This window comes from Rana temporaria, chromosome 2 (assembly GCF_905171775.1).
Source record: "Rana temporaria chromosome 2, aRanTem1.1, whole genome shotgun sequence".
Taxonomy (NCBI): domain Eukaryota; kingdom Metazoa; phylum Chordata; class Amphibia; order Anura; family Ranidae; genus Rana; species Rana temporaria.
Genome location: NC_053490.1, coordinates 255,419,592 through 255,707,949, shown reverse-complemented (window position 1 = coordinate 255,707,949; position 288,358 = coordinate 255,419,592). Strand labels below are relative to the sequence as shown.

General features: G+C 43.4%; 2 protein-coding genes, 1 long non-coding RNA gene and 2 pseudogenes across 3 annotated transcripts in view; 3 read left to right on the top strand and 2 right to left on the bottom strand.

The window, feature by feature from the left end:
* Nucleotides 1-98,441, bottom strand: part of LOC120926667 (multidrug and toxin extrusion protein 2-like) — a 117,961-nt gene extending 19,520 nt beyond the window's left edge. Inside the window, exons 1-13 of the mRNA XM_040336792.1 lie at nucleotides 98,111-98,441; nucleotides 50,770-50,871; nucleotides 50,135-50,203; nucleotides 40,021-40,169; nucleotides 37,456-37,498; nucleotides 33,643-33,687; nucleotides 31,906-32,003; nucleotides 29,562-29,659; nucleotides 24,578-24,691; nucleotides 21,558-21,625; nucleotides 9,571-9,679; nucleotides 6,170-6,245; nucleotides 4,598-4,667 (exon numbers count right to left, since the gene is read on the bottom strand). Coding sequence (XP_040192726.1) covers nucleotides 4,598-4,667; nucleotides 6,170-6,245; nucleotides 9,571-9,679; nucleotides 21,558-21,625; nucleotides 24,578-24,691; nucleotides 29,562-29,659; nucleotides 31,906-32,003; nucleotides 33,643-33,687; nucleotides 37,456-37,498; nucleotides 40,021-40,169; nucleotides 50,135-50,203; nucleotides 50,770-50,871; nucleotides 98,111-98,251 — 1,182 coding nt within the window. The 5' untranslated portion in view covers nucleotides 98,252-98,441. The remainder of the gene's footprint in view (nucleotides 1-4,597; nucleotides 4,668-6,169; nucleotides 6,246-9,570; nucleotides 9,680-21,557; nucleotides 21,626-24,577; nucleotides 24,692-29,561; nucleotides 29,660-31,905; nucleotides 32,004-33,642; nucleotides 33,688-37,455; nucleotides 37,499-40,020; nucleotides 40,170-50,134; nucleotides 50,204-50,769; nucleotides 50,872-98,110) is intronic.
* Nucleotides 1,324-1,956, top strand: LOC120926669. Its single transcript, XR_005746979.1, has 3 exons — nucleotides 1,324-1,420; nucleotides 1,544-1,665; nucleotides 1,812-1,956. It is a non-coding gene; the product is annotated as an uncharacterized LOC120926669 (long non-coding RNA).
* LOC120930020 lies at nucleotides 3,154-3,321 on the top strand (annotated as a pseudogene).
* LOC120929998 lies at nucleotides 25,532-25,641 on the top strand (annotated as a pseudogene).
* Nucleotides 98,442-140,847: 42,406 nt separating the features above from the next.
* Nucleotides 140,848-284,249, bottom strand: LOC120926666 (multidrug and toxin extrusion protein 2-like). Its single transcript, XM_040336791.1, has 17 exons — nucleotides 283,866-284,249; nucleotides 249,489-249,590; nucleotides 235,605-235,673; nucleotides 230,184-230,332; nucleotides 223,942-223,984; nucleotides 210,262-210,306; nucleotides 196,132-196,229; nucleotides 187,021-187,118; nucleotides 186,455-186,568; nucleotides 183,689-183,756; nucleotides 182,697-182,805; nucleotides 175,704-175,779; nucleotides 169,390-169,459; nucleotides 155,617-155,749; nucleotides 152,785-152,879; nucleotides 146,769-146,865; nucleotides 140,848-141,238 (listed from the first exon to the last, which is right to left on the bottom strand). Exons 1-17 carry the CDS (start codon nucleotides 284,004-284,006, stop codon nucleotides 141,000-141,002), a joined length of 1,746 nt encoding a protein of 581 aa, XP_040192725.1. The 5' UTR covers nucleotides 284,007-284,249; the 3' UTR covers nucleotides 140,848-140,999.
* Between the last annotated feature and the right edge of the window lie 4,109 nt (nucleotides 284,250-288,358).

Sequence of the window (288,358 nt, the reverse complement as noted above, 5' to 3'; positions counted from 1 at the left end):
AGCAGACCGTCAGTTCATGTACAAATAGAACATGCATCAGAACATATGCGTGTTAAGAATAAACAAACACAAGAGGCAAAATACATATGTAAATAATACTGTATTGCCCGCTAACCTAAAGAAAGGGCTTGAAACTAAACCGTTCTATGTTGGGAAAACGAAGCGACCATTCTTCCATCGTATCAGGGACCATGTTGCCCTGGTACTGAAAAAAAGAATGGAAACACCTATCAGTAGACACATGGGGCTCTTTCATGACTTCGACAGTTCCTGCATGCATTTTTTTGCATTAGAGCATATTCCCCCCGGTGACCGAGGAGGAGACTATGACAAACTGTTGCTTCAGAAAGAAGCCAAATGGATCCATCAGCTGTCTGCATTAAAGTCCCCCGGTCTCAATGATGGGTTTAGTTTCAAGCCCTTTCTTTAGGTTAGCGGGCAATACAGTATTATTTACATATGTATTTTGCCTCTTGTGTTTGTTTATTCTTAACACGCATATGTTCTGATGCATGTTCTATTTGTACATGAACTGACGGTCTGCTTGATCTATCTCTATGTTCATGTTCTTTTTTCTCCCTTTTTTTTTTTTTCTCTTTTTCTTTTACTGACCGTTTTTGAATTGAAATGTATTCGATGCTATTTGTGTCATTTTTGTGTACTTATTGTTTAATAATGCATGTTTATACTGAGCATATTTTCTATTTGTCCAGGTCCGGACCATCCTTTTACTATGATGTTTTTCATCGATATGTTTTAGGGAGATATTGTTCATTTTTTCTCCTCTGTTGGATGTTAATTTTTTTTGATCCAACATTTGTCATGCTGTTGGGGTACACTACCCCTGTGGTTTTTACACACATACTGAAATTTTTTTTACTTTTCATTTCAATTTTGTTCCACTAAGCATGCATCCCTTTCGGGTCCCACTCTTTCCATCCGTTTTAGGGCTAATCACATGCTATATGGGCCTGTGGGGCGCACCCGATTCGTGGTCTTTGATCGGTAAGTCCACGTGGGTGATCCCCCCTTTTCTCTAGGGTGCCTTTGCCATTTGGTTGCTGATGGCCTGGGTGACTCTATGCCACCCTGGTCCTTTGTTGGAGACTCAGGTTAGTCATCCCGCCCCTTTAAGAGTCTAAACCATTTAGGTTATTCCTATTTTGTTTGTTCCGACCCCTCGTTTTAATCTGGGCGGAACTGACCACCTAGGGGCGGCCACCTTGGATCTCCCTGCCCAGCCCATTTTGTCATTGGACACACTTTTGATTCAGGCCCACCCCCAGCAGCTTTGAATCACAGCTGGGGGGTATTTAAAGGTCAATTATGTTTGCTCTTGCCATGGCTCTGAAATGTCAGAGCTTCAGGCTGTCTCTGCCTTATGATTTCTCAGGCATGTGATTTCAACCTCTTCAAACAGGTTTGTTTCTCTCTCTTTCCTTGTTTTATTCTACAGCTTTTTTTGATATCCTAATATTACTGCATTGGGTGTTTATATTGACACCATTAGTGATTATATGTCTTCTTATATGTTTTTTATTAGCAACCAGCGTTGTTAGAGGTTTCTCTCCAACTGATCAATGCTAACTGGCTGTTTAACTCTTCCTGTGCTGGACGCAATTTTGCTAGTCCCTTCTTTTGATCCGATCCAACTGCCTATCCAAGGTATTTACATATGCTTATATATGGATACAGCTGTATATAGAAACTTTTATTTTTAACCTTATTGCTTGAGATTTTACCCCCCCCAGAATTTTCTTTGGTGGGTGTACTCTCCCATTATTTATTATTGTTTACCTTTTTTACTATAGCATTGTGTAAACCCCACTTGGACTGACTGGCTGGTGTGGCTCTCCTTTGGGATGCTTGCTAGATTCGGCACATATACTGTGGAATCCTTTTTCACAGTTTGATTTAATGGCATAAAGCTGATTTTAATTGTGATTGGATGTTCTTGGACCTGGACGGGTAAGTGTGCTCCTGGTCTCTTTCACTGTACAACTAGTTTATGTGACCTTTGTATTTTCATGAACTACTCTATTACAAATGTTTATCCCCAAATATCATTTATGTATAAATATAGATCATTTTGTACTGCAACACCAGCGGTCTGTACTTTTCAGACTGTTGTTGTTGTTTTTGGCAATATTCACAATGCCTTATTTTGTTTTTCTCTCTTTTTTTTATTTTGTAGCTTGTTGCACTGCTCTTGATAAAGCTCAATCGAGCGAAACATGTCGGGCCTCCTCCAACAGGTTCCTCTGCTTTTAGTCGCTATCATCATCTATGAGACCATCCATGTCTTGTTTGATATTCTGTGTTATTTAAAAACCAATTTATATGTCTGAATAAATTATTATTTTTATATTTATTTCATTGTTTGGATTGAATTTTCCAATATTAACACCTTTAAAATCCCAGGGTTTGTCACCCTTTCCCGCATTTCTTGTTTTCTGTTTATATCGGGATGTGGTGTTCAGTGATTTGAGTATCTGTGCTTCATTTACATATTTGTCCACTAGTTAAGCAGTTTTTGAAAAACTCAGACCAGCCCTTCTGGGACAAACAACCATGCCACAATCAAAGTCACTTAAATCCCCATTCTGATGCTCGGTTTGAACTTCAGTAATTGCAATGCGTTGCTGCCATGTGATTGGCTGATTAGCAATTTGTGTTACCAAGAAATTAAACTGGTGTATCTAATAAAGTGGTCAGTGATTATATACAGTGTATGTACATATATACTCAAACACTCTGTGAGGCTTTAGTTTTTTTTTTCAGTGATGGACCACTTTTTTTTCTGTTTTAATATATTTTTTTCTTCCTAATCTTTGAATGACACTTCTGTCAAGATCTGAGTCTGGCTGCTTATTGCCTTATGGCTCACTAAACGTTTCTGGATTGTTACCCTCGATGTACATCTTGTTCCTGGACTGTGAATCAATGAGTCGTATGCACTTTTAGTGGTTTTCTCCCTAGTAGTTGTCTCATTTAACATTTACCTATTTCAATTTTGTGGTCTTTTCTCCACCTATCTGAAGTTCTTCCTTAGTGATGTGGTGCCTATAAGACTCCTAAATGCACACATCCACCTGAACTTAACTGGAGCCTCATGAAGTGGTTGGAATTATATGGATATATCAGAAGGCCTCAATTGCTTCCCAGCCTTTTGGCTAAGATCAAGTGTAATATCTGTTCTTATCAGTTGCCAGTAGGGGGGGTTTGCTAGCCGCACCAAGTACACGGCGAGGTGGAAAGGGATGGATGCAGAACCTGCTGGCGTGGAGGTGAAAGCCTTCTGATTTGGACGGAGAAACATGCGGTCGACGCGGAAGGGCCGGGATCCCTGGCCTTCTGGCCTGGATTTTGTGGTGCCTGCCCCGGTCAGTTGTTCGGGAGAGAACACTAGCTCCTCTTTTCTCCCGGGGGAGCGGTTAGTATTTCCTGAACGTGATTAGGAGGGAGGGATGGGAGTTGTGGGAGTAGCCTGTTGGCGTGGGCTCTCCCCAATCTCTCAGAGCTCCTAGAGTACCTTCCTGGCTGGGATGGGTGCTACTGGTCCAGGCTGTAGGTCAGGGCTCGTTGAAAAGCCTATGGAGATTGTGCCTCTGGAGTGGCAGTATTTGCACAAGTGTTTGAGAGGGCACTTCAAGTATGGCACCTTGGCCACATCTCCACTACACACTTTATTTATCCACATGTGCGTCACTTTATGTCTTTTTTTGTTTGGTGTTCACAATTGTCATGAGTGATTAGTAGGGTGCCGATCCTCGGGCCAGCCCTGAACATCTTGGGAGTGGGTGGACATGGCCTTCTGGCTTAGTTCGCCTGCTCTCATGGGGTACTAGTACTAGTACTGGGAGGGTTCTGTTTCGGCAGACCCTCCAAGGAATGGGGTCCGTGTCGGCTTCGGCTGCTCGGACCACTTGAGTACCTCAGTCTCCGTCTGGAGCCTAACCCCCGGGGGATCAGGGTCAGGTCCTTCTTTATGGAGGACCGTTTGACGTAGCACCCATTGCACGTTTTTGTGTTTCACTCTTTATGTGTGTGCACATTTTTTCTGCACTGGGTGGAGTTTTTTGGGTGTGTTTTGCACCCCATAGGCTTTTCAATAGAAAAAAAAAAAAAGGAGGCCTCACTTGCAAAGTTGTCCAATCAACTAAAAGTAAAAATTCTAAATTTGTTTCCACCCTGAGAGCAAGTTTATGTGGTCACCCTTGCACACTGATAACATGGGGTCATTCATTTGGCACTGTTTCATTCATAGTACATCTTTGTATTATTTTTTTTGAGAGGAGAAACATCACAATGCCCACCTTGTCCAAGTAGAATGCCTTGTATTCACAAAAAAAAAAAAAAATACTAAAAGCTTTCTATGAATGATGGGAGTGCCCCCCATCCTGTGCTAAGTGTGCACAGGGGAAACCGCTTGCATGTAACCAAAGTAGCACTTGGAATTTCGCAGTTATCACTGTAGTATAACCAACTACTACAGTGAGTTTTAGCTTCTCCAGCGGCCTTATGTAATACAGATATTTCCTGGTGTTCAGATTTACATTCATTTTTATACAATTGAACTTAATAATGAAATACTTACATTTATTCCGTCACACAGGTGCAGTGGAGCGAATAGGAGCATGATTTTTGAAAGCAAAGCAATAACATCTCTGAATATTAAGACAAAAAAAAATGTATCACATAAGAATACGGTATACTATAAAACACTTACCATGACAGTATATTGTAAAAAAATATTTTCTCCTGTTTTACGAAAAATTGGACAAGAAAAAAAGTAGCCATTTAAGCTTCTAATAGCTCACATGTAGATAAATGATCCATCTTAATATACCATGTATATGGATTTTATTTACCCAGAGAAGTTGCATGTTTACCAGACTTTTCTGTAGTGATTGATAAATGAAAAAAATGCTTCCTTTAGTGTTAGCAAATGCAAGCTCGGGATTCTTCAATAAACTTTAACTTATTATTAGGAAATATGTACTGATATCGATATACTAATTCTGTAATTTTTGGGGGGGGTTTGTAATGAGGTGACAGGACCTTTTTGCAAGCTAACATGGCAGTAAGGCCTGTGAGGTCTTGCTAATAATGCAAGAAACTGGTATTAGGAGGGTCAAGGCTTGAAACATATTGTGGGTTTGGAGGCATAAGGGAAGGGAAACGTTGGTCTACATTCTCAGAGAAAGTAGGTGTGGCTGGCCTAGGGTGACTCCAAGATGATTGAGTGAGGTTCCTGTTCTGTAAAGTTCTGGCCACCAGAAAGACCTGTCAGGTGACTGGAATGGTTGCAGTACTGTCAGATGTGCTTTCCTTGAGGGTATCCCCATGTGAATGGCAACTTGCTAAGCGTCAGTGCCCTTGCCTAGGGAACCTATGAGCCTTGCCAAGGGAACCTATGAGGGGATTTCTAACATCTAGACCTCACTCATTATTATTTTCTGAAGTACCATCCGCTTATATGCAAGATACTAAGGCCCCATACACACCATAGAATCCATCCGCAGATAAATCCCAGCAAATGGGTTTCAGCGGATAGATCCTATGGTGTGTACACGCCAGCGGATCTTTATCCGCGGATATATCTCCCCTAGGATGGATTCCAGCAGATCGGATATTCGCTGACATGCAGAACAAATCCATCTGCTGGAATCCATCCCAACGGATGGATCCGCTGGTCTGTACAGACTCACCGAATCCATCCGTCCGAAGGGATCCCCCGCATGCGTCGTAATGATTTGACGCATGCGTGTAATTCCTTATATGACAGCGTCGCGCACGTCGCCGCGTCATAATCGCGGCAACGGCGCGACACGTCATCGCAAGAGGATTTCGGTGCGGATTTCAATGCGATGGTGAGTACACACCATCGCATGAAAATCCGCCGAAATCCACGAGAGGATTTATCCGCGGAAACGGTCCGCTGGACCGTATTCGCGGATAAATTCTATCATGTGTATGGGGCCTAAGTGTCAAGGATTTGCCAACCTAGCCCTGATGATACATCCCAGTAAAAGCCTTCTTTGGACATTCCTCCCCTTCTGTCCCATTATTGCACATGTTCTAATTCTCTATCATTAGCACAAGCCTCCCTTTGTGGTTCAAGGTCCTCTAAAAAGAAGAAGAAATAGTTAATCTCCATATTACTCACCTATCGGTTGTAAACATATAACCTATGACGTTTCTCAGTGCAAGTGCAGTACAGCTGACCAACAGGCAAACAAATGCTGAAAAACAGGAAGTACAAATTAGTCTAAAAAATAGTTTAATGTTTGAAATGTCTAGTGTATGCTCACTTATACATCAACAACAGCAACTGAATCAAAAGTGGTGTTCCAATAATTGAATTGAATAACTGAAAACAAAGGATACATAAATGCACGGGTAATGTTTGTCAAATGTGTTTTAGGCCTGACAATTAATGTGTATCTATAGCCATATTTATAATTTTGGATAGAGTAGAATAGGACCTTTATTAAATGTTTCTTTAATTTTCTGACTAGATCACACTAGGAAAATTATTTCATTAACAAAGTCAGAGAAATGATCTCCAAAGTGAAGAGAAAAACTCTCAGACAACTGACACTGAAGTAGGTGTAGGTGTCCCTGTTGAAAGATCATCCTTATATCCCGTTCCTGTGACAACTGAAAGCTTTTGAATTTCCTATAAATTCCTGACTCAGTAGAAATGGTTACCAGTGAACCTAAGTCCTTGTACACACGAGCAGACATGTCCGATGAAAACGGTCTGCGGACCGTTTTCATCGGACATGTCTGCTGGGAGCTTTTGGTCTGATGTGTGTACACACCATCAGACCAAAATCCAAGCAGACAGAGAACGCGGTGACGTAGAAGACACCGACGTTCTCAAATGCGGAAGTGCAATGCTTCCACGCATGCGTCGAATCAATTCGACGCATGCGCGGGATTTCGGTCCGCTGGTTAGACGTCATAACCAGCGGACATGTCCGATGAGTCATACTAACCATTGGACATGTCCGACGGACATGTTTCCAGAGGACAAGTTTCTTAGCATGCTAAGAAACTTTTGTCCGCTGGAAGCCTGTCCGCTAGGCCCTACACACGGTCGGACATGTCCGCGGACCAGTTTCAGCAGACATGTTCGGTCGTGTGTACGAGGCCTAAAACTTATGTCCTTGTTGACCCCAGTTGCCTGAAATGTTGGGTGTTGGAAGTCATCCCACACGATAAGAGGGGGAGCAACTTTGATCATCTGGTTCTTCAACATGAAGCCCATGGATTTGGGAACTAGAGGCCATGAAGGCCCCAAGATTGAATGACAGTCTGACTTTTGTTCCATTTCTCAAATAGCTGTGGTCCTTGGACAGTCAATCCTCCTCCCTCCTTTCCTTTTCCCTCTTTTTATTTATTAATTTTTTTCTTCCACAGCCTACAGTACACATTAGGGTATTTTGTAATATAAAAATAAATTTTAATTAAAAAAAAAAATTAACATTAAGCTATTTAACGGTTCTGTAGCCCTGTGTCTTATCTTGGCACTGTTGGTTTGTCCGGATCTGCCTTTGGGATTTGTCGCCATCTTGTGGACATCCAAGGGTATTGCTTGGTTTTTGTGATCCGATCTGCAACATCAGCATCTGGATGTGCACACCTAGGGCTAGATTTAGAGAGAATTTACGCCGGCGTATCTATTGATACGCTGCGTAAATTCAAATCTGCACTGCGTATCTTCTTTCTGTATTCAGAAAGCAAGATACGCCGAAATTTGCCTAAGATCCGACCGGCGTCTCTTACGCCGTCGTATCTTAGTTGCAAATTTACGCTGGCCGCTAGGTGGCGCTTCCGTCGATTTCAGCGGCCATTCAGAAACGTACGTGCGCCCGGCGAAATTTTTTACGTCATTTACGTTAGGTTTTTTCGGCGTAAGGTTGCTCCTGCTATTATGAGGCGTACGCAATGTTAAGTATGGACGTCGTTCTTGCTTCGAATTTTGAAATTTTTACGTCGTTTGCGTAAGTTGTTCGCGAATAGGGCTTTGCGTAAATTACGTCCACGTCAAAAGCATTGACGATTTGCTGCAGAATTTCAAGAATGTGCACTGGGACTCTTTCACGAACGGCGCATGCGCCGTTCGTTAAAGACGTCATTTACGTGGGGTCATGTTTTATTTACATGAAACACGCCCACCTCTTGCAAATTAGAATTTGGCGCGCTTACGCCGGCTGATTTACGATACGCCGCCGCAACTTACGGAGCAAGTGCTTTGTGAATACTGCACTTGCCCGTCTAAGTTGTGCCCGTCTAAGTAGGTATCTGTTCATAATTTATCTTAAAGGAATATTGACTGTGTAACAACTCACCTAGTCCAGACTATGCACTTCAAAGTGCGTGTTGTTAACCCAATTTCGAGTGCGTGTAAGTGTGGTGGTTTTTGTGGGAGGGGGGTGGGCGTACTAAGCGCAGGCTTACCTCGCATAGCACACCCACCGGGAGCCGGGCTGAGACCACCAAACTCAATTCACATGTAGCCGAGAGCGTGATCCGAACCCCTAGCTGCAGAGGTGAATGGCTTGTCAGCGCAGTGCCAATCACGTTAAGCCACCGCAGCTCCACATCTGTGGATCATCTTTAAAGGGGTTGTAAAGGTTTTTTTTTTTCTAAATAGGTTCCTTTAAGCTAGTGCATTGTTGGGTCACTTACTGTACCTTTTCCTTCGATTTTCCTTCTAAAAAAAAAATTCTGTGTCTGAATTTCTCACTTCCTGTTCTGCCTCCATCATCCGAGCCATTCTGGCTAGGGGTTTGTCAGCGTGCTCGCCCCCTCCCTTGGGACTACATCTCTGCGGCGAGAAGCTGTGAACATATCGTCTCCCCGCAGGGATGTAGTCCCAAGGGAGGGGGCGAGCACGCTGACTAACCCCTAGCCAGAATGGCTCGGATGATGAGGTCAAGCTTACTGAGGAGGAAAGGAGGTGAGAAATTTAGACAAAGAAAAAAATATTTAGAAGGTAAATCAAAGGACAACAATGCACTAGCTTAAAGGAACCTATTTCGAAAATAAAAAACAAACCTTTACAACCCCTTTAATTCTTTACCTTACAGGCAATTTTGTCCACTAACAGGGTGTATTCCTCCAAGCAGCCTAGTGCACTGCTTATATAGAGGACATTATATATAATGCATACAACATTTTTCCTTAAAAGATTTAACATTCTACTGAATTCCCTTTCACAATCGTGCGCTGCGTATTCTGTACGGATCCCGTACAGCATTCAAAACGCACCCGTTCATGTGAAATCCTGGGGGTGTGTGTGTAAAGTTAATGACAATTCAGTTCACAAAACGCAGTGCAATTTGCAAAATTGGGTCGCATTGGGTTGAGTTTGCGATTAGATTCTGGTGCGACTAAAAAATAAATGGGATATTTGCTTTTGTTTCATAAAAAAAAAACCAATTCTTCTTTTCAACTGCAGTATGTGCTTCAGTACAGAAAAATATACGGCTTTCTACAGGGTACATTTTTTTTTCCGTTTTATACTATGTAGCATTTCTTTAGAGTACAAAATCCTACCTGTGCAGTAAAGTACAACTTTACAAGACATTTTTGCTTGTTCAATGTTTCCCTCTCCTAAAGCAATTCCAACCCTGATATTGGCAGCTGTACCAAAGCCAATTGGAAGCTGTGAAGGAAAATATAGTATGAATTAGAAATCTAGCCAAGACATTGTAATTGATAATCATTTTAGTTTACCACCATGGTAAAAATATGCATTTGCAGACATCACAGCTATTATCCAAGTGGACATAATGAAAAAATGGCACTATGAAAAAAAAAATACTTTTGAATTACGAGGGGGTGGGGGTAGCCTGAGGATTGCTAAAAATGCCACTAGCTGTAATGTGCACAATTTGTTTCCTTTAACTTTAAAACTACAGTGAGGGAAAAAAGTATTTGATCCTCTGCTGATTTTGTACGTTTGCCCACTGACAAAGAAATGGTCAGTCTATAATTTTAATGGTAGGTTTATTTTAACAGGGAGAGATAGAATAACAACAAAAAAAATCCAGAAAAACTCATTTCAAAAAATGAATATTGATTTGCATTTTAAGGAGTGAAATAAGTATTTGACCCCTTCACAAAACATGACTTAGTACTTGGTGGCAAAACCCTTGTTGGCAATCACAGAGGTCAGACGTTATCTGTAGTTGGCCACTAGGTTTGCACACATCTCAGAAGGGATTTTGTCCTACTCCTCTTTGCAGATCCTTTCCAAGTCATTAAGGTTTCGAGGCTGATGTTTGGTAACTCAAACTTTCAGCTCCCTCCACATATTTTCTATGGGATTAAGGTCTGGAGACTGGCTAGGACACTCCAGGACCTTAATGTGTTTTTTCTTGAGCCACTCCTTTGTTGCCTTGGCCATGTGTTTTGGGTCATTGTCATGCTGGAATACCCACCCATGACCCATTTTCAATGCCATGGCTGAGGGAAGTAGGTTCTCACCCATGATTTGACGGTACATGGCCCATTGATGCAGTAAATTTGTCCTGTCCCCTTAACAGAAAAACACCCCCATAGCATAATGTTTCCACCTCCAGGTTTGATGTTAAGATGGTGTTCTTGGGGTCATAGGCAGCATTCCTCCTCCTCCAAACACAGTGGGCCGGATTCAGAAAGAGATACAACGGCGTATCTCCTGATACGCCGTCGTATCTCTGAGTTCCGACGGTCGTATCTATGCGACTGATTCATAGAATCAGGTACGCATAGATATCCCTAAGATCCGACAGGTGTAAGTGTCTTAAACCGTCGTATCTTAGGCTGCAATTCCAGGCCGGCCGCTAGGAGGCGCTTCCGTATTATTACGCAACGAATATGCAAATTAGGAGTTACGCCGATTCAGAAACGAACGACCGCCGGCGCTTTTTTTTTACGTCGTTTGCGTTCGGCTTTTTCCGGCTTATAGTTACCCCTGCTATGAGGGGTAGCTAATGTTAAGTATGGCCGTCGTTCCCGCGCCGAGTTTTGACATTTTTACGTCATTTGCGTAAGTCGTTCGCAAATACGGATGGACGTAATTTACGTTCACGACGAAAGCAATGACGTCCTTGCGACGTCATTTAGAGCAATGCACACTGGGAGAATTTACAGGCGCATGCGCCGTTCAAGTAAAACGTAAAAAAACGCGGGGTCAAGGGAAATTTAAATAAAACACGCCCCCTACATCCCCATTTGAATTACGCGGCCTTACGCCGCAACACATACGCTACGCCGCTCTAACTAAGGGCGCAAGTTCTTTGTGAATAAAGAACTCGCGCCCAAAGTTAGAGTGGCGTAACGTATCGGAGATACGTTAGGTGGGCCGGACAGATACGCCAATGTATCAGAATCCGGCCCAGTGAGTTGAGTTGATGCCAAAGAGCTTGATTTTGGTCATATCTGACCAAACACTTTCATCTAGTTCTCCTCTGAATCATTCAAATGTTAGCAAACTTCAGATGGGCCTGTACATGTACTTTCCTGAACAGGGGGATCTTGCAGGCGCTGCAGGATTTCAGTCCTTCACGGTGTAGTGTGTTACCAATTGTTTTCTTGGTGACTATGGTCCCCGCTGCCTTGAGATCATTGACAAGATTCTCCCGTGTAGTTCTAGACTGATTCCTCACCATTCTTATGATCATTGAAACTTCACAAGATGAGATCTTGCATGGAGCCCCGAGGGAGATTGACAGGTATTTTGTGTTTCTTTCATTTGTGAATAATCACACCAACTGTTGTCACCCTCTCATCAAGCAGCTTGGCGATGGTCTTGTAGCCCATTCCAGTCTTGTGTAGGTTTACAATCTTGTGCCTGACATCCTTGGACAGATCTTTGGTCTTGGCCATGGTGGAGAGATTGGAATCTGATTAATTGATTGCTTCTGTGGACAGATGTCTTTTATACAAGTAACAAGCAGAGATTAGGAGCACTCCCTTATAGGCTGGGTTCACACTACTACACTACTTTGATCCTACTTTGCTCTGCTACATTGGTCCTACATTTATCCTACATTGGTCCTACATCCATCCTACTTTCATGAACAGGATACTACTTTGGTCAGACTTCAATGATATTCAATGGGCCTGAAGTAGGATCAATGTAGGACCAAAAGTAGTACAGGGAGCATTTTCAAAGTCGGACCGACTTGTGTAGGACCAGTGTAGGACGCTACAAGACGCTCTCATAGGGAAACATTGAAAACAGAGCAAAGTAGGATGAAAGTAGTGTAGTAGTGTGAACCCAGCCTAAGAGAGTGCTCTTAATCTCAGCTCATTACCTGTATAGAAGACACCTGGGAGCCAGAAATCTTGCTGATTAGACAGGGGATCAAATACTTATTTCACGCAATAAAATGCAAATCAATTTATAACTTTTTTTAAATTAGTTTTTCTGGATATTTTTGTTGTTATTCTGTCTCTCATTGTTAAAATGAACCTACTATTTAAATTATGAACTGATCATTTCTTTGTCAGTGGGCAAATTTACAAAATCAGCAGGGGATACTTTTTTCCTTTACTGTACATAGATTTTGTCTAAAAATTATTCTGAATTTGCCAGACTGTAAAGACTTTTCTAATTCTGCCTATGTACTGTACAGTATTTATAAACTGGTAAATTGTAACTTTTTAATTGTGACCAGTAAGTGATTATGTAAAAGTTGCTAACTGAGTGGAAATGTGGCATGCTGGGACTTGGGTGTGTTTGTATGTCTGCTCATATACCCTGTACAATGGCCTGGTTGCCTGAAACCAGAGAACATCTAACATGTAAAACGGCTTCATTAGAACCTAGTGTTTGCTGTACATGGTATACATATTAAAAAAAATTTCAGCCAGCCAAAAGGAAAGAACTGTATCAATTCCCCATCCACACAATCAAGGTAGACGTGGGAATTTTCCCCACTGTGCCATTGTATTGTGACAGTGGACTCTTAGCCAAGCCTGTGAATGCAGGAATAGAGAGGACAGAGGGGCTGCTGATGGGGACATCGCTGGCTTGAAAATGGTGTCAGGTAAGTGTTTAGGGAGGCGGGAGGAGGCACAGAGATTGGGCGGTTTTTTACCTTAAAGTTCATGTAAACCTGAAATGTTATTTTATTTTATTTTTTATGTCACAATGTAGAGAATAAGATTTCCTATCATTTGTGCCCAGTCTTGCCACACAGAGTTAATCCAGCTCTGAGCAATCCTCTTTTTATTGTTCAGTGAAATAAAATGGACTTATAGAGAAAAACCAAAGTCCGTTCTGCCCCCATGCTTTGAGTAACAGGTTGTTTACATATATTGTGCACTAGCCTGGAGACATGCACATCCTGTGTAAAAAGTTCACAATTCACACCCCCCTCCAGCTCTCCCAGGATTGGCTGCCTTTCCTGTGTTTTGACTCTCATCATATGGGGTGTGATCCACAGTTCAGTGTGATGAGGAAATGTATGCTGCAGTAAACAGCCATCAGAATATACATAGACAAGTGATTAGGGGAGATGTATTTAGTCAGAGCTGGGCAGAGTAGAAGCTCCAGTGATTTTATTATTGTTCTATTGCAATGTGGTGTGTCTGAGGTCACCTGATCACAGATGCAACATTTCTTTATATTACCAGGATGTGTTATGTAGGGGAGGAGTGGATTTCTCACTTTTTATACTTATACCCAGCAAGGCTGAATGAGCTTAGGGCCGGTTCACATTAGTGCGCTGTGCGAGATCGCAAGTGATTTGCACCGCACTGCTGTTCAGATCACATGCGATGTCTGTGCGATGCGATTTCAGCCATACAAACTCTATGGCTGAAATCGCATCTCATTTGGACCAAACACATACAGGCCCGGTGTCAGGGGATAATGTCAGTGGGGTAGTGGTCGGTGTCAGTGGACGATGTCAGTGGGGTAGTGTCAGTGGGGTAGTGGTCGGTGTCAGTGGGGTAGTGGTCGGTGTCAGTGGACGATGTCAGTGGGGTAGTCGTCCGTGTCAGTGGACGATGTCAGTGGGGTAGTGGTTGGTGTCAGTGGACAATGTCAGTGGGGTAGTGGTCGGTGTCAGTGGACGGTGTCAGCGGGGTAGTGGTCGGTGTCAGTGGACGATGTCAGTGGGGTAGTGTCAGTGGGGTAGTGGTCGGTGTCAGTGGACGATGTCAGTGGGGTAGTGTCAGTGGGGTAGTGGTCGGTGTCAGTGGACAGTGTCAGTGGGGTAGTGGTCGATGTCAGCGGGGTAGTGGTCGGTGTTAGTGGTCTTGGGGCTCTAGACCGTGTTGGTATGGGGGGGGGGCAGTTTTGGTGTCAGTTGTTTTTTTTTCCAATTTAATTTTTTTATCTTTTTTTCTTCAATTTTGGAATATTTTTTTTTTTATCAGCCTGTTGGTGACATGTCAGGGGTCTAAACAGAGACCCTGGCATCTCCCATTTGAGACAGAGAAAGGACAGAGGACATTGATTCCCCACTCCTTTTCTCTGCACAGAAGATGAATGGAGGGAAGACAGCGGCTCCCCTCCATTCATAAACTGAAGCAGAGTAACACACAGGTTACTCTGCTCAGTTATCACAGGACACACAGCGATCAGTAACGAACGCTCTGTGGTACACCGGCGGCTGTGGAGGAAGACACGGGGGGGGGGGGGAATGTAAACACACGGAGAGGGACGAGGGGGGGGCGTAGGTGGGAGACACGGGAGGGGGGGAATACACAAAGAGGGACGAGGGGGTGCGGAGGGGAGGACACGGCTCTAGAGGAAGACACTGAGGACAGTCGGGGATGATCGGTGCGACGGGTCAGCTGTGAGCACCAATCCTCCCTGCATGGCTTTTCAGGTAAAAGCCGTGGGTGGGAGAGAAGCAGATGATGAAAAGCCATGCAGGGGGGATCAGTACTCACAGCTGACCCGTCGCACCGATCATCCTCGACTGTCACTGGAGATTGATGTGTGTACAGATTCAAAATGACAGGGGGCCGTGAGCGCGCTTTTTGTTTTTACCAAGAATGCGCTTTGCCTCTCCTGTGCACGCTCTGGCCAAGGGGAGTGTAGAGGTGGGCAGGGAGTCTGCTGACATCATGACTCCACCCACCAAGAGCCGATAACAGATGCACCCACTAAATCTGCTGTTTTTGGGGGCTTCTAACTGATAAACGGGACACATTTGACAGGTAAGGATACATGCAGGAGGCATGTATATCCTTATAGGTCAGCACTATGGCAGTACTTTATAATTGATGAGAGTGGGTTTACATCCACTTTAATGCATAAATGCATTAAAGCAGCCCTCAAAATTTCACTCTTTTGCTCGCATTTTGCGAGTGGAATTTGTTCCAGGGCGAGTGAGGAGCTGGGGTGAACCAGGCTGACAGTTTCCTGGCTGAAGCGATCAGCCAGGAAACTGTCAGCTGAAGGACACAGAGAGCGGCAGGGCTGGACTGCCCTGGCGCCGCTTTGAGCCGAGGCTGCAGCACTCTCCTTCTCCCCCTCTTGTATCACACACAGCGGGCATCTTCCGCTGTGTGTCATGGAGCGGGGTCTGTGTTGGCGGTGCGATGTGACAAGGTCTCGCCCCCCAGCTAATGTGATAGTAGATTGAATCTGTGTTCTGCCTATCACATTAGCCGGTCTAGGGGGGCGGGACCTTATCACACAGTGCCGCCAAACACAAACCCCGCTCCATGACACACAGTGGAAGATGCACGCTGTATGTGTGATATAAGAGGAGGATGAGAGCGCTGCAGCCTCGGCTCAAAGCGGTGCCAGTGTTTGTGTGAGGTGAGTCTGAAGTGATGATGGGGCACAGTAATGGGGCAAAGTAATGCAACAATTGATGGGGCAAAGTAATGCGACAATTAATGGGGCAAAGTAATGTTGCAATTGATGGGGCACAGTAATGCGGCTATTGATGGGGAAAAGTAATGTTGCAATTGATGGGGCACAGTAATGCAGCAATTGATGGGGCACAGTAATGCGGCAATTGATGGGGCACAGTTATGCGGCAATTGATGGGGCGCAGTAATGCGGCAATTGATGGGGCGCAGTAATGCGGCAATTGATGGGGCGCAGTAAGGCTGCAAGTGATGGGGCACTGTAAGGCTGCAAGTGATGGGGCACTGTAAGATTGCAAGTGACGGGGCACTGTAAGGCTGCAAGTGATGGGGCACTGTAAGATTGCAAGTGACGGGGCACTGTAAGGCTGCAAGTGATGGGGCACAGTAAGGCTGCATTGATGGGGCACTGTAAGGCTGCGTTCACGGGCACACTGAGGCTGCACAGATGGGTACTGATATGCTTTATGTTACTATTGTTAAAGTTGTTAATATTTATTTTTGGAACTTAATTCTGCTTGAAATATTTAACAGTGTAATTTCATGAGATAATTTACAAGGGCGTGTTTAGGGGCGGACTTAGGGGTGGGGCAGGGGAGGTGTTGGGTGGGGCAACTGGTGGCGAGTAACTCTTAAGGCCTGGCTAGTGGCTCAGAACTTGAAATTTTGAATCCTGCATTGAAGTAAAAAAAAACTTTTCAGTTTTAGAACCAATTTAAGATCTGTGTTAAGCCTATCCATTTATCGGGTCTTTAAACGTTGGTTGCTTTTGCTTCCTCATCTCCCTTGCACTGGAATAATGAGTAAATGAAGTTGTAAATAGTTACATATACTATGCAGCCCTTTTTGCATCCCACTATCCCACTATTCCTGCATACACCCCTCACTTTGATATAACCACTCTTCGTTAAACACACCCCTCTTTCTCCCTCAAACATTCTATTTCATTTACATATTGTACATTCAAGTCTCACCCTCAGTCTGTCATGACTACCACACCCTACACTTTCAGAACCCAACCTTCCTTTTTCCCATCATCTATATTTAGTAAATATGTGCAAACTGAAATATTTTGTTTCGGAATTTAGTTTTCGTCCAAAAAAATAATTTATTTTGTTACTCATTTTTATTTATTTTGTTTCGTTAAAAGGTCGAATCTTTTATTGAAGGCTTATGGTGTCTGTTGAATGTTCTAAGAAAATTGGACGGAGCAGCTAAACTGTACGACGTCGCAATTGTACATTTCCGGTCGAATGTTTCGCCTACAAGCTATAGAACAATTCTAATGTTGTATGACACTAGTAATAATTCTATTTATAAATTATTATTACTAGTCAACCAACATTCAAATTCTTCTATAGCCTATGGGCCGAGCATTTGTCCGGAAATGTACGATTGCGGCGTTGGACAGTTTAGCTGCTTGTCGAATCTTCTTAGAACATTCGACAGACACCATAGGCCTTCAATGACAGATTCAACACTTGTATGTTTTTCACTACTTTGTCGAATCTTCATTGTTCATGTCGAATGGTCTACCCCAACACTGTCTCTATAATGTCGAATGTTTTCTCTCTATGTCGAATCTTTCCTCTCTATGTAGAATAATCTTGGACTAATAGAGTTAAGGTTAGGCGCATTCGACCACAGGTTCGATAGACACAGATCGCTATTGTCAGTGTCATGTCGAATCACCTATCTATATCGAACTGTTGTAGCAACGAAAATAAAGCATTTTTTATGTCGGATCTTTTGGATTTCAGATTCTGCGCGTTAGTTTTCGTTTGTTAAAACGATAACGAAAATACCCGAAATTCAGACGAAAATGCATTCGGACTAAAACTAATGCACATGTCTAATATTTAGCCACCCTGTCTTGAGCAGGAGTGTCTTTTAAATTTAGTCTGTATTGCTGCAATCAGCCAATGCCAGTTATAGTGTGTGTCTTGTTCAGTTGTCCCTAGGTTTAGCCTGGCTGTCAGTTCTTCCTCCTGTCAATAGGTGGTGCTGTAGCCTCTGGTATTAGTGTGAGATCATACGGAAGGTCTGGATTTTGAAAATGTATGTATTTTCGTAGTCAAGCAATAGGAGTTTGCTTGCCAGTGGTGCATAATGGAAAAATATATAAATATTTGTGGCTGGCTAATGCCAGCTCTCTTCCACCAGGCTCTGGCCTAGGGAGGGTGCATTTGCTGAAGCTGCTTTTTTAGGCCTGTCTGCCTAAAGGAGGCCTGGGTGTACTTAGGTCTGGAGCTGAGGTCTGTAACTGTTCCTTTTTGGATACAAGATTGAGTCTCAGAGAAGAATCCTACTGGAGGTGTCTGCAGGGCTTTTACAGTGGAACCTTGTGACTACCGTAGGAGCTGGTTGACTCTTCTGAAGATATAGGTGATGTCTGCTAAGTAATTATAATACAGCAGTGTCTGTATCAACTTAAAGGTCCTTTTTCCTGTGCAGTGATGGCGTTCTGATTTAATCTACAGTATCTGCTCTCCTAGCCCTCTCTTCTATGGAGAGAGTGAGTAATAAATGCTTCTTTGTTTCACCTAAAAGTGACTGGCATTCATCCTGAGGTGAAATCTCAGCCCAACTGGTCTCTTGAGGTGCCATCATGCCTCAGAGGGTCAGGGAGGTGCTACATATATCACCCTGCACTTGTTTCTAACTGTCACTCCATTTTCGTATATACATTAATTCTACACATTCACCAAAGCCTCCTTGCTTCCATAGATGCAAAAACTATTTGTGGCCAGTGTTTTGCACTGCTTCTCTCTGAACTTGACTTTTGCCACAACAATTGATGCTTTATAAATATAATCTTAGACATATAGAAAAGTAGTCATATACCAGTGAAATGAGATAAGGAAAAATCTTTGAATGTCCCTTTAGACTATTTTCTAACTCTCCTAGTAGTCTTCCTCCTGGCATCAGCGTTTTTGCAGGAAAAAAACTGAATGGTAGCGGTTTATAGGGCACTTATGAATTGAACCTCCAGATATCCTGGTTCTTTCGGCCACCATCGACAGGGACAATATGTTTTAGCTCTGCTGCGACTTGCAGCCCCTTGTTTTTCCCTCATGTAATCTCCCCTTTTCTGACGTCACTTTCAGTGCATGCTTTCTGGCAGTTCTGGAAGTTTGGAGGCCAACTTGGCTCCAGAATCTATCTATATATAGATCTTTTACATTTATTACCTGTACCGCCAAAAAGTCCAATTTATTAGTCCATTAATTTCCATTGTCACTGTCTCGGGACGTTGGTACACTAAAATGTGTGCATTCACAGTGATTAGTCGCCCTGTGATTTTATGCAAGTCTGGCAAGACCCATTAAACTTTGTGATTGTCTGACACACTGCAGGGTTTGTATACCGCCTCCAAGATGGATGGGAGCATAGCTGGGTTACCGACTGCCAAATCAATTATGGATAGCGTTTCATGTGTTTTGGAGAAACAGTAAAACTGCTCCTCCAAGGGGTTCCTATGTCTACAAACATATATCCAGCCCACCTCATTGAGCCATCTCAACAATGGGGACTCCCTCGATGAGACAGAGACCCCCGAACCTGGGTGTCAGTCCATGGAGTGACTCAGCCAGTAGTTAAAGTCTCCCACTATCAACAACTGCAAATCCGGCCTACTCGCCAAATATGTCAGCAGGATCCAGAGCACCACCACCGTAAACGGGAGAGGGATATATATACATGCCAGAAATACAGTGCAACGACCCAATACGAATCTATACATGCATCAAATTCCTGGAAGTTTATAAAACTGTGCACCATCACACTCACCCCCCTAGAGAAGGAGGTGTGTGGTATACTATTTCCACCCAAGAGTACTTAAGACAGATCTGGGTTTCTGCAGTCAGATGCGTCTCCTGGAAACACAATATGGCTGGATGAAACTTTTTCACGCAAGTGGAAATCATCATGCGTTCAAGTGGGGAGACTACCCGAGTGCATTCCACGCTGGTGCACACGTTGCCAAGCAGAAAACAGGCCGGCTGTAACCATCTCTTTACATCTCCTCGTGGACATACCGATGCAGCCCTCTGGTACACCTCTCTGGACCTCGTTCCGGATTCCTCTGTGCCCACGATCTCCCCATAGAGACATACATGCCTCTGTATCATAGATGTCATGTGAGTAGCCATTTGGCTGTGAATTCTAATAAATTCAGTTTTGAAAGATACTGCACTTAGTTTGGAGGACCTTGTTTCTTTATCCTGTTTTCCAGAGACTGCTTCACTCTTAAGGGAGCTGCCACTAGTGCGGTGTATCAATTTATAGACTCATTCCAAACCGGGACTCTGTTTAATACTGATTTAGCTTTTTAACCTTATCCTGTTATTTACTAGATGCTTATTCCTATTGACATTATAGATATTGCATGAGTATGCTGTTTGCAGTATGTTCATTCTATAACGTTTATTGTATGCCCCAATCCTTGTGCCATCTTTGCTTTTCCACTTTGTAACACTACCCTCTGCCAGACTGACAATGCTGCTGTCCAAAAGGTATCTGCTTTACTACTTCATTCCGAAAGCAGACTCCCTAAGACAGTACCACCCAGTGAAATAAAAGGAAAAAAAGCAAATGCAGCCACCACATCAACGCATTGGTAAGCTACAATATATTCATTTTTATTTTGGGGTTTAATACCACTTTAGATCAAATGCAGCAAATTGCATGCCTTACATTAAAAATACCAAAAATTATGGATTCATAAATAGAGCTGTTTTAAATTATATGTAATTGCAACATGTCATATTCCAGATATGTGCCCGTTGTACCATGTACTTCTATGAGAAAGTATCCTGTTCTCTTTGTATTGATTCCTTTGTGTGAAATATGATGTTCCTGCCCTCCGCTTTCCTATTAAAAACCGATCACTCTAGGCAGGAGAGAACAGCGTCATCAGCTCTCTAGTTGTGTTGGGAACTTGGTGTTCTCTCCTCCAATGATCAGACTTGTCCTGACACCCCCCCCCCCCCCCCCCTCCACACACAGCAATTCACTGGGAAGTTCTGCGTACTGCTGTTTCTTCTCCCTAAGCTCTCTTTTCTCAGCTGCATAAGGAGCTTAGAGGGTTTATGATCACTTATAAAATAGGGGAAAGGGTTACTTATAATGTTTTTTATATTTATACACACATGTTTTTCCTTTCATTTTTAAAGAAAATCGATGTTTGTAAAGGTAAAATTGTTTTTTTCTTAAAAATAACAAACTTAATTTTTACCTGCTCTGTGCAACGGTAACTGCCCTGATCCTCCTCTTCTCATGTCCCCCGCCGGTGCTCTTGGGCCCTCCCCCTGTCGATAGCAAACGGCTTGCTATGGGGGCACTCATGCGTGCTCGGTCATCATACCATGTTCTCTGTGTCCATAAGAGTGCGGCTCAGCCCTACCCCTTCCTTACTGGCTGTGATTGACAGCAGTGGGAGCCAATGGCTCCTGCTGCTGCATCTCAGCCAATGAGGAGGGAAAGAGTAGGGAGAGCTGCTGCTCATGTTCACATTGCTGGATTGAGATCGGGCTTAGGTAAGCATTGGGGAGGGCTAAAGGGGGGGGGGGGCTGCACACTAAAGGTTTTTTACCTTCAGCCTTTAGAATAACTTTAATTGATGAATTTTATATCTACCTGGAGTTTAGCTTTAAAGGAACAGTGCCACTATAAGTAGATGTAATTGTTAGAATGCATAAATAGTAAAGGGACCATCATACCGTTGCAGCCACTGTTACCAACTCCAACATAATGGCTTGTCCTCCCAGCTCCACAATGCCAATAATCCCTAATAAAAATGAGATGAAGGGGTCAGTAGTTGGCCAACTGTTCATACATGTTTTTGCTCCATTACTTAACCAATAATAACGTGATATAATGTGATTAAAATAATCAGAGGAGCACTGATGGAGGATACAACAGGAAATATCAGTCAAAATAATTTTCCACACAAAACCGTTAGTTTTTTTGTGTCAAAGTATTACTACTACATCCTCATTCTTTTAAGATGAACAATCAGCGACTTTACAACTCTATGTAAATAATCTCCTGATATCACAGGGTACATATTCAATAAAACTATATCTTATGGCTAAAATGCAGTTCTTGTGCTCCAGTCAAGTGACTGCACCTAGTCCTGAGAGGGACACCTCAGAGAATGTTATCCATCAGGAACAATTTTATCAGTCTCCCCTGCTATACAGTAGCTTTTACCTTAGATAGTAGCAGGGAATGAATTGGGTAGAACATGTACACACAGCCATGAACAAGGTTCCCTGTGGAGTAGGCTACACAAGTAACATGTTGTTGCTGGCTATTATGTTGTTTAGGAGGAATAAAAATCTAACATATGTCAGTGTATGTAGTAATCATTAAACATTTTAAATGATTGTGAGGGTCATGTCTCTGCTAAGACCAGAAGACCACTGCTGAGACATGCTGCACCTATTGCAGTCACCTTTCGAGGGTGTTGTATGTGCATGCACTGGTACTTAGTTTACCCAGGAACATACATTTCAGATTGTCTGGTAAGATAGTAAAAGCAGAGCAGGTGGAGTGAGTGCTAAAGGATGAGACAGAAGCATAGTTGAAAGAATCTGCCAATGTTTGATGCCCGGGGTAACCAGAGCCAAATATCAAAAGCAGAACAAGAGATTAGCAAGTAATCAGAAAATGCAGCAGAGGTCAGGACAATCAGCATACTAGCAAAGTAAGGACCAAAAAGTTTAGCAACTGAAATCAATCTGAAATGCAAAAAAAAGAGATATAACCACAAGCTAATAATCTACTCTGAGTTTCATTATTGTTTAAATAGAAGGCTGAATCAGGATGCACATTGATGACTCATTGGCCAAGTCCCTGTAGGTGGACATGCTATCTAAATCTATAAGGCCTCATGCACATTAGACATTTTTACAGCTGCTTCTAGTGGTGTCTGATGTTTTTTTTTCCTGCCTCTAAATGCCCCTCCATGTTAGCCTATGTGTACATGCACCCAACAGGATAATATGGCGCAATCAGGATATGGCTGTATACAACTAGCAACAAGGAGGTGGGCTGGGCAATCAGACTGGGCAATAAAACAAGTCCACATAAATCAATATGTTCATGTGAGGAAGATAATAGTATGCTGTCTTTAGGAGGCTGCCAGTTCAAACAAGTTAGAAGAGACTCTGGAACATAGTAAAGGACAAAAAACAGCGCCCTCTAAATCCAGCGAGTTAACTATTTTTAATATTAAGAAGATTAAGAACACTCACAAACGAGCGACATTTATCCAGCATGGGTGTGTATCGTATAACTTTCATCCATGCTGTCCCGGGATAGTGCTGGGCATCACTGGCTGGTGAAAGCAATCTACTGTCCGACTACAATCCAGATGTACTGTTGGCTCACAGCGCTTCCGAAAAGCCGGAGCGAGGATCGGCAATGCTTTGTGATGACATCACGGATGAAAGTTATATGATACACAACCATGCTGGATAAATGTCGCTCGACTGTGAGTGTTCTTAATCATACTTCTTAATATTAAAAACAGTTAACTTGCTGCATTTAGGGGGCCCTGTTTTTTGTCTTTTACTATTTGTCCATGCACACATAGGCCCGGATTCAGAGACAATGGCGCATATTTATGCCACCGTAGCGTATCTCCTTTACGCTACGCCGACGCAGCGCAGAGAGGCAAGCATGAAATTCACAAAGGACTTGCTCCCAAAACTGCGCTGGGTTTCCTCGGCGTAAGCCAGCGTAGGTGGAAGTGGGCGTGAGACATGAAAATGAGGCGTGACCCTATGCAAATGATGGGCCGAGTGCCAGACAGATACATATAACGAACGACGCACGCGCCATCCCGTGGCCGCATCCCAGTGCGCATGCTCAGAATCACGTCGAAACAACTGCCTAAGATACGTCGAATCACTGTCTACGGCGTGAACGTAACCTACACCCAGCCATATTCACGTCCAACGTAAACGACGTAAAATACGACGGCTTGTGTTCTCTGGTCCATACCTTTGCATGGGTTGCACCTCATATATGGGGAATAACTTTACGCCGGACATACGGCTTACGCAAATCGCGTATATTATGCGCCGGGCGCAAGTACGTTCGTGAATCGGCGTATCTCCCTCATTTGCATATGTGCATAGAAAATTAATGGAAGCGGCAAATGCGCCCAGCGTAAATATGCGCCCACTCTATGCCGGCGTAGACAAGTTACGTCGGTCAGATGAAGCCTGTTTTTAGGCGTATATTAGTTTGTGGGCACGGCGCATAGATACGACGGCGCATATTTACACTTACGCGGCGTATCTGGAGATACGTCAGCGTAAGTGCTTTGTGAATCCGGGCATAGGAGCAGCAGAGTTTGGGCAGAAAAAAAACGCTTGAAGCTACTAAAAGCTGCTAATCATTAGTGCTTAAGCATTAATTAATTTCAATGACCAGAATAAATTATTTATTCTGGCTAATGAAATTAATTAACATCCAAGAGTTTGATGCCTGTAAAAGCTCCTAAAAGCTTGAAAAACCTTTAGACACTTTTACAGAGGTTACACATTATTTCTGCAAAAACGCTGCTGCCTTCTAGGAGAGTTATAGTAAATAAACGTCCTGTGTGCATGAGGCCTAAAGAGGATGCTGCATCATAAGCCAGTAAACAAAGTCAAAGAACAGCAGGTCCCCAGAAATACAGCAGATAGAGCAGATAGAGTGAAAGAATCCATAGAATGGAAAAACCAACCTGCGAAAAAACCTCCAATTTCAAAGCTCCACCATTCAGCGCAAAGCATCAGTGTGCTGGGGATAGCAAGGTATATGAATATATCCCACTCCTGAAGACAGTCTGTGGACCATCCTGAGTAGAGAAGATTTTTTAAAACAGCAGGATTAACATGTATATCTAAATAAGCATAAAAGTTGTTATAAAATTAATATAATTACAGCATTTGAAGTGTCTTCACCCTTTCATTGCCAAACAGGTAACCTTAAAGTGGATATAAACCCACTCTCATCCTTTCTAAACTAGTGCCATAGTGCTGATCTATAAGGATATAGATGCCTCCTGCATGTATCCTTACCTGTCAAATATCTCCCCTCTGTCTGTTATGAGACCTGAAAAACTGCAGATTCTGTGGGTGGATCTGTTGTCTGGAGCTCTGTGGGTAGAGTCGTGATGTCAGTAGACTCCCCGCCCACCTCTACACTCCCCTTACACTGAATTCTGCTAGGATCACTAACATCCAGTCAAAATCCAGAAAAGTAACCACATGACTTCAGAAAAGGAGTGGGGGGTGGGAATTAAAAAATAATGCATGTCTCCAGGCTAGTGCATGAGATATGTAAATAACCTGTCACTCACAGCAAGGGGGCGGAACGGACTAAGGTTTTTATCTGTTAGTCCATTTGATTTCACTGAAAAATAAAAGAGGATTGCTCAGAGCTGGATTAACTCTGTGTGGCAAGACTGGGCACAGATAATAGGAAATCAGGTTTACATCCACTTTAAAATAAACCTGTGCATTGCCTCTTCAATCAAGCAAGTTATTTATATTTACCTTACTTTTGTCAACCCATCATTCTGTTTGACTACCATGAGTGAGGACAGGAAGGGCAGTGCAAGATCCAAGACAAAACTTAGCATGGCAAAGCTAAGGAAACTCTGCCCACCCCATGTGACAACTCTATCTGCCTGAACATCGCTTCTCTGCCTTTTGGCTAAGATCATATGTAGTATCTGTTCTTATCAGTTGCCAGAGTAGGTGCTGTAGCTTATCCCAAGTGTGGGGAGGGCACAGCAAATCCAATGGCGTAATTGCACCTGGATGGACGGTCTCGGCAGTGTCAGCGTCTGGACGCCCTTAGTCGAGGTCAGCGGGACCGAGTCCGAGCCGACCAGAAGGGTGTTCCTGGTGAGGATGGGTGGCTGCACTTGGTCTGGTCTTTTTGTCGAGTTCTAGTCTGGCCGGCTGGTGTGAGTGCTATCTCTGTCAGCGATCCGGTTTGAGGAGCTGGTAATGCCCTGGCCGGTCGGGGGGGTTGGATTTGGAACGAAAAGCCTATGGTGCATGTGCCCCTGGAGTGGCAGTCCAGGGGTATCTGAGAATCACTGTGTGTGAGGGACACTTTGATTTAAAGATACCACGGTCACTGCACCAGATACACGCTTTTCTTAACACCTGCCTCCTGGGCCGGGCCTTTTGGCTAGGACCGGAGGAATTTTTTATTCCTGGGCGGAGGGCCTGGTCATTGTTGAACACAATGGCCACTTCTTTCACTCTCCTCTTCACTATCCCTTTCCCCCACTTTATTTAATTTATTACCTATGTTTTGTCACGTTTTTGTCTTTTTTGTTTGTGCACGTTTTGTTCACTGTGTGACTAGGGTGCCGGTCCTCGGGCCAGCCCTGAACGTCTTGGGAGTGGGTGGACATGGCCTTCTGGCTTAGTTCACCTACTCTCATGGGGTCTTCCTTTGGGGGAGCCCCACCTAGTACTGGGAGGGTTTCTGTTTCGGCAGTCCCTCCAAAGGAAGTTGGGTCCGTGTCGGCTTCAGTTGCTATGACCACTTCGGAAGAAGTCAGTTGTTTGACGAAACGGTGTAGGGAGGAGCGGCGTGCTGACGTCACCACAGATTTACCTCGCTGCTATCCGGAATGGTAGGGGCGGATAGTGAGAGCCGGCCGGCTTCAGCAAATTTTACACGCTACTTTTATTCGATTGTCATGTGAGTGCAACCTTTGCTTTTACTTAAAGTGGAGGTTCCATCAAAAAAACAATTTTGCTTTAAACTGTAGCTTACACCTAAAAAATATATATATATTTTTTTTACTCATCTGGAAATGCCTGTTGCTATGCGGTCCCACGAAATCTGCCTTTGAAACCACCTAGGATTCTGACATCATCTCCCTCTAATGCTCCTGGGAAATGTGTGTCATCATTTCCCAGGATGCAGTGCGCTGTCCAATTATCACTCCCCATCCAAGACTTCCAGGAAGTAAGTGCTTGTAGGCTTCACAATGCCCACAAGCAAAATGACAACGGTGTGGACATAGTTTTATAAACTATCTTTTTTGAATATCTATGCGGATCAGCGGCGGATTGTAAAATAGTAAGTGACCGGATTTATATTATAAAAACGCAGGATGAAAGGACATACATTTAAAAAATGCTAATTGTGGTTGGAACTCCGCTTTAATAAACCTTTTAGACGTTATTACACCATGTCAGTACCTTCCTTTTTTTTGGGCCATCTCCAATGAAGAAATCTCGGTGTGAACATAAGGTGGAACGTATAGGAGATCAGTGAACAAGGGGTCCATGGAAATACACCAGGGCTGTTAGCCATATATGCCTACAATCTCTTTTGAGTCGGTAAGCAGATTAGAAATAAGAGGTGGAGGTCTCATCTATCCCACTTTCTAGCACGGGGCTCCTGGATTTGTTGTTTGCACGTATTTCACAAGATCCATGCACAGGTTATATACACACTCATGGTGTTTATTTCACTTGTCTTTTACGCGATTTGTGCAGCGCCGCTTATATAATTTTTTTGCTCGGACCACAGTACCTCAGTCCCCGTCTGGAGCCTAACGCCCCGGGGGATCAGGGTTTTTGGGTCCCTTCTTCACAGGAGGACCAATTGACGTTGCACCCGTCTGCACGTTTTTGTGAACACTCTTTATGTGTGTGCACATTTTTTCTGCACCGGGTGGAGTTTTTTGGGTGTGTTCACACGCCATAGGCTTTTAAAAAAAAAAAAAATCTGCCTGAACAACCAATTACTAGTGCTGTTACATTGGACATGAGATCATGAATCACATGTTCCCCAATATCCAGAAATACTGGGTACTTTTCTTCACTCTCAGGGATTGAATGAAAAGACAGGGTATGATGTGAAGGCAGTGTTGGCAGATCCACCATTACAGTCAACCTTTTGCTTTGACTTTCAAAACTGCAACAGTGTTTTTTTTTTTGTATAATTATGTCTTATTACTTTTCAAATATTACAAAAGTAACAGGTCAAACAGGTACAGTTACAATCCTAGTTAACCGAGTGCTTTTGTGGTTACATCTGGTTCTAAGGCATATTTTGAAAAGGGAAGAAGCACCATGGGCTTAAACACCTGATACAATGTCATGGTTCTATAATACACCAGAGACCCACAAGAAATAAAAGGAAAGATAGGGGGTGGGGGGGGGGTGTTAAGTTGGATGGAGAGAGGAGAAAGAAAAGGGAAAATTAGAAAAAGAGAGGGCATTACTTACAAATTATCAGCCAGGTATTGTAAATTTCAATAAGTAGGATTTAAGCCTAGTACACACGGGCCGAATGTCTGCCAGCATTGGCTGGTTCCATAGAAACCGACTGACATTCAGCCCCTGTGTATGGCAGCTGGTCCGGCTTCTGTCGAAGGCTCATGACCAAAAAAGGTCTGCCGACTGGCTCCCAATCAGCGCTCTCAGCCAATGGCTGAGAGCGCTGACGAAGTGTTCTGGACAGGGGCATCCGCGTGTCAGAACACAATAGCACAGCAGGGGAGATCGCTGTACTAACATCAGATTGTTAGTACGGCATCGCCAACCTGAGCTGTCAGTTTTTTCCACTTAACCCGCTGGTTTGAATGAAAAAAAAAACTAGTGGTGTGTACGAGGCTTAAGTCATAATGCCAATCTGGTTCCAGACACAAAGGATTACCATGATCTGAACAAAAAATAAAAACAGAAAAAAGGTGTATATTTAATCATTTGGTATCTTTGTCAACTAATACATCCACCCTGTACAAACATCTCAACATTTCTCTTGTTTTTTAACTATATGTACCCAGTCTTCTGCCTCTCTAATGGTATCTGCCTCCCTTTTCCAATCAGAAATGGTGGGACATGCAGTTTGCTTCCAGAATCTTGGGATGAGGGATTTTACCTTTATTGCAGATGGAATTCCATGGAAAAGGAATTGGAATAAGAGAGTTTCTTATCCAGGGTGTGATAGCTTTCCAAAAAGATCAAATTTGGAGAAATATGCCACACTGGGCACAGCCTCTTCAGCACCAATTATCAACGTTAGGGAACATCTAGTTTGCAATTAATCCTCCTTGAAAGAATTACGCCTGGATCTCCTTCAAATAGTCGCCCAGGTACCAACTGACAGGTGATCAATCCTTCAGTGTCCGGCTACCTTGATCACCGGTGGTTTGTCGAAATCCTTTTGGATCGCTAACCTCTCATTGGCTCTCCTCAGATGGACTCCCCACCAAACAGCTATACCACTTGGGATCTTCAAGAGTGGGAGCCCAGTAGATCACTGTGGGCCCCCACTCAAATGTTCCGGACCAACATGGTCCCGGAACCAGGAACACCGGTAGGTCATAACGCCGGGGCGCTGTGATGTGGCCACCCTAAAGGTGGGTGCCACACTGGAAGAAGAAGGCGTCTGTGCCATAAATACCCTCTCCCAGCATGCCCAGCGAGGAAACTCCCTCCTGATTGGCTGCTGGGAAAGAGCACCCAAGTCTCGACTCCGCTGCTGTCACCTATCGTCCTGGGGTGGAACAACACCCCAGCAACAACAGAATGAGCCCACAGCACAGCCAAGCTGAGACAGAGACCCTGTTTTGAACATAGTAATTTGGATCAGAGTCTATTAATACTCTGATTGCCCTCTAAATTTCAATAGCACCGGTACTAGGAAGTAACCAGGCGCTACATTAGTGTAACTATTTAACATACCTCCCCATGTTTCCACATACACTTTTTTGGCAATTATGTATAGAAAAAGTGAAAGTGCCATCGTCCATTGAGAAACTGTGTTTGCCCAAGCTGAACCTCTGAAAAAAATAAATACATTTATATACAATTAACTTATTACCATGGTCATATATACAGTATTTTCTTATATTAGGCAATTTACTAAGTACAAAAACACATTTGATAAAAGTAAGACCTTGCAGGAAAATTCAAACTCCACTTAAACCATCCAGGTACCTTCCCCCTTTAAAAAAAATACACCTAATATTAGTAATTCTAAAATGTACATTACCTATAAAGAAAATGTTAGATGTATACATATCTTATCCCTGTCTTCCACCCATGGCACCTAGGTGAGGATGACTTCTCATTCCTTCTAGACAGATTCTGGAGAATACAGAGCACCCAAATTCTCACTAGAAGACACTCTTGCAATGGATTAAAGCACCATCTCTTGAGATTCTTTTGCTCTGTATTCCCCAGGAATCATCCTAGAAAGATGTGGACATCGCACCTAGTGATACCAGAGACATTTTAAATGTTGGTATTACAGCATCCTACAAACATTGCAACACATACATTCAGAATTAGAGCAAGCTTTATTTTCTTACTCATCTCTCCACTCTATATCCCATTTGCTTTAGGTGCATCTACACCTAGTTTGTATTTGGTAACCAGCTTATCGCAAAAGGAATAATTGTGTTAAAACTTCACTTTATTAGTTCCAAAGAAACATGTTGTAATGCTCAGAAACATTGAATTTCAACTTGGCTATGTCTTGATCACAAAAAGATTCTACATCCATACCTACAGTATATAGTTATAGTAAACCTGCTATGAGAAAAACCTGAAGGCTGTAATTTCTGACCTTTTTGTTTTCTCAATCTCCAGGTTTCATGCTTGTTCTATCCAGGTTCAGAACTTTCAGTCACTTTCATGGTACAGAGATAAAGACCTATGTCTTCACTAAGAAAAAGCCTCCAAATACTATACAATGCAAGAGTCGACTCTATACAAAATTCTTTATTGTTAAATGTCTATGGTTAAGATAGTGGTACAAAAGCTAATGGGGCAGATCCCCATACATCTGCGCCGGGCGCAGCGTATGTAAGATACGCTACGCAGCTATAACTTACTTTGAATTGGTTTGAATCCTCAACGAATTTGCGCCGTAAGTTACGGCGGCGTAGTGTATCTCTCCCGGCGTAAGGGCGCGGAATTCAAATTCGGCAGGTAGGGGGCGTGTTTCATTTAAATGAAGCGCGTCCCCGCGCCGAACGAACTGTGCATGCGCCGTCCGTAAAAACTCCCAGGGTGCATTGCTCCAAATGACGTCGCAAGGACGTCATTGTTTTCGACGTGAACGTAAATGGCGTCCAGCCCCATTCACGGACGACTTACGCAAACGACGTAAAATTTTCAAAATTATACGTGGGAACGACGGCCATACTTAACATTGAGTACGCCACCATATAGCAGCTTTAACTATACGCCGGAAAAAGCCGAACGGAAACGACGTAAAAAAATGCGACGGCCGCTCGTACATTCGTGGATCGTCGGAAATAGCTAATTTGCATACTCAACGCGGAATACGACGGAAACGCCACCTAGCGGCCGCCGAAAAATTGCATCTAAGATCCGACGGCGTACTAAGGCGTACGCCTGTCGGATCTAACCCAGATGCCGTCGTATCTTGTTTTGTGGATACCAAAACAAAGATACGACGCGCAAAATTTTAAATTACGCGGCGTATCAAGAGATACGCCGGCGTAATTTCTTTAAGGATCTGCCCCAATGTGTTTTGCTGAACAGTCTTAGGCCCCGTACACACGTCCGAGAAACTCGACGGGCAAAACACATCGTTTTGCTCGTCAAGTTCCTTGTAAAGCCGCCAAAGATCTCGGCGAGCCAAAATTTCCCATTGAACAACGAGGAAATAGAGAACATGTTCTCTATTTGGCCCGACGAGATCCTCGTCGGCTTCCTCGGCCAAAAGTGTACACACGACCGGGTTTCTCGGCAGAATACGGTTCCGATCGAGTTTCTGGCTGAATTCTGCCGAGAAACTCGGTCGTGTGTACGGGGCCTGAGTGATAGATTCTGCAGAAGCCATCGAATTTCACTCATGACATGTTTATCATAGCCCAAATGGTCATGAGTTGAAGGGAGCATCTTCCTCCAGTCACTGTCTATACAAGCAATATTGATATTTGTCTACTGTCTACAATACTACTTTTCATTTGTAAAATGATTGGAGAACAATTTATTGTAAAATAATTGTCTTTAGGATGTACGAATGAGACTTAAATATATGTGACATACTTACTCCACTCCCAGTTTAAAGACGTACATGAAAATAGCATTGAGAACAACATTGATGAGGCTTGCTGCTATGCCAGTGAAAAGCTGAGGCCATATAATACCCTAAAATAGGAAAATGTATGTTTGTGTCATTCTACATGAAACAATTTCAGTACTTAAAAAAAAAAAAAAAAAAAAAGGGTTATTAGTAAAACAAGGTGTACAGATAACCCATATGAAGAAAGCAGTAAGAATTGTGGATTTCTTTGGTACCCCAAACACCTAGAATAAGCATCTTTTAAGATCCCGCGCAGTCCAGTGATGTCACATCTGGCGTACCGGGTTGGAGCCATATAAAGGGAGGTGACTCATTCCCTGGTGACCGGAAGCAATACTAGAGGGTGGCGTTGTGGACCCTTTATTTATCGGTAGGCCTTTTATTGGACTCTTGTATATTATATATATAATGGCAAAATGAGTGTTTATTTATAGTGCATTGGCCTTTACTATGGGGCTTCCTTTCTTTGACAGACCACCTGGATGGTGAGTAAAATTACTGAGTAGTATCATCAAATCTTTTCTAAGGTTATTAACCTTTTTGAGGGATATCTCTCGTTTTGGATGTTTTTTTTGACACTGTGCTAAACATCTAGCTGACATCTTGTTGATTTACCTTCTCATTGCCTTGTGTGCAATACCCCCATATTAGGGGTAGATATTGTTCCCCATTCTCTCCTCTTCTGGCCCTATATGTGAGCCTCAGTAACTGTATTTTTTTTATATATTTCTAGTAAATGTAATTGTCTCTTTTTAGTGTCAACCTTAAAGTGCCCTCTGGCAGACATTGGCTCCCGACGCCGCCCCCAGGGAGAGTTTTGTCCAGCAGTTTTGGGATCCTATCCACAGTGGTTATCCTCTGGATTTGGTTAAGCTCTTCTAGTCACTTTCATAACTGGCCACTCACATGTAATTACCATTGTTGAAATTTTGTTGTATGCATATGACTGTATGATTTACTGTTTATGGGTCTGCCTTGCTCCTTTTGTGTGTTTATGTGTATGCCCCCATCTCTCCTGAAGAAGCGGTTATTACCGCAAAACATATAGAGGATTTGCCGCATGTATGTTCCCTTGTATATCTATTTTGAAGTTCACGTCAACACAATGGGATGTATGCCACCAAATATGGTAACTATGATAAGGCCAAATGGGAGAATTTGTCTAACAATTTAACATTTTAAGTTTGTATCTTGAATCCTTTATTTTTTTTTTAGATGTGAATTTTCTTAGTACCCAAAGACATAGAATAAGCAGCTTTTAAAATATCAAAGTTTATTATACACAATTCTAGCTGCTTTCTTCATATACAGTATTTATAGGATGTGGTGCCCAATCTCCTTCTTTTTAGTAAATGGCACATTGTTGAAATACATATAACCCATAGCAACTAACTCACACTTTAATCCTAATTAAGTCCCAGTGTATTTCAAAGTATGTTTGCATGTTTTGTGCCATGTTTTTGCATGGTTAAACAGACTATAAGAACAAAATAGGGAAAAGTGAAAAAATAGGAAGTGTAAACAGATGCTTGGAGAGACACACTATTTAATATGTCTTTAGACCTAAAGTAAAGACACTAGGCTAAGAGATGACTAAAAAAGTCTTTTTTTTATCATTTAGAATTGTTCAGTAGGAGAAAATGCCTACAACTGGAGCTAATCTGTTAGCCATATAATGTACTCTCAACTTCATATAAAATTTACCTGATTTTGTAAATATTTTGTTTGCAGCTGATGTAGGAATACTGCCTGTAATGAAAATTAGAAGCATATAAAGTACAATTTAGCACATACACAGTGGAACAGAAATAAGTATTTTAGTACTGTCTGTGACCAAATCCCATTGGGTAAAATTTCCCATGACTTCCTGTCCAAGTGATGATGATCACAGAGACAAGAATTGGGGGTAAGTGCTCACGTTGATGAGTGTTTTCTGGTATTTGACATGCATTTGAAATGCACATCAAATGCAGGTCTGCAAAAATGAGGTACTGTAAAAAAAAAAAAAAAATGTAAGTTCATCAAGTGAAACAGGTTATATGCTGCTGCCTTCAGGAGGTCTGGACACTGACAAACAGAAAAAAACCCTAAGCTCAGCCCTTAACCACTTCAGCCCCAGACCATATTGCTGGTCAATGACCGGGCCACTTTTTGTGATTCGGCACTGCGTCGCTTTAACTGACAATTGCGTGGTCGTGCAAGACGTGGCTCCCAAACAAAATTGGCATCCTTTTTTTCCCACAAATAAAAAAGTGGTTGTAAAGGCATGATATCCCGCGGAAAGGTTTACTAATGGGTGGTCTCTGCAAGTGCCACTGCACTAGATTCTGGGAAAGGGTGAGTGTGTTTTTTTTTTTAAATCAGCAGCTACACTTTTTGTAAGTATCTCCTCTGCTAGGTCACGTTGCTCCAGTGTTTTGATTTGCCTTGCTTGCTCTGCCAGATACTACATGTTTATCCTGTTTTATCCTGCTCCTGCTCTGGCCCTGCATCCTGTACCCTGCTCCTCTTGTTCCTGTAGGCCAGTCCTGATTCCCCCCTTTCTTGCATCTCTGGGATTCCCTGTGACCTGTACTTCCCATCTTCTATATGTATTGTACATAGTGTATATAGTTAGCTTGTTAGGTTTCTTTTACTTTGTTAGGTATTTTGGTTTTATGTATTTTTTATGTTCGTTATTTGCTCGTTTGTGAATTTATTTTTGCTTTAGTATTGCTATAATAAGTTTACTACAGTGCATCCGTAAAGTATTTACGGCGCTTCACTTTTTCCACATTTAGTTATGTTACAGCCTTATTCCAAAATGCATAAAATTCGTTATTTTCCTCAAAATTCTACAAACAACACCCTATAATGACAACATGAAAGAAGTTTGTTTGAAATCTTTGCAAATGTATTTATTTGTTAAATGTACATAAGTATTCACAGCCTTTGCTATGACACTCAGAATTGAGCGCAGGTGCATCCTGTTTCCACTGATCACCCTTGAGGTGTTTCTACAACTTGATTGGAGTCAACCTATGGTAAATTCAGTTGATTGGACATGATTTGGAAAGGCATACACCTATCTATATAAGGTCCCACAGTTAACAGTGCATTTCAGAGCACAAATCAAGCCATGAAGTCCAAGGAATTGTCAGTAGACCTCCGAGACAGGATTGTATCAAGGCATAGATCTGGAGAAGGGTACAGAAAATTTTCTGCAGCATTGAAGGTCTCAATGAGCACAGTGGCCTCAATCATCTGTAAATGGATGAAGTTTGGAACCACCAGGACTCTTCCTAGAGTACGGGGAGCGCTCGGATAAACTGCGCAATCGGGGAAGAAGGGCCTCAGTCAGTAGCCAAGAACCCAATGGCCACTCTGACAAAGCTCCAGCATTTCTCTGTGAAGAGAGGAGAACCTTCCAGAAGAACCACTATCTCTGCAGCACTCCACCAATCAGGCCTGTATGGTAGAGTGGCCAGACGGAGGCCAGAAGGCACCTGAAGGACTCTCAGACCATGAGAAACAAAATTCTCTGGTCATGTGAAACAAAGATTGAACTCTTTGGGCCAGATTCACATATACTTGCGGCGGCGTAACGTATCGTCTATACGTTACACCGCTGCAAGTTTTCAGCGCAAGTGCCTGATTCACCAAGCACTTGCATGTAAACTTACGGCGGTGTAATGTAAAGGCGTCCGGCGCAAGCCCGCCTAATTCAAATGGGGCGTGTACCATTTAAATTAGGCGCTCTCCCGCGCCAGATGTACTGCGCATGCTCCGTTTTGAAATTCCCGCCGTGCTTTGCGCGAAGTGACGTCAGTTTTTTGAACGGCGACGTGCGTAACGTACTTTCGTATTCCCGGACGTCTTACGCAAAAAAAAAAATTTAAATTCGACCCGGGAACGACAGCCATACTTTAACATGGCTCATCTAAAGTTAAGCCATGTTAAAGCAGGCTTAACTTTGCGACGGGAAAAAATTACTAGCGACGACGTAACAAACGCGAAAACCATCGTGGATCGCCGTAAAACCTCATTTGCATACCCGACGCTGGAAAACGACGCAAACTCCACCCAGCGGCGGCCGAAGTATTGCATCCTAAAATCCGACGGTGTAAGTCAATTACACCTGTCGGATCTTAGGGCTATCTATGCGTAACTGATTCTATGAATCAGTCGCATAGATACACTCAGAGATACGACGGCGTATCAGGAGATACGCCGTCGTATCTCTTCTGTGAATCTGGCCCTTTGGGCCTAAATTACAAGCTTCATGTCTGGAGGAAAACAGGCACCGCTCAACACCTGGCCAATACCATCCCTACAGTGGAGCATGTTGGTGGCAGCATCATGCTGTGAGGATATTTTTCAGGAACTGGGAGACTAGTCAGGATCGAGGGAAAGATAAATGCACCAATGTACAGAGACATCCTTGAAGAAAATCTGCTCTAGAGCGCTCTGGACCTCAGACTGGTTCATCTTCCAACAGGACAACGACCCTAAACACACAGCCAAGATAACAAAGGAATGGCTACAGGAAAACTCTGTGAATGTCCTTGAGTGGTCCAGCCAGAGCCCAGACTTGAACCCGATTTAACATCTCTGAAGAGATCGGAAAATGGCCGTCAACCTGACGGAGCTTGAGAGGTCCTGCAAATAAGAATGGGAGAAACTGCCCAAAAATAGGTTGTAGCATCATACTAAAAAAGACTTGAGGCTGTAATTGGTGCAAAGGTGCTTCAACAAAGTATCGAGCAAAGGCTTTGAATACTTATGTATATGGGATTTATTTTGTTTTTTATTTTTAATAAATTTGTAAATATTTCAAACAAACTTCATTCATGTTGTCATTATGGGGTATTGTTTGTAGAATTTTGAAGAAAATAATTAATTTAATCCATTTTGAAATAAGGCTGTAACAAAACAAAATGCGGAAAAAGTGAAGCGCTGTGAACACTTTCCGGATGCACTGTATATACAGTCTGGTCTCAGTTACCTTGTGTAGCCATGCAGATCTGGTCATCTGTTGCAGATTTCTGACAATGTGCTTGTCACTTTTTATTGCTGTCTGTGCCTCCATTAGGGAGATTCCCCTTCCCTATTTGTCCTATTTGTCCTGTTTACCATTATCTTTGAAAGTGAAAGTAAAAGAAAATCCCAAATTTGTCGCCAGAAAAGTAATAGAGGGGAACACTATTTCTGATGACCTAGGGGTCCCCAAGGAATTCCTTTAATTTACATGGATGTCCTCTCACTTCCTGTTTGGCTTTGGTACAGGAAGTGAAGGAAAATCTCCGCTATGGGTCACAGGTGGCAAGAAAAATAAAAAAATCTGACGGGTTATAAACCTCCCTTGCTCTATCCAAAATGAAAAAAAGTTTTGCTTATAGTTCTACTTTAAGTTCAACCTCCTTGCAGCTGTTCCTATAAATACAAACCACTCTTTCAACTCTTGGCAGGACACTCTACCACTGGTTAAAAATTACAGCATTTTCTAAAACAAATTAGAACAATAAGAAAACAACTTACAGGTAGACCAGGTAAAAAGATCATCACATATTTTTGTGTTAACCTAAAAAAAAGAAGAATGAATACTGTATGTCCTATATTATAATATGCATATTTTATCCATACATCTATTATCTTATCGATTTATATGAGTGTTTCTGCTCTTTCTCACCTATTTAGTGTGAAGCAGCATGCAAAAGAGATGTAGGGAAGAACAAGTTTTCAAAATACACCTCGGATTCTCTGAATGACAAGCATTTCCATAGAAACATTGCTAATGGAATTTCAAAACTGATCTCAACAGTTGATAAATGCATGGATAGTTAATAGGTGAATTCCGGACAGGTGGCAACCCTAGCCACAAGACGGATACATGAAGGGAGTCTTTAAAGAACAGCATGCGCCTCTCCGTGTACATATCCCAGTGTGCATTGCTCCAAAGTACGCCGCAAGGACGTATTGGTTTCGACATGGACGTAAATTACGTCCAGCCCCATTCACGGACGACTTACGCAAACGACGTAAAAATTTGAAATTTTGACCCGTGAAAGACGGCCATACTTAACATTGACTAGGCCAGCTATTTGTTGGAATAACTTTACGCCGGAAAACGCCTTACGTAAATGGCGTATCTTTACTGCGACGGGCGCACGTACGTTCGTGAATCGGCGTATCTAGGCATTTGCATATTCTACGCCGAACTCAACGGAAGCGCCACCTAGCGGCCAGCGTAAATATTGCACCCTAAGATACGATGGCGTAGGAGACTTACGCCGCTCGTATCTTAGCCTAATTTAAGCGTATCTGGTTTCCAGAATACGCTTAAATTTACGACGGCGCAGATTCAGAGTTACGTTGGCGTATCTGAATCTGGCTATATATATATAATTATATGTTGCCTTAGTCTAGAGCAGGGGCGTCAAACTCAAATTCATCGGGGGCCGCATCAGCAGTTTGGTTGTATCTGCACTCCACCATAGTGTTCAGTCTGAGCAGTCTCCGATAAAGTTTTCTTGCGCTGCATTGGGACGCAGCGCATGGTACAGGAGTGCGCTGAGCAGGGTTCAGAAGTATGCTATGCACAGTGTGCAACAACTGATTTCATCCCTCCTCCTGGGTTCTGACCTCACGCCCCCCCTCCAAAAAAAAAAAAAAAACTCTGACATCTATGCTCTCTCCTTCCTACTATTAGGAGTGGGGTTTTATAATATTTCAGTTAATGGAAGCTACATATGTCATATTCACACGATAATACTTGTTGCAGCACTGTGTAGTTGGGATCAATACCCAGTAGGGTTTTGTATTTACCCTTTTTGAAAATTTTGTATATATATTTTGGTATATCTATATATATATAAACCAAAATATATATAGAAGAAATTCAAAAAGGTTAAAAAAATAAACCCTTCTGGGTATTGATCCCAAGTGCACAGTGCTCTCATTAACTAAAATATTATAAAATAACCCTACTGGGTAGTGAGTCCCAATCACCGGTGCTGCAAGAAACCTCAACCTCATTGTGCAAATAAATAAAGTACAGAACATTTTATAAAACAATTAATCAAATACAATAATTCTAAGGCTCCATTCACATCTAGGCGGACGAAATCGCGGCGTTTTGTCGCCGCAAATCGCGGTACAAATAGCGGCGTTTTGTACCGCGATTTGCGGCGACAAAACGCCGGTATTGTCCGCCTAGATGTGCCCCAGAATGACCCCCTCTATGGAGATGCTTCCCATCTCCTAGCCGAAACGCCGAAGGACGCCTGAAAAAAAGGTCCGGGACTTTTTTCAGGCGATAGGCGTCAGGCGTCCGGCGTTCGGCGTGGAGATGTGAACCATCTCCATAGAGGGACATGTATTTCCAGCCCTCTGGCGGCAGCGGCGTAGTGCTACAGGCGTAAAAACGCCTAGATGTGAACGGTGACTAAGATAGCCCTACTGGGTAGTGAATCCAAATCACCAGTGCTGCAGGAACACACAATTGTGCAAATATATAAATATACAAACTAATTTCATATAACAATTAATAAAAAGCATCCAAAAAACATGGCTATGAATGAACATTTTATTAATAATTACGGTATATAAAATTAGTTTGTTTATATATATATATTTGTACAATTCAGTTTTTTTTTAACACTGGTGTTTTGGATTCAGAGTGCATTTTTTTATTGATTTCAAAATAGACCTGGTACAAGTATAAGGCACAAACTGAAAAGCCCAGGCAGTGGAATACAGTTAACCATTTAATAAGAAAGACATCACAATAATCTGAGCCGCAGGATACATACCATATCAAATTTCAGTATTGTCAAAGATGGCAGCGCATTAACAAAACTAACATAAAAATTAAAATTATAAAAAGAACAAGGCTTAATCCTAGATATAATGAATAAAGGAGGGGGGGGGGACTGTGTAAATATACCTATTTACATGGAAGCTTGGGTAGAACAAGCCCTATAGCAGGGAACAGAAACAATATATAAGTTTTTAAGTTGAGTTAGCTTCATCCTGGAATTCCATTTTAGTTATTTCATACACACTGTTTGTTAAAGGTAATAAGTAGAAGGAGATACCACTAACCTGGCGATATCTGGATTTTGCTTGCACAGTAGCAATACCTGCTCTGTATTAATAAGTATTGCCCAGCAGGGGAAGCAGCACAGCATTAGAATAAGAATTCCTCTTTGCAGGATTGTTCCCACTCGCTTCATATTCTTCTTGCCATATGTCTGAAAGAATGAGAATATTTATACATATGAGGCTATAATTATCTTGATTAATGTTATGCTAGATAATGAATGGAAGTTGATGCAAAACTCCAGGCAAACGGCTAAATAGTACACAGCGGAAATACAATTCTGTAAACTGTTTTTAGAGAGTATTGTGTTTCTGCCATCTAAGCACTGAAAATATGTTCTCTATAACCAATACACTTGTGGTGAGATAGCTTAAAGTAATACTAAAGGCTCAATATTTTTTTTTTTTTTTTAAATAACAAACATGTCATACCTACCTCCACTGTGCAGCTTGTTTTGCACAGAGTGGCCCCGAACGTCGTTTTCTGGGGTCCCTCGGCAGCTCTCTCTGCTCCTCCCCGCTTCAGATAACACCCTCTGGGAAGCGCTCTCCCAAGGGGGTTACCTTGCGGGCGTGCTCCAGAGTCCTGCATTCATACCTTCCGAGTGCAGGACTCGGCCTCTCCCCCTGGCGCCAGCGTCATTGGATTTGATTGAAAGCAGCGGGAGCCAATGGCTGCACTGCTATCAATCTATCCAATGAAGAGGCGAGAACCCCAGGTAAATTTCCAGCATGTTCTCGACGCGGAACTTTCCAGGGCTCAGGTAAGTAAAACGGGGGCGGGGGGGCTGGGGGGCCGGGGGTCGGTAACTGTCAGATGTTTTTTCACCTTAATGCATAGGATGCTATATCACGGGGTGCCGATGCTCGTGACCGATTGCGGGCACGAGAGGCAGAACAGGGACATGTGTATTCAGTAAGAAAAGACAGATCATGAGTTCCTAATATCTAGGAACCACGATGTATAATTTCACATAGGTCAGTCCCCTCCCCCTACAGTTAGAAACACATTAGGGAACACAGTTAACCCCTTGATCGCCCCCTAGTGTTAACCCCTTCCCTTTCAGTGATATTTTTTGCGTAATCAGTGCATTTTTATAGCACTGATCGCTGCATAAATACCAATGTGTCCGCCATAATGTCGCAGTACCGATGAAAATCGCAGATTGCCGCCATTACTAGTAAAAAAATAATAATAATAATAAAAATGCTTTAAATCTATCCCCTATTTTGTAGACGCTATAACTTTTATAACTTTTGTGCAAACCAATGAATATACGCTTTTTGCGATTTTTATTACCAAAAATATGTAGAAGAATACATATCGGCCTAAACTGAGAAAAGATTAGCTTTTTTTTAAAGGGGGATATTTATTATAACAAAAAGTACAAAATATTGTGTTTTTTTAAAAATTGTTGCCATTTTTTTGTTTATAGTGCAAAAAATAAAAATCACAGCGATGATCAAATACCACCAAAAGAAAGCTCTATTTGTGGGGGAAAAAAATACATAAATGTTGTTTGGGTACAACATCGCATTACCGTGCAATTGTCAGTTAAAGTGACACAGTGTAGTATCATAAAAAATGGCCCGGTCATTGGGCAGCCAATTCTTCCGTGGCCGAAGTGTATAGACAAATGTTCTGGCTTGGCCAGCAACCAAGCCTGTGTTGTTTTTTTTATCTGGGTCTGGGCAGAGACTCAGGGAGGGCTGGATAACTCACAGGCAGCACCTCTGATACCACCACCCCCTACTTGGAGAAGATTTGAGAAGAATGGGACAGGAGATGAGGAGAAGGTGCCTGGAGTATTTATGAGGGCCCTGACCAATCCCCAATAGATAGGTTGGCAGGCCCCCCCAAATACTCAGAGTCAGCTCAGCTCAGTCTGAGGGGGGGGGTTGACCAAGGGTCTAGGAGCTCGGGTGCGGAAAGGACCCTCTTCATGACACGCAGAGGTGTCCTGACCAGTGGCATGGGATCAGGAGTGAGGACAGCAGGAGGAGAACACTGCCGGGCTAATCTTCAGGGAGGGAAACAGCCAGAAGGGCTGGTGAGTGTTGCCGGGGAGCACTGAGAGGCAGCCTGGGAGGACTGGGTGAAAGCAGTCTGAGATAGATCAGGGTCAGACTAGGAGGACTGTGAAAGTTCAGCTAAGAGGGTTGGAGAAAGAGGCAGCTGCAGAGGTGGTGCTGGGATAGTAGCCACAGAAGGACAGCTGGGTACTAGTACTTTGCTACACAAATAAGAGGCCCATGGTCCCTGCCTGTAAAGGGCATTTGCTACCAATCTAACAGTGCCAGCTATTCCTGGGTGTTTTAGTGCGTCAAGCAAGTGTTGTGCTGGAGGAAGCCGAGTGTAAATAGCTGTACAAAATAAGTTGTCCCTGAAAGTTCTACTAAAGTCAAGTGGGCATCCCCTATTACCCTTCTCCCTATCCAAGTTAAACCCCCTAATAAAAAACCAAAACAAAGCACTGGACTGTTCCTTACCTCAAGTGTGCTATGAAAATACAGTGTGCCTGGCTGTGCAGGGTGGGGAATCCCTTTCTACTTGTGGCTCTTTAGGGGGTGCGCTACATTATTATAAATGTAACATATAGCTAGTGTTAGAATTAAATAAATAGGTAACGGTATCTATCTGCGCCACTTGACACAAATAATTATTAAACCACCACTATTCACAATCTGCAGCCGCGGTCACTAAAAAACAAGTGTTTTCAAACCCAATCCAATATGTGTGACTGCGTTACAATATGAAAATATTCAAATAAATATATCAACAACTAAAATTACTCAAAAATAGAACATGAATAATAATAATATAAAAACTTTTTAAATTTTTTATTTATTTTTATTTTATAACAAATTTTTATTAAAACAGTAATAAAGTACTGCTTTACATAATTATACTTCAATATTCCAGGTCCAAGTAAAACTAGTTATATGATACTGTAAATAGTATTTCCAACTACAGTCATGAATATCTTGATGTAATGATTTATTTACTTTTCTATTTTCTGTTGAGTTTATATAATTTACTTATCTGTACATATATAGTGGACCATGAAGTTTTTTCAAACCTGTTGTAAGTTGGATAACTTATTATAACATGTATAACAGAAGATTTGTACTTGGATAATCATATTCATTCAATAAAATACTTTGACAAGGAAAAAAAAACTTTAGAATGTCTCTACAAAATACATTTCTGAGAAGGATGGCATCCTTTTAAGTGTTGTTAAACCCAGGGCCCTGCATGCACTATATCTGATCTCCCACAATACACAGAACATGGAAATGCAATTATTTTAGAAAATATAAACTGCTCTTGTCACAAGAAAAGTCGCCGGCTTCTGCTGAGGAGAGGATGCAGGCACGCTGCTCTTCTTATTCTCTCTACCCTTGTCATGTGATATGTCACATGACTGGCGAGGGCAGAGATGTATCTTGGCCTAGGCCGACAAGGCCTAGGCCTAGGGCGGCACTTTGTGGGGGGCGGATGCGTTTCGCGGTCCCCCGCACAAAAAAAAACCCAAACGTCTTCCCGTATACAGAGGTAGGCGCCGTATAGCGCCGTGAAGAGCCGAGACCTACTCCGGCTATCTTCGGGGAGCGTGACGTGCCATAGCCGGCCGTCAATCATCTTCCCTCTGGATAGGAATACCCATTCCCCGCGGGGAGTCAGAATCTTCACTATAGGATTACACAGTGAGTACGGGGCAAAACAAATAAATAAAGGCATACTGTAGCTCGCGCTACTATGCTGAATTTAATGCTATAATGTTGTTATTGTGGGTGAACCACCGCTTTAAGTCATATGGCCTTGATATTGCCAACTGTCGTGGTCAGTCATATGACAACGCAAGCAATATGTCCAGTCATTATAGAGGCTTGCAAGCCAGAATTCTTGAAAGAAACCCACTTGCTGTGTACATTCCATGCTCTGCACACTCTTTAAATCTAATAGGAAAGCATGCTGCTGAAAGTTACAGTGAAGCCTGTGCATTCTTTTGTCTCCTACAGTACCCAGGGGAGGGCTGGCAGCCTTAGGCCTGGGGGGCAAGTCCAGTCAAGTGGCCCATAGAGCGTGGAAAAGTGATGGATCGAGGAAAGATTTTTCATGATCACAGGATTCCGCACAGAGGCACCCCTTACATCAGAGTCCGCACAGAGGCCCCCCTTACATAAGAGTCCGCACAGAGGCCCCCCTTACATCAGACTCCACATAGAGGCCCCCTTACATCAGAGTCCGCACAGTGGCCCCCTTACATCAGAGTCCGCACAGAGGCCCCCCTTACATCAGAGTCCTCACAGAGGCCCCCCTTACATCAGAGTCCGCACAGAGGCCCCCCTTACATCAGAGTCCGCACAGTGGCCCCCCTTACATCAGAGTCCGCACAGAGGCCCCCCTTACATCAGAGTCTGCACAGAGGCCCCCCTTACATCAGAGTCTGTACAGAGGCCCCCCTTACATCAGAGGCCCCCCCTTACATCAGAGTCTGTACAGAGGCCCCCCTTACATCAGAGTCCGCACAGTGGCCCCCCTTACATCAGAGTCCGCACAGTGGCCCCCCTTACACCAGAGTCCGCACAGTGGCCCCCCTTACATCAGAGTCCGCACAGTGGCCCCCCTTACATCAGAGTCCGCACAGTGGCCCCCCTTACATCAGAGTCTGTACAGAGGCCCCCCTTACATCAGTGTTAACAGAGCTCCAGCAGGCATATTCCTGCTCTGCAAAAACAGCATTTGGTAGTGGCGGCCGGTGGCTGTGCATGGTGTCACCAGCCCGGGGGGAGATTTCCACCCTGCCCCCCCTGCCAGCCCTCCCCTGACAGTACCTTTACACCTTTTTTACTTGTTCTACTCACAGATGGGAGATTTTACAACAACACTTGTTATCTGTGCCCAACACTCTAGCTTTAAAGAGACTTTCTGACACACTGTGGTCCACCAGGGAAGATGCCTGTCGAAGCTTAAATAGGAACTGGACTCAAGTAGTCCAAGCTTTAACAGAAATTAAGGAAAATAAAGCTGAGTCACCAGGAACATGCAAGGAAGCAGAAGGTCTTCTGAATAAACTGCAACGTCTGGAGACTGCACTTATGAGTGGTTTGTGGGGTACTATTCTGGAAAGATTTGGGGCAGTTAGCAAAACAATCCAAAGCATTGCCATTGATGTTGGAATTGTGGTGGAGTTATATGAGTCACTGATCCAGTTCGTTCCAGACACCAGAGAAATGTTCCTTACTTACGGAGCTAAAGCAATAGAAAAATCAAGTGTCAAGGATTATGAGATTAAGAGGAAAGGTATGCAAGCGAGAAAAAGCTCAGCAACTTCCAGCAAGACGAAAGAAGAGGAAGCTCAAGAAGTTCTGGATTAACACCTTTTATGTCATTTGTGACAACTTGGTTGCTGAACTTGAGAGATTCATTGCGGATCTTACAAATATTGAGCCATCAGCAATATTACATCATGCTACAGAGCTTTGTTCTTCCTACAGCATGGACTTGGAACAGGAGTGTTTTTTTGATGATTGCCTCCACTTTCGTTCCTATCTCCTAAGTTCCTCTGCAGAACATACCTCTGTTCTAGGTATGTCCCAAGTGATAAGAGAGAGAGGATTGCAAAGTATTTATACAAATGTAGACATTGCTCTCAGAATGTTTTTATGCACAGCAGCAACTAACTGCTCAGCTGAGCGTTCTTTCTCAACCTTGAAACGTGTAAAAAACTACTTGCGAACCAGAGAGGAAAGATTGAACTCACTGGCTGTGTTGGCAATTGAGTCAGAACTCACAAAATCTTTGGACTACGATGATCTTATCAACAGCTTTGCCACACAGAGAGTTCGACGAAAACCACTTTAGTTTGATTTTAGCATACTCTCTGATTCAACAATTTGCACTTATTTCAGTTTAAAATAGTTCTATATATTAGTTATAGTTATTAAAAACATCATCATGTCAGTTTCATTATGGAGTGATTGATGTAAGTATGGAGTAAATGGTGTGTGATTGTGTGTGCTAATTCAGAGAGGACGAGGTGGGGCCTAAATAGGAAGGGGTGTGGTTTACAGATGACAGGGCGGGTCTTAAATATGAAGGGGGGTGTCCTTAACAGGAAGGGTGGGTCGTATTTAAATTAGGGGGTGCATGAGTTTAGTCAGGCCTAGGGCAGCACAAAACCTAAATACACCTCTGCCTAGCTCACACACAACACATACACTTCACATTGGATTAGCCCAAGTCCACCATGCAGGACTTAGGAGCAGCAATGCTGCGCCAAGGCCCCAATGGTGTCGCTGTCAATTCATACCACATTCACACGGTCGTGGGGATAACCTCTCCCCAACGACCCAGGGTGACACACCTTACTGGAAGGAGTGTCACCCCCACATTCACACACCAGTCACACTGTAGCCTGCACTACTGACCGTGTGCAGTATTAAAAAAAAAGGCTTTTCACCAGAGCATGAAGATAACAAAAAAACAATCTTCACCGGAGCATACCGAAGATTCATAAAAAAGGGAATCAATTGCCCTGGCGTGGGCTACGCCTGGTGCCCCGGCTCCTCAGTTGCCTGGGGGGAGCCTTAGGTGGGGGGGTGGGGCATCCGGAGCAGGCTCACCCTCAGGTCTTCCAGGTGCTGGCTGCCTGCCCTCCAACGCCAGGGCAATGCGGGTGAGCACTGCGTTGGTCTCAGCCTGCATCCGCAGCTGGCGGGTGGTGGTTTTCTGCTGGTGGCGCCTCCTCTGCCTCCCCTCCGCCGCGATGGCAGCAGTATTGGCCTTTACAGCCACTGTCAGGCTCTTCACCTCGGTCACGAGGCGTGAGGTCGTGGCCTGCAGCTCAGTAACGCAGGTCACCACAGCTGCACAGTTCCCGCTGATATCCAGCAGACTGTCAGGAATCTGTGCTGCGGATGCCAGGCTGTCTGCGACACGCCGCACGTCCCGGGCAACAGCACCCATATGTCGGGTCTGGTGGGCCTGATCCCTGGCCAGATTTTCTTGTATCGCCTCAGGAACACCCCTGGTATATGGGAAGGCCCTGGAGGAGCTTCATCTGATGGAGGAGGAGGGTGAGGGGAGTCCTCTGATGGAGGAGGAGGGTGAGGGGTTCCCCTGATGGAGGAGGAGGGTTGGGAGGGACCAGGGATGATGGGAGCCTCCTCAACAAGGTAGAACACTTCCTCCAGGTTCCCGTGCTCCTCCTCTACTTCCTCAAGAGGTGAGGTATGGGCACTCTCATCCCTGGATGGCGTGGGTCACCCAGCAGCCGACGACGGCCCAGCTCCCTCCAGCACATCTGTGGAGGACACAAAACATTCACATGTTGGTGGACCCACACACTTGTCACATATTCCCTTCCACCCCCTCACATGCTACACACCGTATAGGAGATAAAACACACTTACCTGACCTCAAGGACTGGTCACCAGAGTCGAAACCCTCCATGCCCTCCACCTGCTCATGCTGCAGGCATTTTGCGATGAGCTCCTCCTCATCGGTCAACTGCACATTACAGGCTGGTCCTCCTCCCGTGCCCCTGGCATGCTTCCTTATAAGGGACAGCTTCTCCCGGACCTGACTTCTCAGAACATTAATTTTTTTCTGCACATCCTTGGGGGTCCTGTTGGCATTCCCCACGGCACTGACCTGAAGGCTGAGCTCCCTCAGGATCTCCTTCTTCCGAATCTTGCTGGTCTGAGAACTTAGGGCACCATGAAGGAACTTATCATATTTTCACTATCCCTGCAATTATGATAGTCTTCTCCTCCTTGTTGAAGTTTTTCTTCCTCCTGTCCTTGCCTGTATTTACAACAGCCGCCATCGCTCAGCAAAAGTACTTTGCTCAGGGGGGGAAAAAAGCAGGATGTACTTTTGCGCCGGACGGGCGCATGTCTGGGCGTATTTATGCGTTCGTCGTAAGCCGGTGGGCCGGCGTATCCCAGGAAGTTACACCAGCGTTCATGATACGCCGGGCGTAAAACACTGCTCCACGCTTAGACCATCATTTGCATAAGGTCACACCCACTTACACTTATGCTGGCTTACGCCTACGAATTTACGTTACGCCGGCGCAACGTTAGGAGCAAGTGCTTTGTGAATACTGTTGTAAATTGCCTCTCTGAGTTACGTCGGCGTAGCGCATATGAGATGCGCTACGCTGGTATAAAGATGCGCCAATATACGTGAATCTGGCCCAACATGTTTTTTATTTTAATGGAAATTATGTTTTACCTTTTAATGTTCTTAATTAGGTGTACCGGTGTATAGTCAAGTTTTAACACATTTTTACCCTCTGTCTACTTTTAAACAGACACATTTCAACCAAATTACAGGTATTCTACCAATATATATCTCATAAAACGCAAAAGTCTTAGTGACACATACACTTCATGACCATCCATACATTTGACCAATTGCAGATCTCAGTATGAAAAAATAAAGAATAAGACTAGTCAAGGTGTTGAGTGAAGTCGTAAGGTTTTTTATATTTCAGCAAGCATTAAGGGTGCATTTACAATCGCAAATGCACCCTGCCAGTGATTACATGCGAGAATCCCAGTGGGGGTTGCTGCTATTAGCTGCAAATAGTAAGACCGATTGAATGCAATGGGAGGTTGCTGGCTCTAGCACCTAATCGCATCCACTCGCATGTAATCTCTCATGCTGTGATCACATGCGATTGATCAGCCCTGAACGCAGACTGCCTGCACCCAGGGCCATTCACTCCCATGTGATCACAGCATGAGAGATTACATATGAGTGAACACAATTAGCTGCGAGAGCCACCAGCCTCATATTGCTTTCAGTGGGGCAATCTACTTGAAATTATCGGTAATCGCAGGAACCCCCATTGAGGTTTTCACATGTAATCACCAGCAGGATGCATTGGCAGCTGTAAACGCACCCTAAACCATCAACATTCCTTGGTGGAGTGAAAAGCTGATTTTGAATGAAAAGCAGATCATTCTTTGCATTCTAACAGTCATTTTACCAAAATAAACATAAAACATGGAGTTTGTACACAAAAGCCTCCTCATTCAGATGTGCCTAGCAAAGTGGTTCTCAACCTTCTAGTGCCGTCACCCCTTGATAACATTTCCCAAGTCGTGGGGACCCCTAATGCCTAGTACACACGAGAGGATCGATTGTACTAATCATGAGATCAAAATCCCGTGGAATTCCCTCCGCGGTAACGTGTCGCGCCGTCGCCGCGATGATGACGCGGCGACGTGCGCGACGCTGTAATATAAGGACTTCCACGCATGCGTCGAATCATTACGACGCATGCGAGGGATGGATTCGGACGGATTGATCCGGTGAGTCTGTACAGACCATCGGATCAATCCGCTGGACTGGATTCCAGCGGATCGATTTCTTAGCATGTTAAGAAATTTTGATCCGCTGGAAATCCATCGCAGGGAAAAATATCCGCGGAAAAATATCCGCTGGATCGTACACACCAGGGGATCTATCCGCTGAAACCGGTCCGCGGATAAATTAAAGCGGATAGATCCTCTCGTGTGTACGGGGCCTAAGAGTAAAATGATTTTCTTATCGTGGGTTGAAAGCACCATAGGCAAGACAAGTAATTTGCGTCCCTAACCCGTGGACATTTAGCGTTCCCTGAGTGCTTTCCACTCATACAGTATTAAAACCCCTTATAGTACATTTTAGGATGTACCACTCTTTCTTTGTTCAACTATCTTTCCCTTTCATCTCTCTCTATCCTAATTCCTTGTTTTTTTCCCCACATCCCTCCCTCTGTCTTTCTTGCTCTCTCTTTTTTTCCCCCCTCTCTCTCCCTTTTTCTTTGTTCCTCCCCCTCTTATCTCCCTTCCTGGGAGAACAGTACGGTCTTAAAGAACAGCCCAGGATTTGGTGACCCCTGGCAAATCATCATTTGACCCCCGAGGGGGTCCCGACCCCCAGGTTGAGAACCACTGGCCTAGCACAACATAGTGCCCTAACTGCAGCCTTAATTTAGAGAAAACCAGAACAACAAATTTTCAGACATGCAACCTTGGTTTTCCAATATACATATTTGGCTAAAGGGTCATAGAATACATTGGTAAAAAACGTAAAAAACAAACAAAAAGAAAATACCTGGGACATCAGTGTATCACACCCAGAACTCATTCCAGAACCAATTGATATACCAATTATATTTATAACCTGTAAGTAAAAGAGATTGGTGAACCATATAGACTTATACTATGCAATGTAGAGGAGCTGTAAATGTGATTAGACACAATTGGGGACATTACAATAAAACACACCGGAATTTTGTAATAATTTTGCATTATAATATGCATTTTTTCCCTCCTTTTCAAATATGTGTCATCATGATCTTTGTATCAAGGTCTGAGTAACCAAAGTAACCCCCTGCTCTCCATTTATTTATTAAAAACCTGCAGAGTACACATTTCAGGGTACCCCTTAAACACTACAAATGCTCAACAAAAAGAATATATAGAACATTAGAGATTTCATAAAAAAATAATTCTAATAAACAAAAACGACTTACTAATTACTACAGGACAGGTACAGGCAGATATACTGCCATGATACTGAAGGTGGAAGAACAAGAATATTTACTGATATTTCGGTAATATTATATTATTATAGACAAATGAGAGTTGCATACAAGAATTACATTGCTTGTACTCATATTACCTAATTAAAATAAAGACCTTCCTTAACAGAAAAAAATATAAATTGTAAAAAACATGAATACTTACAGACGAAGCAAGCGTAACAGAATCCAGTTCAATTTTTCCTAAATGGCCAGAAAACATGGAACTCACCATTATTATAAGCAGTACCATGAATCGAGATAAGAACTGAAAGAGGATAAAATGACATTACCTTGTGTTAAAATTAATTTAGCTTTATCATATGAATACTGTACAACAGCCCTCAAAATTTCCACTCGCCTACTAGCATTTGGCGAGTGGATTTAAGCTGGGGGCGAGTGATGACAGGGCTGCATGACCAACCTCCCTCCAATCTGTGCCTACACTTAGAGTCCCGATGAGATTGGCGGCCGAAGAGGAAAGGTGCATGCTTGGTAAAAGTAGTCTGGTCAGCCGTGCACAGGCAGAGCAGTACACAGGTGCTCTCCTTATAATTCTCATTAAGCCATGGGACCTAACAGTATGACCTCTCTGAGCCTGCCCCCCTCCCCCGGGCCCGACCAATGTAGCTAGAGAGCAGAAAGTAATGAGTGAGGTGGAGGATTGCAAAAATGACCACTCCGGTGCAGCGCTCACTGAAAGTTGCCCTGACATGAGAGCGGCAGCCTTCTAGTTTGTGCAGTTTTCTTCTCCTTGTGCTCTGTAAGTGTCGAACATTTTAGCCTGAGCACTGTGAACAGACTGGTCTCAATGTGTGCTGTGCGCTGTCAGTGTGCGCTGTGCTATGGTGTCAATGGCTGTGCAGTTGTGTGGATCTCAGCGCTGGATTGTACTCCCTCCCGCTGTGCTGCAGCTCCTCTCCTCTCTGCCAGCCTGAATAAAAAGGTCTGGTCTGCCCCCAGTGCCCTGTCCCTCTGATCTGCCCCCAGTACCCTGTCCCTCTGGTCTGCCCCCAGTGCCCTGTCCCTCTGGTCTGCCCCCAGTGCACTGTCCCTCTGGTCTGCCCCCAGTGCCCTGTCCCATTTTGTTGAAGTTGTTGTTGGTAATATTTAATTTTGTAACTTGATTCTGCATAAAACATTGTCATTCCATGAGATAATCTACGAGGGCGTGTTTACGGGTGCAATTAGGCGCAGGGCAGTGTATGAATTAGGTGGGGCAACTGGTGGCGAGTAACTCTTGAGGCCTGGCTAGTAGCTCAGGACTTGAAATTTTGAGCCCTGCTGTACAAGTTCTAATGAATTAAAATTTTCAGAAGAGTGGCCATATGTGTCCTGTATGTTGGCTTTGTATAAAATGTAATGGCTAATGTAAACAGCCCTGTGGACAGCTAAGACTAATACGAAGTCTGGCTATTCGGTAAGAGGGGTATAATGTGTACAGGTAGGGGGGCAGAGTGTGCAGGGAAGGGCAGGCAGTGTGTACAGGATACAGTGTGCACAGGGGGGTAGTGGGTACAGTTAGGAGAGACATTTCATACAGAAACAGGGGAGTTGTTAAATTTAGATAAGGTGGTGTATATTTGTTGTTTCTAATTAGACTCAGTTAAGCCATGCCCACTTTTTAGCATCATTTACCATGCCCACTTTTTGCCAAAGCAGGGGTAATTGAAGGAGATCTATGTACACAGAATACACTTTAATTGTTATCTCAGCGGTGTAGTAGTGATGCAAACAATAGTAATTTTGACAATCCAATATAAGCTTACTTAGAAAATCACCTTTCATGTTGTGAGTTCTGCCTGCCGGCTATCTGTTTTCACAACTTCCTGGGTTCCCTGTATGCTTTACAACTTTTCCTCTGCTGTTTAATTTGAACTTTTAAGGTCTTTTTATCCAATAGTACCTTACTGCCTGCAAGCTATGATTCCAGTACTGATTCCCCTTCCTCAAACTCCAGCTTTTATTGACTCCGTAGCGCAGAAGGCAGAAACAGTGAAATGTGTGACACAGCAGTGCCTACTCACAGGGTGAATTCAAGGAATTCAGGGGCAGGCTCGAAGACCAGTTGCTATAGCAGTAGAGAGACTCACACTGACCAGCAGTATAGGTATACAAGCAGGTGACCCTGGCAGAAGACGTGGACTCACTCAAGTCGCAGGTTTTAGGTACTAACCAGTATTCACCAGAGCTCATGTTGGTGGAGATGAGTTTTGCTGTGTGTTAGTACCAGGTTGTGGTCCTCAGGATTGCCCCACAATCCACAAGAATGGGGGAAAGCCAGGGGCCATTAGCAAATATAGCTGCTAGGGATCAAGCAGAAAAATAGTCTGTACACAAGCCAAAGGTCGTAGTAGTGGAACATGTAGATGCAAGAGACTAAACGGGTGGGACTTTAAATGAGGCGCAAGGCATAGAGCCAAGCGCTTCCATCCATGATATTTTGAACAATAAGGAATAGGGTGGGACTTTAATTGAGGCATGCACCCCGGGAGAACAACAATAACAGTGGGATTTGGACAGACAAGTGATCCAGCAGAACCGAGCAAATAACATGAAAGCATTGCACGAAAACAATAAACAGTCAGTTATTTAATAGTATAAAAATTATATACAATCGATATGTATAATAATAATTAGTACATTATCAACGGGCATGGGGGAGGGGCATCTGGTGGCTCCTCCATAGTAATGACACCCATAGTTGAAAAGTATATAAAATACAATCGATATATAAAATGTTGGTAAAGGTACAATGGCAACGAATGAGAAAGGGGGGCATCTATTGGCTAGTGCCACTCTTCAGGAGCAGAGTGTGAGGTAGTTGTCTGTAAATATTAAAAACAATATGATTTAAGATAAGGGTATATATAATAGATCCAGTTATGGAAAGAAGGGGAAAAGGATCACAGTTGTAACTAATCCCCAAAGTACTTACGGGCGTGTCAAAACTACTGTGACCCTCTTCCCCTTCTTTCCATAACTGGATCTGTTATATATACCCTTATCTTAAATCATATTGTTTTTAATATTTACAGACAATTACCTCACACTCCTCTCCTGAAGAGTGGCACTAGCCACGAAACACGTTGAGCCAATAGATGCCCCCCCTTCTCATTCGTTGCCATTGTACCTTTACCAACGTTTTATATATCGATTGTATTTTATATACTTTTCAACTATGGGTGTCATTACTATGGAGGAGCCACCAGATGCCCCTCCCCCATGCCCCTTGCTAATGTACTAATTATTATTATACATATCGATTATATGATCGATCATGGTCACTACTACCATGGAGTTATCCCAATGAATTTGATTTCATTTAATGTTTATACTATGCATTAACATATACTGTTAGGAGCCATTAGAAGCCCCTCTGGTTTATATATGATATCTATTACCAATTATTTTACCATACCAGTGGAGTCTACCAACGTATCAATATTCATTTATCATGGAGACACTTTCCAGTGATTTGGCCTCTCTTGATATCGTTTCCAGCATGAACCTAATATATTTATTTTTATCATTGTTACCATGAACTGTTGAAATGTATGCAATTTTCTTTGATTATTGTAACTTGTCTACCATACTACTATTGTATCTACTGTATATATAATTTTTATACTATTAAATAAATGACTGTTTATTGTTTTCGTGCAATGCTTTCATGTTATTTGCTTGGTTCTGCTGGATCACTTGCCTGTCCAAATCCCACTGTTATTGTTGTTCTCCTGGGGTGCATGCCTCAATTAATTAAACCCTATTCCTTATTGTTCGTAGTAGTGGAACAAGCCAAACGTCGGTAACAAGTCGTTGTAGGTTAGGATCAAGTAAAAGCAAGGTCAAGGAACAAGCCAAAGGTCGGTAATGAGTGGTAGCAAAGATATGGATGGCAGCAGGAGTCACAAGAGCTAGATATTGGCTAGAGAGAACATAATAATCTGACAAACAGGAAGAGCAAAGGTATGGCTTAAATAAAAAGTTTACAGAAGGAGCAAAAGATTTTTAAGTTCACCAGAAACTAGCATCTCAGGTGGCTCAACAAGAATAGATACTACCCGGACACAGTGGAGGCTGAAAGTTAAGATCCAGGTCCCGAGAGCACTCCCCTGCATCACAAATGATTCAAATGTTATCTAGATAAGCAATTGCAAACTGGTCCAACAGATCCCACAAAACATCATTGTTACAAAGGTCAAAAGGTATAACCAAGGACTTGAAATGCCCATATCTGTTTCTAAAGGTGGTTTTCCATTTGCCTTCTTGATGACTGTGGACAAGGTTATATACCCCCTGCAAGTCCAGTTTTGTAAAGGTTTTGACAAAACAGAGTCTTTCCAACATTTCAGAGACTAAGGGAAGTGGGTAATGGTTCTTAATATCGATTTTAGTCAAATCCTGTAATCAATTCATAGACGCAAGGTGGAGTCTTTTTTTTCTCAACAAAAAACGGGGCTGAACCTGCAGGAGATGTTGAGTGATTAATAGACCTCTTCTCTAAATTCTCATCATGCCACTCCCGGAGCACCTTTAATTCAGGTTCTGACAGATTGAAAATGTGACCAAAAGGTATCTCTGGCCTCTTGGAGAGTGACACAATCATACTGGCGATGAGGAGGTAATTGGTCGGCATTCTTTTTACCTCAGACATCCAAGACCACTTGGTATTGAGGAAGCAGGTTGTCATATGACTGGGTAGCTACCACATCAACTTGTGTAGCGATGGCCCTGTGGGGTTGCCACGTGTTACAGCATCCACACGTTTTTGTTGTTTTTATTTAGGGGATTGAACTTAGTTGGGTTAAAGGGATATGGGATGCCCATAGGATGAATTAGTACTTTGTAGAATAAAAGTAACTGTGTCACACTTCTTAACAGAACAAGATGGCTGACAGTATTTTAACTCGGCACACTTCCTCCAGCACACTACATCCAGCACACTAATTCACTGTCCAACTTTAGTCTCCTGTCACACCATCAGCATGACTAGGCCTCACTCAGAATAAGTCCTAGTATCCTTTACTTGATAGCCCTTTTTAGGCCAGGGTCTGCAGTACCACTTTGGGGCAGCAACCGATTTGTTAGAGAAGAAATAAATGTAGATGGACTACTGATCCCAGCAAGTCTGATTGCAAATCCTGCCCGCCCTTCTGGCTGCAGCAATTTGACACAAAACTCCCAAGTCTCTCCCTCTGGCTATACAGCCAGTTCCCCTGGCATGTCTCTTCCAGAGCTTTCCACTGTGCTTTCCACTCACGACACCTGTCCTGGATCCTTCCTGAATGATTTTACTCCAGACATGCTGACCAACTGTCCTTCCAGCTCCTGTTTCAGGACACCTCTCCATGTCCATGTAAGAAGAGGCTCCCTCCCAGCTCCTGAGCTCCCCACCTGAGATACATCCTCCCCAGAAAGGGGGTTCCCTCAGACACGACAGTCTAACACTCCATCATCCAGTTCACCAAGCCAACAACTCCCCCATCAGCAGGCTGACCATGGGTATATATAGGAGGCCTGCCACCTGCCAATATTAGTTGGAGATTGGTCAGGGCTCCCACATGCACCCCATGTTACTCCAGCTCTCTGCCCTGCCCCTTTTCCAGAACCTTCTCCCTGGAAACAGAGGAGGCGCCCAAGAGCTGAGGCACATGTCAGTCACCTACTGCTATACTAAACCACTCTCCTGCCCCCAGATCAAAACAAGCAGGCCTAGCTCACAGCAAATTTACCTGTGCTGGCAACTTACACAAAAAAACTACACTAGCACCTACAGTTGTGCTTATAAGTTTACAGACCCTGGCAGAATTTTTGATTTCTTGGCCATTTTTCAGAGAATATGAATGATAACACAAAAACATTTCTTTCACTCATGGTTAGTGTTGGGCTAAAACGATTTATTATCAATCAACTGTCTTTACTCTTTTTAAGTCATAATGGCAACAAAAACTACCCAAATTACCCTGATCAAATGTTTACATACCCTGGTGATTTTGGCCTAATAACATGCAAACAAGTTGTCACAAAGGGGTTTGAATGGCTATTAAAGGTAACCATTCTCACCTGTGATCTGTTTGCTTGTAAATAGTGTGTGTGTATAAAAGGTCAATGAGTTTCTGGACTCCTGACAGACCCTTGCATCTTTCATCCAGTACTGCACTGACGTTTCTGGATTCTGAGTCATGGGGAAAGCAAAATAATTGTCAAAGGATCTGTGGGAAAATGTAGTTGAACTGTATAAAACAGGAAAGGGATATAAAAGATATTCAAGGAATTGAGAATGCCAATCAGCAGTGTTCAAACTCTAATCAAGAAGTGAAAAATTAGGGGTTCTGTTGAAACCAAACCACGGTCAGGTAGACCAACTACATTTTCAGACACAACTGCCAGGAAAATTGTTTGAGATGCAAAGAAAAACCCACAAATACCTTCAGGTGAAATACACGACTCTTTAAAAACATGTGATGTGGCTGTTTCAAGAAGCACAGTAAGGAGGCACTTGAAGAAAGATGGGCTGCATGGTTGAGTCGCCAGAAGAAAGCCATTACTACGCAAATGCCACAAAGTACCCCCCTTGCAATATGCCAAACAGCACAGAGACAACCCTCAAACCTTCTGGCACAAAGTCATTTAGGGTGATGAGACCAACATTTATTTTTTTGGCCACAACCATAAACATTTTAATTATAGAGGAGTCAATAAAGGTACATCATTCCTACTGTGAAACACAGATGTAGATCACTGATGTTTTTGATGTTTTGGGGATGTGTGAGCTACAAAGGCACAGGAAATTTGCTAAAATTGATGGCAAGATGAATGCAGTATATTATCAAAAAATACTGGAGGAACATTTGCATTCATCAGCCAGGAGGCTACTGGGACGTACTTGGACATTCCAACATGACAATGATCCAAATCACAAGGCCAAGTTGACCTGTCATTGGCTACAGCAGAATAAAGTGAAGGTTCTGGAGTGGCCATCTCAGTCTCCTGAACTCAGAATCAATGAGCCACTCTGGGGAGATCTCAAACGTGCAGTTCATGAAAGACAGCCCAAGAATTTACAGTAACTGGAGGCTTTTTGCCAAGAGGAATGGGCAGCTTTACCACCTGAGAAGATAAAAAGACTCATCCACAAATATCACAAAAGACTTCGAGCTGTCATTGATGTTAAAGGGGGCAATACACAGTATTAAGAACTGGGGTATGTAAACTTTTGATCAGGGTCATTTGGGTAGTTTCTGTTGTGGATATGATTTAAAAAGAGTAAACACAGTTGGTTGATAATAAATGTTTTCAGCCAAACACTAACCATGAGTGAAAGAAAAGTTTTTGTGTTATCATTCATATTTTCTGAAAAATGGCCAAGAAATCATAAATGTTGCCAGGGTATGTAAACTTATGAGCACAACTGTCTACCTAAAGTATAGGGTGCTACACTTGTGTTTCCTTAATCAGTGGAGAACTTGTCCGACAAGGTTCTCTACAATGTTCCTTGTAATGGGGGGAGACACCTCTGCCACGGGCCCTCTCTGATTGCAGTTATGGAGGCAATCCTCCTTAGGTGAATTACGCCTGGATCTCCTTCTTAACGTCGCCCAGGTACTGACTGACAGGTGATCAATCCTTCATTGTCCGGCTACCTTGATCTCCGGTGGTTTGTCGAAATCCTTTTGGACCGCCAGCCTCTCATTGGCGCTCCTCAGACGGACTCCCCACCGAACAGCTATACCGCTTGGGATCCTCAAAGGTGGGAACCCAGTCGATCACTGGGTCCCCGTCGCTGCTCAAATGTTCAGAACCAACATGGTCCTGGAACCAAGAACACCACGTGGCACGCACGCCCCTGCCAGGTAGGCCATATTGCCAGGGCGCCGTGATGTGGTCACCTTAAAGCTGGGTGCCACACTGGACGAAGGAGAACCCAGCACCAATGGCGTCTGCCCCATAAATACCCTCCCCCAGCATGCACAGCGAGGCTCAACCCTCCTGATTGGCTGGTGGGAAAGAGCACCCAAACCTTGACTCCACTGCTGCCATCTACTGCACTGGGGTGGGAAGAACACCCCAGCACAACAGAATGAGCCCACAGCACAGGCAAGCTGAGACATATAGGTAGATTCAGTAAGAGTTAGGCCGACTTATCAGTAGATAAGTCGACCTAACTCAGAATCTACGCCGACCTATGTTTAAGCGTATGCTCAAACAGAGATACGCTTAAACATATCTAAGATAGGACGGCTTGCGCCGTCCTATCTTAGGTTGCAATATTTTGGATGGCCGCTAGGTGGCGCTTCCATTGCGGCCGGCGTAGAATATGTAAATTAGTTTATACACTGATTCACGAACGTACGCCCGGCCGCCGCAGTCAATTTACGCCGTTTGCGTAGTGCATTACAGGCCTAAAGTTATTCCATCTACTAGGTGGAATAACAATGTTAAAGTATGGCCACCGTTCCCGCCGCAAGATTCACATTTTTTACGTTGTTTGCGTAAGTCGTCCGCGAATCGGGATTTACGTCGTTTACGTCCACGTCTAAATCAATAGGCCCGTGCGGCGTACGTAACCGCAATGCACACTGGGAAATGTAGTCACCCGGCGCATGCGCAGTGAAAAAAACATTAAACACGCCCCCCCCCAACACATTTGAATTAGGCGCCCTTACGCCCGCCGATTCAGGCTATGCCGACGTAACTTAGCAGGCAAGTACATTGTGAATCATGTACTTGCCTCGCTAACTTACGGCGGCGTAGCTTAAATTCCTTAAGCTACGCCGCCGCAAAGTTACGGCGATCTTACTGAATCTACCCAATAGACTCAATTTAAACATCTTAACCAGAACAGAGTTTAACTACACTCTGATCCCCCTCTAAATTTAAATAGCACTGATACCTTAAAGTAACCAAACACAATCTTCTTTTCTCCTGAAGTAATTGCAGCGGGTTGCATTTAAAAATATATGCAACATTGGTTAAGGAAACCCCTGTAATCGAGGTCTCCATTGAATTTGAGTGGCAAGGGCATCTACAGTGCCCTGCGAAAGTATTCGGCCCCCTTGAACTTTGCGACCTTTTGCCACATTTCAGGCTTCAAACATAAAGATATAAAAAACTGTAATTTTTTTGGAAGAATCAACAACAAGTGGGACACAATCATGAAGTAGAACGAAATTTATTGGATATTTCAAACTTTTTTAACAAATAAAAAACTGAAAAATTGGGCGTGCAAAATTATTCAGCCCCCTTAAGTTAATACTTTGTAGCGCCACCTTTTGCTGCGATTACAGCTGTAAGTCTCTTGGGGTATGTCTCTATCAGTTTTGCACATCGAGAGACTGAAATTTTTGCCCATTCCTCCTTGCAAAACAGCTCAAGCTCAGTGAGGTTGGATGGAGAGCGTTTGTGAACAGCAGTTTTCAGTTCTTTCCACAGATTCTCGATTGGATTCAGGTCTGGACTTTGACTTGGCCATTCTAACACCTGGATATGTTTATTTGTGAACCATTCCATTGTAGATTTTGCTTTATGTTTTGGATCATTGTCTTGTTGGAAGACAAATCTCCGTCCCAGTCTCAGGTCTTTTGCAGACTCCATCAGGTTTTCTTCCAGAATGGTCCTGTATTTGGCTTCATCCATCTTCCCATCAATTTTAACCATCTTTCCTGTCCCTGCTGAAGAAAAGCAGGCCTAAACCATGATGCTGCCACCACCATGTTTGACAGTGGGGATGGTGTGTTCAGGGTGATGAGCTGTGATTCTTTTACGCCAAACATAACGTTTTGCATTGTTGCCAAAAAGTTCGATTTTGGTTTCATCTGACCAGAGCACCTTCTTCCACATAAGATAATGAAAGTGATTCTGCGCAACGTATCTCACATTGCTGTGACACATAAATATAAACACAAATAAAAGTAAAATAACACTGAATGGGTAAATATATATCCACTAAATAGTCCGTGTGTACAAGTGGTATAAGAGAGCTCAGTCCTGCTCAAATAGTGTCAAAAAATGCTGAAATAAAATAAAATACAAATCCGAACCAAAAAATGGTAAATAAAAGTGATGTGGAAAAAAGCCAAAACGAATCCTTCAGTGAAACAAATTTGGTGAAAGAGTTATTATTCAATACAAATCGAAATTGTGTAAGATCTGCCAAATGATTCAATCAATATGCTGAATCTGCTGGATTAGATGTAAAGTGAGTGACCAGCAGGTGAAGATCGAATCCTCCACTAGGCTCACTAGCCTCTTACCTCTAGGTAGATATAGATGAGCATCAGATCTCTCACACCGTGGCAATCCTTAAAGAGTGGTCCCTGTCCTTTCTCCCCTTGAGCTGGCACAACGTCTATAGATCCGTATAGTACTCCGCCCAAATACATACAATGGAGAGAGGGAACAAAAAAGGAACCTCCGATAGTGAAGCACAGTAAACCAGGTTGTGATTTATTAAACGAAAAAACCTGTGCTTACATTAAAAAATATACAAATGTGCAGCAAAATTTCAAAATGAGCGGCGTTCACAGCGCCGGCTTACGTCACTCCAGGTGTACGCCAATCCCTACGCGTTACGACACGACGTCACGTGTCTTCATCTGGGGCCCAGATGAAGACACGTGACGTCGTGTCGTAACGCGTAGGGATTGGCGTACACCTGGAGTGACGTAAGCCGGCGCTGTGAACGCCGCTCATTTTGAAATTTTGCTGCACATTTGTATATTTTTTAATGTAAGCACAGGTTTTTTCGTTTAATAAATCACAACCTGGTTTACTGTGCTTCACTATCGGAGGTTCCTTTTTTGTTCCCTCTCTCCATTGTATGTATTTGGGCGGAGTACTATACGGATCTATAGACGTTGTGCCAGCTCAAGGGGAGAAAGGACAGGGACCACTCTTTAAGGATTGCCACGGTGTGAGAGATCTGATGCTCATCTATATCTACCTAGAGGTAAGAGGCTAGTGAGCCTAGTGGAGGATTCGATCTTCACCTGCTGGTCACTCACTTTACATCTAATCCAGCAGATTCAGCATATTGATTGAATCATTTGGCAGATCTTACACAATTTCGATTTGTATTGAATAATAACTCTTTCACCAAATTTGTTTCACTGAAGGATTCGTTTTGGCTTTTTTCCACATCACTTTTATTTACCATTTTTTGGTTCGGATTTGTATTTTATTTTATTTCAGCATTTTTTGACACTATTTGAGCAGGACTGAGCTCTCTTATACCACTTGTACACACGGACTATTTAGTGGATATATATTTACCCATTCAGTGTTATTTTACTTTTATTTGTGTTTATATTTATGTGTCACAGCAATGTGAGATACGTTGCGCAGAATCACTTTCATTATCTTATCTCTATTTTTGTGTTTGGTAAAACACTGCTAGATTTTGCTGCACTGTATATTATTTGTTGAGGTGTTTATATTTTAAGGATCTATAATAGCGCGGAAGCACTTGTCACTTTATTCACCTTCTTCCACATGTTTGGTGTGTCTCCCAGGTGGCTTGTGGCAAACTTTAAACAACACTTTTTATGGATATCTTTAGGAAATGGCTTTTTTCTTGCCACTCTTCCATAAAGGCCAGATTTGTGCAGTATACGACTGATTGTTGTCCTATGGACAGAGTCTCCCACCTCAGCTGTAGATCTCTGCAGTTCATCCAGAGTGATCATGGGCCTCTTGGCTGCATCTCTGATCAGTCTTCTCCTTGTATGAGCTGAAAGTTTAGAGGGACAGCCAGGTCTTCGTAGATTTGCAGTGGTCTGATACTCCTTCCATTTCAATATTATCGATTGCACAGTGCTCCTTGGGATGTTTAAAGCTTGGGAAATCTTTTTGTATCCAAGTCCGGCTTTAAACTTCTCCACAACAGTATCTCGGACCTGCCTGGTGTGTTCCTTGTTCTTCATGATGCTCTCTGCGCTTTAAACGGACCTCTGAGACTATCGCATTGCAGGTGCATTTATACGGAGACTTGATTACACACAGGTGGATTCTATTTATCATCATTAGTCAACATTGGATCATTCAGAGATCCTCACTGAACTTCTGGAGAGAGTTTACTGCACTGAAAGTAAAGGGGCTGAATAATTATGCACGCCAAATTTTTCAGTTTTTTATTTGTTAAAAAAGTTTGAAATATCCAATAAATTTCATTCCACTTCATGATTGTGTCCCACTTGTTGTTGATTCTTCAAAAAAAATTACAGTTTTATATCTTTATCTTTGTAGCCTGAAATGTGGCAAACGGTTGCAAAGTTCAAGGGGGCCGAAAACTTTCGCAAGGCACTGTATATGTGTGTTAGCATCATCTCGGGAATGTAAGTCCAACAATCGTCTCTGCAGAGCATGGCTTTTCTCCCGTTGCCCTTTCACCACACTTTCTAGTTTAGAATTCGATTCTTGGTAGGCAATACCGAACTCTTGCAGCTCTGCAATTTGCTGCCTGAAAGGAGCCACAGCCTTTGCTATAGCAGCCTTCATGTTTGTGCCAGATAATTCTGTCACAGTCAGGAGTCAGGCTCAGAGACCAGTAGCTATAGAAGTAGAGAGACTCACACTGACCAGCAAGTCTTTGCATACTTAGATACTGGCACCACCAACTAACACTAAGAGCCCTTTCACACTGTGCCGCCAGAGCGTCGGTGGTAAAACGCCGATTTTTAAGTGGCTCTTGCAAAATGTCCTCAGTGTGAAAGGGGTCTAAACACTCCTCTGCCACATTTCAGCAGCAGTCACTGTGCAGGTAGTTTTTTAGTGGCTCTTTACAGTCGGATTTGCGTCGCATTTCGGTCGCTTTAAACCCCCGCTAGCGGCCGAAAAAGGGTTAAAACCACCCACAAACCACCGTTACAGCGGCATGTTTGATTTTAATGGGCAGGAGCGCATTCGGAGCTGTGAGCTCCCCGCTCTTAATGCATTTCAAAGAAGTTGCTGGTAGGACTTTTTCTGATGCCCTGCCAGCGCACCACTCCACACCGCTCCTGCAAAACGTCCTCAGTGTGAAAGGTATCTAAATACTCCTCTGCCACATTTCAGCAGCAGTCACTATGCAGGTAGTGATATCACTGCAGGCAGGAAACTAGGACACTGGGTGGGCTCTGAGTGCAGAGACTTTCCAGGCTAAACAGCAGCACTAAACAAACGGTGGAGTAGCGCTAAAGAGTGAAAAGGCCTTCATATACCATCTAAATCAATAAGAAGGCTAAATAGGAGTCCGATAAATATCAAAAATGTGAACAAATTGATAAATAAAAATAAAAAATAAAAAATTAATAGTCCAAAAATGTGTCAAATTTAAGTGTTAGCACACTGCTGCAACCATGAAGGAAAAACTCTGGGTCCAATGATAAATATAGCTTGCTGACCCTTACCAGAATGGAAGATCCTAACGGATCTAGTCAAGCTGAAATCACTGGATCCTAAATGTTGGAATAGAGCTTGTCTGTTGAAACGATCCTCCAAGGGGTCACCGATCCACCAGTAAAGCAACCAAAGAAAATAAACTGATATGGTGTAAATCCGTGCGGTAAAATAATACATAAAGAGCATCCCCCAGTGACTGGCAACAGACAGTGTGAACAAACGGAACCACCACCAGTACACACACTGACCCTTACCAGAACCTGTGATCCGTCAGGATCAATCAAAGCAGAGGGGATGTGGACAATGTGAAGTTATGGGACGTCCCAACCAATAACATCGAATTCACCAGCAAAGGTCCAAATATGTGTGAGAAAGGAAAACTCACATAGCGTGATACCGTAGAGGTTTTTAATACAAAAACGAGCAGCACACTTACAGTTTAAAGTAGAAATGTCAACGAGGATAAAAAAGCCGGCCGGCCGGCGTGTCAGAACGAAAGTCCTCAAATCGCGGTGACGTCAGCACGTCGCCTCCCAACGTTTCGTCTACACTAGACGTGGTCACGGGAATTCTTTCACGGGAATTCTTTCCCGTGACCACGTCTAGTGTAGACGAAACGTTGGGAGGCGACGTGCTGACGTCACCGCGATTTGAGGACTTTCGTTCTGACACACCGGCCGGCTTTTTTATCCTCGTTGACATTTCTACTTTAAACTGTAAGTGTGCTGCTCGTTTTTGTATTAAAAACCTCTACGGTATCACGCTATGTGAGTTTTCCTTTCTCACACATATTTGGACCTTTGCTGGTGAATTCGATGTTATTGGTTGGGACGTCCCATAACTTCACATTGTCCACATCCCCTCTGCTTTGATTGATCCTGACGGATCACAGGTTCTGGTAAGGGTCAGTGTGTGTACTGGTGGTGGTTCCGTTTGTTCACACTGTCTGTTGCCAGTCACTGGGGGATGCTCTTTATGTATTATTTTACCGCACGGATTTACACCATATCAGTTTATTTTCTTTGGTTGCTTTACTGGTGGATCGGTGACCCCTTGGAGGATCGTTTCAACAGACAAGCTCTATTCCAACATTTAGGATCCAGTGATTTCAGCTTGACTAGATCCGTTAGGATCTTCCATTCTGGTAAGGGTCAGCAAGCTATATTTATCATTGGACCCAGAGTTTTTCCTTCATGGTTGCAGCAGTGTGCTAACACTTAAATTTGACACATTTTTGGACTATTAATTTTTTATTTTTTATTTTTATTTATCAATTTGTTCACATTTTTGATATTTATCGGACTCCTATTTAGCCTTCTCATTGATTTAGATGGTATATGAAGGCCTTTTCACTCTTTAGCGCTACTCCACCGTTTGTTTATGATTTATATGTTTGCATAACATTTTTGAGTTAGCTGCTTTATTATTTCACCTTTGTATTGGTAAGCGCACTTTTTTACTTCTTATAAACAGCAGCACTGAAGGACTTAGGTGAGCTGAATATCCTGCTGGTGGCAGTAGCTGTAAAAATGACTTCCCCTACCACCTCTCCTACCCCTCATTCCACCTGACTTACCACTAATACCACCCCACCTTCTCGCCTCCAGCCATAGCACATCTCTCCATCCCTTGCTAATCACTGTGCCTTCCTGTCATCCACCTAGGCCCCCCAGGCTACAGCAGCTCCCACCCACCTCCCTTCACTCCACCTCTCTCATACCCACCTAAACCTTCCTCCCCAATCAAAGCACCTTACACAAACCTCATTCTACCTGCATGTTACACTGGAGATGCATTAGCGGGCTGACCTATTTGGAAACAGTTCACACCCTATGTGGTTTTTATCACTGTCTCCCCCATGTAAAAAAGATCTGCATTACCTTTTTTCATCGCGTAGCATAAATGGGCCGGCGTAAGTGCGCGTATTTCAAAGTAGGCAGGTCGTGAGCGTGTTGTATTTAAATTAAGCATGACCCCATGTAGATGCATGGCCGAACAAATGGCGCATGCGTGCGCATGCTCAGTATCACGTCGTATTTACGTCCAAAGATACGCCGGCTCAATGCCTGTGACGTGAACGTAACCTACGCACAGCCCCATTCACGTACGACTTACGTAAACGACATAAAAAGATACGGTTGTTCCGACGTCCATACCTTGCATGGGCTGCGCCACCTAGAGACTAGATTTATTTTTACGCCGGCGTATGTCTTACGTAAACGGCGTAACTAATTGCGACGGGCGTACGTACGTACGTACGTACGTACGTACGTACGTACGTTCGTGAATCGGCATATCTTGCTCATTTACATATTCAATGCTGAAATCAACCGAAGCGACACCTAGCGGCCAGCGTAAATATGCACCCAAGATACGACGGCGTAGGAGACTTACGCCGCTCGTATCTTGGCAGAATTTATGCGTAACTGATTCTATGAATCAGGCGCATAGATACGACGGCGCCCATTCGGACTTACGATGGCGTATCTGGAGATACGCCGTCGTAAGTCTTTGAGAATCTGGGCCTAAAAATATATGCTCACATGTTGTGTGCTGTATAAGCCCTCACCAGGGACGTAACTACAGAGGTCACAATTGTGACTCATTCCCATGCGCCAGGGGGCCGTGAAGCCTCCTGTACATCCGGATAGGAGGGGCAGGGGGGCAGCACATAGAGGAACTCATCCCCTCCATTTTCCTCTTGCAGCTGCTGAAATCCTGCTTCTCCTCCTCTCAGATGTGGATACAGGATGAAAATGGACTAGACCGTCCCCAGTGTCCCTCTTATCCAGCTTCCTCTTCTTTATGCTACTTCTGGGCCTCTGTGTACCCCCATAGCCCCTCATCCCCCCACAGCTGTGGCAGCTTCCCCCCTTCCCTCTCCTGCTGGCTGCTGCTGTGGATGTGTCAGGATGCAGTAAAAATGTCATCTACTGGCCCCTTCCTTTTGTGAATGGGCAGAGTCAGTGAAATATATCAATCACTGACTCTGTCCATTCATAACTGAAGCATAGTGAACTGTGATTACTATGCTTAAGTTTGTGAATGAGAACGGCAAGCTCTGTACAGAGCTATTCCTGTCCATTCATTCTGTGCAACTGAGGCTGCAAAGATGGAGATTGTCCTCACTCACCTTTCTCTGCCTTAAAGGTGAAACAACAGAGGTCTGTTTAGACCCCTAATATTTCACCAAAGCTCCCCCAATGGGGCTCCTAAAAATGTTAAAACATAATAAAAAAAATTAAATTGTAAATAAAATAAATGGTAAAAAAATAAAAAAATAACATAAAATAAATACAAAACTACTAACACCAGTGGCAGAACTACCAGGGTCGCAAAGGTTGCACTTGCGACTGGGCCCTGGCGACCCCCCACCATTCTTCGGAGAGGGCCTTCATGTTACCAGAGACCTGAAGGTTCTACTTACGCCTCTGGCCCTCACTATTAGTAATCATAGTTAACACTCCAGCAAATAAATTATACAAGTTAGTAATCCCTTCAACATGCAGGCTGAATTAAATACTAAAAAAAAGTACAAGGCTCAAAGCTGACAATCTACTTAAAGAGGAAGTAAACCCTGGTTAGGATGAAGGAAAAAAGCTGGGACAGCCGCACTCCAAAAAAACTCCTCCTTTAATTAAAAATCACAAAATACATGCCACAGCAAAAAACAGCACAACAAAAGAAAAGCTGACGTTTCGCACTATGCCTTAGTGCTTCTTCATAGCTAGTGTGTAAACAGTAAAATGAGTGAATATATACCTTACAACCCAATGAGTGGGAGGGGGCTCTGGAAACAATTAAGTTAAACAGGGTCCCCTGTGAAGTTTGGGTGTGTCTCGACAGACAATCAGAGAGTGTCTCATGTGGACTATGTCTCATGCAAATTCATGGTGAATAGTGAACATTGGATAGAATGATGTGTTGACCCAATAGAGAAGTGGGGTGCAGAAAAATGTGAAAGAGAGTGTAGGAGTATGTGTAAGTGTGAAGAAATATATTTGAGTGTAAGAGAAGTGAATTGAAGTGGACAGTATAAGTAACAAATAAAATGAAATTAAGAAAACAAAAAATATGATATGAATTAAAGTGCGATAAAGTAAAGAGAAATTAATTAAAAAAGAAGAAAGGAAAACAAATAAAAAGTGAAATGGGGAAAAAAGGGGAAAAAAAAAAAGAGAAGAAAAAAAAAAAAAAAAAAAAAAAAAAGGGGAAAAATAGGGGTGAATATGACGGTGAACCCTATAAAGGACGATGCATAAACCATAAAATAATATGGTGTAATGTAGTGAACAAAAAATGCCTAAAGATTGAGCATAGTGTAAAAGTGCACCTTAATTCTAATGGTCTTATTTGTTTTATAGTATATTAACTTGTGTTTTTTATTATTTTTATGATTATTATTATATTATTTTTGTTTTTTGTATTTTTGTTGCCTGTATGTGTTTGTTTACTGACTCATTATTGAAATAATAACTGAGACACCGGGCATCTATCTGGACTGGTTAAACATTCATTGTGAGCTGAACCATTAATACAAAGACAAAAACAAAAAGATGTGAACATGTGTGGCCGTTTATAGAAGAGTTCTAAAATATCCTAAAAATCAGTAAATGAGTAAACATGCAGAGTAGTATGGAATGATAGTAAAAAAGAGGCACTTGAAATGTCGGGAAGTGTCAATGTGGCTATATGAGGCTAATGAAAAATAACCGCTATTAGCGGACAATTGCCAACATGTGAACCTCAATCTAAATAGAGAAACTCTCTAGAGAATGATAGCGATCAGGGTATGGGCATGGAGTGTGTGTCAGGTTGCATAGCGGAATCGATATATTGGTATTACAATATTTTAATGCTTTAATGTTAGACCGGAAAGGGAAAAGTAAAACCAAAAGGAAACCAAATGGGTTAATGAAAAACTCCCTAGGCAGTAGGTAAACATGTGTTGAAATCGAAAATACGCTATCTGATTCTCTGTCTTGACACATCCAATTACAGAAAAAGCCACATTTGAGGCCACCACATCTCGCCGACAACAAAGACATCGCCATACATGTCGCGATGACTGTGCGATCTACATGAATTAAATACTTAAATGTGTATTTACAAGGAACAAATAAAATTCGATAAAACGGAGAAGCCGAACATTGCTGTTGACAGCTGTATATACAAAAAACAGTTAATACAGTAATAAGAACAAAAAACACACAATATGCATATGAAATGTCCCGATAAACATGTTAAGATAACGAGCAATATCGTATGAATGGCTGGGAAGCCAGCAGAACTGTAATCGTGGGACATATCTTACAATGTATGTTGGTTGGTTCTCTAATGAAACCCAAAAAGAAAGAAAGAAGAGAGTATAGGATACTGAGATCTTGTTGAAAAGGGTGCCAAGAGCCTAGGTGTTTTGTAATCCTCTTACAAAGAAGGAGATACTGTATTTATGGATCCTGTAAAAATCGGGGAAAAAACATCCAGGGTGCTTGTAAGAAAATAAGGTTAGGAAAAAAGGCAAGATGAAAAGAGAGGGGGGGAGGGGGAAGGCAATGAGGAGAAAAATGGGAAAATGTGCGCAAGGAAGAGCGAGGAAAAAAAATTAAAAATAAAAAAAAGGTGGAAGTGGGGAAAAAAAAAAAAAAAAAGGTGGAAGTGGAAGTGGAGAAAAAAAAAAAAAGGTGGAAGTGAAAGTGGAGAAAAAAAAAAAAAGGTGGAAGTGAAAAAAAATAAAAAAATAAAAGGTGGAAGTGGAAGTGGAGAAAAAAAAAAAAAAGGTGGAAGTGGAAGTGGAGAAAAAAAAAAAAAAAAAAGGTGGAAGTGGAAGTGGAAAAAAAAAAAAAGGGTGGAAGTGGAAGTGGAGAAAAAAAAAAAAAAAAGGTGGAAGTGGAAGTGGAGAAAAAAAAATAAAAGGGTGGAAGTGGAAGTGGAGAAAAAAAAATAAGGTGGAAGTGGAAGTGGAGAAAAAAAAAAGGTGGAAGTGGAAGTGGAGAAAAAAATAATAAAAGGGTGGAAGTGGAAGTGGAGAAAAAAAAAAAAAGGTGGAAGTGAAAAAAAAAGGTGGAAGTGGAAGTGGAGAAAAAAAAAAAATTATTATTTTGGAAATGGAAATGAGAAAAGATAAAAGTAAATGTAAAAATAAACATAGGGCAGGGACAACCGGCAGATCGAGGGAGCTTAATGTATGTTTAGGACCGGGCTCATATAGAATGAAGTATGATAAGCCTCTTAAATACCTAGAGTGAGATATACAGTGAGATGGGATACATGGGAATCGCATGCATACATAAGATATACATATACATAATCTGAATGTGTAATTAGAACGCTTCAAAAACCAAAAAGCTACCACATGTGTTGTGAAGACATGTATGGGAGAGCGTGAAGATGGTATAATGTAAAATCCATGTTGGAGAAATATCGGTTATCAGCGAAATAGTTCTGTATGTATATATATAGTGCACTCAAGAACCGGATACGTCTAGAGTAAAAAAAAAAAAAGGGGGGGGGAATTAGGAGACACAAAATCAGAGAAAAATCTCCAAGGAGATGTGATGAGCTGTGTAATATGTAAGTGTGGCAGTAATGGACAATGGTGCAAACGTGAAACTGGATACTGATACTAATCAGTCATAAAAATGGGACACATCCCACTCAAAATTCATTCCAGACGGAATTCTGGTTTGGAGTGAAAAGATCCAGAACACTTCACGTTTGCACAATGACCGGAACTTGTCGCCTCCCCTGATGGGGGTTTTGACCTGTTCTACACCCTGTATAACAAGACTGGTGATGTCCTTAAAGTGTATGTTGTTCCAATGTCGTGCCACATTGGTGTTTTTATTGGTGGAGATATCATAAAGATGGTCCCTGAGGCGATCTCTAAGCCTACGAATTGTACGTCCCACATACTGTATATTACACAGTGTGCAAGAAATGACATACACAATGTGTTTGGTGTTGCAATTCATGAAACTCTTAATCTCAAATTCTCTATGATTGCTACATGAAATTACGTGTTGGCCTGTTTTGATGAAGCCGCAATAGATGCAGCTTTTAATACCACACTTGAAGGTGCCCTTAAAGCTCAGCCAGCCATGATGGGTGATTTTGCTATTAAATAAGCTGGGTGAAAGGGAGCTTCCAAGCGTGGGTGCCCTTCGAGACACTGTTTTAATGCCCTTGAGTAGTATGGCACTATAGGCTGGGTCACTATACAGTATGGGCAGATACTTCATCACTGTGTTTTTAATTTTCTGAAACTCTAGACTGAATGGAGTAGAGAAAACTGGAGTATTATTGGAGAATTTGGAAGCTGTTCTCTTGGAACTGTGTAGCAAATTATCTCTGGGAACAGAGCTGGCAGCCAGCAGGGCTTTAGTAATGATGTGTTCAGGGTACCCTCTATCTTTAAACCTGCTTGCCATATTATGGGCCTCCTCATTAAAGGTTTCAGGTGCACTGCAAAGTCTCCTGAGTCTGAGGAACTGGCCATACGGGACCCCCCTGATGGTGTGTCTCGGATGGGCAGAATCTGCTCTTAGAATGGCATTGCCCGCTGTTGGTTTTCTGTAGAGGCTAGTAACTACTGTATTGCCCGCACCTGTCAATTTAACATCCAGAAAGTTTATGGATTTGGAATTTAATTCACCGGTAAACTTTAAATTCAGAGAGTTATTGTTGAAATAATCAAGCCAAAGTGTGAGATCTGCCTCGCTGTCTGAAGTGTTTTTTTTCCCTCGCTCTTCCTTGCGCACATTTTCCCATTTTTCTCCTCATTGCCTTCCCCCTCCCCCCCTCTCTTTTCATCTTGCCTTTTTTCCTAACCTTATTTTCTTACAAGCACCCTGGATGTTTTTTCCCCGATTTTTACAGGATCCATAAATACAGTATCTCCTTCTTTGTAAGAGGATTACAAAACACCTAGGCTCTTGGCACCCTTTTCAACAAGATCTCAGTATCCTATACTCTCTTCTTTCTTTCTTTTTGGGTTTCATTAGAGAACCAACCAACATACATTGTAAGATATGTCCCACGATTACAGTTCTGCTGGCTTCCCAGCCATTCATACGATATTGCTCGTTATCTTAACATGTTTATCGGGACATTTCATATGCATATTGTGTGTTTTTTGTTCTTATTACTGTATTAACTGTTTTTTGTATATACAGCTGTCAACAGCAATGTTCGGCTTCTCCGTTTTATCGAATTTTATTTGTTCCTTGTAAATACACATTTAAGTATTTAATTCATGTAGATCGCACAGTCATCGCGACATGTATGGCGATGTCTTTGTTGTCGGCGAGATGTGGTGGCCTCAAATGTGGCTTTTTCTGTAATTGGATGTGTCAAGACAGAGAATCAGATAGCGTATTTTCGATTTCAACACATGTTTACCTACTGCCTAGGGAGTTTTTCATTAACCCATTTGGTTTCCTTTTGGTTTTACTTTTCCCTTTCCGGTCTAACATTAAAGCATTAAAATATTGTAATACCAATATATCGATTCCGCTATGCAACCTGACACACACTCCATGCCCATACCCTGATCGCTATCATTCTCTAGAGAGTTTCTCTATTTAGATTGAGGTTCACATGTTGGCAATTGTCCGCTAATAGCGGTTATTTTTCATTAGCCTCATATAGCCACATTGACACTTCCCGACATTTCAAGTGCCTCTTTTTTACTATCATTCCATACTACTCTGCATGTTTACTCATTTACTGATTTTTAGGATATTTTAGAACTCTTCTATAAACGGCCACACATGTTCACATCTTTTTGTTTTTGTCTTTGTATTAATGGTTCAGCTCACAATGAATGTTTAACCAGTCCAGATAGATGCCCGGTGTCTCAGTTATTATTTCAATAATGAGTCAGTAAACAAACACATACAGGCAACAAAAATACAAAAAACAAAAATAATATAATAATAATCATAAAAATAATAAAAAACACAAGTTAATATACTATAAAACAAATAAGACCATTAGAATTAAGGTGCACTTTTACACTATGCTCAATCTTTAGGCATTTTTTGTTCACTACATTACACCATATTATTTTATGGTTTATGCATCGTCCTTTATAGGGTTCACCGTCATATTCACCCCTATTTTTCCCCTTTTTTTTTTTTTTTTTTTTTTTTTTTTTCTTCTCTTTTTTTTTTCCCCTTTTTTCCCCATTTCACTTTTTATTTGTTTTCCTTTCTTCTTTTTTAATTAATTTCTCTTTACTTTATCGCACTTTAATTCATATCATATTTTTTGTTTTCTTAATTTCATTTTATTTGTTACTTATACTGTCCACTTCAATTCACTTCTCTTACACTCAAATATATTTCTTCACACTTACACATACTCCTACACTCTCTTTCACATTTTTCTGCACCCCACTTCTCTATTGGGTCAACACATCATTCTATCCAATGTTCACTATTCACCATGAATTTGCATGAGACATAGTCCACATGAGACACTCTCTGATTGTCTGTCGAGACACACCCAAACTTCACAGGGGACCCTGTTTAACTTAATTGTTTCCAGAGCCCCCTCCCACTCATTGGGTTGTAAGGTATATATTCACTCATTTTACTGTTTACACACTAGCTATGAAGAAGCACTAAGGCATAGTGCGAAACGTCAGCTTTTCTTTTGTTGTGCTGTTTTTTGCTGTGGCATGTATTTTGTGATTTTTAATTAAAGGAGGAGTTTTTTTGGAGTGCGGCTGTCCCAGCTTTTTTCCTTCATCCTAACCTGCATTTTGATTGCACTGCCTGCACCCTTGGCTCGGACCACAGGAATCAGATTACCTGGTTCTCTTTGAGCGGTTACCCACTCTCTCAGGAAGTAAACCCTGATGGGTGCAAAGTAGCTCATTATGTAACACTTACCTACAGGAGAAGATGGCAATGTCCCTGTCTTCCTCACTAGTAGCGAGCGGCCATTCTTCACCTCTCTTCTTCTGGAAACCGCCATTTACGGCATGACCCAAGATAGAAAAGGCACAGCGTGCCCTTTCTAACTCCGGTGCATGTGCAGTCGTACGGCGATTTGCAAATATCTCCTAGACCGTGCAGGTCTGGGAGATATTTCAAACACCTACAGGTAAGCCTTAGACCCCTTTCACACTGATGAGTTTTTCAGGCGGTACAGCGCTAAAAATAGCACTGCTATACCGCCTGAAAAACTCCTTCACTGCATACTCAATGTGAAAGCCCGAGGGCTTTCACCCTGAGGCGATGCGCTGGGAGGAGAGAAATAAAATCTCCTGTCAGCAGCATCTTTGGAGCGGTGATAGGAGCAGCGTGTATACCACTCTTTCACCGCTCCTTCCCATTTAAAACAATGGGAAACCGCGGCAATACCGCCCGCAATGCGCATCTGCAGAGGCGCATTGCGGGCGGTATTAACCCTTTATCGGCCGCTAGCGGGGGTTAATACCGCACCGCTAGCGGCCAAATCCCGTGGCAAATCCAATGGTGCAGCGCCACTATTTTTAGCGGCTCTATACCGCCACCGCGGCTCCCGCCCCAGTGTGAAAGGGGCCTTAATCTAGGCTTACCTGTAGGCTAAAGTGGTTGTAAAGGGTTTACAATCACTTTAAAGTAGTACCCTAGCTAAAAGTAACTATATGAAAATAAACAGCCCTTTAAAAAGATAAAATAACAGAACCAGCTTTTGCTGTAATACTCTAAAAGTGATACTAAACACACTGTTTAATTTCCATTAGCCCTTCTATTTCTGTATATGGATGATGGCACTGTACCAGTACCTTTTTTCCTAATTGATACACAGCTGTCACATAACCCAGGCCCATAAGGGGAGCAGGGGCGCTGCCCCCCTAGTTTGCATTTAGTTTGAACGCGGGGCCCGGAAGTCACTTTCTCTGAGTTTTTTTTGTTTTGTTTCCAGCACATGATTAGAGCCTGAGGCTCTAAATGGCTTGAAAAAGGTTGGGCTTGGAGCGCAGTGCAAATCCACTTGTGAAGGAATAGAATATTACCGCGCTACCAAAGAAGTGAACAGGGAAATGGTGAGGAAAGGGAAAGGAAAGGGAAGGGCAGGAGGGGAAGTGGAAGTGGAGAGAAGGGGGTACTGCTGCAGCACTAAAGGTGTATCAAACCCAAAGTGATATGAAAAAATAGGTAGCGCTGTGCTGTAAAAATAGGGAAAATGTGGACATCCAGAGGAAGTGTGATGGATGGAACTCTATATGTGAATGAGTATATAAATATTATATGTCATTAATGAAAACTTATAATTGTTAAAGGGGGATTGGGGAAAGTGGGACTTTAAATGAAGTCATGACTGGGTAAAGTCATGCACCTCCATCCCTGTCATCTTGACGAAATGGGAGCAAAATTGCAACACAGCAAGCTTCCAAAAGAAAAAAATATCCAAAATAAAAATAAACATTTAATTGACATCAAAATCCAAAATAAATTGCTGGGGTGCAAATGCAACTTGCTAATAATAATGTACAACTAGCATCAAATACAAAATACAGTGCTGGTATGTATACTAGCATCAAATCCAAAAATAAAGTGCTGGAGTGCAACTCAATAATAAAATTGTGCACTGCTAACAGGAGTAAGCATACAACGTGAAGTAAACAACACACATGTGTGATCGTGATAGACTAAAACATTTTTTCATAAGTGTCCATGCAAAGAAACTGCCAAAGATAGGTGCTTAATGGAAAAAATAGTCCAAAATAAAGTGCTGGTGCTGGTGCTAATAATCCAACGTGAGGGTAGATAGGGATTCCAGTTTTCTTTTCAAAACAAGTGAGGATGTCCCCTTACCTTACTGCTGTAAGGTAACAGCATGCATACCTCCCAACTTTTTAAGATGGGAATGAGGGACACTTATCAGCAAAAGTATGCAGGCATAGGACACACCCCATCGCCACGCCCCTTTAAAGTAGAATTGTACAAAAAACAAGATTGGTTAAACTCATAAGTGCTTTTTTTTACCACCATTATTCCTTTTCATTGGCTTTTGGAATTTACAAATGCAGCAATTTAGAAATCCGATGAAAGGATTAGCACTGGGAAACACTTTTTGATAGATAAATAGTGCATTTCATATACAACTATATAGATCAGACCAAAATGAGGGACAAATGAGGATGAGGGACAGAGGGACATTGCTCCAAATCAGGGACAGTCCCTCGAAATCAGGGACAGTTTGGAGCTATGCAGCATGTAAAAATGCAACCAGGCGCGTTTCCTGTCGTATCCACATGTAATGTATCCAAATGGACTGTAACTGTAGATAAAGCCCCTCTCGGGAGTCACGTCCAATGGACGACAGTGACTCCCACCCAGAGAGGTAAAAGTGCCAATAGTGCAGTATTGTTTAAAATATTTATTATTTAAAATCATAAACTATGGTACTCACATAAATCCGATAAAAACAGGCATAAAAAGCAAATAATGCGTTCGCCAACGTCACCTCCGGTACCTCTTGGTGGACTCGTACGTATTTGTCACTTCTCGTGACTTCTTCAGGAGTGATTGGAGGTACAGTAAAGATAACAAAATTGAAAAAATCTGTGAAATTATTCAGCAAAATAGATCCCCCATCGACTCCCCTTTAAACCAAGAAGCTAATATCCACACAAATATGCCGCAATCAACTAAATTCACTCTTAACCCCATCTCCATCGACAACACTAAAAAAATCATTAGTACTCTGCGAGACAGCACAGTGCCTAATGATATTATCCCCACCAAACTGCTGAAAGAATGTGCCGATATTGTGGCACCGGCGATCACGTACCTCATAAACCAGTCGTTCAAGGAAGGCATGGTGCCAACCTTGCTGAAACAAGGCATAATTAAATCAATTCTAAAAAAAAACACCCTTGACCCCAAAGACCCAAACAATCGTCGACCCATAACAGGCCTAAATGTCTTCTCCAAGGTTATGGAGAAAGAAGTTGTACAACAGATACAACAGCATTTAGACACCCACAAATTACTTGATCCATTCCAATCGGGTTTCCGTCCTGGTCACGGAACTGAAACAGCACTTCTCAAAATATGGGATGACGCTCTGGAGGCAGCAGACGAAGGAGAATCTTGTCTTCTGATACTGTTGGACCTAAGCGCAGCATTTGATACTGTAGACCACAAATTATTGCTGACTCGCCTAGCTGAAGTAGCTAGTCGCTGTCTCGGATTTACCCTGGTTCTCCTTCTTCTTGGAAACCCGATCTCAAATAGTAAAACTGGGTCCTTTCACTTCTGAAAAACGCACGGTGTCATGCGGAGTCCCTCAGGGATCCCCCTTGTCGCCCGTACTATTTAATATCTATCTCCGCCCTCTTTTTGAAATCATCAGTAACCAGAAGTTACTCTACCACTCCTACGCAGATGACACGCAACTATATTTTCGCATCTGCAACAATAAGGATCATTATCTCGGACTAGAGAAATGCCTTACTTTGATAGAAAATTGGATGACGGAGAGTTACCTTAAACTCAACGGCTCAAAAACAGAACTTCTCCTGTTTCACGCCAACCGAAAGAGACTTCCCGCACCAATATGGACCCCGCCGCCCATTCTGGCACAAACCATCACCCCTAGCACCAAAGTCAAAAGTCTTGGAGTAATTTTTGACACCTACATGACAATGGATGCACAAATAGGGTCAGTAGTCAGCGGATCCCACCATCTGCTGCGCCTGCTACGTAGACTCATTCCCTTTATCCCGAAAGAAGACATAGCAGTCGTGGTGGGTACAATTATCAACTCCAGACTCGACTATGGAAATGCCCTCTACCTCGAACTACCAAAATACCAAATCACTCGTCTGCAAGTCGTTCAAAATATGGCCTGCTCGACTCGTGACTGGGAAAAAAACATGGGAATCAATCTCACCTTCACTGAGATCCCTTCATTGGTTGCCAGTAAAAGAAAGAGGGCCATATTCCCGTAGATTGTAGGCGGGCGGCGGGTAAGCCATTTACACTACGCCGCCCCAACCTACAGGAGCAAGTGCTGTATTCCCCAAACACTTGCTCCGTAGTTTGGGGCGGCGTAGTGTATTTGGCCCGGCGTATTCCCGCGTAAATCCAAGGGGGCGGCTTCTATTTAAATTAAGCGCGCCCCCGATTCTAACGAACTGCGCATGCACCGGGCTTAAAATAGCCCAGTGCGCATGCTCCAGTTCTCGGTGTAAAACGTCAATGACGCCGACGTGTGCGTCATCGACGTAAAGTCGTATTCGCGGACGACTTAGTAAAACGACGTACCCGACGGGAAAACACGACGCGGACCCGACGAGACCTGAACGTAAACGCCACCTAGCGGCCGGCGGAGTAATTACATTTAAGATCCGACAGTGTAAGTGACTTACACATGTCGGATCTTAAGCGTATCTATGCGAAAATGATTCTAAGAATCACTCGCATAGATACACTGGCCAAAAAAGAGAGATACGATGGAGTATCCTGAGATACTCCATCGTAACTATACTCAGAATATGGCCCTGAATCACTTTTAAGGCACTCTGTCTGACACATAAGTGTGTTCAAGGAAATGCCCCCCAACATCTATGCGAAAAATTTAAATGTCACAACCCCAATCGCGTTTTGCGATCCACCAACCAAAATCTACTCCAGATACCCAAAGCCAGATACAAGTCCAAAGGAGAACAAAGATTTGGAATCCAAGGACCTAGACTATGGAACGCTCTACCAACCAGCATCCGGTTGGAGGTGAATCACCTGGCCCTCAGAAAAAAACTCAAAACCCATCTTTTCTGAGGGCAAAAGTACAGTAGGGAAAGGATACTAAGCGCCCAGAGGCGATTCAGTTCGCATGTGTTGCGCTATATAAGTTTATCACTCACTCGCTCACTTATTATATAGTAGGGTCCATTTAGGTGGGTGGTCGCTTGTTTAACAAGCAAACTGCGAGCCAGAAATGGGGCAGTGGCCTTCTTCCGCAAACCGGAAGTGGGGCAGCGGCCATTTTGTTGTAGCCCTATCATAAGATATGGATGGGGCGTCTTCCGCTAGACGGGGCCTAATATCGCGGGTGCGGCTTGCGCCAAGCGGCAGGGCGCAGGCCGCCTACCCTATCTCCATGGGGAAGTGCAAAAATGAGCAAAAGCAAGCCACAGTGGCGTACATCTCTCATGGATGAGAGTGCCGCCGGAAGTGGAGTGGCGGCCATTTTTCTGTAGCCCTATTCAGAAAAATTGGGAGGCGGTCCTACGCCTAACAGGGCCTAGTATCATGGGCGCAACCTCCACCAAATGGCAGGACGCAGGTCGCCTAACTTATCTCCATAGGGGAGGGACAGAAAAAAGGGGGATAAAGAACAAAAAAAACAGCGTCGTTCATCCCACATAGGGGAGAGCACCGCCGGAGTTGGGGCGGCGGCCATACTCCGATTGCCGGAAGTGGGGCTGCGGCCATTTTACTGTAGAAATTGTCTTCCAGACCATCGGTCGCCATTTTCTAATAGGACAGGCGCCGGGAAAAGGGGGGGCTACCATATTACACATTGGCAGAAACAGGGCAGCAAGCCAGAAAATAACTGGAATGGTTAAACAATGTAAATAGAGGCACAAACTTCCTAAAAATAGATGCCAATATACACATAATGACATTAATACATTAAATGTACTGAAAATATGCCGCCTGAGTTAAAACCGGATATGACGTGTGCGGACAGATATAAAATTCCTTATCATAATAGATGTAGTCATAATAAAATCATAAATAATTAAAACCAATAAAAAACGCTAATACTCAATCTATATGTATACTAAATATGAGGAAACAAGAGGGGAGGGGAGGGAGGATCAGAATGAAGGTCACTTCTGGTTTGCGGAAGAAGGCCACTGCCCCATTTCTGGCTCGCAGTTTGCTTGGTAAACAAGCGACCACCCACCTAAATGGACCCTACTATATAATGAATCTTTACTGTACCTCCAATCACTCCTAAATAAGTCACGAGAAGTGACGAATACGCGTACGAGTCCACCAAGAGGTACCAGAGGTGACGTTGGCAAATGCATTATTTGCTTTTTATGCCTGTTTTTAACGGATTTATGTGAGTACCATAGTGTATGATTTTAAATAATAAATATTTTAAACAATACTGCACTATTGGCACTTTTAGCTCTCTGGGTGAGAGTCACTGTCGTCCATTGGACGTGACTCCCAAGAGGAGCTTTATCTACAGTTACAGTCCATTTGGATACATTACATGTGGATACGACAGGAAACGCGCCTGGTTGCATTTTTACATGCTGTTACCTTACAGCAGTAAGGTAAGGGGACATCCTCACGTGTTTTGAAAAGAAAACTGGAATCCCTATCCACCCTCACATTGGATTTTTGGCACCAGCACTTCATTTTGGACTATTTTTTTCATTAAGCACCTATCTTTGGCAGTTTCTTTGCATGGACACTCATGCATTTTTTTTTTAGTCTATCACGATCACACATGTGTGTTGTTTACTTCACGTTGTATGCTTATTCCTGTTAGCAGTGCACGATTTTATTATTGAGTTGCACTCCAGCACTTGATTTTTGGATTTGATGCTAGTATACATACCAGCACTGTATTTTGGATTTGATGCTAGTTGTACATTATTATTAGCAAGTTGCATTTGCACCCCAGCACTTTATTTTGATGTCAATTTAATTTTAATTTGTATTTTGGATTCTGATGTCAATTTCATTGTGATTATCAACAAGTTTTCATTCATGTCATATAATATTTATATACTGCTTCACATATAGAGTTCCATCCAGCACACTTCTTCTGGATGTCCACATTTTCTCTATTTTTACAGCGCAGCGCTACCTATTTTTTCATTGCACATCCACTTGTGACACTAGCGAATCAATATTCACTATGGGTTTCCAGCTTCTTCTACCGGCTAATCAGGGCAGGAGATGGATCTAAAGAAGACCGGGTTGGCCAGGAGGAGAGGTGGACACCAAAGGAAAATCGCTGTAATGTAAGCCCCGGCTTGCCTGCCGTAGAAGACTGAATGAAGGAAGAGATTGGCTGCACAGCAACGTGATTGAAGTCCATTTATTGAATATTCCATGCAAACAATGACACACCCCAGGGTTGCACAACAGAGGTTTTGCACAGCTACACTGTGCTTACTCATCACCTTGAGGTGTGCTACTGACATTCCTTAAATAGCCCCCCCCCCCACACTCATGTCCACAGGTGTGGGAGGGTATCAGTACACACACCACCTGTCAAAATTTATGAAAATTACACACATTATCTCATTTTGTTTAACAATAGGAAAAAGACAAAGATTTTACTTGAAGTATCAAATGCACATTAATAAAAGCTGATCAACCCTGCCAATCTGAAAACGGCCTTATGAAAATAAATACCAACAGACAATTGACCATGACCGTACATGTAAAACCAAAAATATATGTAAATATAACCAAAATTTTAATTTAAATTTAAACAAAACATTTTTGAACAAAAAAGAAGAAAAAATATTATGGGGTAGATCCACGTACAACGGCGCATTAGTGCGCCGGGCGTAGCGTATCTAAGATACACTACGCCGCTGTAACTTACTTGTTTTTGTTTTGAATCCTCAACGAATTCGCGCCATAAGTTACAGCGGCGTAGTGTATCTCTTGCGGCGTAAGAGCGCGGAATTCAAATGGATGTAATGGGGGCATGTTTTATGTAAATACGTCGTGACCCGACGTAAACAAAGTTTTTTTTAACTGTGCATGCGCCGTCCCTGGGAATATCCCAGTGCGCATGCTCGAAATTTAACCGGAACAAGCCAATGCTTACGACGGTGACGTCATTCTACGCAAATTCCTATTCGCGAACGACTTACGCAAACGACGTAAAAAAATTCAAAATTGTACGCGGAAACGACGGCCATACTTAACATTGAGTACGCCACCATATAGCAGATTTGACTATACGTCGGAAAAAGCCGAACGAAAACGACGTAAAAAAATGCGCCGGGCCGACGTACGTTCGTGGATCTCCGTAACTAGCTAATTTGCATACTCAACACGGATTTCGATGGGAACGATACCTAGCGGCCGCCGAAAAATTGCAGCTTAGATCCGACGGCGTACTAAGATGTATGCCTGTCGGATCAAGCCCAGATGCCGTCGTATCTTGTTTTGTGGATACGAAACAAAGATACGACACAGGAAATTTAAAATTACGCCGGCATATCAGTAGATACGCCGGCGTAATCCTTTTGTGGATCTGCCCCAATATATGTATATATAATAAGAGGACAAGCTTCAAATGGCACACTAAAAGGAAAAGGAAATCAAGACCAAAATTTGCATATAAAATCATGAATAATCTTCTGTATATAGAGAAAAATCATAGGTGCACATCAGCATCATATACTAACTTAACCTAAACATTTTTAATGCATATGTCTTAGGCCGCGTACACACAACCGGTCCAAACCGATGAAAACGGACCGAAGTCCAGTTTCATCGGTCCAAACCGACCGAGTGTACGGCCCATCGGACTTTTGTCCTTCAGACCAAAGATTTAGAACTTGCTTTAAAATCGAACCAATGGGCGGCTGAAAATCGGTCAAAACCGATGGTTAGTACACAAAAGCATCGGTTCAAAACCCCCGCATTCTCAGAATCAAGTCGACGCATGCTTGGAAGCATTGAACTTCGTTTTTTTCAGCACGTCGTGTGTTTTACGTCACCGCGTTCTGACCCGATCGGGTTTTGAACTGATGGTGTGTACCCACATTAGACCATCGGTCTGCTTCAGCGGTGAACCGATGAAAATGGTCCGTCGGACCATTCTCATCGGATGGATCGACCGTGTGTACGTGGTTTTAAAGCGGGAGTTCCCCCGAAAAACAATTTTTAACATTAGATTTAGGCTCATTTTGTGAAGGGGAATCGGGTGTTTTTTTTTAATCGAAGCAGTACTTACCGTTTTAGAGATAGATCTTCTCCGCCGCTTCCGGGTATGGTCTTCGGGACTGGGCGTTCCTATTTGATTGACAGGCTTCCGACAGGCTTCTGACGGTCGCATACATCACGTCACGAGTAGCCGAAAGAAGCCGAACGTCGGTGCGGCTCTATACGGCGCCTGCGCACCGACATTCGGCTACTTTCGGAAAAATCGTGACGCGCTGTATGCGACCGTCGGAAGCATGTCAATCAAATAGGAACGCCCAGTCCCGCAGCCCATACCCGGAAGCGGCGGAGAAGATCTATCTCTAAAACGGTAAGTACTGCTTAGATTTAAAAAAAAAACACCCGATTCCCCTTCACAAAATGAGCCTCAATCTAATGTTAAAAATTGAGTTTTCGGGTGAACCTCCACTTTAAGGTTATAAAATAAATAATAGAAGGACTAATTTGTAAATAACAAATTGTAGATATGACTATCTCACACTGAACCCTACATGGTGGCGAAGCCATGCCATGTATGGTACTCCGTGTACCATACATATGAACTTTCACCCTCCAGATCATTTGACCATAATGGTATATGGATACATAAATGATCTCCATCAAACAAAGTACAAACACAGATACTAGAAGGGATGGAAGAATGAACTAATAAACAAACAAGGAGCAAAAGGCAAACATGACGTAAAATAGAGTGGATTATAAACTACCTGCATAACCCGCAAAACAGGTGTATGCTGCTCGGCCACAGTGAGGTGTCGGGACCTATTCATAAAAATGGTTTACATCCCATTCAAAGTTCAAACCCAAATCTGAAGATGGAATATCTAGAATACCTCTCTGCAGCACAGCAGGTCAAAGGCATCTCCACCTCTCTTGGGGACTCTAATCTTGTCTATGATTTGAACTTGCATGGTGGTGGATTTATAAATGACATTCATGACATAAAATGTTTAGATATCATGAAATAAAATGTTTAGATATATTTGTAGATTTATTTTTGTCAATGCTATAGACATGTTGATAGAACCTGTTGCATAGATGTCTAGTTTTCCTCCCCACATATTGGACACAACAGGTGCTACATTAAATTAGGTAGATCACAAAGCTCGTATTACAATTTTAAAAGAAGTCAATATTAAATTCTCTGTTATTGAACTTGAAAATAAACTCCTGCCACAGATAAAAGTGAGAGATTACTTTTTTCTTGAAGCGGACCACCTGCTCAGGAAGAAGATACCAGGGTTATGGTAGCTACAGCTGCTGCCATAACAACGATATTCCTCTTCAAAGTACCAACGTAAAACAACGGCGGGCGGGTCCAGAAGTGGCTAAAGTGCTTGTAAACCCTTACGCACTCCATTTACCTGCAGGAAAGACTATAATAACGGTTTAGGATATATTTACCATATGCACACTAAAGAAAGGGCATGATCATGCCGTTTCTATAGGGCTTGTGCAATGCGTGGGAGTGACATAGGGTGCCCACGTGTCCTGGATTGCCTGGGACATTCCTGTAATTAGCAGGTCTGGTCCGGGTCCCAGGCACCTTCATTCCGGGACAATACAGTGTCCCGGAATGGCGGTGACAGAGCGAACAAACCCTGTCATAGCGCTGACGCTTGCTCTGCCTCCAGCTCCACCTGAGACTCTGGCCACTGGTCACTAGAGCCGCCTGCCATCTACCAACTAGTGACCTCACAGCCCTGCATGCAAAGCAAAGGAGGAGTTCGTTAACTTTCCTTCTTCGCGCTTAACACTCTCCGCCATGCTGGACAAGGCGGTCAGCAGGAGAAGCCATAAAGAAACAAATCCACGGGCTCTGCCCCTGGATGTCTCCCTGACTCATACCACAGAGCAGACTGAAGCCGCCTCCCCCACCTCGGCTATTTACAAGTACACAGGAGATGGCAGAGGGACACCGCTGTGCATTTCTGGCGCTGATCTGAGGTCTGTTCTAAGCTTATTATATGTATGTAGATGGACAGAGGAGGGGGACATGGATAGTGATCAGGAAAAGGGTAAAAAGTCCCCCCAGCATGTTTCTGACACCCACCTCTCTACTAGCACAAGTGGAAGGAAGGGTCAGTACTGTGGGGGTCTCTACTTAGTGGGGGGTCTGTACTGAGGGGGTCTGTACTGAGGGGGGTTTGTACTGAGGGGGGATCTGTACTGTGGGGGAGTCTATACTGAGGGGGGGTCTGTACTTAGTGTGGGGGGTTTATATTTAGTGGGGGTCTATACTGAGGGGGAGAAGTCTGTACTGAAGGAGGGGAGTCTATACTTGGTGGGGGGTCTTTACTGAGGGGGTATATACTTAGTGGAGGGGGGTCCCTACTGAGGGAGGGGGTCTATAAACCAAAGAGAATGTGCATGGGAAAAATGTGATATTTCCAAGGGGAAAGTAATACTGGGAGTATGCGATAGGACCCCTAACCAGAGGGAGGAGGGGAAGGCGGACCTCCTATCACAGTTTGGAATGGTAGCCAGGATGGGAAGGATGGGAAGTTTCATTATAAAAGGGGATTTTAATTATAAAGACATAGACTGGGCAGAAGGAACCGCACTCTCGTGTAAGGCTCTCCATTTCCTAAATGTCTTGCAGGACATTTTTATTTATCAGATGGTAAATGCACCAACAAGAAATAATGCGTTACTAGACCTACTGATTACTAACTAATCAGGCCTGATCATGGATGTAGAAATACGGGGCATAAATCACACAAATAGGAAACACAAGGGTAATACAAAGACACTGAATTTCAAAAGAGCCAACTTCCCTAAACTACACTCCTTGCTAGAAGATATTAAATGGGATTAAGCAATGAACAGGGAGGATGCCCCAGATGAAGACACGTGACCCCGTATCGTAACGCGTAGGGATTGGCGTACACCTGGAGTGACGTAAGCTGGCGCTGTGGACGCCGCTCGTTTTTAAAATTGCTGCACGTTTGTAGTTTTAGATGTAAGCACAGGTCTTTTCCTCTAATAAATTGTACCCTGGTTTACTGTACTTCACTATCGGAGGCTCCTCTCTGTTCTCTCTTATTTACATTTTGGGCGGAGTACTGTATGGATCTGTGAAAGAGACGCGGTGCCAGCTCAAGGGGTGGACGGACAGGAATTATCCATAGAGGACTGCAACTGTGTGAGAGATTGGATGCTCATTTATATCTGCCTGGAGGTAAGAGGCTTGTGAGCCTAGTGAAGGATATGATCTATCACCTGCTTGTCATTATCTAAATACTGGATTCAGCATTATTTAGCATATCATCTGGCAGCTCTCATCCTTTTAATATATAACTTGAGGACTTTATTTTGCTCTTTTTGCACACCATTCATTTAACCATTTATTTGGTTCTTAGTTTGGACTCTTTATTGCACTTCTATTTTGATGCACTATTTGAGTGTGACAAGCTCTCTTATATTACTTTATTGCATGGACTACTTATTCCAATATTTATTCACACTTTTTTATTGTGCTTTATTTTTGTGTGTCACAGCGTTGTGAGATACGTTGCGCAGAATCACTCTCACTATTTGATTTCTGTTTTGTGTATGGTAAACACTGTTAGGTTTTGCTGCACTGTATATATTTTGTTGAGGTTATTGAAGATTAAGGATCTATATTAGCGCAGAAGCACTTGTCACTTTAATGAACAGGGAGGAAAAATGGGAGTGCTTTAGGAGCATATTAAATAAAGGTATTGGCCAGTGCGAAATAAATTTAATAGAGCTAACACAAGTCCTGGGTGTCTTAACTCCAATGTAAAAAGGAAAAAGAGAAGGCCTTCAAAAAATACAAAGCTGAGGGTTCATCATCAGCATTCTAACTTTACAAAGAATGCGATAAGAAATGTAAGGGTGCAATTAGGGCGGCTAAGATAGAACACGAAAGGCACATAGCGGAGGAGAGTAAAAAAAAAAATTTATTTAAGTATATAAATAGTAAGAGAGGGATGTCAGAACATATTGGCCCCATAAAGAATGATGAAGGAAATATGGTTACAAAAGATGGAGAGATGGCAAAGGTCTTGAATTTATTCTTCTCCTCAGTCTTCACAAGGGAAACAGGGGTTTCAGTAACAAAGACTGCATGGTTTATCTTCATGACATGCCACAGGGAGCACCCTCATGGCTAACAGAGGGTAAAATTAGAAAAAGACTTGAAAAACTTGACGCAAATAAGTCACAGGGACAGCTGGCTTGCACCGGAGGGTCCTTAAAGAACTCAGTCAAGTGATTGCCAGACCAGTGTTCCTAATTTTTAGGAGCAGTCTACTGATGGAAATGGTACCAGCTGATTGGAGAAAAGCCAATGTACAACCAATATTCAAAAAAGGGCCAAGATATATCCTGGGGAACTACAGACCAGTTAGCCTAACAGCAATAGTTTGCAAGCTCTTAGAGGAGATGATAAGGGACTATATACAAGATTTTAGTAATTAAAACTATTAGCAGTTATCAGCATGGATTCATGAAGAATCGTTCTTGCCAAACCAATCTATTAACCTTATATGAGGAGGTGAGCTGCCAAGGAAGGGCAGTAGACGTGGTGTATCTGGATTTTGCAAAGGCTTTCGATATAGTTCCCCATAAATGTTTATTGTACAAATTAAGATCTATCGGCATGGACCCTAGGGTAAGTACATGGATTGAAAACTGGCTACGGGGGCGAGTCCAGAGGGTGGTGATAAATGGGAGGTACTCGGAATGGTCAGTTGTGGTAACCGGTTTCCCCCCGGGTTCTGTCCTGGGACCAATCCTATTTAATTTATTCTTAAACGATCTGGAGGATGGGATAAACAGCTCAATCTCAGTGTTTGTGGACAATACTAAGCTAAGCAGGGCAATAACTTCTATGCGGGATGGATGGAAACCTTGCAAGAAGATCTAAACAAAGTAATGGGGTGGGCAATTACATTGCAAATGAGGTTTAATGTCGAAAAATGTAAAATAATGCATTTTGGTGCCAATAATATGAATGCAATCTACTCACTAGGGGGAGAATCTCTGGTGGAATCTAGCATGTAAAAGAACCTGGGGGTCTGAGTAGATGACAGGCTCAGCAATGGCTTGCAGTGCCAAGCTGCTGCAAGCAAAGCCAACAGAATATTGGCATGCATTAAAAAAGGGATTCATTACAGAGATAAAACGGTAATTCTCCCACTATACAAGACTCTGGTCCGGCTGCGCCTGGAGTATGTCATCCAGTTATGGACACCAGTCCTCAGGAGGGATGTACTGGAACTGGAAAGGGTCCAGAGAAGGGCAACAAAGCTAATAAAGGGACCGGAGGATTTCAGTTATGAGAAAAGTCTGCAAGCATTGAACTTATTATCTCTGGAGAAGACGCTTGAGAGGTGATATGATTTCAATATACAAATACCATACTGGTGACCCCACAATAGGAATAACATTTTTCAGCGCAAGGAAATTTAAAAAGACACTCGGCCATTTACTAAAATTAGAAGAGAAGTGGTTTAACCTTAAACAGCGTAAGGGGATTCTTTACTGTAAAAGTGGTAAGAATGGGGAATTCTCTGCCACAAGCAGTGGTTTGGCAGGTACCATCGATAATTTAAAATCACTATTAGGCTGGGTTCACACTATTGCGAATTGGATGCGGGTTTCTTGTATCCAATTTGCATAGCAGGAGATTATGACCTGCTCTCTATGGAGCTGGTTCACACATCTCCGCAGCGGCTCCCCTGCGATTTGCACAGGAGTCCTGTTCGTCTTTTGGTCCGTTTCAGGTCTGAATTCAGCCCAAAATTTGGGCTGAAATCGGACCTGAGCCGATGCAATCACTACTGTGAACCCAGCCTTAGACAGGCACCTAAATGACCACAGCATACAGCAATATAGGGGGTTCAAAGAGCTGCACCGATGAACGTGAAACACCAACATTTTTATTTATATCACTCTTCAAAAGCATGTGAATCGCTTTTCAGGGTGCTAATAAACTAAGATATAATAAAAAAAAGACTAAACATGGCCAGAAACAGTCAGCCAAACTAATTATACAAATTAGAAACCAAATGTGATAAATGAAACCAAAATTAAAACATATAAAAATAATAATATGTTATTGGCTTGGGTTTAAGAGTCAATAACAGAAAGTATTTGCAAAAATCAACACAATAAGGGTGAAAAAGTAGACTGTGTAAATCACTCATTAAAAGTCAACACAATAAAGGTGCAAGGTGGACTGTATAAATCACTCTTTAGGTGACTAAATCGCTTTTAACATTTTCACAATGTGACAGTGATTCACAGACACGACAATCCACAATAGATCCACTTTTAAGCTTACCAGATAGCAAGCTTGTTATCACTTGCGGCTATTAACCCAGCCTGGGCCTTTTAACCTCCAGATGGTTCCAAGCAGCAACTCTCATTCAGGGGTCTCAGGGGAGTCAGGCAGATGATATTGAGTTTGAAGGCGGATCCTGGGGAAAAGCAATCCCAGTCCCACATGATGATCAGAATGACCCGAGGAGACCCAAGGAGAGAAGCAGACTTGCCATAGTGTAAAACCAATTGACCATATTTATTGTAAAATAATGTAGTACGCTTACTCGATCTTAATCAATCTTTAAAAACAGCATAAGATATAGAGCCGGCCGGCTAAGCACAAACACCCGTTCCTGCAACAAAGGGGTGACGTCAGCACGTCCCTCCTTCCGATGCATTTCGTCACAACATGACATCGTCCTGGGGCACGGGCGTGCTGAATCACTGCTTAAATATAACAAACAATTGGAACCACACCTTGGTTTAAACCTCAGGTGGACAAACCAAGATCCTCCATTTTGGAGAATGGAAAAACCATAATCCTCCATTTTGGACAATGGAAGACCTAATAAGTACCACATTTTAAATTATGAGAATGGGTGAATCGGTTTAAAAAAATTAATTATAATAGAAAATAGCTTGTCTGGAAGATTAGATCTCTATAGACAAACATAACCAATGTGTCACTACTGCCACCAGTGGTTAATTAAAACACATAAATATAGGTGACTAATACACCGATCTCTATCAAATTAATTGAAGACCAATCCAGACATAAACTAACAGTATTAATTCTAGTAATTAGCACAAACCTAAAGGTTGGCGAGGCGATAACCCCAAATCCAAGAGTGTATAAATAAATACACATGGTTTGTACAGTGGGAATAGAACACCTGAACTACCACCCAAGGTTCACACCAAGTTTACATATCCAGTGCATAGATAAATGTAATAATCTAAATTACGAATTGTCAATAAAGGCATTAACATCTACATCTACGTTTAAGCCATATGGCACATACGTTTTGGCTCTGTAGATCCATGACATTTCTTACTTAGAGATTTCTCTTACCAACGAACTACCCCTCCAATGAGGGCTATATTTATCTATCCCCAAAAAAATAGTGTTGACAGGGTTCTTATTATGTACCAAAAGGAAATGCTTGGATACTGAATGGTTCTTGAAACCTTCTAGCATATTGGTTATATGCTCGTTGAGCCGAACTTGGAGTGGGTGCTTAGTCTGGTCCACATACTGTAACCCGCAAGGGCATTGTGTGAGATAAACAACCCCCTAAGGTGGTACACGTGAGGGAGGGTTTGATTTCAAACTCCACTGATTTACTGGTGGAGACAAATTTTGGATGTACACCCACTAAAGGAACACACCTGACACACCTGACATTTCCGACACTGATAGAAGCCTGTGAGGTTTTGAAAGAAGCAAGTCTTTTTAACCGGAGTGTCAAAAGTATTAGGGGACAATCTATTGCTAAGTGAAGAAGCTCCCTTATAAACCACTTGGGGCCTGGTGGGTAAAACAGTATTGTGTATCCTGTCATTGCCCAGATGTTTAATGGTTTGATGGTGAACATAAAAGGTGGTAATGAATGAAACTATAGGGGGCCAGATTAATTCTTTCTGCCATAGATTTCTCTTTAAGTAGATCCTGATTTAAAGTAGTCTGCAAAGACTCATTAGAATAGCCCTTTTCAAGAAACCTATTTGTAAGGGTGTCAGCTTGATCTCTGTAAGATTAGCTTGGTGACTCAAGTGTATCCCTCTCATGTTAGCATTCAACGAGTCAACAAATAGAGCCAAATCAGAGCCACTGCCATCCCACAGGAGGAGGATATCATCTATATATCTTGCCCAAAGAACCACCTGAGGTCTCTGTTGGGCATAGATGACATCCTCCTCCCATCGGGCCATAAAGAGGTCGGTAAGACTAGGGGCCTATTTAGCCCCTATTGCCACCCGTCTATCTTGGCGAAAAAAATGATCATTGAACCAAAAATAATTATGGGAAGCGGAAAACTCAAATAATTCCATAGTAAAAGAGATCTGATCAATCGGCAAATCACAATCACAATCAAGATAGTATTTTACTGCAGCTAAACCCAAATCATGTGGAATAATCGTGTATAACGAAGTGACGTCTGCAATTACCAACCACATCCCTTCCTTTGGTGTATATTCCGACAATAGATTGATAATGTGACGGGAATCTTTAAGATAGGACGGCATTCTCTGCACTAAAGGGTGAAGAAAAAAATCAATATACCTGCCCACCCGGGACATGACAGAATCAGTTCCACTAACTATAGGGCGACCCAGGGGGCAGGCAAGACTTTTATGCAACTTAGGTAAGTAATAGATAATGGAGGTGCGTGGTGCCTTAGGCACCAAAAAGGACTCTCTTATTTATTTAGGATACCCCTTCCTAACCCACCATCTATAATCTTTTCCAAATCCTTCTAATATTTAGCCAAAGGGTCAGAAGCTAGAGGGGTATAGGTTTTGCGATCACCCACAATTCTATACATCTCACACATCCTCTCTGTTCAATACCACAATGCCTCCCCTTTATCGGCAGGACGTTTTACCAGACTTTTGTTGTTACACAAGGAATTGATACCTGCTTCCATTTCTCACATTCTTAATTTTCACTTGGTCCAAGTCCCTCAGGACTACATCTCGAAACATTTTGATGGATGGGGCCAAAGCCCCAGGGGGGATTAAATATTGAGGCATTAGATAGGCCTGAGTGCTGATACTCCATAGAAGCCAATCTGCTTTCTTTAATCGGAATAGCAATCAAATAGCGCTTAATGTTCAATTTATGTATAAATTTATGCACATCCATATAAGTAATTTGTTAAGCCTTCTCGGTGGTGCAAATTTAAGCCCCTTATCCAGCACCAATTTCTCAGAATCAGTTAACACAGTACAACTCAAACTAAAAATGCCTGTACCTACTATGTGTTTTTTGATTGGACCCGCCTCCCCCCTCTAATTCCTCTTTTTGTTCCACAGATCTTTTGATGCCCAGGCTGGGCCTGGGCATCAAACAAACAAATTTATGCACATCCATATAAGTAATTTGTTAAGCCTTCTCGGTGGTGCAAATTTAAGCCCCTTATCTAGCACCAATTTCTCAGAATCAGTTAACACAGTACAACTTAAACTAAAAATGCCTGTACCTACTATGTGTTTTTTGATTGGACCCGCCTCCCCCCTCTAATTCCTCTTTTTGTTCCACAGATCTTTTGATGCCCAGGCTGGGCCTGGGAAACCCCAATTTGGGGACCCCTGATTATGAGGCTGAATGTTCCCATAACTGGACTCATGAAAACTATTAGGATGGCCTCTGTCCCACTCAAAAGTTGGTGATCGATGGCCCCCCTCATAGGTGGGTCCAGGGCCTTCCCTGTCTCGCAAAGAATTAAAACGATTGCTTGTATCAACGTTATATTCACACTCGTAATTCCCTCCATATTGTTGGGGTGATCATAATGATTGTATGTTTGACCAAATGGAATGTTAAGCCTATGACCCCAATTGTTGAATTTAAGTCTGGTGAACATGCCACCCAGATCACCCTCATCATCCTTAAATGTTTCAAAAACACCCTCAGTATTCACCACTCTAGTGGCCCTATAGTCAAAAATAGCCATACTCAATAGGGAAATGGTGCAAGCACGGGGTTGTAAGGTGACACTAAATCAGATGTGGTAGGTGCAGGGGCGGACTGACCATTGAGTCACTCGGGCACTGCCCGAGGGCCCCATGCCACTAGGGGGCCCCATCCGGGTTGCCAGGCTCAGTAAAACCAGGGACAGTATGTAAAAATCTGTGTTTTTTTTAGATCTGTCCCTGATATGTCCGAAAATGACATGCTTTTAATGTGAATATCCCAAGATTTTAGCTGCCCGCCTCTGCACTACCTCCTGGCGTGGTGGTCATCTGTAAGCCAGAGGGGCCCCATAATCTTCTATTGCCCAGGGGCCCCATGAGTTGTCAGTCCGCCCCTGGGTAGGTGGGTATCAAACAAGCAATATAAAAAGGAGCTTACCGCGCTAAGCCTAAAAACCAAGTTAGGAAAAATAGCAGCAGCTAGACTTATGTATGTACAGGATCTTACATTCTAGCTGCTGCTATTTTTCTTAACTTGATTTTTAGGCTTAGCGCAGTTTGCTCCTTTTTTTAATACAGGGATATACATTGTAATATTAACGTATAAGCACCCACACAGGTTGGACTTGATGGACTTGTGTCTTTTTCCAGCCTTACCAACTATATGTAACCCCTTCACTAAGTGTAAAACAAGTCTTAATTTCTAAACACAATTTTGCAACTTTGACATGTGTTAGTACATATCATCACAACTACTTTGTACATCCAAGTGGATTATATTGCTTTTTTTTCAGGACAAATTGGGCTTTCATTTGGTGGCGAATGGTAATGTCCTGATTTTTTCCCCTGTAAAAGCACAATAGCTCTGCGGAGAGATTGCTGTACTATCATAGTTAGTACAGAGACCTATTCATGGGCTCCTCCAATGTTTTTCATTTAATCCCCTGAGCTGAACAAAAAAACAACATAGTGTGTACCAGGCATAAGGCCCTGTTTACACTTGTTTAGTGTACAGCCACAGCCACGGGTTGCTTTTGTGAATGACTAAATGGAGACATGGGATGAGACATCACACTAATGCTGATTTCAGCTGGGGTAGAGGGGCACGGAATGTTGTACTATCCGTTAAAACTGGAAAGGATGGTTTTAAGCTATTAAATTACTATAAGGTAATTTGATATTAAGCACTGTTACACAATGGGAAAAATGGTGCCCTGAGGGATTTAAATTTTTTGCAGTATTGCATAATATGTGTTACCTGCAAAGAAGAAAAATCCCTCAGGCAGAAAAGATGTTCAGTCATTGAACACAGTGAACAAGAGAAATGTGTTATCCAGTAAGTGCTATGACCATCCATGGGTCAGCTGCTGTCCCATTAGCTGATTACAGGTGCAATGCTCTGCAGGCTCCTTAGTAAAAAAAAATAAAAAAAAAAATGCACAAATGGTGAACATGGCCTTTAAGAGTGTTATTGGTGAGTGAATCAGTAACTTGGTAAGAGTGGTCCCTATGACATTTAATGTATTGTGACAAACAGCCCCTGTCACTTTTTGAGATGGAAACAAGGGGCATCTATTAGCAAAAGCATTTAGGCATAGGACATCCCCCGCCACATCCTCTTAAAGGAGAATTATAATATTTTTTACCACTACTATTCCTAAGATATTGGCATTTGAAATTTTCAAATACAGCAATTTCAAAATTGGATAAAAGGTTTAGCACTGGGGAACACTTTTTGAAAGATAGAAAGTGCATTTTATATACAACTATAGATCAGACCAAAATGAGGGACAAATGAGGAGGAATGACTTTGTTCCAAATCAGGGACAACACCCCCAAAATCAGGGACAGTTGGGAGTTGTGGATGGAGTTTTTCTGCTGCATAGGATTTTGCGGTTCATAAGGGTGTCAGTGAGAGATGTGGAGCAGGATGCAGGGAGTTAAGCACTTGGTCACACCTTGCTTCCCACCTGGGGTATAATTTGTCTTTCAAGAAAAAGGAAAAGAGGTTCCAAGCTAGGGACAAATAATGGAAATAAAAAATATGTTCTTCTGTCTAGGTTTACACTGACAGCGCAATTGAAATCCTGCGAGTTCAGCTGAACTCACCTGATTTCATACTTGCATGTCAGTGCGACTTCAGGAGCGATTTCAGAGACATCTGTGAGGGTTTCTGCACAGATGTCTATACAAATCGCACCCCGAAGTCACCAAAAGTAGTACAGCAACTACTTTTGTGAGTCGGTGCAGCGTCGCAAAATCAACGTTGCACTGATTCGTGCAACGTTGCCATTGACAGTGCCATTGCCGGCAATAGCCGCTGATTTGTAATGCAATTTGACATGTCAAATCGCAACAATGTGATTATAGGCTAAAGCTGCTGCGTCCACTGAAACTACTACTGTTGTAGAGTCAGGGATAAATGGGGGTTGTGAAGTGGAATGTGGTACTACTTGTTAAATGTGAACACAATTATCTACTTATGTGTGCACATCTAAATACATCTGAAATTAACGTGTCCTTTAACATATTGAATGTGCAGGCAAATATATAAAGTGTGCAAAAAACTTTGTGACACACGGGCAAATATTTAAAGCGGAGTTCCGCCTGGGAAAAAAAAATCAAAGGTTAGCAGCTACAAATATTATAAACTAAATTGTAGATTCACTGAAACCTTCTTCTACAAATTTAAGCGCTTAAAGGGCTAGTGAAATAAGCAAAAATAGATAAAATATACGTTTAAAATAACCAATTTAAGAATAAAAAGCTGCTACCTTATATACTTACTAAAGTACAAGCAAAAAACAATCATATAAAACACAGAACATTAATTCATGTAGACATTTAACACACTCAAAATGTGCTAACATCAAACGTAATGAAATATGTAAGTTATATATTTGTTGCAACGATGTAGCGGTGAAGTGGTTTCCAATCTCCCCTCGGAATACTGGACACAAGAACAGCTGCTGGAAGGCGGGACGGGTCATCCACTAAATGAGCTCATTTAATGTCTCATCCTATGTCTGGTGGAGGATCGGCCATAAGCTCAGGCACTGATAGAATTCCTCAATAAATGACATGTAATACTTTTCATTACTGAAAGTGAAGGAGAGAGGTCCCAGTGAAGTTGCTCTCCTCAGTGTGTATGTTGGAAGCTGCCAGTCAGTCCCGGGCTCAGTAGACCTACAAATACTGGAGCTACTGACTTTTAATATAAGGACAGTTACCTGTCAATGGAGCCCGGAATGTCGGCACCCGAAGCTGATCTTTGGATTAACTCATTGGTGATACCGCCGCCATTCCTGGTAAGGGAACCAGGAAGTGAAGACTTCACTCCTGGTTCCCTACTGCACATGCGCGAGTCACTTTGAATAGTCCTTTCTGTCTTCTGGGACCTGCATGTCTCCCAGAAGACAGCAGCGGGGAGGGGCTCGACATGGCGTAGTTTGCCGCAGGAAGTGCGGCGATCTATGCTCAGAAGAAGGAGCAAATACCTGGATTTGACAGGTATCTGTTCCCCCCCTCTACTGAAAGGTGCCAAATGTGACACTGGTGGGGGGGAGGAATCCGATAAGTGGAAATTCCATTTCTGGGTGGAACTTCGCTTTAACGCTACAGTATAAATACCTTTTTAATGAGTGATCACATTTCCTTTGTTCTCTGCTACACAGGAGCTGGGGGACGATTAACAGCATTACACTGAGCTTTCCAGTAAATGGCTGTGCAGGGGGGGGGCAAGTCTGATCATTGGAGCAGAGCAGGCTGAGTTCCCAGCATAGCTATAAAACTGACCACAGTGTGCTCTGCTGCTTAGTGTTGTCAGTTTTTAATAGGAAAGCAGAGGAAAGCAGGACTACCAGAGATTTCACACAAATGAAGCAATACAAAGAGAACAGTGGACTTTTTCATACAAGTACATGGTACATGGTACAGCAGGCACATATCAGGAATATTGGGTTTACATATGTTTTAACAGTTTTTGTTCTTTTGAGCCATTATTATTTGTTTTATTTGATTACTATTGCCGTGCTGAGCAAGGGATTGTTTTAAAGTAATACTAAAGTCTATTTAATGTTATACTTACCTGCTCTGTGCAGTGGTTTTGCACAGAGCAGCCCAGATCCTCCTCTTCTCGGGTCCCTCTTCAGTCATCCTGGCAAGTCAGATCCACATACAATTTTCAACATTTACATATAAAAGGACAAATAGCAATATGTGAATCTAAGGCCCCTTTCACATGATTGGCCCGCAAAGATCTGCCTGTCCATTTTTCGAAGCGGATCTGAGTGGGCCACCCATTGACTTGTATGGGCAGGCAGATGTCAGCAGGGATGTGTACGCTGACACCCGCCTGCCATCTGAGCTGACAAGATCCGCTGAAAACAGACAGGTGGCGATACATTCACCATCCGCCCAGCGGATTGGATGGGATCAGATGAAAATGGACAGGCTGTCCGCTTTTTTATCTGCTCTTCCCATAGAGAACAGCGGGGCGCTGACAGGTCCGTCTCTACACTGTGAGCAGAAACGGACCTGTCATCCGCCTGCTCAGAGGGGAACAACGGAGCGATCCTCCGCTGAGCGGATCCCCTCGCGTGAAAGGGTCCTATATATTTTTTCCTATATTTCCTATATAATTTCTATCTGATAATTATTTATTTATACTAAGTTTACAAAATCTATTAAAGAAAAGTACTTTTAGATGTAGATGGAATCTAATAATCATGTATTGTTTGTAAACAAAGGAGGATGGATTTGTCATCCTATTATTGTAGGTGAATATTACAATGGGCCCAAAAGGCCCATAGGTAATCAAAATAATGACCATAAAAAAAGAAAGAAAAGAAAGAAAAAGATAAGGAAAAAGGTTACTGTGATATTCTATGTACCATTTGTTTTAAATGTTACTTATGCTGATGTGACTTGTACCTTTATCTGCTGAACAATTCAATAAACTGTTTTCTGTTACAAAAATAAAATAAAACATTTATATATAGCCCCCCCCCCCCCCCAAATTTTGAGAAAAAGTGAATAAATGAATGTGTACTACAATACATCTCCTCCATGTGCCCTAGGGGTGCTGTAAAAATAAATACATAAATGTCCCTAATATATCTCTATATACCGTATATATACATACACTTGTTTAATCTATAAGCATACACAAGAATATTGCTTCACAAATATCAATAAAACCAACAAAAAAAAACTGCATACACAATTAATGAAAGTACACCAACTGAGGTCATGTCTTACCACAGGGATGGCCAACCCAAACTGTTTCTTTGCTTCATTACAGAATCCATAAGGTACCAGTTGACGGAACAGTCTCTTTATTCCATGAGGTTTTTCTGATAGAGGAGAGGTCTCCTTGGCTTCCTCCTTGTGTATTGTCATTGTTCTCCCTGATAAATGTAAAATTTTGCAGTTCTCCTACACCAGAGCATGCAGTGAGAGATCCATTGTTTCATAAGGCTTTGACTGGAGAAGTGAAGTGTAAAATAATTCCTCACTGCATATTTTACAGACTACACTCAATGGGAGGAGAACATACCATAACCTGATCAACAAGCTGTGCAGATCAGGGATCTCTCTATGGAGAGAAAGAGAAAATTGATGGGAAACTACCTTTCTCATCTAGGCATATCTTTATTTTTGAAAAATACTTAGGGGTAGATGCACATACATCATCGTAAGTTTGCGTCAGCGTAGCGTATCTAAGATACACTACGCCACCGGAACTTACCTTTTTTTTCCGAATCCTTTTTGCGCCGTAAGCTACGGCGGCGTAGTGTATCTTTGGCGGCGTAATGGCGCGGCATTCAAATCTCTGTGATGGGGGCGTGTTTTATGTAAATACGTCGTGACCCGACGTAAACGTCGTTTTTTTTTAACTGCGCATGCGCCGTCCGTGGGGGTAGAACAAGCCAATGCTTCCAACGGTGACGTCATTCTACGCAAATCCCTATTCGCAAACGATTTACGCAAACAACGTAAAAAATTCAAAATTCTACGCGGGAACGACGGCCATACTTAACATTGAGTACGCCATGAGTGTAAAAATTTTTGCGCAAACTGAAATATAATATGGATAGGCAGCCAACACACAAAATGTATTTGTGAAAGAATGTAAAAATATAAAGTGTAGCGCCAATGACTCAGCTCTACTCGGGATGCCCCAAATGGAGTAAGACACTCCTAAAAGGAATGAAAGAAATGAAATTGAGTACGCCACCATATAGCAGCTTTAACTATACGCCGGAAAAAGCCGAACGCAAATGACGTAAAAAATGCGCCGGCCGGACGTACGTTCGTGGATCGCCGTAACTAGCTAATTTGCATACTCAAAATTACGGCAATTCGACGGAAACGCCACCTAGCGGCCGCCGAAAAATTGCATCTTAGATCCGACGGCGTACTAAGACGTAGGATCGACCCGAGATGCTTTCGTATCTTGTTTTGTGGATACAAAACAAAGATACGACGTGGGAAATTTTAAATTACGCTGGCGTATCAATAGATACGCCGGCGTAATTCTTTTGTGGATCTGCCCCTTAGTGTTATGTAGTAAATGGTACTTCCATTGGGCCTAAAAAACATTTATATGACATGGAAGTAATACTTTTTAAATCAAACTACACACAGCATTTAATGGCGGCATGCAACATGTGGGATCTCCAGCCAAAACTCTGAGTAATCTGTCAGTGTTACTTCACACAGAAATGGATCTCAACCGCTGCTGAGAGGTGGCAATGCGGCAACAGCAGGATGGACTTGACCCAAGAGTAAGGTGAGTAAATGGTACTTTTTGCATTATGAATATACACTTGAATAGAATTTTTTCTTTAAACCATTCCAATTCACGCCATAGCTGTATGGATCTTTCTTTTACATACATCAAATATTTACCTTCTGACACGGAAACATTTTTAGGCAAACTGTGTTTCAACACGCACAATAGATAACCCTAGGCAACACCACCAATACAGTCCACTGGCCACATTGCAAATGTACCTGAAATTCCCTGTTATTCCTCCCTATTCAACTACATCTGTAAAAGGTAAACAATGTCAGATATACAGTACGCAACACTGGAAGTAATCACAGTTAATGTGCTCTCATGGCTCAATTACACCAATAGGTGCGTCCAAGTGTGCACTTTTTTTGCATGTTCCCATGTGTCGCCCAATCATTTTAACACTCAATGATCGTGTAATGCGTAAAAATAGTGCAATCATGATTTAAAATTTTACGCCACAGCAAACCTTTATGCTTGGTTGTTTGCACAATACCTCTAAAGCCCTTGTTTGTCTGTGCCATAATTCACTGTCTATCAGAATGTTGTCTCACAGCAAGTTTCCTCACAAATAGCCTCCAGCAAAGGTTCTTACCTACCTACCAAAATAAAAAGCCTGTGCTCTTTAGACTCGGTTCACACTGACGCGACCTGAAAGTCTTGACTTTGCCAGGTGATTTGCTGGCGACTTGAGTACTACTTGATGCAACTTTAAGGGGATGCCTGGGTAATCTTCCTGTAATGTCGGATCCAAATTGCATCAGTATAGATGGGGATCTGACTGGGAGGCGACTTCCATTAACCACCTCCCGCCCTCTGTATAGACAAAAGACGGCGGGCGGGGTACTCTTATTCTGGGACAACGTAATATGACGTCACCTCAGTCTCACCGTGCTTGTGGGGGAGCATCGGCGATTGCAGGCGCACTGTTTTTCTGGGACAAGGTGCAACCTCAAACTAGGTAAAGAGTGTCCAATCACAGCTAATCACATGTAAACAAGCAAATGCCCATTATCGGCTTTCCTAGTCTCACACTGACTCCCACAGGGGAGAACTATATGGATAATCAGTGCCCTGATTTTCAGTGCAGCCCTAACAGTGCCCATCTGTGATGCCAGTCAGTGCCCATCTGTGATACCAATCTATGCCTATCAGTAATGCCAATTTGTGCCTATCAGTAATGCCATTCTTTTCCCATCAGTGATGCAAGTAAGTGCTGCATTTCAGTGCTCATCAGTTTCTGCTCATCGGTGCTGCCCATCAGTGCCACCTCTCTGGGCCACCTATCAGTGGCCATCAGTGCTGCCTATCAGTGCCCATCAGTGCAGCCTATCAGTTCTGCATATTAGTGCTTCCTCATCAGTGCCACCTCATCAGTCCCCCTCAGTGCCGTCTCATCAGCACACATCAGTGAAGGAGAAAAAATGCTTATTTAAAAAAAAATTGAAACTAAGAAAAACGTTTTGTTTTTTAGCAAAAATTTAAAAACTTAGCGGTGATTAAATCCCACCAAAAGAAAGCTCTATTTGTGTGAAAAAAATGATAAATAAGTCATTTGAGTACAGCTTTGCATGACCGCGCAAATAGTCATTCAAAGTGTGACAACACAGAAAGCTGGGCAGGAAGGGGGTAAAAGTGCCACGTATTGGAGCGGTTAAAGTCTATGGGCACAAGTCGGACTTGCAGTAGTACAGAAACCTTTTCTAAAATCAGAACAACTTCAGTAGTGCTAATTAAGACTGCCCTCATTGACTAACACTTCTCTTCAGTATTGTACAGTTGTACAGGCTCCTTTCCTGTACTGTAATTGATTTAATTGCACAATATGAGTTCTCCAAATGGGCATTAGAAGCTGCAGTAATTCACCTAGAAATCCTTTCCTTCCAGCTTGACTAACCCTGGCCTTCATTTATCGGATTTCAGTTTTTTCAGTCATGGAGGCTTAGTATCATGTGTGGGCATTACCAAGGGTGGACATGTACTAATGAAAAAAAAAAATTCAAAAAAACCCTTTGGCATGGAGCAACAATTTTAATATTTCTCAAAGTAAAACATTACAAATGCAAAATTCATTTAAATAGCAGGCTTAAGGATGCCCGAAACCTGTCTGTGAAGTGGCACATCTCTACGATGTACTACAGCAATGACATTTACAAAGAAAAAAAAAGGATTTTAAATTGCTGGTAAATTACATTTACCGTATTTGCCGGTGTATAAGGCGACCAGGCGTATAAGACGACCCCCTAATTTTACAGTTTCTTTAAGATTTTTTGCCTGTACTCACCGTATAAGACGACCCCCCTTCCGAAGCTTCATATTTCTTCCTTCTGGAGCCATATTCTTCTTCATTCTTGATGTAGCTGTAGCCAATCATGACTTGCGATGTATTCTATTAATGAATACAAAGCCTGCTTGGATTAGCAGAGGCTGTAACATCATCAGCCCACGCCTCTCTGACTCTCAAAGCCAATCCGAGCAGGTTACTCTATGTAGCCTGCTCGGATTGGCAGAAGTTCTTACTCCAATCCGAGCCGGCTCTGTAGTCATTTGAATACATTGCTCATCGGGATTGGCTAAGCGGTATATACTGTATGTAGCCAAAGCTACATACGGTATTACCGCACATCCAGCAGGCATCCGAGCAGCTGACCCGGCGTATAAGACGACCCCTGCTTTTTGGCCAGTTTTTTTAGGTGTAAAAGGTAGTCTTATACGCCAGCAAATACAGTACATTTTTTTGGGGTAAAAACTGGAATAGGAACCCCCTATGTCATTCTTTAACCCAAAGCTCATTCCTACAGACCAGTTACTCTAACACCTGACCAGTAGGGATTGGCCGAATGACCCCCTGTTCGGTTCGCATCAGAACTTGGAAACTTGGAACTTTGAAATGAGCCGTCACATTCGATACATGAATTAACGTTCCGTGTCTCCGTTAGAGAGTAAACACCACGACGCCCATCTTGGTACAACTTGCATTTGGCTGCAGTTAGCCAGCAGTGGACATCTTGTTAAACCAAGCCCATAAAGTTCAGGCTGGGTGTAACAAGATGTCTGCTGCTGGCTTACTGCAGCCAAGTGCAAGGTGTACCAAGATGGGCATCGCAGCATACTTACTAGATGTTAAATTACATGAATGATGAGAGGTAAGGAAGGATTTTGCAATGCTATATGCCATACATTTGGGCACTGAGGCTAAATAAGGTAATAACTGCCATAATTAGTGCAGACCAGTGTTGCTAATCTTCCTTTAAAAAAGTAATTAGTTACAGTTACAAATTACTTGTCCGAAAAAGTAATTGAGTTAGTGACTCAGTTACTACATTGGCAAAGTAATTAGTTACTCAGCAAAGTAACTGTGACTTTTTTTAATATTCTACAATGCAATTATGTTCTATAACATCTTTAATATCAAAGATGTTTATATTAACTTTGTGCTGAAGGAACACCTGTTATCCTCCAGCTTTGAGTGGCGCTCCAAGTTTACACTTCATCTGACTGCCCTTGCTTGCATGCATTATAAGAAAGCCATGGCTTGCTGCAATCTGCTCAACAACTCTGTCAAGTTGTAGACATGATATAATATTGTCTATCTTTTACTAAACACCCAGATACATTTTTTATACCTTATTGCTTGATTTTTATGAATACTGTGAATTGCATTGGTCTGTTCTTTTCTTGCTTAAAATATGGAACAATCGGGAATCAGGTAAAAAAAAAAAATACAAAAAGAGGATGGTTGAAATTCCGACTGTTTTGATATGCCAATATTATTACTTTATTGTTTCTTATCAGCAAAATATGTTGATTTAGGCTATACACTGTTAGGCTTCTTTCACACTGTCAGGCACAGAGAGCAGAGAGCAGATAGCCGCAGGGTTAGGGACAGATATATCCAAGCCTGAAAAAAGTCAGCTACAGTGATTCTTGCCGCAGGAATCCTGTGGCTTTAGCTACATAATGCCGCGGTCATTGGGGCTGGGTGATAATTTTCTATACCCACTGTAAATAGTAGGGAGATAATTCTAGCGATGTTATACAAAATTGGCATCTGTTGTTTTAACCATTATTGCTGTTCTGTTTTTTTGTCTGTTGGGAATATATTCCCAAGTAAATTCTGCTTATTTAGTCTTGGTGTGTCATTGCTGGGAAAGTCCTTTAAAGGTAAGCACTACAAGTCATTTGCATTTTATAACAATTGCAATTGGCAAAACTTTGTTCCTAAAAATCAACACTGCACTCTCTAATTTTTGCTGCTTCTGAAAATCCCTTTTTGCATTCACTGCCATCCACTTCCCCTTTAGATGAATTGCACATTCAGGTCAATCCACCATTAATTAAAATGGGCCCAATGCCGCTGCCGATTGCATAACTAGGCCGCTCTCCCCCCCCCCACTCCCAGGCCAGTTCCAATCCGATCCTCGGCTCCAGTCCTACCTGCACAGGGGCCACAGTCGGTCGGTGCTGGTCTGCTGGCGCTCTCAGGTGGTGAGGTATCCCCGGAGTCCGGACCGGTAGTGGTGGAGCGGAGCCTCCGCGGGGGCCGGGGGGAGATGTCGACGGCTGAGGTGAGGACTCTGAGGAGGTGAGCGCCAGACTCACTCCCTCGACACACGTCACACACGACACTGCTGTGGGCGGGAGACGTCGACACATGACCCGCCGGCGACGAATCAAGAAGATGATGTGAGTGTGACCCAATCACAATCACAGGCCGCCAGCTCCATCCCGCCCTGCCCCTGACAGAGTAACTGACAGACATACCGACGTGTCACAGACATGATCAGACACACCGTGTCCGTGACATGACCCCCTCAGTCAGAGTCTGCCCGGACTGCCCCCACCCGCGCTCGTTCAATATAATCTCGGTAACGCCGCCCAAGTAATGGGAACGGCATTGCCGAGAGGGTAAGAGTAATCTGGCCAATCGTTACGTAAACGCCGTTACTTACAACACTGGTGCAGACCAAACTGGTTTTATCCCAGAATGCTCTACACACATTATTATTTGTAGACCTTTCGCTAACTTCCAGAATCCAAATACTCTCTCACAGTCTAGGGCAGTGTTGACACTCGACACACAAAAAGCCTTTGGCCCTACTTTATGTACTGTAAAGATTTGATTTTGGCAAGGATTTCCTTACATGGATTCGTATTGTATTTTATATGACCAACCATTAGCTTGCCTACGTATCAACAGTAGAGTTTCTAAAACATTTCCTATTTATTGAGGTACAAGACAGGGCTGTCTGTTGTCCCCATAATTATTTTCGATTGCTATAGAGCCCCTAGCACAACTTCTTAGGCATTCTCTAGAAATGCAATGCATGTGGATTGGTACATTTAAAGACCGCGCATCCCTTTACATGGATAACATGTTGCTTTATATGTCAGATCCTCAAAACACGATCATGAAGGTGTTAAAGATTATACAAGACTTTGGGACTTTTTCTGGTTTCAAGGTTAACTGGTCCAAGTCAAATGTCTTCCCAATAGATTTGGGGTTCCCCATCTCCCTTCCTTTGGATTGTCTAGTACAGGAACTACTTCCTTCTGATACTTGGGAATTCAGGTGCAGCAACCTTTATCAATGAATGAGACACATAGGCCCAGATTCACAAAGCACTTGCGCCGACGTATCTCGAGATATGCCTCGTAAGTGCAAATATGCGCCGCCGTATCTGTGCGCCGTGCCCACAAAACTAAGATACGCCTGAAAATAGGCTTCATCCGACCGACGTAACTTGCCTACGCCGGCGTAGAGTGGGCGCATATTTACGCTGGACGTATTTGGCGCTCCCATTGATTTTCTATTCACATATGCAAATGAGGGAGATACGCTGATGAACGTCCATCCGTCTGACGCAGTGCGCGTAAAGTCATACATCCGGCGTAAAGTTATGCCCCATAAAGGAGGTGTAACTCTGCAGTATCCATGCAAAGGGCTGCACCAGGGAACACAAGCCGACGTATTTTACGTAGTTTACGTAGGACGTGAATATGACTAGGCGTATGTTACGTTCACGCCGTAGTCAGTGATCCTACGTATCTTAGGCAGTTGTTCCGACGTGATTTTGAGCATGCTCACTGAGATGCGCCCACGGGACGGCGCATGCGCAGTAGGCGATACGTATCTGTCTGGCGCTCGGCCCATCATTTGCATGGGGTCAAGCCTCATTAGCATTGCTCACGTCCACTTCCACTTACGTCGACTTACGCCTTAGAAACCCAGCGCAGATTTGGAAGCACTGGCTTTGTGAATTCAGTGCTTGCCTCTCTGCGCTGCGTCGGCGTAGCGTAAAGGAGATACGCTACGGCGGCATAAAGATGCGCCAGTGTCTGTGAATCCGGGCCATAATCTTCTCCCCTGCATATCATTATTCAAAACTAAGATTACTAGTTGGGAAAAGGTACTCTTGACTTTGTCAGGGAGGATAAACCTTTTTAAAATGGTTCTGTTACCTAAATTCTTATTTATCCTATCTAATAGCCCAGTATTTATTCCCAATAAGATCTTTTAAAGAAATAGACTGTCATTGACCACGATCCAGCAGCCAACATCGCAAGGAGGGCTAGTCCTCCCTAATTTGCGTTTGTATTATTACGCCTCCCAATTGGTATATATACACTGGTGTCTCTTTCCGCAACTGAACAACCCTTGGGGGGATGAGGCCCTTGTCCCCATCAACATGGGGACATCCTCCCCATGTTGAGGGCATGTGGCCTGGTACAGTTTAGGAGGGTGGGGCACTCTCTCCTCCATTTTTCCTGCGGCCTGCCAGGTTGCGTGCTCGGATTTTTTTGGGGGGTGGGGTTTCCCTTAAAATCTATACCAGACCTGAAGTGCCTGATATGGAATTTGGGGGGACCCCCATGCATTTTTAAAAAAAAATTGGGTTCGGGCTTCCCCTTAATATTCATACCAGACCCAAAGGGCCTGGTAATGTACTAAGGGGGAAACCCATGCTGTTTTTTTTTCCAATGACTTTTATCTGTATTGCCAGGACCCGACAATTCACTATAGCCAGGGCCAGATTCCAGACAAGGCCACCGAGGGGCGGCAGTGGGTGCAGGGGCGGCACCACTTTGAGCGGGTACTGGCCAGCCGCTCCCCCCCGGGACATCTCTGAGGGGTGTGATTCGGCCATGGCTGCGGTCATACTATACTGCATTGACACAATGATAACTAGTGTTGCTCACGAATATTCGTATTGCGAATATTCGTTGCGAATATTGCATATTCGATTATTCGCGAATAACTCGAATATCGCGGCCAAAATTCGCTATTACGAATATTCACATTTTTTCAAATTTATTTTTAAAACAGATCACATCCTAGTGATCTCCATCAACGTCTAAAAGCATTGCTGGTATGATTAGAGACCCTGGGCCGAGTAGCTAAGCTGAGGCGATCCTTTTATGTTGACGAATATTCGCTATTGTGAATATTCGTATTACGAATATTCGCGAATACTTTCTCCGCCCTTCTTTTGCATCAGAGCCAATCAGAGTTCTCCTACCACAGTTGTCAGAGGTTAGCAACCTCCATAGCAACCAATAGGAACCTGCCTGCACGACCAGTATATAAGATCACTCCCAGCAGTATTTCAGTGCAGATTCACAAGGTGGCTAGAGAGAGTGGAGTGTTTCTGTGCGTTTTTCCAGTGTATCACATCTTCAAAGAATTTTCCATCTTTTGTCCCGTGTCACATTTGCATTTCACCTCTTTAATGAGAATAATAACTGTTTAACATAAAGACATTTAAGAGATGTCAACGTAAACGGTTTACTTGGCTTTTTTTTAACTCAACAGAATCAGGGGCCCCAGTGTGCGGTTGATCTTTACCTAACTCAATACAGGTCAGTCTAGAGGAGAGATCTGTATTTTCCAAATCTATGGTTATTCAATATTTATTAAACTAATCAATATACAAATTGGTCAAAGTAAACCCTCAAATCTATATAATAATGTATTTATTTTTTTAATACCTTGTTGTTAGTTGCAGGGTCCATTACGTAAAACCACACTTTTTCCAAAGGGCAGGTGAAATTGAATGTTTCAGAATTTCGCAATCAATTTCGCCTTCGCATTAGCGAAATTTCGCAAAAATTTGTTTTTGATAAAATATCACGAATATTCGATTTTAGCGAATATTTCACGAATATTCGTCTATATATTCGTGATATATCGCGAAATCGAATATGGCGTATTCCGCTCAACACTAATGATAACCAGCGACACAACACCGATCCGATCACCGAACTGAACTGCCGGCCGCCGCTCACTGACAGCTTACTTCCCGGAGCAGGGGCGGAGAACAGAGGACCGCTTAGATGGAGGGGCGCAGGATAGGAAGCTGTCCTAGTGGATGAGGAGCAGGAGAGGAGGATGTCCTAGCAGGAAGGGCGGAGCGGACGAGGTAAGCCCTCGTACCAGACTTGAAACCCCTCTCTAGTGGGAGGGGGGAGCGGAAGGTAGCCCTATTGGGAGCGGCGAATAAGGGAAGGCCGCCCTTGTAGGAGGAGTGATTGAAAGGGGTGGAGCAGGAGGCCATCCTATTGGGAAAGTCCTGGTAGGAGGGGCTGAGCCTACCTGTCCGCCCCGCCCTCTGCACACAGGTGTCCTCAGGAGGAGAGCTGGGGATGGAATGCAGGGAGGAGCCAGCAGGGAAAAATATGTCTGAGCAGAAATGTAGAAGAGCCGGAGTGAGCAGTGTTCTCTGATCTTCCGCCAATTATGTCCGATTGAAGTCATTGTATGAGGACCAATGTGCGGGAAACCAGCCACAGCCTGCTGTCTGTTACTCTATAACAGGGATATTCAAATAGCGGACCTCCAGCTGTTGCAGAACTACAAGTACCATGAGGCATAGCAAGACTCTGACAGCCACAAGCATGACACCCAGAGGCAGAGGCATGATGGGAATTGTAGTTTTGCAACATCTGGAGGTCCGCTAATTGCTTATCCCTGCTCTATAATGACCGACTGTGTGTGGGAGCAACAAGGCTGCATAGGTCCCCTCCATTAGATTGCCTTAATTTCTTTGTCCCCCCCATCAGAATTCCCTCTTCATATCAGTGTCTCTCTCCACTAAAGATGCCTGTTCACCCGTTCAGTGAATATTTGCCCGCCAAGTGCCATCACCCCTGCTCTGCCTCTGGGCCCCCTCCAGGATGAGATTACAGTGCCAAGCAGAATATTTGCTCAGAATCACCCTATTTGATGGTGTGTGTGTGTGTGGGGGGCGTCATTGAAGGACCCGGCCTTGGGGCGGCAAAGGGAGTAAATCCGGGCCTGACTATAGCTGCAAATAGTTTTAAATGACTTTTTTTCCTTTAAAAATATCATTTTGTGCAGGGACTTTTCTAAGCAGGGGAAACCTGCGTTACTTTACAGGCATACTATAGACACCCCCCAGGTACGAAATTTTAAGAAATATTTCACTTTTATTTTTTCACTTTAAGCATTATTAAAATCACTGCTCCTGAAAAAACTTTAAACCTTTAAAATAAGCACATTTTATTTCTCCCATAGACTTTTAAAGGGTGTTCCACGGCTTTTTGAATTTGCCGCGAAAACCCCAAATTGTTCGCTGATCGGCGAATGGGCGAACAGCCAATGTTCAAGTCGACTCGAACATAAAGCTCATCCCTACAAGTAAATAGATACCTAACATGCCACGCTTTAAAATTGTGCAGACTCGTAGAACGGCATCAAACTTCTACATGTTTAGAGTTACAGAGGAGGTCTAGTGCTAGAATTATTGCTCTTGCTCCAACAAACGTGGCGTATGTAACCTGTGTGTATCCGGCTCTGATACTAGCCAGTGCTTCACCAGCCACTAACCTCACCGCACGTCCCTGGCACATATACCACCGCTAAGATACAGGTAACAGAATATATAGTGCATAAAAACACATATCTACCCTGTGCATCAATGACAGTTTGATGTTCACGGAAGTTCAATGTCTTATGAACAAGTATTGAGACCCCTCCAGAGTTAGGCCCCATACACACGGGAGGATTTATCCGCGGATACGGTCCAGCGGACCGTTTCTCGAGGATTTCAGCAGATTTTAATGCGATGGAGTGTACTCACCATCGCATTGAAATCCGCGCCGAAATCCTCTGGCGATGACGTGTCGCGCCGTCACCGCGATTATGACGCGGCGACGTGCGCGACGCTGTCATATAAGGAATTCCACGCATGCGTCGAATCATTACGACGCATGCGGGGGATCCCTTCGGACGGATGGATTCCAGCAGATGGATTTGTTTGGCATGTCAGCAAATATTCGATCTGCTGGAATCCATCCCAGGGGAGAAATATCCGCGGAAACAGATCCGCTGGAGTGTACACACCATAGGATCTATCCACTGAAACCCATTTGCTGGGATTTTTCAGCGGATGGATTCTATCGTGTGTACGGGGCCTAAGAGATATGAACAGAGCAATACTTGTGACCTGCCCATAAGTACCGAATACAGCACAGCATCCCTTTCCTGAGATACATCTCTTATGCAATGCCGTATTGGCCATAGCTATTTTACTGTAGTGATGTACAAGCTGGAAGATGGAACCACAGTGTATGGCGGGAGATATACAAATACTGAATACCTGTAGCAGCCTGGGATCAGCAATATGTTAAAGCCAGTGTTTTTCAAAAAATGTTTGCCTTGTGGCGCACCAAAAGGATCTAAAACATTTCACGGCACACCTGAAAAGACAACAATTTTTGTGGTAAACTTATTTATTTTTACATATATATTTAATTTTAAATTTAATGTAAAGAATTAGCCGGATTCACGTAGATCGGCGCATCTTTGTGCCGGCGTAGCGCATCTCATATGCGCTACGCCGATGTAACTCTGAGGCCGAGTACTCACGAGCAGACATGTCCGATGAAACCAGTCCGTGGACCGTTTTCATCGGACATGTCTGCCCGGGGACTGCCCGGGGACTTCTGTTCGATGGCTGCACACACCATCGAACAGAGGTCCGCGCGTAAACAATACGCGGGGCGTGTCCGCGGTGTCGTTGCGTCGATGACGCGGTGTCGCCGCGACAATGACGCGGCGACGTGGGCGGCCTGCCTTTAAAATGCTTCCACGCATGCGTCAAAGTCATTCGACGCATGCGAGGGATGGCGGGCGGCTGGACATGTACGGTAGGTCTGTACAGACGACCGTACATGTCCGGGCGGACAGGTTTCCAGCGGACTGTTTTAAAGCAAGTCCAGGAAACAGTTGTCCGCTGGAAACCTGTCCGATCCGCCCCGAAAATGGTCCGGTCGGGCCTACACACGGCCAAACATGTCTGCTGAAACTGGTCCGCGGACCAGTTTCAGCAGACATGTTTGGTCGTGAGTACGGGGCCTGAGAGGCAAGTGTAGTATTCACAAAGCACTCGCTCCCTACTTTGCGCCAGCGTAACGTAAATTGGCAGGCGTAAGCCCGCCTAATTCAAAGTAGGAAGGAAGTGGGTGTGATACATTTAAATTAACCGTGACCCCATGTAAATAAAGGGCCGAACGAACGGCGCATGCGCAGAATCACATTGCATATACTCCCTAAGATACGACAGCTCAATGCCTACGACGTGAACGTAACCTACGCCCAGCCCCATTCACGTACTACTTATGTAAACAACGTAAAATACGACGGCTGTTCCGACGTCCATACCCTAACATGACTTACACCTGCTTTATGTGGAATAACTTTACGCCGGACGTACGCCTTACGTAAACGGTGTATATTACAACGACGGGCGCAAGTACGTTCGTGAATCGGCGTATCTCGGTCATTTGCATATTCGATGCGTAAATCAATGGAAGCGCCCCTTGCGGCCAGCGTAAATATGCGCCCAAGATACGACGGCGTAGGAGACTTACGTCGGTCGGATGGAGCCAAAATTCAGGCGTATCTTGCATTGAGACTCAGGCGCATAGATACGACGGCGAATCAGTGCACTTACACGGCGTATCAGAAGATACGTCGGCGTAAGTGCTTTCTGAATCCGGCTAAATGTGTCTGCTTTTGAGAGCAAATTAGATTGAAACGAGGCTCCAAAGTCGACAAACGGAAGAAACAAACGGAACGGTCTCCATTATTATAGTATAATTAGAGCGATCGAGTTCTCCCAAGATCCTGCACAAGTCTCATGTTTACGAAAGGAACCAATGAATGACAGACTGACAGAGATTGCTTTTTTATATATGTTACTGTTTTAACTTTTGCGACACTGATTTACTATTAGATTTTTCAATATGGTCAAGGTTTCAAAACACTAGCAATTTTCAATATTTTTCAAAACTCCCATGGCACACCTGCAAATCTCACGAGGCACACAGTTTGAGAATCACTGGTTACAACCCAAGGTTGTTGGAAATGTAAATATAAAACATGTTTTATATGTTTATATAACAGTGGCTTTATTTCAGTTATGACAATGTAGTGAGAGCTGGTTCACACAGGGGCAACACGACTTTTAGTGCGACTTTGGGAGGCAACTTCAACACGACTTGAGTATGAATCACAACGCGACTTGGGGCGACTTCAGCGCGACCTACAATGTTCCCCCTCCAAGAGCATACCAGGCCCTTAGGTCTGGTATGGATTTCAAGGGGAACCCCCTATGCCGAAAAAATGGTGTGGGGGTCCCCCCAAATCCATACCAGACCCTTATCCGAGCACGCAGACTGGCCGATCAGGAAAGGGGGTGGGGACGAGTGAGCGCCCCCCCTCCTGAGCCGTACCAGGTGGCATGCCCTCAACATGGGGGGGTGGGTGCTTTGGGGAAGGGGGCGCCCTGCGGCCCCCCCACCCCAAAGCACCTTGTCTCCATGTTGATGGGGACAAGGGCCTCTTCCTGACAACCCTGGTCGTTGGTTGTCGGGGTCTGCTGGCGGGGGGCTTTTTCAGAATCTGGAAGCCCCCTTGTGAATGAGTATGGGGGTACATCGTACCCCTACCCATTCTCCTGGTGGAAGAAAAATGTCAATAAAAACACACTACGCATGTTTTTAAAGTAATTTATTAGGCAGCTTCCGACTTTGTTGCACACCGCACACCCGGCATTACAGCGGGAGGGAGTGTCGAGTCAACATCGAAGAAGAGAAGAAGAGAAGAAGGAAGAAGGCAGAAGGTGACGCAGAAGACCAGGCCCCCGCTGGGAAAAGAGCTGAAAGAAGATAGCGGTGGTACCCGGCAGAAGGCAGAAAGAACCGGAGAGCGGGAGAAGAGAGCGGAGAAGTCGGAAGACCCCCCTAAGTCGGAAGAAGACCCCCGAAGTCGGAAGAAGGGAGAAGACTGGGCCCGCTGGTAAAAGAGCTGTAAGAAGACAGCGGTGGTGCCCGGCAGAAGGGAGAAGTCGGAAGACCCCTGAAGTCGGAAGAAGACCTCCGGAGCTGCCTAATAAATTACTTTAAAAACACGTGTAGTGTGTTTTTATTGAAAATTTTCTTCCACCAGGTGAATGGGTAGGTGTAAGATGTACCCCCATACTCATTCACATAGGGTGTGACTAAGCACTAGTTTCAGTGCGAAACGCGTCAGAAGTCAGGTTTTATTTTTTTTTGCTGCGACTTGTAGTGCTGTCCTTCTTTTAATAAAAGGCTACAATTTGTTCAGAGTGCAGCTGTCCAGAGACAATCTTTGTTCCTGCTTTGCTAAGTGCATTGCCTGCACCTGAGTTGTCTGCAACGGAGGATATTCATCTGGGTTCAGACCTGTAGTGGCTACTCCCTTTTCCCCCACATAGGGTGGGGGGCAGGGATCTGGGGGCCCCCTTATTAAAGGGGGCTCCGAGATTCCAATAAGCCCCCCGCCCGCAAACCCCTACAACCAAACGGCAAGGGTTGTCGGGAAGAGGCCCTTGCCCCCATCAACATGGGGACAAGGTGCTTTGGGGTGGGGGGGACGCAGGGCACCCCCCTGCCCCAAAGCACCCACCCCCCCATGTTGAGGGCATGCCGCATGGTACGGCTCAGGAGGGGGGGTGCTCGCTCGTCCCCACCCCCTTTCCTGACTGGCCGGTCTGCGTGCTCAGATAAGGGTCTGGTATGCATTTGGGGGGACCCTCACGCCGTTTTTTTGGCATAGGGGGTTCCCTTGAAATCCATACCAGACCTAAGGGCCTGGTATGCACTTGGAGGGGGAACCCATGCCGGTTTTTTATTTAAAATTTGGCGTGGAGTTCCCCTGTGGAAAGAAGGGGTTTACCTTAGAACAGGTTCACACTGGGGCGACTTCCTGTAAAGTTGCCTCACTGTGAACGGGGATCAATCAATGGGTACAAATCAGATTAGTAGTACAGGAACCTTTTTTCAAGTCGGAGCGACTGCAGTAGTGTGCATTAAGACGGCTCCATTCACTTACATGGTCACTTAAGATTCGTACACACTGTAAGAAAATCGAGTGAACATTTTTGTTCAAGGAACTTTCGTACGATTTTCATATAGTATGTACGCAACTTTCAACAGCCAATTTGGTTTTTTATACAAAAATTCCTGAAGGGACAAACTCGTACGGGAACAGAATAAATAATTTTCATTTAATGTGTACCGTTTTACTGCGATTTTCGTACAAGAAAATCAGAAAAGAAAGACTGCGCATGATCAGAAACAATAACCAACAAAAAAAAATACGAGAATTTTCGTACGAATTTTCGTTCATCAGTTCAGAAAACAATGTGAAACATTGAGGAAAAATCAGACGATCGTTCACCCGATTTTCTTATAGTGTGTACCTCACTTTAAAGCAAAACTTTACTCAAAAGGGGAAGTTCTGCTTGTTTACCTCCCCACTCATCTTAAATAGAGTTGAGCGGACACCTGGATGTTCGGGTCCGATGGGTTCGGCCGAACTTCCGAAAAAAGTCCGGGTTCGGGACCCGAACTTGACCCCGAGCCCGAACCCCATTGAAGTCAATGGGGACCCAAACTTTTCAGTACTAAAATGTCTCTAAAACACTAATGGAAAGGGCTAGAGGGCTGCAAATGGCAGCAACATGTTGGTAAGAGCATGGCAAGTACTCTGCAAATAAATGTGGATAGGGAAATAACTTAAAATAACATAAAACAAAAATCTTGACCTAGGAGGACGAGGTCCATATGGAGTAGGAGGTTGAGGTGGCGGTGGATGTGGCGGTGTAGGTGGAAGCGGCAGTGGAGGAGGACGAGGTAGCCAACACAGCAGGTTTTTGTTTTTAATTGATTTATTTTTTAAATTAGGGTACACCCCAAAAGAGTAAGAAAGATCTAGGGTTGCCACCTCATCCCTTTAAACCCAAACCCAGTAATCAGCACCTGTTATAATGTGGGAAACACGGTGGTCGTTGCGGAGACACTGCTGCATGTAATCGCTCATGTGTGCCAGGCTGCCCAGAGGCAACGAAAAGCTGTCCTCTGTGGGAGGTGTATCGTCTGTGTCCTCTGTATCCCCCCAGCCACGCACCTGTGATGGCCATGAGCTGGTCTGGGTGCCACCCTACTGTGAACATGGTTCCTCCTCCTCCATCTCCTCCTCCTCATCCTCCACCTCGTCATCCTCCAGAACTGTGACCTTGCTGGACAATTGTGCACCTGGCGTTTGTTGGTGCAGGAACCCACCCTCGGAGCCACTTCTGAATGACTGCCCTGAAAGCCTTGAAAATGATCCAGATTCCTCCTCCTCCTCCTGTGCCACATCCTCTTCCATCATCGCCCGAAGCGTTTTTTCAAGGAGGCATAGAACTGGGATAGTAACGCTGAGAACGGCGTCATCAGCACTGGCCATGTTGGTGGAGTACTCAAAACAGCGCAACAAGGCACACAGGTCTCGCATAGTGGCCCAGTTATTGGTGGTGAAGTGGTTCTGTTCCGCAGAGCGACTCACGCGTGCGTGCTGCAGCTGAAACTCCACTATCGCCTGCTGCTGCTCCCACAGTCTGGCCAGCATGTGCAAGGTGGAGTTCCACCTTGTGGGCACGTCACATATGTGGCAGTGAGCGGGAAGGCCGAAGTTACGCTGCAGCGCTGCCAGGCAAGCAGCAGCAGGGTGAGAACGCCGAAAGTGCGCACAGACGGCCCGCACTTTCTGCAGCAGCTGTGGCATATCGGGGTAAGTTTTAAGGAACCTCTGTACCACCAAATTCAGCACATGCGCCAGGCAAGGGATGTGTGTCAAACCGGCAAGGCCCAGAGCTGCTACGAGATTTCGCCCATTATCGCACACCACCAGGCCCGGCTTGAGGCTCACTGCCACCAACCACTCATCGGTCTGTTGTTCCATGTCCCTCCACAACTCCTGCGCGGTGTGGGGTTTTTCCCCCAAACAGTAAAGTTTTAAAACTGCCTGCTGTCGTTTACCCATGGCTGTGCTGAAGTTGGTGGTGAAAGTGTTACGCTGACTGGATGAGGAGGCGGTAGAGGATGAGGAAGCGGAGTAGGAGGAGTTAGCAACAGGAGGCAAACTGAAGCGCCCTGCAATCCTCGGTGGTGGAAGGACATGCGCCAAACTGCTATCCGCCTCAGGCCCAGCCACTACTGCATTTACCCAGTGTGCTGTTAGGGAGATATAACGTCCCTGACCGTGCGTACTGGTCCACGTATCTGTAGTTAGGTGGACCTTGCCACAGATGGCGTTGCGCAGTGCACACCTGATTTTGTTCCCCCCACTTGGTTGTGCAGGGAAGGGATGGCTCGCCTGGAAAAGTAGTGGCGGCTGGGCACGACGTACTGTGGGACAGCCAATGCCATCAGGCTTTTAAAACTCTGCGTCTCCACCAGACAGAATGACAGCATTTCAAAGGCCAGTAATTTTGAAATGCTGGCATTCAGGGCCAGGGATCGCGTGTGGGTAGAGGGGTACTTCCTCTTACGCTCCAGTGTTTGGGAGATAGAGAGCTGAATGCTTCCATGGGATATTGTGGAGATGTTTGGTGACCCAGGTGGTAGTGTTGCTTGCCGGTCCTCTGATTGCGGGGTGGCAGGTGGCACTGTCACTACAGAGGTGAATGAAGAGGCCGAGACTGAAGCAGAAGAGGAAGCAGGAGGAGCCAGAGACCTTTCTTGGTTTTTGAGGTGTCTACTTCACTGCAGCTTGTGCTTGCACTTAGATGCCTGGTCATGCAGGTTGTGCTCAGGTTGAGAATGTTTATGCCTCACTTCAGGCTCTGATTGCACAGCGTGCAAACCACTCATGTCTTGTCATCAGCACATTGTGTGAAGAACTGCCACGCTAGGGAACTCCTTGGACCTGGCTTTGGTGTGCTCGGTCCCTTGCTGCATTGGGCAGTAGCAGGCGTACTGTCTAGGGGACGGACGCTCCGCTTTTGCACCCTGCTCCCTCTTCTGCTGTGCTGGTGGCTCTGTGCGACCACCGCCTCTTCCTCTGAACTACACAGGTCACCTGCATGACGTTGATTCCATGTGGGGTCGAGGACCTCATCGTCCACCACATCATCTTCCACCCAGTCTTCACCACTGCCCTCCTTGTCGGTCTGCATAAATGCGAAAGCAGCAGCAGTTGGCAACTGTGTTTCATCATCATCCGAGACGTGCTGTGATGGTCCCCCCATGTACTTATCTTGAAACAGAAGTGGTTGGGCATCGGTGCACTCAATCTCTTCCACTTGTGGGGCAGGGCTAGGTGGATGGCCCTGGGAAACCATGCTAACAGAGTCATCAAAAAGCAGAAGAGACTGCTGCATGATTTGGGGCTCAGACTGCTTCACTGATTTGCAAGGGGGTGAGGTGAAAGACTGATTGACATCGGCTGCAGGTGCCAACTCTGAGCTTTCAGCACAAGACTGGTTGGGAGACAATGTGAAGGAACTGGAGGCACTGTCAGCAACCCAATCTACTACCGCCTGTTCTGCTCCTGGCCTCAACATTCGTAGAGCCGGATTAGGCCCGACCAAATACCACTGCAGGCTCTGTCGCCTACTCGCACCTGAGGAAGGTGTTTCACTTCAACCACGTCCTCTCCCAGCAACAGGAGCTCCACCAGCAGCACCACGACCGCGGCCACATCCCTTATTTGACGTTCTCCTTATATTTCTCAAATGTAGGATCTTGCCCTAAATGGGTGTTTTTTGAATAGCACAATAGAAAAACAGTATCTAAAGTGTGTATCTCACAAGTACAGATATGGAGGAAAAACTGCAAACACTGGAGGAAACACTGCAAAATATATTTTTTTGCCCTAAATGGGTGTTTGTTGAATAGAACAATAGAAGAACACTAGCTAAAGTGTTTATCTCACACGTACAGATATGGAGGAAAAACTGCAAACACTGAAGGAAACACTGCAAAATATGAGCTAGATTCACCAAGGCTTAACGTCGGCGTATCTATTGATACGCCGCGTAAGTTAGAAGATGCGCCGTCGTATCTATGCGTGCTATTCAGGGAGCTAGATACGCCTGAATTTCAGCTTCCTCCGACCGACGTAAGTGTTAGTACGCTGTCATATCTAGGGTGCATATTTACGCTGGCCGCTAGGGGCGCTTCTGTAGATTTACGCGTAGAATATGTAAATGAGCTAGATACGCCGATTCACTAATGTACTTGCGCCCGATACGCCGTTTACGTAAGGCTTACGTCCGGCGTAACGTTACCCCTGCTATACAAGGCGCAGCCAATGTTAAGGTATGGACGTCGGAACAGCCGTTGAATTTTACGTTGTTTACGTAAGTGGTACGTGAATGGGGCTGTGCGTAGGTTACGTTCACGTCGAAAGCATTGCGCCGACATTTCTTAGGGAGTATATGCAACGTGATTCTGAGCATGCGCGCGCATGCGCCGTACGAACGGCAATTCATTTACATGAGGTCACGGCTAATTTAAATGAAGCACGCCCCCTACCTGCCTATTTTGAATTAGGCAGGCTTACGCCGGCCTAATTACACTACGCCGGCGCAACGTACGGCGCGGGATCTTTCAGAATACTGTTCTGGGCTCCCTGATTTACGTCGGTGTAGCGCATATGAGATGCGCTACGCCGGCCAAAAGGTACGCCTCTGTACCTGAATCTAGCTTCATATTTTTTGGCCCTAAATGGGTGTTTTTTGAATAGAACAATAGAAGAACACTAGCTAAAGTGTTTATCTCACACGTACAGATATGGAGGAAAAACTGCAAACACTGGAGGAAACACAGCAAAAATTTTTTTTTTTTTTTACCCTAAATGGATGTTTTTTTGAATGGAACAATAGAAGAACACTAGCTAAAGTGTTTATCTCACACGTACAGATATGGAGGAAAAACTGCAAACAATGGAGGAAACACTGCAAAATATATTTTTTGGCCCTAAATGGGTGTTTTTTTGAATAGAACAATAGAAGAAAGGTATCTAAAGGGTGTATCTCACAGCAACATATGCAGTGCTGGTGTAATATGATTTCTGAAGCAGGACTGACTCCTACATATTTCTGTCCCTTTAAGCACAATCAGGAACCTTTCCCTAAAGTATCTAATGCAGAGTATCTCACAGGAACATATGCAGCACTGGTGTAATATGATTTCTGAAGCAGGACTGATTCCTATATATTTCTGTCCCTATAAGCACAATCAGGAACCTTTCCCTAAAGTATCTAATGCAGAGTATCTCACAGGAACATATTCAGCGCTGGTGTAATTTGATTTCTGAAGCAGGACTGACTCCTATATATTTCTCTCCCTATAAGCACAATCAGGAATCTTTCCCTAAAGTATCTAATGCAGAGTATCTCACAGGAACATATGCAGCGCTGGTGTAATAGGATTTCTGAAGCAGGACTGACTCCTACTGTATATATTTCTGTCCCTATAAGCACAATCAGGAACCTTTCCCTAAAGTATCTAATGCAGAGTATCTCACAGGAACATATACAGCGCTGGTGTAATTTGATTTCTGAAGCAAGACAGTCTGACTCCTATAAATTTCTCTCACTACAAGCAGCAGCAGGAGCAGCCTTTCCCTACCCTAACTAAAGCAGAGTGATGTGCTGTGCTATGTGCCTCTAGCTTATATAGAGGCTGGGTCACATGCTGGGTCATATGCTGCACTGGCCAATCACAGCCATGCCATTAGTAGGCATGGCTGTGATGGCTTCTAGGTCACACAATCAAAACAAATGGTGATTGGTTGCCCTGCAGCGCGCTATTACATTGCCGAACACCGAACCCGAACCCGAACTTACAGCAAATTGTTTTCGGGTTCGGGTACCAAAAACCCAAAAGTCCGGTACGAACCCGAACTTTACAGTTCGGGTTCGCTCAACCCTAATCTTAAACAATTGGCACTTCTTTGGATAAGGAGAGTGGGTACCTGGTTTTGACTGGTATCTGCTTCCACCTTCACAAGTACCTACTAATCGATTTGTGTGGAAGTTAACCGCTCTTAGTTCAACCGCCCTTAGTCCACAGCCTTCTTGGACAAATTACAGGTCCCAGAAGACTGCAGGGCCATTCACAAAGCGCAGCGAAGCCCGCACAGCTTCCCGCTAGCCAGCTTCCTACTACGTTTCCTCTGCCTTTGAAAAATCGGTTTAGGTGAGGATAGTGTTGGATTCTGGACAGGTAATTGTCCTTAAATTAAAAGTCAGCAGGTCGAATATGCGACTAAAGCTACAGTCACATGATGCCAAAGTCCTGAGCCTTTTTTCCCTCTTCTGATTTTTATTATTATTTTTTTTTATTGAAGAGGTTTTTACATACTTTTTATCCATAAAAACAAAACAAAAGAGAGTAACATCTCAGTTGGTATATATGGACATCAATGCAGGGCAGGAGACACCGGGATAGAGCGGAAATATAACCAGCAGGTCCAGAGCATAGAATGTTCATGAGGGGCCCCTCTGAGGACTACCTCCTCAGATTAACTAAGCCGTTAATCTGTCAAGCTCCAACATCCAAGCTTTTATGGAGGGTTTGGTGCTGGAAATCCATTTAAGCACTATTACAGTTGGAACCTCTAATGGCAGACAAGTAAGTGAACTGTCAGTCAGAAATGTAAAGGACACTCTGGTATGAGTAAAGACTATGGCCCGGATTCACAAAGCACTTGCGCTGACGTATCTCCAGATACGTCGTGTAAGTGCAAATATGCGCCGTCGTATCTTTGCGCCGTACCCACAAACTAAGATACGCCTAAAAACAGGCTTAATCCCGCTGACGCAACTTGCCTACGCTGACGTAGGGTGGGCGCACATTTACGCTGGCCGCATGGTGGCGCTGCCATTGATTAGCCATTCAAATATGCAAATGAGGAAAATACGGGAATTCACGAACCTGCGCCTGCCCGACGCAGGCTACGAGAGGCGCGCGTAAGTTGTACGTCCGGCGTAAAGTTAAGCCCCATAAAGGAGGTGTAACTCAGCAGCAGACATGTAAAGGTCTGCATCAGGGATCAGAAGCCGACGGTTTTTACGTAGTTTACGTTGGACGTGTGTCTGGATGGGCGTAGAGTACGTTCATGGCGTAGGCAGTGATCCGGCGTATCTTAGGTAGTTGTTCCGACGTGGTTATGAGAATGCACATGGGGATGCGTCCACGACACGACGCATGCGCAGTTCGTTCAACGTACTGGCTCTCAAACCATCATTTGCATGGGGTCACGCCTCATTTGCATGGGTTTGCATGGCTCACGCCCACTTCCACCGACGCCAACTAACGCCTTCAAATCCCAGCGCAGTTTTTGCAGCATTGGCTTTGTGAATTCCATGCTTGCCTCTCTGCGCTGCGTCCGCATAGCGTACATTGAGATGTGCTACGGCAGCGTAATGTGCGCCCGTTCTCTGTGAATCCGGGCCCATATACTTGTTGTGATTTTGATATTGTGTGAAATGACTTTGTTCAGTGTATCACACTCGACTCAATATGATGTGCATTAAGCCTGACAAGCCCATAAAATAAAAAAATAAATAAAAAAGATAGATGCATTGTTTTGTATGTAATTGTTGTCTTTAACCCTCCTCAACTCCAAACCTAATCTAGACTAAAGTTATTTAAATAGTGAGGAATTTATGTACTGTGCACGAAGGGAACCTTAAAATTCCCATGAAAACAGCATTCCTGGAGGCAAGTTTTACAGGATCAGCACAGAAGATTGCCCTTCTTTCAGCCTTTATACATAAAAGATAAAAAGCTGTTTTTTTTTTTTTACCTCTGGCTAATTGCAGTCTGGTAAATGAACATCAAGACTGGCAAGACTGCTCAACTCCATACAGTATATCCGGTTGCATAGCTAGTCTTATATGATATGCACAAACTCATTCCAGGTCAGTGACTCACTAAAGCCAGCCATAGATGGTTCAAATCTCAGCTGGTACAGCAAGGACTGACTGTGATTCAAACCATGTACGGGCAGGCTGATTGTACATAAGTTGATCGATTGATCAACTTTGGCCTTTAGGTATCTTTCTACTTGTAGGGATGAGCTTTATGTTAGGTATCTATTTACTTGTAGGGATTAGCTTTATGTTCGAATCGACCATTGTTTCGACTCGAACATTGGCTGTTTACCCGTTCGCCAAACAGCAAACAATTTGGGGTGTTCATGGCAAATTCAAAAAGCCACGGAACACCCTTCAAAAGTCTATGGGAGAAATAAAAAGTGTAGTAAAAAAAAGTAATTTTAAAGGTTAATATGCAAGTTATTGTCATAAAAAGTGTTTGGAGACCTGGGTCCTCCCCAGGGGACGTGTATCAATGCAAAAGGAAGTTTTAAAAACTGCATTTTTTTCAGGAGCAGTGATTTTAATAATGCTTAAAGTGAAAAAAGTAGGGCTGTGACTGATTAAAATTTTTGTGTTCGATTAATCATTTTGTTTTTTAATCGATTAATCGACTAATTTCGATTAATTAATGCACATACAGATACAACTACTTTTAGCTGATCTCCTTGCATGGCAACTCTGCATTAGCCAGTGGTAAATGTGGTGGGGGCAGCATGGAGGCAGATGTGTATATTCTTGCAGTATGGGGGCAGATGTGTATATTACAGCATCTGCCCCCATGCTGTAATATACACATCTGCCCCCATGCTGTATTATACACATCTGCCCCCATACTGCAAGAATATGCACATCTGCCCCCATACTGCAAGAATATGCACATCTGCCCCCATACTGCAAGAATATGCACATTTGCCCCCATACTGCAAGAATATGCACATTTGCCCCCATACTGCAAGAATATGCACATTTGCCCCCATACTGCAAGAATATACACATCTGCCCCCATGCTTTAATATACACATCTGCCCCCATGCTTTAATATACACATCTGCCCCCATACTGCAAGAATATACACATTTGCCCCCATGCTGCAAGAATATACACATTTGCCCCCATGTGTACATTACAGCATGGGGGCAGATGTGTATATTCTTGCAGTATGGGGGCAGATGTGTATATTAAAGCATGGGGGCAGATGTGTATATTCTTGCAGTATGAAGGCAAATGTGTATATTACAGCACGGGGGCAGATGTGTATATTACAGCACAGGGGCAGATGTGTATATTATAGCACGGGGGCAGATATGTATATTACAGCACGGGGCAGATGTGTATATTACAGCACGGGGGCAGATGTGTATATTACAGCATGGGGGCAGATGTGTGTATTACAGCATCTGCCCCCATGCTTTTATATACACATCTGCCCCCATGCTTTTATATACACATCTGCCCCCATGCTGTAATATACACATCTGCCCCCATGCTGTAATATACACATCTGCCCCCATACTGCAAGAATATGCACATCTGCCCCCATACTGCAAGAATATGCACATCTGCCCCCATACTGCAAGAATATGCACATCTGCCCCCATACTGCAAGAATATGCACATTTGCCCCCATACTGCAAGAATATGCACATTTGCCCCCATACTGCAAGAATATACACATTTGCCCCCATGCTTTAATATACACCTGTCCCCATGCTTTAATTTACACATCTGCCCCCATACTGCAAGAATATACACATTTGCCCCCATGCTGCAAGAATATACACATTTGCCCCCATGTGTACATTACAGCATGGGGGCAGATGTGTATATTCTTGCAGTATGGGGGCAGATGTGTATATTAAAGCATGGGGGCAGATGTGTATATTCTTGCAGTATGAAGGCAAATGTGTATATTACAGCACGGGGGCAGATGTGTATATTACAGCACGGGGGCAGATGTGTATATTACAGCACAGGGGCAGATATGTATATTACAGCACAGGGGCAGATGTGTATATTACAGCACGGGGGCAGATGTGTATATTACAGCATGGGGCAGATGTGTATATTACAGCACGGGGGCAGATGTGTATATTACAGCACGGGGCAGATGTGTATATTACAGCACAGGGGCAGATGTGTATATTACAGCATGGGGGCAGATGTGTGTATTACAGCATCTGCCCCCATGCTTTTATATACACATCTGCCCCCATGCTTTTATATACACATCTGCCCCCGTGCTGTAATGTACACATCTGCCCCCGTGCTGTAATATACACATCTGCCCCCGTGCTGTAATATACACATCTGCCCCCGTGCTGTAATATACACATCTGCCCCCGTGCTGTAATATACACATCTGCCCCTGTGCTGTAATATACACATCTGCCCCCGTGCTGTAATATACACATCTGCCCCTATGCTGTAATATACACACCTGCCCCCATGCTTTTAGAGACACACCTGCCCCCATGCTTTAATATGGATGGTTGTTCTCTCTTACCTACATCAGGCGGCATACCCGTCCACAGAGTAGCTGACACGTGCGAAATGGAAGATGATACGAGCAGGCGGGCGGGTGAGGATGACGTCAGCGCGCCGCTACTCGGCTGACGCCGGGTGGACCAAGATGGCCGCGGCTTCCGGAGCTAGGCCGAAGCCGCGGTCTGTCCTATGGGCGAGACCGCGGAGCTCACTCCGCGGATCGTGGTCGATCAAAATAATTTTAGTCGATCAAAGAAATTAACGATTAATCGAACAATTAATCGTTAATTTCCGCAGCCCTAGAACAAATACAATTAAAATATTCCTTAAAATTTCGTACCTGGGGGTGTCTATAGTATGCCTGTAAAGTAGCGCATGTTTCCGCCGGGTGGACCAAGATGGCCGCGGCTTCCGGAGCTAGGCCGAAGCCGCGGTCTGTCCTATGGGCGAGACCGCGGAGCTCACTCCGCGGATCGTGGTCGATCAAAATAATTTTAGTCGATCAAAGAAATTAACGATTAATCGAACAATTAATCGTTAATTTCCGCAGCCCTAGAACAAATACAATTAAAATATTCCTTAAAATTTCGTACCTGGGGGTGTCTATAGTATGCCTGTAAAGTAGCGCATGTTTCCCGTGTTTAGAACAGTCCCTGCACAAAATGACATTTCTAAAGGAAAAAAAGTAATTTAAAACTACTCGTGGCTATAGTGAATTGTCGGGTCTTTGGCAATACAGGTTAATGCCAGTGGTTATAGCTGCTAACAGTAACCATTGTATGCTGTATGCTCCCCGCACCCCCCACTGGAAGAATACAATAGCGCAGTGGGAGACACAATCAGTGTTGATGGGGGAATTGAGAGATTTTCTTTCCTTCCTAAGACCCCTCTCACACAGACTTTCTGATCAGGTCTGCCTGTCAGTTTTTTAGATGGACCTGATCAGGAGCTCCATGTCTATGGAAAGGTCAATGCAAATGGCCGTACATCCATTTACAACCACCTACTTTCAGGTCCATTCAGGTCGGGAGAAAAAAATGGAAAAGGACTGTTTACATCTGCAACCCATAGACCCATCACGGGTCCGCCAATCCCCTTTTATGTCATTGGAGTCAGTTGAGCCCAAACAGGGTTTTTATTATGAGTTTTTGATGATGTGATACCGAGAGCTCCCACTCCAATCCCTTTCCCCCCTCTCTCCCCTTCTTGCAGTTTCAAGCGTATAAGGGTTTATTTATATATTTATAGATGTATTCATAGCTGGCACTAGCAGGGATTTGTACCTTGAGGGATCCTTATTTTTAGTTCTCAGTATTGGAACGTCGGAACAAGCGTATCTTTTTATGTTGTTTGCGTAAGTCGTACGCGAATAGGGCTGTGCGTAAATTACGTTCACGTCACAGGCATTGAGCCGACGCATCTTTGGGCGTAAATACGACGTGATACTGAGCATGCGCCAGCATGCGCCGTTCGTTCGGCCATGCATCTACATGGGGTCAAGCCTCATTTAAATACAACACATCCCCTACCAGCCTACTTTGAATTACGCGCGCTTATGCCGGCCCATTTACGCTACGCCACCGTAACTTAGGACGCAAGTGCTTTGTGAATACAGCACTTGCCTCTCTAAGTTGCGGCGGCGTAGCGTAAATACGATACGCTACGCCCACGCAACGTAGAGCGGCCGTACGTGAATCTAGGCCAAATAGTCTTTTTGATTTTTTTCACACAGAAAAATCAACAGCACCTCACCTCTTTAGAAGTATTTCTGTTCACTGCTCTCCTTCACTCAAAAGGCCTCAGGATGCAGCAATCAGTAGTAAGCCTCTGGATTACTTATAGAGGCCTTAATTGCCTCATTCTGAACAGCTGAAGTTTTTCAACACCCTTAAATCTTTCTGGCTGCTTCTGCAGCCGACACCTGATAATAATTGGTATATTGTCTAAACAAGGCAGAAATGTATCGTCTGTGACAACAACCACAGATTTACCTGACTTCCTGTCACAATATACATGGTTTTTGATTGAGAGATATCATAGATTTTTTGGCTTCTATTTAGAGACTTCCCACCCCCTTTCTTTTTTGTTCTCCCTTTTTGTTTTTGTCATGGATCTGCAATTTTTATAGGAGATGTTTAATAAACTCAAGTTACAGAGTGAGGGGGTTTTCAAGGATAGTTCACATGAGAGGGACTAAAATAAACTATTATACAAACTGAAGGATCTTTATGAAAGAACATTTAGGATTTAGTGGAACATATATTTTTTTGGAAAGTACAGTATACCCATGAAAGCATCTATCAAAAAGGACTGCGTATTTATATTTTTCCTAAGATCAGAGAGATCAGTGATGATTTTAAAACCAAATGGGAGAATAACCTACAACAGTGCACTAGGAAAAGAATTGTTTTCCCGTCCACAGAGTAGCTGACACGTGCGAAATGGAAGATGATACGAGCAGGCGGGCGGGTGAGGATGACGTCAGCGCGCCGCTACTCGGCTGACGCCGGGTGGACCAAGATGGCCGCGGCTTCCGGAGCTAGGCCGAAGCCGCGGTCTGTCCTATGGGCGAGACCGCGGAGCTCACTCCGCGGATCGTGGTCGATCAAAATAATTTTAGTCGATCAAAGAAATTAACGATTAATCGAACAATTAATCGTTAATTTCCGCAGCCCTAGAACAAATACAATTAAAATATTCCTTAAAATTTCGTACCTGGGGGTGTCTATAGTATGCCTGTAAAGTAGCGCATGTTTCCCGTGTTTAGAACAGTCCCTGCACAAAATGACATTTCTAAAGGAAAAAAAGTAATTTAAAACTACTCGTGGCTATAGTGAATTGTCGGGTCTTTGGCAATACAGGTTAATGCCAGTGGTTATAGCTGCTAACAGTAACCATTGTATGCTGTATGCTCCCCGCACCCCCCACTGGAAGAATACAATAGCGCAGTGGGAGACACAATCAGTGTTGATGGGGGAATTGAGAGATTTTCTTTCCTTCCTAAGACCCCTCTCACACAGACTTTCTGATCAGGTCTGCCTGTCAGTTTTTTAGATGGACCTGATCAGGAGCTCCATGTCTATGGAAAGGTCAATGCAAATGGCCGTACATCCATTTACAACCACCTACTTTCAGGTCCATTCAGGTCGGGAGAAAAAAATGGAAAAGGACTGTTTACATCTGCAACCCATAGACCCATCACGGGTCCGCCAATCCCCTTTTATGTCATTGGAGTCAGTTGAGCCCAAACAGGGTTTTTATTATGAGTTTTTGATGATGTGATACCGAGAGCTCCCACTCCAATCCCTTTCCCCCCTCTCTCCCCTTCTTGCAGTTTCAAGCGTATAAGGGTTTATTTATATATTTATAGATGTATTCATAGCTGGCACTAGCAGGGATTTGTACCTTGAGGGATCCTTATTTTTAGTTCTCAGTATTGGTTTGAGAATTCTTTTCTTATAGGACCCTTGGTCACCTATGCCATCCTACACCCTTTTTGGGAGGTTTATATATTGTAAGGGATTAGCTTGGTAGCGGGGGGGGTGTGACCCCCTGGATGGGTTCACTACACACTGAACGATACAGAGAAACAGCCGAAGATGGTTGAAAACAAAGAATTTGGTTTATTCTTCCATCTTGCTGGATCAATTGTAAGCATCCAAACAGCATAAACAAAATCAAACATAAAATAAACCCTGGCCACTTGGGACGTCTACCTTCACCACACAGGAACCTATCTATGGAGTCTGGCACAGCCTACTGCTGAGCAGACACTGCTGGTCATACAGCAGAAAAAAAACAAATAGGCCCAGATTCACAAAGACTTATGCCTAGTACACATGAGAGGATTTATCCACGGAAACGGTCCTCCGGACCGTTTCCGCGGATAAATCCTCTGGCGGATTTTGATCTCCTGGTTATACTAACCAGGAGATCAAAATCCCTGCGGAATTCCGTCCGCGGTGACGCGTCGCGCCGTCGCCGCGATGATGACGCGGCGACGTACGCGACGCTGTCATATAAGGACTTCCACGCATGCGTCGAATCATTACGACGCATGCAAGGCGATTCAGTTCGCATGTGCCGCGCTATATAAGTTTTTCATTCATTCATTCATTGATCCGGTGAGTCTGTACAGACCAGCAGATCAATCCGTAGGAATGGATTCCAGCGGATAGATTTCTTAGCATGTTAGGAAATTTTTATCCGCTGGAAATCCATCCCCGGGGACAAAAATCCGCGGAAACAGATCCGCTGGATTGTACACACCAGGGGATCTATCCGCTGAAACGGGTCAGCGGATCAATTTCAGCGGATAGATCCTCTCGTGTGTACGGGGCCTTACGACGGCGTATCTCCAGATACACTGTCGTAAGTCCGAATGGCCGCCGTCGTATCTATGCGCCTGATTCATAGAATCAGTTGCGCATAGATTTGGCCAAGATACGAGCGGCGTAAGTCTCCTACGCCGTCGTATCTTGGGTTGCAATAATTACGCTGTCCGCTAGGTGGCGCTTCCTTGATTTCCGCGTCGAATATGTAAATGAGCAAGATACGCCGATTCACGAACGTACGTACGCCCGTCGCAATTAGTTACGCCGTTTACGTAAGACATACGCCGGCGTAAAGATAAAGCATGTCTCTAGGTGGCGCAGCCCATGCAAAGTATGGACGTCGGAACAAGCGTATCTTTTTATGTTGTTTGCGTAAGTCGTACGCGAATAGGGCTGTGCGTAAATTACGTTAACGTCACAGGCATTGAGCCGACGCATCTTTGGGCGTAAATACGACGTGATACTGAGCATGCGCCAGCATGCGCCGTTCGTTCGGCCATGCATCTACATGGGGTCAAGCCTCATTTAAATACAACACATCCCCTACCAGCCTACTTTGAATTACGCGCGCTTATGCCGGCCCATTTACGCTACGCCACCGTAACTTAGGACGCAAGTGCTTTGTGAATACAGCACTTGCCTCTCTAAGTTGCGGCGGCGTAGCGTAAATACGATACGCTACGCCCACGCAACGTAGAGCGGCCGTACGTGAATCTAGGCCAAATAGTCTTTTTGATTTTTTTCACACAGAAAAATCAACAGCACCTCACCTCTTTAGAAGTATTTCTGTTCACTGCTCTCCTTCACTCAAAAGGCCTCAGGATGCAGCAATCAGTAGTAAGCCTCTGGATTACTTATAGAGGCCTTAATTGCCTCATTCTGAACAGCTGAAGTTTTTCAACACCCTTAAATCTTTCTGGCTGCTTCTGCAGCCGACACCTGATAATAATTGGTATATTGTCTAAACAAGGCAGAAATGTATCGTCTGTGACAACAACCACAGATTTACCTGACTTCCTGTCACAATATACATGGTTTTTGATTGAGAGATATCATAGATTTTTTGGCTTCTATTTAGAGACTTCCCACCCCCTTTCTTTTTTGTTCTCCCTTTTTGTTTTTGTCATGGATCTGCAATTTTTATAGGAGATGTTTAATAAACTCAAGTTACAGAGTGAGGGGGTTTTCAAGGATAGTTCACATGAGAGGGACTAAAATAAACTATTATACAAACTGAAGGATCTTTATGAAAGAACATTTAGGATTTAGTGGAACATATATTTTTTTGGAAAGTACAGTATACCCATGAAAGCATCTATCAAAAAGGACTGCGTATTTATATTTTTCCTAAGATCAGAGAGATCAGTGATGATTTTAAAACCAAATGGGAGAATAACCTACAACAGTGCACTAGGAAAAGAATTGTTTTCCTTGTTGACTTCTAAGAGCAGCAGCTTTAACAGATCGACAAAGATATACAGGAGACTCTAGACTCCCTAGCTCCCTTTATGCAGGGAACAACCTGCATACAAAAAGAAAAGAACATATGTATTTCCATTGAGAACATCTATAAGGAAGTTGTCAACAGCAAAGGTCAAAAACTTGACAGAGACAGGTTTGCCTACACCACCAACAAGGCCTATAGATGGAAATTATAACACCAATGAAGAAAGCAGTCAGTCATGCCGCGTACACACCATCACTTTATGTGATGAAAAAAAACAACATTTTTTGTGAAGTAAAAAACGACGTTTTTGAAACTTAAATTTTCAAAAATGACGTTGCCTACACACCATTGTTTTTTCACAATGCTCTAGCAAAGCGAGGTTACGTTCACCACTCTTTTCCATTGAAGCCCGCTTCATAACTAGCTTCTGGGCATGCGCAGGTTTAAAAACGTTGTTTTAAACATCGTTTTTTGCTACACACGGTGATTTTTTGTGAAACAAAAAACAACGTTTTTAAAAACGACACAAAAAATTGAAGCATGCTTCAATTTTTTTTGGTCGTTTTTCACAAGACATAAAACGACGTTTTCCCCCACACACGGTCATTTAAATTGACGTTTTTAAAAACTTTGTTTTTTTCATCACATAAAGTGCCGGTGTGTACGAGGCATCAGAGCCCGAACTCTCACCGGGGGGTGGGGGTGGGGTCTACCACAGCGTAGGGGAAGAGGAAGAGGAAGAGGAAGGGGTAAAGACCAGAAGAGATCAAATATAGAAGGTAACCCACAGAAGAGAAAGATTAGAGTTCTGGAGGACCTTGATAACACCTACACCTTACAATCAAAAGATGGTGCAGATGGGGGTAGTTCAGCAAGAAGTACACACCCATCAAAAAATGGGGTGGGGGACCCCGCAGGTGCCGTAGGAGGGGGCGCCCCAAGCCTCCAATAGCATAAGCTCACTACACACTCCAGTAATGAAAAGGTTTGGAATGGACAGATATGTGACACCAGGGGACTAGGGATGAGCCGAACCCCCCGCTGGTTCGGTTCGCATCAGAACCTTCGAACGGACCGAAAGTTCACACGAACTTTAGAACCCCATTAAAGTCTATTGGACTCGAATGTTCGAAATCAAAAGTGCTAATTTTAAAGGGTAATATGCAAGTTATTGTCCTAAAAAGGGTTTGGGGACCCGGGTCCGGCCCCAGAGAACATGTATCAATGCAAAAAAAGTTTTAAAAACTGCAGTTTTTTTGGGAGCGGTGATTTCAATGATGCTTAAAGTGAAAAAAAGTGGAATATTTCCTTAAATATCGTACCTGCTGGGTGTCTATAGTATGCCTGTAAAGTGGCACAAGTTTCCCGTGTTTAGAACTGTCCCTGCACAAAATGACATTTCTATAGGAAAAAAAAGTCATTTGAAACTGCTTGCGGCTTTAATGTAATGTCTGGTCCCGGAAATATGGATGAAAATCATTGAGAAAAATGGCATGGGTCCCCCCTCCCAAGGCCATTACCAGCCCCTTTGGGTCTTGTATGGATATTAAGGGGAACCCCGCACCCAAATTAAAAAAAGGAAAGGTGTGGGGCCCCCAGACCCTATATACTCTGAACAGCAGTATACAGGTGGTGCAAACAAGACAGGGACTGTAGGTGTGTTGTTAAGCAGAATCCATTTGTAATTTTCAACTGGTAAATTTTTAAAGTGTAGCTCCAGCCACAAAATAAATTTTTAACCTTTTTGGAAAACATAGGGAAGGGTTATCACCCTCTAACATTTGTTTTGCTGTCTGTGCACCTGTTCAGTAGGGATGAGCCGAACACCCCCCCGTTCGGTTCGCTACAGAACCTTTGAACGGACCGACCGTTCACACGAACATTTAGAACCCCACCCCATTGACGTCTATGGGACTCGAATGTTCGAATTCAAACATGCTAATTTTAAAGCCTAATATGCAAGTTATTGTCGTAAAACGTCTTTAAGAACCCGGGTCTTGCCCCAGGGAACATGTATCAATGGAAAAAAAGTTTTAAAAACGGTCGTTTTTGCTGGAGCAGTGATTTTAATGATGCTTAACCACTTACCCCCCCGGACCATATTGCTGGTCAAAGACCAGAGCACTTTTTGCGATTCGGCACTGCGTTGCTTTTACTGACAATTGCGGGATCGTGCGACGTGGCTCCCAAAAAAAATTGGCGTCCTTTTTTTCCCACATATAGAGCTTTCTTTTGGGGGTATTTGATAACCTCTGCGGTTTTTAGTTTTTGCGCTATAAACAAAAATAGAGCTACAATTTTGAAAAAAAATTATATTTTTTACTTTTTATCATAATAAATATCCCCCAAAAATATATATTAAAAAAAATGTTTTCCTCAGTTTAGGCTGATACGTATTCTCCTACATATTTTTAGTAAAAAAAAAAATCGCAATAAACGTTTATTGATTGATTTGCGCAAAAGTTATAGCGTTTACAAAATAGGGGGTAGTTTTATGGCATTTTTATTAATATTTTTTTTTTACTAGTAAAGGCGGCGATCAGCGATTTTTTTTCGGTACTGTGATATTATGGCGGACACTTCGGACACTTTTGACACATTTTTGGGACCATTGGCATTTTTATAGCGATCAGTGCTATAAAAATGCATCGGATTACTTTAAAAATGCCACTGGCAGGGAAGGAGTTAAGTGTATTGGAGTGATACTGCGCTGGTCTGAAATATGTGGAATTAATTGATCTAAATAATACCACAAATAATATTGAAATAAATAACGAGTGATTGCTGCTGCAGCCAGAAAAATGTTAGATATACATCAAAAGCAATATAAATGGAAATGAGCTGCGCTGCGCTAATGGTATAACTTAAAATGGTGATCTATACCCAACATGGATAATAAATACATAAATAAACAACCATAAGAAAGTGATATTAAGTTCAGGTAAACTTAAATAAAGTGACATGTGCACACAAGCATCTAAGTGCAATCCACATGTATAAAGTCCCAAAGGAAAATTCAAAAATATCCAATCTCCTTGCAGATTTCAAATGCCAGAAAGGAAAGTGCTGAAAGTATCCAGGGAAATCGTGTCCATGTAGCAGAATAGATGAAAGCCACCACCTCCTATCTATATCCTGCTTACCAGATAGAATGGATCCCTAATAAAAGAGATCAGATACGCATGTGGCTCCACAGCTCAATCAATCCAGCAAGTAAAGGGTCTTCGCTTCTCAGTTTCACACTATAGCTCCAGGGAAGGAGTTAACACTAGGGGGCGGAGATGGGGGGTAAAGTATGTTCCCAGGGTGTGTTCTAACTGTGGGGGGGGGGGTGGCCTCACTAGGGGAAATGACTGATCGCTGTTCATACATTGTATGAACAGACGGTCAGTCATTTCTCCCCCTGACAGGACCGGGAGCTGTGTGTTTACACACATAGCTCCCGGTCCTCGCTCTGTAACTAGTGGCCGCTAAGAGAGCCGACGTTATTGTACGGGCTCTCGCGCAGGGGCGCCGACCTGCCGCCGTAGAACTGCGGCAGCAGGTCGGCAAGTAGTTAAATAAAAAAATAAAATAAAAAAAATTCCTTTAAATATTGTACCTGCTGGGTGTCTACAGTATGCCTGTGAAGTGGCACGTGTTTAGAACTGTCCCTGCACAAAATGAGATTACTATAAGAAAAAAGTAATTTAAAACTGCTTGCGGCTTTAATGTAATTGTAATTGTAATTGTCCCTGCAATATGGATGAAAATCATTAAGAAAAATAGCACAGACACAGACAGTACACACACCACGTAGCTTTAGGTTCAAACTACAGAGCACATGTGCAGTACACACCAAGTAGCTTTAGGTGCAAACTACAGAGCACATGTGCAGTACACACCAAGTAGCTTTAGGTGCAAACTACAGAGCACACGTGCAGTACACACCAAGTAGTTTTAGGTGCAAACTACAGAGCACACGTGCAGTACACACCACGTAGCTTTAGGTGCAAACTACAGAGCACACGTGCAGTACACACCAAGTAGCTTTAGGTGCAAACTACAGAGCACACGTGCAGTACACACCAAGTAGTTTTAGGTGCAAACTACAGAGCACACAGCCAGTACACACCAAGTAGCTTTAGGTGCAAACTACAGAGCACACATGCAGTACACACCAAGTAGCTTTAGGTGCAAACTACAGAGCACACATGCAGTACACACCAAGTAGCTTTAGGTGCAAACTACAGAGGACACAGGCAATACACCACATGAGAATATTGCAGCTAGCACAATCACCTGCCAGTAAATTAGGAAGAGCTTATTTAGCTAAACTATACGGTGTATAAATATATATACACCACCTGGGATGCATATATATCCTCTACATACTGTGGGGTAGATTAAGAAGGAAGTTACCCTGGCGTATCTATTGATACGCCGCGTAAGTTCTAGGATGCTCCGGCGTATCTTTTTTATGTATTCAGAAAACAAGATACGCCGGAATTTGGCTAAGATCCGGCTGTCGTAAGTCTCTTACACCGCCAATCATCAGCCAGCAATGCACTGCGATGCCGCAGTGAATTATGGGTCGTGACACACCACTCGAATTTGGCGCGAACGGCCCATAACGTTCGTTATTCGATGTTCGAGTCGAACATGGGTTTGACTAGAACACAAAGCTCATCCCTAGTGGCTACAGGTGCTACATCAAGCTGTCAAGGGGTTCTTTCTTACCCTAGGTTCACATCTCTGCGTTCTGTTCAGGCTGCGTTTGCGTGGGCACAGTAGCCTATTTCAGTGGCAGCTGGTGTTTATTCATTTGCTGTTGCAACACAGCTGGGTGGGCTCTTGACGCATACTCAGTGTCCTGAGTCCACCCTATTTTGAAGCCTATTAGAGCCTATGGCTATGCATGAATCTATCCATTACCATATAGGGGGTGGAGAGGGGAGAGGGGGCGGCACATGGGTGCCCCTAATGGATGGGCTGCCCCTGGCCTATTTAAACCAATAGACTGCTGTGCCTGCATTTCTGCAAAAAAAGGTGCATGCACCTTTTCAAAAACACAGCCACAAGGAAATCGCCTAGTCTTTTTGAGCATGCCATTTCCCTGCGATTCCCGCAGCTGCACACACACTGCGATTTCACATTCGTGGGGGTGCTATTCAAAATCATTGGCAGCCCCACGCATTTCCACAGAGCAGTGTGGTTTCACTGCAGGTTGTTTGTGGGTGTGGGAAATTCTGTGATTCCCGCAGCCGCACGCAGAGATGTGAACCTAGGGTTACGCTTGCCGAACCAACACTGACCTGCCTGAAAAAGATACTGATTTTTACTGATAAAAAATTTCTGACATTTACTGACAGCTGTAAAAATCACTGACGGTTGGTATCTCTGGTGTATGGGAATTTTATAAAAAAAAATATTTTGAGAGAGTAAGGCGTAAGCATGTGGAATATGATGTTTTGGAGCAGATTAAATAGTGTTTAACTAAGTACATTAACTTCAAAAACCGGCTCACGGTGTGATGGGAGGGTGGGAGGGTGGGTGAGGGTTTGCGGGGTGGGGGAGGGGAGGCGAGGCGAGGTATGACAGTTCAGAAACAAGTGTTCCTTCATTTATTCACAATGTCACAAAGAACGAGGGTATTTATTTATTTATTTATTTATTAAAATTCTTAAAAGTACAAAAAAGTACAAAACGCAGTCAGTTACCCGTAGGCCTCGATGCGCCGAGAACAACAATACAGCAACAACCAAAAAAAACACACACAGGCAGCGGAACAGATCAAATTTAAAATAGTAGCAGATCAAAGAACTATAAAACCTATGTAATTCCATAGGCTAGACTGAAAAGCTCAGTTTTTAAAAGCTTCCTGAACTTAAAAAGATCATTCTCAAGCCTTAATTTTAGAGGCAGGGAGTTCCAAAACTGTGCTCCCTGGACCGCACTCGTCCTCCCTCCGCATTTTTTCTTACGAAATTTAGGAATCACCAAAGTTTCCAAATTAGCCGACCTTAAGGTACGGTTGGGCACATACTTGGTGAATTTTTCCTGCAGGTACACTGGCCCCTTGCCATGGGTAGCCCTGTGCACCATGCATCCAGTCTTAAACAGAACCCGTTCCTTCACGGGTAGCCAATGCAGGGCTCTCAGCGATGGCGTGATGTGGTCACGACGACCAACACCCGTGAGTAGCCTCGCAGCGGCATTCTGAATAAGCTGTAGTTTGTGCATGATGTTATTAGGTAAACCCAGGTACAAAGCATTACAATAATCTAATCGACTTCCAATAATGGCATTGACCATGGAGATCTTATGCGATTCTTCAATGAAGCGAAAAGTCGACCTCAGGAGTTTCAAGTGGAAGTGACAAGAACTCACCACCTGGTTTACCTGTGGTCGTAGCGTCAATCTCTCGTCCAAGATGATTCCCAAATCCCTGACCTGGGTGACTGGCACTGGGACCGATGAAAACGAGTCCGGCCAGGTAGGGAAACCGCCCGACCATGGCTGATTGCATAAAACCATGCACTCAGTCTTGGAGCCATTGAGCATAAGATAATTGGCCCCCATCCAGGCTTGAATTTCCTCCAGGCAGGTGGCCAGAGTTATCTGTGCCCCCCCATCCCTGGGCAGAGGAATGTAGAACTGGGTGTCGTCAGCGTAGACATGAAAAGATAGGTTGTGGCGGCGGATGATATATAGCAGAGGCCTCAGATAGATGTTGAACAGGAGCGGCGATAACGCCGACCCTTGAGGGACTCCACAGAACAGGGGACTATCAGAAGAGCAGTGCAGTCCCAGCCTTACTCTCTGAACCCTGTCCAGCAGAAATGAGGTCATCCATGCCAATGCTATACCATCAATGCCTGCCACAGTCCCTAATCGATCAAGCAGTCTAGAATGATCGATGGTATCGAATGCTGCCGACAGATCCAGCAATACCAAGGCCGAAGCCTCATTTCTGTCCAGGGCCCAGAGTAAATCATCCTGGACTTTGGTCAAGGCGGTTTCAGGACCTCTTCCTGGTCGGAATCCAGATTGAAAATCATCGAGAATGGAATTGGACTCGAGATGGGGCTGAATTTGCCACACTGCGGCTCGTTCCATGATTTTTGCCAGAAATGGTAGAGTTGAAATGGGACGATTATTGCTCAACACGGAGCGTGCCAGGTTAGCTTTCTTTAGCAGGGGAATAATCACCGCCCGCTTCAGAATACCCGGCACTGTTCCAGTGGAGAAGGAAGTATTTACAATGTCGGCAATAAAGGGGGCTAATGTCTCTGCGGCGTCCTTCACTAGTTGCGCAATGCAAGGATCAAATGATGAGGACGAGGCTCTAAGAGACTTGAGGATATTCAGAATATCTAAAGTAGAGACGTCCACAAAACTAGAAAATCTTGTACCTTCATAGATGGGACAATATTCCTCAATATCTACTACTTTGATATTATTCCTAATAATTTCTATCTTTTCATTAAAATAATTTGATAAAATATTACAAAACTCTGGTGAAGCTTCTTCTTCCGGCTGTCTACATGCTGGATTAGCTAGATTTTTCGCAACTCTAAAGAGTTCAGCTGCTGCATTTTTAGCATTAGCAATTTTTTCAGAGAAAAACTGCTTTTTGGCAGTTTGTATCCCTTGTTTATAGTTCCTCAGGGCTGCGGTATATACCTCCTTGGAGGCGGGCACCGGATTTTTTCTCCACGCTTTCTCCGCTGCTCTGCACTTCCATTTTAAACTTCTGGTCACCTGGGTAAACCAGAGGGGATTATTATTTGCTTGCCTAATGCAATGATTTCTCTTTAGGGGGGCTAAGTAGTCGAGCGCTTTTGTAATAGCCGTATTGAAAAAATTAATTTTCTCAGCTGCGACTTTAGTGTAGAAAAAGATAAGGGGAAAACAGGGAAAAAACGTATGGTTGTGTATTGTTTATAATATGTACGATGATGTAACACTTTTTTTGTATTTTTTTATACGCAAACAACAATAAAAAAACATTGAAATTTAAAAAAAAAAAAAAGTGTTTGGGGAGGAGAAAACGTGTTTTCTAGGTGAGGATGTGGAGAAGGATGAAATTGAGGCATGTCTGAGGAGTATGAAAAAAGGGACGATGCCTGGAAGTGATGGTTTGTCTGCAGTTTTATTGTGCATTTTGGAAAGTGATAGGGAATGGATATACAAGTTGTGTGTGGCTCTTTTAGGAAGAGGTAAAAAAAAAAAAAAATCTGATTTCCTCATCCACACACTCGGTGTGGAATAGGGAATGAGTCCGCTGTGCTATTGTGTTCTGACAACGGAGAGACTTTCTCCCCATAAAAACACAATGAATGATTGGAAAAAACCTGACAGGCTGGTTGTGCAGGGGTCGATTGGTAGATCAACTTCTGTACAACCAGGGTTCCCATACATGGATCAAAATTCAGCCAGTTCCTGCTGAACAGGCCAAATTTGTATCCATGTATGACCGCCTTAAATGTATGCATGAGACTATAATTTTTTTGTTAATGTTTCTCTCCACTTAATGTGGGGATAGTATTTGCTGCAAATGGAAAAAGAAAATATGGACACCCGCACTCCAAAATACCTTGATGGTTGTCTTTATTTAAAAAAGGAAAAATGCACTACAAGTCACAGCACACAACACGGGAGTAAAACAGCTAATATAGATAGTATTTGCTGGGTATTTATAATCATGGTTTCTATTAGTATTAGTATTTATTGTATTTACTATGAAATATGTATTTTGTTTTTTAATATTATTATGTGGTGTGTAATACTTTTGAAATGATTATTTTGTGAAATGTATTTCATGATATTTCAATAAAAGAATGAATAAACAATAAGGGAAAATGCTGCCATGTATAAGGGATGTTGCAACAGTGAAGAATGAGACAGCAAAACTGTATACCATATTAAGTTTATTGGACACAATGAAAGCAATACAGAGAACTCTGATTGGACCGTCTTTAACAAATGTCATTCAAGGTAATTCTAATTGTGTAGACATTAACATACAATCACCTTGCTATAAACATAGTCTATCACTAAATTGTGACAAAAGGAATATCCCCCCTTTGGTGGGACTTTGAAAGCCACAAACACTGACGTATATCAAAAAATAATTTATTGTTACGTAGAAAGATTTACAGATCAAAAAGAATGATCAATATTAAAAACGTCAAACGTCTACATATAACAAACACATCAAAAAAGAAAAATACTGCAATACGTACACAATGACACTAATACTCTCCAGTAAGTGATAATCCCTGGTAACCGACGCATTTCCAGTTTGACACCTTTGTCAGGGGTATGGAATAGGGATAAGTAGGGTCATAAATTGTTTAACTCAATTAGAGTGGTTCCATTTAGAGAGCATATAAGGCAACTGTCTAGACGGGGGTGCAAGTGAACGCCAGCCCCAAGGTCAATGGGGGCTTAAAGTAGCAACTTTCCAGATCTGTTTTAAACAGATAGGTAGAGTTCCGGAGGCTAGAGACGTGGGCAATATATATTTTGGTAGGAGATTGGGACGGGAGCTATCCAGAATCTTCAGCAAAGCTCCAAGATCTGTGGACAACCAAACAGTTCCTGTCTTCATGCATTAGCCATAGATGCATAGAGCATATCTCCTATGGATGGCATCTCCCCTCTCTGCGGCACTTACTTTTGCAAGAGAGATGCATTTCATACATTCAAAGTCAGCTAAGTGTAGGCTCTGCGTGCTACCCCCTAAAAAAAAGATACATTACAAATGTACTAGAGTAATTTTGGTTAGGGGTTTGTTAAGGTTTCTGGAACTGGCTTTAAAGTGGAGTTCCACCCAAAAATGGAACTTCCGCATTTTTTAGGGGGGGGGGGAGTGGAAACCCTCTTTTTTAGATAGTTTCAGCTCCCACTTCCTCCCTGGGCACCGTGGCGGCGGAGGGAAAGTCACGTCTCCCCCATCTCACAGGTCCCAGATGATTCCTTGGCCAATCACGGTGCGCATCGCGACTCGCGCATGCGCAGTGCGTGCCCGGCTGTGAAGCCACAGCCGGGCACCCACAGTAGTGATGCCGGTGGAGAGGAGAGGGAGATGAGTGGGGCTTTGTTCCCCCCGCAACGCTGGACCCTGGGACAGGTGAGTGTCTGATTATTAAAAGTCAGCAGCTGCAGTATTTGTACCTGCTGACTTAAAATATTTTTACTTTAGTAGGAACACCGCTTTAATGAGAACATTTTCCTGGATACAAAGCATTCTCGTTTGAATGCATTCATCTGAATCATTTTTGGTTAGGGATTTGTTAAAGAGGAGTTCCACCCAAATTTGGAACTTCCTCTTATCCCACTCCTCTCCCCCTTACATGCCACATTTGGCATGTAATTTTTTTGGGGGGGGAGTGGGGGCTTCAGGAAGAGTGGGACTTCCTGTCCCACTTCCTCCTTCCTGTAGGCGACTAAGCTTAATCGCCTACAGGAAGGGGCTGCTGTAGGCGATCGCCTAGGACACGTCACAGGTCCTAGGCGATCTCCTGGCCAATTGAGCGGCGCAGCGCCGGGCCGCGCCGCTCGCGCATGCGCAGTGCCGCTCGCGCATGCGCAGTGGGTGCCCGGCTGTGAAGCCGAAAGCTGTCACGGCCGGGTGCCCACACTGAGAATGAAGACGCCGGCCGGGGAGGGGGGGAGAGGAGCGGAGCCCCGGCCGGCGCGTCGCTGGAGCAGGTAAGTGTCTGTTTATTAAAAGCCAGCAGCTACACTTTTTGTTGCTGCTGACTTTTAATAAACATACAAATGGCTGGAACTCCCCTTTAAGGTTTCTGGAACTGGCTTTAATGAGAAAATTGTCCTGGATACACACTACACAGCATACTCGTTTGAGTGCGTTCATCAAGGTTCATTGGCTCCTGCATTACCTTCTGGTAGTAATTAGTTTAATAGTGATACCAATCAAAAGTACACTAATGGATAGAAGCAATGCTAGTCCCCTCCGAACAATCAGCTGTTTAGTGGAGAGGATTTCACCGACAACATTAGTTGTTTCCATTGGTAGATCATCTTTTATTTCCAGTTGCTTTGTATGATCTTCCCCAGAGGTCATGTCATACATGGGAATAGCATCAAGGCCAGAATCAGACATTGTTGTGCCCCCTATATTACAGTTAGGATATAAAGATGATATTATTATTATTATTATTATTATTATTATTATTATTATTATTATTATATAGTTTTATTGTATATTCACAGATATCTGTAGGTGAGGCTCATATACTGAATGTAGGCTGTCCTCACTCACAAACAGTACATTCCCTTTTTAAAATACTAAATTACATTTGTTACACAGTACCACAAAGCAGGCCTTTCCTCTTTTTCCATACATTTCATGTTAGCATGCATTTGTGCACTTTTTATAAATCTTTTTCTGCTATGTTTACCCTTTTTCTCTTGCACATCCTGGTTTCAACAAAGGCAGTGGTGGGAAGACAACATCACCATTGCCTGTAAAGAATTCTTGAAATCTTGCAGTATTATCATAATGCACATGTGTACTTCATTTCGCCCCTGCGCCTTATGAAAGGACATTCATTTGCTGGGGTTAAAAAGAAGCTTCTTGCAGGCATTTTTTTTTTGTCCCCAACAAATGTAAGTAGTGTCATACAACACATGTGCAAAAGGAATGGCATGACGTCACATGCTTTATGTTGTGCATGCACAGTATTATAAACAAGGCAGCACAGAGGCAGGACAAAAATTGGTAAATATGAGGAAAAAGTCACAAGGATATAGGCAAGTAGGATTGTTTTTTCCTCCCTATTCAGGTATACAGGTTACACGAGTAGGGATTGGGGGGGATCCTCTACTAAATTATAACATTTGTTACACAATAACACAAGAGGGTTGCAAAAAACATACAAGCAGCATTAAATATCTCGACTGTATTAAGACTGGAAAGAAGATTTAGTGGTTGTGTGCCTATATGCGCTTGCATATGTAAACAAATATAGAGCCTCTACACTATCTTTACCAATGGATAGGTGGTATTCATATTGGGAGGGCCTTTCCTCAGCTATAGAACACGTTTCCTTTCTAATGAGTGGCCTATCTTTGCTGTGTGTGTATAGTTCCTGTTCACTACATGAGGTACCTGGGGAGTAGAGAGTGAGAATGTCTTACTGAGGGCAAGAAAGTACATGACTCATCCCCAGTGAGAAAGCATTTCTGCAGGATTAAAGGACATATCTGAGACCATTGATAGACAAATATAAGTTAAGTCATTTATATGCCTAGAGCACTGTTGGATACGTTACACTTCAGGACTTAGTGGTCAAATATCAATGTAGCATGAACACCCAATCAGATAGAATCTGTAAGTTAGGCACAAGGCCTTTGAGTACTAGGTATCACTCTGGAATATTGAGCATTTGCTTGTATATATTTTTGTACATTATGTTATTGTTTGTTTTATTTAGATATATTGGATGTCCCCCCCCCCCCCATGTCTCCTGAAGAAGCAGTCATTGCTACAATACATGTAGAGGACTGGATGTAATTTGAGGTTAAGCTCCCCTACACATTTTCCATGATGGTTATGGGATTACTCTAATGTTTAAAGCGGGAGTTCACCCAATTCGTTTTTTTTTCTATTCTCCCCTTAGCTTCATGCTCGTTTTGTCTAGGGGAATCGGCTATCAGGGATATGCAATTAGCGGACCTCCAGATGTTGCAAAACTACAATTCCCATGATGCCTCTGCCTCTGGGTGCCATGCTTGTGGGTGTTAGAGTCTTGCTATGCCTCATGGGAATTGTAGTTCTGCAACAGCTGGAGGTCCGCTAATTGCATATCCCTGGGCTATTTGTTTTAAAATATGATCCGTACTTACCCGTTTTCGAGATGCATCTTCTCCGTCGCTTCCGGGTATGGGTCTTCGGGAGCGGGCGTTCCTTCTTGATTGACAGTCTTCCGAGAGGCTTCCGACGGTCGCATCCATCGCGTCACTCGTAGCCGAAAGAAGCCGAACGTCGGTGCGGCTCTATACTGCGCCTGCGCACCAACGTTCGGCTTCTTTCGGAAAATCGTGACGCGATGGATGCGACCGTCGGAAGCCTCTCGGAAGACTGTCAATCAAGAAGGAATGCCCAGTCCCGGAAGCGGCGGAGAAGATGTATCTCGTAAACGGGTAAGTACGGATCATATTTTAAAACAAATAGCCGATTCCCCTAGACAAAACGAGCATGAAGCTAAGGGGAAAATGTGTTCGCTATGGGTGAACCTTCGCTTTAATGTATCAAACCAAGATAATTTGACTCTCCTTAATGTGGCTAAGCCTCCTTATATTTTTGGAATTTCACCACATGTACGTGCTCCACCTCACCATGCAAACAGACATCATGAGCCTCTTACCAGGTAATGTGGACCATTCAAACATAAATGGTCAGTAGCAGTTTTAAGCACCCAAGCATGAGATGGACCATTTCAATTAAAAATGGTAAGCAGCGCTTTAATTGTATATTTCCAAAAGGCTCTCAGAATCATGGCTCCTCCAGTGTTTTGAAACTGCCTGGTTTGAACTTTATGATAGTAGATGAGTTGCATTGCAAATACAGTATTTCACAAAAGTGAGTACACCCCTCACATTTTTGTAAACATTTTATTTTATCTTTTCATGTGACAACACTGAAGAAATTACACTTTGCTACAGAGTAAAGTAGTGAGTGTACAGCTTGTATAACAATGTAAATTTGCTGTCCTCTCAAAATAACTCAACAGAAAACCATTAATGTCCAAACTACTGGCAACAGAAGTGAATACACACCTAAGTGAAAATGTCCCAAATGGGCCCAAAGTGTCAATATTTTGTGTGACCACCATTATTTTCCAACACTGTCCTCTTGGGGATGGAGTTCACCAGAGCTTCAAAGGTTGCCACTGGAGTCTTCTTCCACTCCTCCATGACGTCATCACGGAGCTGGTGGATGTTAGAGACCTTGCGCTCCTCCACCTTCCATTTGAGGATGCCCCACAGATGCTCAATAGGGTTAAGGTCTGGAGACATGCTTGGCCAGTCCATTGCTTCTTTAGCAAGGCAGTGATTGCCTTTGAAGTGTATTTGAGGTCATTATCATTTTGGAATACTGCCATGCGGCCCAGTCTCCGAAGAGAGGGGATCATGCTCTGCTTCAGTATGTCACAGTACATGTTGGCATTCATGGTTCCCTCAATGAACTGTAGCTCCCCAGTGTCGGCAGCACTCATGCAGCCCCAGACCATGACACTCCCACCACCATGCTTGACTGTAGGCAAGACACACTTGTCTTTGTACTTCTCACCTGGTTGCCGCCACACATGCTTGACACCATCTGAATCAAATAAGTTTATCTTTGGTTTCATCAGACCACAGGACATGGTTCTAGTAATCCATGTCCTTAGTCTGCTTGTCTTCAGAAGAGTGTTTGCAGGGTTTCTTGTGCATCATCTTTAGAAGAGGCTTCCTTCTGGGACAACATCAATGTAGACCAATTTAATGCAGTGTGCGGCGTATGGTCTGAGCACTGACAGGCTGACCCCCTCCACCCCTTCAAACCTCACAAGCAATGCTGGCAGCACTCATTTCCCAAAGACAACCTCTGGATATGACGCTGAGCACGTGCACTCAACTTCTTCGGTCGACCATGGCGAGGCCTGTTCTGGGTGGAACCTGTCCTGTTAAACCGCTTTATGGTCTTGGCCACCCACCGTGCTGTAGCTCAGTTTCAGGGTCTTGGCAATCTTTTTATAGCCTAGGCCAGTGATGGCGAACCTTGGCACCCCAGATGTTTTGGAACTACATTTCCCATGATGCTCATGCACTTTGCAGTGTAGTTGAGCATCATGGGAAATGTAGTTCCAAAACATCTGGGGTGCCAAGGTTCGCCATCACTGGCCTAGGCCATTTTTATGTAGAGCCACAATTATTATTAAGATTCTCTGAGAGTTCTTTGCCATGAGGTGCCATGTTGAACTTCCAGTGACCAATATGAGAGAATGAGAGCGATAACACCAAATTTAACACACCTGCTCCCCATTCACACCTGAGACCTTGTAGCACTAACGAGTCACATGACACCGGGGAGGGAAAATGGCTAATTGGGTCCAATTTGGACATTTCCACTTAGGGGTGTACTCACTTTTGTTACCAGCGGTTTATGCGGCGTACACACAAACGGTCAATCCGATGAGAACGGTCTGATGGACCATTTTCATCAGACCAAACCGATCGTGTGTGGGCCCCATCGGTTATTTATCCATCGGTTAAAAAATTTGAAACTTGTTTTAAAATTAACCGATGGATACCTAACCGATAGAAAAAAAACGATCGTTTGTAGGCACGTCCATTAAAAAATCAATGCATGCTCAGAATCAAGTCGACGCATGCTTGAAAGCATTGAACTTCAGCACGTCGTTGTGTTTTACGTCACTGCGTTCTGACACGATCGTTTTTTTAACTGATGATGTGTAGGCACGACTGACCATCAGTCAGCTTCATCGGTTAACTGATGTAAAAATCCATCAGACCGTTCTCATCGGATTGACTGATCGTGTGTACAGGGCATTAGACATTAATGGCTGTGTGTTAAATTATTTTGAGGGGACAGCAAATTTACACTGTTATACAAGCTGTACACTCACTACTTTACATTGTAGTAAAGTGTAATTTCTTCAGTGTTGTCACAAGAAAAAATATAATAAAATATTTTCAAAAATGTGAGAGCTGTACTCACTTTTGTGAGATACTGTATTTGCAATGCAACTCATCTACTATCATAAAGTTCAAACCAGGCAGTTTCAAAACACTGGTCTCCCACCCAGCGTTTTGGAACTGCCTGGTTTGAACTGTATGATAGCAGGTGAGTGGCATTGCAACTATCTGTATTCATACTTTATGTTGGAATAAAGTAAGATGCTCATAATGTCTCTGTTGAAGTGGAACACGTATATGTGGTGAAATTCCAACACTGGAAGGAGGCTTAGCCACATTAAGGAGAATCATATTATCTTGGTTTAATACATTGTCAGATTGTTTTTGTATTTTTGAACACAGTTTTATATTTTTTTTTAACTTTTTTTGTTATTAAAGTTTTGGAAAAAACAAAAAGAAAAAGGACATACAACAACACATTCATACTCAGGCACTTAGCCTACGTAGGGACATAATTATAATTTATGTAGTATTATATGTATGATTTTCTGGATTGATACATTGGGACATTTTTCTATTCTAGTGTCACATATTTTGCACAGATTTTATTTCACTTTATGAATTGTTTATATATATATATATATATGCACTTTATTTAAGGTCACATATTTATTGCACTTTATATTTCCCATTTATGCACATTTAGTGATCTGATCAAGCTCTACACTAGTATATTAATTTTTGGTAGATTTGGTATCACAAATTGTGTGTTGGCAGCTGTATCTGGACATATTTTTCTCTCTTTACATTTTTTAATATTGTAATACAAATTTTATTTTTTTATACGTGCTTGGAGTACCGAGAAAATCAATTTGTAGTCATTTGTCTCCTTGAACACAAGAGTAAAGTAGAATAAAAGGTACTGATAGATATCTAAATGATCCTGGCCCTTCAATTCTTATACTAACACTTTGTTCATGCTTTTATGTGTTCAACTTACCATTATCCACTAATCCATAATCAGATTTCAAAACATCTGTTTGTGAAGGTCTGGGGTCAGGGACATTCACTGGTTTCACTCCAGCTCTTATTCTAGCCTAACAAAGTAAAATTAAAATGTATAATGTATAATTGGGTGCAATTAGTACACATAATAATCCATTGTACAATATGTTTCAAAGGGGGGGGGGGGGGTGTCTCTATTTTGAAGGGAACCTTTCATACACAGGGATCCTTATTTTCTACAAATGTTTTACTTATTTTGCTTAAAGCATATCTAAACCCAAAAACAAAGCTGTTATATTTTGCAACTAACCAGTACATAGATGTGGTGGTTGCATTAGGATTTATTTTTAAACCAAGTACATTATCAGTAGTGGCGGGACAAGGTCGGGTCATCCAGTGCCCAGGGCAAAGACACCAAACTGCGCTCCCTAGGTGGAGTAGTGGGCAGGGCTAATAGTAGTATGTGCAGCGCGTTGTGGCATGCACTAAAATAATGTTGATGGTTGTGGACCACCACAACGAACTGGAGAGTATAAGGGTGGGTTTACACTAATTGCTGAGACAAACATTCTGGGGCAGATCCACAGAGCGAGTACGCCGGCGTATCTACTGATACGCCGGCGTACTTTCAAATTACCCGCGTCGTATCTTTGGTTTGAATCCTCAAACCAAGATACGACGGCATCTGGGTTAGATCCGACAGGCGTATGGCTTCGTACGCCTTCGGATCTTGGATGCAATACTTCGGCGTCCGCTAGGTGGAGTTCTCGTCGTTTTCCGCGTCGAGTATGCAAATTAGCTATTTCCTACGATCCACGAATGTACGCGCGGCCGTCGCATTCTCTTACGTCGTCTCTAGTCGGCTTTTTCCGGTGTAAAGTTAAAGCTGCTGTTTTGCAGCGTATAGTTAGACTTGCCATGTTAAGTATGGCCGTCGTTTCCACGTTTATTTTGATATTTTTTTTTTTTTGCGTAAGTCGTCCGTGAATCGGGATGGACGTAATTCACATCTATGTTAAAAAATATGACATCCTTGCAACGTCATTTAGCGCAATGCACGGCGGGAAATTTAGGGACGCCGGCGTACTTTCAAATTACCCGCGTCGTATCTTTGGTTTGAATCCTCAAACCAAGATACGACGGCATCTGGGTTAGATCCGACAGGCGTGTGGCTTCGTACGCCTTCGGATCTTGGATGCAATACTTTGGCGTCTGCTAGGTGGAGTTCTCGTCGTTTTCCGCGTCGAGTATGCAAATTAGCTATTTCCTACGATCCACGAATGTACGCGCGGCCGTCGCATTCTCTTACGTCGTCTCTAGTCGGCTTTTTCCGGTGTAAAGTTAAAGCTGCTGTTTTGCGGCGTATAGTTAGACTTGCCATGTTAAGTATGGCTGTCGTTCCCACGTTTATTTTGATTTTTTTTTTTTTTTGCGTAAGTCGTCCGTGAATCGGGATGGACGTAATTCACATCTATGTTAAAAAATATGACATCCTTGCAACGTCATTTAGCGCAATGGACGGCGGGAAATTTAGGGACGGCGCATGCACAGTTCATTCGACACGGGGACGCGCTTCATTTAAATGAAACACGCCCCCTTATCGCCGATTTGAATTCCGCGCTGTTACGCCGCTTGAGATACACTACGGCGCAAATTATTTATGGATTAAAGCCAGGTAAGGTACGGCGGCGTAGCGTATCTCGGATACGATGCGCTGGGGCAGATCTTTGTGGATCTGCCCCTCTGTTTTGCATGGTGCCTCACCTCTTTACTATGCAAGGCACGTTTCTAAACTTTAAACAAAGTGATATTTCATTAATTTCTATGCACGGCAGCTCATCTACTGTTTATAGAAATGCAGGGTCACACAGATGGCTGTGGAGCAGTGTGGAAAAATGTAGACATGTTGCATATTTTTTCACCGATCTGCCCCACAGTGTGAAAGTCTGAACAGGACACACAAAAAAACACTGTTTTTGGTGTTTCCTTGTGGAGAGTTGCATCTTTTTTTTCTACAGAAAAACGCAGCTCTCTGCACTAGTGTGAACCAGCCCTAATGGTGGTGGTGCACATTATGTCCTGCAGAAAATATGGTGCTAACAGTGGTGAAAGGAAGAAATGGTGTGAGGGCCCTTGGATCAGTGGTGTAGCTGAAAGGAAAAAAATTCCTTGTGTCAATGGTGTCACTATAATGAAATAATGTCCCTACAAAGTGGTGTTGCTGAAAGGAAAATATATCCCTGCATCTGGGATGTCAGTAAAAGACACAATGCTGCTGCATCATTGTTGGTAGGGAAAAATTGCTGCTTCATGAATGGTGTGAGTCTTAGGCCCCGTACAGACGACCGAACATGTCTGCTGAAACTGGTCCGCGGACCAGTTTCAGCAGACATGTTCGGTCGTCTGTACAGCCGAGCGGACAGGATTCCAGCATACATTTGCCCGCCGGGCCTTTTTCGAGCGGGCAAATATTTCTAAACATGTTTAGAAACATGCCCGCTGGAATCCTGTCCGTCGGACATGTTCGGTCGTCTGTACAGACCTACCGTACATGTCCGAGCGGCCGCATTGAACTGCCAGGGCCGCGCACGTCGCCGCGTCATCGTCGCCACGTATCGAGTACGCGCGGATTTCTGTATGATGGTGTGTACAGCCATCATACAGAAATCTCCGGGCAGACATGTACGCTGAAAACCGTTCGGCGGACCGTTTTCATCGTACATGTTTGCTCGTCTGTACGAGGCCTTAGTAGAACTAATATGGCATTGGTGTCAGTGACATAAAGAGAGGTGAGCCAGGAAGTGGGTGTGGGGAAAGGGGAGCTAAAAGGGTGGGGGGTGGCGGGGGGGTCTTTATGGGTCTATTTATCTAAACAAGGACATTTCTAGACAGTCTGACTCCATTAGGCCTTGTACTCACGATCAGTCCAAACTGATGAAAACGGACTGATGGTCTGATGGTCTGATGGACTGATGGTCTGATGGTCTAATGTGCGTACACACCATTAGTTCAAAAACCAATCGAGTCCAAAGCGGTGACGTAAAACACAACGACGTGCTGAAAAAAACGAAGTTCAAAGCTTCCAAGCATGCGCGGGTTTTGAACCGATGCTTTTGCGTACTAACCATCGGTTTTGACCAATCGGTCAGGCGTCCATCAGTCCGATTTTAAAGCAAGTTCTGAAGCCCTGTACACACGATCAGTCCAAACTGATGAAAACGGACTGAAGTTCAGTTTCATCAGTCCAAACCTACCGTGTGTATAACCCATCAGATTTTTGTCCTTCAGACCAAAGTTTTAAAACTTGCTTTTAAATCGGACTGATGGACTGATGACCAATCAGTCAAAACCGATGGTTAGTAGGTAAAAGCATCGGTTCAAAACCCGCGCATGCTCAGAATCAAGTCGACGCATTCTTGGAAGCATTGAACTTCGTTTTTTTAGCACGTCGTTGTGTTTTACGTCACAGCGTTGGACTCGATCAGATTTTGAACTGATGGTGTGTAGGCACATGAGACCATCAGTCCATCAGACCATCAGACTTCAGCCTTCAGTCCGTTTTCATCAGTTTGGACTGATCGTGTGTACAAGGCCTTAGTCATGTCTGCCAGTCCAACTCAGTCTAGACATCTTCACTATTGCATTAACCCCATACAGACTGCCATTGGTAGAGAGTGCAGTCAGGGGAGGCAGGTGAGGCAGGGCCACGAACATAAAAAAAAGCTTCATGGGTGGTAGCTCCGTGACCTGAGGTCAAGGGGGGAAATGTAGCCTAAGTCATACCCCACCACTGGTAAAAATGTGGGGCTCCTATGGATCCAGAGATAGGGGGGTCCTTGCACAGCCTGTCAGAAACTAAATACTAAATACTTTACATACAAGCTAACACACTCTGTTTGTAGCAGACTGAGAGGATGAGCTCACAGTGCCTCTCACTCCCTGTCAAAGGCACTGAGCTTAATGAACAGCTTGGAGTCTTGGACCAATGGGAAAGTACCATTGGTCCCAGCTGTCCAATAAAAATGCTGCAGTGGAGGCACGCCTCCTCACTGCAGTGTCATAGAAGGGGCATGTGTCTAAAAGACAAATGCTCCCTTCCAGCCCAGCCCTCTTAATTACAAGAAAAAAACATGGGTTTATGGATATTAGATTTACCCACAATCCCATGTTTTTCTCACACAGTTAAGAGGGAGAATGAGAATCTGCTGCTGCTGAAAAGGTACTGTTATATTCAAGCTAAATCATATATTTATATGCTATATGTTATAACACAATAGTTTATTATTTATTATTTCTCTATTTACTGTGAAATTACAGGTTGGAAGTTAAAACTTCAGTAATTGTCCGTTAAGCCACCTGCTTGAGAACAGATTTTGAAAATATAGTAAATTACCTTAAAAACAATACATAATAATTATTTGTATATTACAGTAGGTGACCATGATATTGTGTCAATCTCGCTGCTTTTTTCGGCGAGATTAACCACCTACGAGCCCCGACACGGGAAACATGTGTTGAAGAGGCCAATTCTGACACTTCTCTCCTATTTCTCTCTCCAAAATTACTCAGAACCCCCAAACATTATATATATTGTTTTAGCAGACACCCTATAGAATAAAATGGTGGTCATTGCAACTTTTTATGTCACACAGTATTTGCGCAGCAATTTTTTTAAACACTTTTTTTTTCGTGGAAATTTTTTTTTCATGAATAAAAAAAAACAACACTAATGTTAGGCCGATTTTTTTGTATAGTGTGAAAGATGATTTTGCGCTGAGTAAATAGATACCTAACACATCACACTTTAAAATTGCACACACTTGTGAAATGGTGCCAAACTTCAGTACTTATAAATCTCCATAGGAGACGCTTACATTTTTTTTTACAGGTTACATGTTTAGAGTTACAGAGGAGGTCTAGTGCTAGAATTATTGCTCTCACTCTAATGTTTACGGCGTATGTAACCTGTGTGTATCTGACTCTGATACTAGCCCCTGACCACACCGCACGTCCCTGGTGCTTACTTAGCTGGTTATCTACTGGTCTGATTTGGAGTGAGAACAGTCTTATTTTCTGGCCAGGTTCAATTGCTGTGCCTGTGAAATGGAGTGGGTTGGGGGTGGCTCTGTAGATATAGGAGAGGTGAAGTAGCTGTATCAGGAAGAATGACTCGTCCTGAGATGGATGTGTGTGATCAGCGGGCACCTACCTTCTTTCTTTGCCCATAGGCTGCTTTTGGAGGAAGAATCCTGCCTCCAGCAGCTATCAAGGTCAGTGATTAAAAATACCTGTTCTTGTAACATCCTGTGTACTGAACTGAAATCTTGAAACAATCTTAAGCCTTGTACACATGATCGGATTTCCAGCAGACAAATCAGTGGAATTTTGTGTGAAGGGCGTTGGCCATAAAATTGGTATCCATACAGATGGCAGAACTTTCTCAGCCAACATACACAAAACTACGTGTTTTTTCAGATCTTTGGGCAACTTCTGCTAATGTTGTCTTATGGTTAGCATTGGTTCGGAGCATGTGTGTTTGTACTTTTGATTTTTCCGATGGACTTGTGTACACGATCAGATAACCAGACGGTACACATTTGTTGTCGGAAAATTTGAAAGCCTGCTATAAAACATTTGTTGTTGGAAATTCCGACAACAATTGTCCAATGGAGCATACAAACCGTCGGATTTTCTGACAAAACCCTGCCATCACACATTGGTTGTCGGAAAACCGATTTTGTGTACGAGGCTTTATCAGCATTCCTAGCTGCCTTATGTGTGTGTGACAACACTGCTTTTCCAAAAAAAGGAAGTAAAATGAATGCAGCCACCAAATCTAAGGAAAAGTATCCTGCAATATCTTTATTTTATTTTTTAAGGTTTAGATACACTTTTATAGGTGGCTATTGGCCAACAATGGGAGATTTAACCAGCTGTTGATGCTACAGGTGAAAACTGAAAATAATAGTTTTAGATTTTAGTTAATAGATTTAACTTAGTATATGTATTACCTCTTCACAGGCTTTGTGCCAGTTCATAAAAAAGATATAGGGAATATAGATGCAAGTTTGCAGCAACAACGGACAGAATATTCCAATCCATAGACCTTAAAGACAAAACATACATTTGAAAAATATACAGCTATTAGCACCAAATGCTATGATAATTGCCTTGCACAAAGAACCAGGCTGTAAAAATCTATTAGCCAGTATAAAACATTTTCAAATAATGTTGTATTAGAAACCTATTTGCCTTCAGAACCAATTGCTGCAGTCCAATAGTATTGAGATGCCAGTGTCTCTGTGCTCTATAGCAGTCACTTGGTCTGACATAGCTCCCAACTGTCCCTGATATCAAGGGACTGTCCCTGATTTGGAGCAATGTCCCTCTGTCCCTCTTCCCCCCTCATTTTGGTCTGATCTATATAGTTGTATTTAAAATGCATTTTTTATCTTTCAAAAAGTGTTTCCCAGTGCTAAACCTTCCATCTAAATTCGAAATTGCTGCATTTGTAAATGTTAAAAGCCAATATAAAGGAATACAAGTGATAAAAAAAGCACTTGTGGATTTAATTAACTTTTGTTTTTGTTAATTCTCCTTTAAGAGGGTGTGGCAGGAGGCATGTCCTATGCCTACATACATTTTCCAGTAGGCGTCCCTCGTTCCCATCTCATAATGTTGGGAGGTATGGTCTGATATTGCTATAGAGTAAATATACAATAGTTAGGCCTTGGCTGCTAACTATTACAGCCTACTATTACCATGTGAGATAATTGAAGAATTAGGGGTCAATTTTAGGGTTAGGAGTAGGAGTCAATATTAGGGTTGGCAGTTACGATATGTATATGTTATTTATTTATATTTAATTATTGCATTTGAGTGAAAAAGCATGCGACAAAATGCCATGCATTTCTATGGAACAAAGAAGCTTAAGAAATGCACCGATCTGCCCAATTTGAGCTACAAAAAAATTCCAGAACTTTTCAGGTGACTTGTAGTGAAGTTGTGAACTATCTCCATAGGGAATAATTGATTTTATCTCCTCCAGCGTTTTGGAGCTTCGAGCTGGAAGCTACAAAATGCTATGGTGTGAATGGGACCTAAGTGGTTACAAGGTTTTGTGATCACTGGTGAATCTGGTTTGTGGCATAATTATCATAGTGCTCTAGTCATAGTTCTTCCAAAACACAAAACAATTAGAAGAAGAGAGCAGGTTCTTCAAATGAAAATAACTGTACCCAATTGTACAGCAATAAACATATTTGCAATTTAGCATCAAAGTAAACCATATTTACCCAGCTATTCACTTATCCTTTCATTAAAACAATTGTTTTTCATAAGAGAACTGAGAAAAAAAACATCAAGACAATACAGGAGAACAAATTTAATATTAAAATGCTAACATGCATGAGATGGCAATGACATGTGTATTGTAAGCCCTCATCCCCATCATCTTACTCGTGTGTAGAGGATTAGATAAATGGGCAAGTTAGAAATGGATCCTGGTTGCTATTGCTCTTCCTAAGATAACTGGCACATGAAGTGCTTGCTCTAAAACCCAAATTGAAAAAAAAACAAAACATTCACCCATGATGGGCATTTATAATTCCATGCAAATTTGATGATGGTTATGCTTGAGGACAGTAAGGCCTCGTACACACGATAGGTTAAACAGAGGACAACGGTCTGATGGACCGTTTTAATCGGTCAAAACCGATCGTGTGTGGGCCCCATAGGTTATTTAACCATCGGTTAAAAAAAAGCCAACTTGCTTTAGATTTAACCGATGGGTTCCTAACCGGTGGGAAAAAAATGATCGTTAGTAGGCACAACCATCGGTTAAAAATCCACGCATGCTCATAATCAAGTCGACGCATGCTTGGAAGCATTGAACTTCGTTTTTTTCAGCATGTCGTTGTGTTTTACATCACCGTGTTCCGACACAATCGTTTTTTTAACCGATGGTGTGTAGGCGCGACGGACCATCAGTCAGCTTCATCGGTTAACCGATGAAAACGGTCCATCGGTCCGTTCTCATCGGATGGACTGATCATGTGTACGCGGCATTAGACTACGCATGCGCTAATTTCTTACCTGCATGAGGGTCTTGTGTCTAATGGCTGCCTCCTTCGAGGCTGTGCCATACAGCTAGTTTTCACTTCTGACCACTGCAACTCAACGTTTTGGCAGCAAGTAACAAACAGACTGGATCCTTGCACCATCCCATACTGTATGTCTGACCCCAAAGGCCAGACTCTCCCTAGCATGGTAAATTTACAACACAGCACTGAAGACAGGGAAGTCTTTTGGAAATGCCATCTAGTTAGGGTTCAGATCTTCTTAACGCCTCATTTTCCGTCTTTCACAATATCTTTATTGCATTTTTAAAGAGATGTGTCAATACAGAACAATACCTTGGGTTTCTAGAATGATGTGTACAAGAATGCCAATAAATGAAAGCAATAAAGTATTGGACTACAAACTAAAGCAGTAAAGGAAATACTGGGCCCAGCCATGATCATCTGTCCCTAACCACAGGCAATTGTGATGCCTTTACTGGAGAAGGGAGAGGGAAGCCTCATTTGCTTCTGTTACTTATGTACTTTTAACCACAACTGAAAGAGGACACTGTATTCTCTCTGTGTATATATGGGCCACTGTTAACTGTACTTAATGTACTCCTAGTTGTATTCCTACCTTTCCTTATCCTGTAGCAGTAGCCAGCAGGTCCCATAACAATCAATCTTTATCAGCAGAGATAAATTAATCTTATATGTCTAACCTAACAATTCAGAGTAGGTCTTGCCATACAGTATACAATATGCAGTTAGTAATCTTCTTACCTATAACCCCAAGTTTTGTTAGAAACATCAGCGATAATCCAACTGGAATCCCAATGAGGTAATAACCAAAAATATTTGTAATAGCACCAATTTTTTGCCTTCCTGTTCCTCTTAATATTCCACTGCAGGCTGTCTACAACAGAATATTGAATGTTAAACATCCTATATATTTAGCTTAGAGCCAAAATGAAAACGTATAAACTGCAAAAACTGCACATAAACCTAATGTTTTCTTGCATAGTTTATCAAACAAAAGACCAATAAACTTTTCTTTCTTGTCCATTGAGGGACACATGGATTCAGAATTAGTTTGGTTATACTGCTGCTTATAGGAGGTTGAGAGACTGGCAAACAGAAAGGTTATAAGCCAGCACCCGCATAAACCCTGCTCTTCCCAGCATGCCTTAGTTTCTTCCTAGTATATCAGCTATGCTGATAAGTGTTTCCCCAGCCTAGCTTTGAAGACCATACCCAGACCCTGCTAGATTGGACATGCAGGGTTATCAGGTTTTGGGCACTAAGCTCTGCATTGTGGCACTTTCCAGACCAAAGTGTAAGATGTTGCTTAGCTTTGGAACTTTATTCAGGTCCAGAGATGTGGCACAGCACCAGGTGTGACCCTGTCTCTGAAGACTTACTTTGTGAATAATACCAGTCATACTAAAACATCACACAAGTTATTTAATTTTTTTGCACTTCTGGAAACCTTTACGTTTTCTTACCACTGCTGGTTTTACCATGGTGTGGGTTGAGTGCTGATGTAATTTGCTCAGTGGAGTGATGCACCTGCTCTGCGATCTTATTGATGCCATTCAGCCTGAGGAGTAACCATCTCACTGCTGCTTTTTCTCGTGAAGTGGATCTCGAGTCTCTGGTCTTTTTCACTGCCCACCTACAGTGACCTTATCACCTCCAACTAAAACCCTCATTAGCATTAGCAAAAGCTGCCTGGGTTTATGAGTACCTGAGGCCTTGCCTTATGTTGGGTGCAGTTGCATTACTGCTATGTGGATGCAGTACATGTTTGCAGAGACACAGAGAGGACAGGCCTGCTGCCATGGGTGACTTAAGCCCATACCTCACTAGTTCACTTGGAGCCTGTAATCTGTAAGCTGGGAACCCTATTATCCTAGGGTTGTGAAAATTCTTCCATACTCCATGCTCCATGAGGCAGGGCCAAGTCCTCCCCCATGTCCACAGGGACCTATATGCCCACTCAAAACGTTTTACATGTTTATGCTTAGCCACTGGAACACTCTGCCCACAGAGACTTCAAGCATGCTCCGGTGCCAACCCATGCAGAGTCCAAGCCAAATAACAAAGTCAAGCCTGTGGCCCCTGTCAGATTCAACAGTCTATCTCTGAAGAGCTGTTTTCGAGACACTGCAGTCTCACCTACAGTCTATAGACATGGATTTGGATTATCAGGGGGTTGATTCAAAAGTTATTTTTGCCTTCTGTTCCAGGCCTTGTTTTTTTTAAAAGCTTCTACAGCTGCAAAGACCTTTTTCACTGCAATTTTTGAAACAATCCTCTAGACCAGTGTTTTTCAACTCCATCCCTCAAGGCGCCCCAACAGGTCATGTTTTCAGGATTTCCCTCAGATAAAACGGCAGTGGTAATTACTAAGGCAATGAAATTGATCAAATCACTGTGCAAAATAATGGAAAGCCTGAAAACATGACCTGTTGGGGTGCCTTGAGGACTGGAGTTGAGAAACACTGCTCTAGACCGACTAAAAAACAACCTAAAAGGTCCTAAGCCCCAGCTGAAAATGTTTTGAAAGTTTTCTCTTTGTTAAAACAGAACTCCACCCAAAAGGGAAGTTCCACTTTAAGTCCTCCTCCCCTGATATTATTTTTGAGGGGAGCGGGTACCTAGTTTTGACGAGTACCCGCTCCCAGTTCTTCTTGGATCACCTAGGCAATTCAAGCGGAAGTTCTCCTCTCCCCCTCCCTGCAGTCTTTAGAGGCACATCACAAAGCGCAGTGTGGATGTGCAGCGAGCAGCCAGCTGTGCAGCCGCAATCAGCACAGCTGGCTGCCCACAGTTATGATGTCGGCACCAGGAATCTGAAGGCTAGTGAAGATATAGCAATGATGAGAATGGAGCTTGATCCCTGAACAGGTGAGGGACGGGGAGTGCCCTTTTATTAAAAGTCAGCAGCTACAGGATTGTTATTTTTTATTTTTTTTCCCCCAGAGTGAACAACCTCTTTAATTGGTGGTCTGTTCCCACTGTGGATATACTAGTGATCCACTTTAAGAGGAATAGCATTTGACTTTTTGAGAGTGTGCTCACTTTTCAGAAATCCAGTGAGGGACAGCTGAAGTCCCTCCTTCAATCCCAGTTTGAATAGACTGGTCCTCCGCTTAGTGTTGGCGGTAATCTTAATCTGTCAAACTATGTCAGATTGGGTAGATTCCCTTAAGGCCGGGTACACACGGACAAACATGTATGGTGAAAGCGGTCCGTCGGACCGTTTTCACCATACATGTCTGCCAGAGGGCTTCTGTACGATGGTTGTACACACCATCGTACAGAAGTCCGCGCGTAAACAATACGCGGGGCGTGTCCGCGGTGTCGCCGCGTCGATGACGCGGTGTCGCCGCGACAATGACGCAGCGACGTGGGCGGCCCGCCTTTAAAATGCTTCCACGCATGCGTCAAAGTCATTCGACGCATGCGAGGGACGGCGGGCACCTGGACATGTACGGTAGGTCTGTACTGACGACCGTACATGTCCGAGCGGGCAGGATTCCAGCGGACTGTTTTAAAACAAGTCCAGGAATATTTGTCTGCTGGGAAAAGGCCCGGCGGGCAAATGTTTGCTGGAATTCGGCCCGCTCGCGCCCACACACGACCAAACATGTCTGCTGAAACTGGCCTGCGGACCAGTTTCAGCAGACATGTTTGGTCGTGAGTACGGGGCCTAAGAGTCATATCTCCAACACCAGGGTAGCCCCTTCTTTTGACAGAGCAGATGGAGCAAATGTCTGTAGTCTTGTGCTCTAGTTGTGATGGCTTGATGCAAGCATCTTAACTTGTGTGACACATGGGACAGATGTCTGCATAGTATATTTTCAATGTATTTTTTTCTAATCTTCAAATGATATTTTTGTCAAGATCTGACTGCTTATTGCCTCATGCTTCACTAAAAGTTTCCAGATCGGTTACCCTCGATGTAAATTTTGGAATCTGTTCCCAGACCCACATCATCCCCCGTCATGTACACTTTTAGATTTTTCTCCCTAGTTGGTTTTCTTTTTTTTAGCCTATGGGTAATCTAATTATAACATTTGCCTTATAAAATTTGGAGGTCTTTTCTTCACCTCACTACATGAATTCTCTCTGGTTAATTATGTATTGCATATAAGACTCCTAAATGCACACATCCAGCTGCCATTTTCTGGTGAAGATGAATGCTTTCCATCTCACCAGTGACCCTAATAGCTGTTCTGTGATCTCCTTAGTGCTTGTGTGACGGGCTGGGGTATCACTTGAAAGACAAAACAGGCACCCCATAGCCTACATTCATTTATTTTTATTGTTATTTTTTGATATCCTGCTATTCTATAAAACAACCAGTAGATGGCAGAGAGGGTACCCGAACAGAGTCTATATAAGGCCACATGCACCATGTGACTAAGTGAAACTCATTTTAGTCATAAAGAAGCATGGTCATATGTCTTCCTGTTCGTGTATTTTTGTAGGTATGTACTTTAAACCTTTCTCATTCTTACTAAACTGTACTAGAAAGATTCCTAAACATCTAGAGCAGTTGCAGGAGAAAGTTTTAGTAGATTTTGTGCAATAGTTTTGTTGTAATTAGACTTTCAAAGCAGCATGTGTTGAGAGCAGTGAAAATAGCGAAAAACCCTAGGACTATTGTACTGGTCGGAGCAACTGTTTATTGCAAGCACTAGACTGTTATATATGGGTATATTTCAACCTGATTTATGCAAAGTTATATATATTAGAAGCACATGGTAAAATGATATTATTAGCCACATGGAAAGGTTATACACTGCTTGTACATTTATGCAAGATGCGCCATCTAGTGGTCAAAAGAGAGAATTGCTTCAGGATTTATATTTATAGAGCAATGCAGTGTAATTCTCATTATGACACAGCTAAAGTGTGCCATAGAGATAAAGATAAGTGTCTATAACACGAAATAAAAGGGAAATGTATGTTTATTAAAATATAATGGTATTCATTGTTGCAACTATGTTTTAAAAGTATTTCAGTCCAATCTGTACTGTTGTTATGTTAGCGATTATAAATATGTAACTATATAAAAAACTGTATGTATTGTTATGTAAAAGTGAAACTCATTTCACATCATAAAGAAGCATGGTCATATGTCTTCCTGTTCGTGTATTTTTGTAGTACCCGCCGAGATGATCACATCACATCAGTACGTCGACAATCATCGGTTCCCTTAATCTATATTTTGGGACCGGTAACATTTTGGGGGCTCGTCCGGGATTCGTTGTGTACCAGTGAGAGGGAAACGCGAGACGAGTGTGAGTCGACTGCAGAGCTACAAGGAGAGTCGCGAGTGTCGTCTGCCGTGTGAGTGCAAGTTGTCAGAGTGCAACAGAGATGGCGTCCCCTCGTCGTGCGCTGATGTGGGATATCCGGAAACAAATTCATCTGCTGAGTAAAGAACAGCTGTATAGCCTCGCTATCACGCTGGATGATGAAAGAGACGTGGACATTCCATCAGTGACTGGTGCAAGCGAAATGGAATTCGTTGAATTTATTGTAGACTACATGAGAAGTGATCAGCTGGCGAGGTTAGAAGATCAAGGCATGTCTTACCTGCTCATCATCCAAGACAAGATCAATGAACTAAAACTCAATAAGGAAAGTACACCAACTGTGAACATTGCAACCACTGCTAAAGAAATGAGTAGTGGGACTGCAAGGACTGAACAGGGATCGGAGGTGGTGAGATTAACTGATGTTGTTGCTTTATTGCCACGTAGGGAATTCAAAATGCATGGTGGTGTAATTTCAGATCATGGTTCGGACATGAGTTACAGTAGCGTGTGCCGTCAGATTGACGAGGGTCTAAGTGAAAAATTCCCTGAATCTGAAATTATACGCACAGTGTTGAGAATAATCAAACCTGGTCATTTTAAAGATATGTTGACTGACAAAGAGGATCTTACTGTTGTTGAATTGAAAAAGTTTTTGAAGTCACATATGAGAGAACGAAGTGGTACTGAGTTATTTCAGGAACTTAGCAATGCTACACAGCAAGAAAAAGAGACAGCACAACAATTTGTTTACAGGCTAGCAGGGTTAAAACAAAAAATTCTGTCTACATCACAACATGATAGGCTAGAGTTTAACTATGACAAAAAACTAGTGCAAGGCGTATTCCTTCATACACTGTATCAGGGACTAAATGAGAAAAATTCTAATGTCAGACAAGATATCAAGCCTTACGTGTCTGATTTGACAGTAACTGATGACTTTGTCATAGAGCAGGTCACCAGATCAGTTGATGAAGAAACAGAAAGGCAGACACGCTTAAACAGTGCACCTAAACATAAACATCTTACTGTTCATTCGTCACAGACACCAGGGAATAGTGAAAAAGAAACAGTGCAAAAGAGAGTTGAGGGAGATGCTAGAGCAAATCACACTGCACTAATGGAACTAACAACACAGGTTTCGGCTCTCACGAAGAACCTGGAGAAGATGATGAAGCAAACTCCTGTTGTTGAAAACCGAATGACTAAGCCACTAACCAATGTTCAAGTTCCAGATACAGCTCACTGCAAGCCCAGGTGTGATGATTGCATCAAACGAGAGAGTCAGAACTGCTACCATTGTTTCTACTGTGGTTGGACAGGACACAGAGCAGTTGATTGCTTGAAGAAAAGAAGACAGTCGGGAAACGACAGACAGTCACTGGGAAAGGGACAACCAGTGACCACCTCAAATAATCTGTCCCATGCTAAGATAAATAGGGTATTCACCCACCAGTCAACTAGAACACCCCCAAAAGAGAATGGATGCTCCAAACAACGGGTAGCACAATTAATTGGAGGAAAATGCCTATTGTCTTGTCGGATGAATGGTGTTCCGGTTGACATGTTGATGGACACAGGAGCTCAAGTCAGCATTGTCGGGAAGGCATGGTTAGAAAAGTTTCTACCCAGTGTCTCTATTAGACACATACAAGATTTACTTTGTGACGACAACTTATCCATTACAGCTGCAAATGGTTCTATCATTCCATTCATTGGATGGATTGAAGTCCTCCTGGAATTCGAAAGTAGTGGACATGGAAACTCAGCCATCCATGTGCCAATACTGGTGAGCGACTGCTGTAACGACAATCCACTTCTTGGATTTAATGTTATCGAAGAATTGATTAGAGAAAACCGTGACCGATCAAACAGCACCCAAAACCTGACTATCTTGCTAAGTGAAGCCATGAAAGTAAGACAGAGTGTAGCAAATAACATTGTCAATGCTGTCAGTCAAGCAACTGACCCAGGAGAAATATCCGATAGTCGTGTGGTCAAAGTGGGGAAGAAAGGACTCCAGATCAAAGGAGGCGAGCTTGGTGAAGTCAAATGCAGAATTAGAGCATGGCCGAAAGGAGGAATCATGCCATTTGAACCACTTCCAGAATATCCAGTTGAAGAAGGACTTGAACTATTTCCTTCAGTGGTAGATGTACCAAACGGTTTCTCTAAACTAGTGAAGATACCCATACTAAACCGTGCTGAACATGATATCTACCTTCCGCCCAGAACAGTATTGGGTACCATTTCTCCAGCAGCTGAGGTTCTACCGTTTTCTCCAAATAAAGGCGATGAAAAGGGAATTGACCAGAAGAAAATAATGTTTCATGTAAACCAGTTGAATCAAGTGAACGCTGAAAATCAGCTACCCACTAACGAATTTGTTAAGTGGCACCCACCTGTCAATTTGGATAATCTCTCAGAAGAAGAACAAGAGATAGCGAGACAAATGTTATATGACGAATCAGATGTCTTTGCTCGAGATGAGGGAGACATAGGAAGCATTCCAAACCTGAAACTGAAGATAAATCTGAAAGATGAAACTCCTGTCCAGAAACGCTACAATTCGATACCAAAACCCCTATATCAGGAAGTGAAAGAATATGTCCAAAACCTTCTTGACCAAGGTTGGGTAACGAAATCTTCTTCCGCATACTCGTCACCAGTTGTCTGTGTTCGAAAGAAGGACAGGAGCCTACGACTATGTGTGGACTTTAGGGAGTTAAACCGGAAGACTATTCCAGATCGACATCCACTACCTAGAATACAAGATCTGCTGGATAGCTTAGGAGGATTTACATGGTTCTCAATCCTGGACCAGGGTAGTGCGTATCATCAAGGCTTTGTGCATGAAGACTCCAGACACCTGACAGCTTTCAGCACCCCCTGGGGACTCCTGGAGTGGAATCGCATTCCGTTCGGATTAACTAATGCCCCAGCAGCTTTTCAGAGATGCATGGAGAATGTACTAGAGGGCATCAGAGACAAATGTTGTTCTCCATATCTGGATGACGTACTTTGCTACTCCAAAACTTTTCAGGAGCATGTCGATGATCTTAGGCAAGTGCTTAGTCGAATGCGTGAGCATGGTATCAAACTTAGACCGAAGAAGTGTGAACTCTTTAAACGACAGATTCGATACCTTGGACGAATGGTGTCAGAAGAAGGCATAAAAATTGACCCAAATGATCTTGAAGTGGTATTGCAGTTGAAAAGGAAAGAACCAAAAACAGTTGGAGAAGTCAGAACTTTGTTAGGATTCCTGAGCTACTACAGGTCCTTCATTCAAGATTTCTCTCGACTTGCTAAACCACTGTATGAACTTTTGCAGAACACTGAGAAAGAATCCGCTACATCCATCACCAAAAACCGGCGCGGGGAACCGACAAAGAGAGACGGAAATAAAACACAAGTGCCATCTAAAACACCGATCCAATGGACACCCAAACATCAAGCTGTGGTAGTCAGATTGGTGGACATGCTAACCAATCCACCAATACTAGCATACCCTGATTTTGACTTACCCTTCATCTTACACACTGATGCTTCCAATGAAGGCCTAGGTGCTGTACTGTACCAACGACAAGGAGAACACCTTCGTGTTATTGGATTTGGCTCCAGAACATTGACCCCAGCGGAACGCAATTACCATCTCCACTCTGGTAAACTTGAGTTTCTAGCTCTCAAGTGGGCAATCTGTGACAAATTCAGAGATTACCTGTATTACGCTCCAACATTCACAGTCTATACAGACAACAACCCATTGACATATGTCTTGAGTACTGCCAAACTGAATGCTGTGGGTCATCGCTGGGTTGGTGAGCTGGGCGATTTCCACTTCGATATCAAGTACAGGCCAGGTAAACAGAATGCTGACGCGGATACACTGTCACGATTTCCGGTGGAACTCACTGAGAATCTGAGTGAGTACACAGAGCTTGTACCATTCGAGGTTGTGTCAGCTATGTGGCAAGGGAGCAAAGCTGTCAATGAAGAAGAGGCACCATGGGTGGCCTCATTGACTCTTCACTCAGAAAGTGATGTGGCAGAAGAATTGCTGAAAGGACGGACAATCTGCCCAATGACTCAGGAGAATATCAGAGTATTACAAGAAGACGATACCAACATTAGAGAAGTGGTCTGGCTTAAGGAGAACAATTGGACTCCAAACCACAAAGAAAAGGAGAGTATTACCAGTAAAACAAGACGTTTGATACACGAATGGAACAAACTCATAGTGGAGAAAGGAATCCTATATCGACACTCTGGAACCCGAAAACAGCTAGTTCTACCAGAAAAGCTAAAACCATTGGTCTTAAGAAGTCTTCACGATGACATGGGTCACATTGGCACTGACAAGGTAATCCACCTAGCACGTGAACGGTTTTACTGGCCATTTATGCAAAGAGACATTGATGAATATGTGCTGAAGACGTGTAACTGCATCAAACAAAAGCGTCCAAATATCCCAGAAAGAGCACCTATGGGTGGGATTACTACCAGTTCACCCTTGGAGCTAGTATCCATTGATTACCTCCACTTGGAGAGAAGCAAAGGAGGATATGAGTATATACTCGTAATGGTAGACCATTTCACACGTTTTGCGCAAGCGTATCCAACTAAGAACAAATCTGGAAAAACGGCAGCAGAAAAGATCTTTCAAGATTTCATACCACGTTTTGGATATCCAGAGAAACTCCACCATGATCAAGGAAGAGAATTTGAAAACAACTTGTTTCAGACATTGCAACGATTGGCAGGGATTTCTCATTCAAGAACTACCCCATACCATCCACAGGGTAACCCAGTGGAGAGACTGAACCGTACTTTGTTACAGATGCTTCGTACCTTAGAGGAAGAGAAAAAGTCAGATTGGAAAGAACATCTTCCACACATGGTTCATGCATACAATTGCACCAGGCATGAAGCCACTGGATACTCGCCATTCTTTCTATTGTATGGGAGATCTCCTCGTTTGCCGATTGACCTAATGTTCAATCTAAATTTGGAAAAGGAATCAGAAAGTCAACCAACATTTACTCAGAAATGGGCATCCAGAATGCAAGAAGCTTACAAGATCGCATCCGAGAATAGCCAAAAATCATCTGCCAAAGGGAAGAAGTACTATGACAAGAAGATAAAAGGAGCACCTCTCCAACCGGGTGATCGGGTCTTAGTGCGAAATCTCTCTGAAAGAGGAGGTCCTGGTAAACTTCGTTCATACTGGGAAGAATCAGTACACAAAGTAGTAGAAAGAATCAAAGATGGGCCTGTGTACAAAATTCAGCCTGAAAGTGGTAAAAAGACTATTCGAGTACTGCACAGAAATCTGTTACTACCAGTAAATGACCTACCCATTGAAAGACACATTCCAAGAGTACCGATGAACAAAAGACAATCAAGTAACAGGAAAGAGACTAGCATGGATCTGAACCAGGAGAAGGAAGGTTCCGATGATGAAGGATGGTATTATTCTTATGTACCTGAGACTACAGAAAGTCATGATCACGTTGTGCCTCAACAAAACTCTCAAAACGTACAGAAACCGCCATTAAGAATTTCTGCTCCAGAGTTCTATCCTACAATTACCACACCCAATCTTGAACAAGAACAAAATGATGGAACAGTAGTTGGCGACCAAGTTTGGGCTTCAGACATGGTGGAACTAGACACTGCAGAATTACACCCATTAAGTCAAGACTTACCGGTGAGCCAAGATATGCTAATAGAGAATGATGTTGATGGAGAAGACTCAACTCCTGTAAGAAGATCTACCAGGCAAACTAAGTCTAAAGAGATCTTTACATATGATACACTAGGTCATCCAACCTACAGACCAAGTCAGGTTCACACCGTACAAACTCCTACAATGCTAGCTACTCCCATGACATACCAGGTAGTTAACATAGCTCCGTGGTGGCAGCAAGTACCTATTTGGGTTTCTTAAATCACTCAATAGAGTTCAGAGGACAATTAAGTGTAATGTCAGGAGCCATTAACTAAAGGAGGGGAGAGTGTGACGGGCTGGGGTATCACTTGAAAGACAAAACAGGCACCCCATAGCCTACATTCATTTATTTTTATTGTTATTTTTTGATATCCTGCTATTCTATAAAACAACCAGTAGATGGCAGAGAGGGTACCCGAACAGAGTCTATATAAGGCCACATGCACCATGTGACTAAGTGAAACTCATTTTAGTCATAAAGAAGCATGGTCATATGTCTTCCTGTTCGTGTATTTTTGTAGGTATGTACTTTAAACCTTTCTCATTCTTACTAAACTGTACTAGAAAGATTCCTAAACATCTAGAGCAGTTGCAGGAGAAAGTTTTAGTAGATTTTGTGCAATAGTTTTGTTGTAATTAGACTTTCAAAGCAGCATGTGTTGAGAGCAGTGAAAATAGCGAAAAACCCTAGGACTATTGTACTGGTCGGAGCAACTGTTTATTGCAAGCACTAGACTGTTATATATGGGTATATTTCAACCTGATTTATGCAAAGTTATATATATTAGAAGCACATGGTAAAATGATATTATTAGCCACATGGAAAGGTTATACACTGCTTGTACATTTATGCAAGATGCGCCATCTAGTGGTCAAAAGAGAGAATTGCTTCAGGATTTATATTTATAGAGCAATGCAGTGTAATTCTCATTATGACACAGCTAAAGTGTGCCATAGAGATAAAGATAAGTGTCTATAACACGAAATAAAAGGGAAATGTATGTTTATTAAAATATAATGGTATTCATTGTTGCAACTATGTTTTAAAAGTATTTCAGTCCAATCTGTACTGTTGTTATGTTAGCGATTATAAATATGTAACTATATAAAAAACTGTATGTATTGTTATGTAAAAGTGAAACTCATTTCACATCATAAAGAAGCATGGTCATATGTCTTCCTGTTCGTGTATTTTTGTAGTACCCGCCGAGATGATCACATCACATCAGTACGTCGACAATCATCGGTTCCCTTAATCTATATTTTGGGACCGGTAACACTTGCTGACTAATCTGTAGCCCAGGGGTCCTCAAACTACGGCCCGCCAGTGTGATTTACCCAGCCCGCGGACTGTCCCTTTAACATTTCAGCAATCCCCCTCCCTCTGCAACCTTTATCACACAAGACGAGAAACATAACAGGTCTGGACAAAGGGTGGGACCTTTTGAGTTAAGAAGCAGGTGATTGGTTACTAGGCAGCGGGACGGTCCCAGCAATCAATCACTTGCAAAGTCCTGCCCTTTGTCCAGACCTGCCCTGCTTCATGTCTTCTGTGATTAAGGTAGCAGCGGGGAGTGGGGTGCTGTGATATTACAGAAGGGGTGGCAGTGTAATATCGATGAGGGATCTGTGAATGTGGGGATCTGTTATGGGGAGTCTGTGATGGGCGAGTTTGTTATGGGGGATCTATTATGGGTGGAGTCTGTGATGGGGGATCTGTGATGTGGGAGTCTGTTATGGGGGATCTGTTATGGGGGGAGTCTGTTATTTTATGGGAGAGTCTGTGATGGGGGGAGTCTGTTATGGGGGGATTCTGTTATGGGGGGATTCTGTTATGGGGGGAGTCTGTGATGGGGGAGTCTGTTATGGGGGGATCTGTGATGGGAGGAGACTGTGATGGGGAGTCTGTTATGGGTAAGTCTGTTATGGGGGATCTGTGATTGGGGGGAGACTGTGATGGGGGGAGACTGTGATGGTGGGAGTCTGTGATGGGGGAGTCTGTTATGGGGGATCTGTGATGGGGGTGTCTGTTACTGGGGGGCTTTGTGATGGAGAGGAGTTTGTTTTGGGGGGCTTTGAAATGGGGAGATTTGTGATGGGGGGTCTGTGATGGGGGATCTTTTATGAGAGGCTTTGTGATGGATGACGTGATATAGGGGCTTTTTTATGGGAGGAATCTGTGATGGGGGGATCTGTGATGGAGAGGTTGTGTGATGAGGGGGTTCTGTGATACGGAGGGGGTTCTGTGATGGGGGGGAAGGGGGTTCTGTGATGGGGGGATCTGTGATGAGGGGAGTCTGTGAAATACTAATAAGTTTATGTTGATTAAAAAAAAAATATTTTAAATATTAAATATTTTTTTGCACTACAAATAAGATGTGTGCATAGAAATTTGTTCATATTTTTTGTTAAACTATAGTCCAGCCCCCCAACAGTCTGAGGGACTGTGAACTGGCCCCCTGTTTAAAAAGTTTGAGGAACCCTGCTGTATCCTCATGTAATGGGTGGGATTATATGGATACACTAGGTGGCATTACCTAAAAAGCTTTGCTAGTGTCCACCTGAAGATACCGGCATGTAATTCATGGTGTAAGAATAAAAGGGGTTGTAAAGGCAAAAGTTTTTTTTATCTTAATGCATTCTGTGTGCAACAGCCCTCCTCAGCCCCCCTAACACTTACCTGAGGTCCAACTCTGTCCAGCGATGTCCACGATTGTCTTAGCCAACCAAGATTCTCCTTCCTGATTGTCTGAGACACAGCAGCTGCGCTATTGGCTCCCACTGCTGTCAATCAAAACCAGCGAGCCAGTCAGAGGAGAGGGGGACGGGCTGGGTCAGGGCTCCATGTCTGAATGGACACAGGGAGCTGCTTGCTGTAGGGGCACTAAATAGGAGGGAGGGGCCAGGATCACAGAAGAGGGACCAGAGAAAAGGAGAATCTGGGCTTCTCTGTGCAAATCCACTGCAACAGAGCAGGTAAGTATAACATGTTTATTTTTTTTATAGGAAAAAAAAAACAAGCCTTTACAACCACTTTAAGTTCCTGTGTCCGGTACTGTACACAAATGTATGGAATTCCATACTCTGCACACTGATCACATGGGGTTGCTCACTCAGCACTGTCATCATTCTTAGTACATCTTTGTAATTATTTTTTTTCTTTTGGAATTGAGGGGTGGTGACATTACAATCCCCACAATGTCCAAACAGTGAATGCCCTGTATTCATTGAAAACAAATACAAGGCTTCTTTCTATAAATGGTGGCAGTGTCAAGTGAGTAAACCCCCTGTGATAAGTGTGCAGAGGGGAAGCTACATGCCCATAACCTGAGCCACTCTTGGAAGACCACAGTTATCAATGTAGAAGGGCCGACAACTACAATGTGTGTCAGCTTCCCCAGGGGCAGAATGCAATACAGATAATTTCTGGAGTTCAGCTTTAATAGTCTATTAATTGTTATATACTGTAATTGAGTTAACAAATTAACTACTTACATTTATTCCCTCACACAGGTGCAGTGGAGGAAATAGGAGCATGATTTTTGAAAGCAAAGCAATAATATCTCTGAATTTAAAGACAAAAAGAAATACAATTAAATCACATAAGGACATCCTAAAATCATTTACCATGACAGTATCATTTAAAAATTGTTTGTTTTGTTTTATATAGGTAAAGAGAAGTAAAAAAAAGTAGGTGTAGCCATGTGATGGGGCTACAGCAATATGGAAAAGGAGACATTGGGGTTGAATTACTAAATCTGGAAAGTGTAAAATCGGGTGCAGCTCTGCAGAGTAACCATTTTTTTCCCAGTTTTTTTTGTCAAAGCTTAAATGAACAAGCTGAAGTTAGAAGCTGATTGGCTACTGTGCACAGCTGCACCAGATTCTGCACTCTCCAGTTTTGGTTAATCAACCCCATTGCCTTTTATTCTTCTCTCCCTCTACTAAGATACTGATGTTATGTTGCACCATACTCCTCCGGCCAGCAGAAAGCCTAACAACCCCATAGAATTCTATGCAGAGCGCTAAGGATCCTGGGAGTTGTAGTTTAAGCCGGCAACCATATAATGGGACAAATAGACGTCCTAAACTACAAATCCTAATAGGCACTATGGAGTAGGAGGAGCAGAGAGATGTTTTTTTTCCTGAAAACTGCCTAGGGAAGTTCTTCCTCTTAGCACCAAAGGACAGCACCTATATCTGTATATTTGCCTGCCATTGGGGGGCACTACCAGCAGAGGTTTGAGCCTGAGACTGGGAGTGCGTACACCCAGGGACATCGCAGGACCACCCACATCATAGCACCTGCACTGCTGACACAGGGAGACTGAAGTGCCCACTCATCCTCTGCTTCCCACCACTGATCACCAGAGGCTTTTGGGGAGAGACCAAGTGGGCCCCCCTTCTACAGCGAGAGGTCACCACAGCATCCCTGGGACTGTTGAGAGGGCTATTCGACCATTGCTGATACTGCTAGCAGAGTCTGAACCACTGAGGGCAAGATGCTAAGTGTTTCCAATCCATGCCACACCCATCCTATACCCTATAAAGCATGTATTCCAAAGCTAGACTGCACCTACTGTATAACAACCCTATACCACATTATAAAATACCTTTACCGCATCTAAACCACATCTATCTTTTACCTGTGCAAAGTGCATATTATTGGGAAGGTGAAAAATGGCCTTTAGCCTGTCAAAAATGAGAGGCTGACCATGGAAAATTCAAGACACAACAATTTAATGTCATAGCCTGCCCTGTAGGTCCGATATCACATGTAGGTGGAGAAGATTAGGGTGCGTTAATATAAAATGGGCCTGGTATGGACTGGGGGGACGAAATTTTTTTAACGTGTTCCTATTGCCGGCATTCTTTATCTTTAAATTTATCTATCAGTGGGGAAGCAAGCTGACAGCTGATGACTCATGGTTGATAAGGACGCGTGGCGGCTTACCGACCCGCTGCTTAACAACCAGTTATTTCTTCAGGCAGAATTCGAAATGGTCTATCGTTTTTTGACCGATCCGAATTCTAACTGTTCTAAAAAGTTGGAATTAGTAGAGAATGAGTAAAACAAATTATTTTAATGAATCCCAACTTTTCATAAAGATTAGAATTCAGATCAGTCGAAAAACGATCAACTGATTCAAATTCTGTGTGAAGCAATAGCTTCAAACAGCTATAGCTATTAAAGGGGGCTTCCAGATTCTGATAAGCCCCCCACCCGCAGACCCTGACAACCACAGCTCAGGGTTGTCGGGAAGAGACATTTGTTCCCATCAACATGGGGACAAGGTGCTTTGGGGTGGGAGGGCATGTGGCCTGGTATGGCTCAAGAGAACCCTAATGAACATACGTCCAGAGGGTCAACTGAGCAGAATATGAACCGCTGTAGAAAATAGATCCTCAGCTGCAATTCCCACGGAAGCGACTCACACACCAATCCAAAAGGAGACCAAGGAAATGATTCATGCAGATGGGTGCTTCCAGGAGATACCCAAATTGGGCCAGGGAATGAAACCGATGTGATGGAATGTTAAAGAGGAAAAGAAGGGCACATAGCGTAATACTGAATGTACAACGGTTTTAATGTAGGTAAGAACACTTACATTTAGAAGAGTAAAAGAGCGCTTATCAAATGGAAAAAACGGCAGCAGTGGAGTCGCCCAACGCGTTTCGCAACAAAGTGCATCGTCTGGGGTGGGTGGTCTCCACTGTGACAGAGCAGCAAGCAGCTGATCGTGAGTACGCCATAAGAGGAAGTTTTTTGGTCTGAGGAGCAGACCTAAGGTCTAAGCTGGAGGTTTGAAGCAGCCCAGAGTAAGCAAGGAGGCTGAAATATTCTGATTGTGCAAGATACAGTAATGGTGGAACCCCCTGCATGGGCTACTGATGTATTTTGTGAACTTCTCCATTATTTTAAATAAAAGTGGGTTAAAATAAAAGTGGGTTATCATGCCGTTAAAAATACAGTTTTGGACTGGCACACTCATTGAAAACGCACCTACTGCTTGAGTCTGATCACCCAATCTTACAATATATATATATATATATATATATATATATATATATAAAATGGAAAAATGGAAAAAAGAAACTGCGCTAAGATAATAAAGGTTTTAGAATGGCCTGAAGCTCTAAGTAAGCAAGGTAAGGTAAGCAGCAACTAACCTGATAACATAACAGTCAAAAGAAGTGAGAAAAATATATATAGTTGCACTATATATATATATATATATATATATATATATATATATAAACAGTATCTCACAAAAGTGAGTACACCCCTCACATGTTTGTAAATATTTTATTATATCTTTTCAACACTTGACAACACTGAAGAAATTACACTTTGCTACAATGTAATGTAGTGAGTTTACAGCTTGAATAACAGTGTAGATTTGCTTCCCCCTCAAAGTAAATCAACATACAGCCATTAATGTATAAACTGCTGGCAACAAAAGTGAGTACACCCCTAAGTGAAAATGTTCAAATTGGGCCCAAAGTGTCAATATTTTGTGTAGCCTCCATTATTTTCCAGCACTGTCTTAACCCTCTTGGTAATGGAGTTCACCAGAGTTTCACAGGTTGCCACTGGAGTCCTTTTCCACTCCTCCATGACGACATCTCGGAGCTGGTGTATGTTAGAGACCTTGAGCTCTACCTCCTTTAGTTTGAGGACGCCCCACAGATGCTCAATAGGGTTTAAGTCTGGATACATGCTTGGCCAGTCCATAACCTTTACCCTCAGCTTCTTTAGCAAGGCAGTGGTTGTCTTGGAGGTGTGTTTAGGGTCGTTATGTTGAAATACTGCCCTGTGGCCCAGTATCCGAAGGGAGATGGCCATGCTCTGCTTCAGTATGTCACAGTACATGTTGGCATTCATGGTTCCCTCAATGAACTGTAGTTTCCCTGGTGCCAAAAGCACTAATGCAGCACCAGACTATGACACTCCCACCACCATGCTTGACTGTAGGCAAGACACACTTGTCTTTGTACTCCTCACCTAGTTGCTGGCACACACGCTTGACACCATCTGAACCAAATAAGTTCATCTGGTTCCAGTAATCCATGTCCTTAGTCTGCTTGTCTTCAGTAAACTGTTTGCAGGCTTTCTTGTGCATCATCTTTAGAAGAGGCTGCCTTCTGGGACGAGGCAAGATTGCCCCCTCTCCCCAATACTGTTCGTACTCACCTTAGAACCCATCTTATGTAGCCTCAGAAACAATCCGGACATCAAGGGCATACAAACCCACAACAAAGAATACAAATTAGTGGCGTTTGCGATGACATTCTCCTGTTTCTCACTGAACCACATACGTCACTTCCCAGCCTCTTAGCAGAATTTCATCAGTTCAGATTAATCTCTAACTTCAAGATACATTTTTCCAAATCCTACGCCCTTAATGTCTCTCTTCTTAGCAGAACTGTCACCCAATGCAAAGGCAACTTTCCTTTCCACTGGAAGGAAGAAGACATAACACATTTAGGCATCCAACTTCCTCAACAACTTTAAAACCTATACGTCAAAAAATCTACCTATCCTCACCAACGACCTCAAACGGTGGAACAAGCCTATCTTTTCTTGGTTTGATAGAGCAGTTACCCTAAAGATGAACACTCTACCTCGCCTCCTCTATATTATACAAGCAGCTTAAATCCATATTCCCATATCCTTTCTCCGATGCTATAAAAGTCTATGCACTCGATTTCTCTGGGGAAGTTGCAGACCAAGAATCAGCTATTCACACCTCTCTCTACCCAAAAACAAAGAAGGAATAGGCCTACCAGACATTAGAAATTACTATCGTGCCTGCCAACTCACCAAAATTATAGAAAGGGACATCCATAGCACATTTAAAGACTGGGTCACACTCGAGGCTTCTTTCACCCCACTCCCCCTTTGCTCACTACCCTCGATGCACATCCCGATTGACACGTCCCAATTGACACTCGTCTTCATCCCCTTATTGTCCCAACTCTCAGAAGCTTCCAAAAAACATGCAAATCAACATCTTTATCTTTAATACCTGGCCCTCTCCCCCTTTTTCACCCAAACCTTGACCCCCCCCCCCCGGTTACATAGCAACTTCCTAAAGGACACCTGGCCACTCAAAAATGCTTTAGCCCTCCACTTTTTCGCACATGGTAAACCCCTACCATGCGACAAACTTCCATCCAACGGTGATGAACCTCTTATCTCTCCCTGGAACTACATACTATTGTCACACTATTTCTATGATTTATATAGGGAGTTCAAGGTCTCTAGACCTCTATCTCCTTTCGAAAATCCAATGCAAACACCCCAACGCCACTTACTCTCCACAACGCATTCTCTTCTATTCACGAACACTTCTCCCAACACAAGCCTGGTGTACTCAGCCTGGGAAAAAGATTTCTCTTTACCCCTATCCCCTGAAGATTGGGAACAAATCTATCTGAATATACATAAAGGTTCCGTTAACATCACAACCCAAGAAAATGGATACAAAAGTCAAGCCAGATGATATTGCACCCCCACCCTTATTCACAAATACTGTCCGGATCATCCAGATGTTGGAGATGCCAACGTGAAAAAGGGTCACTCTTACACATATGGTGGAGTTGCCCTACCTTCCAAACATTCTGGTCAGATGTTCACTGCATCATTGCTAGGGTTACTACTTATACACTCGATTTCACTCCGGCTCAATTTCAGTTACACACTCCCCTTCAACAAACAATGGATACCTTAAATCCCTTGCCATGCACAACAGCAGATTACCGTGAACTTTTTACCCTTAATAAACAACAAGGAAGTCCCCCACACAATATCCCAGCATAAACCGCCCCAAGATCAATCTCATATACAATAACCTTTATAACATAATTCCGAAATTAATATGGTCCTCTATTAACAATCTTCATCCCATAACACCCAACTTTACCCTTACCCACCCCCATAGAGGGAGAGAGATATGGTAACCTATCCCCTCCATCCCTTTTACCCACTCCTCCCCCCAACCCCCACCCAATACCTCCCTTCCACTTCTCTACCTCCCCCTCCCCTTACTATTCTACATTTTCCAAAAACTTGTGGAAAAAAAAATTACATTTTCAAAAGACTCATTATGCCTTTCAGAAAATACCTTATTTGCTTTCCAAAATGGGGTTATTTTGTAGATGTTTCTAATGTCTTGGTGCTCCAGGGCCTCCGAAAATGTGATAAGTAGTCAGGAAATTAGATGTGTAATTTATGCCTCTTGAAAGCCCAAGGGTGCTCCTTGGATTTTTGGCCCCTATGCATTTAACTGTGAAAAAGTCTCACACAGGTAGTATCTCCATACTCAGGAGACATAGTAGAATGTGTTTTGAGGTGTAATTATAAGTATGCCTTTGCTATGTGTGTAGGCATACTTAAAGATTATTTATTTGCAAAATGTTATAACAGAAATTAAGAAAAACATGTTTTTTTTTTGTTTTTTTTTATTTTGAGCATTTCTTTGGTTGCATATAAAAAAAATCCAGCAGTGATTAAATACCACCAAAAGAAAGCTTCATCTGTCTCAAAATGGATGGAAAATTTCATTTGGGTACAGTGTTGCATGATTGGGTAATTATAATTCAAATTGTGAGAACAATTAAAAGCTGAAAATTGGCATGGGCAGGGAGGGGGTGAAAGTGTCCAATATTGAAGTTTTTTTTCATAAAAGTGAAAACATAAAAATCTTGTGTTTGAAAATGTCTGATCACTGCTTATTACCATGATACAAACTATATCAAAGTGATAATGTAAATGGATTTGAAGACCTTATCTCCATATTACTCACCCATCAGTTGTAAACATATAACCTATGACATTTTTCAGTGCAAGTGCAATACTGCTGACCACCAAGGAACCAAATGCTGAAAAACAGGATGCACAAATTAGTATGAAAAATAATGTAATGCTTGAAATGCCTAGCTAATGCTCATTAATACATCAAGTAAGAATAACTGAATTGTGGTAATCCAAGCCCAGGGAAATTGTATAATTGAAAACAAATGACACATAAATGCAAGACTAATGTTTTTCAAATGTGTGCTAGGCCTGACAAATAATGTGTATCTATTGTCATATTTATAATTTTTCTTCTTTTCTAACTAGGTCACACTAGGAAGATTTCCCTTCACCATCAGAAAGTCAGAGAAAATGAAGTGAAGTGAAGTGAAGTGAAGTGAAGTGAGAAATGAAGTGAACCCCCCTTATTTCCTATTCTTGTGACAAATGTAATGCCTCGTACACACAACCAGTTTCCTCGGCAGAATCCATCAAGAATCTTGGTGGGAGAGGAAACCGGTCGTGTGTACGTTTTTCATCGAGGAAACTGTTGAGGAACTCGACGAGCAAAAAAGAGAGCAAGTTCTCTTTTTCCTCGACGGGAGTCTGAATTTGCTCGTCATGTTCCTCGTCGGGCTGGTTTTCGACGAGAAACACGAGAGCGCGTGTATGCTAAGAAACCCGCGCTTGCTCAGAATAAAGTATGAGACGGGAGTAAAAGTAGCATTTATAATGGAGATAACACATTTTTCAAGCTGTAACAGACTGAAAAGTGCAAATCGTCTCTTAACAAACTTTTACTTAACACGCAAACACATGAGATTAGCAAAACCAGCCCCAAGAGTTGTGCCAGTGGAATCGAACTTCCCCTGCCGTTGTATGTGTTGTATGTCACCGCGTTTGAGATCGAGTAGATTTTGTCTTGACAGTGTGTACGCAAAGCAAGCTTGTTGAGTTCCTCGACAAGCCTAACAAGGAACTCGTCGAGAAAAACGATGTGTCTTTTCCGACGAGTTCCTCGGTCGTGTGTACGAGGCCTAAGTGTTTGGATTTTCTATTAATTCCTGATCCAGTAAAATGGTTACTAGTAAAGCTTAAACTTACCACCTTGCAAAAACCCAAAGATAAAGCCGAAATGATACTACCTGATATGGAGCTACTGTATACTTTTTATCACGTAGGCTAACTAGGACAACTAAGCACATGGAATTTGTTTACAGTTCCTCATACTGCAGATGCACTTATGGCAGGTGTATTAAAAATGAACTAACTACTCATTAAAGCGGGGGTTCACCCTATCGACGGGAAAAAAACATTTTTTTTTTCATTTACCTTAAAATCCGGCATTGTAGCGCGAGCTACAGTATGCCTGTCCCGTTTTTTTTAGCCCCATACTCACCTTGTAGTCGTCCATCGAAGATACCGGGGAATGGGCGTGCCTATGGAGATGGAGGATGATTGACGGCCGGCTCTGGCGCGTCACGCTTCTCCGGAAATAGCCGAAATAGGCTTGGTCTTCACGACGCGTGCGCATAGCCTGTGCGCAGGCGCCGTGAAGAGCCGAGACCTACTCCGGCTGTCTTCGGAGAGAGTGACGTGCCAGGGCCGGCCGTCAATCATCCTCCCTCTCCATAGGCACGCCCATTCCCCGCGGGAGACGAAATCTACGATGGACGACTACAAGGTGAGTACGGGGTTAAAAAAATCGGGACAGGCATACTGTAGCTCGCGCTACAATGCCTGTCTCGATGGTAAAATGTGTCGGGGGGGGGTGAACTACCGCTTTAACTTAGAGGCACCTAAGCATCATTTACCCAGGTTACACTTGCTTATTTTGAAACTGTCAGTCTGGAGATGTTAAAAAAATCCGTCCTCCTACTTTGACCTCTCATCAGAATTAGCTCAGCTCTCTGGGAAAATCCACCTAAATATGTTCTGTATTCAATTATAGGGCAGCAAAGAGTTACTTACACATGTCGGATCTTCTGCCTATCTATGAGAAACTGATTCTGTGGATCAGTTCCATAGATAGAAACAGGGATACGACGGCGTATCAGTAGATACGCCGGCGTATCCCTTTTGTGGATCAGGCCCTTAGATCCCAAGGTCATGAGAGTTTGGGGCCTGATCCACAAAAGGGATACGCCGGCGTATCTACTGATACTCCGTCGTATCCCTGTTTCTATCTATGGAACTGATCCACAGAATCAGTTTCACATAGATAGGCAGAAGATCCGACATGTGTAAGGGACTTACACTGTCGGATCTTAGGATGCAGTACCGCAGCCGCCGCTGGGGGCATTTCTCGTCGAAATCCAGCGTCGGGTATGCAAATTAGCACTTACGGAGATCCACAAAGCTTTTACGCTTCGTTTTTTCTCCGTCAGTATTAGTTTGCCATCGCGAAATTAGGGCTGCTTTTACAAAGTGTAAAGTTAGTACACCATGTAAAAGTAGACCCTTCTTTCCCGCGACGCTGTAAATTTTTTTAAAAAACATTTTTTTTTCCCACCGCATTTCTTTTTTTTCCCGCCGCAACTTTTTTTACCCGGCGCGATTCACAAAACTCGGCGTAACGTAATTTCGCGCAATGCACGTCGGGAAAATCGCGTCGGGAGCATGCGCAGTACGTCCGGCGCTGGAGCGCGCCTAATTTAAATGGGACTCGCCCCATTAGATTAGGAACGCCTTGCGCCGGACGGATTTAAGTTACACCGCTCAAACCGATCGCGTGTGGGCCCCATCGGTTATTTAGCCATAGGTTAGAAAAAAGCAATCTTGTTTTAAATTTAACCGAAGGATACCTAACCAATAGAAAAAAAAACGTTAGTAGGCACGACCATCGGTTAAAAATCCACGCATGCTCAGAATCAAGTCGACGCATGCTTGGAAGCATTGAACTTCGTTTTTTTCAGCACGTCGTTGTGTTTTACGTCACCGCGTTCTGACACGATGGTGTGTAGGCACGACTGATGGTGTGTAGGCACGACTGACCATCAGTCAGCTTCATCGGTTAACCAATGAAAACTGTCCATCAGACCGTTCTCATCGGATGGAACGATCGTGTGGACGCAAGACTTGAATATTGCTGTTCACAGATGGTCTCCATCCAATCTGACAGAGCTTGAGCTATTTTGCAAAGAAGAATGGGCAAAAACGTCACTCTCTAGATGTGCAAATCTAGTAGAGACATACCCAAAAAGACTTTCAGCTGTAATTGCAGCGCAAGGTGGTTCTACAAAGTATTGACTCAGAGGGGCTTAATACAAATGCATCCCACGGATATTTCCTTTGTTAAAAATAAATAAACCTATTTATCATTTTCATTCCACTTCACAATTATGTGCCACTTTGTGTTGGTCTATCCCATAAAATCCCAATAAAATACTCAATACTTTCCTGGTGGAAGCGAATTACAAGGTGCTGTCCAAATTGTACCTGGTCCCGGCGAGGCTGGCAAGATTGTACCCTGGCACTTCACCCCTTTTCTTCAGAGGGTGCTGGCAAGAGGGTTCTATGTTCCATGTTTGGTGGTCCTGTCCAAAGGTCCAACACTTTTGGATCAGAATATTCACCCTGGTCTATTCATTGACAGGATAAAATATAACTAAAAATCCTAAAATAACGCTGTCTTTGGACATGCTGGACAAGATCCCTAGACATGTTCGAACTCTCATTTCTTTTCATTTTCTTAGCAGCTAAAAATACTATAGCACAAGCATGGAAATCTCCAGTGGTCAGTGTTGCATTGGTAAAGGAGGTTGAGGGCCCAGGCCAAGGGATTTGACTTCTGCTCATTTCTTTGCTCTTTTCTTTTTCTCCTTTCACCCCTCTTCCCCCTTTTTTTCCCCTTTCTTTTTTTTCTCTTCTCTTTTTATGCTTAATGACATTTACCTTATGGATGCAAATAGAGAGTCCTAGAACCTCTCATTTTTCAAGGTCAATGTGGGAGCTACATAAAGTGCCCTAAAGCACTAGATCAATCTCGGTGATAAGGGCTCCTATCTCTTCTTATGCTATTGTGTTACAGTTGAATTACCTGTTGCAGGGATGTTTTTTGGAGTAATATTCCTGAATTGTTATTAATGCTACAGAGAAATTGTGACTACTTTATATATGCCCTGGACAAGCAGTAGCTTAATTTAGTTTACAAACGGAAAATCTCTAAATTGGGACTTAAAGCGGGGTTCCAACCACAATTAGCATTTTTTAAATGTATGTTCTTTCATCATGCGTTTTTATAATATAAATCCGGTCACTTACTATTTTACAATCCGCCGCCGCTCTACATAGTTATTCAAAAAAGATAGTCAATAAAACTATGTCCACACCATTGTAATTTTGCTTGTGGGCATTGTGAAGCCCACAAGCACTTACTTTCTGGAAGTCTTGGATGGGGAGTGATAATTGGGTAGCGCACTGCATCCTGGGAAATGATGACACACATTTCCCAGGAGCATTAGAGGGAGATGATGTCAGGATCCTAGGTGATTCCAAAGGCAGATTTCATGGGACTTCATAGCAACAGGCATTTCCATATGAGTAAAAAAAATATTTTTTTCTTTTTTAGGTCTAATGAGCACAATAATGAAAACATTTTTTTGGGATGGAAACTCCACTTTAAGGGCAACCAACATAACAACCACATATATATATATATATATATATATATATATATATATATATATATATATATATATATATATATATATATATATATATATATAGTTTTATTGAAATACTCTACATATATATATATATATATATGTATATATATATATATATATGGCTGTTATGTTGGTTGTCTTTAAGAAAGTCCCAATTTAGAGATTTGCCGTTTGTAGATTAAATAACAGATCTGACATCTGGTTACTCTTGAGGGTGCATGAATCTTTCTATATCTGTATGATACTATTTGTATCCTAATGCCCCATACACACGACCATAAATTCAGACAGCAAAAGTCTGATGTGAGCTTTTGAACGGAAATTCTGACTGTGTGTATGCTCCATCGGACTTTTGATGTCGGAATTTCCGCCAACAAAAAATTGAGAGCTGGTTCCTCAATTTTCAGACGGAAAAAATTCCTATTGAAAAAATTCCTATTGAAAAACCCGATCGTCTGTAGCAATTCCGACACGCAAAATTCTGACGCATGCTTGGAAACAATTCAACGCATGCTCGGAAGCATTGAACTTAATTTTCTCGGCTCGTAGTAGTGTTGTACATCACCACGTTCTTGACGAACGAAAGTTCAGAGATCTTTTGTGTGACCGTGTGTATGCAAGCCAAGCTTGAGCGGAAATCCGTCTGAAAAACCTCCAAGGTTTTTCCAATGGAAAATCCAATTGTGTGTACATGGCATAAGTAGTTTGTTAAACAAACAAACAAAATCCCAATAAAATACATTTACATTGTTAGTTGTAACATGACAAAATGTGGAAAATGTCAAGGGGTATGAATACTTTTTCAAGGCACTGTAATCCTATACCCTGCACCAATGAATTATGCCTTCTTGACATTTTGGATGAGGAATAAATATGTCCATGGTACACTAGAATCTTCCTACAAGAAATATTGTCTACAGCACACAAAATGATAGCCCTTCAAAGGATGTGCCTACTATTACCCAGTGGATAGCAGCAGCCGATAAATAATCCTTTATAAAAAGATCATACATGATAATAGAAATTTTCCAACATACAAAAGATTTGGGATGTCTGGAGTAAATCAGCACTAACTGTTAATTGAGAAGGCATTCATTAGTTGCATGAGAACTGCCTAAGTAACTGGGGGATCAGCCCTGAGGGTTTGGTAAAATGTGTTACATTGTAGTCATTACCCTTTACTGAGGAGAGACGGCCGCACAATAAAAATCACGGACCAGGCAACGAGGGCATTAATCAGAGAGGCAGCACAGAGACCTAAGGTAACCCTGGAGGAGCTTCAGAGTTCCACAGCAGAAACTAGAGTATCTGTACATAGGATGACAATAAGCCGTATGCTCCATATATGTGGGCTTTTTGGCAGAGTGGCCAGAAGAAATCCATTACTTTCAGCAAAAAAACAAAATGGCGCGTTTTTAGTTTGCAAAAAGGCAATTTAGGAGACTCCCAAAATGTATGGATGAAGGTGTTCTGGTCTGATGAGATTCAAATTTAACTTTTTGGCCACCAAATAAAATGCTATGTCTGGCGCAAACCCAACACATCGCATCACCCAAGAACACCATCCCCACCATCCCCACTGTTTCTCAGCAGTCGGGACTGGGTAACTGGTCAGAGTTGAGGGAAAGATGGATGGTGCAAAATACAGGGATATTCTAGAGAAAAACCTGTACCACTCTGTGTGTGATTTGAGGCTAGGACGCCAAACACACTTGAAGGAGCTGGAGCAATTTTGCAAAACTCCCAGTGGTAAGATGTGGCAAGCTCATAGAGACTTATCCAAAGTGACTTGGAGCAGTGATAGCCGCAAAAGGTGGCTCTACGAAGTATTGACTTTAGGGGGTGAATAGTTATGCACCTTGACCTTTTCTGTTATTTTGTCCTATTTGTTTTTCACAATAATAAAAAAAAAAATCTTCAAAGTTGTGGGCATGTTCTGTAAATTAAACGATGCAAATCCTCAAAGAATCCATGTTAATTCCAGGTTGTGAGGCAACAAAACACAAAAGAGAGAGAGCACAATGTTATTTTATTATAAAGTTCATGTCAGTAGTAAACATCTGAGCAATTTTTGAAACCTTGAAATTATGCTCACATGTAAATACAACTAGAGCAAACACAAAAGTTAAGCGTATACATGCAGAAAAAAGGAGAACCAAGTTATGCTCACAAAATTCAAATATTTGCTTTTTGTTTTATCAATTTTTCTTGTACGCTACATGTTTCTCATGTTTCAGTACAGACAAATATACTGATTTCTACAAGGTATGCATAATCTTTTTTTTTTTTTTCCTTTTATAATATGTAGCATTTTTTTTTAGAGTACAAAATCCTACCTGCGCAGTAAAGTACAACTTTACAAGACATTTTGGCTTGTTCAATGTCTCCCGCTCCTAAAGCAGTTCCGACCCTGATATTGGCAGCCGTGCCAAAGCCATATGGAAGCTGTAAAGAAATATATTATATGAATTAGAAATCTGGCCAAGACATTGCTAGTGAAGATCATTTTAGTTTGGTAAATTACTGCCTCCTCACATCACAGATATTATCCAAGTGGATAAATACTAGTATGAGAAAAAAAGCATAATTTTGAACTAAATGAAAATATACACAGTATAGCATAATGTCTTTTGAATCCTCCATTGAAGTGTTCTGAAGGTTTCTGTGAATACTACTAGCCAAAACTAGCCAAAACTACATAGATCTTTATTTTGTCTGAAAATCATTGATTCACCAAATTACTTAGATATACTTGCATTTCCTTCACATACCTTGTACAAAATCCTGGTAAATGGAACCCAGAGAAGCTCTAATAAGTAAATCTGGTCTGGGCTTCTAGAGCTAGTTTTAGCTCAGGGCTCAAAGAATAGCACAGACTATAGGCAGGTTAGGCGTCTGATAGCTCAGTAGGTAGTTAGAGGCAGATTAGAAGTTACTAGGGACTGAAAAGAGAGTAGATAGGTTGATCCAGTATAACACCACCGTTTCTGCTGTTGACAAGCTGCACTCCAGGCTGGCTGGACAACAGTATACTTTACGTATATGGTGGAAAGTCAGCTCCCACTGTGATTGGACACAGCGGCAACCAAACAGCAGTTGTGCTGCTTCTCCTTCTCCCAGCCTGAACTCTAATGTACAGGGTATTTCATGAGGCTGATTTAAGTCAAATGCAGTGACTTGAACTCCTTGCATTATAAAATTAATTAAATGAACACATAGCACATGTAATGATTTTATATTTTCCTGGAGTTTAGTTTCAAATTAACAGTCTCATCCTAAGTAGATTTAAAAGTGTTAGAATGCATAAATAGTAAAGTGACCATCATACCATGGCAGCCAATGTTATCAACTCCAACATAATGGCTTGTGCTCCCAACTCCACAACACTAATAAGCCCTAAAAAATAAGAAGTGTCAGTAGTCGGTCAACTGTTCATACAACATTCAATTACATGACCAACAATAACCATGTGATTAAAATAATCTGACGAGCACTGATAGCTGATAAAACAGGAAATAGCAGTCAAAACGATTTTTTACACAAAAACTTTCTGGTTTTAGTTTCTAAGCATTACTCCTACATCCTTTTTTCTTTTAAAAATGAGCAACCAGTAACTTCACAACTTTATGTAGCCTGCTGCCAGCTGTTACATGTAGCTGAGCGAGGAATCTAATATAGCACCATGATCACATGATTTATGTAAGTGTGTTTTTAATCTTTAATAAACATGCCAGAAAGGTTTTACACTATTGGAGCATTTCTTTTAATTTTCTTGTGAGAAAAACCTTATGGGGTAATGCTCGATTGAGAACCAACTTATAATCATCCGCTAGTGGGGAGAGCCTGAGGAATCGCTCTACGGTGATCTAAAGCTGGGTGTTCGGTTGCAAGCTCTGTTGACTTGTGCTCTTTCCATAAGTGGTGGTGGCTTCACAACTGAACATTTCCTTTATGGGTGATTGTCACGGTAAAAGAATATATAAACACATGAAAAGAGGACTTTTTCTTTTGCATGTGGACTTTTTTGTCACTGGAATTTTTTTTGCATATATATATATATATATATATATATATATATATACACACACACACACACATATACATATATATTGTGCATCACTTGGCACTTTTTTTGCAGCACTGCTCCTTTTGTTGCAATTGAAGGTTTACTGTATAATGGAAATAAATAAACTCATGCGCTGCTATATAACTCAAAAAATAATTTCCAAGTGTGCGTGGAACTGCCACAGACCACCCCCCCAAAAAAGTTTACGGAATCCCTTTTACAGTGCCTTAAATAAAAGTATTCATACCCTTTGAAATTTTCTACATTTTATAATGTTACATCCAAAAATGTAAATGTATTTTATTGGGATTTTATGTGATAGACCAACACAAATTGGCACATAATTGTGAAGTGTGGAAATGTGGAAAATTTCAAGGGATATGAATTTGTTTTCAAGGCACTATATAAAACAAAAAGCATAAAATAATGAGCGGTGTGCTGTCCCTTTATAGCCCTAATCTATTTGGCTATACTATATTCACCTGATTGCAATAAATGATAGTGATTACTACATAAAAAAACTTGCAATACAAAATCCATCAATAATTAACAGTGCTCCCAAATAATATACAATGTCCACATAAAGTGTCAATATGTGACAATGTGCTCTGATAAAGTCCACACTTTAAATTATGTAGCAGGAAAGAGGTAAATCTCCCAATCGTGCTTCCAATCACCAGTCACCTCCAGCTTAAGTGCCTGCTCACCATGAAGTTCAGTTTGTGAAGAAAGAAAAGCTGACCTTATTGATCAACCGTGTAGTTCATAATGTCACCTCTATGCTGCGTTATTCCACTTTAAATCTCAAGTTTGCCTCAAACACATAAGCAAAATCCATTCACAGCACAGTATGTTTGGTATAAACTGATTTATTAAAAATATATTGTGCACTTACTTTTATAAAGTCTTGGGAATAGCATAAAATAAATTTAGAGAATCAGCAGCATTTTTATTTTTACTGCTTGTACAAAGGAGATATACTGCAGATTCTCTAGTCCCTTGGAGAGACAGTTGCACTCTGGAAGATACCAGCAGAACTGCAGATCCTAATAAACTGGGCGACACCAGGAGGAGTAGAGTGGATCTTTTAATGCTCTGCCCAGGAAAGTTTGTGGCATTGCACCCAGGATCCTGAGGAGTAAGGACCTCTGTCAGTCTTCTCTTTTCAACCTGAGAGCCAGTAAGAGAGGGGAACTTGGAGCCAGACCGGGGAAGGAAGCGAAAGTGCAGGTTAGAGTGCTGAGTCCACAGGCACTCGGGTTTCTAGTATGGCTGGAGCAGCAGCATCATCAGCAGATGAAGACCGAAGGACACCACAGAGCAGGTTCACCAGTCTTCATCTGCATCTACCGCCATACAGAACGGGTTCCCTGGAGTCAAGCCATCAATCCATGAGAGGCCCCTTCACCGTCAGTACCCACAGCTGAAGCGCAGGATTGTGAGAGGGTTGCCAAGCCACCAATCACTCTAGTCTGCACCACAAAACAAAGCAAGACTTTAGCTAACACAGTTTACCACCTGGTTCCCTAGACACTACTGTACTCATGCAACATACCACTGAGCAGTGCCACATCACCTGTTCTGGATTACCCAACAGCTCAGATCAACTTAACCCTTCTGTGCACTTGTTGCTTGTCCTTTTAATTAATCAAGTTATTTCTGCAAGAGTTCTTCTATCTAGAAACCACTAGTACACCACCAAAAACCATGCTGGCAGAAATAACTTATTTTTCTCTTGTTTTTGCATAAACTTTAGCAATGTTTCACCTTCCGAGGGCAATGAAGTCTTGGCAGACTTGAAAAGTCCTTGCGAGTGTACAGTCTACTTGAACCTATAAAGGGGATGCTGCGTCAAGAGCCAAAGAATGTAAGGACCCAGGAAATACAGCAAATAGAGCTAATGAAAGTATTCATATAATGTAGAAACCACATATAACAAAAACAGTAAACAGAGTCAAAGAACAGCAGGTCCCCAGAAATACAGCAGATAGAGCTGAGTGAAAGAATCCATAGAATGGAAAAACCAACCTGCTAAAAAACTTCCAATTTCAAAACTCCACCATTCAACGCAAAGCATCAGTGTGCTGGGGATAGCAAGGCGCAAGTATATATCCCACTCCTGAAGACAGTCTTTGGACCATCCTGAGGAGAGAAAAAATTTCAGCCGGATGAACATGTATATCTAAATAGGCATAACTGTTGATATAAAATGAATAATAAAGAGGTGGTGTTGGCAGATGCACTTTTAAAGTGAACCTATTTCTTTGATCTGCAAAACTACAATGGTTTTTGATCAATTTATTATATTATGTTTTAATGTTTTCAAATTTATAAATTGTTTTCCATATTATTTTCATTAATTGCACATAATATTAATTGTTAAAATGCACTTTGCAGGCAGTCAGTACACTTTTGTTCTAAGCACCTCACTATTCAGTGCTGGCTTTTAATCTTCTCTTCAGTCTGCAAAGGGTAGCAATGGGGCAGGGAAGGGATCGTCAATACTTGCAGGTTAGGAAGGGGTTACAGTAACATAAACCTACTGCTTTGCTCAAAGAAAATTAATCCTTTTTCAGTGCATTCATGTAACATACCTCCCCATGTTTCCACATACACTTTTTTACCAACTATGTATAGAAAAAGTGAAAGTGACATCATCCACTGAGAAGCTGTATTTGCCCAAGCTGAACCTCTGAAAAAAAAAAAATACAATTAATGTATTGCCAAAGTGATACATTCAGTATTTGTATATGCAAATATTAGGCAGTTCACAATGTAAATGCAAACATACATTTGATTAAAGTAGACCCTCATGCCGCGTACACACGATCATTTTTCGGGTTGTAAAAAACTTAGTTTTTTTAAAAATGTCATATAAAATGATCCTGTGTGGGATTCAGAGCATTTTTCGGGTTCTGAAAAACTACAAAAAAAAAAAAATCGAACATGCTCTATTTTTTAACGACATTTTAAATGATGTCGTTTTTTGGGTTGTAAAAAATTATCGTGTGTGGGCTTTAACGACGTGAAAAACCCATGCATTGCTCAGAAGCAAGTTATGAGACAGGAGCGCTCGTTCTGGTAAAACTACCATTCGTAATGGAGTAAGCACATTCATTACACTGTAACAGACAGAAAAGCGCGAATTGTCTTTTACAAACACAAAATCAGCAAAAGCAGCCCCAAGGGTGCTAGAGCATTTTTTTTCTGTGTGGGCAACGTCGTTTTAATGATGAAGTTGGACAAAAACATTGTTTTTTCAAGAGGCTGAAAAACTTCGTCTTTTTACAAGCCGAAAAATGATTGTGTGTACGTGGCATGAGAGGAAATGTAAGCTCCACTTATAGTGTCCAGCCATCTTCCCCCTTTAAAAAAAAACACCTAATGGGGGGGCGTGGCTTAGCGATGTCAGCGTGAGGACGTTTGTTCTGGAGCTCTGCTGTCGAGAGTCTGGAGAACAGTCTGCTGATCAGCCCTTGAGAGCCGGGACTTTATGCAGGGAGATTGTGAGCACCCGCTAGAAACGGGGGTGCAGAGAGGTCCTGAAATCTATCACTACTTTCTGCGGCAGCATGCCGCTTCTTCCCCCGCTGGATTGACCAAGATGGCGCCGGCCACGCTCAGCCCAGGCGAGTACCGCCGCTGCCGGCAAAAAGCTTATGCAGAAGGGAACGGCAGGGGGAGCGGGAGCGGGTGGTGACCCATCCGAACCAGCAGAGAGGTCACTGTCGCCCATCCCCTCTCCTGCGATCCTCTGCTCAGACCTGCAGCCTAGCCCAGTTCAGGCAGGGGGGTCAAGCGGCCATGCGAAGAGCTCCCTCCGGGACATTGTGGCAGGTCTCCCCACCAAACAAGACCTGCAGGAAATGGCAGCCTCAATAGTGCATGCTCTCTCCAGGGACTTACAGGACCTGTGCCAGAAGGTGGATATGGTGGAGGAGAGGGTCACCGTACTGAGTCCTCCACTTCTGCTACCATCTTGTGGAAACTCAACTCAGGCTGGATGACGGCGAGAACAGGAGCAGAAGGAACAACCTGCGCCTCCGTGGCATCCCTGAGGCCACCATGGGGCCAGATCTTTGTGCCACGGTGGTAGGCATCTTGAACCAGCTACTGGGTAAGCCGCCAAACTCAGACATGGAACTGGACAGGGTTCATCGCATTTCGGGTCCCCAGGCACCCTCTCTGCCCTCCCAGGGATCTGGTGCCGCAGACCTCCCCCGGGAAGTCCTTTGCAGTGTGCATTTCTTCACTGTCAAGGAGGAGATCCTGTGCCTAGCATGGGAGAAAGGTCCAATTTATTTTGATGGGGCACTTATCCGTATCTACCCTGACATCTCCAGGCAGACAAGAGCCATGCGAAACCTCCTACGGCCTCTTCTTGACGTGGTCCGGGAAGCAGAGGCCACTTATCGCTGGGGTCACCCTTTTCACCTGATTGTCCGGAGGCAGGCGGCCGAATTCCACCTCCGATCCTCGGACCAGCTCCCAGGTTTGTTCAGCTTCATCGCCAAGCTTGCTGTACCTGTCCCTAATTGGTTTGACTATTTTCTTTCTCAAGAGGCACTCGGTCCACCTTTGCCCAGGCCACAACGGGTCCGGCGACCATGCTCACGTGCTCCTAGCCGTGAGTCCGCCAGGCCTCATCCGCTGTCCCATGAAGCCTGATCCTCCGTGTTGCCCTGGATTATGGTAAGACGTTCTATTTACTGCCAGTTTGGCCCTGTTTAATGGGCTATCTCCCCGGACTGCTGGGTTCCTGAAGTACTGGATACATTTGACTGTGGCCAGTTGTGCCTACTTAGAGGGGTGCCCTCATGGTCCCCCGTTGCCTCCCATGTGTGCGCGGCACTCTGTGAATGCTTGCTGACTATGGGGTCCACCTTTTTTTTTTTTCTTTTGTTTTTTTTCTTTTAATCATCCTTTATTTGATTTTAAACAACAAGGAAAACAGAGATTCACGAGTACAATCCAAAGAAAAGAAAAAGGAAAAAGAAACCAAACCCGAGGGGTATTCTTCTAGTTTAACCCCCTTTGATCATATATAACAGGAATATCCATTTAATTACCCATGGAAAGAAAACAAACATTTCAAAAAAACATTTCCCCATCTAATTATTCTTCATTTATAACCAGGGGAAGGAAAAACAAATTACATTTTAAATGTTCTGATCCCTGTTTCTTTCCCCTCCCTCACTCCTCAAAAGTCGGGGCTCTCACCCTGACAGTACCTTTAATATCCCGTTTCGGTTCTGTCCCCTTCATGCGGGAAACCAAAGTCCCGCCATGATTGGGACATTTCCCCTGTATCTCCTTGTTTACTTTACTTGACCCCCCCCGTCCCTAACCCCTCCCCAATACCCATTAAACCCAAAAAAAAAAAAAAAAAAAAAAAAAGGGCAACGCCCCTGCCTGCCTCCCCCCCGGACCCCGCAGCAGTCATCCCACCTTCAGTCTACATCCATCAAGGCTTTCCCCTCCTCCGAATATCTGAATATGTTCCATTCCGCCCACGTTTCCAAGTAGACCCTCCGCTTCTGCCTTGAGGTCCATACTAGGTCCTCCATTCTGTTCAAGTTTTCCACTCTATTAAGCCACATCTTAATAGATGGGGCCCTTGTCTGTTTCCACAGCCCTGGAATACAAGCCCGGGCTGCGTTCAGGAGATGGCACACCACTGTTTTCCTGTAGCGCCTCACTGATATTTCCACATCCTGAAGTATGAAAAAAGACCATTCAGTTGGTAGTTGTTCCTTACAAAATCTTTGTGTAATTTCCCGGACCCTACTCCAGTATCCTAGAATCTTAGGACAAGCCCAAAAAATATGCATAAGGGTTCCTCCTTCCCGCCCACACCTCCAACATCTGTCTGTCATGTCTGGAAAACATTTACTCAAAATCTCAGGGGTCCGATACCACTGAGACAAGATTTTATAATTCATCTCTTGTGTCTTTATACACATGGATGTTTCGAAAATATTCCCTATTATCTTAGTTTTTTGATCTTCTGTAAAAGGTCTTCCTAATTCCCGTTCCCACTTATTAAAGAAGGGTAACTGAGAGTCCGCTGATGGAGTATTAAGTAACGCACTAATTCTTGAGAGGGAGTGCCGTAAAGTCCCCTGCCCGCTACAGTACCTCTCGAACATTGTCAGGGTTCGGCAGTACCTAACTGGTGGTTTTAAGGTGTCTAAAAAGTGGTACAATTGTAAGGATCTCCAAAAGTCTAGTTGGTAGGGGGAGTCTTTCCTCTCCATTTCCTGCCTGGGAATCCAAGCGCCCTCCCTCAGGAAATGCGATGCTTGGAACCACCCCTGTTCCATTAGCTTACTAAAGGGGCCGTTCAATGACCCTGGTACAAACTGCGGATTTCCCAAAATTGGGAAAAGGGGTGAATCCTCCGTCGATAGTATCCCCCGTACAAATAGCTTGTGTGCCACCCGCAAGGTGGGTCCTATCAGCGGATGTCTTTTCATTTCTGTTGGGAGAGCCCGGTAACACCATGCTGCCCGCTGTAGGATACTACCGCATTGGTCCTGCTCTAGCCCCGGCCATAACTTTTCTCCAGTGTGTCGGCTCCAGTCAATAAGTCGACCCAGTAATGTTGCTTGGTAATATCTAAAAATATCCGGGGCCGCAATTCCTCCGTCCCGTTTGGCCAGTGATATAGTATGAGCCTTAATTCTTGGGCGTTTATTTGCCCAAATAAACTTATTAATAAGAGCCTGTACCTGCCTGAAGAAAGATCTGGGTATTGCTATCGGGAGGGTCTGGAAGAGGTACAGAAATTTGGGTAATATGCTCATTTTAATGATGCTAGATCTCCCCAGCCACAAGTCCACCTTTTACTGCATCTGGGATACATGTGTTTTTCTCCTTTTTTTGACAATTTCCTGTTGCCCCCTGCCTACGCGTTGCCCGGTGGTTACCTGTTTCTAAGGGGTCCCCTTTTGCTGCATATGGGGTATTTATATGATGTGTACATTCCTCTTCCAACACCTGCACCACCAGGCCCTATTGGGTGTCACACTGTACTATGTCTCCTCTATTCTACTGTGATGTATGTTCTGCCAAGTTATCTCTCTAACCCTGACGCAGTTTCCTTTCAGGTGCACTTTTGGATTTTCAGTGCTGGTGCACCGGGTCGGGGTACGGGGCGCTCGGTTGCCTCTAAATACCTTGTTATTCCTCGCCCGGTTGGGGCTCCATTTGCTGGGCCCGGGGTCCCCCCCCTCTCCCTGCGCTCCAGTACTGGTCGGTTATACTTCTCATTTTTAGGCTCTCCAGCTCCGGTCTCTAGTATGTGCTTACTAATTGCTATGCTGTTTTTGTCCCGTATTGGTTCTCAAGTTACATTAATTGCGGTTCTCTTTGTTCTCCTCCGGTGCATCTCCATTGGTTTTACCTACCTTCCTTTTTTTTTTGTTACCTGCTTGCTGCCCGACTCTGAGCGGGCCCTTACGCCCTTACCACTCCCCATTAGGGTGGATCCTTGTGTGGGTACCTTGCGGTGCCTTCCTTTCCCCCTCCCCTTCCTTTCCTTGGCCCCCTCCCTGTCTGTCTTTTCTTTCTGTTCTAGGCTCTTTCGCTCTCTTACCTCTTCTCCCTCTCTCCTCTCTCTTGTTCTCTTTTCTTCTTCTTTCCACACTTCGACTGGGCAGGACTCCTTGACTGGGCCTTGCCCTCACACCTCTGAGTGATCTCTGCCCCGTCGGGCATCATGGGTCTCCTCAATGTCACCTCCCTTAATGTCCGTGGTCCGGAAAAGCGCTCGCAGCTTCTGGCTGACTTGCGCAAGAGTAGAACTCATGTAGCCTTTTTGCAGGAGACGCATTTCCGCAGCGATAGTACTCCTAAACTGACTAATGGGGCCTTCCCGACGGTCTACCACAGCACTTCACCGATCTCCAAATCGAAGGGGGTTAGCATCCTGTTGGCCAGGTTGGTGCCCTGGTCGTTTGAGGCACAACAGTCAGATGAACAGGGTCGTTTTCTTATCCTGAAGGAAACGGTGTCTAATATGCGGGTCATCTTTGCCAATGTTTACCTCCCCAATACGGACCACCCGCAGTTCTTGTGGAGACTTCTCCCTGAGCTCCTGGAATTCGCGGAGGGGGTGCTTGTTTTCGGTGGGGACCTCAATTTTGCCATGAATCCGTCTCTAGACGTCTCACAAGGAGCTTCCCATCTCTCCTATCTGCGACTAAGGAGGCTGAAGGCGGACCTACAGGCTCTACACTTGGTGGACCCCTGGCGGCTGCTCAATCCGCAGGGTCGGGATTATACCTACTTTTCCCAGGTGCATCTATAGAAAAGGCCTTCGACCGCGTGGACTGGTCTTTTCTTCGAGCCACCTTGGAGCATATTGGTCTCCGATCCTCTATGCTGGGGTGGATACTTTCCCTTTACTCCCACCCCTCTGCAGCGGTTAAGGTTAATGAAACAAGGTCTGGTTTCTTTGACATTCGAAACGGTACGCGGCAGGGTTGTCCGCTTTCCCCCTTGATTTTTATTCTCACGTTGAAGCCCCTTCTGTGCAGAATAAGGGCAGATGCGGGCATACTTGGGTACCAGAAATCTTTGTGAACCCACAAGGTGTCTGCTTTTGCGGACGACCTGATCTATTTTCTGACGGAACCACTTACCTCCCTCCCGAATTTGCTCCGATCTCTTTGGGAATATGGGGCCCTTTCTCTCTTCCAAATTAACCTATCTAAATCCTCCATTCTCAACGTAATGGTAGGGAGGGACATTGTTCAGCGACTGCGCTCAGCCTTTCCACTAAGGTGGGCATCCAATTCTATTCGATACTTGGGAGTCGATATCACCCCTGACCCCGCCGACCTTTATTTAACAGATTGGAGAATCCCCCGGCTAAGTCCCTGTGGTATGTAAAAGTTAATGAACTCAGAAATATGGAAGATCTTACTGCCACCCTGCATAATAGGGAGCACTTTACGTACACGGACGCCTATCTCCAAGAGGTGTCGCAGTCTGTCTGAACACGGTAGGCGTTTTCCGATTCCCGGTCGGGGTGTTCTGCTCTATTCTGCTTTCCACACTTTCTTGATTCTGCTCTGTTATTGCTCTTCTCCGTCCCCCCTCCTCCTCACCCTTTTTCCCCTAGGCCCTTGCCCCTCCCGTTTCCCCTGTTTCTCCTCCTTCCCACCCCCGCCACCCTTGTCCAAACATGGGCAGTTTAGTCAGATGCTGAGAATATCCTGTTGTGCATTACCCTTTCGGGTGCTCCATGTTTGGACCCACTTCGCCAATGGGTCGCTTAGCTTCCCATGCAGCTATAAAACTATTTAATTACTATTGTTTACGTGGAATTTTACGCACTGCAGTTAGCTTTAGGTCGTATGTATCATGGTTGGGATGCTTATACGGCTGTGCACATTGCCATTACCTAGGCCAGCCTATCTGTATCTGTTCTTTTTCTGTTGTAATCATTTTTTGACCATGTGTGTTCATGCTATCTGTTCTTTGCACTGTATAACTGCTATTTGTGGTGATTGTCAATTGTATTTTATACGATAATAAAGATTTGAATAAAAAATAAATAAACACCTAATGCTAGTAATTCTATAAAGAAAAACCTGTATTCCAGCCATGAGACCTGGGCGAGGATGATGTCACACAGATCCTGGAGAATACAGAGCAGCCAAATTCTCAGCAGAAGACGCTCTTGCAATTGATTGGAGTGTCATTTCCTGAGATTTCTTCTGCTCTGTATTCCCCACTAAATATCCTGGAAGGGCCATGGCATCACACCAAACAAAACCAGAGACGGGGGGGTTCGAGAACTATAAATCTAACTTTTTTTTTCTTTACATGTACAATTTGGAATTACTAACAATAAATGATTTTAAAACTGGGGACGGTCTAATCATATGTTTTCCGTCTATTCTACTGCAATATCTGCTTTAGATATTAGTATTACAGCATCTAAATATATGCTAAATATAGCAGACAGACATAGCAACACACACATTCAGAATTAGAGCATGCATGCTGTCTGTAATATTTCCTTAGTTGTCTCTCCACTCTCTACACCTAGTTTGTATTTGGTTACCTTGCATCACAAAAGAAAGAACTGTATTAAAAAAACTTTACTTAATTTGTTTCATAAAAATCATCTTATAATTCTCAGAAAAAAAACTTAAACTTGTCTGGGTCTTGGTCACCATTATTCTGCATCTACACCTATATCGTTATAGTAAACCTGCTATGAGAGAAACCAGAAGGCTGCCACCTGACCTTTGCTTCTCTAAATGTATTGTTGTTATATTAATTCTCTCCATGTTTTGTACTTTCAGTCAACTTCCTGGTACACAGATAAAACCTATGGCTTCTCTAAAACTATTGATCTACACGAGGGCTAGAGTTGTTACCAGTGAGTCAGTACAGCAGGCAACTAGCATTTTCAGAATGCGGTAAGCAGCAAAGGCCTCTAAATACTACAAATACTGGAGCTCAACTGTACACTTCAAAATCCTTTATTGTTAAAACTAGGGTTGTCCCGATACCACTTTTTTAGGACCGAGTACGAGTACCGATACTTTTTTCAAGTAGTCGCCGATACCGAATACCGATACTTTTTTAAATGTGTCCCCAAATGCAGCCATGTCCACCACATATGCAGCCATGTCCCCCACATATGCAGCCATGTCCCCCACATATGCAGCCATGTCCCCCACATATGCAGCCATGTCCCCCACATATGCAGCCATGTCCCTCTAGCCATGTCCCTCACATATGCAGCCATGTCCCTCTAGCCATGTTCCTCACATATGCAGCCATGTCCCTCTAGCCATGTCCCTCACATATGCAGCCATGTCCCTCACATATGAAGCCATGTCCCTCCAGCCATTTCCCCCATACCTTTGCCGCCGCCGCCGCATGGTGAAAATCACAGCATTCATTTGAATAGCTGTTTTGCCCGCGCGTATAGACACTCCCCCTTGCTCGGAATTGGACAGATCACGATCACCCATCCAATCCCAAGCAAGGGGGAGTGTCTATACGCGCGGGAACACAACTATTCAAATGAAAGCTGTGATGTTCCCGCACGCCGTTTAACCCATGCGGCGGCTTTCGATGCGGCGGCTTTCGATGCGGCGGTGCGATGCGGCGGGGGTGGGGGGGGCGAAAGTATTCTATTTAGGTATCGGGGGTATTTGCCCGAGTAGGAGTACTCCCGCAAATACTCGGTATCGGTCCCGATACCGATACTGGTATCGGTATCTGGACAACCCTAGTTAAAACTCCATGGTTAAGACAGTTGAACAAAAGCTAATGTATTTTGGCTGTAAACAGCCTTAGTCATAGCTTAAGTGAAAGCCACTGTATTTCACTCATGACAGGTTTACCATAGCCATAATAGTCATGAGTTGAAGTAAAGCATCTTCCTCCAGTCTGATCACTGTCTTTAAATGCATTCTTGATTTTCTATCCTTGTCTGTTTGTCTGTATCTCTCTCTCTCTGTCTCTCTGTCTGTATCTCTCTCTCTCTCTCTCTGTCTGTCTATCTATCTCATCTATCTATCTCATCTATCTATCTATCTCATCTATCTCTCTATCTTATCTATCCATCTATTGTCTGCAATACTACTGTTCTTTTGAGAAATGGGAAATTTTTTATTGGTTGGTATTAGAGTGTTTTCAGTGTAAGAATGAAACTTAAATATATGCAACATACTTACTCCACTCCCATCTTTAAGACGTACATGAAAATAGCATTGACAACAACATTGATGAGGTTTACTGCTATACCAGTAAAAAACTGAGGCCATATAATACCCTAGAAAATGAAAATGCATGTTTGTGTCATTGTACATGAAAAAATTCTCCCCAATACAAAGCCAAAATATTATAAATTTAGCACTAAAATCTTCAAGATGTACGAAAATACAAGAATTAAATTATAAAATATTAACAAGATGGTATTATACGCCAGCGCGACTAAATATATTTTTTCCTGAAATGTCAGATAGATGTTGGAGAGGTTGTGGGGAGAAAGGGACAATGTTGCATACATTCTGGGGATGCCCAATAATACGACAATTCTGGGAAACGGTACGGCTGGGTTCACACTACTACACTACTTTCATCCTACTTTGCTCTGCTACATTGGTCCTACATTTATCCTACATTGGTCCTACATCCATCCTACTTTCATGAACAGGATACTACTTTGGTCCGACTTCAATGATATTCAATGGGCCTGAAGTAGGATCAATGTAGGACCAAAAGTAGTACAGGGAGCATTTTCAAAGTCGGACCGACTTGTGTAGGACGCTACAAGACGCTCTCATAGGGAAACATTGAACACAGAGCAAAGTAGGATGAAAGTAGTGTAGTAGTGTGAACCCAGCCTTAGACAGAGATAGGCATGTAACATAGGCATATTACAGTTTTTCTCCATTGTTTTGGCTCTTTTCTTGAAACAGAAATGACATTCTCAAAACAACATGGCCAAATCTCCAAACCACTTCGCAATTGTTCACAACTGAATGGCATTTCTCATTCATTTCATCAAATTGCAAATGTCTCAGTACATGTCTCACTGTCTCAGTACATTTTTCAAATGATTAAGTACAAGTAGCCTACATTTAGCACAATTTCCAATTGAATAGATCTTGTTGATCTAAACTGATTGTCATTTCTTCAGTCTTATGGTCGTTCTCTCCAAAACGTGTCAGCGTCATTTCATTGTTTAAGTCATCACATTCACAACAGTCTGTTCAATTGTCAAAATTATTCAGGAACATAATACCATGAATACCATATATGAATCTCTTGGAACATTTGATAAAATGATTACAGCAATTGACAGTCGGGTGCAACTAGAACTTGACTAATGAAGGAGGAGTTGGAGTTGGTCTCAGATGACCAATCAAACAGTATGTTTAGTTACTGTACCTGACAGGTGCTGTCCACGATTGTGAATGCTGCCAAACATGTATATATAGAGCTTGACCATGCAGGACCAGTACAATTTCTGAACATGGAGTCACCTGGCCAAGTAAATGAACAATGGCAACTGTCTGCTCGAGGAAGAAGAGGAGGAGGAGTAAGGGTGCGTGGTGGTGGAATAAGGGGAAGAGGCCGAGGAGCACGAAGACACCATGCTGTCCCTGATGAAATTCGGGCCACAATTATAGACCATGTCATCAACCATGGCCTCACAATCAATGATGGAATTATATAATGTATAGGACAGGACACTGTGCATAGAGCAACAAATATGTTTATTCATTTATTCATTTACATATTCATTTAGTGTGTGTGATAGGCCTACAGTATAACAGTATCTTACCTCAGTGGGATGTTACGTATGATACTAACAATGACAAGAAAAATATTGTAGATGTAGCGCCTGTGTACTTCCAAGTACCGGTGCTATTACTGTAAAAGTTAAGGGATAATCAGAGTGTAGTTGACTCTGATTCTGATTGCAATTTTACAAAGGGTCTCTGTTTCAGCTGGGCTGTGCTGCGGATCCATTCTGTGGTTGCTGGGGTGTCATACCACCCCGGGGCGACAGTGGAGTCCAGGCTGGGGTGCCTCTTGCCAGCAGCCAATCGGGAGGGAGTTTCTCTCGCGGGGCATGCTGGGGGAGGGTACTTCTGGAGCAGACGCCATTGAGGCGGGGTTCTTTTCCTGAGGTGGCACCCACCTTTAGGGTGACCACACATCACGGCCCCCGGGCGAGATGGCCTACCAGACAGGGGTGCGCGTGCCACGCGGTGTTCCTGGTTCCGGGACCAGTATTCGACTGGGTCCCCAATTCTGAGAAGAACATGTACCCCAGGTTTGGAACCACTGGAATACTGGCCAGTAGTATATTGAACTTGTGGAACATAGAACATTCCTATGTAGCTGTCTGTAACTCTAGTGTATGACTCTTCTGTATGACTGATTTGATGTTTTCTTTTTTTACTCTATTGTAGAGAATAATGGCACTGGAAGGAAACGAGACCTCTCACATACCCGTGTATGTGGATGAGGCTGGCTTCAACCTGGCCAAGGGCCAAAGACGTGGCCGTAATTTTATTGCCCACCGGGCCCCGGTGGATGTCCCAGGCCAGCGAGGGGGCAATATAACTATGTGTGCTGCCATTTCTGAGAATGGTGTGGCCACTCACATCCCCAGTCTTGGCCCATACAATACACAGAAGCACCTCATCTTCTTGGACCGCCTTCATTTGGATTTGATCCCTGAAAATGAGAGAGGTCTCATAGGGCCTCACCTACCACAAAATATAATTGTATGGGGCAATGTGAATTTTCACCATGGCCCGCTTATCAGGGCCTGGTTCACTGCTCATCCAAGGATGGATATGGTGTTCCTACCACCTTACTCTCCTTTCCTCAATACTATTGAGGAGTTTTTCTCCGCTTGGAGGTGGAGAGTGTATGAGCATCGGGCTCAAGATCAGAGGTCCCTGCTCCATGCAATGGACACTGCCTCTGAGGATATTACAGGAGATCAGTGTAGGGGATGGTTGCAACATGCATGCCGTTTCTTCCCTTGTTGCATCGCAAGGGAGAATATACGCTGTGATGTTGACGAAAATCTGTGGCCAGACAGACAGCAGCGTGTGGATGGGCAGGAGGGTGAGGACGGTGGACAGGAGAGGGAGGGTGAGGACAGCGACCAGTGAAGAGATGTTACAGTAGTTGTAAAACTCCAGCTTTATTTACAGCATTGTGGGCTAAATGTAATTTTCCTTGTTTCATGTTTGTGCATTTATATTTCCGTATATATTATGCTGTATACATTTTCTTTTTACTCTGAAGTATGGAAGTTACCGTATTTATCGTGGTATAACGCGCTCCCGCGTATACCGCGCACCCCTAAAGTTGCCCCGAATCCTGTTGAAAAAAAGTTATTTTTTTACTTACAGTTTTGGTGTCTTGCACGGCGTCTATCGGCAGCCTTGTCGGGTCCGGCGTCCGTCTGCGGCTTCGGGTGTCCTCTTCGTCGGGTCCGGCAACCGTCTGCGGCTTCGGGTGTCCTCTTCGTCGGGTCCGGCATCCTTCTGAGGCGTCCTCGCGTCCTCCCCGCTCATTTCCCGCGCCGAGTTTGAATACTGCGCTGACATATACCGAGCGCAGTACACTCGTGTATCGTCGGGCAGGCTCGGCAACTCTCGCGCTGACGTCCTGTACGCTCAGGACGTCAGTGCGAGAGGCGCCGAGACTGCCCGAAGATACACGAGTGTACTGCGCTTGGTATATGCCGGCGCAGTATTCAAACTCGTGGCGGGAAAGCGGGTATCGGCGTATACCGCGCACCCACGATTTTGCCCTGATTTTCAGGGCAAAATAGTGCGCGGTATACGCCGATAAATATGGTACTTTGTGTGTGAATGATAATGGTTACAATACTGTAAAGTAATTTTTCCTTGGCAGTATGAGTGCAGTGTGTGATGTCAAACCTTGGAGGCGACTCTTACCCTAAAATCTTTTCCTTTTTTTTTATAGTTTTATACACAATTGTATTCAGTTAGCTAGACAAAAACTGTACAGTAACCATTGTCAATGAAGGACTGGGCTAAGACTGAAAGGTGGACATGAGGGATATTTCAATGGTCCTCTGCCATAGAGACAAAACATCTAAACATTTTGACTTGCAGTGCTTACACAATGCCAAAGGGATGAAGCATTTTGGGGGCACTGACTATTTGAATGAGAAAGAAATTTAGTTTTGACACATGAGTGAACTGTTTTGGGAAAGATATGAACTTCTAAAAGGTGAACCATGGTGTTGTGCCGAACCATCCAGGTTATTTTGGCAAAAGTACCAAGAGAGCTGAGAACGTCCGGTCTGTTCCAAGAAATGAGCCAAAGCAATTGAGAAGAATATTTGCCATTTTGGGGGCACTGACTCTTTATATGGGAAATGAATATGGTTTTGAAGCAAGAGTGAACAGTTTTGGGAGAGATATGAGCTTTTGCACGTGAGTTATAGTGTTGTGCTAAACTGTAAGACTGTTTTGCCAAATGATCTTAGAGTTTTGAGAATGTCATTTCTGTTTCAAGAAATGAGCCAAAACAATAGAGAAAAACTGTAAATCACTGCATTCCAAGCTGTATTTCGCTCATCTCTTGCCAAGCTTGCCAACCAAGACAGGATCCACAGCTCTGTGACACCCACTGCTAGGCCATACGGTGTAGAGAGAGGAGACAGCACAGTCTGCAGAAGTGGGAGCCCATAAGAAGGAATCATCATTAATTAAAGCGGTACATGCTGATCTTTATTAAGAGACACATTGTTATCTGGTGAGCCTCTATCTAAGAGGTGGAGACATTCAGCACTAATTGAGCCCTTTTGGAGTGGGATTACATAACACTATTGGCTACTATTGATTTATTTATACACACAGCACTAGACTGAGTATTCACTATTATGAAGTTTATATGTATTGGGGTGTTTAATGTGGCAGCATATAGTACAGTTTATACACAGTAGGTTAAGTGTTTTTTTTTTTGGAATTGGGGGTATTTTTTAAGAGCATAGTGTAGGAGTGAATCAGCTTTAAAGTATGTTTGCATGTTTTGTGGCAATGGTTTCCCATGGTTCAAAAAACTACACAAACAAAATAGGAACAATTGAAAAAAATAGCACAGAAAACAGATGCTGGGAGAGCCAAACTAGCTATGATGATTAAAGTGGAGGTCCAGCTTAAAAAAAAAAACAATTAAAAGTCAGCAGCTACAAACATTGTAGCTGCAATAAGCACACTTACCTGTCCAGGATGCCCGCGATGTCGGCCGATTGGTCGATCGTGGCAGGTCCTGGCACCGCCATCCTCACTAAGGGAAACAGGCAGTGGAGCTTTGTGGCTTCACTGCCCGTTTCCTACTGCGCATGCGCGAGTTGCGCTGCGCTTTGTGAATGGGCGGCTGACTTCTGGGAGACACACAGTTCACAGAAGTCAGCGCACCCCATTCCCCAGAAGACAACACGAGGAGGACGAAACCGAGGAACACCGCGGACAAGGAAGGGGCAGATTAGGAACAGCAATTTCTGGTAAGTATATATAAAAAATTTATTTTTTTTTTTTTTAAGGGTGGACCTCTGCTTTAAGTGTGTATCTAAGGTAAGAACATGAACTGTTATGGGGTTAAGGACCCCAAACACCCAAGCAGGAAATTAGTCAAAAGCCTATAGCCAATATCTGTTATTTATGTTCATGCTAAATGTCAGAGCTTTTATGGGGAAAAAAAATATTTTGTCGTTTCTTTAACCACTTAAGCCCCGGACCATATTGCTGCCTAAAGACCCAAGGGGTTTTTACAGTTCGGACTGCGTCGCTTTAACAGACAATTGCGCGGTCGTGCGACGTGGCTCCCAAACAAAATTGGCGTCCTTTTTTCCCCACAAATAGAGCTTTCTTTTGGTGGTATTTGATCACCTCTGCGGTTTTTATTTTTTGCGCTATAAACAAAAATAGAGCGACAATTTTGAAAAAAATGCAATATTTTTTACTTTTTGCTGTAATAAATATCCCCCAAAAACATATATAAAAAAAAAATTTCCTCAGTTTAGGCCGATACGTATTCTTCTACCTATTTTTGGTAAAAAAAATCGCAATAATCGTTTATCGGTTGGTTTGCGCAAAATGTATAGCGTTTACAAAATAGGGGATAGTTTTTTTGCATTTTTATTTTTTTTATTTTTTTTACTACTAATGGCGGCGATCAGCGATTTTTTTTCGTGACTGCGACATTATGGCGGACACTTCGGACAATTTTGACACATTTTTGGGACAATTGTCATTTTCACAGCAAAAAATGCATTTAAATTGCATTGTTTATTGTGAAAATGACAGTTGCAGTTTGGGAGTTAACCACAGGGGGCGCTGTAGGAGTTAGGGTTTACTTTGTGTGTGTTTACTAGTGTAGGGGGGTGTGGCTGTAGGAATGACGTCATCGATCGGGTCTTCCCTATAAAGGGAATGACGCGATCGATGCGCCGACACAGTGAAGCACGGGGAAGCCGTGTTTACACACGGCTCTCCCCGTTCTTCAGCTCCGGGGAGCGATCGCGACGGAGCGGCTATAAACAAATAGCCGCGCCGTCGTCCCGGATCGCTCCCCGAGCGGACCCGACCTCCGCATGTACCGGGGGGGGTCCCGATCGGACCCCCCACCCACGTCTAGCAGAGGACGTACAGGTACGTACATGTGCCTGTCCGTGCCATTCTGCTGACGTATATGTACATGAGGAGGTCGGGAAATGGTTAAAGCGGAGTTCCAGCCTTTTTTTATGTTTATTAAAATCAGCAGCTGCAAAAAGCATAGCTGCTGGCTTTTAATGAACATATACTTACCTGCTCCACTGTCCAGCGACGCTACGCCCGGAGCTCTGCTCCTCTCCCCCCCTCTCCACCAGCGCCTCCATCCTAATTGTGGGCACCGGGCCATGACAGCTTTCGGCTTCTAGGCCGGGCACTCACTGAACATGGGCGAGCAGCGCTGTGCTACCTGATTGGAGAGGAGATCGCCTGGGGCCTGTCACGTGTCCCAGGCGATCGCCTACAGGGAGGGGCCACCGTCGGCGATATGACGTATCGCCAAAGCGGTCCCTGGGTTGAAGGAAAGTGGGACAGGAAGTCTCATTCCTCCTGAAGCCCCCACTCCCCCCCCCAAAAAAAATTACATGCCAAATGTGGCATGTAAGGGGGGCGAGGAGTGGTTTAAGCGGAAGTTCCACTTTTGGGTGGAACTCCCCTTTAATTTTGATCTAGGAGACCAGATTTAAAATAGTTCAAATGACAGCACCAGACTAAGTTTAACCACTTCAATACAGGGCTTTTATACACACCTCAATACCGGGCCTATTCTGGCACTTCTCTCCTACATGTACAAATCATCATTCTTTTGCTAGAAAATTACTTAGAACCCCCAAACATTATATATGTTTTTTTAGCAGACACCATAGGGAATAAAATGGCGGTCAGTCATTGCAATGTTTTATCTTGCATGGTATTTTCGCAATAATTTTTCAAACGCCTTTTTTTTGGAAAAAATTTGTTTCATGAATTAAAAAAATAACAAAACAGTAAAGTTAGCCCAATTTTTTTGTAAAATATGAAAGATTATGTTACACCGAGTAAATAGATACCTAACATGTCACGCTTTAAAATTGCGCACACTCATGGAATGGCGCCAAACTTCGATACTTAAAAATCTCCATAGGCAACAGGTTACCAGTTTCGATTTACAGAGGAGATCTAGTGCTAGAATTGTTGCTGGCATTCAGCGATACCTCACATTTGTGGTTTAAACGGCGTTTACATATGTCCGCGGGACTTACGTGTGCGTTCGCTTCTGCGTGCGAGCTACCGGGGACAGGGATGTTTTAATTTTTTTTTTTTACACTTTTTTTTTCACTTTTATTCCTATTACAAAGAATGTAAACATCCCTTGTAATAGGAAATGTGTGTAACAGGTCCTCATTATGGAGAGATGCGGAGTCAATAAGACCCCACATCTCTCCTCCAGGCTGGAAAGCATGAGATTGGTGAAAAAAATTTCACCGATCTCATGATCAGTGTTGCTCACTAGCCGCAATCGCGGCTTTGTTTACTTACAGGTACCCGGGCGTGACGTCATCACATTGCGCCTGGACCTTCGACGGTCATAGAGATGACTGGTGACCATCTGGTCACCAGTCATCTCTATGCTTCCTTCTCTGGGCCCACGATGGCACAGGAGAGCCCGGAGAAGCACCAGATGGCGGCGGGAGGGGGGATGTCCCTTCCCGCCGCCTATAAGAACGATCAAGCGGCGGAATGATCATTCTTATGGTGCGCAAGATCACCGGCTGAAGACATGGATATCTGAATGATGCCTCTAGCTGCAGGCATCATTCAGATATCCACCGCAAACCCAGGACGTCATATGACGTCCACCCAGGATGGGAGTTTCCATCTGTGGATGTCATATGATGATAGGCCAGTATTGAAGTGGTTAACTTTCCCAAGAGATGGAAAATTACTTAATTTGATCTGCAAACCAGCTGTGAACAAGTCAATTAAAGAAAAGGACCCTTTAGTCTCTGAACAATGGGGTTTCTGGTATTTACACAACACCTGGAACTAGGGATGGGCCAAACACCTCCCTGTTCGATTCACACTAGAACCCCGCGAACAGGCAAAAAGTTCTAGCGAACATGCGACTCCAAATAAAGTCTATGGGACACTGACAAATCAAAAGTGCTAATTTTAAAGGCTTATATACAAGTTATTGTCATAAAAAGTGTATGGGGACCCGGTTACTGCCCTAGGTGTAATGCGGGGATAAGCAATTAGCGGACCTCCAGCTGTTGCCAAACTACAAGTCCCATCATGCCTCTGCCTCTGGGTGTCATGCTTGATGCTGTCAGAGTCTCGCTATGCCTCATGGGACTTGTAGTTTGGCAACATCTGGAGGTCCGCTAATTGCTTATCCCTGGTGTAATGTATCAATGCAAAATAAGTTTTTTTTCAAGAGTAGTGATTTTAATAATGCTTAAAGTGAAACAATAAAAATGAAATATTCCTTTTAAATAGCGTGCCTGGGGCCCCCTTAGTCTGCCTGTAAAGTGTCACATCTGTGTGATGTGTAGAACAGTGCCACAGCAAAATTAAACTTGTTTGCGGTGGTAATGTATTGCTGGCTCAAGGCAATATGGATGAAAAATCAAGGAACAAAAACAGCGTAGGGTACCCCCAAGTCCATACCAGGCCCTTCGGGTCTGTTACGTATTTTAAGGGAACTCCGCAACAATTTTTTTTTAAATTGGCGTGGGGGTCCCCCCCCTCCCAAAGTCCATACCAGACCCTTATCTGGGCATGTAGCCTGGAGGTCAGGATAGGGCGGGAATGAGCAAGCACCCCCCTCCTGAACCATACCCTGCACTGTATTATATATACTACATTCGTGCATGTGCATTCAACTTCTTTGGTCGACCATGGCGAAGCCTGTTCTGAGTGGAACCTGTCCTATTAAACTGCTGTATGGTCTTTGCAATTTTCTTTTAGCCTAGGCCATCTTTATGTTGAACACATTTTTTTTTCAGATCCACAGAGAGTTCTTTGCCATGAGGTGCCATGTTGATCTTCCAGTGACCAGTATGAGAGAGTGAGGGCGATAACACTAAATTTAACACACCTGCTCCCTATTCACACCCGAGACCTTGTAACACTAACGAGTCACATGATAGCACTGAGGGAAAATGGCTAATTGGGCCCAATTTGGACATTTTCATTTAGGAGTATAGTCACTTTTGTTGCCAGCGCTTTAGACATTAATGGCTGTGTGTTGAGTTATTTTGAGGGGGCAGAAAATTTACACTGTTATACAAGCTGTACACTCACTACTTTACTTTGTAGCAAAGTGTAATTTCTTCAGTGTTGTCACATGAAAAGAGATACTGTGTATAATACAGTGGCGAATATATAGTGAAGTCAGTGTAGTATATATGTTTGTGTCCCATAGACTTTAATAGCCTTTGCATGTTCCCTAGAACTTTTTGCCTGTTCGAGGTGTTCTGGTGCGAACCGAACTGGGGAGGTGTTCGGCCCATCCCTACTTCTGGGACATTCCAAAAAAGACTAAAAGAAGACACTTGTCAATTCATATGTACTGTATGTCCAATGTTCGTGACAAAAAATCATTCTATCTAAAAATGCCTCAGCCTTCATATTATCGTAGTTATGTTTGTTTATATTCATTATGAATATTGTTTGAAATGAGTTATAATGTAGCAGTACCGAAGTAGCATTTTATAGTGTACAAATTATTTTATGTATATCATTAATATTTAATTATGAAATAATGCCTTCTCTGTAGCTAAAAGTTTCCATGTAAATGCTTCTACAATCAAAAGGGTAAATACAACTAATTAAAAGGCTGACAATCAATGCAACAATGTTCTTAGGTAAAATAACATAGTTTAATCTGTATAGAAAAAGATACATTTATTATATAGGACTAGATGTAGATTTCACAGATAAACTCAAGATAGATATTTCTAGTCTCGGAGTAACACCCAGTGGCCAAGTGAGCTAATGAATATATAAACACTTAATTGATCGTTAACTATATTCACCAATGATAAATAAGTAAATAATACCAAACACACCCTCGGGGTGGTTTTATGAGTTGTATTATTTACAATCTAAATAAAGAAAAGTCACATAGACAGGAAGGGAAAATACCTCATCATCAAGAATATAGATCACATGTACCCGTCATTTATGAGGAACACAGATCATCAGACATCCTGGGACCTACATCTTACAGCATAGTTAGATGCCATTTTGAAGACATCTCCACCCATTGATCGGCAGTGATCTTTGGGTCTGGTCAGCAGCCATTTTAATACTTGGAGAGTAACTATATTGTATTCTTCTCTTGGTGATTTTTGTTGCATAATTATTAGGCTAATTGCAATCATCCTTGTAGTAATTTATCATTTATCTTCTAAAAGCATAATCACTAGTGTTAGATAATTTTTACATTTTAAAATTTTATTATATTTGGCGGTATTTCCGCAAACTTTTAGGTGTTTCTACACTTATTCTTTCTGTGGAAGAATAACTGTTGGAATTTGCGCAAAACTCAAGGCATTGTCTTTCAGGAAGATATAAATGGTTATGCTGTATATGATGTTAAATTAATTAGGTAATTTAATTCAATATATAAAGCCATGTGTTAGCAGGATATGTTAAGTAATTTATTGTGCATTAATGATTTGGATGGAGAGGCCTGACTTCGAAGCTCGAGGGCTGGGCCCCTGGCCTTCTGGCCTGGATTTGATGCAGTTCCTAACCTGCCAGTTTCTCGAGAGGGTACGTCGACCTCACCCTACTGTTAAGGGGGGGTCGTACCTTATGGCTAGTACCTCTCGAGTATAATTAGGTAAGGAGCGAAAGGGGCATAAGGGCACTCTCCCTGAGCCTCCGGAGCTCCCGATCCTTTCTGGTGGGGAGGGGGCTGTGACTGTCCGGGCTGTGGGTCAGGGTTTGTTGAAAAGCCTATGGTGATGTGCCCCTGGAGTGGCAGTCCAGGGGTGTCGTAATTGCACTTTTGTTTTACCGGCACATTTTCTTTTTGGCACCTTGGTCACGTCACCATACCACCTTTTTTACACCTGCCTCTAGGGCCAGGCCTTTTGGTCAGGACCAGAGGAATTTTTGATTCCTGGCCAGAGGTTCGGCCATTGTACCGCACAATAGTCACTTTTTCTCACTCTCCTCATCTCTTTTTCTCCCCCACCTTTTTTTTTTATTCACCCCCGTGTTTTTGTCACGTTTTTGTCTTTTTTTTTGTTTGTGCACATTATTTGTTCACTGTGTGATTAGTAGGGTGCCGATTCTCGGGCCAGCCCTGAACGTCTTGGGAGTGGGGGGACATGGACTTCTGGCTTAGTTCGCCTGCTCTCATGGGGTCTCCCTTTGGGGGAGCCCCACCTAGTACTGGGAGAGTTCTGTTTCGGCAGACCCACCAAGGAAGTTGGGTCCGTGTCGGCTTCGGCTGCTCGGACCAAAGTACCTCAGTCCCAGTCTGGAGCCTAATGCCCCGGGGGATCAGGGTTTGGGTCCTTTCTCACAGGAGGACCAATTGACGTTGCACCCGTCTGCACTTTTTTGTGAGCACTCTTCATGTGTGTGCACATTTTTTATGCACCGGGTGGAGTTTTTTGGGTGTGTTTTGTACGTCATAAGCTTTTCAATAGAAAAAAAAAATCAAGTTTCAAAATTGTCTTTTTTTGAGGATATACCTTATTTTATTTCTTTATTTTTGGAGATAAAGATTATATATATATATATATATATATATATATATATATATATATATATATATATATATATATATATATATATATATATATATATATATATATATGATTTGGGGATATTTTATATAGATTAGAAATTATTACATTTTAATCAAGTTAGTATAACCAATAATATCACTCCTCCAAATCTTTTATAATATTTTAACTGGCAGAAAGCGGGTTAATTGAACAGATGGACAATATTTTGGTGGTCCGTGTCCATTGACTTAAAAGTCCACCAAATTTGCTCACTATGAGTTAAAGTGATGAGATGGGAGAAGCTTTGTTGCCGCACTGCGTCGCCACCCCCTGTGATGAAGTCCGAAGTAACAAAACATGCTGTGACGTGGCTACACGGCAGCCCTCAGATAGTGACATGTACGTCCCCTTTAAAATCCCAGCTGTGGGTCACGACCCGGTGCTCTTTTCCGTGACCGTTTCCGCTGGAACACCGGACCCGATCGCCTCCGATGTCCCGCGATCGGGTCACAGAGAGAAGGAAAGGGGATAGGTAAGTGTAAACAAACCTCTCTCCGTGCTTCCTATTGAGCCTGTCACTGATCGTCTGTTCCCTGTCATAGGGAACGACGATCAGTAATGTCACATGCCTAGCACGCCCCCCCACAGTAAGAATCACTCCCTTAGGGCACACTCAACCCCTACAGCGCCCCCTCCTGGTTACACTGCCAGTGAAATTTTTACAGTAACCGGTGCATTTTTTTAGCACTGTAAAAATGACAATGGTCAAAAGTAGTGTCAAAATGTGTCCGCCATAATGTCGCAGTCACGATAAAAATCTCTGATCTCCGCCATTACTAGCAAAAAAAATTGTTAATAAAAATGCAATAAAACTATCCCCTATTTGGTAGACGCTATAAATTTTGCGCAAACCAATCAATAAACGATTATTCAGATTTTTTTTTACCATAAATATGTAGAAGAATACGTATCGGCCTAAACTGAGGAAAAAAAATGTTTTTTTATATCTTTTTGGGGATATTTATTATAGCAAGTAAAAAATATTGCATTTGTTTCAAAAGTGTCGGTCTATTTTTGTTTATAGCGCAAAAAAAAAACCGCAGAGGTGATCAAATACTACAAAAAGAAAGCTCTATTTGTGGGAAAAAAAGGATGCCAATTTTGTTTGGGAGCAACGTCACACACGACCGCGCAATTGTCAGTTAGAGCGACGCAGTGCCGAATCGCAAAAAGTGGCCTGGTCCTTTAGCTGCATAATGGTCCGGGGCTTAGGTGTTTAATAAACAGATTACCTTAAAGTGTTTTTAAACTATTGGAGACTCTGTCTCAATTTCTATCCCTACATGTGAAGAGTGTCTTTATTAATCTGGATGGAGATTGATGTGTAAAAGCGGCTCTTCAATAACATCTAATAAGGCGATATTTGCCTTATTATTACCTTATTATTCTTAAGGGATTGGAATTGGCGCACATCACTTTGGTGAAGGATTTTGGTGGATCAACCAGGTTTTGTTTCACTTTTTTTTTATCACGTTAAGTTGGACTTACCATATTGATTTGCATATGTTGGAGCATATATATTTTTGGGATATGCCATAGGGACACTTTTCATTATTTATGAGTGTTTTATGTTGATCATGTTAATATTTAGGAGCTTTGTAGATTAATTTAGTGTGTTACTGTGGAATTATTTGCCTCTCTCTCTATTTTACATTGACACCCATTTGCATTATAGGGGGAATACTCCTCCTCCTATTGACCACTAACCCTGAGGCCATATTTAGTCTCACTGATGCTGGCCGTGACATTTTCTACCCCTGCTGGCCACAATCCGGCCCTCTGAAGGACAATAAAGTGGCCCTTTGTTTGAAATATTTGGAGACTTCTGGATTAAACGATCGATCTAGCTGACAAAAGTATTCATCCCTGACATCCATAAGCAGAAACACAAATTTAAAATTGTTAAATGGTAGAAAATGCATGCATAAAACTAATATGTTAACTACAGAAATGTTACCTGATTTTGCAAATATCTGAATTGCAGCTGATGAAGAAATACTGCCTGTAGTAAAAATTAGAAGCATATAGTATATAAAGTACAATTTACCACAATTTACCATATACACAGTGAAACTGAAAGAAGGATTTTATTGCTGTCTGTGACTCTATTGGATTAAGATTTCCCATCACTTTCTGTTTAAGTGATGGTGATCCCTGAGATAAGAATTGAAGGTAAGGGTTCATGTCAACAGGCAATGTTTTTTTGCATTTGACATGAATTTGAAATGCACATCAAATGCAGATCAGGGAAAACGAGATACCGTAAAATATTGTAATATTGTAAGTCCAAGAGTTAAAGGCAGGTTGTATGCTGCTGCCTACAGAAGGTTTGGACACTGGCAAACAAAAAACCCTTAAAGGTCAGGCTCTGAATAACCTTGGCTTTAACTGTCATTCCTCAAGTTTTGAAAGAAAGCAGTAAATAAAGATAACAAACAAAGAGGAATGGGGCCTGTGTCCCTCAAACAACTTCAAGAAAAAGATTTTACAGTAAGTTTGGAAAATCATATTTTTTCTTACATACCAGGGGACGAGCTAGCGCCGCTTTGGAGCTGCGTGCTCTGACCCTCCCCCCAAAGCACCTTCTCCCCATGTTGATGGGGGCAAGGGCCTCTTCCCGACAACCCTGGGGCTGTGGTTGTTGGGGGCTGCAGACAGGGGGCCCCAAGATCCAGCCCCCCCCATGTGAATGGGTATCGGGTACATCGTACCCCTACCCATGCACCAAAAAAGTGTCAAATGTAAAAACCACAAGAAACTGTTTTTGTCAAGTCCTTAAAAAAAAAAATGTGTCCTTCCATGTACATCTATCGTCAATCAATACGCCCACCGGACCCGAAAAATAGAAACAAATAAAAACTCTCCACCTTCTGGGAGGCTACCTGCCATATGCCTGCTCTGTGCTTTGACAGTTCTTATATAGGTAAGGGGGGGCAACCCCGCTGCATCAGCAGGTGGCACTGCCCCCTTCCAATGTCACATCAAACCCACTATTCCACTTAGCAAAGGTTCTGAAGGCGAGGCTTTTTTTTTCTATTTTTTGGGTCCGGCGGGCATTGTGATTCACAATAGATATACATATAGGGACACTATTTTATTTTTTTAAATAAAGGACCTGTCAAAATAATTTTTTTCAATGTGATTTTTACTTTTTAAAACTTTTTTGGGGTAAATGGGAAGGGGTACGATGTACCCCATACCCATTCAGATGGAGAAGGGATCTGAGGTTGTCAGGAAGAGATCCTTGTCCCCATCAACATAATAACAGGGTGCTTTGGAGTGCAGAGGCAGAGCCCCCACGCCTCAAAGCACCCACCCCCCCTATGTTGAAGGCATGTGGCCTGGTAGCGCTCAGAACGAGCAAGCACCCACCCCCTTTTCTGACCTGCCAGGCTGCATGCTCGGATAAGGGTCTGGTATGGATTTTAGGGGGACCCTACGCCGTTTAAAAAAAAAATATATTGCCAGGAAATGTTGGCATTATTTTACTTTACATTCATCTGTCAGTGGGGAAGCACACTGACAGATAATGACTCATGGATGTTAAGGTTGCCAGCTTCCCAGCCCACTGCTTAACAACAAGCTATTTCTTCACGCAGAATTGGTATCTGTTGATCGTTTTTAGACTGATCCGAATTCTAATCTTTCTGGAATTCGTTAGAACATTAATAAATTAAACACATTTTAACGAAAACAAAACATTTTTTTTACAAAAACGAAATTAAACTATACGAATTTCGAAACCAAACTAAACAAATTCCATAATGAAAGGAAATTCGTAACATAACGAATCTATCCAAAACAATTTCTTCCATTCTGCACATGTCTAGGAGTTACAGAGGATTAACCTGATGCTCAAATCAGGACAAGAGTGGCCACCAAAGGGGGTGACTACCTTGAAGGACACCAAGTTCACACGATAAGAAGCTGTGAGTTTTATCAATCACTAACAGTTATGCCGCGTACACACCATCACTTTATGTGATGAAAAAAAACTACACTTTCTGTGAAGTAAAAAATGACGTTTTTGAAACTTCAATTTTCAAAGACGAAGTTGCCTACACACCATCGTTTTTCTCACAATGTTCTTGCAAAGTGAGGTTACGTTCACCACGTTTTACCATTGAAGCTTGCTTCATAAGTAGCTTCTGGGCATGCGTGGATGAAAAAACGTCTTAGAAAACGACGTTTTTTGCTACACACGGTCAATTTCTGTGAAGTAAAAAGTGAACTTTTGAAAAACGACACATAAAATTGAAGCATGCTTCAATTTTTTTTGGTCGTTTTTTACAAGACATAAAACGACGTTTTCCCCCACACACAGTCAATTAAAGTGACGTTTTTAAAAACGTCATTTTTTTTCATCACATAAAGTGATGGTGTGTACGCGGCATTAGAGAAATACAGTAACTACTCAAATGGGAAGAACAGACCAGGTACCAGAATAGTTAACAAAAGGAACATTGAAAAGTTTTACAACTTCAAACAGCCAAATTGGACAACAGTTCTCATGGTAAGACCAACAGGTCTATGAATGACAAAAGGCTCAGTAAACTTTTGACCTTAGACATTAAGGAAAAAAGTCTCTTAGAAGGAGCACGGAGGTCTAGGACATGCAACCAATCTAGCAAAATACCCCAAGGTGGGTGGCCAAGCACTTAAGGGGTTGGATACAACCCCAATGGAACCACCTTATATCAGGATTTTACCCTCCCATCAACTTGCACTTGACATATACAGTGCCTGCAGCCTCCTAAGATACCCACTACTGCACATGTCTTTAAGGCCCCGTACACACGAGAGGATCGATCCGCTGAAATTGATCCGCGGATATATTTCGGGCCGACCGATTTCCAGCGGATAAAAATTTCTTAGCATGCTAAGAAATCTATCCGCTGGAATCGGCTCCAGCGGATCGATCCGGTGGTCTGTACAGACTCACCGGATCGATCCATCCGAACCCATCCCTCGCATGCGTCGTAATGATTCGACGCATGCGTGGATATCCTTATATGGCAGCATCGTGCACGTCGCCGCGTCTTCATCGTGGCGACGGCGCGACACGTCACCACGGACGGAATTCCGCGGGGATTTTGATCTCCTGGTTAGTACAACCAGGAGATCAAAATCCGCCAGAGGATTTATCCGGGGATACGGTCCGGAGGACCGTTTCCACTGATAAATCCTCTCGTGTGTACCCGGCATAAGGGGGTTGGCTGCCCATTTATGGTTTGTGCAACTGTCCCCCTAATGATGTGGTGTGTGCGTGTCATCACAGGGCCACTCCACCCAGTGGCGACAACTGGCAACCCCTGGTGATATCAGGAGAAGATGGTGGAACGGGACCTGTTGTACTGCTGGTTTCCTAGAAAAAACAGCTGGCTAAGCAGATGTGTAGTAGGTTTTGTTTTTACATAACCCAGCCATATAGGTATGAAGTAGGTGGTAAAATAGGGAGGGTGGAGGTTAAGTTCCTCTTTAAGTTTGAGACTTACCAACAATGTAGAAAGCGGACACCAGATTTGTGTTATATTTCATGGGGACTGTCTGCAGTAGGGTTGCAGCAAGGGCTGTCTGCTGACAAGCTAGGGGAACATCAAGCTCTCCAGAGATAGTGTCTTCCTTCTATTCGGGAGATAAAACACACTAAGTGCACAAATCTTCTTACCTAGAATAGAGACTACAGGATGGAGGGAACCAGAAGCCAAAAGTAGTGCCTCTAAAGGCACCATGCAAACCATGCTGTGGGGAATAACATCCTCAGCTTTGTCCAGCATAAAGAACCAGGTCACTTGCCCTATCCCAAGGAGTTTCCAAGCCTCTCTGTAGGTGAAAGTCTTAAGGAACCAAAGTGATGTCCAACAGATTCCAGGTCAAGGGACCACATCACAGTGGGACCCCCCAAAGAGGTAGCCACCAACTGTTTTGTGGAAATTGACTTGAATCCCAGCTACGAGGACAGCATTGAGAAAGGTGTCTCTCTTTAACTGGGGAAAGAAACCACTCCATAGACCCTTAAGAGCTTGTGGGTGCATTGTGCTTAAGGAATGATCTGGGCTACTTAGCCTTGCTCATTGGTGGCCAATAGTTACTAGACATCACTCTTAAAACCCTTAATGTTCTGAGCCCCCTATAAGGCTGCTTTTCATACTAATGTGCTGCAGTTTACCTGCATTGCGGGTGCAGCGCATCTGCCATCTTCCTGGGTTAGCTGCGGTTTGCCATAGACTTAAATTATATCCTGCAGGTGTGGTACACTTTCTGAAAAGCGCACCAAATTCCTGCATTCAGAAAGTGCACCACACCTGCAGGATATAATCGAAGTCTATGGCTAATTTCAGCAAACCTGCAGGAAAGCTGCAGATAAGCTGCACTGCACTGTACCCGGGGTGTGGGTAAACCGCAGCACATCAGTGGTAAGCAGCCCTATACTATTATGCCTGGGGGAATTGCTTCACACTGACCTGAAGATCTTTTCTTTCCTGCTGCTGGCATCACTCTGGAGACCACTAGCAGAGATAAGAGGTGGAGTGCAGTTGATATCACTCCGCATGGTACAGGAGCCAGCACTACAGAGGAGGCATCAGCTTATGCGGCTCATGCTCCCTATTACAGCTCTAAATTTACAAGTAGTCCCATTGCACTCTGTTTGATGCTCTAAGATGGCGAGTCAGCAAGCCCAGACCGTGATCTACCAGTCACCGGGCCGCAATCTATTGGTAGATTGAGATATACAGGTTGCTAACCGCTGCTTTATGGGATAACTCTCTAAGACACTCTCGCACTAAGACAGGAGCAGAGAGCCCCAGAGTGCAGGTAACCTGAGGAAGCCTGATTAATGTTAAGCTGACATTAAAGTAGAACAAGAAACATGCTGACAGGGCTGCTGAAATAGATTCCACCTCCAAGTAATTAGCCTGTGAGCTGCACAGGGTATCATGAGCATCCAAACCAAGGAGGCCTGATACATGGGGATTCATCCAGTTATCCAAAAAGTCAACATCCCTCAATGAGAAGAACCAGCTCTTCCTTGGATATCTCGCCAGTGTCCCACACACTCAGCCAGAGTATCTTACACATTTTCACAGTCATTAGTCCTATGTGTGCCACATACATATAATAAACCACCATAGCTAAATCCCAGGGCTTCAGACATCTAACCCACTCACTCCATATGGTTATTCTCTAAGAAGTATAATCCAATCTCACATCATTCAATAGATAAACGTTACCACTAACACAGCATAGCAGGCTCAAACTAAGATCTAAGGATACATTTCTTTCTATCAGTGCAGTTTCTCAAGTAAGTACACCTTTGACCCTTATAGTGAATCACTTAAGCATCCACATTGGGCATGAACCACCCGTTAGTAAACCCATTCTCAAAGGAAAAATGCTCTGGCTCAGTTACAAGTGGGCCCAGGACATTTTAAGGCTGTTTCTAGGCTAACCCTGCGGGCTTCCAATTCAGCCAGGGCAGGTATAGCCTTCAACGCTTTTGCTATGACTACACTGAACTGAATAGCTGCTGTGCACAGACTAATTTAAGCAGCATTTTCAAACTCTTGATCAAAGTTACTGATGAAAAAAAAATCTACAGTGTACAAAGTACTTGACTATATATAAAAAAAAATGAAAAAAGTACAGTTAAGGCAAAGGTGTCCAACCTTTTAGGTAACTGTTGCCTGATAGTTGGAGGCAGGGTTATATGGAGGTTTCTGTTGTGTCCAAACCTTCTGTAGGCAACAGCATCTTACTGACTGTTTCAGCATTCCTGTGTCCCTCAATGGATGATGAAAATCCTGTTGACTTTAATGAAGAAAAATACTTGGTGGTTCAGAGGCTACGTTTGACCAGCTTTATGTTGCTTAATATTTTCATTGGATTCATCGTGTTCGACTGAGTTGTGTTTAAACTGCAGCAAATGAATAGTAAATGCAGCATTTTAGAGCATTCCTCAAATAAGACAGGAAACCTTTTTCTAATTATCGAGTAGGAAAGGGTTATAGCCCCTGACAGGTTTTAATTGTCTGTGCTATCATTAAGGACGTTTCCCTTTTTTTATGTCTCAGTGGTCAGCATTGCAGGAAGTGAGGAGAAATCTCTTCAATATAGACACCCACAGTACAACAACACCTTGGTTGAAATAAAGTAAAACATATGCAAATAATTTTATGCAACCACAGTGAACACACCCCACTTGAAAAATCAGTGCACTACAGCAAAACCAAAAACAAGTGCAATTTTAAACAGGCCAATTTTAAACATTAAAGTAGAACAAGAAACATGCTGACAGGGCTGCTGAAATAGATTCCACCTCCAAGTAATTAGCCTGTGAGCTGCACAGGGTATCATGAGCATCCAAACCAAGGAGGCCTGATACATGGGGATTCATCCAGTTATCCAAAAAGTCAACATCCCTCAATGAGAAGAACCAGCTCTTCCTTGGATATCTCGCCAGTGTCCCACACACTCAGCCAGAGTATCTTACACATTTTCACAGTCATTAGTCCTATGTGTGCCACATACATATAATAAACCACCATAGCTAAATCCCAGGGCTTCAGACATCTAACCCACTCACTCCATATGGTTATTCTCTAAGAAGTATAATCCAATCTCACATCATAGATAAACGTTACCACTAACACAGCATAGCAGGCTCAAACTAAGATCTAAGGATACATTTCTTTCTATCAGTGCAGTTTCTCAAGTAAGTACACCTTTGACCCTTATAGTGAATCACTTAAGCATCCACATTGGGCATGAACCACCCGTTAGTAAACCCATTCTCAAAGGAAAAATGCTCTGGCTCAGTTACAAGTGGGCCCAGGACATTTTAAGGCTGTTTCTAGGCTAACCCTGCGGGCTTCCAATTCAGCCAGGGCAGCAGGGGCGTTGCTAGGTGCCAAAAAGACCAGGGGCTTCAGCCAAGCCGGGGGGGGTGTCTTTGGCCGCAGTCGGTGGAGTGGCGCGGGGTGACCTACCTGACACACATACCCTGACCTACGTGTGTGTGTGTGTGTGTGTGACACTGACCTGTCCCTGCATACACTGACCTGTCCCTGCATACACTGACCTGTCCCTGCATACACTGACCTGACTCACTGACCTGATCTGCATACACTGACCTGACTCACTAACCTGATCTTCATACACTGACCTGTCCCTGTATACACTGACCTGACTCACTAACCTGATCTGCATACACTGACCTGTCCCTGCATACACTGACCTGTCCCTGCATACACTGACCTGTCCCTGCATACACTGACCTGTCTCTGCATACACTGACCTGACTCACTAACCTGATCTGCAAACACTGACCTGTCTCTGCATACACTGACCTGTCCCTGCATACACTGACCTGATCTGCATACACTGACCTGTCCCTGCATACACTGACCTGTCCCTGCATACACTGACCTGTCCCTGCATACACTGACCTGACTCACTGACCTGATCTGCATACACTGACCTGATCTGCATACACTGACCTGATCTGCATACACTGACCTTTCCCTGCATACACTGACCTGTCCCTGCATACACTGACCTGTCCCTGCATACACTGATCTGTCCCTGCATACACTGACCTGATCTGCATACACTGACCTGTCCCTGCATACACTGACCTGACTCACTGACCTGTCCCTGCATACACTGACCTGTCCCTGCATACACTGACCTGTCCCTGCATACACTGACCTGTCCCTGCATACACTGACCTGACTCACTGACCTGATCTGCATACACTGACCTGATCTGCATACACTGACCTGATCTGCATACACTGACCTGTCCCTGCATATACTGACCTGTCCCTGCATATACTGACCTGTCCCTGCATACACTAACCTGATCTGCATACACTGACCTGTCCCTGCATACACTGACCTGACTCACTGACCTGATCTGCATACACTGACCTGATCTGCATACACTGACCTGTCCCTGCATACACTGACCTGTCCCTGCATACACTGATCTGTCCCTGCATACACTGACCTGTCCCTGCATACACTGACCTGATCTGCATACACTGACCTGATCTGCATACACTGACCTGTCCCTGCATACACTGACCTGACTCACTGACCTGTCCCTGCATATACTGACCTGTCCCTGCATACACTGACCTGACTCACTGACCTGATCTGCATACACTGACCTGATCTGCATACACTGACCTGATCTGCATACACTGACCTGTCCCTGCATACACTGACCTGACTCACTAACCTGATCTGCATACACTGACCTGTCCCTGCATACACTGACCTGTCCCTGCATACACTGACCTGATCTGCATACACTGACCTGTCCCTGCATACACTGACCTGACTCACTGACCTGATCTGCATACACTGACCTGATCTGCATACACTGACCTGATCTGCATACACTGACCTGTCCCTGCATATACTGACCTGTCCCTGCATATACTGACCTGTCCCTGCATACACTGACCTGTCCCTGCATACACTGACCTGTCCCTGCATACACTGATCTGTCCCTGCATACACTGACCTGATCTGCATACACTGACCTGTCCCTGCATACACTGACCTGACTCACTGACCTGTCCCTGCATACACTGACCTGTCCCTGCATACACTGACCTGTCCCTGCATACACTGACCTGACTCACTGACCTGATCTGCATACACTGACCTGTCCCTGCATACACTGACCTGTCCCTGCATACACTGACCTGTCCCTGCATACACTGACTTGTCTCTGCATACACTGACCTGACTCACTGACCTGATCTGCATACACTGACCTGTCCCTGCATACACTGACCTGTCCCTGCATACACTGACCTGTCTCTGCATACACTGACCTGACTCACTGACCTGATCTGCATACACTGACCTGTCCCTGCATACACTGACCTGTCCCTGCATACACTGACCTGTCCCTGCATACACTGACCTGACTCATTGACCTGATCTGCATACACTGACCTGTCCCTGCATAGTGGCGTCACTAGGGTTGGTGTCACCCCCCTCCACCAAGTATAGTCCCCCCTCAGTACAGACCCGCCTCCCTCAGTCCAGACCTCCCCTCTACACTAAGTATAGATCCCCTCTCTTAGTACTGACCACCCTCTCCACTAAGTATAGACCTCTGTCCCTCAGTCCAGACCCCCTCCCTTTTTACACACCACCCTCTCCACCAAGTACAGACCCCCCCTCCCTCCGTAAAGATCCCCTCCCTCAGTACACACATCCCTCTCCACTTGCGCTTGTTGGGAGGTGGGGGGCAGATTTGCTGGGGGGTGCTTTGGGAGGTGGGAGGGCTTATGTTCTTGTGGGAGGTTGGATTTAAAATCCAACCTCCACTTCTAGCATAGGTCCTTTCTTCTCCCAAAGTGTCCCTCAGCACATATTCTGGGGGGGGTCTTAACTCCCCCACCCCCTGTTCAATGCAGGTGTCCCTCTTCCAGTAATAATTCTGGGAACCCCACCACCTCCACACATGGCCGGGCTCAGCTCCAATCTGTCACCAGGCTTTGATACACTGGTCTGAACATTACTGTATATAATGTACGGTGTCAGCAGGGTACAAACTGGTCATATACCCTGTAAATCATATTGTACATTATATACAGCCCAGTGTGTATATAATGTTCAGCTTGGTATCAGGGTACAGACTAGTCTGTATAAAATGTACAATATGGGTTACAGGGTATATGACCAGTTTGTACCCTGCTGACACTTTAGTTCTGAAAATACACTAACTTGTTTCCAGGACTTGTTGCCACAATCAGTTTTCTTCCATAATTCAGGGTCTTCCATAGCTGCCTATACAATCCTCCACCTGTTCATGTTTCAGTGCCCGAGATCCTTGGAGACCCGCCCGCTCTCAGGCATTGGATGGAAGGTAGCAGCTCTCCTATTGGCTCTCATTCCTCCTCTAGGAAGAAAGGAGACACTCTTCCCTTGCTCAAGTCAGGCACCGTGGTGGCGGCGCTGTGTACAGTAGCAAACGCCCATGATACCTCCCACTGGGCTGCAAGCAGGGAGGGATTTACATATATCCCTCCCTGCTGCCTGTTCTCACTGATGAGAAAGGGAGCCGCCGAGGCTCCAGAAGGCGGGGCCGCATCCGATCACATGTTAGCCCCGAGCGTCTGGGGATCAGGGCCAATCTGATGCCGAAAGTAGCAGAGTGTCACCAGCGCCGAGTGTCGCCGAGTACGGCACTCAGCGACACTCGGTGCTGGCGGCACTCGGCCACCGTCGGCATCAGGTCCTGACTCCCAGACGCTCGGGGCTAACAATGTGATCGGATGTGGCATAGACTCGGGGCTTTTCGGGGACCCATTCGGGGCTCCAGCCCCCCTAGCCACGCCCTAACGACGCCCCTGCAGGGCAGGTATAGCCTTCAACGCTTTTGCTATGACTACACTGAACTGAATAGCTGCTGTGCACAGACTAATTTAAGCAGCATTTTCAAACTCTTGATCAAAGTTACTGATGAAAAAAAAATCTACAGTGTACAAAGTACTTGACTATATATAAAAAAAAATAAAAAAAGTACAGTTAAGGCAAAGGTGTCCAACCTTTTAGGTAACTGTTGCCTGATAGTTGGAGGCAGGGTTATATGGAGGTTTCTGTTGTGTCCAAACCTTCTGTAGGCAACAGCATCTTACTGACTGTTTCAGCATTCCCTCAATGGATGATGAAAATCCTGTTGACTTTAATGAAGAAAAATACTTGGTGGTTCAGAGGCTACGTTTGACCAGCTTTATGTTGCTTAATATTTTCATTGGATTCATCGTGTTCGACTGAGTTGTGTTTAAACTGCAGCAAATGAATAGTAAATGCAGCATTTTAGAGCATTCCTCAAATAAGACAGGAAACCTTTTTCTAATTATCGAGTAGGAAAGGGTTATAGCCCCTGACAGGTTTTAATTGTCTGTGCTATCATTAAGGACGTTTCCCTTTTTTTATGTCTCAGTGGTCAGCATTGCAGGAAGTGAGGAGAAATCTCTTCAATATAGACACCCACAGTACAACAACACCTTGGTTGAAATAAAGTAAAACATATGCAAATAATTTTATGCAACCACAGTGAACACACCCCACTTGAAAAATCAGTGCACTACAGCAAAACCAAAAACAAGTGCAATTTTAAACAGGCCAATTTTAAACATTAAAGTAGAACAAGAAACATGCTGACAGGGCTGCTGAAATAGATTCCACCTCCAAGTAATTAGCCTGTGAGCTGCACAGGGTATCATGAGCATCCAAACCAAGGAGGCCTGATACATGGGGATTCATCCAGTTATCCAAAAAGTCAACATCCCTCAATGAGAAGAACCAGCTCTTCCTTGGATATCTCGCCAGTGTCCCACACACTCAGCCAGAGTATCTTACACATTTTCACAGTCATTAGTCCTATGTGTGCCACATACATATAATAAACCACCATAGCTAAATCCCAGGGCTTCAGACATCTAACCCACTCACTCCATATGGTTATTCTCTAAGAAGTATAATCCAATCTCACATCATAGATAAACGTTACCACTAACACAGCATAGCAGGCTCAAACTAAGATCTAAGGATACATTTCTTTCTATCAGTGCAGTTTCTCAAGTAAGTACACCTTTGACCCTTATAGTGAATCACTTAAGCATCCACATTGGGCATGAACCACCCGTTAGTAAACCCATTCTCAAAGGAAAAATGCTCTGGCTCAGTTACAAGTGGGCCCAGGACATTTTAAGGCTGTTTCTAGGCTAACCCTGCGGGCTTCCAATTCAGCCAGGGCAGGTATAGCCTTCAACGCTTTTGCTATGACTACACTGAACTGAATAGCTGCTGTGCACAGACTAATTTAAGCAGCATTTTCAAACTCTTGATCAAAGTTACTGATGAAAAAAAAATCTACAGTGTACAAAGTACTTGACTATATATAAAAAAAAATGAAAAAAGTACAGTTAAGGCAAAGGTGTCCAACCTTTTAGGTAACTGTTGCCTGATAGTTGGAGGCAGGGTTATATAGAGGTTTCTGTTGTGTCCAAACCTTCTGTAGGCAACAGCATCTTACTGACTGTTTCAGCATTCCTGTGTCCCTCAATGGATGATGAAAATCCTGTTGACTTTAATGAAGAAAAATACTTGGTGGTTCAGAGGCTACGTTTGACCAGCTTTACGTTGCTTAATATTTTCATTGGATTCATCGTGTTCGACTGAGTTGTGTTTAAACTGCAGCAAATGAATAGTAAATGCAGCATTTTAGAGCATTCCTCAAATAAGACAGGAAACCTTTTTCTAATTATCGAGTAGGAAAGGGTTATAGCCCTTGACAGGTTTTAATTGTCTGTGCTATCATTAAGGACGTTTCCCTTTTTTTATGTCTCAGTGGTCAGCATTGCAGGAAGTGAGGAGAAATCTCTTCAATATAGACACCCACAGTACAACAACACCTTGGTTGAAATAAAGTAAAACATATGCAAATAATTTTATGCAACCACAGTGAACACACCCCACTTGAAAAATCAGTGCACTACAGCAAAACCAAAAACAAGTGCAATTTTAAACAGGCCTTAGGGATCACATCCCTACAAAGAGTGATGTGAGTAGGCATATGGTAACCACACCAGAATTGAAAAAAAGAAACACATAAAACAAATTAAATTGTAGGCTTTAATGTACAACAGTAAAATAATTTAAAAAATACATATCCATGCCATTTACATACTATAATTTATGACTGTAAATGTGGCAGAGGGAGAATATACAGCAGCGGAAAGGAACCAATAGCTTCTACTAGGGGTGGTTATCTGCTCTCAATTTGCCTAGCCTGCTTTTATAATGAAGTTTTTCTATTTAGGCTAAGATTGATATACTTTGGTGTATATCTATCCCCTTTACTGGCAACAATTAGGTAGTGCAGCACTTTAGCCTGCTCATAATATTACTAGGCAGCAAGTACAACCTAAGCGCAATAGACCATATCAATGCTTTAACAAAGGTTTCTGCATGTCTGTGGGTTTTGGAACATGCATATAAATCCCTGGCCTGCTCACTGTTCCTGATATTTTTCTGTCTGTGGCCTGCTTTTAGCTGCCCATACATGGATCTGCTTTTGTACAACCACCCTGTCAAATTTTCCCTGCTTGATCAGCACTGCGGGCTATAGCCTGCAACAATGATTTATGTAATCCAAGACCTCCTGTTTTTTAGCTCCTTTTTCACCTCATCCCATGCTCGCCTCCAGGCCTTCTCCAGAGCCTCTCCCATCCTCTGGAATGCTCTACCCCAATCTGTCTGACTATCTCCTACTTTGTCCACTTTCAGACGATCCCTGAAAACTCATCTATTCAGAGAAGTCTATCTGAGGGGGGGGGGGGGGGGGGTCTCCCCACTGTCAGAATACAGTGACGCAGTGGAGATGATTACCCCATCCACATATTAGGGGTCATTGGTTGAACAAAAAAAAAGTGACTAATCTAAAGGTTGCCTTACTTCAGACCTATTTGCAGCTGTACCTATAGGTACAAAGCACTCCTTTGACTTTTCATCTCTTGGCAGGACACCCTACCAATCGTTAATTACTTTCATCTAAAACAAACCAATTAGCAAATGTTCATATATTACAAGAACAGAACAAAACTTACAGGTAGACCAGGTAAAAAGATCATCACATATTTTTGTGTTAACCTAAAAAAGAATATATGTGTTATTAACATATGTATAGTTTATTCATACATCTATTATCTAATCAACGTATATGGTTATTTCTAGACATGTGCATTCGTTTTCGTCCGAATGCATTTTCGTCCGAAATTCAGGTATTTTCGTTATCGTTTTAACAATCGATAATGAAAGCACAGAAAACGAAAAACGAAAGATCCGACATAAACAAATGCTTTATTTTTGTTTTCGTGATTTAACATAGAGAGAAAAGATTCACATAGAGAGAAAAGATTCGACATAGAGATACATGAAGATTCGACAGAGAGACATGAAGAGTCAAATTTTTTTTTTCTTCTTCTTCTTCTTCTTAGAACATTCGACAGACACCATAAGCCTTCAATGACAGATTCGGCCTTAATTAGTATTTTCGGACGAATGCATTTTTTTAACAAAAAACAAAATAAATAAAAACAAATTTCGGGAGTAACTAAATAAATGTATTTTTCGGACGAAAACAAAATTACGAAACAAAATATTTCAGTGTGCACATGTCTAGTTATTTCTGCTCTTCCTTACCTACTTAGGGCACTTTCACACTGGTCGACCCCGCCAGCGGATCCACCTGCTTAGCGGGGGATCTTTCTGCTTATCCCCGTTGAGCAGGTGGATGACAGGTCAATGTCTACTCCGCTGATGCAGAGCGGACACAGCCCGCTTTCCTCTATGGGCGGTCAGATGTAAACACACTGACTAATAAATAGTAACTGTATCAGCACAGAGTGATACTGTGGATACTATGAAGGTAAACAGTGCCACGTCCCATTTAAATTTGAAAATAATTTAGAGAAAATACATTTTTGGTACGACCAAGCAGAAATTGTACAAAAATATACTTTTATATATTAAAATCCACATTAATAAGTCAGATATTAATTAAAATAATGCAACTATATACAGGTCATTCTCAAAAAATTAGCATATTGTGGTAAAGTTCATTATTTTCTGTAATGTACTGATAAACATTAGACTTTAATATATTTTAGATTCATTACACACGACTGAAGTAGTTCAAGCCTTTTATTGTTTTAACCTCTTGCCGACGGCGCACCGTCATTATACGTCCACAAGGTGGCTCTGCTGGGCGAGAGCACGTAATATGACGTCCTCTCTCCCAGCCGCTACTGACTCCCGTGCGTGTGCCCGGCGGGCGCGATCGCTCGGTACAGAGCGGGGACCGGGAGCTGTGTGTGTAAACACACAGCTCCCGGTCCTGTCAGCAGGGGAAATGCTGATCTTCGGTTCATACAATGTATGAACCGAGGATCAGTGTTTCCCCTAGTGAGGCCACCCCCCCCCACAGTAAGAACACACCCAGGCATACTTAACCCCTTCCCCGCCCCCTAGTGTTAACCCCTTCACTGCCAGTGGCATTTTTATAGTAATCCAATGCATTTTTATAGCACTGATCGCTATAAAAATGCCAATGGTCCCAAAAATGTGTCAAAAGTGTCCGAAGTGTCCGCCATAATGTCGCAGTACCGGAAAAAAAAATCGCTGATCGCCGCCATTACTAGTAAAAAAAATATAATAAAAATTACATAAAAATACCCCCTATTTTGTAAACGCTATAACTTTTGCGCAAACCAATCAATAAACGCCTATTGCGATTTTTTTTTACGAAAAATATGTAGAAGAAAACGTATCGGCCTAAACTGAGGAAAAAAAATGTTTTTTTATATATTTTTGGGGGATATTTATTATAGCAAAATGTAAAAAATATTCATTTTTTTCAAAATTGTCGCTCTATTTTTGTTAATAGCGCAAAAACTAAAAACCGCAGAGGTGATCAAATACCACCAAAAGAAAGCTCTATTTGTGGGAAAAAAAGGATGCCAATTTTGTTTGGGAGCCACGTCGCACGACCGCGCAATTGTCTGTTAAAGCGACGCAGTCCCGAATCGCAAAAAGTACTCTGGTCTTTGGGCAGCAATATGGTCCGGGGGGTAAGTGGTTAATATTGATGATTTTGGCATACAGCTCATGAAAACCCCAAATTCCTATCTCAAAAAATTAGCATATTTCATCCGATCAATAAAAGAAAAGTGTTTTTAATAAAAAAAAAGTCAACCTTCAAATAATTATGTTCAGTTATGCACTCAATACTTGGTCGGGAATACTTTTGCAGAAATGACTGCTTCAATGCGGCGTGGCATGGAGGCAATCAGCCTGTGGCACTGCTGAGGTGTTATGGAGGCCCAGGATGCTTCGGTAGCGGCCTTAAGCTCATCCAGAGTGTTGGGTCTTGCGTCTCTCAACTTTCTCTTCCCAATATCCCACAGATTCTCTATGGGGTTCAGGTCAGGAGAGTTGGCAGGCCAATTGAGCACAGTAATACCATGGTCAGTAAACCATTTACCAGTGGTTTTGGCACTGTGAGCAGGTGCCAGGTCGTGCTGAAAAATGAAATCTTCATCTCCATAAAGCTTTTCAGCAGATGGAAGCATGAAGTGCTCCAAAATCTCCTGATAGCTAGCTGCATTCACCCTGCCCTTGATAAAACACAGGGGACCAACACCAGCAGCTGACATGGGACCCCAGACCATCACTGACTGTGGGTACTTGACACTGGACTTCAGGCATTTTGGCATTTCCCTCTCCCCAGTCTTCCTCCAGACTCTGGCACCTTGATTACCGAATGACATGCAAAATTTGCTTTTATCTGAAAAAAGTACTTTGGACCACTGAGCAACAGTCCAGTCTTGCTTCTCTGTAGCCCAGGTCAGGCGCTTCTGCCGCTGTTTCTGGTTCAAAAGTGGCTTGACCTGGGGAATGCGCCACCTGTAGCCCATTTCCTGCACACGCCTGTACACGGTGGCTCTAGATGTTTCTACTCCAGACTCAGTCCACTGCTTCCGCAGGTCCCCCAAGGTCTGGAATCGGTCCTTCTCCACAATCTTCCTCAGGGTCCGGTCACCTCTTCTCGTTGTGCAGCGTTTTCTGCCACACTTTTTCCTTCCCACAGACTTCCCACTGAGGTGCCTTGATACAGCACTCTGGGAACAGCCTATTCGTTCAGAAATGTATTTCTGTGTCTTACCCTCTTGCTTGAGGGTGTCAATGATGGCCTTCTGGACAGCAGTCAGGTCGGCAGTCTTACCCATGATTGCGGTTTGGAGTAATGAACCAGGCTGGGAGTTTTTAAAAGCCTCAGGAATCTTTTGCAGGTGTTTAGAGTTAATTAGTTGATTCAGATGATTAGGTTAAGAGCTCGTTTAGAGAACCTTTTCATGATATGCTAATTTTTTGAGATAGGAATTTTGGGTTTTCATGAGCTATATGCCAAAATCATCAATATTAAAACAATAAAAGGCTTGAACTACTTCAGTTGTGTGTAATGAATCTAAAATATATGAAAGTCTAATGTTTATCAGTACATTACAGAAAATAATGAACTTTATCACAATATGCTAATTTTTTGAGAATGACCTGTATAACTGATTTTCAACTACATTGAAACTGGAAGATGAGGATATCATTCTATTGTGGCAGTGGATCTAGGAGTCTGGTTATATTGCAGTAAAGCAATGTAGACTTGGTCACACACTGACTGTTCGTTTACATTCCACTATCGTGAGATCAGATCGGATATCGGCGAGTGTCAATGAGCACATGTTGGTTTGCACCCGCCACTCCATAAAAACTGACAGGTGGACCCGATCTGCCCACCCATGTGAAAGGGGCCTTAGTGTGTAGCAGCATGCAAAACAAATGTAAGGAAGAATAGGTACTCAAAATACACCTCTGATTGGTATGAAAAATAGTTCCACAGAAATATTGTACGTGGCATTTCAAAACTAATCTCAACAATTGATAAATGCATGGATGGTTGTGCTACAGAGAATGTGGCAGGCAGAATGATTATCATTATAGAAGAGCACAGTAGCAGCGAGACCATATACTAAAGGTTTATTACCATTTGCCCATGATTGAAAGTTTGTAAAAAAAAACTCATAGTTGAAATACATTTTGATTTCCCTTAAAGCATAACTCCAGTTTATGTATTTTTTGTTTTTAATTTGTTTTTGTTTAATTTTGTTTTTAATTTGAATAACTTGTCTAGCAACTAAAATAAAAAAATGCATCTATTGCTTCAATACTAATGTTGTCTTCAGTGCTGTCCTTGCAGAAATTCGACTGCCAGCCACTTCTGTATTGAATAATGGAAAGCTTCATTTAACCAACTTCCTGTGAGCCCAGGCAAGGACACACCACCAAGGGATGATTTACCTAGTCAGCCTGGGCTCATAGTACAATAGCGCAAGGAACTGATCTGACATCATAACATCAGCAATCTTCTGTAGTGTTGAAGACCCCCCATTGCCATCACAGTGAGAGGAGGATCCTGGGAGGATCTCACGTGACCTGCCACAGGACCTGAGGAATTTTGTATAAAAGGCAACTTTATAGAACAGCTGCAGGGTAACAGAGTTTTCTTAAAACTGGAATTCTTTATTAACTCAGTAAATATATTATTTGTTTCTAGACATGTGCACACTGAAATATTTTGTTTCGTAATTTAGTTTTCGTCCGAAAAATAAATTTATTTAGTTACTCCCGAAATTCATTTTTATTTATTTTGTTTTTCAGTAAAAAAATGCATTTGTCCGAAAATCCAAATTAAGGTCGAATCTGTCATTGAAAGCTTATGGTGTCTGTCGAATGTTCTAAGAAGAAGAAGAAGAAGAAGAAGAAGAAGAAGAAGAAGAAGAAGAAGAAGAAGAAGAAGAAGAAGAAGAAGAAGAAGAAGAAGAAAAAAAAATTCAACAGAAACTTTAATAAAAATAATAATAATTCGACAGAATAAAAAATAAAAATAAAAAAAATTGACCCTTTATGTCTCTCTATGTCGAATCTTCATGTCTCTCTATGTCAAATCTTTTTTCTCTATGTCGAATCTTTTCTCTCTATGTCGAATCTTTTCTCTTTATGTAGAATAATATTGGACTAATAGAGTTAAGGTTAGGCACAATTAAGGTCGAATCTGTCATTGAAGGCTTATGGTGTCTGTCGAATGTTCTAAGAAAAAAAAAAAAAAGAAGATTCGACAGAATCTAAAAAGAAAAAAAAAAAATTTGACTCTTCATGTCTCTCTATGTCGAATCTTCATGTCTCTCTATGTCAAATCTTTTCTCTCTATGTCGAATCTTTTCTCTCTATGTCAAATCTTTTCTCTCTATTTCGAATCTTTTCTCTCTATGTCAAATCTTTTCTCTCTATGTCGAATCTTTTCTCTCTATGTCGACTCTTCTTCATGTCTCTATAATGTTGAATGTTTTCTCTCTATGTCAAATCTTTTCTCTTTATGTAGAATAATATTGGACTAATAGAGTTAAGGTTAGGCACATTCGACCGCAACGAAAATGAAAAGAAAGCATTTGTTTAAAGTCGGATCTTTTGGTTTTCGTTTTCTGTGCTTTCGTTATCGTTTGTTAAAACGATAATGAAAATACCTGAAATTCGCACGAAATCGAATGCACATGTCTATTTGTTTCATACATATTGTTTTTCAAAGGGAAGAAGAAGAAGAAGAAGAAGAAGAAGAAGAAGAAGAAGAAGAAGAAGAAGAGCGGGTGCCAATGGATGTTCGCCGGCACAAGCTGATCATCGAGGAGAGACACAGAACAGAGTAAACAAGGCAGTGAGGAAGCAGGGAAAGAAAATCCATCACATCATTTAGTAAAAACAGCACACATAGTACACAAAAACACTGGTTAGGCACACATTTAACCATTTGATCGCCCTGAATGTTTAACTCCTTCCCAGCCACTGTCATTAGTACAGTGACAGTGTATATTTTTAACACTGATCACTGTATTAGTCTCAATGGTTCCCACAAAGTGTCAAAAGTGTCAGTTAATGTCATATTGTCCACCACAATATTGCACTCCCGCTATAAGTTGCTGATTGCCGCCATTACTAGTATAAAAATAATTACAATTCCAGTATATATACTATAGTTTGTAGACAGTATAACTTTTGTGCAAACCGATATATATACGCTTACTGGGATTTGTTTTAACAAAAATATGTAGCAGAATACATATTGTCCAACATTTTTGAAGAAATGTGTTTTTTTTTTATGGTGCAAAAAGTAAAAAAAAACAGTAGTGATTAAATAATGCCAAAGAAAGCTCTATTTGTGGGAAAAAAAGAAGACACTAACCTGGCGACATCTGGATTCTGTTTGCACAGTAGCAATACTTCCTCTGTGTTAATAAGCATTGCCCAGCAGGGGAAGCAGCATAGCATTAGAATAAGAATTCCTCGTTGTAGGATTGTTCCCACTCGCTTCATATTCTTGCTGCCATATGTCTGAAAAAATGTGCATTTACATACATGGCTTTAGTTATCTTATTCAATAATATGCTACCTAACTAATGGAAACTGATGCAAAGTTCTACCCAAAATGGCTAAATACACAGTTAAAATACAACTTCATAAACTGCTTTCAGGGTGACACCACCAATAATGCATGTTAACTGCAAAGCACTATACACACATTAGCACGTTGCAGTTCTAATAATTTTCAATGGTACCACAACACATAGTAACATAGTAATGCACTTTCTGGTGTGCTGCATGGCGCAGGGCAGATTGTTTGGTACGGTTACAACTCATTTGTTTGAATGGGCTGACATAAAGCAATGCAAGTTACAGTAATATGCATAACAATTCATGTGAGGTAATCAGTGTTAATTTTGGGGTCAAATTTCAATTTAGTTTTAGTCATAGTCTTTTGACTAAAATACCATTTTAGTTTTAGCCGTATTTTAGTCATCTGCAATTGTTTTAGTCATATTTAGTTAACTAACACCTACAATAGATTTTAGTCGACTAAAATCCCTAGTACATTTTAAAATGAGAAGGTCTGATGAGGTCTGTAATGCACAGTGCTCTGGTCCTCTGGACGGTCAGAACTGTTGGGACTCGGGAGGCCTGTAATGCACAGTGCTCTGGATGGTCTTCTGAGCATTCCTGTAATGCTGCACATTGCTAAACACGCCACACCACTAAGCATGCTACGGTCTCTACCTTGCTTGCTGGAAGGGGAAACAAGCATGGGTTCTACAGGCAGAGCTCCAAATTAAACCAGAAGTTCACGTGGGTAAATGTGGGGCAATTTTTGTTTTGTTTTTGTCACTGGAAGTATGCTGCTGGCAAAAAATTATGACGGAAATGTTTTTGTCAACGAAATTACCACTGGAGGTAATGCAAAGTTTCAGAGCAAACAAATCTGAAGGGGCCCTAAGAGCAGCACCTGCTTGGCTGAAAAGTGTTATTGAAATAATAGCTGAAGATTATTACTTTAGCAAGTGAATATGTATTTGAAATGAGTATTGAGTGGTTTGTCCAAAGTTCCGCTTTCATTTAGTCATATTTCTCAGTGAACCTATTGTATACATTATGCTTTTAATGAACATAGTGACACTAAACATATACTGTAGTTTAACAACTATAAGGTATGTTTGAAACATGTAACATAATAAATGGGATAGTTACAATACAGTGATGCAAGTAATATATTTTTAATACAACCCAAATATAACTATATAATAGCCCAGCCTTTTTAAACCAGGTTGCCTTCAGGTCTCTTCAGGGGTGCCTTGGGATAATTCCCCAAAAATTGGCCAAAAGTTGTATACAAGCCAGCAGGTAGATCAAGTCTAATTTACACAAAGCCACATGTATTCATTGTGCACCATCAAAACCTTCTAGCCACCAGTACCCTAACAGCCAATTACATCATCAGTTGATAAGGAGGATATTGAGCCTCTCCACAGCATCCTTGTTTTCCTTCTCTGTCAGCACTGGGGTCACATTAGCCGAGAGAAACTGAGAGAGACGAAAAAACAGTAGAATACTAGTCAGTACCAGTGTGCAAAGTTGTGTTTCCCCCGGAAGAGGACATCGTATGCAATGTTGGGAGTCCTACATGTGTGGATGTTACTGCGTTATGTAAAATTATTTGTTTTGTTTTTTACATTTTAGAATGGGAGGGCCTTCAGATTGTGCAGAATTTTAAAAGGTGCCTTGACTGAAACAAGGTTGAGAAATAGTGGAATAGCCTATATATAATATTACAAATATTGTACAATTGATACATCCCACACCTCAAAATTTACAGTCTACATAGTGCAAAGCAGACAAAGAATAACACTCAGTGTCCAATATATAATCAAAGAAAATACCGGTACTTGTTCTCGCTCCCTGGCTCTCCCAGTTGGAGCTCTATTGTTATTACCTGCAAATATGACTTTGTAAACCATGTATTACCTCCCCATCCCATTTTTTTTCTTCTGTATTCCCATTGAAACTTAATAAAATGTTTATGCGAAAAAAAAAGAAATAAAAGACAATCCAATATGCAGCACCTTGTAATAGTATTTAAATGATAAGTTCACGGGTGCAATGTCAGGCTCCTGCACTTTCTCCCTCCTGCTCTTACCTCTGTATGGGCATTCTTTTAGAAAGTTGGAGGAAGTGTTAATAAACTACCAGGGCACTCAACAGAGACCTCATAGTTTAGTAAGAACCACAAGCCATCTGCCTTCTTCATTCACAGATTGTGTGAATGGATGAAGTGGATCCGCTGTCATGGGAAGGGGGGAGTGTGAAAGGGGAGAGATGGGGGGGGGGTACTGCATAGTAACATGTTACATGTAACATCCTAAATACTGGTGTGAGGGCCCATACACACCATAGAATCTATCCGCAGATAAATCCCATCAAATGGGTTTCTGCGGATAGATTCTATGGTGTGTACACTCCGTCGGATATTTTTCCGCGGATAAATCTCCCCTGGGATGGATTTCCAGCAGATGGATATTTGCTGACATGCTCAACAAATCCATCTGCTGGAATCCATTCCAACGGATGGATCCGCTCGTCTGTACAGACTTACCGGATCCATCCGTCCAAAGGGATTCCCCGCACGCGTCGTAATGATTTGACGCATGCGTGGAATTCCTTATATGACAGCGTCGCGCCCGTCGCCGCGTCATAATAGCGGCGACGGCGCGACACGTCATCGGTAGAGGATTTCAGCGCGGATTTCAATGCGATGGTGTGTACACGCCATCGCATAGAAATCTTCTGAAATCCTCGAGAGGATTTATCCGCGGATACGGTCCGCTGGACCGTATCTGCGGATAAATCCTCTCGTGTGTATGGGGCCTAAGATGTTACTATAGGTGAACTTATCCTTTAAAGTTACTTGCTTATATCCATACAACAGTTTCAGACCTGTAAAGGTCATTCCTCAAGTACAAGTATTAAACACATTTGAAAAAAAAACACTCTCATAAAGTAAATGATTAGAACTGGAAACATCACCTGAATCTTTTAACACATACCAGTATTCAACCTGGTTACAAAATCTAACCTGATACAGAAGTGACACATAATCACAATGTCACAAGAAAAAAAAAAAAAAAAAAAAAACACTGTTAACCACTTAAGCCCCGGACCAATATGCTGCTAAATGCCCAAAGGCGTTTTTATAATTCGGCACTGCGTCGCTTTAACAGACAATTGCGCGGTCGTGCGACGTGGCTCCCAAACAAAATTGACGTCCTTTTTTCCCCACAAATAGAGCTTTCTTTTGGTGGTATTTGATCACCTCTGCGGTTTTAATTTTTTGCGCTATAAACAAAAATAGAGTGACAATTTTGAAAAAAATGCAATTTTATTTACTTTTTGCTGTAATAAATATCCCCCAAAAACATATAAAAAAAACATTTTCCTCAGTTTAGGCCGATACGTATTCTTCTACCTATTTTTGGTAAAAAAAATCGCAATAAGCGTTTATCGATTGGTTTGCGCAAATTTAATAGCGTTTACAAAATAGGGGATAGTTTTATTATTTTTTTGACTGCGGCATTATGGCGGACACTTCGGACAATTTTGACAAATTTTTGGGACCATTGTAATTTTCACAGCAAAAAATGCATTTAAATTGCATTGTTTATTGTGAAAATGACAGTTGCAGTTTGGGAGTTAACCACAGGGGGCGCTGTAGGAGTTAGGGTTCACCTAGTGTGTGTTTACAACTGTAGGGGGGTGTGGCTGTAGGACTGACGTCATCGATCGAGTCTCCCTATAAAAGGGATCACTCGATCGATGCAGCCGCCACAATGAAGCACGGGGAAGCCGTGTTTATATACGGCTCTCCCCGTTCTTCAGCTCCGGGGAGCGATCGCGATGGAGCGGCTATAAACGAATAGCCGCGCCGTCGACCCGGATCGCTCCCCGCGGGAATCCGACCGCCGCACGGAAAGGCAAGGACGTACCTGTACGCCCATTTGCCTGTACGTGCCATTCTGTGGACGTACATATACATGCGGCGGTCGGGAAGTGGTTAATAACATATTACAAAAATAAATGTAAATCGAATCCTTATTTAACCCCTTGGGTGCAATGGTATCTAACTGAGAAATACACTTAACATTCCTTTGTTTTAATCACAATTCTCTATTCCCCCTCCTCTTAGACCAACCTCAATTTTCTGCCATATGTCTGAAATGTTTAGCTACCCGTAATTCAGACTAAGGAGATTGTATTGAAGATTTATGTTGCAAAAACATTAAACCATCACTATTTCTCCTACTTAGTGGTCTGTAAAACTGATTACAGATTCTGAATTAAAGACAGGTCATTTTCTCATAGCCCCAACTGTCCCTGATTTCGAAAGGACTGTCCCTGATTTGGAGCAATGTCACTCTGTCCCTCTTCCCTCCTCATTTGTCCCTCATTTTGGTCTGATCTATATAGTTGTATATACAATGCACTTTTTATCTTTTAAATAGTGTTTCCCAGTACCAAAACTTTCATCCAATTTCTAAATTGCTGTGGTAAAAAAAAGAGCACTTGTGGATTTAATTTGCCTTTTTTGGGTTAATGCTCCTTTAAGGGGGTGTGGCAGGGTGCATGTCCTATGCCTACATACATTGCTAGCAGGTGTCCCTCATTCCCATCTCAAAATGTTGGGAGGTATGTTCTCTGCATTCTAAAGATGGACATACATGGATCCAAATTCATCTGGTTCAGCTGGAATTGGCCTAATTTCAATCCATGTATATTCATGTTCATGAGAATTCAATCTAATATTCAATTTTTCATACGCAGGATGGTTGGGAAATCTCTGCTTGATCAGTGCATGCAGCCAATGGGCTTCAGTGCTGATCAGTGTAATCCTGACAGTAGGAGAGTCCTGTTGTCAGAATACAAGGACACAGCAAGGAGGGTTTCCCCATCCACCTCAAATGTGTAAACCAGGAAATCGGCAATTTTTTTTTTTTTTATAGCTGAATGAATAAAACTGAGTGATGCATGACTAGCTTAAGAATCATTTTTACCAAATAAATCATGACACATGCACATTGCACATAAGGGCATTCAGGTGTGCCAGGGACAACATACAGTAGTGCCTAATACAGCCTTAATGGAGAAACAGTCAGAGGAATGAATGATCAGACTTGTTAAAATCCGACTGGACTGCAGACTCTGGTGGGTAAACAATGTCCATATCTGGCTAAAGGGTCATAAAATATTTTGCCAAAAAGCATGAAAAGAAACATGAAAATACCTGGGACATCAGTGTATCACACCCAGCACTCATTCCAGAACCAATTGATACACAGATTATATTTATAACCTGTAAAGAAAAGAGATTGATGAACCATATGGACTTATACAGTTTGTATTGTACAATGTAAAGGAGCTGTAAAGGTAATTAGACAAATACAATGGTGGAACTTACAATAAAACATACAGGAATATTGTAATAATATTGCATAATAATAAAATGCATTTCTTTTTCTCCTTCTTAAATATGTGTGGTCACAAACCCTATTTCAGGGTGTGAGCAACCAATCTAAACCCCCATTTAACCAATAACCACTGATTTATTCAAAAACTGTAAAGTGCAAACATCTTTGCACTACCATAAACACTACAAACACTCTACAGGAAGTATATAAGGGAGAAATTCGAGATTTCATTAAAAAAAGAACAAAACAATTTATAAAAATATCGACAGCTGGGTTACTGGGCATAGAAGAGATGTACCGGCACACCTTGCTTTGCAATGGTGGGCACATGTACCCTGTTTCTTTTAACCACTCGTCAACCACCCCATAGCAGTTCTGTGCAAAATCATATATTTCCTGGGCGTCCTACGGCGGCACACAATGGGTTAAGCTTTCCATCTAACCCCTAAAGGAAGAAAACTTAAACAAGCAGTGAGACAAGTTAAATCAATTAATCAATTAATCAAGCACAGCAAGTCCACCTGTCCTGAAGCTATAAACCTCCCCCAAGAACACACACAGACGTATTTTTTTCTTTCTTCTTACCACAGATGAAGAAGACGTGAGGCAAGTGCTCACACCCGGTGCTTCTGGGTTGCTGAGCTTAGGGGCGGCTGTATACCGGGTGCTATCCTCGGTCCCTCGGCCTGCACCCCCACATCCCCTGGTCCGGCAATAAAGGACGTTGTTTTCCTGAGGAGGCCGCCATGTATTCCTCGCTCAGCGGCTGAATGGATACCGGGGATGTTTGCGCTTCATAGGCCGGAAGTCGCCACAGAGGACCGCGCAGACCTATGATGCACTTCCGGGAGTTCCGGAATTCGCGTTTAGGACCGGAGGAAACGGTAAGCGCAGATGGCGAATTAAGTACTCGTTTTTGGGTAGCGATTGCTGACCGGCAGCTCGCATGAATATGGTGTACAGTATAGGCGGCTGGGGTCCGGAGATCCCAGTGCTCTGCCGCATCACTCCCGGTCCGGGTCCCTGGCTTATTTCTGACCGGCGGGATCTGCAAATGGCTGCACTCAGCCTAGGCAGCAGATCCCTTGGCCGGTCAGAGGTAGGAGGCATGGTCCTTATTTTTTTACTTATTTTATACTTAAAATCTGCAGCAGTATATTATTTAAGTGGCAACTTATGCAACAAATGTGAACAACCACTGCCAGAATCATATACAAGTGACACCTGCGCATCTTGTTTGAATCAATCTGATAATGCTAGTTCTTTCCTGTCATGGTTTAAGGGAGAAATGTGTAACACATTCAAAGAAATTAAAGACTCTCTGGTGCCCAAAAAGGAAGTACCAGAGATATATCCCCTGCTGCATCTAACTCCTCATCTGGGGAACGTAGTGCCTCCTCATCCAATCCGGAAGTTGTTTTTGATGATTTGGATGACGACTTGTACTTGTTACCCAAAGATAACATTCCCAAGTTACTGTCTGCGGTAATGAATACTATAGAATCTTCCAAAGATGTATCGGCTAGACTAAAGAAGGATCAGCTTTATTATTTTCCTCAGATCCCAGATATGAGATTCCCTTCTCATCCCATTCTGAGTGACTGGTTCAAAAAGGTCTGGGCCAATCCTGACAGAAAATCTGATGCGGGGGCCCGCTTTAAATCCTCTTATAGGCTGGACTACAAATTTTCATCTGAGTGGGAAAATCCCCTAGCGGCGGCTTCCACCTTAAAAATTGCGGCTTCCTCAGTTCCGGTAGCCAGAGTCCTAAGGATCTGGCTGAGTCAATCATCTCTAGATATAGAAGAAGGGGTGTCTCGAGACTCTTTGTTGAAAGAAGTCGGCCGCAGAGTTTTTATGCGATGCTCCTGTGGATGTTCTAAAATTTTCATCCAGATCCCTCGCCTTGTCCAATGCGACCAGGTTAGCGCTTTGGATAAGGCAATGGTCGGGTGACATATGATCAAAGTCAGTTTTGTTAACATGCCTTTCCATCCTTCATCCATGTTTGGCCCTCATCTGAAAGATATTCTCAAATCTTACAATGAGGAGAAAGATGCTGCCTTTCCCTTAGAGAAGAGAAGGTCGAGTAAACCGTTCTACGGGAGATCCAGATACTCCCCAAAAAGGAACTATTCCTTTCGGGGGGCAGAAGGTCGTACTATAAAAAAAAGGCAAGATTCAGCGACAGCCAAGAAGCAGCCTTTCAATAAGCCCAAAGAAGCCTGACGCCATCAGCGCCTCTCCTCCAGTGGGAGGCAGGCTGAGGTTTTTTTCTCAGATCTGGCAAAAGACGTTGTCGGACTCCTGGGTAACGGACATCGTCTCAAGAGGGTACTCTCTAGAGCTGGGGTCTTTTCCACCACAGAGGTTCATGCTCAACAAGCCCTCCAACCCAGTAGTTCTAGAGTTGGTGGAAGATTTCATAAGAAAGGTTCCAGATCAAGAAAGATTCCAAGGTCTCTACTCCCCAATATTTCCAGTACCCTAAGCCTCAGGAGGAGGGAGGCTAGTAATAGACCTGTCTTACCTAAATCAGTTTTTTGTCAAACGCAAATGCAGAATGGAATCAATTCGGTCTGCCATTGCGAACATAGAAGAAGGAGACTTCCTAGCGTCAGTCGACCTTCAGGACGCATACCTGCACGTCCCTATTCTCAGGGCACACAGGAAATATCTACGGGTCGTTCTCCTCTTCAATCTCCAGATTCTCCATTTTCAGTTCACATGCCTGCCATTTGGCATTACCTCGGCACCTCGAGTTTTTACGAAAGTGGTGGTGGTCCTGACTGCAGCCCTGCGGCTACAGGGGATATGTGTGACACCCTATCTAGACGACTGGCTAGTCAGAGCTCCCTCAGAGGCCATGTTGAAACAACATCTTCACAAGACTCTACAAATGCTGGACGCCCACGGTTTCATAGTAAACGTAAAAAAGTCTTCTCTGAACCCTACTCCAGTCATTCCCTACCTCGGGTTCACAATAGACACCCTTCAGATGAAGTTGTTCCTTTCAGATCAGAGGGCTACCAATCTTCAACAGGCGGTACAAGATCTCTTGCAAATTGATCACTGCTCAGTGAGGAAGGCAATGAGAGTACTGGGAATGATGACATCTTCCTTGGAAGCTGTTCCTTGGGCAGGGCTCATTTCAGAGTGCTACAGGACTGCATTTTGACCCAATGGGACAAAAGCCCAGACTCTTTGCAGAGGACTATCAACATTTCTCTGGCCGTGAAGCAGGATCTCCTTTGGTGGATACACCCACAACGTTTCCTGCAGGGCAGATCCCTCAAGGCTCCGACTCAGATGGTCCTCACCTCGGATGCCTCAGGCTTAGCCTGGGGTGCCCATGTGGAGGATCATTGGGTACAAAAAGCCTGGTCGCAAAGGGAGCTTTTAATGTCTTCGAACTTGAAAGAGCGCACGGCAATCAGGAAAGCGCTCGTCCATTTCAAGTCCAGAATTCTTCACAAGGCGGTTCAGGTACAATCAGACAACTTACCTGCAGTATTCTACCTGAACAAACAGGGGGGAACACGAAGCCCCTCCATGCAGAAGGAGTGTGCCCGCATCATGCTCTGGGCGGAGGAAAACCTCCTTTCTCTAACGGCCATCCACATCAGAGGAGTGGACAATGTGAGAGCGGATTGGCTCAGCAGGAATTCGATCGGCCCGGGAGACTGGGAGCTGAACCCTCTGGTCTTCAAAAAGATCACCTCCAGGTGGGGTCTGCCAGATTTGGATGCGATGGCCAACTCTCAGAACAGGAAGCTTCCCCAGTTCTGCTCCCTATCCAGAGTGGGGAATCCGCTAGCGATAGACGCTCTGTCGATAAGCTGGAGGAAGTTTTTCGTCTATCTTTCCCCCGATTCCACTGATCCTCAAAGTGCTGCAGAAAATTCGGGACGAGGAGCTGAGAGCAATAGCAATCCTGCCATTTTGGCCCAGGAGGGCATGGTTCGCGCTAGCCTTGAATATGGCAAAGAATCAGGTCTGGAAGTTACCCATCCAGAAGGACCTTCTTCTCCAATCGGAGATGCTCCACCCAGACCTCGAGAAACTCCAGCTGGCGGCATGGAATTTGAACTCAAGGCCTATCTCAGGAGGTTATTGCTACCCTTCTAGCCTCTAGGAAGCCTGCTACCTTAAAAGTCTACAGTAGAGCGTGGACCCTCTACTCGGCCTGGTGCGCCAGGAATTCATCTTCTCCTGAACAAGTGGCATCTCTCTTGCAGTTCTTACAAGAGGGCTTCCAAAAGGGTCTGAAGCCGAACACTCTGAGGGCACAGTTGACCGCCATTAACTCCTGCCTGAACGGAATATTTTCAAAAACACCTCGTCAGCAGGTTTTTCAGAGCAATTAATGAATTACGACCATCCTTCCATAAGCCTTTACCAGCTTGGAGCTTACCTTTAGTGCTAAAAAGGCTAACATCACCTCCCTTCGAGCCTCTGGAGCATTCATCCTTACGGTTCCTGACTTTCAAATGTATCTTCCTAGTGGCAATTACATCCGCCAGAAGAATAAGTGAGCTTCAGGCCCTCTCATCCAAAGAACCCTATCTCAGGTTTCTATCGGATGCAGTTATTCTAAGGACTATGCCGGGTTTCCTTCCCAAAGTCTCCACGTCCACGAATATCAATCAGGAAATTGTGTTGCCTGTGTTTGAAGATGATTCTGAGGATGACCTACACCTCTTGGACGTAAAAAGAACCATCTCTACCTACTTACAGAGAACCTTGGGGTTCAGACAGTCTGAGGCACTGTTCCTACAGTTCCAAGGGCCAAACAAAGGGTAAAAAGCAAGTAAGTCATCGCTAGCAAGATGGATAAGGGATACCATCAAGCACTGTTATTTTCTAGAAGACAAAGAATCCCCTCTTCTCTTAAGAGCTCACTCCACAAGGTCTACAGCTACGTCCTGGGCTGAGAGCTGAGCGGTATCATGTTCCAATGGACCAGATCTGTAAGGCAGCTACGTGGGCTTCACCGAACACGTTCATAAAACACTACAGAATCGATGTAGTTTCGTCCGAGGGATCGGCCTTTGGCTCGAGAGTGCTTCAAGGTGCCATAAACCATTGATGTCCCTCCCTTTCTTTCTTGCACTGCTTTGCAAATCCCATTGTGTGCCGCCGTAGGACGCCCAGGAATAGGAAAATTTATTCTTACCTGAAATGTTCTTTTCCTGTAGTCCGTAGGCGGCACAAGTTTACCCTCCCATTAAAATTACTCTATTGCTGCATAAGATACGTCTGTGTGTGTTCTTGGGGGAGGTTTATAGCTTCCGGACAGGTGGACTTGCTGTGCTTGATTAATTGATTAATTGATTTAACTTGTCTCACTGCTTGTTTAAGTTTTCTTCCTTTAGGGGTTAGATGGAAAGATAACCCATTGTGTGCCGCCTACGGACTACAGGTAAAGAAAATTTCAGGTAAGAATACATTTTCCTAATATATATATATATATATATGCGGTTCCTAGTAGGGGGTGCAGAAGCTGATGTAGAAGCTGATCAGCGGGTGCCAATGGATGTCCGCCGGCACAAGCTGATCATCGAGGAGAGACACAGAACAGAGTAAACAAGGCAGTGAGGAAGCAGGGAAAGAAAATCCATCACATCATTTAGTAAAAACAGCACATATAGTACACAAAAACACTGGTTAGGCACACATTTATCCATTTGATCGCCCTGAATGTTTAACTCCTTCCCAGCCAGTGTCATTAGTGCAGTGACAGTGTATATTTTTAAGGTTCAATAAAGATTTATTGAGATTTTTAGACAGTATAAAAAGAAATAGAACATGGTGCGGCCGAGGGCCCGACATAGGGCGGCTCAGGTCCGAAAACATAAAACGTGCAACATATTTAATCCTTATTACATAAGGCATAAAACAAAACAGGAAGTCATTGCAGTAAAATACATGAATCACAAATTTCACTACGCATAGGGTATGGCCCTGGTCTATTAAGACCCCCCTCCGGCCTGGGCGCCCCCATGGGATCCATCTGCGTCCAGGCCCAGGGGAGTGGGAAGGGTCAAATCGACCAATGTGGTGAAGTAGCCAGAATTGCCAAATACCATGATACAAAACTCGAACAATGCGAAAATGCTAGAGTACAAGTAAATGACCGTGTGCATCAGTAGGATTGTGCGAAGGTGTCACCATGAAGTAGCTGAAGAGTCAGCCAGAAAAAGAAACAATAGAAAGGAAACAAGGAGAGAAGTAAAGAGAAAAGGAAGGGGAGATGGGGAAAGGGTATGGAAAGCGATGTGCTCGGCCTCCAGCAGGAGTGCGACAATATGTCCCTGACCAACTCTCCTGGTAAATATCCAGGGAAGAGTGTAAAACCTATTAACTAAACTGGAAGGGAGCCCCCAGCGTTGTTTCCATGGCTAGCCCTTGGTCCTCAGGTGGACCCTGCAGGGGTAACCCTGTCTTTGAGATTATTCGAAGTGGAGTATTGTCTCCAAACACTCCAAGTAAAAGAAAATTTAGCATACCTATCCAGAGACCTGGCCTGCATTTCCTCCATAAGCATGATACCATTCATTTCGTTTATCCATTCTATGATGGAGGGGGAGGAGGACGACCTCCAGTGCCTAGAAATCAACTGCCTCCCAGCGCTCAAACAAAACCTCAGGAGGGAATTCTTCTGGAACTTGATGGCACCCGGCAAAATGGCGAGAAGGGCTATAAACGGGGAGGGAGCAAGCGGTTTGCCATAAAGGTCCGAGTAGATTGAGAAAATTTGGGCCCAAAACGGGCGTATCCTATTGCATTCCCACCAAATGTGGCTATAAGTACCTTTGGCTGCAGTGCATCTCCAGCACGAGTCCGGGGTCGAGGGAAACATGACCCTGAGAGTGGTCGGGACCCGGTACCATCGTGAAAGTACTTTGTAATTTTTTTCCTGCGCATAACTCGATATGGATGACTTATGCGTGAAGAAGAAGGCCTTACGCCACTCTGCCTCACTAATGTCTCTCCCCAACTCCTCTGACCAAGCCAACGTGAATGTGGGAGGGGCGCTATGTGTGTGACCTAGCACCAATTTGTAAATCAAAGAGAGGGTGTGTCTCTGAGGGGAGGAAAAGGAGCAAAGTTGTTCAAATTCTGTCAGTGGTCTGTGGGCCTGTCCGGACCTGTGGAGTGTCTTGCAATAGGCCGTCAGGTGTAGTTGGGTGAGCCAAGTCGTTCTCGGGGAAGCTGACGTCGGGGTCGACATGAGGGAACCTGTAGCGGGGTTAACAAAGCTTCGTGCCGTGGGCCAGTCTTGCCTGAGGTGGCCAGCCAGGGAGTGGAGGCCTCCACCCTCCGGCAGGTCTGGGTTATCGAAAATAGGAGTCAAGGGGCTAGGGTCCGTAGAAAGGGCGTATTTTTCCCTCCTACGGTACCATAATGTCAGGGCATCCCTAGTTAGGGGGGATATCCCTACCAAGGCTCGGTGGGAAGAGGCATGGCCCCAAAGAAGGGCTCTCAGGTCCGTCGAGGACATATCTTGTTCCACACGCACTGCCACCTTACCCAGCGGGTGAGGAAACCACTCCAGAATCCGGGAGAGTACCGCCGATGCATGATAGTGTTCGAAATCTGGGAGACCTGCTCCCCCACTCAACACTGGGCAACAGGACAAACCCCACTTGGTCTCCATGGATGATATCTGGGAGCAACGGAGATATTCGGTCGGCCAATAGTTTAGCGAAAAGTTTCAGGTCTACGTTTAGGAGGGATATGGGCCTGTAATTTGCGCAATAAGACGGGTCCTTACCGGGTTTGGGCAGGACTGCTATTTGGGCCAGAAGGAGGGCAGAAGAAGGAGAAGCGCCATCATCTATGGCGTTGAAGGCTTTCGTCATGAGAGGGGCTAGTTGAGGAGCAAACGTTTTGTAGAAACGTGGGGTGAACCCATCGGGGCCAGGGCTTTTACCGTTTTTGAGCTTCTTAATTGCGGAAAGGAAGTCCTCCACCGAAATAGGGGATTCCAGTTCCTCAGCGGAGGAGTCGGGGACCGTCGGGAGGGCCGTTTCTGTAATATATGTGAGCAGGTCGCTCGGGAAGTCAGGGGAGTGCGCAGAAGGCATGGGCGTTGGAGAGGGAAGGTCGTAAATGGCTGCGTAGAACTGTCGAAATTCTTCGGCAATAGCTGTGTTAGTCTGCAGTTTGCCTTTGTTGGGAGAAACAATCAGGGGGATGTGTTTTCTGCTTAGGCGTGGTTGCAGGGTGTTCGCCAGCAGCCGTCCACATTTGTTTGCCTGGGAGTAATGCGTAAAGCGCCCCTTATCCCTGGCCACCAAAGAGCGTTCAGCAAAAATCCGCAGCAGATCTCGCCTGGCGTTAGCCAGATCAACCAACATGGTCAGATCCGGGGAGCGCTTGTGTGAGTCCTCGAGGGACGCGACAGTAGTGAGGAGACGGGTAACGTCTGCCGACTTAGCCTTTTTTAGCCTAGACCCGTGTTGTATGAACTTGCCCCGGAGGACACATTTAAGGGCCCCCCATTTCGTCAGCTGATTCGTATCGTCCCGGGCATGATCAGAAACAAAATGTGAGATAGTCTGAATAATGTCCTCAGTACACGCCAGATCCGAAAGTAGGTTGTCATAAAGCCGCCAGGAGGATCTAGGTTTTCGCGTGGGGGTCTTACCTAGTGCAACATGCACAGGTGCATGATCTGACCAAAGAGTGAGACCTATAGACGCACTAGGGGAGAGGTCCAGTAGGGATTGGGAAATGAGGATATAGTCCAGTCTGCTATAGGAGGAGTGTGCAGGGGAATAATATGTGTAGTCCCTATCTGTGGGATGCAAGACCCTCCATACATCAACAAGGGAGAGATCTGTAAAGATAGAACGTAGCTTGGTCAGACTAGCTAAGGAGTGTGAGGACTTACCGGTTGACGAGTCCAAACGAGGCAGCAGGGCAACGTTGAAGTCACCGCCCAGGATCATGTTAGTCGTGCCGAACTTTCTGAGGCGGGAGGTCATGGAGGAGAAGACAATTTGAGAAAGATAAATCTCCCGGCTGGGTCCACATAGGAGTCCACAACATTTGGTGTAAAAGAGGCATGGAATGCAATGGAGGCCCCCCTCGATTTTGCTGATGGGTTAGTACTATGGTACCATGTAGGGTAATGTTTATGGGAAAGCTGTGGGATAGAATCAGACCTAAAATGGGTCTCCTGGAGGAGGAGAATTTGGGTACGGAGCTTATGGAAATGAAATACAATCTGTCTCCTCTTTTCAGGTGTATTAAACCCCCTACAGTTCAGGGACGAAACCGTCAAGCAATCAGGATTAGCCATTAGGATAACGCAGCAAAAGGGGACAAGTACCTACCAGTGGGGAGCACACCGCTTCCGGGGGAGGGAGGTGGGAGAGAGAGGGTTGTGGGAAGGGGGGGACAGGGGAAAGAGGAGAGAGAAAGAGAGCAGAAGAAAAGATGGGCCAAACTGGCCACACTAATAGCGTTGCAAGCAACGGTTCAGCCATCGCCGTAAAGGCAGCTGAAAGGCCTAGGTTGGGGGTCGTGGGTAGTTCACGGGGAGAGCCCCGTGCACAACACACCAATACAATACACATCAAGAAATAACGGCGAAATAAACAATCATTACATATCGTGGTGGGACCCCATGGGACTATGAAGTCATACATTTGTTCGTGCAAAGCGGGGGAGTAGTCCACCGCCGAGCACTACATAAGTCAGCGTCCCACAGCGTCCCAGCCACGACGGGTGGACACACCAGAACATGACAGTCGGAGATTCAAACAAAAAAAGAGAAAATAAAACAGTTGAATAACTTGGTCAACAATCATAGGGAGAACAAACCCAAAGAAAAATGTGCAGAACGGGGAGGCCTGGAGGGAACGCCCGTCGGGTGGGTGAGTGTATGTTGGATCTATGCACCACCTGTGGGTGCTTAACAAAAAGAAAAAAGAAAATGGCCACCATGATGAGGGGAGCCCCAGGCGGCAACCAGGGGAATAAAAGTGCACATGCAGAAATAATAAAATTAAGATGTACGGGGAGTCCCAGATCCCCGGAACATAGGGGGTCCAGGCCTCCCCAATGCACCTTCCCCGTTAATAGTCCACAACGTAGCGTCCCCTCATACCCAAATCTCCCAACATGGGAGAATGTCCACGGGCCCAAACCCGTAAACAAGAAAAAAAAAGAAAGGGCACTTTAGTGGTGGTCAGGCATGGTCCCATCAGCCCGCTGAGGTGGTCGCGGAGGCCTCCGATCTGGGGCGTTTGGGTTTAGGTTTCTTGCTCTGCCTCTTCCAACCGGCGGAGGGTTGAAATCCAGGGGTAGCCGCCTGTAAGGGCCAGTCGGGTAGAGATGTCATCGGGAGTTCGAAAGTCCCCAGAAATTTTGGGAGGTCACCCAAGGTGCGAAATACTGCGGATTTACCATCGTGGGAGGCCGACAGCTGAAAAGGGAAGCCCCAGTGGTATTTGATCTGTTTGGCCTGGAGTGCCCCCGTGAGGGGCTTCAGGGCCCGGCGGAGATCCAGCGTGAGCTTGGAGACATCAGGCAACAATTGTATGCGGGCCTCCTCAAAAAGGATGGAGTCCTGGGTGCGTGCTGCCTGCATTATGGCGTCCTTGACGGCGTAAAAATGAACCCTGCATATCACATCTCTGGGGTAGTTCGCGTTGGGGTTTCTGGGGCCCAGGGCTCTGTGGACCCGATCCAGTTCTATAGCCTCCTCTCTGTCTTTCTGGAGCAGTCCATTAAAGATGGCGATGACCACCGAGGCCAGGTCTTTAGTTTCCACCGTTTCAGGCAGGCCGCGGACGCGAATATTATTGCGTCTGGCCCTATTCTCCTGGTCATCCTGGGATAGCATGAGTTGTTGGATTTGTATAGTATGGTCATTCAGTATGGCATCATGGGCTTGTAAAGTGGAAACATTTTCCTCCACGCTGCGTTCCACCTCCTCCAGCCTGGTTGTGACATCCCTGCGCAGCTCTGAGATCTCCTGTTTGTAGGAGCGTTCCATTCGCTGAACGCAGGCCTCAAAATCATGCCTGGTGGGCAAGGCCTTAATGTAGGCCTCTAAGTCCCAGCTAACGTAGGAGCGGCGGGAGTCAGGTGAGCGGCTGCCAGAGTGGACCGAGCCTGCATCCGATTCCGGAGGAGAGACTGCCCTTTGTCTGGTCCTCATGGCAGAGGAAGATCGCTGGGATGGGGTTCCCATCGAGGCCTCGTGCGTCCCAGCCGAGCGGGCCGCCGCCATCTTGGAGGAAGGGGTGCCGCGCTGTCCCGGGAGCAACTTGGGGAAGAAGCGGTCGATTTCCCCGTCCCGACTCGGGTCGGTGTGGTGGTGGCTGTCTCCCCCTCCTTTGCGACCCATCACCGACCTGTCTGGTGTGTCCGTGCGGTGATTATAGCCGTTAGTTAGGCAGAGTGTGCAGGAGCTCTCTGCACACACTTCCTATTCCTCCATGCGCTAGGCCACGCCCCCTCCAGTGTATATTTTTAACACTGATCACTGTATTAGTCTCAATGGTTCCCACAAAGTGTCAAAAGTGTCAGTTAATGTCATATTGTCCACCGCAATATTGCACTCCCGCTATAAGTTGCTGATTGCCGCCATTACTAGTATAAAAATAATTACAATTCCAGTATATATAATATAGTTTGTAGACAGTATAACTTTTGTGCAAACCGATATATATATACGCTTACTGGGATTTGTTTTAACAAAAATATGTAGCAGAATACATATTGACCAAAATTTTTGAAGACATTTTTTTTTTTTTTTATAGTGCAAAAAGTAAAAAAAACAGTAGTGATTAAATAATGCCAAAAGAAGGCTCTATTTGTGGGAAAAATTACATCAATTTAATTTTGGTGTAGTACGGTGGCATGACCACGCAATTGTCAGTTAACCACTTAAGGACCGGACCAATATGCTGCTAAATGACCCAAGGGGTTTTTACAATTCGGCACTGCGTCGCTTTAACAGACAATTGCGCGGTCGTGCGACGTGGCTCCCAAACAAAATTGGCGTCCTTTTTCCCCACAAATAGAGCTTTCTTTTGGTGGTATTTGATCACCTCTGCGGTTTTTATTTTTTGCACTATAAACAAAAATAGAGCGACAATTTTGAAAAAAATGCAATATTTTTTACTTTTTGCTATAATAAATATCACCCAAAAACATATATAATTTTTTTTTCCTAAGTTTAGGCCGATACGTATTCTTCTACCTATTTTTGGTAAAAAAAATCGCAATAAGCATTTATCGATTGGTTTGCGCAAAATTTATAGCGTTTACAAAAAATGGCGGACACTTCGGACAATTTTGACACATTTTTGGGACCATTGTCATTTTCACAGCAAAAAATGCATTTAAATTGCATTGTTTATTTAGAAAATGACAGTTGCAGTTTGGGAGTTAACCACAGGGGGCGCTGTAGGAGTTAGGGTTCACCTAGTGTGTGTTTACAACTGTAGGGGGGTGTGGCTGAAGGTCTGACGTCATCGATCGAGTCTCCCTATAAAAGGGATCACTCGATCGATGCAGCCGCCACAGTGAAGCACGGGGAAGCCGTGTTTACATACGGCTCTCCCCGTTCTTCAGCTCCGGGGAGCGATCGCGAGGGGGCGGCTAGAAACGAATAGCCGCGCCCTCGTCCCGGATCGCTCCTGAAGCCACGGGAACCACCGCATGTACGGGGGGTGTCCCGATCGGACCCCCGACCCATGTCTAGGCAGGCACGTACAGGTGCGTTGATGTGCCTGTCCGTGCCATTCTGCCGACGTAACACAATGGCCTGATAATGATAGGGGGGGGGGGTCTTCCGGAGGTCAAGTGGTTAAAGAATTGCTGTGTTTTCTGCAAAGTTCATATCTAATGTGTTAGTGCAGAGACAGGCAGATATGCTATCATGAAGAGAAGGTAGAAAAACTAGAGACTCTACTCTTTTTGTAACATTCCATACACACAAATGAGGTTTGCATAAAATCACTATACAAAAGGACGTAGAGCAGGGGTCTCCAAACTGCGGCCCAAGTGCCAGATGTGGCCCTTTGCTAGCCTTTATCCGGCCCTTGGGGCTTTATTCCTCCCACTGATATGAGGCACTATTCCTCCTGCTGACACCAACAAGGGGGCACTATTTCTTCCACTGATACCAATGATTGGATATAATTACTCCTACTAATAGGGGCACACCTTATCCTACTAACCTCAAGCTCTGAGGCCGTATTTATTCTCACCAACGCTGGGCCCAAGACATTTTCTGCTCCTACTGGCTGAAGGACAATAAACTGGCCCTTAGGCTGCATTCACACCTAAGCGACAAAACGCCCGACGCGGGACGCTTCTGCCGCTAGAGGGGAGAATTCCCATTGCTGTCTATGGAGATGGTTCACATCTCATAGACGCGCAACGCCTGTCGCATGAAAAAAAGTCCCGGACCCTTTTTTTCACGCGACAGGCGCGTTTTCCCATAGATTGCAATGGGAATACTTTAGAAAAAAAAAAATTGAAACATTTGTACTCGCGGCAAATCTGCCGCTACACGCGAACGCGGCTGTCGCTTAGGTGTGAATGCAGCCTTAGTTTGAAAAGTTTGGAGATCCCTGGCGTAGACTATGAAGTTGCTTCCAATCTTAATTAAAACAAAGACCTTCTTTAACAGAAATAAAGATAAATTGTAAACAAAGAAAGTGAATACTTACAGATGAAGCAAGTGTAACAGAATCCAACTCAATTTTTCCTAAATGGCCACAGAATATGGAACTCACAATTATAACAAGCAGTCCCATCATTCGTGATAAGAACTGAAAGAAAATAACATTTACATTATGCTTATGTTAGAATTTTACTACCTAACACTTTGCTCCTTACACAGACATGTGTAATTTGTTTCGTTCCGAATTTGTTTTAGACAAATTTGTTAATTCTAAAATATCCAAATTTCCTAAATTCAAAATTTCGGAAATTTAAAATTATAAAAATTCGGGAATTTTCGAAATGAGAAAATCAGAAAATTTGCAAATTCGGAAATCGAAATAAGAATGAAAATCCGAAAATTCAAAAGAACGAAAATCGAAAATTCTAAAACCCGAAAATTCGAAAATCTGAAATAATAACTAACTAATAATAACTATTACTAACTATTAAATTATAGGCATTGGAATTTCCTTGAAAATTTGGTTGTTACAAAGTTACAAATTATCCATAATAATGAATGCCATATCTAAATGAATGGAACAAAACAAAATAATAATAATAAATAATAATAATAATAATAAAAATGTATTATTAACCACTTCATTACTGGGCACTTAAACCTCCTTCCTGCCCAGACCAATTTTCAGCTTTCAGCGCTGACGCATTTTGAATGACAATTGTGCGGTCATACAACACTGTACCTAAATTATATTTTTATCATTTTTTCCCCACAAATAGAGATTTCTTTTGGTGGTATTTGATCACCTCTGCGGTTTTTATTTTTTGCGCTATAAACAAAAAAGACAGAAAATTTTGAAAAAAACATAATTATTTTTACTTTTTGTTATAATAATATCCCAATTTTTTTTTAACTATTTTTTTCCTCAGTTTAGGCCAATACGTATTCTTCTTCATATTTTTGGTGAAAAAAAAAATCGCAATAAGCGTTTATTGATTGTTATAGCGCCTACAAAATGGGGGATAGATTTATGTTTTTTTTTTTTACTAGTAATGGCGGCGATCTGCGATTTTTGTCAGGCCTGCGATATTGTGGCGGACACATGGGACACTTTTGACACTATTTTGGAACCATTCACATTTACACAGCGAACAGTGCTATAGTAATGCACTGATTACTGAATAAATGTGACTGGCAGGGAAGGGGATAACACTATGGGGCGAGGAAGGGGTTAAATGTATTCCCTGGGAGTGATTCTTTCTGTTGGGGGGGACTGACTGGGGGAGGTGACCGATCGGTGTCCCTATGTACAAGGGACACCGCATCGGTCTCCTCTCTCCCTGACAGGACGTGGAGCTCTGTGTTTACACACAGAGTTCCACATCCCTGCTCTGTCACTGCCGATCGCGGGTACATGGCGGACATCGTGGCCACCAGGTACGCGCATCGGCATCTCAGCAATGCGCCGGGCACAGTTTTTCCCCGATGCGTGCCCCCAGCGTGGGGAATGCAAATAAAAGGACGTCCACCCGGCAGATAAGAGCTGCGCTGACGTCTTTCGTCTACAGCGCGGGTCTCAAGTGGTTAATTATTACTTTGTTTTCGTTTAATTTGTTTAGCTATTGCATTCTTTTTTTTTTTTAGCTATTGCATTCTAATTTGTAACGTCAGACAAATTTGTATTTGTTACATTCACTACATTCACTAACAGCCAAATTTAAAACAAAATTCCAAATTTGATAGTTATTATTAGTTAATTATTTATTTCAAATTTTTGGATTTTCCTCTCTTATTTTCACATTTCCGAATTTGCAAACTTTTGAATTTGCGAATTTTTGAATTCTCAGATTTTCAAATTTTGGAATTCCTAATGTTCAAATTTATATATAGAGAAAGAATTGCAGATGCTATTTTTAATGATCGAACCATGATAGTATAAAATATGTATATAAAAGGTAAATATTATTACACAAAATAAAAAGTGATTAAAAATGCGTATACAGTATATATATATATATATATATATATATATATATATATATATATATATATATATTGTAAGGGGTTAGCTCGGTAGCGGGGTGTGTGACCCCCGGGATGGGTTCACTACACACTGAATTTATACAGACAGGCAGTCGAAGACGGTTGAAAACAAAGATTTTGGTTTATTCTTCCATCTTGCTGGAAACAAGTGCAAGCATCCAAACAGCATAAACAAAATCAAACATAAAATAAACCCTGGCCACTTTGGGCGTCTACTTTCCACACAGGAACCTATCTATGGAGTCTGGCACAGCCTAGTGCTGGGCAGACACTGCTGGTCATACAGCAGAAAAACAATAGTCTCTTTTTGATTTTTATCACACAGAAAAACCAATCCTCCTCACCTCCTCAGAAGACTTTCAGCTACTGCTCTTCTTCACTCAAAAAGCTTCAGGATGCAGCAAATCAGTGGTAATCCTCTGGATTAATTATAGAGGCCTTAATTGCCTCATTCTGAACAGCTAAAGTCTTCCAACGCCCTTAAACCTTTTTCTGGCTACATCTGCAGCCGACGCCTAATAACAATTGGTGTATTGTCTAAACCAGGCACAAATGTATCTCCCGTCTGTGACAACACCCACAGATTTACCTGACTTCCTGTCACAATATATATATATATATATATATATATATATATATATATATATATATATATATATATATATATATATACATACACTGTATATATCAAATATACACACATATGTATATATTAAAAACATATACAATGCAAAGGCCACTCAGTCATGTATTTGAAGATACACCTGACAAGTGGACTCCCACATTGCTCGATGGGGTATGTACTTTGAAATAATGGTATTGTGCATTGTTACAGACATGAAGTATGAGCATAAAACACTGAAGCACTGAAGCTGCAGAAATTCTCCTCACTGGTCGATTAGAATACAATTGCAATAGATATAGAGAAATATATATATATAGAAAATATATTAGGGGAAGCCGAGGAATTGAATTAAGAGAGGATTCGTCTGACTCCGGTGCAGAGGGGGAGAGGAGGGAGAGGGGGGTCGGGGGGAATTGGGGGGGGGGGGGGGTTGTTTTTTTTTTTTTTTTTATCTGGGTTTTACGTTAAGGGGAGGGTTAGGTAGGGTATATAAAAGGACAAGGGAACAGAGAGGATTAAGGTGTATGAGGACAATACATCTGACTTAGGGAAGCGGAAAAAGAGGTCAAGGATCGGATGTTGGTTAGCACAAGAATAGGGTAAAGTGATCTTGTTTGTAGTTACTCTGTATTTTTGAGGATTGAAGTGTCAATAATTATATGATTATGTACCCATTGTTTTTGTCATGTTAAACTTTTTGTGACCTTGACTACAAAAATAAAATAATTAAATGTGAGAAAAAAAAAAAAGGAGAAAAAAAAAGAAAAGAAAATATATTAGCATATGAATGTAGAAATACAAAAATACAATTTGAAACAGGCACACTCTATTCAATCAAGTACATCCTGTCACCACTTTACATATGGCACTGTGCAGTTAGTCAGCCTTGCACTGCCTTCTACAACATCATCTGTACTAGTAAGTTAGCCTATTCACACTTTCTCTCTCTGCATGAGCCTGCTTGGACTGCTTTATAGGTCCAATTCACGTTGCACTTCCATGTGCATGTACATGCATGCAGAGCTTTTTTTCTCAGAAAATAGGTGCAGGAACTCAACCATGACCCCGTTCAGATTTCACTAACAGTAGAAGGGTCTTAAAGGGGCATTAAATACCAGGATTGCATTACATACAGAGTGCAGAGTTCAGGGGGTTACACACATAGTGCAGAGCTGTCACTTGTAAACACAGAAACCAGACTTGTTTACAAGTGATTGTGGTGAGCAGGCACCAAAGGGTCTGAGCCAGAGGTGGTGGAACTGAGTTCCCCCAAGTTCCCCCTGAAAAAAAGCCCTGCATGCATGTATATGGATGTGTATATATATATATATATATATATATATATATATATATATATATATATATATATGTGCATTTATGTATTATGATTTCCATCACCGCTATCACTGAATATACTTGAGCGTTGTATTTTTGTATTTCTACATTTATATGCCACTGGAGCAAAGTGGTTTAGTGTACTGGATTTGAAGAGTGGGTATAATCAGATACCGATGCACCCTGAAGATAGACTGCATTCATCTGCCTTCTGGGGGTTTTTACGAATTCAATCAGATGCAACAAGGACTATCAGGGGCCCCAGCAACATTCCAACGACTGATGGAGAGAACTGTGGGGGTTATGAATTTGGTTGGTGTACCTGGATGACATCATTATGTTCAGAAGGACTCTAGAAGAACATGAAGCATGCCTGGAAAAAGTCTTCTAAATGCTATATGAGGAGGGACTTAACCACTTCAATACAGGGCTTTTATACCCACCTCCATACCGGGCCTATTCTGGCACTTCTCTCCTACATGTACAAATCATCATTCTTTTTCTCGAAAATTACTCAGAACCATCAAACACTATATGTTTTTTTAGCAGACACCATAGGGAATAAAATGGCGGTCATTGCAACTTTTTATCTTGCACGGTATTTGCGCAATCATTTTTCAAATGCCTTTTTTTTGAAAAAAATGGTTTCATGAATTAAAAAATAACAAAACAGTAAAGTTAGCCCAATGTTTTTGTAAAATATGAAAGATGATGTTACGCCGAGTAAATAGATACCCAACATGTCATGCTTTAAAATTGCGCACACTCATGGAATGCCATGAAACTTCGTTACTTAAAAATCTCCATAGGCAATGCTTTGAAAAAATGTACAGGTTACCAGTTTAGAGTTACATAGGAGGTCTAGTGCTAGAATTGTTGCACACGCTCCAACGCATACAGCGATACCTCACATGTGTGGTTTGAACGACGTTTACATACGTGGGCGGGACTTACGCGTGCGTTCGCTTCTGAGCGCGAGCTACCGGGGGCAGGGGCGTTTTAATTTTTATTTTTTTTAGTTTACTTATTTATTTATTTTTTACACTTTTTTTACATTTTTTTTATCGCTTTTATTCCTATTACAAGGAATGTAAACATCCCTTGTAATAGGAATAGTGTGTGACAGGTCCTCTTTAAGGAGAGATGCGGGGTCAAGAAGAAGCTGACTTCTTTCATCCAATCATCATCATCTTCAGTTCACTCCCAGTTCAGCGGTGCAGCAGACGCACTCACCTTAGTCTGCTCACCCCAGGGCAGTGAGAGCAGGACGCTCTCAAACGAGTCGGCTCTCCCCAGGGACCAGATTAGCCAGGCAGGGTCCTCCCAGCTTCTCTGCTGCAACACCTCCACACAATCGCCATACAACACCTGGACGAGTATCGTTGGTTTCCCTGCTCCCCCCGCCGCCGCCTCCTCCCGCAGGCCTCCCTGCCCGGCAGCCTCACAGGTAAGGCTATTTCTCCCCACCTCCATCCACCGCCTTTGGGACAGTCCGCGGCTGTCCTTGTCAGGATAAGCCGCGGCTGTGGCCCAACAAGGACGGAGGAATGGCCTGCTGACCGGCACTCCCCCACGCCCCCAGCCCGCCCGGAGCACCTCCACACCTCTCCCCGCCTCCGCTCTCTCCAACCGTAACCCCCCGGCCCGGACAACTCCGGCAACTAGGTTCGCGGCTAGGAAAGTCCCCATCTTCAGCTGGGGCCTAGCCGTGCCGCACATATACCATTCAAACCCGCCCCTAAACACCAGCAAACCCACCAATCCCCCACAAAGACCTCCACCATTCCTCCAGTGCCCCAGGTGGATCTCCACCACCTCTTCTCGCCCCCTTAGAACCTTAGCCACCGTCTCGGGCCTAGTTCCCAGTCGGCGGCCATTTTGGTACACCCAACATAGTGTCACCCATTCAAATCACCCCATTCATCCTCCTGAGATTTTGCTGGGTTGTGTATACCCCAAGCCCCCCCCTCCATTAGCTCTCTCAGCTATTAAATCTAGGGACGCCGGCAACTTTCATTACTTGATCCAGGCTTTGCTCAATCGCCCTTGAGGGATCAGGAAGGAATTTTTTCCCTTACCGCTGCAGATTGGTACTGCGCGGCCGGGGATTTTTGCCTTCCCCTGGATCAACGGGGAGGGAAGGTTTAGCGAGTGGAGGCCCATTTGGAAATCTTCCTCCCATTAAATCATTCAAATACCCCCTGATCAATATTACTTTTCCCCGCGTTCTGCGACTATGGCTAACCTGAAATACACTGAGGAAACCATCCGGGATCTAAAACCATCTGCCTCAATATTATCAGAGGTCACCATAAAAGCTCTAAGGAGTATGCAACTGTTAAGAATCGATCGACGATCGACAGTCAAACATTATACCCATTCACCCCAGCCTAAGCGCATATCATGCGTTTTGGTCAACACAAGATCGGCAGTAAAACACAGACAAGAAATCCATGATTTCATCCTACAATACGACTTAGACTGCCTCTTTATTACAGAAAGCTGGCTTACAGCCGACTGTAACACCATTCTAGGAGAACTGGTGCCAGCAAATTATCGCATTCAAATGCAAAACAGAGTGGGAAAAAGAGGGGGAGGCCTGGCGGTGATCCACAAGATTCACCTCTCGATCACCAAACCAGTCCTTCAAAACTCGCTTCCATTCATGGAAACCTTAAGGCCGCGTACACACAGATGGACAAATCCGATGAGAATGGACCGAGGTTCAGTTTCATCGGTCCAAACCGACCATGTGTATAGCCCATCGGTCTGTTGTCCTTCGGTCGAAAATTTTAAAACATGCTTTAAAATCGACCCAATGACCCGCTGCCCGATCAGTCCAAACCGATGGTTAGTGCAGAAAGCATCGGTTCAAAACCCGCGCATGCTCAGAATCAAGTCGACGCATGCTTGGAAGCATTGAACTTCGTTTTATTCAGCACTTCGTGTGTTTGACGTCACCGCGTTCTGACCCGATCGTTTTTTGGAATGATGGTGTGTACGCACATCAGACCATCAGGCCACTTCAGCGGTGAACCGATGGAAATGGCCCGTCGGACCATTCTCATCGGATTTGTCCGACCGTGCGTACGCGGCCTAACTCTGCAACTGCAAACAAATCCCCAAGACACTGTCCATATCCTACTCTGCTATAGACCACCAGGTCCAAAAACGCACTTCCTCTCGTTATTGACGGAGTTCATCTCCGCCTATACCCTAAACATCAAACATTTCTTGATGCTCGGGGACTTCAACCTGTGGGCAAACTCCTCATTGGACCCCGTCGCCGACGCCTGCATCGACCATCTGGAAGGATTAGGTCTGCAGCAACTAATACTTGGGCCCACTCATACCTCAGGTCATACGCTCGATCTCATTTTCAAACAAAATGTGGAAATAGACGTCTTGGAAAATGAGCCGCAACCATGGACAGTTCACCATGCGATTAAATTCACAATTACCAAAAACGCCCCCTCAAAAAAATACAATAAATTCGGTGACAACACACTGGACTAGATCTCAGAAGAAGCTCCACTCGGAACTCTTCAAAACAACACTAGGGAACAAAATAAAAACAATCCAACAACAGCAAACAGCCACAGAAACGCTCCACGCCATCAACAAGGCTCTACTACAGTCAGCCGACTTAGCAGCACCAAAACGCAAAACTTGCATCCGGAAAAACAACGCCAGCTGGTCTAATGACCATCTGTCGTTGCTAAAGCAAGAGCGTAGAAGAGCCGAAGCTGCTTGGAAAAGAAGCTCTTCTGAGGTAAACCACACCGCTTATAAGAGAATTACCAAGAAATACCACAAAGAAATCCTTATGGCCAAAAAAAATCATATCTCTAACATCATCACAAATGCCCAAAACCGCCCCCGCGAACTCTTCAAGCTGGTCACTCAGACCATGAACCCAGCTTGTTTAGAGACCCCCAATTCCAACTCACAAGAATTTTGCAATGAATTATCGGATTATTTCATCAATAAAATTGAAAAAATCTGTGTAAGTATTCAGCAAAATAGACCCCTCATCAACCCCTCCCCAAAGCTCAAACTAAACACCCACATAAAACCACCACAATCAACTAATTTCTCTCTAAAACCCATTTCCATCGAGGCCACCAAAAATATCATCAGTACCCTGCGAAATAGCACAGCGCCCAATGATATCATCCCCACCAAACTGCTGAAAGAATGTGCCGATATATTGGCACCAGCTATCTCGCAGCTCCTAAACCAATCATTCAAGGAGGGTACGGTGCCCACCTTGCTGAAACAAGGGATAATAAAACCAATTCTAAAAAAAAACACCCTCGACCCCAAAGATCCAAACAACCGTCGACCCATAACAGGCCTAAATGTCTTCTCCAAAATAATGGAGAAAGAAGTTGTACAACAGTTACAACATCACTTAGACACTCATAAATTACTCGATCCGTTTCAATCGGGTTTTCGTCCTAGTCCCGGGACAGAAACAGCGCTGCTCAAAATATGGAATGACGCTCTCGAGGCAGCAGACGAAGGAGAATCTTGTCTCCTGGTACTGCTGGACCTAAGCGCTGTTTTCGACACTGTAGACCATGGTTTACTACTGACTCGGCTTGCTGAGGTAGCCAGAGTTGCGGAATGTGATTTAGCTTGGTTCTCCTCCTTCTTGGAAAACCGATCACAAATAGTGAAACTGGGGCCTTTCACTTCTGAAAAATGGATGGTATAATGTGGAGTCCCTCAGGGATCCCCTTTATCGCCGGTTCTGTTCAATATTTATCTCCGCCCCCTCTTCAAAATCATCAGTAACCAGAAGTTACGTTACCACTCTTATGCAGATGATACACATTTGTATTTTAGCATATGCAACAAAAAGGACCATTCTCTTGGACTAGAGAAATGCCTTCCTTTAATAGAAAACTGAATGACAAAGAGTTATCTTAAACTCAACGGTTCAAAAACAGAACTTCTCCTGTTTCACGCCAACCTGAAAAATCATCCCGCAACAACATGGACACCCCCGCCCATTCTGGGAAAAACTATCACCCCTAGCACCAAAGTCAAAAGTCTCGGAGTCATTTTTGACACCTACATGACAATGGATGCACAAATAGGGTCAGTAGTCAGCGGTTCACACCATCTACTGCAAATCGTTCAAAATACGGCCGCCCGATTAGTGACTGGCAAAAAAACATGGGAATCAATCTCACCTTCGCTGAGATCCCTTCATTGGCTGCCAGTAAAAGACGGAATCACTTTCAAGGCACTCTGCCTAATGCATAAGTGCATTCATGGAAATGCCCCCCAATATCTATGCGAAAAATAAAAGCCCACAACCCCAATCGTATTCTGCGATCCACCAATCAAAACCTTGTCCAGATACCCAAAGCCAGTCCAAAGGAGATTGAAGGTTTGCAGTCCAGGGACCTCGACTATGGAATGCTCCTCCAACCACCACTCGATTGGAGCTGGACCACTTGGCCTTCAGGAGAAGGATTAAAACCCACCTCTTCTAGGGTCAAAGTGGTTTAACTCGCGGAATGGATACAGCGCCCAGAGGCGATTCAGTTTGCATGTATTGCGCAATATAAGTTTCTCACTCACTCAATAAGACCCCACATCTCTCCTCCAGGCTGGAAAGCATAAGATCGTGAAAAAAAATTCACAGATCTAATGCTTACTAGCCGCAATTGCGGCTTTGTTTACTTATGGGTACCCGGGCGTGATGTCATCACATCGCGCCCGGGCCGCCGACGGTCATAGAGATGACTGGTGACATCTGGTCACCAGTCATCTCTATGCTTCCTATCTGGCGCGGGGCAATCCTTTCTCCGGGCCCCCGATGGGATGTCCCCTTCCACCACCTGTAAGACCGATCAAGCGGCGGAACCGCCACTATGACCGTTCTTATGGTACGCAAGATCACCGCCGGAACACAATGATATCTGAATGATGTCTCTAGCTGCAGGCATCATTCAGATATCACCGCACAAAGTCCAGGACGTCATATGACGTCCACCCAGGATAGGAGAAGTGGTATTGAAGTGGTTAAACTATCACTGGAAAAGTGGTCAGTTCTACTGAACCTCAGTCACCTACTTAGGCCATGTTGTTTCAGCTGGAGGAGTAGCCACAGATCCATAAAGTTGGAGGCAGTCACTATGTGGCCTAGACCAGGGACTGTAATGACATTTAGATAGTTTCTGGGGTTTTGCTCCTACTACAGAAGGTTCATAGACCAATTTGCAAAGATTGCCAGGCCCCTCAACCAACTGTTGCATGTTGTTTCAGGTGACGTAAAAGATAAGACAAGTGAGAAGAAGTCTGGAGCTTGAGGAAAAGGAGAATCCATCCACGAACAATGGACCCCCCACCCAATGTGAGGAGGCTAATTGGTGCTTTAAGAGGAGTCTTGCCGAAGCCCCGGTTCTGTCATACGCAGATTCAGCAAAGCCCAATGAGCACCATGTGGATGCTAGCAGAGATGGATTGGGAGGAGTCCTTTATCAAGAATAAGATGGCAGGCTCAGGCCAGTAGTATATGTGAGTCTCAGTCTTACCCCATCTGAGAAAAACTACCCCATTCACAAATTGGCGTTCCTGGCTTTGAAATGGGCAGTAGTAGACAAGCTAAAGGATTACCTATATGGAGCCAAATTTGTAATGAAGATGGATATTAATCTTTTGACCTATCTTCTGACCTCTAGCAAGCTGGATGTTACCGGGCATAGGTGGTTGGCTGAATTAGCTGGATTCCTGTTGAGCTTGAAGTATCGACCTGGGGCTGGAAATCGTGATGCGGATGCTTTGTCTCACAGGCCTCACTGGCAAGTAAAAAAAACAGAAGATTGGACCTTTGTGACAATGGAAGGTGTGCAGGACTTGTTTCGAGGTATGGCCCAATGGCTGAAGGGGACAGTAGGAGCTGAGTCTATAGGGATTCATCCTTCTGGAGTGCCTCACTGTTACTGTGGGCTAATGCAGGTGCAAGGCGAGGGTCTCCCTCGGCTATCGAAGAGAGATTTAAAAACAAACTAGAAGCAGGATCCACAGTGCCACATGGCCACTGAAGCTTTGACCAAGCAAGATCCAAACTTATTGTTAAAGAGCTCTGTGGTCGGGGCCACGATTATCCACAGGGAATGGAATAGGTTGCAACTTAGAGTTGGCTTGTTGTACAGGCGGGGCCCCGCTGAAAATTTGGTGGAGAAATGGCAATTTTTCCTTCCTGAAAAACATTGTAACACAGTGTTGGAAGCTCTGCATGATGAACATGGACATTTAGGCACAGAAATAACATTTTGCCTAGTCAGGGACAGGTTTTATTGGCCAAACATGAGAAGGGAGATAGAGAGCTATTGCTACTCCCGTTTACCATGCATCCAACAAAAGACTTTACCAGCACAAGCTACTCCAATGGGACATCTACGAAGCCAGGGGCCCATGGAGTTGGTGTGCATTGACTTCCTGTGACTAGAAACTGACACAGGTGGAAGAAGTGACATTCTGAATCAAATCATCTTTTTATTTCTTTTATATACAAACAACAAAAACAACATACAACGCAAGCCCGTATTGAGAGAGAAGAAAAGAGAAAAAAAGACATCCACCCCCAACCCCCTCGCCCTTAACCCCCAATGCTCTCCCTCCCTCTCCCCTCATCGCTCACTTGTTTATCCTCTCTCGTCATACCTCCAAAATATCTAACCACCTTCTCCATATTTTTTCAAATTTCCCTAAACAGCCTTTATGTAAGACAGTATACTTTTCCTTAATTAAAGTTTCCCTTACTTGCATTTTCCATTCTGCTACAGTAGGTGGATATGGTGATAACCACTTTTGTGCAATGAGCTTACGAGCCTGGAATAGACTTCTATTTATTGAAACAATATATTCCCCCGGAATTCTTGATTTATCCAGTATATTCAGAAGACAACCCTCAGGCTCAATAAGCATCCTGCTCTCAAATACATTATTAATCATAGAAACCGGCCCTAGATCAATAACAATAGAGTTTATTACATCTTCATAGCATGTATAATAATATCTCTAAGACTTTCCGCAAGCAGTGATCCACAGTCGCCCCCATCCTGCACTGGCGTCTATGCAGTCCGTACAGTCTGTGCAGCCAGTCAGTAAGTTCAGGGATATTCAGGGAGATTGAAGGGAGATTGAGGGGAGATTTGAGGCACAGGCTGTGCAGTCCATGTGTGCAGTCTGTGCAGCCAGTCATTTCAGTTCAGTTCAGGGAGATTGAAGGAGATTGAGGGGTTAGGTTAGGAAGGCTAGGACGGCGGGAATGCTCCGGTGGAATCCGTTGGCGTCCATCCTCTCAGGCTGGGAATAGCGGCACAGCCCTCTCACATTGCTTCCGTCTCAGGCCACTCCCCCCCTAACATTCTAGTGAGACAGATCATTTCACCTGGTATGCCCAGGGCTACCCTACTAAAGATCAACAGGCTACCACCATGGCAAAAGTCCTTGTGGAGAAATTCTTTGTTCATTATGGACTGCCAGACAGAATTCATTCAGAAAGTAAGCTAATACATCAGCTGTGCAAGTTGTTGGGTAAAAAGAAGTCAAGGACCACACCATACCACTACCAGGAAGATCATCAAACAGAAAGATTTAACAGAACTTTGCTGAACATGTTGGGGACTTTACCCTCCGAAAAAGCACACTGGGGAAATCATCTCGCTGCAGTTGCACATGCGTACAATAGTACCATGAGTGATGCCACCGGATATTCACCTTACAGACTCATGTTTGGGAGAGAGGCCCGTCTCCCGATTGACATGATCTTTGGAACATCTGCAGACAACACCTCCCTAACTTCTCATATGGGATACTTAGAGCAAGTGCGCAAGAATTTAAAGCAAGCCTATGAAAAAGCTGTGGAACATACTGCCCCCAGAGAGCTAAGAAATAAAAGGAATTTTCATCTGAAGGTGAGAGTGCAGGATATACAGCCGGGAGATCGGGTACTGTTGAAGAATTTTGGTGTGCCTGAAAACATAAATTGTCTAGAGTCTAGTCTCATGATGGGCACTGCCAGAAAATAAGTTTTTTGGGGGGCAATTTATCAGGGGAATGGCTGTTGTTATCGCTTCAATCATCACGGCACCATGGTGGTTATGGTGTCAGGATGATTGAAGCACATTATTTCTATTATTACATTATTATATATGATGAAATAGTTCAACAAACAATAATGCAGAATCAGTGGAAGCACTGAGCATGTCACTTGCCACCGTCACCTGCCACCAGATGTAGCTTGTCACTTGCCACATCGCCTGCCACACTTTGTGGATTGTCACTTGCCACGTCACCTGCCACCAGATGCTGATTGTCACTTGCCACGTCGCCTGCCATCAGATGCGGATTGCCACTTGCCATGTCACCTGTCACCAGATGCAGATTGTCACTTGCCATGTCGCCTGTCACCATATGCAGATTGTCACATCACCTGCCACACGTTGCGGATTTTCACTTGCCGTGTCACCTGCCACCAGATGCGGATTGTCACTTGCCACGTCACCTACCACCAGATGCGGATTGACACTTGCCACATCGCCTACCACCAGATGCGGATTGTAACTTACCATGCCACCTGTCACCAGATGCAGATTGTCACTTGCCATATCACCTGCCACACGTTGCGGATTGTCAATTGCCACATTACCTGCCACACGTTGCGGATTTTCACTTGCCACGACACCTGACACAAGTTGCGGATTGTCACTTGCCACACGTGGCGGATTGTCACTTGCCATGTCACCTGCCACACGTTGCGGATTGTCACTTGCCACATCACCTACCACATGTTACAGATTGTCACTTTATGTGTCACTTTCCTGCTAAGGTGGTCTCTTGCTGTGTCCCAGAGTCAGGCAGCAGATTACCAGTCAGGCAGCAGAGAGATGGTGTCATCTCTCTGCTTCCCGCAGCTGCCTACACAGTGAGAGCGGAACTGCACTGCAGGGTGGGCACCGGGCAGTGAGAGATGATGTCATATCTCTGCTCTGTTGCCCGTTGCTCCCCGATTGGCCAGCCATCCGTTCACCCACCAAGCCACCTAGCTGCTCGCCCGCTCTCTCTCTCTCACCTGCCTGCCGAGCCTCCAGCCCGCTCACCAACCTTCATCCTGGCCCGTCCGCGGAGCCGCCTGCTCACTTACCCGCATTACCCCCATCCCTATGTCAACTGCAAACAGCTTCCTGGGGTACCAGCTTATCAAATTAAACCTGAAGGGAAGCCAGGCCTCTAAATATGTGGCATTGTAACCATTTTCTTCCATTGTCTGATGCTGTTAGAGTGCTTCAGGCCTCCTTTTCACTGCCATCAGAACCAACCCTTCCTGGGACCAGTTCTCATTGACAACTTTCTACTAACCCTGCGGTGCAGGAAGAGGAAGACAGTGAGGATGAGGAAATAGTGCCCTGCTGGCTGTGGTCTTCAACTACCGAAGCTGATACAGGAACCAATGGCTTAAGCAAAGAAAGAGGACTGCCAAAAGCAGAAGCAAGGTAACCCAGTCTGGAGGTGGGAGTCGTATCACCATCCAGGGAAATTGACATTGTCAAAATTGAAAACACTAGTCCAACTTCAGAACGGGGTGTAGAAGATCTGATTAGCTTTGTTGATGGAGAATTGCTTGTGCCTGAGCCATATTATCCTATGGAGATGGAGCCACCATTGATAGGTGAAGAAAAAGCCAAGAGTAGAGTGCATAACTCTGATCCTGTTGAAGAAGCTGACCTTTCTATTCAAAAGTTTGGTCCTGCAACCCCAGTGACAGATCTCCTATCAGAATCTCACAGTCCTGCTAATACAAAAAATCCTGACAGGAACTCTACTCAAGTGCCAGAGGTTAATTTCCTCATCAGACTGAGACGGAATATACATCCCCCAGGAAGCTCACCTACAATACTTTGGTAGATAACTCTGATAAACGGATCCCTAACATTCATAGGCAAGTTCCCATGCCTGTATTTCCCATGCCAATTCTTGCTGAATCTGTATTGTGGTTAATGTTTTCATTTTTTTTCTCTTTTAGTGGTTGTTGTTGTTGTTGTTAGGTATCCCTGCCTCTTTGGGGGCCAAAGATTTTAAGTGAGGGAGGATATAGTAAGGAGTAGGATATCTGTGCCGGCAATCAGGAGACATTGTGCAGCCTTACTGTGTGAGAGCCGTTTCTCTCTAGTGTTGAGCTTGGACTCTGTGCTGTCATATCCTAAACAAGGAGATTGAGAAAAGCAAAGCATCTTGGGACATGTAGTTCAGACTGTTGGGATTTCTCCTCTAGCTAAATTGTTAGGAACTACAACTACCAGATGGCTGTGAAGGAAGAACAGACTGCTTGGTGAGCCGCGGGGTGGGACGACAGATGTTGGACGCCCTTCCATGAGCCAGGATCCTGTAGGACATCCTGTAAAGTCACCTTCATCATCACCAACATCATCCATTTGCAGTATTGGTGAGTAGGCACCTGCCCATCCATCCACATAGACACTGTATACAGACACCATTATCTTCATTCACTTACTGTTACCTATAGAGTTGAAGGATAAGACCATCCATCCACATAGACACTGTATACAGACACCATTGTCTTCTTTCATCTTGCTGTTACTTGTCGTTCCACAGGATATAATACCTTTGAACCAGCAAAACCAGTGCTGTTTCGTTGCACTTTGTCAACAATCAGATAGATCAGCGGATCTTTAGATCCGCGTAATCTATCTGATTTAAAATCCGCCGCCGCAAGTTTTAGAGGCAAGTGGGTAATTCACAAAACACTTACCTCCAAACTTGCGGCGGCAGATCGTAATTCCTCCGGCGGAATTCAAATTCCGTGGCTAGGGGGAGTGTGCTATTCAAATCAGGCGCGTCCCCGCACCGTTTGAATAGCGCATGCGCCGTCCGGAAATTTTTCCAGCATGCATTGCTCCAAATGACGTTACAACAACGCCATTGGTTTCGACGCTTACGTAAATGACGTCCATCCGTACTCGTGAACGACTTACGCAAACAACGTAAAAAAAAACAAATTTCGACGCGGGAACAACGGCCATACTTAACATTGGCTGCGCCTCATAGAAGCAGGGGTAACTATGCGCCGGGAAAACCCTTACGTAAACGTCATAAAAACACTGCGTCGGGCCCGCGTACATTCGTGAATTGGCGTATCTCGCTGATTTGCATATTCTCTGCGTAAATCAGCGAGAACGCCCCCAGCGGCCATTTTTAAATTGCAGTTAAGATCCGACGGTGTAACACAGTTACACCTGTCGGATCTTAGGCATATCTATGCGTAACTGATTCTATGAATCAGTGGCATAGATACGACTGGCCTAACTTTGAGATACGACGGTGTATCAGGAGATACACCGTCGTATCTCTCTCTGAATCTGGCCCATTGTTTCTTTGATTATTAAAGCCAAACAAGTGAATTGCTTTGCTCTGCTACTCAGGAATTTTTCTAACACAGTTCTCCTAAAATGCTAGATGAAGACCAAAGGATTACATCTTTGTAATACAGGACTACCTTAAACCTCCCCCTTCACCATAAGTATTTGCCTTTACTGTGCTCACAGAGCTTGAATTTGCCTAGAATTCTCTGAAAGAGCAGGTGGAATTCCATTACAGCTAATTGTTGCACGTTTATGACATTTCATTTATTGCTTACACCTGTGGGTTGAGGAACAGAAGGGAGTGGTCTGACATAGCTTAAAGCCATTCATCTGCCCTTCTGTTGCCTGTTCACTTAGGCCACATATGTACAGCATCTCATAAAAGTGAGTACACCCCTCACATTTTTGTAAATATTTTATTATATCTTTTCATGTGACAACACTGATGAAATGACACTTTGTTACAATGTAAAGTAGTGAGTGTACAGCTTGTATAACAATGTAAATTTGTTGTCCCCTCAAAATAACTCAACAAGCAGCCATTAATATCTAAATCGCTGGGAACAAAAGTGAGTACACCCAAGTTAAAATGTCCAAATTGGGCCCAAAGTGTCAATATTTTGTGTGGCCACCATTGTTTTCCAGCTCTGCCTTAACTCTTTTTTCACCAGAGCTTCACAGGTTGCCACTAGAGTCCTCTTCCACTCATCCATGATGATATCATGGAGCTGGTGGATGTTAGAGACCTTGAACTCCTCCACCTTCCATTTGAGCATGCCCCACAGATTCTAAAAAGGGTTTAGGTCTAGAGACATGCTTGGCCAGTCCATCACCTTTACCTTCTGCTTCTTTAGCAAGGCAGTGGTCACCTTGGAGGTGTGTTTGGGGTCGTTATCATGTTGGAATACTGCTCTGCGTCCCAGTCTCCGAAGGGAGGAGATCATGCTCTGCTTCAGTATGTGACAGTACATGTTGGCAGTCATGGTTCCCTCAATGAACTGTTGCTCCCCAGTGCCAGCAGCACTCATGCAGCCCCAGACCATGACACTCCCACCACCATGCTTGACTGTAGGCAGGACACACTTGTCTTTGTACTCCTCACCTGGTTGCTGCCACACATGCTTGACACCATCTGAACCAGATAAGTTTATCTTGCTCCCATCAGAACACAGGACATGGTTCCAGATATCCATGTCCTTAGTCTGAATGTTTTCAGCAAACTGTTTGCAGGCTTTTTTGTGCATCAACTTTAGAAGAGACTTCCTTCTGGGATGACAGCCATGCAGTCCAATTTGATGCAGTGTGTGCTGTATGGTCTGAACACCGACAGGCTGACCCCCACCCCTTCAGCCTCTGCAGCAGTGCTGGCAGCACTCATATGTCTATGTCCCAAAGACAACCTCTGAATATGTAACTGAGCATGTGCACTCAACTTCTTTGGTCGACAATGGAGAGGCCTGTTCTGAGTGGAACCTGTCCTGTTAAACCACTGGATGGTCTTGGCTACCATGCTGCAGCTCAGTTTCAGGGTCTTGGCAATCTTCTTATAGCCTATGCCATCTTTATGTACAGCAACAACTCTTTTTTTCAGATCCTCGGAGAGTTTTTTGCCATGAGGTGTCATGTTGAACTTCCAGTGACCAGTATGAGAGAGTGAGAGCGATAACACCAAATTTAAGACACTTGCTCCCCATTCACACCTGAGACCTTGTAACACTAAAGAGTCACATGACACCGGGGAGCGTAAATGGCTAATTGGGCCCAATTTAGACATTTTCACTTAGGGGTGTACTCACTTTTGTTGCCAGTGGTTTAGACATTAATGGCTGTGTGTTGAGTTATTTTTACACTGTTATACAAGCTGTACACTCACTACTTTACATTGTAGCAAAGTGTAATTTATTCAGTGTTGTCAAATGAAAAGATATAATAAAATATTTACAAAAATGTGAGGGGGGTGTACTCACTTTTGTGAGATACTGTATATGTAAAGTGCCTTGAAAAAGTATTCATACCCCTTGAAATGTTCCACGTTTTGTCATGTTACAACCAAAAACATAAATTTATTTTATTGGGATTTTATGTGATAGACCAACACAAAGTGGCACATAATTGTGAAGTGGAAGAAAATAATAAATGATTTTCCATATTTTTTACAAATAAATATGTGAAAAGGGTGGCGTGCATTTGTATTCAGCCCCCTTTTCTCTGATACCCCTAACTAAAATCTACTGGAACCAATTGCCTTCAGAAGTCACCTAATTAGTAAATAGAGTCCACTTGTGTGTAATTTTGCAAAGAAGAATGGGCAAAGATGTCACTCTCTAGATTTTCAAAGCTGGTAAAGACATACCCAAAAAGACTTGCAGCTGTAATTGCAACAGAAGGTGGTTCTACAAAGTATTGACTCAGGGGCACTGAATACAAATGCACACCACACTTTTCACAGATTTATTTGTAAAAAAAATTGAAAACCATTTATCATTTTCCTTTTACTTCACAATGTTGTGCCACTTTGTGTTGGTCAATCACATAAAATCCCCAAAAAATACATTTAGGTTTTGTTTGTAACATGACAAAATGTGGAGGTTGCGCTACATAGACATCCCAAACATTTGGTTAAATCCTATACACATGCTGCAGCTCAGTGTACAGCTGCAGGTTGTATTTGTCAATGACCAAGTGAAGACATGACATCAATGCTGATATCACACACAGTGCTAATGTCAGCCTGGGGATTGAATGTACAGCAGAAGTTGTACTATCCGGTAAAACTGGAAAGGATTTTTTAAGCGGCTACTTTACAATGACAAGGTAACTGGATACTAAGCACTGTTAAACAATGGAAAATGTGGTGCCCTGAGGGGCTTTAATTCTTGCGGTATTGCATAATTTGTGTTACTTGTAAAGAAGAATAATCCCTCGGGTCTTAGCAGTAAAGATGTTTAGTCCATGAATGCACTGAATAAGAGAAATGTGTTGTGCAGTCAGTGCTCTGACCATTCAAGGGTGGGCTGCTCTTCCTTTAGCACAAATCAAAAGAAAGCAAAACTATGGTCCATAGAGTGTTTGGGATGATGCATCACAAATCCCCAACTGCCAATGTGTGAACTACTCATCTCGATCTACTTCACAGGGTCAATGTGAACAAGTCCTCATTGAAGTTTATTTAATTTTAAAGTATATGCACAGTATACTGAAAACTTGTTTTCTATTTCTTTTTTTGTTTTCCCGTTTGAAGAGAGTAGGTAAAGGTATACTAACCCTGGCAGTGCATTTTTCTGTTAGCGTTAAATTGGGGAGATTTCCCTTCACTTTGTTTCATTAGGATGGAGCAGAAGTGACAGTAAATCTCAAATCTTGGGGTCACCATACATGTTATAGTCTGACCATACAACCCGCTTTAGATTCACTAAAACTGTGTAGTATGGAGGACCTAAATAATCTGTATTAAATAATGTAGGCCCTTGCAATAAATTTTTCTTTTCTTTGGTAGATTTAACCAGAGATTGTACGATCAGATTGCAATGTTTCTTGTGAGCTTTAGGCAGTTGCTCCCAAAACAATATAATCCTGTTCTGGGAAATTGTAAATTTTTGGATTTCCCATCACTTTCTTCTTTTGTGACAATAGTCAGCTAAAGAAATAGAGACATTTAGCTGGATTCAGGTAGGGCGGCTCACTTTTGAGGCGGCGTAGAGTATCGCATATACCCTACGCCGCCGTAAGTCAGAGAGGCAAGTGCTGTATTCACAAAGCACTTGCCTCCTAAGTTACGGCGGCGTAGCTTAAAATGTCCGGCGTAAGCGCGCCTAATTCAAATGAGGATGAGGGGGCGTGTTTTATGTAAATTACTCGTGACCCGACGTGATTGACGTTTTTTACGAACCGGCTAATCTAGTAATTTGCATATTCTACGCCAAACTCAACGGGAGCGCCACCTAGCGGCCAGCGTAAATATGCACCCTAAGATACGACGGTGTAGGAGACTTACGCCGCAGAGTAGCCTATTTTAAGCGTATCTGGTTTCCAGAATACGCTTACATTTTTGTGACGGTGTAGATTCAGAGTTACGACGGCGTATATACTGATACGCCGGCGTAAATCTATCTGAATCCACCTAATTGAATCTCCCTAGTGGAAGACAGACAGCAAGAACTCGACAGGGGTTCCAACCCTTGCCTACTCAACCAAAAACAAAAACAAAAGGTTTTGACTACATTTTAAATAAGGATGGGCAAACGGTTCGGCTGTTTAGGACGGTATTCCTGTGCATTACAGCCATATAATTCATTGCATTACAGCAAGTTTAACACCATATAGTTCTGTGCACTACTGCAAGTTTAACGCTGTATATTTCATTTCGTTACTGCAAGTTTAACACCATATAGTTCTGTGCATTACTGCAAGTTTAACGCAATATATTTCATTGCGTTACTGCAAGTTTAACGCCATATATTTCATTGCGTTACTGCAAGTTTAACAACATATAGTTCTGTGCATTACTGCAAGCTTAATGCTGTTGATTTTATTGTGTTACTGCAAGTTTAGCGCCATATAGTTCTGTGCATTACTGCAAGTTTAACGCTGTATATTTCATTGCATTACTGCAAGTTTAATGCCATATAATTCTGTGCGTAACTGCAAGTTTAACGCCATATAGTTCTGTGCAATACTGCAAGTTTAACACTGTATATTTCATTGCGTTACTGAAAGTTTAAAGCCATATAGTTCTGTGTGTTACTGCAAGTTTAATGCCATATAGTTCTGTGCATTACTGCAAGTTTAATGAAATATAGTTCTGTGCGTTTGTCATGATCGACCAGTTGGCTTTGGGTGGAATCGAACCCAGGACCTCTCCATCACAGGTCCAGCTCTTTGCCTCTGAGCCACTGCTCAGTGTTATTCTGCTTGCTGTCCGTTGGAGCCTGGTTCTGAACCTGTGCTACTTTGGACCAATCAGTGGCCTGAGCGGCCTATTTAAGCCAGCCCCTTCCTCCTTGCAAATTGCTGGTTTGTTGTCAGCTTTACCTTGTTTGAAACACCTTGAAGAAACCTGAACCTTTACCTGTTTGACCCGGATCTGGACTTGACTACTCTTTTGCCTTCTCCTGCACTTGACCCCTGGATTGTTTATTGGACCTGCTGCCGTCTCCTCTCCCTTTGACCATTGGCTTACTGACTTGGACTCTCTGCCTTCCGGAACCCCTGACCATTTGGCTTGCTTCTTGGATCTCCTGTTGTCCTGACCTGAACGGGCTCCCAGCCTTCTGGACTTTGTTTTTGCACCTGCATCTCTGCTACATCTTCCACAGCTCCCCTGGTGTCTTCGCATCACATCTCCAGTGATTCTCGTCTTACCATCTTCCGCTGCTGGTAGCCGGTGCCTCTTTGTGCCCCTCCTTGCTGTTACCACCTCCAGGGGGTGAGGTACACAGAGTCGCAAAGGTAGCCGCCCTCGGCATCTCAGCCTCGGTGAGTACTTACCTTAACGGTCCTGACAGCGTTACTGCAAGTTTAACGCTGTGCATTATTGAAATATTATAGTGTATCTGTGGAGTGTGTCTGTGTTGTGAATACTCAAATTAAAGTGCACCAAACACCACTTTCCATTTATTAAAGTGCTTCCACGTACACATTTGCACATCTTTATTACATTTTGTTAATAAGCACCCTCACTCCCCTATCATGTCTGGAAGGACAGAAAGGAGAGGCAGACATTCACATGGCACCGTAAGGGGGCCAGCAGCGTGTGTGTCCACAGGCAAAGGTGGATGCTGTCAGTCCTCAGGCAGGGCATCATTGCCTCTGTTTAGTGATGTCGTCCGTGTTATCCTGCCACAACAAGCATAGGAGGTGGTGGACTGGCTTACTAAACTGTCCTCATCCTTCTCATCCTCTGTCACCCAAGCAGAGACTAGTGAGCAGTCCCCTGTAGCTGGCAGAGTGGCAAAAACGGCCTCATTGTCCACAGCGATTCCTGCCATAGCCCCAGCCATGGACATCCGCTCCATAGGGCAAGGGGAGCAAATGACCCCCCTGGAAAATCAAGAAGGTGTTGAAGAATTTTGCGGCCACGGGTTGTCTGAGCGGTCCTGGGCTGGATGTCACACAGGCACAGCGAGCAGAGTGAAGCCGTCTCCCCCTCCAGTGTTTATGTGTACACAGGGGGAGGGAACCTGCTGTGCCTGTGCAGCGCTGATGGCTGATCTGAGGTACTGAATGGTATTGGGGAAGGGGGTCCGTCTGTGCTGAAGGGTGGGTTTGTGCTGAATGGGGGGTCCATCTGTGCTAAAAGGGGGTCTGTACTTATGTGCTGAAGGGGGGGTTCGTCTGTGCTTAACCACTTAAGGACCGCCTTCTACATATATACGTCAGCAGAATGACATTTAGGCCCCGTACACACGATAGAATCCATCCGCAGGTAAATCCCAGCAAATGGGTTTCTGCGGATAGATCCTATGGTGTGTACACGCCAGCGGATCTGTTTCCGCGGAGAAATCTCCTCTGGGATGGATTCCAGCAGATCGGATATTTGCTGTGCTGCACAACAAATCCATCTGCTGGAATCCATTCCAACGGATGGATCCGCTCGTCTGTACAGACTTACCGGATCCATTCGTCCAAAGGGATTCCCCGCACGCGTCATAATGATTTGACGCATGCGTGGAATTCCTTATATGACAGCGTCGCGCCCGTCGCCGCGTCATAATCGCGGCGACGGCGCGTCACGTCATCGGCAGAGGATTTCCGCGCGGATTTCAATGCGATGGTGTGTACACTCCATCCCATCGAAATCAGCGGAAATCTTTGAGAGGATTTATCCGTGGAAACGGTCCGCTGGACCGTATCTGCGGATAAATCCTCTCGTGTGTATGGGGCCTTACTCCCAAACTGCAACTGTCATTTCCACAATAAACAATGCATTTTAAATGCATTTTTTGCTGTGAAAATGACAATGGTCCCAAAAATGTGTCAAAATTGTCCGAAGTGTCCGCCATAATGTCGCAGTCACGAAAGAAATCGCTAATCGCCGCCATTAGTAGTAAAATTTTTTTTTTTTATAAAAATGCAATAAAACCATCCCCTATTTTGTAAACGCTATAAATTTGGCGCAAACCAACCAATAAATGCTTATTGTGATTTTTTTGAAGAATACGTATCGGCCTAAACTGAGGAAAAAAACTTTTTATATATATATTTTTGGGGGATATTTATTATAGCAAAATTGTCACTCTATTTTTGTTTATAGCGCAAAAAATTAAAACCGCAGAGGTGATCAAATGCCACCAAAAGAAAGCTCTATTTGTGGGGAAAAAAGGACGCCAATTTTGTTTGGGTGCCACGTCGCACGACTGCGCAATTTTCAGTTAAAGCGAGGCAGTCCCGATTTGCAAAAAGGGGCCTGGTCCTTTAGCTGCATTTTGGTCCAGGGCTTAAGTGGTTAAAGGGGGTCCATCTCTGCTGAAGGGGGTCTATGCTGAATGGAGGGGTCTGTGCAGAATGGGGGGACTGTACTGAAGGGGGGTCCATCTGTGCTGAATGGAGGGGTTTGTGCAGAATGGGGGGTCTGTGCTGAAGGGGGTCCATCTGTGCTGAAGGGGGGTCTGTACATTCTCTAGGCTATATTTATTTGGTCATGTAGTGAAGCTGAATTATCTCAAGAGCTATTTTACACTGTCAGCTGGCCTTATTATCGGTAAAGCGGCGCTTTACCGTCGTTTTAGCTGCGCTATTCGTCGCTAGCGGGTCGTTTTTAACCCCCGCTAGCGTTTGAAGAAAGGGTTAAATGTGACTGTGTATCGCTGCTGCCGAAGCGCCCCTCCCTGAAAAGATTTCAGCGGACGTCCATGGCCCCAGCATCAGGCAGGGAGGAGTGTCAGCCACTTGCGTCAGCCACTTGCTCCGCTAAAGTGTTCAGTTTTGGCTTGAAGAAAAAGTGACAACCCTAACTACACCGGAGCAGAGATTCTTGCAGCTCTGCAGGGACAGGCAGAGAGGTGGTTCACGCCATGTCAGCTGGAGCCAGGAATGTTGGTGTGTGATATTGGCACAAACCTCCTGTCTGCTCTTAGACAGGGAAAGATGTCACATGTGCCATGCCTGGCACATGTCCTCAATTTGGTTGTGCAGCATTTCCTAAATAGGTACCAAGGGTTGGAAGATCTACTAAAGCAGGCCAGAAGAGTGTGTAGCCATTTTAGGCAGTCATACACAGCCAGTGCTCGGTTGGCTGAAATTCAGCCGGAATTCCACCTGTCCGTAAACCGCCTGATTTGTGACATGCCCACCAGGTGGAACTCGACTTTGGCAATGCTGCAGTGGCTGCATATGCAACAGAGGGCTGTCAATGAGTACAAGCACAGGCTCAGGCCAGCTCTGCTTTTTTTCCCCAAGCCAATGGCTGCTCATAAAGGATGCATGTACTGTACTGTCGATAGGGATTGTCCCGAAGTTTGAAACAAAGGTAAGTTCGACTCAAACATCAGGTGTTCGTTTGTCCGAAAAAAACCAAACAAATCAGTCGTTAGCTGCAAATTCCAGCGCCGCTGAGCGCCCCATAATGCACTGCGAGATCGCAGTGCATTGACAGCTGCTGATTGGCCAAAGCATGCATCTGACCTGCATGCTTTGGCCAATCACAGCACAATTGGGAGAGCAATGATTGTCCAAAGGCAGGGTGCCTTTGGCCAATCATGGCTGAAGGGGCTAAGTTCATGCCCCACACTATATAAAGCTGCTTACATGGCAGCCGTATGTAGTGCGATAACGTGGAGAGATTGAGAGAACGTGAGCTAGATTAGGCAGGTTAGTTAGTGGCGTGCAGGCAGTTTAATTAATATATATATATATATATATATATATATATATATATTAGTATACACAGTGTAGTCAGTGTAGAATATATATACAGCGCAGGCAATGTATTAATATATATATATATACATACATATATATACATACATACATATACATACATATATATATACACACACACACACACACACACACACACTGCATTTAGTGTAGACCAGGGGCATTTCTAGGTCTGCAAAAGATATGGGGCTAGGGCCCATAGCAAAATTCACCAACATTCACCAACCTTTTTGCAGGCTTGAGGGGGGGGGGGGGGGGGACATCGGTGGTAAGCAATTTTTTTTTGCGGGTAATGGCTGGTGTTAGCGCTTCAGTCATCATGGCACCATGGTTGTTATGGTGTCAGGGTGATTGAAGCACATTATTTCTATTATTACATTCTAATATATAATGAAGTGGTTCAACTCACCATAATGCAGAATCAGTGGGAGCCCTGGGCTTGTTACTTGCCACATCTCCTTCCACCAGATGTAGCATGTCACCTACCACCGTCACCTGTCACCAGATGCAGTATGTCTCTTGCCACCATTGCCTGTCACCATATGCAGCTTGTTACTTGCCACTGTTACCTGCCACCAAATGTGGATTATCACTTGTGACGTCACCTGCCAACATTTGCAGATTGCCAGGTCACCTGCCACCTTTTTCCGATTTTCACCTGCCACCTGATGAGGCTTGTCACTTGCCATGTCACCTGCCACTATTTGCAGATTGTCACTTGTCATGTCACCTGCCACCTGATGCGGATTGTCACTTGCCACCATTTGCAGATTGTCACTTGCCATGTTACCTGTCACCAGATGCGGATCGTCACTTGCAAACTGATGTGGATTGTCACTTGCCATGCCAGCTCTGTGTTACGTCGGCGTAGCGCATATGAGATGCGCTACGCCAGCAGAAAGATGCGCCGCTCTACGAGAATCCGGGCCATAGAGTGCAGTCATTGCAGAGTATATAATACAGTGCATTGAATTGGTTAAGGGGAACCCTATGACAGAATGAAGAAAAACGGCATAGATCTTAAGGGGAATTTTTTTTAATAAATTGGTGCTGGGTCCCCCCCAAAATCCATACCAGACCCTCATTTGAGCAAGCAGCCTGGCAGACCAGAAGAAGGAGGGGACGAGCGAGCGCCCCCCTCCTCCTGAACCATACCAGGCTGTTTTCCCGCAACATGGGGAGGGGGCTTTGGGTCCCCCAAAGCACCTTGACCCCATGTTGATGGGGACAAGGACCTCTTCCTGACAACCCTGGCCCTTGGTTGTCGGGGTCTGCGGGCGACAACCAAGGGGGCCTCCAGATCCCACCCCCCCATGTGACTGGGTATCGGGTACATTGTGTACCTTCCCATTCACTCAAAAAGTGTCAAAGTAAAAACCACAATAGACAGTTTTTGACAAGTCCTTTATTAACCACTTCAATACAGGACACTTATACACCCTTCCTGCCCAGACCAATTTTCAGCTTTCAGCGCTCTCACACTTTCAATGCCAAATAATCAGTCATGCAACACTGTACCCAAACAACATTTTTATGATTCTTTTCACACAAATAGAGCTTTCTTTTGGTCATATTTAATCACCACTGGGTTTTTTATTTTAATGCGACATAAGTAAAAGAAATAGCGAAAATTTCATTAAAAAAAACACCTTTTTTAGTTTTGATGATAACATTTTGCAAATAAGTAATTTTTGTTTATAAATTTGGGCCAAAGTTTATACTGCTACATATCTTTGGTAAAAATAACCCAAATAAGTGTAAATTATTTGGTCTGTGTGAAAGTTGAAGAGTCTACAAGCTATGGTGCAAATCATTGAAAATTGATTACACCTGATGCACTGTTGGTATGGCAATACCACATGTGTTAAGCCCCATACACACTATCAGTTTTCCTGAAGGTTTTTCTCTTCAGATTTACCAAAACCATGTAGTGCAAGGGCCGGCCTGATTGCATACAAATTGACACTCTTGAGGTTTGACCTCATATTAGATGGTTTTGGTAAACCTAAAGGGAAAAACCTGCAGGAAAACTGATAGTGTGTATGGGGCTTGAGACTTTTAAACAGCTCCGTCAGGCATTTTAGGAGCATAAATTCTGCATAAAATCTCCTAACAACCTATTACACTTTTGAAGGCCCTGGAGCACCAGGACAATTACCCACAAAATTAGCCCATTTTGGAAAGAAAACACCCCAACGTATATTCTATGAGGCATTATGAGTCTTTTGAACAGTTCATTTTTTTTACAAAAGTCTTCGAAATACGTGGAAAGAAAATTAAAACATATTTTTTTTACACAAAGTTGTCAATTTATATGATATTTCTGACGCATAGCATGTACATAGAAAACATTACACCCCAAAATACATTCTGCTACTCCTCCTGAGTATGGCAATACCACATGTGTGACTTTTACACAGCCTGGCCACATACAGAGGTCCAACATGGAAGTGGTACCTTCAGACGTTTTAGGAGCATAAATTACATTTATAATTTCATTCCTTCCTATCACACTTTTGAAGGTCCTGGAGCACAGGACAGTTGAATTACACCCCAAAGTATATTCTATGAGGCATGGCCGGCAGATAGGTACTCAGGTACTCTGATGGGCTGATGACAGGTACTTGGTTACTCTGATGGGCTGGTGACAGGTATTTCGGGTAATCTGATGGGCTGGTGACAGGTACTCGTGTACTCAAATGGGCTGGGGACAGGTACTCGGGTATTTAGATGGGCTGGTGATAGGTACTCTGGTATTCAGATGGGCTGGGGACAGGTACTCGGGTATTCAGATGGGCTGGGGACAGGTACTTGGTTACTCAGATGGGCTGGGGACAGGTACTCGGTTACTCAGATGGGCTGGTGACAGGTACTCAGGTACTCAGATGGGCTGGGGACAGGTACTCGGTTACTCAGATGGGCTGGGGACAGGTACTCGGTTACTCAGATAGACTAATGACAGGTACTCAGATGAGCTGGTGACAGGTACTCTGGTAATCAGATGGGCTGGTGACAGGTACTTGGGTACTCTGATGGGCTGGTGACAGGTACTCAGATTGGCTGGTGACAGGTACTCGTGTACTCAGATGGGCTGGGGACAGGTACTCGGTTACTCAGATGGGCTGGGGACAGGTACTCGGTTACTCAGATAGACTAATGACAGGTACTCAGATGAGCTGGTGACAGGTACTCTGGTAATCAGATGGGCTGGTGACAGGTACTTGGGTACTCTGATGGGCTGGTGACAGGTACTCAGATTGGCTGGTGACAGGTACTCGTGTACTCAGATGGGCTGGTGACAGGTACTCTGGTATTCAGTTGGGCTGGTGACAGGTACTATTTATAGTCAGATTTTAGTAAAGCAATGGGGCGGTAGTTATTAGGAATCGTCGGGTCTTTGTCTGGTTTCGGGATAACCGTAATAAAAGCATGCAAAAACTGGGTGTGGGGAATATTCCCTTTTATCAGAGAGGCAAACAAATTTACCATGTGGGGAGTGAGAGTCGGGAGAAACGTCTTATAATAGGAATAGGGGATACCATCAGGGCCTGGAGACTTATGTGATGGTAAATGGCTTATAACCTCAGTAATTTCTTCTACAGTTATAGGCGCGTTTAGCATAGAACGATTATCAAGGGAGAGGTAAAATCTCCACCCATGATCATGAAGGGTTGTGAGAAAGATTGGATTTTCTCAAAAAAACACCTCAAGGACCCCAATCTGCCCTGAATTGGGTGCATATACATTAGCTAAAGTAAAATACATATTCATGTGGTCACAGCTCAGGAGTAGAGTTGAGCGGACACCTGGATGTTCGGGTTCGGGAACCTGAACCCCGAACCCCATTGTAGTCAATGGGACACGGACTTTTAGAAAAAAAAATGCGCGGAGGTCCCCGCAAATTCAATAACCAGACCCTTTAGGTCTGGTATGGATATTCAGGGGAACCCCGCTATCAATTTAAAACAAAAATGATGTGTGTTTCCCCCTAAATATCCATAACCAGACCCGTCACGTGACCCCGCCCCCTCTGACGTACCCTCTGCTACATCACTGGGGAAGCCCAGGAAGAGGGAAGCTGGGAGGGTCATCTGACCTTAATTCCTTGCTCCAGCTGGGATGGGGGGGCGGACTTCTAGATGTGGGAGGGGATGTCCCAAGCAAAGCATTCATTTGCCAATTGGTGATTGCCAAATCCTTGACACCTGACATGCACATATTTAAATAGACTGGGTGTATACCTGACACCTGCCTGTGATCCTATCTTCATACTATGCTGGACACACCACACATAGGGTAAGGCTGCATTTTCAAATCCTGCACAAAGTTATCCTTCCTATGCCTACTAAATCTAACCAATAATATTTCCCCTCCAGATACGCTTATTCTTGCTCTCTCTGGAGATTGCTTCCATACTCATATTCTAAACATTTAATAAGGTATTTTTTACTATCCTTTACATTGTCCTTTTTTAACATTATTCACCCCATTGGCACTAATCCCAATATTCTTACTATTTTATCACATTATATACAATTATTCTCACATGAATTTAATTATTTTAGCACATGCTTACTCACACCCATCCATTACACACTATTATTATTATTATTATTTTTTTTTTTTTTATATATATTTTTTTATTTATTCAACTAATTAATTATATATATTTATTATATTATACTAATTATATATATATATATATCTTTCACTATTTAATTATAATTATCATATATTTTTTGGCACCTTAACCCACTATTAGCCCTATATTGTAATCTTTATCACCCTGTTACACATATAATTCTCTTTGAATTCACAATTCTATACAATTTTGATATTGTTTTATTAATCTTAACCCATGATTTCATATAACATTTAAAATATCCTGTGCATATTTATATTAATTTAAAATTCCTATGACATATCAAAGTCCCATTTTATATATGCATCATTATAATGAGCATAATGTGCATGTCTAGCGCCATCTACTTGTATAACAAGTCAATTAATCTTTATACTTTAAACATATAGTTTTTGGTATTAAAACTACTTTATATTTGAATTTCTTAATAGGCATCACTCTGGCAATTGCTTTGCTGGGCTCCCCCTCCACCTGTCCGGCCCGCACTCTCTGACTGGACCTTTGGATTTTTTTTCCCAGTTATACTGTGGGTCCCTGCAGGCCACTCTTGTGGGGCATCGTTGAGGCCTTTTTGGGGGTGCTAACCACCCGTATGGAGAAAAGTAACCAGGGATCCTTAGGATTATAACCTTACTCTGGTCCAAATAGAACTGAGAAACACAATCTGTGAGTTGATAACTATATACTTTAAATTTATTTTTCACCTAAATTGTACTATGTATCTATGTATTTTATTACCATATATTTACTCTCTGTTATAGTTTGCATCATATACCCTTTCCTCCGAAGAAGACCCATATGTGGGGGTCGAAACGCGTTAGGAACAACTTGACCTGAAGATCAGCCATTCATGTTGATCAGTGTCATGTAATTTTGGTGCTATATTCTCATATGTATGTGTCCTCAGTATAAACTGTACTAGAGTTCATTATTTTACGACTTTGTACTTATTAAATACATTTTTTTACTTTTTTACAACAAATTGGTACGTCTTTGTAATTGTTTGTTTATATAATTTTTGCTGCCTAAAAACCCCACTGGGGAACCCTTCCTTTTTTCATTACCTTTACAGGGGTGAGCAACACTTTCCCTACCCCCTTTGTGTCCTTTCTTCATTTACGAGGGAAGCCGGGCTTACCCAGTGACATAGCAGAGGGTACGTCAGAGGGGGCGGGGTCACATGACGGGTGGCTCTGCCTCCTCTATATAAGTAATGTCACAGCTGCAGCGCGTCATTCGCTGGGCTGTGTCCAGCGCTGAGAGGAGGTCTGGGATGCTGCTGCGCCAGATGGATGGATCTTCTCAGCGCTGGAGCGGAGATCACCCGACGCAGGATCTTCTCATCGCTGGAGATCACCCGCAGCCATCGCAGGATCAGGACAATGCAGGAAGCCGGGAACGAGTGGATTTCTCACCGCTGGAGGTTTTTTTTTTTTTTTTTTTTTTTAATAAAGGACTTTATTCAATGGTGTCAGTGTGTTTTTTTTACAATACTTTACACTTCCTTTGTGAAATGGTAGAGGTACAGTGTACCCCATTACCATTTCACACAGGGGGGGGGTCAGGATCTGGGGGTCCCCTTTGTTAAAGGGGTATTCCAGATTCTGATAAACCTCCCGCATACCCCCACAACCACCGGGCAAGGGTTGTGGGGATGAGACCCTTGTCCCCATCAACATGGGGACATCCTCCCCATGTTGAGGGCATGTGGCCTGGTGCGGTTCAGGAGAGGGGGGAGCCGCACTCTGTCCCCCCCTCTTTTCTGCGGCCGGCCAAGTCAACATGCTCGGATAACGGGTCTGGTTATGGATATTTAGGGGGAACCGCACGTCATTTTTGTTTTAAATTGACGGCAGGGTTCCCCTGAATATCCATACCAGACATGAAGGGTCTGGTTATGGATATTTAGGGGGAACCGCACGTCATTTTTGTTTTAAATTGACGGCAGGGTTCCCCTGAATATCCATACCAGACCTAAAGGGTCTGGTTATAGAATTTGCGGGGACCTCCGCACATTTTTTTTTTTCCCGGACCCAAACTTTTTTCAATTGTTCGGGTCCGGGTTCGGGAAAAACCCAAAGTCTGTACCGAACCCGAACTTTACAGTTCGGGTTCGCTCAACCCTACTCAGGAGGACATAACGGCCATGATTTGTATAGAACAGTAGCATCTGAAAAGAATTGCTACTCCGGCTTTGCCGGAAGGGTCTGAAGCCACAAAAGTAGTGGGAAAAAGCTTAGATGCAAATTCGAATGATACCTCTGCACGGAAATGTGTCTCCTTGACCATGACCACATCTGTGTTAGAGGATTTGAACTCCTTCAGGGCCAGCCAACGTTTATGAATGAAGTTCAATCCTTTTACATTGCATGAGATAATACTAATAGCCATGACAGGCCGGGTTCCCTTACCCGCAATGGCGGCAGCAGTGTTCGACAGCTGATGGAAACATCAGCTGCAGTTTCGACATTGCTGGACTCCAGGACAGTTAAATGTCCTATTATTAAAAGCCAGCAGCTGCAGTATGTGTAGCTGCTGGCTCTTAATAAAAAAAAAAATTGGGCCGACCTCCGCTTTAACTTTAAATACTTTTAAGGGGTCCTTCACATGGCCGTTTAGTTGCATTTAACTGATTCCAATGGTGAGAATCAGTTACCTGCAGTTACGGATGGGTGTCTGAGCCTGTACACATGTTTACAAGGAGCTACTGTATGTACAACAACCTGCCAGCCCTTTCAACCAGCCATGCATTACATAGACAAGCACAGAGACCTGGTGGTGACATCACTGGATCCAAAATAAGGTATGCAATGAAAATTAAAGGGTTTTATTTACCAACACCAATAACATGTTAATGAGGGGGGAGGGAGAAGAACAAGGGAAGCCTCATGTAAACCCTCATGATTTTTTACCGTAATGCATCCTATGACCGGCCCCCCTGCCCCCGTTTTACTTACCTGAGCCCTGTATTTCCCTGTGTGGGGACGCACTGTCCCTCTCTGCACGGGGTCTCGGCTCTTGATTGGATAGATTGATAGCAGCGCAGCCATTGGCTCCCACTGCTGTCAATCAAATCGAATGATGCGGGCGCCGGCATTCGTGTCTATGGACGCAAATGTTGGACTCGGGAGCGCGCCAGCAAGGTGACCTCCCCCGGGAAAGTGCTTCTCCAAGGGAGTTATCTGATGTGGGGAGGAGCCGCGAGAGCTAGCGAGGGACCCCAGAAGAGAATGTTCAGGGCCACTCTGTGCAAAACGAGCTGCACAGTGGAGGTAAATATATGTTTGTTATTTAAAAAAATAAAAATAAATGATCCTTTACAATCACTTTAACCACTTGTCTACCAAGGTATGTTTAGAAACGTCATGATAGTTAAATCAAGATCACAGTTACTGCTGCAGCTGTGAACTTGGTACCAGCTTTAAGAACCGGTGAAGGACTTTCTAATATAAGTGATTGGGTGGTTCTAGATCCTCCCCATTCACTTTTACAGGCTTCTCAAGCGGCCGTGCTAGAGGCACCAGTAGTGGTTCCTGGGCTTTCTCGTTCTACCAGGGAGCCTGGAACCACAAGAAGGCAGGTGGAACTCAGGAAACATCCCTTCTTTGATCCCTCCTGTAACTAATGACCCCAGAAGTGATGGGTATTATGTTACTTCTGGGGTCGCAGCTGTCATTTATTGGCTAGCATAGCAGATATTCCAGCAAGATCTGTGCTGGAATAGTTGCACTGAAAGTCAGTGGAGGCATTGGGGACCCCCGATGTCTACATAAGTATATAAAGAAGACCTGCCACCTGACTATGCTATCACATAGGGGGCTTGTTAAAATAAAAATGTAAAAAAGAATGTATAAAATACAGTAAACAAAAATAATTTTAAAAATGTTAAGCACCTCCCGTCACCCCCGCACACGCCTGACATAAACAGTTTATCATAGGGTGAGCATGTATATGAAAACCTAAATTGTGTCACAAATGTAAGCTATCATTGTGAGTTAGAGCAACTCTTGGGCCAGAGTTCACGGTTAGCTCTAAACTACAAAGGTCTTTATTGTGTCGCCCATGAAGAACTTTGGGTACCATGGTATGTTGTGATTCCATGGGTGTGCACAATTTTAAGACTTGACATTTTTGGTATCTATTTATTCGACACAACCCTGTCTGTTATATTTTACCCAAACATTGGTATAATATTTGTTTGCACTAAAACTCATTTCAGTGTATTTTTTCCTGACAATATGCATGTGATAAATAACTGAGCAAATATTGTGCAACACAAAAACTAGCTTGATTTTATTTCACAGGGTTTTCAGAAAATATATACGTTTTTAGGGTTTACAGCAATTCCTAGTAAAAAAAATGCAGATTTTAATATGCGTGAAAAAAAAGAAAAGAAAAAAATTGCCTCGGTAGGCAAGTGATTAATGATCATATTCAGAAGATAACACTCTTGAAAACCTGCATACACAATTAGTGAAAGTACTATTCATGTCTTACCACAGGGATGACCAACCCAAGCTGCTCCTTTGCTTCATTACAGAATCCATAAGGTACCAGTTGACGGAACAATCTGTAAATTCCATGAGGTTTTTCTGATAGAGGAGAGGTCTCCTTGGCTTCCTCCTTGTGTCTCGTCATTGTTCTCCCTGATAAATGTTAAATTCTGTAGAACTCTTAGGCCAGAGAATGCAGTGAAAGGCCCATTTTACACTATAGCACTGAACGTGATAAAGCTTCGTCTGGAGAGGTGAAGTGTTAGAGAATTCATCTCTGCATTCAATGGGAGGAGAATATACTGTAACCTGATCATCATGCCATGTTATCAGTCATCTCTCTATTGAAATAAAGTGAAAGCAATTGATGTAGAACTACCTTTCCCATCTAGGCATGTCTTTATTGTTATAAAAATACTTATGTTTCTGCCAATCAGTAGCAGTTATTCTTCAAACGAATGCAGTGTATGCAAATATTTCCCTTGTGTGTAAAAACAGTCACACGATAAGGAAGTAATACTTTTTTAATCAAACTACACACAGCATTTAATGGTGGCATGCAGCAAGTGGGATCTCCAGCCAAAACTCTGACTATCCTGTCAGTGTTACTTCACACAGAAATGCACTTCGACCGCTGCTAAGAGGTGGTAGTGGCGTGCAGCAGCAGGATGATGGTCTTGCTCCATGAGAGAGGTGAGTATTTGTGGGCAGGGCCGCCATGAGGGGGGTACAGGCAGTACACCTGTAAAGGGGCCCGGATGGCAACCCCCCCTTTTTTTTTTTTTTTTTTATTAAAGGGCCCAGAGGCCCCCCCCCCCCTTTTTTATATATATGTTTTTTTATTTGTTCTTATTTTTGTAAGGGGCCCAGAGGTCCCCAGGGCAACCCCCCCTTTTTTTTCTTTTGTTCGTCAGCACCCAAAGCCCCCCGACCTCAATTCGCGTTGGCAGCACCCCCCGCTACTCAATTTGAGGCGGCAGCACCCCCCCTCCCCCGGTTCTCTGCTCCGGGGGGCCCATGCCTGAAGCTGTGTAAGGGGCCCCATAATTCCTGATGGTGGCCCTGTTTGTGGGTCAAACTGGCATTTTTTTTGTTACGTCAGTGGCAAAAGTTGTTTGTTTACTTTAGGTCCACTTTAATAAGCAAATGAAAATAAATAATTCCAAATTGTCCAGCTTGTCAGTCAATGTCCTAATGGTCAGTTTTGATTGGTGAAACTCAATTCTCTCTGTACACTTTTTAAATTATTGTATGATCTTCTAAAAACATTCCTTGTGCTAATATTTTGATTCAAAGTGGTTCTAAGGATCTGTTCACATTTTGGCGTTCTGAGTCACGGGCAGAATCGCCTTAAGACTAGATATTGTATTACCTTAATGCACTCCCTGTAAAAAAATATCACAGTAATTGTATCATATGTCTTTGCAGTGAGCTCCTGAACCTCTCCTTTTCCTGCTTACTTACATTTGTTTGGAACAAGCAGTGCATGTTGGTTGGGCACTGTTCTATGTACGCTACAAATCCCACATCCCATACTCCATGGTCCATCTCAGGAGCAAACAAGATCGAGTGGATATGTTCCTACATGCAGTGGGACCATGAAGAATGAACTTGGCCACCTTCTAATGCCACGTAGACACGGTCAGAATTGAATTGACAGCAAAGATTTGAGCGCTGGTTCTCAAATTTTCAGACGGTAAAAGTTCTTGTCGATAATTCTGATCGTCTGTATGCAATTTCGACGCACAAAAAAACATGCATACTCTGAATCATTGAACTTAATTTTTCTTGGCTCGTTATAGTGTTGTACGTCACCGCGTTCTTGACAGTCGGAATTTCCAACAACATTTGTGTGACCGTGGGTATGCAACACAAGTTTGAGCCAAAATTCAGTCGGAAAAAAATCCACAGTTTTCTTGTCGGAATTTCCGATCGTGTGTACGCGGCATTACATGAAATAAACATTTTATTATATCTTTTCATGTGAAAACACTGAACACTGAAAAATTACACTTTGCTACAATGTAAAGTAGTGAGTTGTATAACAGTGTAAATTTGCTGTTCGCTCAAAATAACTCAACACACAGCCATTAATGTCTAAACCGCTGGCAACAAAAGTGAGTACACCTATAAGTGAAAATGTCGAAATTGGGCCCAAAGTGTCAATATTTTGTGTAGCCACCATTATTTTCCAGCACTGCCTTAACCCTCTTGGGCATGGAGTTTACCATAACTTCACAGGTTGCCACTAGAGTCCTCTTCCACTCCTCCATGACGACATCTTGGAGCTGGTGGATGTAAGAGACCTTGCATTTCTCCACCTTGAGGATGCCCCCCAGATGCTCAATAGGATTAAGGTCTGGAGACATACTTGGCCAGTCCATAACCTTTACCCTCAGATTCTTTAGCAAAGCAGTAGGTGTCTTGGAGGTGTGTTATCATGTTAGAATACTGCCCTGCAGCCTAGTCTCCGAAGGGAGGGGATCATGCTCTAGATCAGTATGTCACAGTACATGTTGGCATTCATGGTTCCCTGGTTCCCCAGTGCCAGCAGCACTCATGCAGCCTCAGACCATGACATTCCCACCATCATGCTTGAATGTAGGCATGACAAACTTGTCTTTGTACTCCTCACCTGGTTGCCGCTACACAAGCTTGACACCATCTGAACCAAATACGTTTATCTTGGTCTCAGACCACAGGACATGGTTCCAGTAGTCCATGTCCTTATTCAGCTTGTCTTCAGCAAACTGTTTGTGGCTTTCTTGTGTATCTGCATTAGAAGAAGCTTCCTTCAGGGATGACAGCCTTGCAGATCAATTTGGTGCAGTGTGCGGTGTATGGTCTGAGCATTGACAGGCTGATCCCCCCACCCCTTCAACCCCTGCAGCAATGCTGGCAGAACATGTACATCTATTTTCCAAATCGACAAAGTGAGTGCAGAGCTAAACATAATAATGAACATAATGTTGAACATATGTGGATAAAAAATACATTGAAAAAATTGGAAATGATGAAAAAATGTGTCAAGTGAAAAAGAAAAAAAAAAGAAGAAAACTAAAGCAAAGTCCTATTCAAATTCCAATCTATAAGATACTGTAAAGTGTTGACATCCAAACAGGTGAAGATAAGTTGCAGAAAGAGAGATGCGACATAAATCTTCCCATAAATCAAAGTGCAGTCAGGTCGACACCCAAGTGTGAAGTAGCCTGCTTACCAGTAAGAAGTGACTGCCGAAAACCAGCACAGGGAAATAATGGTCTCCCCAGGACCACTGAGTGTTACTCAAAGATAAAAAAGAGGGCTCTCATAGTGCAGTACATCAATTCAAGTAATTTAATAAAAGAATGAATTACACTTACAGAAACGATGTGTATAAATCAGCAGTTGTATCATAAAAGAGCTGCGGCATCTCCGTTTGCTTCTCCCTATTTCCTAAATGATTCGTCTATCCACCATCTCAGAAGGAAAGTGTGATGACGTCACTGTCGGAGGCTCCGCCCTATGCGTTTCATCACTACTGGGCGTCTTCTTTGTAAAGACTTGCTAGAAAGATAAGCGCAGTGTGTAGGGTGGTGGGCACAAATGAGCCCAAGGTGTGGACAATCAATGATTATCAGGTGACCACACAATGTCTTGGAGAAAGAAACTTGAGCACACCAGCTTATCAGATACCAGGTTTGATCAAGCTAGAGCACATCCTTGTAACCCCCCCCCCTCGAGAGAGCACTTCTTCTAGGGGGTTATCTGATGCGGGGAGGAGCCCAAAAGATGGTGTTCTGAGCAACTCTGTGCAAAAGAAGCTGCACAGTGGAGGTAAGTATGATATGTTTGTTATTTTTTTTTTAATTATAATCCCTTTAAAGTGGTTGTAAACCCTCTGAAAAAAAAACACCCTGCAAGACAACGGCATAATAAACTAGTATGAATAGCATACTACCTTATTATGAATTACTTACCTGAGATCGAAGCCCCCTCAGCGGTCCTCGTTCTCCCCCTCCGGCGGCAACATCTCTCCAGGAGTGACTTCCGGGTATAGCAGGCTCCGTCGCTGTGATTGGCCGGAGCTGCGATGAAGTCACTCCCACGCACCGGAGCCGGCGGTGACGGCACATCTAACTGAAGCAACAGCACGATGTGCCATTGCTTCAGTGCTCATGTGCCGATGACTTTGGCACATGCAAACACAGGGGGATATCTCCTAAACTGTGCAGGTTTAAGAGATATAGGGGTAGCTACAGGTAAGCCTTAATATATGCTTACCTGTAGCATAAAGTGTGTTGTAAGGGTTTACAACCACTTTAAGTAGCCTGAATATTTAGCTAAAAACATGCCTGGAGATTTCCTGGATAAGGATATTGTTGCAGCTATAGGACAACTATACCGCTGGAGAGTTTGTTGTATTACAAGAATCCCTGCACTGGATGAACCTGTGGAGAAATGTCTCTAAACTGGGTGATCCTGTGATGAGCTTGTTTGATCTTTATAATTTGAAAT

Bases quoted from the DNA above. Each gene is read 5' to 3' on its own strand.
- LOC120926666 (XM_040336791.1), bottom strand. From the start codon at position 284,006: ATGACGAGACACAAGGAGGAAGCCAAGGAGACCTCTCCTCTATCAGAA. The intron at 249,591-283,865 runs GTAAGACATGAA...ATTTTCTTTCAG, and splicing joins TTGGGTTGGTCATCCCTGTG to TTCTTATCACGAATGATGGG. The intron at 152,880-155,616 runs GTAAGAAGATTA...TTTGTCTTTAAG, and splicing joins AACAAAACTTGGGGTTATAG to GTCTATGGATTGGAATATTC.